At 42.8% G+C, this 288,358-nt stretch overlaps 1 protein-coding gene and 1 pseudogene across 1 annotated transcript; one reads left to right on the top strand and one right to left on the bottom strand.

The window, feature by feature from the left end:
* The first annotated feature begins 17,159 nt into the window (after window positions 1-17,159).
* Window positions 17,160-17,277, top strand: LOC126237901 (5S ribosomal RNA; annotated as a pseudogene).
* Window positions 17,278-96,041: 78,764 nt separating this feature from the next.
* Window positions 96,042-264,658, bottom strand: LOC126235187 (transcription factor Sp5-like). The gene is made up of 3 exons (XM_049943917.1): window positions 264,625-264,658; window positions 263,907-264,303; window positions 96,042-96,456 (listed from the first exon to the last, which is right to left on the bottom strand). Exons 1-3 carry the CDS (start codon window positions 264,656-264,658, stop codon window positions 96,042-96,044), a joined length of 846 nt encoding a protein of 281 aa, XP_049799874.1.
* Window positions 264,659-288,358: the final 23,700 nt, after the last annotated feature.

Raw genomic sequence — 288,358 nt, 5'->3', positions numbered from 1 at the left:
TGCTGTTTGTGTATGAGAAATCGCCTGGAAACTGTCCTCATGTCAGCACGTTACAGGTGTCGTCACCGGCGCCAGCCTTGTGTGAATGCTCTGAAAAACTGATCATTTGCATATCATAGCACCTTCTTCCTGTCGGTTAAATTTCGCGTCTGTAGCACGTCATCTTCGTGGTGTAGCAATTTTAATGGCCAATAGTGTACTAACACAACAAGCAGCTGTAGTAACCCAGTGTTAATATTGCTTTGTAACTGAAGGCACCATACAAGGCTTCTGGTATGCTGTACTAACCAATTCAAGACAGATTCTCCATAAATTCTCCTGAGACGGCATTACCACTACAGATGGATGAGCGCTGTAACTACGAGAATAGTAGGGTGATTTTGTTATGAATAAGCCCGGACGCCTAGGCCGCTCACGGCTGCGGAAGCCGATAGCGTCTGGCGAGTGATGGACGGACACATCTGGGCAGATGCAGGGCTGCTCTTGCGGCCAGGCGGCCAGTCTGGTTGCGATAGCGGGGGCGTGTGCTGCTGGCGCCGCATCTGCATATCGCGGCCGGCAGGCGCCGCGGAGCGCCTTCATTTAGATAGCGGCAGCCTGGCCTGCTCTCGGCACCTGCTGTGTGCCGCCTCCGCCGCTGCTACTGCTCCTGCTTCTGTTAGCCTTTGGGAAAGCCGCGAGCCTTTGCAAGGCTGCCGGCAGTGCAGGCTTCGTTATCAAGCACACGTGTTCTCCCTGCGTCTGTCGCTGCCGCCACGAAAATGTAGCCCTTTATGAAAGAAGCCGACATTTATGGGACCTTGTATTCTCTTCTGACAGCACTCTCACGTACAAATGGAGACTATCGCGCTGTTCGGCGTCAGACTCAACAGCACTTTCATAATTGAAGCGCTATAGACTATGATAGGAAAGTGAAGTTTCTTGGCCTTAGAGCAGAATTTGTTTATCACATAAAAGTAAAGAAAATTGTTCAACGTAATAATTCTCTTAGAATACTACATATTGGCCAATACTCTTCCTGTGTACAGGACACGTGTTACAACATCAGGGAATAGCTTGCATGATTCTCGAGTAAGCTGTATCGGATAAAAACTGTAGGGGAAGACAGAGATTGGAATATATCCAAAGAACAATTGAGGATGTAGGGTGCAAGTGGTACTCAGATGATAAGGTTGACACAGCAGAGAAATTCGAGGCAGGTCACATCGAATGAGTCAGAAATCTGACCCCCCCCCCCCTTTCCTCCCAAAAAGTAATTAGAATGTCTCTCAGTAACTGCATTATTACCAGAAGAAGTCAATTTGTTCCCAGTTTCCAGCCGTTACTTTTGCTACTGTTTCAGTTCCGACCTGAAGCAGGGGAACCACATCTCACCCGCAGTTAGAAATCAGTGCACAACGAAATTTGGAATATTTCTGAAATTGCCCTGCTTTCTCTTCCTTACAATTACATGACGACCTTACGTCCTCATAGGCTGCGATCTGATAAGTCAGAAACGTTGAAAAATTAATTTTCACATATGCTTTTGGTCAGCAATCAGCGCTGCATGAAACTTTCTAATAGTCAATATTTCGTGTAACGCTTTCTTTTTTCTTCTATGCCTGTACGACGGAGAGTTTTAATTACTCCTAAAAAGATGACGTTAGGTAAATAATTTTTAGTTTGTTTGCAAGTACATACATTGTGTGTCTGTCAGATCGTACAAAATTTTAACAGGACATAGAGAATGCTCCACTGAACAATTTGAGGAAGCCTGCATAAGGAGATAATATTAATAAAATCACATTACTCTGTAATTTTTTTTAACCAGCCGGGGTGGCCGAGAGGTTCTAGGCGCTACAGTCTGGAACCGCGCGACCGCTACGGTCGCAGGTTCCAATCCTGCCTCGGGCATGGATGTGTGTGTTGTCCTTAGTTAGGTTTAAGTAGTTCTAAGTTCTAGGGGACTGATGACCTTAGAAGTTAAGACCCATACTGCTCAGAGATATTTGAACCATTTTGAACTTTTTTTTTACATTCCAGAATGAGAATTTGCACTCTGCAGCGGAGTGTGCGCTGATTTGAAACTTCCTGGCAGATTAAAACTGTGTGCCCGATCGAGACTCGAACTCGGGACCTTTGCCTTTCACGGGCAAGTGCTCTACCATCTGAGCTACCGAAGCACGACTCACGCCCGGTACTCACAGCTTTACTTCTGCCAGTATCTCGTCTCCTACCCTCCAAACTTTACAGAAGCTCTCCTGCGAACCATGCAGAACTAGCACTCCTGAAAGAAAGGATATTGCGGAGACATGGCTTAGCCACAGCCTGGGGGATCCTTCCAGAATGAGATTTTCACTCTGCAGCAGAGTGTGCGCTGATATGAAACTGCCTGGCAGATTAAAACTGTGTGCCCGACCGAGACTCGAACTCGGGACCTTTGCCTTTCACGGGCAAGTGATCTACCATCTGAGCTACCGAAGCACGACTCACGCCCGGTACTCACAGCTTTACTTCTGCCAATACCTCGTCTCCTACCTTCCAAACTTTACAGAGGCTCTCCTGCGAACGCTGCAGAACTAGCACTCCTGAAAGAAAGGATATTGCGGAGACATGGCTTAGCCACAGCCTGGGGGATGTTTCCAGAATGAGATTTTCACTCTGCAGCGGAGTGTACGCTGATATGAAACTTCCTGGCAGATTAAAACTGTGTGCCCGACCGAGACTCGAACTCGGGACCTTTGCCTTTCACGGGCAAGTGATCTACCATCTGAGCTACCGAAGCACGACTCACGCCCGGTACTCACAGCTTTACTTCTGCCAATACCTCGTCTCCTACCTTCCAAACTTTACAGAAGCTCTTCTGCGAACCCTGCAGAACTAGCACTCCTGAAAGAAAGGATATTGCGGAGACATGGCTTAGCCACAGCCTGGGGAATGTTTCCGGAATGAGATTTTCACTCTGCTGCGGAGTGTGCGCTAGAAACATCCCCCAGGCTGTGGCTAAGCCATGTCTCCGCAATATCCTTTCTTTCAGGAGTGCTAGTTCTGCAGGGTTCGCAGGATAGCTTCTGTAAAGTTTGGAAGGTAGGAGACGAGATACTGGCAGAAGTAAAGCTGTGAGTACCGGGCGTGAGTCGTGCTTCGGTAGCTCAGTTGGTGTGTTGGCCTTCTGCGGCACTGCACTGCACTGCACTTTTACTAGCGAGCAATCCTATGCTCGTGAAGATGCAGGGTGAGCATCTAGGTGCTATTCCTGCTGATATTGACTTACTGGTACGGGAGGGTACTGGCTTAATTCGGGCTGGCCTGTCGGATGCGTAGCATCCATTGGTTGTCGGAATCTTAGCCTGTCTATGTAATCTTGATTTCGTAGACAGTATTGGATCATTTGCTCCATGGTGAGGTTCTCTCCGAGTTTTCCGAGCTCCTGGAGTTCCAGGTAAGCTGGGTGCTCTTCTGTTTCTGGACGCGCTTCCCCAGGCGTCACGCCCGGTGCTGAGGCCTCGAAGATGTATTCCCAGTCCGTGGGCGTGAAGACAGGGTGCTTGTTGATGATGTTCAGGTCCTTCCTCGATACCAGTCCTCTGAGAGCCTTGTTGCTCCTGACTGGTCCGTAGGGCTGGTGGGGAAGGGCCGGTTTCGTCCTGTCTGGTGGCGTGAATGGATAGGGGTTGTCTAGGTGCGGGTATGTCCCGTCACGAAGAGACGCGGCGACCTTCTGCAGCACTGGCTGCACGCTGCCCGCCTTAGGGAGTGGCAGCCATCCAGCCTCCACTGCAGCAAGTGGGAGTGTCTCGGTGTGCGCCTCCTCGTCGTGTGCCCGCGGCTCGACCTCCCCGTCGGGAGGGAGAGCAGGCTGCTCCACCTCGATGTCCATGGGAGCCGCTACGACGCTCGTCTCGTCGACTGGCGGCGCAGGTGGCTCCGTCTGGGTGGAGGCGTCAACCCCCGCCGGCCGACTCGCAGTGGAGCTGGCGTTGGGGGTAGACGTCTTCTTGAGGACCCGCAGCTCCTCACGCAGCTGTTGCAGCTGGCGGTGAACAGCCACGAGTTCCTCCCTCATGGCGGCCCTCTCGGCCGCAAGGGCGGTGTGGAAGACGGCCAGTGCGTCGTCCGTGGCGGCTTCGTGACGGCACGGTCCACCACCCCCGCGGGAACGGGGGGGTGGGACGTCCGTCTCGACGGCAGGTACCTCCGCAGGGCGTGGGGCGGCCATCTTGCTTCTGTAGCCCCGCACGTAGGCGCAGCTGCGCGAGTTTGCGGCGTGGGCACCGCCGCAATTTACGCACTTGGCAGCCGCGTCGCGGGGCTTGGTGCAGTTGCGTGTGTCGTGTGCCTCAGCACATTTCAGACACGCTAGAGTGCCCCTGCACACTTTGGCGATGTGCCCCATCCTTTGGCACTTGAAGCATTGCTGCTCAGTGCGCTGCTTCTTCTTGTGGCGGCGACTGCGACCGCAGTCCTTCCCGATCGCATCGACCAGGAGTTCGATCGCGGCCGCAATCTTGCTGCCCTTCCTGCGTCCAGCCATCTTCGCCTGCGTGTGGAGGTGCGTGCGCGCCGGCTTCTTCTGCTGCCACGTGTACAGCGTGCCCGTGCGCTCCGTCCGCAGTCTCCAGCGCTGACGACAACGGGAACGGCCTTCTGCGGCCGTGGCGAGCGGACGCGCGGGGTGTTTACGTCCTCGCTGCTGCTGGCTGTGTGCTGTTTACTGGTGAGTAGACGCTGTTCTAGCGGCCACAATAACGTGTTATTGTGTGACAATGTTTAGAACCGGAACATGAACGACATAACGCGCAGAGACACGTTGAAATTTGTATTCGATCACAACAATGCACGACCGAAGTCTTTTGAGATAGAATTATGGATTGAGGAAAGTCTGAAACGATCCTTTGACGATATTATCGGCGTACACCTGTCGATCGTTAGTAGCGTTGTCTACATCAAGTTTAAAACCGCTGATATTTGCGAACAGATCTTGCAGTCATGTAATGGTAAGCTTAAATTTAAGCACCGTGATGGGAACGTCGGAGAGGTTAAGGTTTTGCATGCAGGATTGGGTCTTCGAACTCTTCGAATTTTTGAGTTACCATTTGAAGTACCTGCGGCTGAAATCGACGCGTTGCTCAAAAATTATGGTAAAGTTGTTAGCAATGTTGCCGAAAATGGGCGACGTTTGAGGTTCCTGTCCTGAACGGTGTTCGGCAGGTTAAAATGGAACTGCAGAGGCACATACAATCTTACGTTACTATTTGTGGATACAGGGCGATCGTCATATATGACGGTCAACCGCGTACCTGCTCTGGGTGCGGTGCCACGGATCACGTTCGTGCTCAATGTATCCAACGAAGGGTGACGCAGTTGCCACCAGGAGACACCGTGCCAGCTAATACGATGACTTCACTACCGCTGACATATGTGGCGGCAGCTCGCACGAACATGGCCAACTTGGAACATTCAGTTGTGGACACAATTTCCAACGCCTTGGACGACGACCAAGTGACGCCAATGGAAACTTCCGCCACAGAGGACATCACTGACGTAACCCCTGAGGTTCCAACGGAAACTAACGAGCCAGTGGGTACGAATTTGGCCGGCCTTCACTGTGATGTACAATCCCAAGGAAACATCAACGATTCGGACACTGGCGACAAACAGATGCATGTCTTAGCGCAAACGGCAGGATTAACTTGTGGGCAAGATAGCTTTTCATCTCCAGAGGCTGACGAAAATGGAAGGCGAGGCAGTTCGCCGAAGAAACATAAGAAAAGGAGAATAGCCCACAAGAATGCCGAGCAAACTGCACCAAGTTTGCGTGAGAAAGGTTTGCAAATTGCCCGCGACCTTACCGATGCCCTACATGGAAACCCTGATGAGAAGCAACAGAGTGGCACCAGCGATGTGGCAGACACCACGAAGCCCCATTCAGAGGTCGCAGACCACGCTCTCGCTGTAGGGGAAAAGACTACACGACGGGTCCTCAGGGACAGCTCCACACACCTCCGTCTGGCTGAGACAGCCTCACACACCAAGCGGGACTCCGTTATTGTTGGCGACTGTGCAGATGACGTAGAAGGCATGTCAGTGGACGCTGAAACGAATAAAGTCGGCTCGGCGAAAGGTGCTTCCTCAGCTGTGAGGGATGAAGAACTTAAAAGGACAGGACCTGCTTCAACAACTCCGACAGGGGACGCTGATTACTTTTCTGATACTTATTAATGGTTCCCACCGACGTCTCCCTTCCATACTTGAGACTTCGCACCACTAGCTGGAAATGCCCCCTCCGTTTCAGGACTACAAGTTAGCCACGTTAAATATCAATAAAATTACCTCGACTCAGAAGCTGTACAGTCTTCGCGACTACCTTTACAGCTGTGACGCGGATATTGTGATGCTGCAGGAGGTGGACGACAACCTTCACCTAGACATTCCTGGCTACGAAGTGGTAAAAAACACCACTCCGGATAGCTCCTCCGGTACGGCTTTCCTAATCAAAGAGGGAGTGACCATCTCTGACGTCGAACTACTGGAAAACGGAAGAGGCATTTCGTGTCTAATTCACGGTATACGATTTATAAACATCTACGCCCCTTCTGGTTATCAAAATAGAGTGCGCAGAGCCCAGTTCTTTGCTACTGACCTGTTATATCTGTTACGACGGAATCCAGAAGACGTGGTACTTGGGGGTGACTTCAACTGCGTTTTAAAGCCTAAAGATCAAAGGCCGAATTTTAATGGTTGTCCAACTCTCGCAGAAACAGTGCGTCAGCTCGAACTGGAGGACACATGGGAAATACTACATGGGGACCAAAGCTGCTTTACGTATTACACCGCACAAACTGCCAGCCGCATCGATAGGATCTATGTGGGGAAAACTCTGAGGGGGCAAATATCGACAACAGAAACGTGGCCAATATGTTTCTAGACCACTTGGCCTACCACTGTACCATTCGTATGACCAGACAGAAAACGTTCCGTGGCAAAACAGGATGGAAATGAAATGTAGACATCCTCCGAGAGCAAGGGCTACGAGAACAGTTGCAGGAGGTCTGGGAATCGAGTCTACACAGACAGGCTACTTTTCCGTCTGTCACGGTGTGGTGGTGCAACTATACGAAGCCTCGACTTATTAGGTGCTTGAAGGCCTATAGCTACGCCAGGAGCCGCTTGCAAAAGGATACCTTTGAATTTTACTTTAGATGCCTACGTGATTTATACTCCGAAACGTCTGTCACGCACGAAAACATCGTACAAATTAAAAGGATTAAGGCAAAGTTGTTACTACTGAAACGGAAACAAATGGAAGGTCCCAAAATCCGCTCTAGAGACACCCACAGTACTTCCGATGAACATCCATCCTCGTTCCACCTCGGCAGAGAGAAACGACGAGCAAGACAAAAACTGATCAGTAAATTGGAAACGGAAGGTGGCAGCTTCTTGAAGACTCAGATGGAAATAAAGGATTATATCACTGACTATTACCGGAGACTCTATATGGCAGACACGACAGATGATGAGATCATCTCCGCCATGCAAGATCTTCTAACAGCGAAACTAGCCGAGGCTGACAGGGAGTCACTGATGAGTGAAGTCACTGCGGATGAAATTAAGATGGCCTTGAGGAAGGCTCAGCCTAATAAATCCCCTGGCGCGGATGGACTTCCCATCGAATTTTATAAGGAATACTGGCATCTACTGGAAAATTGTTTTGAGCATATATGTAACGAAATTAGAGCAGGTCTGCAACTACCAGACGACTTCAATGACAGTTTAATTGTACTTGTTCCGAAACAACACCCACACGAAGACATCAATCATTTTCGACCAATCTCCCTCCTGACTTCCGACTATAAGATTGTGGCCCGCGTGTTTGCAAATAGAATTGAAAACGTCCTAGGGATGATAATCCATCACAGCCAGTCAGCAGCAGTACCTGGACGCTCTATCTTCAAAAGTCTTGCGGATTACAGAGAGATCATCTCGTTCAATGCCATTACACGGCCGACTGCAGCAATTCTTGCTTTAGACCAATGTAAGGCTTTTGACCGGGTTTCGCACCGCTATCTGTTCCAAATTATGAAACATCTTGGATTCGGTGACGACTTCATTACAGTGATTCAAAATATGTACACCGCTGCCACTTCTAAGGTCATTGTTAATGGTCAGTTCACCCGACCGATTCCTATTGAAAGATCAGTAAGACAAGGATGCCCCACGTCAATGCCTCTCTACGTAATAGCAATTGAGCCGCTTCTCCGAATGCTCCATTGCAAACTTCGGGGCTTAACTGTCTACTCATGCAACATAAAATGTATTGCCTATGCGGACGACGTGAGTGCTGTCATACGGTCGGAACAGGAGCTACGGGAGATCACTGACTGTACCACTGAATACGAACGAGCATCAGGCTCCAAATTAAATTATACGAAGACCAGATTATTGCCGATTGGGGGAGGCTTTCCGACAGATGTAACTTGTCCCTACAGGTTGTGCGAGACTGTCAAACTGCTAGGTATAAAAATGAGCAGTTGCCCTAAAAGAACAACGGCAGTCAATTGGACAGAACTTTTGGCCATCACGAAATCCTGCCTTCAACAAAATAAAAGCAGAGAACAGAATCTGCTTCAACGCGTTCAATTCATCAATACCAAGATCCTTTCCAAACTGTGGTATGTTGGGCAGGTTCTCCCGGTGGTAGACGCTACTGCCAGGGGCATCATGTCGGCAGTCGGATGGTATGTTTGGAGGGGTGAGATATTCAAGGTGGGGATCAACGTCGTCACTCTCCCTCCGGCGGAAGGGGGCCTGGGTCTAATAGATGTCTCAACGAAATGCAAGGCTCTCCTCGTACGTAATACACTGCAGCTGTGCCACAAATACCCCGACAGCGCACTTCGTATGGCCATAAGGACATATCAACCATAAAACATGCTAATACCAATAAACCTGGGGGAAGTGCACTATAAGGCGAATCATATCAGGATGTTTCTCTTAGAAGCCAGCCACCTGAAGTCGAAATCGAGTGCTCCATTAAGTGATCTAACTGCTGTGTCTAGACAAGACAGTCTAGACACAAGGGAGGTAGCCGAAAGGGCACGCGTCAACTCAAGCCGTCTTGCGTTAAGTCTGGAACAGGATACGTTATGAATGCTATAAAGAAAAGAACAGAGCTTCTCGTATACTTAACTTTTATTCACTTCTGCGGTACATCTTTGTTGATAAAACAAGTGAGACTCTCTCCAGATATGGTTAATGGCGCCTTGCTAGGTCGTAGCCATGGACTTAGCTGAAGGCTATTCTAACGGTCTCTCGGCAAATGAGAGAAAGGCTTCGTACGTGTAGTCGCTAGCAATGTCGTCCGTACAACTGGGGCGAGTGCTAGTACGTCTCTCGAGACCTGCCTTGTGATGGCGCCCGGTCTGCGATCCTGACAGTGGCGACACGCGGGTCCGACATGTACTAATGGACCGCGGCCGATTTAAGCTACCACCTAGCAAGTGTGGTGTCTGGCGGTGACACCACACTAACATCTGCTCAACTATATCGGCTGATGAACGAAACTGGAAGAGCCAACCGCATGGTGACGAAGTACCCCTCTACGGATTGGACTAGAATCTGGACAAAGATCAATAACAGTGTTCTAGGCACTGACGTCCGGTCCACTTAAATACATCTGTCGGTGTCAGACAAGTGTCGAGAATGTAATGTCATCGACACCTTACAACACCGTTGTGCCTGTGGTGAGAACGGCCCTATATGGAACTGGTGTCGTAGGACCATGGCATCGATCTGCAGGACAACAACGCAGAACATCTCTCTAACATCGATTCTCCAACCGGATGGAACTTGGACTTGGTTGGCAGCGCACACACTGCATTACATCATTAATTCCCAGGAAGACCGGACATACATGGGCTACAGAGTATACCTCGCCACACAGGCTAAGTTACTGATGAGGGACCCAAAATATAAGAGAAAGTTTGCCAATTATATCGCGGCATTACAACTAGTGACTATATGACACACATACGATGAAGAGACTTATAAGAGGATGCTAGACGAACAGATGGATGAACGAACAGGTGTTCAGTTTTTAAAACCCAAGTACACAATTATTGTACTTTTTTTTCGTTGCTTCCATTGGGACTTTGTTTTGTACTATCATCGATAGTCGAGAGGAAGTTTTCAGTTTGTGACTCACGTTGTGAATGTCACTTTATCCGAAGGAACATTGCCTAACATCACACTCCAGCACACCACAGGACGGTCTGCGGACTTCAGCGACGTCTGCCCTCACAACTACGAGAATGAAACCTGGGCGAAAAAGAAAGGATCACTTCACGAACGAGGCCAAGCTTTAATGCTTGGGGTATATAAAGTGAAGGCTTATTAATTTCGAGAAGACGTGTTTTGAGGATCGCGTGTCAGCTGAGTCAGTGCCACCTTGTTGGAGGACGAGCAGGGGAATGTTTTCAAGGAAAATACTATTCTTTTCTTTACAGAAGAAGTCTTTTTATTTCGTCATGAAGAAGAACCTTACGCAGGGGAACGATTTAAAGGAAAACAAGTTTCTTTTCTTTACAGAAGAAGTATTTTATTTCATCGTGAAGAAGAACAATTTCTTTTAATGGCGATGAAGCCAGGCCGAGAAGGCAACTTCTGGCGAGCGTAAGGATGGAAAAAAAATGGTAGTGCACTTGCCCGTGAAAGGCAAAGGTCCCGAGTTCGAGTCTCGATCGGGCACACAGTTTTAATCTGCCAGGAAGTTTTTTTACATTAGTTATAGTTTACTGCAAATACCATCATTGACACCATGAAGGTACCATTTGTACTGTATAGTCCAAAATGTGCTGAAACTGACAGTCATCAACCTCAATGCAAGCTCGACATCGGTGAACAAAATGAACCACTCCTGCGCATTCGTCGATCGAGAGAAGTAAGCACTCGTCGTGGCGGATGATGCCTGTTAGGAAATCGTTCCCTGTACAGCCTTTCAGCAGCGATAGCATTGCAACGTACTTCCCCATACACAAGTTGCATGTCGGTGAGTTCTGCGAAACTGTACTGTTACTGCTCCATCATACTGTACTGTACGTCTCTGAATAGCACTAAGTAATGAAGGGCTCTGTCCTTGATTCATAGCACGTTCTGTCATGGAACAATTTAAATACGACACAACAGAGCCACATTATGGCCAAGTAAGGCAAACAAAATCAGGCTCGTCCTCCTTGTTTATTTGCAGGAAATAAAGAATGTACATGTAAATAAACAGCACAGTACATGTAAACTTGAAACCATGTTGGTTATAAGTAAGCTGGAAAACAGTAACGCTAGACAAAGCGGTAGACAAGTTTACTTTCATATCTCCTTAAGCTGGCTTCTCCGACCCCCCCGGCGGAGGTTCGAGTCCTCCCTCGGGCATGGGTGTGTGTGTTTGTCCTTGGGAAATTTTAGGTTAAGTAGTGTGTAAGCTTAGGGACTGATGACCTTAGAAGTTAAGTCCCATAAGATTACACACACATTTGAACATTTTTCTCCGACCCCAGGTTCCCTGCCTCAAATTTTTCAGTGGAGCATTCTCTGTGTCCTGTTACATTTTTGCACGCTCTTACGGAAACACCCTGTACATGCAGGCCGGGTACTCATTTAACTCTCGAGCAACAGTATCACACTACACCGCCACAGGAGCCAAAACGAAGTACGGCACTCCACTATATCAATGACCTGCGCCATTCAATTTTTGCTCCTGTATCGGCATGCTGCAGTACTATATGCGTAGCATCCAGTGTGTCCTGGGGCTGGAAATAAACATAGAAATATTTACGTACCTTTATTTTTTCCAGATGATAATTAAAACTTTATGACTACATCTAGTATCGTCAGCTATATGACAGACTTTCGACCTCTTGTTGTCCAGTACCATAAGCTACACTTTACCTATGTTTTATCACATATGTGTGCAGAACTAGGACGTCCTTCTCGTGGCTCATCTTCAGGAGAAATGCGCCCACGTTTGAAATCAGCAGCTTATTTTGTAATTACTTTCACGGTGTCCGCATCTCGTGGTCGTGCGGTAGAGTTCTCGCTTCCCACGCCCGGGTTCCCGGGTTCGATTCCCGGCGGGGTCAGGGATTTTCTCTGCCTCGTGATGACTGGGTGTTTTGTGCTGTCCGTAGGTTAGTTAGGTTTAAGTAGTTCTAAGTTGTAGGGGACTGATGACCATAGATGTTAAGTCCCATAGTGCTCAGAGCCATTTGAACCTTTCACGGTTTCAGAAAGACATCTTAAAATCTCTGGAAAACGTTATAGTACTAAGGTGGTCTGAAACATTGGAATTAAAAAAAAAAAAAGAAAAAAAAAACCTAAAACTGCTCCTTAAGATTGAAATCCAGATCGAAGAATTAATTCTCAGGCAACCTAAGGTCTATCGGCATAGAAGGCTGGTAACAAAGATAAAAACAGTAACGTCAGTTGTAGTCTTTAAATTGTGTCAGTATCAGAACACCTTGCAGTCGAGTGTAGGCATTTATGATACACGTTCATTGGCTTTAACTCCAGTAAGGAGTAGTTGCAGTGATTGTGGCTCCTCTTCCACTAGTAACTCTACTTACGAGGAACCCCTTGAGTGCAAGGCCAATAATATTTACAGCGTTCAACACCCCCACATATTGCCTACCGTCTAACAACAAAATTGGCTACTGATGACAACAAGGGGCGCTGAGTGGTCTAAGGCGCTGCAGTCATGGACTGTGCGGCTGGTCCCGGCGGAGGTTCGAGTCCTCCCTCGGGCACGGGTGTGTGTGTTTGTCCTTAGGATAATTTAGGTTAAGTAGTGTGTAAGCTTAGGGACTGCTGACCTTAGCAGTTAAGTCCCATAAGATTTCACACACATTTGAATTTTTTTTTTTTTTAACAACAAGGGGCGGGACTAGAGGTATCCAATGGTGAGCATAGCATGAAGCTATGGAGGGCAGTTGAACTGCTTAGCCGACGAGTAACACATGAATGCTACAGTGCTAGTGGTGTTGATACAAAGGAGAGCAATGACAACGAAAAACAAAGCAAACATTGCAACAGTTGACATTCCTTCGGAAAGGAACCCATGGAATTTCGCAGAAGGAGAAGGAAATGGCAGATGACAGATTAGCATCTCTGTAATATGAGTCGGTGGAATATGTGAGGATGTATAAGCTCGATTGTGCGGCCACTGTACATGATGAGCACAATGATGACGATACGTTCCTCACTAAGGAAAGCGGTACTGAAACGGGTGTCGCGTCATGTAGTTCGTCATCCTTGTGGGGCAAGAAGCACAAATAAAACGTTGTAAAGGACAATCGTTGCCCAAGGAGCAGGTACTAAACATAGTTACGCCATGGAAGATCACGGGCAGCATAGTAAAGAAGCAATTATGAACATATTTCGAATAAGTCCGCTGAAACATGACCGTTTACTGCGTAAGAAAAGCTGCGGGTATTCAAGGGAAGACAAGGCCTTCTTGTTACAAAGATTGGTGTTTGCCCGTTTCAAGGATTCCCGAAACAATTTACAGGATATGCATGAAAGTGACCTACTACGTCGCGTACATCTAACTGCGCACAACCTAGATTACAGTGCTTTTAAGGGAATCAGTGGATGGTTGCATAGCTTCAAACAGTGCTACAGAAATGGAAGATGTAAGACAACGAAATTTCAAACAAAGCATCAACCTGACGATGAACAGGAAACTGCGGAATGGGCCAGAAAACTTGTAGATTAGATAAACAAATCTATCTCATCGTTCAGTAGGGACTTTGGTTTCAACTGCGACCAATCGGCGTGGGTCCAGCCGCTTTTCGGGAAGGGTGTTCTTCCTCAGCGCACATTAACCGTTTTCCTTGCGAATATGTGACAGATGTGTCGTATTGTACTTGTGGAGCGTGTGCGAGTGTAATGGATGTGTCTATAGCGTAGTTTCATATTTCTGTTGATAGTGAAAGAAAGAAGAGGCTGAAATCCTTCGCTAGCACATAGCCTACTGCTCTCAAATAGCAAAAACGTTCCCACCCTATGGAGGAGGCCGGCCGGAGTGGCCGTGCGGTTCTAGGCGCTACAGTCGGAAGGCGAGCGACCGCTACGGTCGCAGGTTCGAATCCTGCCTCGGGCATGGATGTGTGTGATGTCCTTAGGTTAGTTAGGTTTAATTAGTTCTGAGTTCTAGGCGACTGATGACCTCAGAAGTTAAGTCGCATAGTGCTCAGAGCCATTTGAACCAGCGTACGGACGAACCACCATCAACAGAGTCAAATGTCCTCACTTCACGAGGCACTGACTAGACGTTTCGAACTTAATCCAGGAAATTGGCGCAAAGATTAGTGATCAGGACCTTTATCCTACACATCTCCGCTCCTTGCCCTCCAAATACAGGGAGTGGAAATTTCATCCACCAAGCAGCATTCTGCGCAGGCGGTAATCCATCGATGGACTATCTCAATGTGCAGAAATTACTCCCGTTCAGTGTCTACCTCTCACCAAAAAGCAAATTAAGCTTAATACCGGCTGCAGGGACTGGCGACATGCTGATCTCGTGTCCCACGGTCACAGATCGCTGCTCGCTCTGCCCCGTGGGCAACAGTCGGCCATCCGGAACGGAAGGCATAATCCGTGAGTGGTGTTGCTGTTGCCCGCTGCAATTTAAAATTCAGATCGGAGACTTTCCCCTCGTCTCGGAAACTACACGTTGCATTGCTTTTGAGTCACAGTGTCACAGGAAAATGAGGGAGCACACCTTTTCTGTGTTCGTTGTGTCAAACGTAATTTTGTGTCAGGTGACGCATTGTAGAAGAAAGCCCGGATTGCCTCGGCTCGTAAATCAGGCAGCGGCGAGTAACGAGCGCCCATCGCGGACGTCGACACGTGGGTCGCGCCGCCGCCCAACGACACGTGTGATGAATGTCTGCCGGGGCGGCGCGCGCTCCAGTCTCAAATAGAGCACTGCGGGGGAGGGCTTCACCCATCTGGCATGCTCCGTGAACCCCCGGGAAATACGTCATCAGTGCATTCTGTCTACGAGATTTCCTTGGACGTTTCGTGTCGGATAGAATCCAGTACGTGAACCTGGACGCTGAAAAGTAGTGAAACTAAATGGAATGTCGGGTGTTCTGTTAAATGCCAATAATGTACATCGCTGCCCATTAAAATTACAATACATGGAAGAATAGCAAATAATGAAATTTTACTTATTGTGCGTACGTAGTACAGCAAGAAGAGTGAATGAGTAAATATGTAGGTGAGGTGAGGGTAGAGAGGGTGTGAAACACACAGAGCTGCCACTTCTGGGGGCAACAATGGGTCCAGCCCAGCTGTGAATCGAGATAGAAGCAGTTTTGAAGATAGCTGCTCCATCCGATTCAGCTCTATGACAGAGTTCATCAACTGTAGTGTCTCGTTTGTAATGGTGTGTCAGTCTCCTGGCTACCCATGACCAAACGTTTTCAACGGGTGCGAGATCTGTAGACCGTCTGCTGAGGACAAATGTTGAATAGAGTCTGAATCGGGGTAGGTCAGAACAGTACGATAACCTACGGCCTTGCCTTATCTTGTTGAAAGATAAGTTCATAAATCCCGTCAAGGTAGGGCTCAGCCAACGGCCTTAAAGCGTCAGAAATCTTTGGGTGATATCCAGATTACGGGATATGAGAACCAGAGGTACCCAGTGACACCGCATGCCATGATACCAGGTCCAGGGCCCGCAGTTTACTAATGTTAGTTCTGCTAGGAGTCTCTACACACCGATACATCCGTCGTGATGCAGCACGTAAAGCCGCGACTCGCTTGAAACACCACGTCGTGCAGTTATTGCGTCCAGTGAGGTCTTTTGGCTCAACAAAGATTTCCATGTCAAGAGACTCCAGCTGTTGCCGCGCTGCCTGTGTCGGTGTTGTTCTAGATTCAAACGAGCCCATTTCCTAACGCAGAGTATCTAACGTGGATCTACAACCCTGCACATTCAAACGAGTAATGTGTGTCTTTTTGGCCGTTAGTTCAACGGGACCGCTGAGGTACTGCATGGAGTTGTGTATGACTCTCCTCAACCCAGCAATTTCCCGCCGGGTCGGAGATTTTCTCCCCTCGATTAAAATGTGTGTGAAATCTTATGAGACTTAACTGCTAACGTCATCAGTCCCTAAGCTTAGACACTACTGAACCTAAATTATCCTAAGGACAAATACACCCACCCATGCCCGAGGGAGGACTCGAGCCTCCGCCGGGATCAACCGCACAGTCCATGACTGCAGCGCCCTAGACAGCTCGGCTAAACCCGCGCTTTTTAGAAGAGCCAAACACTATCTTCGTGCAAATAACGAACATTCAAATGAAATTTCTAAATAGAAACCCGCAGCAAATTTTTCCCTCTATAGAAAATGTAAATCGCATTACTCCTACGTATTTTGTGTGGTAGTACTGATATGTTAATCATTTACACATCCGAAAATGTAGTATAATTCTCAGTTTGACATCGTTGCTGTCCGAGCGGTTCTAGGCGCCACAGTCTGGAACCGCGCGACCGCTACGGTCGCAGGTTCGAATCCTGCCTCGGGCATGGATGTGTGTGATGTCCCTTGGTTAGTTAGGTTTAAGTAGTTCTAAGTTATAGGGGACTTATGACCAAAGTAGTAAGTCCCATAGTGCTCAGAGCCATTTTTTTGAACATCGTTGCATGCCGCTTTCAATGTATGGCGATTTTAATGGCCAGATGCGTACGAGATGTCCCACTAATCTTGACAACCCGAAATTTTGTGCCGATACAACATTAAAAACGAATCAAGCAGGTGCTGTTTAGCAAGCACGAGGACACTTCCCAGCATGGTTACCCTTCTTATAACTTCGTCTTTCACGAAGATAAGAAAAGAAGCGCTTATTCTTAAATAGAACCCTATATCTGTTATTCGGTAATCCACTTACCCTCCTCAATACCTGTTCAGAAACGTATGACAGAGAACCAGTCACTTAAATATAACGTTATTAAAAACTGATTTTGTTCCTGTTGCATTATAACATAGGATCTGTCCACCTGGTTGACAGTCAACAGAAGGAAACACAGGTATAAAGCATACCATTCATCAGTCAACCGTTTGCAATGGAAGGTTTGTAACGTGCATTCAGGAGAACAATAATTGCAATAACGTTTTCTCAAAAGCAACGGCCTTGCCGCAGTGGATACACCGATTCCCGTCAGATCACCGAAGTTAAGCACTGTCGGGCGTGGCTGGCAGTTGGATGGGTGACCATCCTGGCCGCCATGAGCTGTTGCCATTTTTCAGGTGTGCACTCAGCCTCGTGATGCCAACTGAGGAGCTACTCGACCGTATAGTAGCGGCTCCGTTCAAAGAAAACCATCATAACGACCGGAAGAGCGGTGTGCTGACCACGCGCCCCTCCTATCCGCTCCTCATCTGAGGATGACACGGCGGTCGGATAGTCCCGATGGGCCACTTGTGGCCTCAAGACAGAGTGCTTTTCTCAACAGTACACTTGCGTGAAATACGTTACTGTAGTACTCTGGAATTAGCAATGCGTTTGTAACTGGAAATAAGTCTTCTGTGGAACTCCATGTTCAGCAATGTGGGAAGAAAGGCGCGTACCGAAACACTTGAGCCTGCACCAACAACGTAATCTGTCGTCACATATGCCACAGATCGGCGCTTGTCTTGATTCACAGACATGACCTCCACGTTCTATGATGAGGCGTGAACGTCCAATGCCTTGTCGCTTACTCGTGGTTCCACCATCCGTCAACTATTTTTAATAGACGTTCATGACACTAGTACGCCAACGGTCGTTCATCTTTGTCGTTTTCATCAGGGCGTTACCGTAAGAGAGAGCAAACACGTAACAGGACACAGAGAATGCTCCACTGAAGAATTTGAGGTACAGAACCTGTGGTCGGAGAAGCCAGCTTAAGGAGATTTGCAAGTAAACTTGTCTACCGCTCTGTCTAGCATTACTGTTTTCCAGCTTATTCACAACTAACATGCGTACGGTTTTACACGTACTGTGTTGTTTATTTACATGCACATTCTATATTTCCTACAAGCAAACAAGGAGGGCGAGCCTGATTACCAGGAAGTCATGATGCAAGTTTTGTTTACTTTACTTCTCCATAAGGTGGCTATGTTGTATCGGATTTACATTGTTCCATGACAGAGTGTGTTATGAACCAACGACGGACCCATTCGTTACTCAGTGCTATTCAGGGACGTACAGTAAAATACAATGGAGCAGTACTGGTACAGTATTTCCTGATCTCTGGATTGAAATGGGAGGCCCTATTCCATGACCTGCGACGTCACCTGGCCTGAATCCACTTGATTATTGCCTCTGGGGATATCTAGTCACTTGAGTATGAGACTCCAGTGTATACGGAGATGGAATTAGTTGCCAGAATTGTAGCCACCTGTGATGTGATTCGAAACACACAGGGATATTTGTCACCGTTCGTCAGAATCTTGTTCGTCGGTGTTATGTTTGCACTGAGATTGATGGTCGTCAGTTTCAGCTCATTTTGTAAGATACAGTACAAATGGCAAGTTCATTATGTCAATGATTATATTTGCAGTTAACTAATGTAAATGAAAATGTACACAGTACTGTGATTTTACTCCTATTATCTCCTTAAGCTGGCTTCTTCGACCCCAGGTTCCCTACCTCAAATTATTCAATGGAGTATCCTCTAGTCCTGTTAAATTTTTGCGCTCACTTACGGAAACATCCTGTATATGCTCGTTCCCATGCGCCGAATCAGAACAACCTGCTGTATTTCAAAGACGCTTTTGACAGTTATTACCCTGCTGGTAGCCCGTATCGTCGCTAGAATATTTTCCCACTCGTCTCTGCTCCGCCGATATTGTTTCCCTACATCAGTGCATCTCAGTCTCTTTAAATGCGTAGAAAGCAGCAATAGGTATAGAAATTCGTATAGCCAGAAATACTAATAAGTTTGGCGGTTGTTGCGGTCTTAAAGCCGAAGTCTGAGACACCTCTTCTTCCTCCCCTCTCCTGTAAAAGCCTCTTCATTGCTGAATAACTGGTGCCACCTAGATACTTTTGCATCTGGCTATAGACGATTCAGTGTGCGTGTACAACAGAATCAACCGTACACTAAGTACAGCCGCAATGTGATTTCGCACGATACCAAATGATCTGCACCCTTTGTAAAGTCTCTGCGGAAAGTCAACTTCATGAATTCCCTGAATTACATTTTTATTAGGCCGAAAGAGACAATGAAAAATCTAGAACCATTAATTCGCACTAGAATTACACGCTCTCCAGAGGTATACATGTATCTTGAGAGATATTAGGTGCGTTCATTCATTATTATTAAGCAATATAACACATTTCACAACTAATATAAATGGATGAGGAACACAGTTTTTTTTAATTTTTTTTTACACTATGGGACTTAACATCTGAGGTCATCAGTCCCCTAGACTTAGAACTACTTAAACCTAACTAACCTAAGGACATCACACACATCCATGCCCGAGGCAGGATTCTAACCTGCAACCGTAGCAGCAGCGCGGTTCCGGACTGAAGCGCCTAGAACCGCTCATCCACAGCGGCCGGCCGGAACACAGGTAAATTCTGTCACGGCAAAAATGGGGATTGATGATGAAAGCCTCATCATTTTCTATCGATTTCACATGATGTGGTGATAATTCTCGTGGCCCCCATGTTCCTATTTTTCTTTCCCCTGTCGTGAAACTTCGTAATCCGCAAATTCTGAAGTCACTTGTCTGTCTGCGTATATGTGGCGTAATTTCCGGTTCGTACATGGTATTGTCTGTGTTCTGGCAAGCATATAACAAACATGTATGTCCTCCGAAGAGCTGGTAAGAGAACACGCATCTTCTCAGAAGAGCTGGTGAAAGGGGTAGTGGAAATTCAACTCAGACACACGAAAACGATTTGTTGTTTAGTTATTGAGAGATTAAAAACTGTGAAACAGAATTATATATGAACAGTAAGAGAAGAAGAACAAGGCCACAGTTGCATTACAGATATGATTTCGTTGATGCAGCATACGGCTGAAGAGGACATAGGAGAAATGCTTCAAATGGCTCTAAGCACTATGGGACATAGGAGAAACGGTAAGAGATCGATCGCTAGTATTGTGAGGTCAGCAATATTAGTATAGTGCAGATCATATGCAATTAAGTGCACAGCAGATGAAATGGCGTAAAAAATAATGTTAAAAATGTGTAGGCAAGTCCTAGACTTTTTGTTTGTACCATGCGTTATTAAAACGGTTATGTTTGTGTTCTCTCATTTCTTCAGGTCAAAAGTATGTTTTGCTAATGTAAGCGTGATGACAGCACCTTCGATTATTTAAAAGCGGTGTTGAAAGTTAGAGTAACCGGAGTTCGCCTGCGTCACGTCGAAAGATAGCTCTCTATGTTGCCTGCACCGCTTGAACGTTTACGACGCTGCATAAAAGCCTCAAACTGGTCGAGGAACACTTTACAGCAGTGAAAGCACGCGATTACTGCCTGCACACCCTGTGCACCTGTCTCTCTCTGTACTGCTTTCTGGTTTATTTTTAAAGGCGTTAAGCTGTTCTGATTTACTTTACTGCCTTTACACGATTTATACTACATGAAATGCGAGCAAGGAGTGATGGCATTACTGATATTTCACTCCGTATACGTCCTTAACAATCAGCAGGAAGATGAGACAACAGGAATACAGCCTATATATTTGCACACGTTGTACTGCGACGAATGCTAAGTGTGCAACACTGTAGATAACAACATTCACTGATAGTACGCCCATCAAAATATTTGCTTACCAGTGTAAGAATTATCTGTGCTATTCGCAGAAAAGGAAGTGCTATACGTACAATGTAAGTAATAATATACGTTCATCTCTGGTACGTCCATGTTTTAGACAGTATATCAATGCTTGCCTCTTAAATTATTTCCGTAGTATAACTCTTGTAGCGTCGTTGCGTTGGTATTTCATGATAATTCAGAGATAAATCCATTTCCTTGTGTTCAAATAGTTTTATTTGTGTTGTTTAGTTTGATTGTCTGAGCTATATACGTGGCATTTACAAACTTTCGACCTGTTTGCAGCTCTTGTGGCCGTTTCTCGCAACGTCGTATGCAAGCCTCTTGGTCCTTGTATAAATCTTCTTTCAAAATTCTTCAACTTATTTGATTTTTTCATACCACAGCGGGTCTTCATCTTTTACTCTCGTACTGAGGTTCTCAACAAAATAATTTTTTCGGCCATCAAAATGGATCAAATGGCTCTGAGCACTATGGGACTTAACATCTTAGGTCATCAGTCCTCTAGAACTTAGAACTACTTAAACCTAACTATCCTAAGGACATCGCACACATCCATGCCCGAGGCAGGATTCGAACCTGCGAGCGTAGCAGTCTCGCGGTTCCGGACTGCAGCGCCTAGAACCGCACGGCCACCGCGGCCGGCTTTTCGGTCATCATTCATCCCACAACCTCCCAGACGCCCGTACCATTTTAAACACAGTTTTTGCATCTCTTCGCTGATTTATGAGCGAGTTTTCACTCACTTCCTGATTTCCTTATTTGGTATCTTCTCTCGCCCTGAAACTCTACAACGTCTTCCCCCAAAATCCATTTGCATGACTTCAAGTCTTCTTCTGTCTTGTTTCTTCTATTCGAAAGATTCTGCTCCATGTAAATAAATGCCTTGTGTTATTGATTTATAAGTCAGTTTCTGCCTTTTCTTAATTTTTCGTAGTATTAAATGTAATTCACATAATATACTTGGTCCACGTCCACAGACGTCTTGTTGACTGCTAGGAATTCTACCAAATATCGTCTAATATTTTCCTTTGAATTTGTTCTCAATAATAACAGCTAAAAATTAATACTTCAATAAATAAAGTGCTCATCAAATGTTGTGAGCCACCCTCATGGCATGGATAATCAGTATTTTTTAATGGAAACTTCTTTCTCAGTGCTATATTAATTAAACTCTATCCGAACAGGCCTCGGAAGAACGAACGGTGTCGGCCGACAACCGTCTCTTCCTCAGCCCAAAGGCGTCATTGGATGCGAATATGGAGGATCGTGGGTCAGCACGTCGCTCTCTCGGCCGTTGTCAATTGTATTGACTTGGAGGCGCCTCTACCAGGTCAAGTAACTCATCATTTGGCCTCACAAAACCTGAGTATACCTCGCTTGCCAAAAGCGCACGGCTGACTCGGACTGTCACCCACCCTAGTCGCCATTTCTCGCAACGCCCTACGGTGCTTAATTTCCGTTTTCTGTTGGGATCCGGTGCATCCGGCGCGGCAGTCAGTACTCTGCTGACCACAAGAAATGGTCACTTGTGGACTGGATGTAAAGGTAAACCTGCATCTAAGTGTATTTCAGGAAAGTCGCTGCGTCTCCAATCGTGAACGGACAATGCAACTTGTGTACGTCGTTCATAAGTCGAGAAATCACTTCAAGATTGGGCCGCTCGCTCATTGTTACTTTAGGGCACGGGGGATTGTGAGCTCTGGAAGTTGCCCGCCAAATTGGCGAACACAACAGTGACAGCGACGTCATTCAAATATCCACGCTATCGCGATGTAAAAAGCGATGAAGATCTGCTTTTTAGTGGCTGCCCGCAGTCAACACCATCAGCTACGAACTATGGCTGGTAGGAAATCTGAGAACAGTGCAATGGAATTACGCGCTGTCTTTTTGGAAACCAACCCAGACAGTGATTTGGCCGCCAACTGTCGATTGTGAACAACTGAATAAATTTCCGAGAATCACGGCGCTCAAAGAAGGTGGGCAATGTAACCGGGTCCCATCGTGGATGAGAGCAGAATTTGTCTGGTATATGACGATCGTCCTTCAACAATTAACGAATCAGTTCTGTTTTCATATCCAAGAATAGCTGCTAGCTGTACCTTTCACTAGGTCGTCGATCTGACAACGGCAGAATGAACTGAGACTACTCGCTTACCACACAAAGGGCTATTCACTGTCGCATTTTGGCTCTGTAACAAGTCAGTTCTTTGTATATAGTTGTGGGTCAGCGGTAAACGACCCACGGAAACTCGAGACCTCATCCCAGTAACGTCCGCCCCCGGTAGCTGAGTGGTCAGCGCGACAGAATGTCAGTCCTAAGGGCCCGGGTTCGATTCCCCCTGGGTCGGAGATTTTCTCTACTCAGGGACTTGGTGTTGTGTTGTCCTAATCATCATCATTTCAACCCCACCGAAGCGCAAGTCGCCAAAGTGGCGTCAAATCTAAAGACTTGCACCCGGCGAACGGTCTACCCGACGGGAGGCCCTAGTCACTCGACATTTACATTCATCCCCGTAACCAGGGATGCGTAGAATATCACGATAAAGCTGCTCAAATCATAACCGAGCTTCCTCCATGTTTCGCTCCTGGGACGCAAACTTCTCCGGAAGTTGTAAACAGTGCAAAACAACACTCATCTAACCTAATTGCATTCTTCCATTGTTCCGTAGTCCAGCTTTAATAACTTTGGCACCACGTTTTCCTGTTATGGGCATTTGTATCAGTGACAAGTGGTTTTGCGATTCCAGCTCACCCTGCAGTTCCCTGCTTACGAAGCTCCCATATTATGTTTTGATGCTGGCAGGATTCGCGAGAGCGACAGTCAGTTCAAAAATGGTTCAAATGGCTCTGAGCACTATGCGACTTAACAGCTGAGGTCATCAGTCGCCTAGAACTTAGAACTACTTAAACCTAACTAACCTAAGGACATCACACACATCCATGCCCGAGACAGGATTCGAACCTGCGACCGTAGCGGTCGCTCGGCTCCAGACTGTAGCGCCTAGAACCGCACGGCCACTCCGGCCGGCCGACAATCAGTTCTGCTGTGACTTTTGCATCTGTCATCCTATTACGTTTCGTTACATTCCTCTTGAAGGACAGTCGTCACGATCACCGAAAACACACTTTCGTCCGTGTTGTGACTTAGCGGACGTTGTTTTGCTGCTTTCTGTATATATTGTATTAATCTTCGATCAGTGCCTCTTGAAGCGCCCACCATAGAAACACCACCAACAAAATATGTGCTCACGTTCGACTTCACTTAGCTCCAACGTAATGCATTCACAGCTACACAGAACTCTATTCTTACCACGACTGACACCTCCAGTGTGTTGAGAACACTGCTCAGGAGCCGTTCGTGGTCAGATACAACTGCGCAACCCTCAGGTGTAGCTAGAACTTGAATTTATGGACAAGCACATATTTCTCGCGCTGTTTCCATATTTTTGTCCACTCCCTGTAGCCTGGGGCAAATGAATCCTACATAACTGGAACACACCCTGGTTGATCTTCGTGAAGTATGTGGCTCCAATATTTTCGATTCCCAGGTCACTTTACGCATCGCGTTGGTTAAGACCTGCGTCGCATGTTCCCTGCAAGTATATACGAAGTACGAGATGTACAAATCAATTCCAAGATGACATACAATGAAATGACGTAAGCGGCGGGGTCAGAGCAAAGAGAGGTAATCAACAATAAAATGCAGGAAGTGCCTGAAGCTAGTGGAAGGCGACGTTCGAGCATGGAAACGACGGACGGCCACCGATAAAGCGACAGTACTGCAGCTCTGCGGTTTCCCTTTCAAAAATGTTGGAGGAGGCTATGAGACTTCGGGTTGAATGAAGTACAAAAGTTCGGGCAATTTATTAGGTATCGTCAATTTTATTCTGTTCTATACAGAAGTTTTCATGCGACAGATTTCAGTTTGTGCCCTTTTGCAAAGGTTGCACCTACACACGTTGTGCGTAAAAAGGAGATGCGTAAATGAATATGTAACTCGGAGATGCTGAGGTGTTAACCAATACAAATGCGCTCTTCTTGTCCACTTTATGGACAACAGCTTTTTGCTGTTTTCATGTTTTAATAAGCCCCGCCACTTTCTTTTGCCATAGCGTCGTTCATCGCATTTTATCGTGTTCTGTCAACTCCACTTCTGTTAGCGCTCATTGTTTAAAGTTACCTTTCTCTAATTTCACGTTATTTCTTCGCTTCTCATAAACGAATGTAAATGGTGTTTTTTTCTGCATTAGTTACGTCATTCCAATTTCTAAACGTTGGATTTTATATTAGATTTAACTGATAACATGCTTGTCGCAAAGAATGTAATTTGAAATATGTAAAATTCCTGGTTAGCTGTAGAGAGGGCCTGGTGGCCCTAATCTTTCCAGGCTAAATATAAAAATAAACGATGTGGAATAGCGACTGGCTCAGAGCAGTAGAACAATGACGAAAGGATAACAGTATACAAACTTACTGTAGACAACTTTGAATCGTTAGGTGAAAAATGATATTGAATTTACGAAAGATGATCTTCTACATCCAGTGGATTCCTCCAAAGAACACTAATGGACGTTCTGCCCACTCAGTATAAATGTGAGTCCTCTGCAGCCTTTTCCCCAGCATTTTGCCAGCTCTTGTTTATATCGTTCATCATTTCAGAGAAATGAAGCACACTCCCTTGCCTTACCTCCACTGATGGTAGTGGAACAGAATACCTTGGTCTTCTTCGGTCTTTTTGTTTGTTGGGAAAAATCTTCATGTTCAGAGTTTAGCTGTTGCTCCATCGGCAGACTTGAAAATGTATTAAATTTTCTGCAGTACAAAGACAGAAGTGATAGTGTAGCAGTGTATGTTTCTTCGAAATACCAAATTTCATTATGTCTCTGTGTATTCTAACCATGCAGCAGCAAGTGCAAAAATCCATAAACTGATGAACCTTTCTGATTGTTCATTTGTCGGACCAGGCGCTCGCGCCGTAATTCCCCGCCATCCCATCTAACACGTATGTATGACCCATGTTGGTTTTAACACACTTATCCTTATTCATGTGTGTGCCCCCAGAACTCGTTTCTTTCTCTAATTGAAGCAAGAAGAACAATGTCGCGTTCTGATGCACTTTATTTTTGCATCAAGACTTCATCTTCTTCATGAGATTAATCAGACTCTATGTCAGACTAATCTGGATGAATTCTGTTGACCAAATCAACGATCTCTTCATCACTGCATTGTGTAACTGGAGTCAGTTCACACAACTAGCGCTCGTCACGTCTTTAATGCGATGCCCAGTGACAGCAGAAAGCGTCGGTTTGTTTCCCATAATAAACAAAATCATTTTTAAATCGGAACTTTACGCTTCCATTAGATAAAGCGCTTCCAGATGAGCCTAGCGCGATATTCGTTTTATTCGTTTTAGCGGTATGTATTCACAGGGACAGTAAAACATGAAGAATGAGCAAGAATTCAGCAGCGCTTCAGTAGCGTGCCGTCGTTGCTGGAGTGCTAATTATTCTTGGTGTCTGACTGTCCCTCTCAATAAACACTGATAAAACGAATATTGCCTTAGACTAATCTGGGACCGCTCTGTCGAATGGGCTCGTAAATTTAGCTTTACAAATCATTTTGTTTGATTCGGAAAACAAACTGACGCTTTCTGTTGCCGCTGGGCGTCGTATGAAAGACGTGCCGAGCGCTAATTGTTTGAACTGACTCCAGCTACACAATGCAAAAATGAAACTGCAAAACTGCAAACATCTGCTGAAACACCGGAGAAAATGCGCCTGACGACTGTTAGGATAGACAACCTGTACAGTATAAAAATTTGTATATGTATGTACGTTCAATCTCTTCTCCTAACCCAATGGATCAATTTCAACCATACTTGGTACCACTTACTGTCTGGGGGGGTGAGAACGCCTACTTCCCATAGGGGTAGAGGTGAAAAAATGGTTCTCCTTATTGTGAATTACGCAGGAAATCACATGAGAAATGAAATTTTCTGCAGAACCGTCGTGTGTGCCGGTAGTATTGAAATGCGTCACAGGTAGTATACGGACGGACCACAATGGCTGTTACATGCGGTTGGGGAGGTAGGAAGAAATGGATGCTGAGACGTGGGATGAGGACATACAGATGAGCCAGTAGCGGTGGTTAGAGAGGGGGAGGAGGAGATGGAGAGAGAGGGGATGAGGAGATGGACAAAGAGAGGGGGTAGGAAGAAATGGACTGGCAGAAGGGGGAGGAAGAGGGGGACTGGAAGAGGAGGGAAGAGGAGATGGACTAATAGAATGTTGAAATAAGTAAATATCTGGGCAGCTTCGGATTTCTCAGCTGTTGGACGTCCACGTTACTGAAATGTGGACAAGAAGTATATCTACCTCAAAAAACCATAAAACTTGCCGTAACTTACACTATTTATGATTCTCGAGGGAAAGTATGCGAAAAATTGGATTATCAGTTGGTGGCTGGTGAAGTTGAGTAAATACATACGATGGTGAAACCAGTGTCAGAATTGCTTTCGTTAAACATCATCATGAGGTTGCAGTAGGAGGACACGTGGCGACATAATGAAATATATATCATCACAATGTCATATAGCGTGAAAGTGTAACTTAATTTAAGCAGTGCTGTTAAGTTCCAACCAAATCACCACCTCAGAAGTCGTTCGTATTCAGAAAGAAGCGTCAAATTTGCGTTACACACATGATTGTAAACATCGTTGGGCCTCGTTTGGCTCATAGCAATTTATGTTGTTCTCTTAGGTCCCAGCCTAATCACCACTTCTGAAATCCCTACAAATCCCGAGAAAAGTACGCAACAGAACACATTATAAGGTCTCTCCGCCAACCGAAATAATAGTCTTGTTTTACACAATTGTGGTCCAACAAACTATTTAGTTCACACAATTTCCGCCAGAGGCGCCGCACCGGTGACGAGTCCGAAATAATTCGTGGAATATCCGAGGTCCTTGATTATCGTTGCCAAATTTCCTTCCGTCTTGCCTAATACTGCAATATATCCGCTACGTTACACTGAAATTAGATACGCTGTATCGTAGTTGTATCTAAATGAATATCAGTAGTATTAATATTACCTGGAGACAGGCGGCGCGGGGTAGCCCCCCCCCCCCCCCCCCCGTCGGCATGGGTGTGTTGTCCTTAGCGTAAGTTAGTTTAAGTTATAGATTAAGGATTAAGCAGTGGGTAAGCTTAGGGACCGATGACCTGAGCGGCTTTGTCCCATAAAACCTATAAAACCTTACCACAAATACCTGGAGACAGAAAACACTAAACAGTTGCCAGAACAACATGATACTAGCATCTGGTGTAGCTTTATATACAGTGCCTGATTAAAAGGCACGGGGAAGTCTTCAAATCACTTTCCTCGCATTCAGAAGTAGGAGATGTGTTATTTGCACATTGATCCGGAAAATCTCTGTTTATATACATGTCAGAAACCATTTTCTATCACTTATAATAGAACATAAAAGTTGGCTGTGTTTCCTGTGTGTACAGCAACAAACATTGAGCACACTAACATTCATCTCGCATAAAGTATTTCGTCAGCCTTCAGAAGACGAAATAGCTGCTGAAGCAAAAATAACAACTCAGTTTCGATATTCGTAAGGTAGGAAAATCTTTGGGCATCAGTACAGGAAAATCTTTGGGCACCAGAAACACGTGCGTCTTTGTTAGATTGGTCAGAGTATGTATCGACGACTTCCGGCTGCGCGGAAACGCAGGAATAACTTTGGTGTGCGTCGGAACTTGCGATTGACTGCGAGAAAGATCATCTCCTGATGAGTTGTACTGCATGCAGTGAGTAACAAGATCTCCATTATTCTTTTACATTTTGGGCGAAAGGCTTTTGATGATTCCTATTATTTGCGTTATTCGTTAACACAGAGAAAACATTCTGGATGTACTAATGCTGCAGAATTTACGTTGATTAGTTTTCGCGAATCTTAGCGTGTGTAGCGACCAATCGGTATCTCGACACGTGTCTTGGCCCAAATGGACGTTCTTGTTTCCCTTGCTCGTTCTTTATATTTCCTTATACCAATTTTCAGCTTTTGATGATTCCTATTATTTGCGTTATTCGTTAACACAGAGAAAACATTCTGGATGTACTAATGCTGCAGAATTTACGTTGGTTAGTTTTCGCGAATCTTAGCGTGTGTAGCGACCAATCGGTATCTCGACACGTGTTTTGGCCCAAATGGACGTTCTTGTTTCCCTTGCTCGTTCTTTATATTTCCTTATACCAATTTTCAAAGTTTTAAATGTTTTTTCTAATTATAATCATTGTACAGTGTTCACGAGACTTGCGTTTTCAGTAACACGTGATCACGCGTTGTGCCCCTTTAGCATTCGGACATGTGTATGCTTACACTGTGATTAGAAGCCCCATTGCGTTTCTCAGTACAGATTTATTCAAAATTGTTACTGTTTTCGCATGCCTTCCTCCTCATGGTTCCGTAATCCAAGGCCAATCTTTCCATAGTCATAATGTTGCCTTTTTGTAGTAGACTTGGCTACTTATATGTATCTTATACACGTCATTCAGATATATGTTCCTTCCTTCAGCACATTAGGTAAGTTTGTCGCTACATGAGTCAGCGAGATGCGAGACCGGTGCACAGAGAGATTTCGTGATGCAAATGGTTTTAAATCTTAATTCCTTTGGGGGCTATGATTTCCGTCTATATGGAGGATTGTTAATACCACTAAGTGGTGGAGTTTACTCGCTAGTGGAGGTAGTGTTGATTCTCAATAGGAAAAAAAAGAAAGTTTCAGCCAGTAAAAGCAAGGAAGTGTCAAACATAAGTCATGAAGAACACACAAGAACAGGATGTAGCAGCGTACCACATGAAACTTTCCTAGGTGACATGTTCAACCTGGTATGTACATCAATCTGTGTTGTAGCAGTCTCCTGAATCCGATGAATGAAGCTTCGGTATTCACGGCTTCCTCTCAGTGAATCTATCAGTCTGTGCTCGCAAAATAAGGGCGTAACAGGCAGCTAAAATTTTAATTACGTTCAGTTAAATCCACTTTAAATTCAACAAGGAGGTTCGTTTCTCAAGAGTAAGTTGGAGAAAGCGGCACTCTTCAGTTCTAGTAAAATCGCAGAATATAGCCCATAAACCAAAGATGATCCTCATATCGGTGACTTTTTGCTGCAAGTTATAAATTATCTCAGGTCTAAGTATTACGCTTTCGTGTAACTCGAACTTGAAAGATAATTTGCTAATCTGATAAATTCAATTTAATTTTCCAGTAAAACTGATTCTCTGTCTTCGTCTGCACATTTATAAACCATTAATACTTCAGGATTGAGTCGGTAGATAAATAATGCTTTATTACATTAGTGAATAACATTTTTTTATTTAATTCGCTGTGACTGTAGTAGTGGTCGGCTTATGGTCTCTGCAGCGACGAAGGCGCTGTCTGCATTGTATTGTAATACTCCCGTTCTGTCATGCAACATAAGAAACTTTCGTACGAACACTAATAATAAATAAAGCCTCTAACAAACGTTAACTTCTTTACAGTCAGTTACTATACTATCATGTCTTCTTACCTACACAAGCAAGGCAATGAGAATACTGACAAGAAAGCGGTTAAATTTTGTTTCACCACGGCTACCATCCCAATGTATCTCGGATGTACTTCTGTCCGGTGGAAGTATATCGTATGGTTTCACAATTTTCCACAACACGGCCGCTAATGCCCTCTGTATCTTGCCTCTACAAATAAGTCTAATGAGGTTAGGTCAGAAGAACTAGGACGTAAGGGAAGCTGACCTTCCCTTCCTATGTGTAATGAAGTCTTTTATTTAAAAGGCTACGGGCATTAACACATAAATCGCAAGCAACTTTATTTGACGCTAACGAATCTGGCAATTCTTCGCAACTGCTAAATATGTATGGGGATCGAATATATGTCATAATCTGGGGTATCCCTGGGAATTGTTAGGACGCAAATTTCAACTTCCCAATGTGACTGTGCCCCCTTTGAAGGTATGTAATTCGGAATTATAATAATTAATATAGAATTTGTTTTAGTTTTTAATGCTTTTAAGGGCTTCCTTTAAATTTTTGGTACACAGATTGCCGAATTTCAACATACAACATTTTTCGTTTTTGGGTAATGTATGGTAAAAGTATACACTGGTTTTTTGAACCACAAGTTTGCAGAAGGGCGGCATACAAGCGACCCTGCTAAAAAGTCTGACCATGAACTGATTCCAAAGAATTTGAATGTCAGACCGTAAGCGTTGTTTATTGTTACTGCAATCGAAACCTAGGTTCATGGTGCATGGTTCAATCAGTTAGGTTCTTCGCGTACGGGGTATGGATAGTAGCGTCAATGACGTTATTTTACGTGGTTTTGATCTGCAAAGTTAAAACTTCGAACGATTCAGGTTGCGTAGCACTAGTCTAATCGTAAGCCGATAAGCCATAAATAGAACTTTTCTGAGATATAGCTTTTCTGTTAAAACAGACTTCGAGGAAGGAAACAAGACAGCACATTGTTGTGTATACAATTTTTGGTTAAAATTATTCACTTGGAGAAACAATATATATTGGATAAGCAATTTGTCTGTTTAAATACGCTGTATAAGCAGACTGCGAGACAGGAAATAATAACGCACATTTTCACAAGTACAAGACAGCACAGTATTTTCTTTCTCGCAGTCGGTCTAAACAGATAACCTGCACATTATTCGATTATATGCGAGCTTTACAAGAATTTACATTCTAGGTCGTTGCTGTAGTGAACATGCTACGAATCGTGACTGCGAAGCGGGTATTTAAGCATCGACATGAAGGCAAGTAATTACAGAGCCGTTCGTTTCTTTCTAACGTGCGCATGGTAAATCCGGAAACATGAATGACGTTATTACCAAATGCGTCAAAACAGGACCAACGTGCTGTTATTCTTTTCTTGGCTGCCGGTAGACGTTCATTGGAGGAAGAAAAATGTGTACGGGGCAGCTTCACTGCGAAAACCACCGTTATCGAACCGTGCGCCAAGAGGTGGTGCTGCTTCATGGTAGCGCACATTCCAGTTTCGCAAATGTAACGCAGAAGTTACGCCAACCCATGTGGGAGACACTCGAGCACCCGTCCTATAGTACTGATCTTTCCGCAAGCTATTATCACACCTTCTGTCCCTTACAAAAGGCCTTGAAGGGTCGACGAATCCTGTCGGACGAGGATGTGCAGCAGGCTGTTAGGACTGTTGTGTCTAGGAATCCTGATTACTCGGTTCGCTGTACAAACAATCAAAGAACTCATATTAAAGAGTTTTATTATAACAAGACAAGTACAAATACTTAACTTTGATAAACATGCAGCAAGCAAAGGGCGACATACAAAATAATCAGTCTTCTTCATAGTGCTACGTAGAAATTGCTAATGAAAGAGGCTACGATGCGTCGGATAACGAAGTCGCTAACGTTGAAGCTGCTATCGAAGAGGGCTGCCACCAGTCGGAAGCGGCACTTATGTCCTCTTCACCTAGGAGCCGCTGCTGTCGTCCTGGAGGGAGGTCGGTCAGCTTGCGATTGGCTGACCTCTTCTCACAGCCGTCTCTTCTCTGTCGTTCCCCACTGGCGTGCTGGAGCTGACTTTACGACGTAAGGACTTCTCGGCGCAGCTGTCCACATTGGTTTACCGTACCGCTATCTTCAATCTGAAGTGTCGGTGGGACGATTGTCCTATGTCTGCCCATATGTTTATTACAGTATCGCGAAAACATTTCAAATACATTGCTGGCCATTAAAATTGCTACACCAAGAAGAAATGCAAATGATAAATGGGTATTCATTGGACAAATATATTATACTAGAACTGACATGTGATTACATTTTCACGCAATTTGGGTGCATAGATCCTGAGATATCGGTACCTCTGGCCGTAATAACGGCCTTGATACGCCTGGGCATTGAGTCAAACAGAGCTTGGATGGCGTGTACAGGCACAGCTGCCGATGCAGCTTCAACACGATACCACAGTTCATCAAGAGTAGTCACTGGCGTATTGTGACGAGCCAGTTACTCGGCCACCATTGACCAGACGTTTTCAGTAGGTGAGAGATCTGGAGAATGTGCTGGCCAGGGCAGCAGTCGAACATTTTCTGTATCCAGAAAGGCCCGTACAGGACCTGCAACACGCCGTCGTGCATTATCCTGCTGAAATGAAGGGTTTCGCAGGGATCGAGTAAATGGTAGAGCCACGGGTCGTAACACATCTGAAATGTAACGTCCACTGTTCAAAGTGCCGTCAATGCGAACAAGAGGTGACCGAGACGTGTAACCAATGGCACCCCATGCCATCACGCCGGGTGATACGCCAGTATGGCGATGACTAATACACACTTCCAATGTGCGTTCACCGCGATGTCGCCAAACACGGATGCGACCATCATGATGCTGTAAAAAGAACCTGGATTCGTCCGAAAAAATGACGTTTTGCCATTCGTGCACCGAGGTTCGTCGTTGAGTACACCATCGCAGGCGCTCCTGTCTGTGATGCAGCGTCAAAGGTAACTGCAGCCATGGTCTCCAAGCTGATAGTCCATGGTGATGCAAACGTCGTCGAACTGTTCGTGCAGATGGTTGTTGTCTTGCAAACGTCCCCACCTGATGACTCAGGGTTCGAGACGTGGCTGTACGATCCGTAACAGCCATGCGGATAAGATGTCTGTCATCTCGACTGCTAGTGATACGAGGCCGTTGGGAGCCAGCACGGCGTTCCGTATTACCGTCCTGAACCCACCGATTCCATATTCTGCTAACAGTCATTGGATCTCGACCAACGCGAGCAGCAATGTCGCGATATGATAAACCGCAATCGCGATAGGCTACAATCCCACCCTTATCAAAGTCGGAAACGTGATGGTACGCATTTCTGCTCCTTACACGAGGCATCACAACAACGTTTCACCAGGCAACGCCGGTCAACTGCTGTTTGTGTATGAGAAATCGGTTGGAAACTTTCCTCATGTCAGCACGTTGTAGGTGTCGCCACCGGCGCCAACCTTGTGTGAATGCTCTGAAATGCTAGTCATTTGCATATCACAGCATCTTCTTCCTGTCGATTAAATTTCGTGTCTGTAGCACGTCATATTCGTGATGTAGCAATTTTAATGGCCAGTAGTGTAAATCGGACAAAAACTTTTTGAGATATTTGCTAATATACGAGGGCGGTTCAGAAAGTAACCTCCGATTGGTCACAGTGCGGGTTGTGGGGGGAGTAGCGACGCCATCTGTGCGTTCACGCACTCAACAGGTCAGTCGGCATCAAGCCGTGGTCGAGTGAACGTCGTACCTGCGCTAGTTTAGTTTTTGTGGCAGTTTGAAATGTGTGCTGCAATAGAAAACCCCGCCAACTGTGAAGTGCGTGCTGTCATAAGGTTTTTTACAGCCAAAGGATATTCTGCAGCAGCTATTCATCGTGAGCTTTGTGCCGTGTACGGACCAAGAGTTATGAGTGAAGGAGTTGTCCGTGAATGGGTACGTTTAAAGTGGACGAGAAAACGTTCATGATGAAGAGAGGAGTGGTAGACCATCATTGGTGACTGACGAACTCGTTCAGACAGTTGATGCAAAAGTTCGTGAAAATCGACGTTTCTCAATGTCGGAGTTGTCTACTGGTTTTCCACAGATTTCTAAGACTCTCTTGTACGAGATAGTGACAGCAAGATTGGGTTACCGTAAGTTCTGTGCACGATGGGTGCCCAAAATTCTTACCGACCACCACAAAACTCAAAGAATGGCCTCTGCATTAGACTTTCTGTCACGTTATGAGGACGAAGGAGAACCATTGTTAAACAGAATCGTGACCGGTGACGAAACCTGGATTAATTACGTGAACCCTGAGACAAAAGAACAATCAAAGATGTGGGCACATTCAAATTCGCCTACCAAACCAAGAAAAGCCTCGCAAGATTTTTCTGCCAGAAAACTGATGGCAACGGTGTTTTGGGATGCCAAAGGGGTGTTGTTGGTTGAATTCATGGAACGTGGTACGACCATTAATCAAGACGTGTACTGTGAAACAATAAAAAAGTTACGACGGGCTATACAGAACAAACGCCGTGGTATGCTGACTTCCCGTATCGTTTTTTTGCACGATAACGCCCGTCCTCACTCTGCTCGCAGAACAACGGCCCTTCTTGAGTCCTTCAAGTGGGACGTTATCAACCATCCACCTTACAGCCCAGACCTGGCGCCAAGTGATTATCACCTCTTCATGCATTTGAAGAAATGGCTCGGGTCACAGCGGTTTGATGACGACGAAGAGCTCAAAGATGCGGTCACAGGCTGGCTCCAGGCACAAGCGGGTGATTTTTATGCAGAAGGAATTTCAAAGCTTGTGAAGAGATACGATAAGTGCCTCAATCGCTATGGAGACTATGTAGAAAAATAGTGCAAAGATGTAGTTGTAAGATGTATATATTAAAATATTTTTATTTAACTTGGTGTATTTTTTTAAATCAACCGGAGGTTACTTTCTGAAAGGCCCTCGTATATTACACATGGTGTTCATTTTAACTGAGGACATTGAAATAACTCGCAAACTACACATTGTATAAAGAAAATAGTTATAATTCCAATTTGTTTGTCTCGGAGGAGGATATAGTACTACGACGTCCAGCTCCCCACCCCACACCGTGCGTGGATGGCGTGCGGGGGCAGCTTGTAATCAGAGGAATAGAAAAGGGTACACAATCGTAATTTAGAATGGCCATTGAATATCCAATGCCACGTTTGACCCCACGTTGTATTCCTGCGGCATATCGGAAAGGGACTACCCGACATGCCACCATGGCCGTGTAGCGAACTACGACGTATCATAACAGGCAGCGCACTGCGACCGAAGTTCACGTATTGAGCACAAGTGGAACAGATAGCGGGTCTAAACATTGCAATACTTACTCACGCTGTGCTTGTTGCTTGTCTTGCACACCTACCTATTATTTGGAGAATAGACGTGCAAATGGATGATGAATGTTGCAACTAGTTGCAACTACCGAAGAAACAACTAAAATGAGGCTGACTTACGGAAAATGTAGGAGAAATGTTGAGGCTGCTGTTGCCTTGTATGCCGAGCGTTTTCCAGAGAAATCTTGCTCTCGTCCGTTCTTTTACAATGTTGCGAAGGTAAATGGTTCAAATGGCTCTAAGCACTATGGGACTTAACATCCACGTGTCACTGCATCAAGAACTTCATGGCGCCGATTTCCGTAACCGGGTAGTGTTTCATGAACGGGCACATCAACAAATGCTAACGACCCCCACTTTCTTTGTTGAGGTACTATTTTGCGATGAATTTATATTCACAAACCATGGTAGCGTTGACTGGTGTAACATGCATTACTGGTTTAATGCAATAATTCCCACTAGGTACGGCATGTCCTTGGTCTGTTAACATATGGTGTACCATCATGGAAAACAAATTCATTGGTCCGCATTTTATCGACTGCACGTTGAACTATATGGACGCAAATATGGAGCACGAACTAGTGTTACTACTACACAATGTTGCGCTGGACGTTCGACAAAATACATGGTTTCAGCATGACGGTTCCCCAGCGCATTACGCAGTTAAAGCACGGGACGTATTAGACCGTGTTTAAAGAGTGAATCGGCAGAGGTGGCCCTATTAATTAGGCCTCTGGGTGGCCGGAGTTGACGTCGCCAGATTTCTTTCTGTGGGGATATTTGAAAGAGAAGGTGTACCATCAAGTGCCAACAGGCCGTGAAGACGCGGTCGAACTCATCAGAAACGCCTGTGCTGACATTCCCGCAAATATGCTTTGTCCTGTGTAGAGTCACTTGAAAAGTGAATCACGAACTGTACTGAAGTTGGCGGTAATATGTTGGAACACTTATTTCGCCTCGAGCCAACCTCACAGTGGCGCGTCGAGTCGGAGGAATACGACGTTGCGAGTGGGGTTTCTAATTAGAAGTTATGAAACACTGGCCTGTCCTACCCTCGCAGCATAGTCCTATTGGATATTCAAGGGCCATTGAGTAGCATGTCGTAAATCACGATTGTGTACCCATTTCTAGCCTTCCGACTACAGCGCCAACTGTGGCGAAACGAAGACAATGTTTCAGACAAAACGTATGAAGATTTTGCCGTAGAATCGTAATCTGCAATAAAAACCAGGAGGTTCCCATTGAAGATTTCAGATTTTCCCCCGCCATCCACGCACGGGGTGGAGTGGGAAGTTGAGTGTGGTATCATTGGCTGCCCCCCCCCCCCCCCTCCGAAAGAAACAAACTGGAATTATAACTTTTTTTGATCTGATGTGTAGTTTTCGATACATTTCAGTGTCTTTAGTTAAAATGTATATTAGCCTAGATTTAATGAGTGCCGTAGCTGAATGATGCGTGGTTCCCTGAAATCCGTTATTGATTGCAACCTTTTTTTTTGTCAACAATGCAACTACAGGACCCAAAACGGTCAGCCTGTGTGCGGTGCGTGGTTAGATTTATGATCTAGCATACCTAGGATCTATGACTGGAAAAAGTTTATTGGGGGAGAATCTGAGCTACGTTACAAGGATGCGAATGAAGATTCGCTCAACACCGATCGAGTTGATTCCACAGATATTCCACTGGCTTTAGATCCGAGAAATTTCTGTCCGCAGAAGCGATACGCGGCGTAGTTCGTGTTCTTCGGCCTACCTTCTACCTATGTAGCAATGCCTGTACATAGCTCATAAACCACATATTTCTGGGGTAGGCAATCGTGACGTACGTGTGAACATTATGTCAGAGCTTTTGAAACCATCATGGCCTTGAGGGCATTCTCCATGCACTAACGGTACTAGGTAACTCCACAAAAACATATCCCGGGTCCTGCCGTTGTTCTCGCTTCATTTTCTTCTTCCGTAGGTAGATGCACAAAGTCTCATCGGACCAGAGGCATCCATTCCAGTTTTGATAAAAGTGCACCGCAATTTGCGCGACGGCGTGCGTCGTGGGACAATTCTTCCCTTACTGCTTCAGTTTCTTGTTCCAGCTGCGGATGTGCATGTGAAGAACGGGTATCAGTTAGCCTTCATATAAGCAGTCAGATGTGTTACATTCGCATAATGGTCATTTCGCCGGTAAACCTTGTAAGAGGTATGCGCTGCCTGCAATATGCAAGGTATAAGAGAATCGCTGACCAGAGAGCAGTGTTGACTGAGTACGAACTGTGTAACTGTAGCAGTAAGTTGTTGCTAGTCGCTAGTCTGCGGTTGTCTGCAGTCTGCTCTGGTCGGGAGTCTGGAGCCTGAGTATTATTGTATAAGGTAAAAAAGACGCCTCGCGCACATCTAGTAATGTATGTGAACTGTCATCCAAATGAAACTTCCTGGCAGATTAAAACTGTGTGCCCGACCGAGACTCGAACTCGGGACCTTTTCCTTTCGCGGGCAAGTGCTCTACCATCTGAGCTACCGAAGCACGACTCACGCCCGGTCCTCACAGCTTTACTTCTGCCAGTACCTCGTCTCCTACCTTCCAAACTTAACAGAAGCTCTCCTGCGAACCTTGCAGGACTGGACTAGCACTCCTGAAAGAAAGGATACTGCGGAGACATGGTTTAGCCACAGCCTGGGGGATGTTTCCAGAGTGCTAGTCCTGCAAGGTTCGCAGGAGAGCTTCTGTTAAGTTTGGAAGGTAGGAGACGAGGTACTGGCAGAAGTAAAGCTGTGAGGACCGGGCGTGAGTCGTGCTTCGGTAGCTCAGATGGTAGAGCACTTGCCCGCGAAAGGCAAAGGTCCCGAGTTCGAGTCTCGGGCACACAGTTTTAATCTGCCAGGAAGTTTCATATCAGCGCACACTCCGCTGCAGAGTGAAAATCTCATTCTGTCATCCAAATGTTTTAAAAATGCCCTAATAATAATTTTTGTAATATAAAGTAATTTTTTTACAAGCATTCATTTCAGTTTAAAGAATTCACTAATTTCTCCAATCCATGATCATTCCGATTGTTGCAAAAGAAAAATCAGTTTGCTTCCTTTCATAAATCACAAATGTATAGGCCAGCATTGCACAGAGCTGTGCCGAAAATTTTTTAGGTAAGAGCAGATATATTCGCCGTTTTTATTGAGGTAAGAATTTTTTTTGCTTTTTTATTCAGAATCATCTTACAGGGCCATGACGCAGCACTGCTGTCGTCCTAAAATGTACCAGGTTACTGAATTTATTTTTTTATTTCGGGGTTTAGGAATTTTTCTGTTTCGAATGTGAATGAATTTCTGTAGAGAGGTTACACTAAATTAGAATCACATTCATTATTCATATTTAATTTATTTAATAATTTCGTGTGGGGAGGTTACACTTGGCGACAACCGGCCAGGATCGTATTTCTTTGTGAATTTCTGAGAAGTAGTCATATATCTGCTCTTATTTACTTAAACGTAGTTTGCATCTGGCGCAACGCATTTACTAATTTGTCACTCTTTATTTCACAGATCATCGGCAATTTATTGCTCTTTGTTGTACTTGTTTGTTCCATTTTTGCTTTGTCTTTGTTTCATTTCTGTGCTTAATTTTGATTTGTGAAAAATGCCGCGAAAAACTGTTAACAGTACATCGCGATGTGCAATGAGTGAAATAGCCGATTCGAATAATTTGACCGATAATACTTGCGACACTTAGTGTAATAGCGATAATCCTCCATTTACAGACAATCAGTGCGTACCGACCACTAGTAATGATTTTAATGCTAATGAGGAGCAAACAAATTCAATTGTGTCCTCTGTCAATTTAACGACAATTGATGACGCGGCACGTTCTGTTACAATGAACGCTGCCCAGTTTAACACACCTGATTTGCAAAATTTACACAGTGAACAGATAATTATTTCTAACGAAAATGAACAGTGTAGTCAGAATACGTCAGATTTATTTGATTCCGGTGTAGTGACCAACAGTGCACGTCCGATTGGCAAGCCTTTTCAAGAATCACAGAATAACCAAATGGTTACACAAAACGTGACACATGCAGATACACCATCACACAGTACAGAGAATAGAGCAGCTAATTTTGGCTGGGATCAAGTTGTGGCATTATTGCTACAAATGAATGAAGATGTCAAACAGTGAAATGAAAAACTAAAAAACGATTACAAACAACTTAATGAAAATCTCAAACAGTATAAGAAAGAACAAGACAACAATTACAAATAACTTAATGAAAAACTAGATAACAATTCCAAACAGTCGAATGAAAAACACGACAGCCTTAACGAACAGAACAAACAACTTAGTGAACAGATTACAGCCGTTACCGTGCAACGTCTTGATACTAAAGAACAATTACGTGACGAAATTGAGGCTTGTGCTAGGAACAGTAGTGAAGAAATTAGATCTGTTGTACAAGAATTAAGTAGTACACGTGTAGCCACAACGAAATTACTTAGAGATGAAATTAATGCAGTCACTGAACAATGTTCAGAAAACGCAACACAGATACGCGACGAGTTTAAATTAATGTCAGCAGAAGTTTCACGCACTCTGGATACGGAAGTCGATAAGAAATTTGAACAACAGATCAGCCAAATTGACGAACGTGTTAAAGTGACAGAAATGAAAAATGTTTCAGTCACTAACACGTCACAGCATACGCCACGTTCCAAACATTTGTCACACTCACACAGCCAGTATAACTTAAGTAATTTACAGAGACCACGCGACTTAGAATCCGAAGAGACACAGACAAACAGATTCTCATGCAATCCTGAACCTGTTGACACATTCAGAGACGATAACGTTGATTATAAGCTATTTTTATCCGTGAGAAAATTTAAGGTATTTAAAAATAACAGAGCACAGGTACACGCTTTCGACTGGATACGACAATTTGCTTTTGAATTTTCACCGGCATTGCCTGTAACACAGAAACTAAAATTTATTTGCAGCGCATAATTGACCTCAGGGGATTCATTACGCTTCGATGAATATGTGCCGTAGCGTGCACAGGGTCCCGAGCTGTAGTAGTGCTATTTCATCTTTAGTTTTCTGCACTGCTGCCTTCTCTTCTACTATCCTTTATATCTATCAAAACAGCTCTTCAACTATCGATCTATCTAGTATTAGGAATGTGTAAAGAAAATATGATATGACAAGTTTTATCTGAAAGTGACATTTATCATTATACGCTCCCGAAATGACAAGAACTACCAGCGTAATTTTAATATCAGACAAAATTTTAATCATCAGTATGTACAAAATTTTCAGCAGTCGCAAACACATTTTGGTAACAATACAGGTTTTTCTCCGCAACAGCATCAAAACCAGCCGGTTAGCATACCTAACCAACAATGTCATGTGCAAGGTCAACCAAACTTTAATGTTTCGCCGCCTACGCGTACAGCGTCGGCTCCACCAAATAGCAACGCACAGCAACAAGGAAATCACACCATTTCAATTCATATCGCAATGCACCGTATAGAAATGACTATCACGGCAGACGTAAAAGTAATGAGCACAATTTTCAGCGTACGTTTAATAACAGTCGGTCTTACCCGCAGCAAAATCATCCGCAACAACAGATTATCATGAATGAACCAGACAGTAGATATCATCCCGAACATAATACGTCAGGACGAAATAACAGAACAGTTCAAATAGTCGAAATGCCACAGCATCTTCCCGCAAATAATAGCACGTCAGATAGAATTTGACTGGATACAGTACAGGTTGCATCTTCCAGTAACGCAAGCAATAATTTTGACACGCAGAATCTTGTTCACGAAAATGTTATTACTTTTGACGACATCCGAGACACTCTTTTGCAGGAAAGACCAGTTATTTAAAAAACCATTTCACACCCTGTCATTGAAGTAAAGATTGGATCATCCAAATTTTAAGCTGTAATCTATTCTGGATTACCTATGTCAGTCATAAATGAAGAAACTTTCAACGAATGTAACACGTTACCACTAAGCAAACCAAAAGTAAAAGGAGCAGTATCTGGTAAAGGAGTAGATGTAAAATTACAGACACATTTATCATTTTGTATTGCAGGTCATACATTTCACTCAAATTTTTGGATTGTTCCCTTATTGACAACAGACGTTATTTTAGGTAAGTATTTTCTGGTACAACACGACGCAATTATTGACTTTCAAAACTCCTATTTAATGGTAAAGGATGAGAATGTACAATTGGCATTGGAATTTCAGCACTCTTTATCTGCAGAAAATCAAACAATTAATCGTACAGAGGCCATTTCCGCATCACGTAACATAGACTGTCATTCCACATTGATCACAGATACGTGCGTACACAACTATAATACTCCAGACGAAGCCGACTATGACGTTATACAGATGATTTCTGATAAAGTTAAACAGAGCAGTGCAAATACAGACGACGAACGCACGCAACTACGCAAAATTCTTTTACAGCAAGCTCCAGTTTTTGACAACGTCCATGGTACTATGTCCGGTTTTATGTATGAATTTCAAGTTAAAACAGCACGACACATTTAAAGCCAAACATTATCCCATTCCATATATTCACAGAGAACAAGTTAAGAAAGAATTGCAAGTTATGCTTGACCAAGGTATTATTGAACCGGCAGTTACTCCGTACATAAACCCGCTCCATATTGTTAAGAAAAAGGATGGTTCACTTCGCCTCGTACTTGATTCACGTCACATCAATGACATTATTATTAATGAAACAGATCGCCCTCAAACACTAGAAGAACTTCTACAGAAATTTCATGGTACTGCTATTTATTCCACATTAGATTTGAAATCTGGATTTTGGCAAATTCAACTCCATACGGACTGCAGAAAGTACACGGTTTTTCTCTGTTTTGGTGACTGTTATCAATTTTGTAAATTACCGTTCGGTTTAACTATTTCTTCAGCAGCATTTATTCGCGGTTTGGATACTATACTTCCGACAGAACTTAAAGACAGAATCACAACGTACGTAGACAACATTCTTATTACAGAAGCTAACTGGTCTGAACACAATCTGATTCTTGAACAACTGTTACGAACTTTTCGTGCACAAGGACTCACAGTTAATCTCAGTAAATCGCACTTTGGGAAAACTTCTATAATATTTCTTGGACATGTAATTTCAGCAGAAGGCATTGCGCCTGACCCGGAAAAACTTCAAGCTTTACGTGACATTACTGTTCCTACGACGAAGAAACACCTACGCAGCTTATTGGGTTTAATTAACTTTTTCCGTAAATTTATTCATTACTCTGCTTTAGACACCCCTACATTATGTCAATTGACGGGTAGAAACGCTATTTGGTCCTGGGAAAGCCAAGCACTTTCTGAATTTGTGAACCTGAAAGAAGCTTTGTTGAATGCACCACTTTTATCACAACCAGATCTTACTAGAAATTTTTCCATTGCCACCGACAGTTCTAACACCGCTTTAGGCGTACACATTTTTCAGGAAATTGAAGAAGATGGTTCTACAGTAATTAAAAACATCGCCTTTGCGAGTCGCATTCTGTCACCTGCTGAACGCAATTATTCTGCCGCAGAACTTGAAACATTATGTGTTGTATGGGCATTTACGAGATTTCGGCATTTTCTTTATGGAAGATACACTACCGTTTACACAGATCATAGAGCTATACAGTTTTTACTTTCCGCAAAATTTACACACGACAGACTAAGCAGATGGAAACTTTATCTACAGGAATTTAATTTTACAATTGTTCACATTCCCGGCACACAAAATATTGTAGCAGACGCACTATCCCGTTCTCTCAGCAACAATCAGCAAGACATCACAACGAACTTCTGCAAAGCAAATTTCAGCGTCATGTACATTCAACCAGTTGCATTTGAAAATTTCATTTCGTCGTCATTACGAGACATAGCGCAAGAGCAGAGTAAAGACAACGTGTAGAAAGAAATTAAACACCTTTGGCAAGATAGGAATAATGTTACCATTAGAAACCATTACACTATATGGAATAATATTCCGTTTCGCCGCTCTCACCCTGATAGCAACAATTGGTTATTATGCATTCCTGACGAGCTTGTTAACAAATTAATTTGGTATACTCATTTAAGTTACGCACATTACGGAGCCAGAAAATGTTTTCTTATACTGAGACAGAACTGTTATTTTACCAACATGGAGAAACGTATTCGACGAGTTTTAGCGTCATGTAAAATCTGCCAGAAAGCTAAGTCAGATACGACTTCACATATTCCTCCGTTACATCCCATTGTACCTGTTAAATTGAGACACACGGCCGCTGTAGATATTTTTGGTCCGATTCCCAGAACTAGTAGAGGTTTTTGCTACATCTTTGTCGCTGTTGAACTCACTTCGAAATTTGTTACCTTCACTCCGTTACGCAAAGCTACTGCTAAAACTATTTCGAATGCATTTGTAAAACATTTTTTATTTCATGTAGGGCATGTATTGAAAGTAATTTCCGACAATGGACCACAGTTTCGATCTGATATATGAACACGTATGTTACGAGCTAGAAACATTTCTCCGATCTATATATCCAGGTACCATGCTTCTTCGAAACCTTGTGAACGACTAATGAAAGAAATTGGTAAACTATGTAGAATATACTGCCATAAAAAAAACGTATTGATTGGGACACACTCATACTCTCATTCCAGGATGTAATTAATTCCATACCAAATGAATCTACTATGCTATCTCCGTCTGTTATACTGAAAAATGTTGAACCACCTAACAAAATTAAAGAATTAGTAACCTTTCCTACATCTCGTCGACTACGACACCATGAAATAATTGACATTGCACTGAACAACATCAAACGTGCCGCAGAGCGCCGGAGAAGACAGCAAAAACAGGTTTGTACACGTCGTGACTTTCACATTGGACAGAAGATATTAGTACGCACACATTATTTATCTAACAGAGGAAAGAGTAGATGTAGTAAATTTGAGCTTCTATATGCATGTCCATATCGAATTCGCAGCATTCCTCACCCCAATGTAGTACACGTCGAAACTCTGAGAACCAGAAAAAGTAAAGGCAATCACCATGTCTCCAATATTAAACCCTTTATTGAATGAACATACTTTATGATTTATCACACTGTAATGCTATTTTCTGATTTTTATATGACCAATGATGCAATTATATTTATGTGACTACTTACTGATGATTATCATATTTTTTCTTGGCAAGTGCCCAGCAAGGTAAGGTTAGCAGGTCGCTTTTCTTGTCGTTACACATCAGACCGTGCACATTTGTCCAGATAAACTTACACATTTTATGACCACTTATGCAATTATATCTATGTGATTACTTACTGATGATTGTCATATTTTTTCTTGGCAAGTGCCCGGCAAGGTAAGGTTAGCAGGTCGCTTTTCTTGTCGTTATATATCAGACCGTGCACATTTTCCATTTTTTGTGTATATATGATTGTTTTCCTGTTTTGTTTGTATGCACTATGAAATGTTTAAGATGTAACAAACACCAGTTGACTTTGACATTTTGCCTTATGATATCTCAACATCGTGATTACTTTACATTTTTTTTTGCTACTACATTATGATATTCTGTGTACATTTTTGCACCTGAACACTGTCTATGTTTTTGACATAATACGTTTTCTGTCATGCTATGCTGTATGCTTAATTATATCACTAGAAACCAGTTTTTATTTAATGGGTATATGATTTAAATGCAAGATATTAATCCATTTTCATCATTTTCAGAAAGCAATGACGTGTTAAAGAAATAAATTAAACAAACCACAGTGGATTACTATGAAATGGGAATTTCACCTTCGGAATGAACGAAAGAAGATGCAATGCCTCGTCACGAAGAGTAAATGGGTCAGAATTAACAAACACTAACAAGAATATACTATACTCATCGTATGATAGCAGTCTTAAGTAATTATTTTTCTTTCAGAATACGAGGCGATTGATGCAGGCTGTCAGACAGAACTACACATCTTAGTTTTAGTGATGAAATATGCTAGAAATAAGAAACTCTATACTATGAATAGTTGTATGAAGTAAATGGTAATATGAATAATGAAGTGTCTTTTTGCAAATGACAATGAATGATGATGAATAGTGATGAAGAATATGCTAATATGAATAATGAAGTTTTTCTTTGCAGGTGATGATAGTGATGAATTTTATATGGCCACTTAACGCACCACTTTTAAGTTTTTCTTTGCAGATGAGAATAATGATGAAGTTTATATATTTACTGTTAGTTAAGAAATGCTATGTAGTTATTTAAGTATTTGTTGCAGTTCGTTTTGACAGTATGTTTTATGTCGCATGGTATAATGACTGAATGTTTTGGAAAGGACAGCTAGAGTACATACATATTGAGTACACGTTTCATTACCTGTTAATTCGAAGTTCACTACTTATCAGCATAATACGCAGTTCTTCTTTCAGCTTAATAATCCATTTTGTATTTTTTCCAGGAGAAGCTATTCATGCAATTAATGTGCTATAAGCAGTTAGTCATTAAACCTGTTCTAGTACTTGCACTTTTTTACACATTTGTGTGTGTCATTCATGAATGTGATCACATATACTCTACTTGTTTCATAACCTTGCTACAGCTGACTCATGACGAATGACGTTACCTATCCTCATTTGCAGCAATAAGTCAAAAGCAAATATTGTTATGCCCCAGCAATTAATTATCGATCCCAACACAATGCATTGCTAGCACAAAAAAAATGTTTTAACAGTCCCAAATAATGCTACCAGTTTAAGAGAGTTCTGAGTAATACTGAATGATGTTTTCTAATCACAGACCTTGAGTAATAGTTACAGTGTGTTACATTTTAAATATGTCATATGTCACTTGAATGATGAGTTCTGAGTAATAGTGAATGATATTTTGTAATAATGCTTACATGCTATGCTATGCTGTGCCAATAATTCTATACTCTATAAATGCTATGCTAATAATTAACTCTCATTTTGAATGATGACTTCTAATGATTTGTAACTGGCCAATGAGTGCCAATAATTATTTTAAATATGTCGTATGTCACTTGAATGATGAAAAATGTTTTGTAATATTCAATACTTGCTATATGTTTAGTAACTGGCCAATGAAATACCAGTAGCTTGATGCTACACTCATTAGCTCCTGTTTTGAATGATGACTTCTGATGGTTTGTAACTGGTCAATGAGTGCCTATGTTCACTGTAATCAGATGACTTATGGACATTATTCTTTAAACTTCATACATAGTACAGAAATGTTCAGTAACTAGGCGATGAGTGCCACCAATTACTCAAATCAGTTGATAAACTAGTGTAATTCTCAATGATGACTAACATACGACTTAATGTCCTTCACCTTCTGACCTAATTACCAGAAATTACTGCAATATCCGTTTGTGCTGTCTACCCTCATGATCATGGAGCACTATATTTGGTTTTTGCACTAATTCTACGTTGGTGTACCTTACAAGAACGTGGTGTTGACACGACATGCTGTCCACCACCATGAACGATGGAGATGTTATTATGGTCCCACTGTTTGGTGTACCTAATGTACTACCAAAATGATAACATTGAATATTAATACGACATTTCAGTGTGTTGGCTACACTGATTAATACTTCAGGGAAGAGAACTTCAGATTGTCTCACTTGGTGTTGTGCTTCTGTAGAAAGATATGGACTTTCAGTGCAGCTACGTGCAACCTACTGTGCTACAACCATGATGCAATCCTTCCCTTTCCTATCCTAGTTCTTGTAAAATGGTAAAAAAATATATATATACAGTGCGTGTGCACTTTATGTCATTTGTTAATATGATTTGTACTCATTGCGTATACATTTTGTCATTGCTTGATATGTTCTGTACTACAGTGCGTGTGCACTTTATGTAATTTGTTAATATGATTTGTACTCATTGCATATACATTTTGTCATTGCTTGATATGTTCTGTACTATAGTGCATGTGCACTTTATGTCATTTGGTAATATGTTTTGTACTCATTGCGTATACATTTTGTCATTGCTTGATATGTTCTGTACTCAGTGCATTTGCACTATATTTCATTTCATGTTCTGCACTTGTATATATGTATATATTCTGTGACTGTCAACTTAGTTAATTAAGTAGATTTTAGAAAAAATTTGTTGCTCATGGCAAGTCCAATTGACTCACCATCGCTGCCAAATTTTTGCCCCCCCCCCCCCCCCCCCCGCAGCGGAGGGTTATGTAAGAGGTATGCACTGCCTGCGATGTGCAAGGTATAGGAGAATCGCTGACCAGAGAGCAGTGTTGACTGAGTACGAACTGTGTAACTGTAGCAGTAAGTTGTTGCTAGTCGCTAGTCTGCGGTTGTCTGCAGTCTGCTCTGGTCGGGAGTCTGGAGCCTGAGTATTATTGTATAAGGTAAAAAAGACGCCTCGCGCACATCTAGTAATGTATGTGAACTGTCATCCAAATGTTTTAAAAATGCCCTAATAATAATTTTTGTAATATAAAGTAATTGTTTTTTTTTAACAAGCATTCAATTCAATTTAAAGAATTCACTAATTTCTCCAATCCATGATCATTCCGATTGTTGCAAAAGAAAAATCAGTTTGCTTCCTTTCATAAATCACAAATGTATAGGCCAGCATTGCACAGAGCTGTGCCGAAAATTTTTTAGGTAAGAGCAGATATATTCGCCGTTTTTATTGAGGTAAGAATTTTTTTTGCTTTTTTATTCAGAATCATCTTACAGGGCCATGACGCAGCACTGCTGTCGTCCTAAAATTTACCAGGTTACTGAATTTATTTTTTTTATTTCGGGGTTTAGGAATTTTTCTGTTTCGAGCTTACATTAAATGGGAAACAAATTTTGTGTGGAGGTAAAATTTGAATGAATTTCTGTAGAGAGGTTACACTAAATTAGAATCACATTCATTATTCATATTTAATTTATTTAATAATTTCGTGTGGGGAGGTTACAACCTAGTCTTTACTGGACAATACCTCTCTTGCACCAACTGCCACTGAAGTTGGGTGAACATTTCCTTGGCGTTTTTGCGCTTACTAAGCAAACCCGTAAAGAAAACGCGGTGCTCTGTTTTGGATCTTCTCTGCCTCATCTAGTAATCCTACCTGGTAAAGGTCCCAAACTCAAGAACCTACCGAACGAGTTTAGTGATTTTAAGTGTAGCTACTGCTTTTCCTATAATTAGATTTTTGTAGTCATTTCACTTTAGTCTTCTACATAAGGTTCTCTGATATTTTAATATTCTTGATGTTTTCGATAATTTATCACCAATTCTACACTCCTGGAAATGGAAAAAAGAACACATTGACACCGGTGTGTCAGACCCACCATACTTGCTCCGGACACTGCGAGAGGGCTGTACAAGCAATGATCACACGCACGGCACAGCGGACACACCAGGAACCGCGGTGTTGGCCGTCGAATGGCGCTAGCTGCGCAGCATTTGTGCACCGCCGCCGTCAGTGTCAGCCAGTTTGCCGTGGCATACGGAGCTCCATCGCAGTCTTTAACGCTGGTAGCATGCCGCGACAGCGTGGACGTGAACCGTATGTGCAGTTGACGGACTTTGAGCGAGGGCGTATAGTGGGCATGCGGGAGGCCGGGTGGTCGTACCGCCGAATTGCTCAACACGTGGGGCTTGAGGTCTCCACAGTACATCGATGTTGTCGCCAGTGGTCGGCGGAAGGTGCACGTGCCCGTCGGCCTGGGACCGGACCGCAGCGACGCACGGATGCACGCCAAGACCGTAGGATCCTACGCAGTGCCGTAGGGGACCGCACCGCCACTTCCCAGCAAATTAGGGACACTGTTGCTCCTGGGGTATCGGCGAGGACCATTTGCAACCGTCTCCATGAAGCTGGGCTACGGTCCCGCACACCGTTAGGCCGTCTTCCGCTCACGCCCCAACATCGTGCAGCCCGCCTCCAGTGGTGTCGCGACAGGCGTGAATGGAGGGACGAATGGGGACGTGTCGTCTTCAGCGATGAGAGTCGCTTCTGCCTTGGTGCCAATGATGGTCGTATGCGTGTTTGGCGCCGTGCAGGTGAGCGCCACAATCAGGACTGCATACGACCGAGGCACACAGGGCCAACACCCGGCATCATGGTGTGGGGAGCGATCTCCTACACTGGCCGTACACCACTGGTGATCGTCGAGGGGACACTGAATAGTGCACGGTACATCCAAACCGTCATCGAACCCATCGTTCTACCATTCCTAGACCGGCAAGGGAACTTGCTGTTCCAACAGGACAATGCACGTCCGCATGTATCCCGTGCCACCCAACGTGCTCTAGAAGGTGTAAGTCAACTACCCTGGCCAGCAAGATCTCCTGATCTGTCCCCCATTGAGCATGTTTGGGACTGGATGAAGCGTCGTCTCACGCGGTCTGCACGTCCAGCACGAACGCTGGTCCAACTGAGGCGCCAGGTGGAAATGGCATGGCAAGCCGTTCCACAGGACTACATCCAGCATCTCTACGATCGTCTCCATGGGAGAATAGCAGCCTGCATTGCTGCGAAAGGTGGATATACACTGTACTAGTGCCGACATTGTGCATGCTCTGTTGCCTGTGTCTATGTGCCTGTGGTTCTGTCAGTGTGATCATGTGATGTATCTGACCCCAGGAATGTGTCAATAAAGTTTCCCCTTCCTGGGACAATGAATTCACGGTGTTCTTATTTCAATTTCCGGGAGTGTATAAATGAAGAGTGGGGAAACAATCGACAATTTATGCGCAATACGTTATTTTTGCTCTGAGGGGCAGCTGTGAGTCTTTTCTTAAATCGATGACCCTCTGCCGGTCTTGCTGCATTTCTCTTCAGTTTTCTGGCATTGCTGTTATGTTAAAACAACAGCACCACCCACTAACAGCCTCACGGGACTTCCAGTGCTGTCCAGTGAACGTGAACGGTCTCTTTAACACTCCATCCACAGTATCAGCGAAGTTAGTTTTGCGTACGACGATTTCGACCTGTAAATGTCAACGTGTGGTGTTCTGCTACAGAGCCCTGCTGCTGCTCTGAAAGCTAGTTCAAATGGCTCTGAGCACTATCGTACTTAACTACTGAGGTCATCAGTCTGAAAGCTAGTCCAATTGTTTGCTGAACGAGCGACAGTGCGAAACAGTATCAATAATATGGGGCGATCAAAATGTTTTCGGTCGAAGGCCGTACAATCCTGAATAGATAAGCCAATCAGGTTAAACCGCCGTGAGCACCGAGGCAATCATCCCAAATGGCTCTGAGCACTATGGGACTCAACTGCTGAGGTCATTAGTCCCCTAGAACTTAGAACTAGTTAAACCTAACTAACCTAAGGACATCACAAACATCCATGCCCGAGGCAGGATTCGAACCTGCGACCGTAGCGGTCTTGCGGTTCCAGACTGCAGCGCCTTTAACCGCACGGCCACTTCGGCCGGCCGCAATCATCCCACCGACGCATCCGGCTGAAGATACCCGTTGGGTAGAACACTGAATCCTGCTGCTTGAAGAAGTCTTGATTGCCTGCTGCACATCCTCATCTGACAGGAATCGTCGACCCTTCAAGGCCGTTAAGGGACCAAAGGCATGATAGTCGCATGGGGAGAGATTAGGACTATACGGTGGGTGTTCGACTATCTCCCTTTTGAGTTGTAACTTCTGCGCTAGGACATTTGCAATATGGGAACGTGTTTTTTGTAAAACAGCAGCACCCCTTACTGCACAATTCTGCAATGGTGGTTTTCGATAGGTACGCTGCCCCATACATATTGTTCATGCCCGGATGGATGTCTACTGGTGTTTGTCCTTCGGCAGCCACGAAAAGAATAACGGCACGTCGGTCCTGCAGCAACGCCCTGAAGCGGAACGTTGCGTTGCATATTTGCTGCAGCAACGCCCTCAGACGGGAACTTTTTCATCACCCCTTGTACTTTCCGAATGCCTTTATCTACGAGCTCTGTATCTCACAGACGAACAGAACGAGTTATGTTTTGCAATGTCTCTGTTAGCGGTACCAAATTTGATTCCTATAGAGATCGTTCTCCAGAAATGTCAAATTACGCGAACATCAAATGTGTTACGTAATTCTAGAACAAACTGACGTCACCTAAATAGACTTGTAATTACGTGCATGTATCAGACCGCCCTTCTTCACACGAGGATGACTTGCATCTTTTTCCACAGTAGCTTGGAACCCTTCGTCACTTCTGGACCTACTAGCTTTTGGAATGGGAGCAAGTTATTTCGTATGATCTGAACAGAACACTGTCAAGTAAATCTTTTTCAGCGTAAGCCTCGTCGTTAACGCAGTCGCTCATATTATTTCTCTTCTTTGATAACTGTACGCATCAAGTTCACTGAAATGTTGTGACCGTAACGGGTCTGGTTGTCGTCTTTTTCAAGTGCTATGTTGGGCGGTTTTTCTGTGGTCTTTGGCTTTGATTTCCGTCTTACATGCCACGTGTAGCTCCATACTTATACCATGATCCTTCACGTACCATATGCTACGCTTTTTGTGACCCTAGCTTACTTGAGACAGCACTGCGTATTATAATGAGGCATGCTGCGTTCAGTTAGTGCATATCGATCGTTCTCTTGGGAAGAGCAGCCCGTCGGCAACTCAACCACCTTCCTCAGCAGGCACTTGTGTTGTTGCGGTTCCGCAGATGTTTCTGTTGCAGCTGTAGATAAGCGATTCTTAAATTAGGAAGTAGTGGCTAGTTGTTTTCAAAAAGTCCAGCATGCCATTTAAAGCGGCTATTCACGAAAATTTCTGCTATTTTGTTTGCTGAGACAACTGTTGGGACTGATTAGCGTTGAATTAACTTGCTTCGCTGTTATTAAAACCACAGTCCACTAAAGTGGACTTGCAAATTCAGAATTTCAGTGTGCGTGCCGATGAATGTTGATAATAGTTCTGGTAAAATGGAGCAAAGACAAATATGTTTCATGGAACTTCATCAAGCGATATTGGTCATCTCTAGGTAGGTGTCTAAGGATGCAAAATTATATCGAAATCGGCAGCACCATGAAATGAACAAAGCAATATTTATTTAAATAAAAATGAATTTTTAATGTACCACATTTTAAATCAGACTAAAAAGTACGGCATAATATTATTTCTTCCAGCCCGTTACAGACTCCTAGCCCCATACCGAATTTTTTTTGTACTTGTTAGTCCGATTTAAAAATGTAGTATGTTAAAAATTAATTTTTATTTCAATAACTATTTTCTGTTTTTTAGTATTGTGGGTGTGAAATTTTTTAACAGATTTCAAATATTTTGATGAGATTGCAACAGACCTGTGATAAATTTCAGTTTATATCACTTTCTATTCACCCGAGCCAACCAATATGTTGCTTCCTCCTAGCATATCTTGTGAAAAGACCGTGAAGGTAAAAATTAAAGTTGGAGCTCACGCAGAAGATTACCAACAATCGCTCTTCTCATGAATTATTTGTTTGTGGAATTGGAAAGGAAGGAAATGGCAGCAATACACAAGGTATCCTCCATCACACACCAATCAAGAAAGAGAGTTAATATTGCATTGTTATGTAGTGCTGAGCTACTTTTGAAATTGAAAATCTCTAGCTTGTTGGGACGTTAGTTTAAAAGCAATTGCAAAATTTTTACCAGACAGACAGAGAAGGAAACGACGTAACGAAAACGCAGTTGTTCTGAAATGTCTTTATATAGTGTAGTTTAATGAAATCGTAACTGTATTAACTAATATCCGTAAGTAATAACTAATAACCGCCAGACTGTAATGCCTGCCTTATGATGCTTGAAAACTGACTAAACAGCTGTGGTGCAAGTATATTTTACTTCCTCGTGGCGTATGCTCAACTACGTTTCATCGCAGAATGTTAAGTTCAAGATACTTAACGTTTATACACCCTTCCATAGCGGTAGCACATGTTCCTTCTAGTTTTAATGTTAATTATATAAACAATTAACCAAACGTATTGCTGTTGGGTATCTTGTTACACCCTTTTGGCAGTATAGTATTTGTTTGCGGCTATTGTCAGTTGTTAGTTTATAGATACTTAGTTGCTGAAAATCGAAAATAGGACAGTGTAATGCTGACGGAATTTCCCGTCTGCGAGTCAGTACCCTTCCATTGTTTGCTGTTTCGGAAGTGCTGTCCTGCTTCCACTGACTTGAAAGCCACGATGACCGTCACCTTCATCGACTCAGTTAAGTTAAGTGTCTTATTTGTGTTAGCAGGGACACAGTAGCATGCTTACAACTAGCGGGGAACTGATATAAGCAGACTGGACAAAAAATTAGTCAGCTCTCCAGAGGCAACATGCTAATACAGGGTAACGCCTTCCCTAGCGTTCATAATGGCCTCAATTCGGCGAGAAAGAGTGTCCCAAGTTTCTTCTGATATGTTATATCCATTTGAAGCCATCCACTGATGATTAAATCACGCAGACGTACCAAATTGCAAGAATGTTGCTTTCTAGGCTTCAGCCACTGCTCTGGATAATTCCAGACATATTTTGTATGATTAAAGTCTGGTGGTTTAGCGGAACACTCGAAGTGTGATAGTGTCCGAGTGTTCACCAAGCCAGAACTCTATGAGTACAACTCCGTGAACACACATCTTGGAAGACTAAAGTGTCAAAAGCACACCCACCACGAAGATGTAGAAGGAAGGGCAACAACTGATCACCGACAATGTCGGCAAAACGAATGAGTAGGCCCAAGTCTCTGTACGATAAACGCTCCTAAAATAACAAACCTCCCTCCACACATTGCAGGTTAAAAGTGTTATTGAGCCGAAAAGTGCACTCTTCGCCTCCCTTTATCTGACACGAAGTAATATCGTGACTCGTCTCACTGCGCTACGCCTCCATTCTCCTACTGCCTACTTCTGTTGAGTGGCTGATTGACGACATGTGGCGTTATGCGTCGCTGTGAGCAATTGCCTTCTTCGAGCGTCCAGTGCTTGCAGTACCCTTCGCAATGTGGTTGGGATGGAGCTATTCACCGACAGCAGCAATTCCAGTGCGACTGGAAACCGCCTGTTACTGACAAGACGTGACACTCGCCTCCGATCTCTGTCGGATAGGTTCTTTAAGACCACAGTTCTTACGCAGCGGTTAAATGACTGCGAGTGTTTCTGCATTCCTTGTACGATGGGCGTTCATTAAGCAATACAACACCTTTTCTTTTCTTTTACTGGCCAGTTTCGCTTGAAAAAAAATGTGGAATTTGTTGTGGGACAATGTGGAACATTCCTTCTTCAGCCCCTATTGTTTGACGAAGCTCCGATAGGCGGCAACGCTACTCGTAGCCTCCAAAATGGCCTATAACAGAGGTACGTTCCAAGCAGAGACCTGTCACTGAGTTTCTTTTCACGGGAAACCAGAGAATCTCAGATATTCATAGCCGCTTGCCGGATGTCTTACGAAGACCTGTGAGTCGTTGGGGGAGGCGTCTATCGTCATCGCAACAAAGTAGCGCAAACCTGTGTTCGAACATTATGAATTACCTCGAAGAAAACGGTCTATTGACACGTAGTCATCATGGATTTAGAAAACATCGTTCCTGTGAAACACAACTAACTCTTTATTCACATGAAGTGTTGAGTGTTATTGACAAGGGATTTCAGATCGAATCCGTATTTCTGGATTTCTGGAAGGCTTTTGACAGTGTATCACGCAAGGGGCTCGTAGTGAAATTGCGTGCTTATGGAATATCGTCTCAGTAATGAGACTGGATTTGTGATTTCCTGTCAGAGAGGTCACAGTTCGTAGTAACTGACAGAAAGTCATCGAGTGAAACAGTTGGTGATTTCTGGCGTTCCCCACGGTAGTGTGGCCCTTTGCTGTTCCATATCTATATAAACGATTTGGGAGACAATCTGAGCAGCCGTCTTTACTTGTTTGCAGATGACGCTGTTGTTTATCGACTAATAAAGTCATCAGAAGATCGAAACAAACTGCAAAACAATTTAAAAGAGATATCTGAATCGTGCGAAATAACGAAAAGTGTGAGGTCTTCCACATGAGTGCTAAAAGGAACTCGTTAAACTTCAGTTACACGATAAACCAGCCTAATCTAAAAGCTGTAAATTCAACTAAATACCTAGGTATTACAATTACGAACAACTTAAATTGGAAGGATCAAATAGAAAATGTTGTGGCGAAGGCTAACCAAAGACAGTGTTTTATTGGCAGGACATTTAGAAAATGTAACAGACATACTAAGGAGACTGCCTACACTACGCTTGTCCGTCTTCTTTTAGAATACTGCTGCGCGGTGTGGGATCTTTACCAGATAGGACTGACGGAGTACGTCGAAAATGTTCAAAGAAGGGCTGCACGTTGTGTATTATCGCGAAATACGAGAGAGTGTGTCACTGAAATGATACAGGGTTGGGCTGGTCATCATTAAAGAAAGGCGTTTTTCGTTGCGACGGAATCTTATAACGAAATTCCAATCACCAACTTTCTCCTCTGAATGCGAAAAAATTTTTTGACACCGACCTACATAGGGAGGAACGATAACCACGATAAAATAAGGGACATCAGAGCTCGTACGGAAAGATAAAGGTGTTCATTCTCTCCACGCTCTATAAGAGCTTGGAATAATAGAGAATTGTGAAGGTGGTTCGATGAACCTCTGCCAGGCACTTAAACGTGATTCGCAGAGTATCCATGTAGATGTAGATGTAGATGTAGTTCTGCGGCGTGCCGACCGTCTGCACACAGTTGTGACTCGTGCAGTGATGGAACGTGCGGACACACTCATTCAAGGTGACCGACGGATCACAATCAAACATTTCGCTGCTAAACTGGACGTCGTGCTGGTACTACTGATGCACTCGTCCATCAGTTGGGGTACTCAAAGGTGTGTGTCCGTTGGGCTCCTTCCCATCTAACAGAAGACCATAAAGGGCAACGAATGACCCTGTGTGCGGAATTGCTCGCGCGTTTCGAGCTTAATGGTGACAATGTTTTGTCGAACATCGTCAGAGGCGATGAAATATGGGTTCATCGCTTCGAACCGCAAACAAATTGGCAATCCATGGATTATTGCCACAGTACCTCTCCTAGGAAGAAAAAGTTCAAAGCTGCGCCCTCAACCGGGAAAGTCATGGCAACGATCTTCTGGGACTCTGAAGCGGTTATTCTGATCGATGTCCTACCTCATGGTGTAACGATCAACCTTGAAGTGTACTGTGATGTTCGTCGCGACAAAAATGCAAACCAACTTCTCCGTGACAACGCAAGGTCTCACACAAGACTCAAGCCTGCGCACCCGACAGGAGTTCACAAAACTGACCCACCCTACAGCCCGGATCTCGGACCTTCCGACTTCCATCTGTCTGGTGCAATAAAGGACGCACTCCACGGGAAGCTGTACGCGTGTGACGGGGAGGTTACTGATGCAGCAAGACGTTGGCTCCGATATCGACCAGTGGAGTGGTAGCATGCGGGCACACAGGACCTCGCAGTAAGTTGGCGTAAGACCGTCGCATTTAACGGAGATTAAGCTGAAAAATAGGGTATTGTTCGTGGAAAGAAAGATTGTCGGTCTGCCTCTGTGTGGGCTCTAATCTCTCTGATTTTATCCTCATGGTCTCCTCGCGAGATATACGTAGGAGGGAGCAATATACTGCTTGACTCCTCGGTGAAGGTACGATCTCTAAACTTCAACAAAAGCCCGTACCGAGCTACTGAGCGTCTCTCCTGCAGAGTCTTCCACTGGAGTTTATCTGTCATCTCCATAACGCTTTCGCGATTACTAAATGATCCTGTAACGAAGCGCGCTGCTCTCCGTTGGATCTTCTCTATCTGTTCTATCAACGCTATCTGGCACAGATCCCACACCGGTGAGCAATATTCAAGCAGTGGGCGAACAAGTGTATTGTAACCTACTTCCTTTGTTTTCAGATTGCATTTCCTTAGGATTCTTCCAATGAATCTCAGTCTGGCATCTGCTTTACCGACGATCGACTTTATATGATCATTCCATTTTAAATCTCTCCTAATGCCTACTCCCAGGTAATTTATGGAATTAACTGCTTCCAGTTGCTGACCTGCTATATTGTAGCTAAATAATAAGGAATCTTTCTTTCTATGTATTCGCAGCACATTACACTTGTCTACATTGAGATTCAATTGCCATTCTCTGCACCATGCGTCAATTCGCTGCAGATCCTCCTGAATTTCAGTACAATTTTGAAATCTTGAATGAAACCAACCTGATTTCAGAAAAAAATGTTGCATTACTTCTTGAGCACCTCTCGTGGACATGTTGGACAGTCGGCGTTATCACGGGTACGTTTTAACGCGATAGTTCCTTTCTGATATTTTGTCACGTCTCCATGTTGACTCATCTTACTGTGCTAATTCTATTCATAGTCTCGTACACACATACGAGGGTGAGTCAAATGAAAACCTCAAATATTTTTAAATATTATTTATTGTGCAGAAGTGGTACAAAACTGTATCACTTTTCAACATAATCTCCCTCACGCTCAATGCAAGTCCTCCAGCGCTTACAAAGTGCATAAATTCCTTTAGAAAAAAATTCTTTCGGTAGTCCGCGCAATCACTCATGCACCGCGTGGCATGCCTCTTCATCAGAACGGAATTTCTACCCTCCCACTGAGTTTCTGAGTGGTCCAGACATATGGAAATCACTTGCGGCAAGGTCTGGTGAGTAGGAAGACAATCAAAATGCAGGTCTGTGATTGTTGCAACTGTTCTATGGGCAATGTGGGGCCTTGCAGTGTCATGTAGCAAAAGGACACCTGCTGACATCAATCCGCGTCCCTTTGATTTGACTGCAGGCCGCAGATGGTTCTTTAGGAGGTCTGTGTATGATCCACTGGTGACAGTGGTCCCTCTAGGCATTTAATGCTCCATAATGACGCCTTTTTCGTCCCAAAAGAAAGTCAGCATAACCTTCACTGCTGGTGGTTCTGTTCGAAACTTTTTTGGTTTTTTTGATGAGGAATGGCGCCATTCCGTGCTCGCTGTCTTCGTTTCCGGTTGGTGGAAGTGAACCCAGGTTTCGTCCCCAAATAACGATTCTTGCAGGGAAGTCATCACCTTCTCGTTCAAAGCGCCAAAGAAGTTCTTCACAAGCATGAACACGTCGTTCTCTCATTTCAGGAGTCAGCTGCCTTGGCACCCATCTGGCAAACACTTTGTGAAACTGACTGGAGCACTTCATGCACAATGTGGTGTGCTGATCCATTACTAATCTGTTAACATGCTGCAATGTCATTCAGTGTCACTCGGCGGTTTTCCTTCACTATGGATTCACCTGGCCGAGCGGTTCTAGGCGCTACAGTCTGGAACCGCGCGATGTGTGTGATGTTCTTAGGTTAGTTAGGGTTAAGTAGTTCTAAGTTCTAGGGTACTGATGACCTCAGAAGTTAAGTCCCATAGTGCTCAGAGCCATTTGAACCATTTTGGCTTCACCTGCTGCATTGTTCTGTGGAGTCACAACTCGTTGTGCCTGATCTGGACGAGGAGCGTCTTCCATTGAAGTCACACCATTTACGAACTTCCTACTCCATTCATAGACATGCTGCTGTGACAAACATGCATCACCATACTGAACCTTCACTCGTCGATGAATTTCAATAGTTTTCACACCTTCACTAAGCAAAAACCAAGTAACAGAACGCTGTTCTTCCCCGGTGCAAGTCGCAAGTGGGGCGTCCTTCTTTATACTGATACTGCGACGGTATGCGTGCATCTGCACTATGCTGCCACCTGCAGGCCATTCTGCACGCTGTTTGTAGCACGCTTACCAACTTACAGGATAACGGCGCGAAATTTCGATTTGTTATTACAAATTTAAGGTTTTCATTTGACTCACCGTCGTATTACTTCACTGTACGACTTACGTCAATCGTGGAATGCCAGATGACCGCCTCATAGCAGTTCTGTTCCATACACAGCGCGCTGCGTGAAATTTAAATGTTTTGTCTATTCTTTACATGTGTCGCCAGCGGATATTAAGTGACATACATTATGAACTACTCGCTGAAGTAGGTGGTCGTCATAAGCTGTATTGTGTGTGCTACCGCGCGTCGAACACTTCCTGGAGAGCGCAGGTAACGAAATCCTGGAACAGGGGCAGCACGCGACTAGCCAAATTAGGTCCCCAGCTTCCCTGGGGCGCTAGTTAGGCCGTGCTGCGGGCTGGCTCATTAGGCGCGCTGACTCGGCCACCTGACGGATGGCTTTGCCGCAAATAGAAGTGCCCCTTGTTAACACGGCGACACCCTCGTTGACGTGGAATGCAGTTTCGCGGGCCACTCCCATTACATTTTGCCGGCGGGTGGCTTGTTGTGGAACGCTACCGGAAGGATGAAACTGTCAAACAGCCCCGTACTCTGAAGTACTATTTCATTCTGCGTTGCAGCAGAATGTTCCATGTTCCACGTGGTACCTACGAGTTTGAATTTCATAGAGTGGTTGCACGTCCGCCATGTCTGAAGCAAATTGAATACCCATCCGTCACTTTATATGTAGTCAAGGGCATCGTCTGCTGTGACGCTTCCGTTGAAACTAGCTTTAACTCATACTAGCTTTATTTTTTCTCAAAAAAGAAACAGTAAACAGCGGTTATTTCTGTGTACACTACCAGCAAAAAGGAAAGTTTTAGTAGAAATATATATAAAATTCGCGATGTAGATAAAGGTGCAAGACGACTCAAAACGTTTTCGTCTAACCACGGTTCCATGTTCCCTGCTGCCGTACACGTGGTACCAACGAGTTTAACTTTTATAGTGTGGTTGCACGTCCGCCATGTCCGAAGCAAATTGAATACCCATCCTTCACTTTATCTGTAGTCAAAGGCATCGTCTGCTGTGATGCTTCCGTTGAAATTGGCTTGGACTCATACCAGCTTTACTTTTTCTCAAAAAAAAAAAAAAAAAAAAAAAAAGCAGTAAACAGCGGTGATTTCTGTGTACATTGCCAGCAAAAAGGAAAGTTTTAGTAGAAATATAAATAAAATTCGCGATTTAGATAAAATTGCAAGACGACTCAAAACGTTTTCGTCCACCCACAGTCACTTCTCGTTTCTCGCAAACTGAACATAAATCAATGCAAAATGAGCAGGAGCTTGGAGTAAACTTCGAAATGCGTTGTGGTTAACTAATAGAAACTGTGTTTTTGTTTGCATGAGAATATGTAAATGCAGTATAATTATTAAATTACAGAATTTAGTATGTGCTATTGAGGATTCATAAACAGTACCATTGACCAAATTCTCCAGAGTTCACTTTCTGGGCCTTGGTTGTACTATTTTTTTCTTTTTTCTTTTTGTAAATGTTGTGGAAAATTAAAGGCAGTAGGTATTGTCTTGCACAGAAGGCGCCTCTCATCATTTGTGTCGCACATATATTTCTCTCCAGGGTGATTTAAGCAGATGTAGCTCGTTGTAGTTCGCAAACGATTTGTCGCGTTTCTTGTTTCCTGCCCATCTCTACGTTATCTCCTGCTTCAATTCGTGCAACTGAACGTTAAACCTACTTTAGACGTGTTTAATTTATACTTTGCTAAAAAGATTTCAAAGAAAAATTAAACGATTCCCCGAATAAAGAATTTCACATCCGCACAGACAAACGATAAACTGGCTTCTCTCGATGTTCTGACCAACGTCAATAAGGCGGCCGAGTTACAGTCTGTTGCCGCAAGGTGCACTGTAACTCGTGCGTTAGCCACTTCATGAAATTCAAACTCGTTGCGTGGTACAGGCACTGTGTAACGCACGCAGTTTCGGTAATCTTCCTAATACTTCCCCGTCGACAAAGGGCTGTTTTGTTGGGGAACATTGATAGAGTCCTTCACTGCTACGTTGTTTTGACAACAGTTTTGAGCTTTGGACCGTAAAGTTGAGGTAATATTTTATTTCCCATCTCGTTGAAATTTATTAAGGTATGGTAATTCTATTTCCTCCCTAAATTTATCCTTATGTGTACATACTTTCCATCCAAAGTCAATATACATTGCGTTACTTTTTTTTTGTAGAAAGGAGAGGGGCGGGGGAGGGGCTAAATTCTGTTATTGGATTTTGTAGTGTTTTTTATTCATCAAAAGTTTTATAAATTGTTCGATATCACTAAATTTTAATTCATTTCGTTCCATTTAAATGAGCGTCGAAATAGCTTCCCATGTTTTTCATGGTGTTCCGTTTTCGTGACGATAGGGACTCCAATGTTGATTACTACGGCAGTACCCAAAGACAAGCGGTAATATAGCAGCAGTGCCGGCCATTGGTATCTTAGTTTGGTCTAAGGCAGGTATGGGCAACCTTTGGTGATCTGCAGCGCTGATCCACACACACACACACACACACACACACACACACACACACACACACACACACTTAAGCTCGCGGGCCGCCTCGTCACGTGACAGCAGCGCTGTTAGTGCATAAAGTGAAAACTACAGCGTCGGTGACAACACTTATGGGGTAACGCACTGATGTGAATGGCATCCGTTTCCCGACATGCCATGCCAAAAAATTATGCCACAAAACAACCTTTTTTGGTACTACATTCATTTTGTATTGACCCGATCTTAAGATTTTTATGTTTGTTTATCCGTTGTCAGCCTGTTTCTTAATTTACGACTTTTTACAATAGCTCTCATAAGAATTTTCGTTGCAAAATTCCGCAGCGTCTCGTTCTCACTTCCACGATTTTCTGCTGCGAGTCAGACCGAAATTAATCACTGGACGGTTGTCCACTCATGATATAAGCACAAAAATGTAAATAAAAAAATAAATAAACCAATGAGTACCGTTACGTCGCGGCTGCAGAAAGCAGTTACGTTTGTTCTTCTGAGAAGAGAAATCTTTTCGTGTTAACGATTTTTATTTTGTGTTATTCTGAAAGAAAATAAACGCTTGTGAAATAATATAGCATTCAATTTAGGGGAGCCTCGTTGCAGCTGTACCATATCATAGGGATTTGTGGACCCCCAGATGCGCACATTATGTGTGTTCACATTTCCATTAGGTAAAATATCGATCCATCACTGAAGATTAAACTATCCAGAAAATCTTCGTCATCATGCAGCAACATGTGGTTTGCAAAGTTGGCTCGTAAATCGTGGTATGTAGGCTTTAGAGCTTGTAACGACTGCCAACGATAATGATGTAGTTGTAAGCGTCTCGTTAAACGTTTCGACTCGGACGTCAGTGCAACTGCTATAGTTGAATTCTTTTATCTTGGCGACTCGCGCATGACCGCCCTGACGCCGGAGATTGCTGCGTTGCCACTTGCACATGACGCACGCGCCAAGAGAAGCAGCACCATATACACTCCTGGAAATTGAAATAAGAACACCGTGAATTCATTGTCCCAGGAAGGGGAAACTTTATTGGCACATTCCTGGGGTCAGATACATCACATGATCACACTGACAGAACCACAGGCACATAGACACAGGCAACAGAGCATGCACAATGTCGGCACTAGTACAGTGTATATCCACCTTTCGCAGCAATGCAGGCTGCTATTCTCCCATGGAGACGATCGTAGAGATGCTGGATGTAGTCCTGTGGAACGGCTTGCCATGCCATTTCCACCTGGCGCCTCAGTTGGACCAGCGTTCGTGCTGGACGTGCAGACCGCGTGAGACGACGCTTCATCCAGTCCCAAACATGCTCAATGGGGGACAGATCCGGAGATCTTGCTGGCCAGGGTAGTTGACTTACACCTTCTAGAGCACGTTGGGTGGCACGGGATACATGCGGACGTGCATTGTCCTGTTGGAACAGCAAGTTCCCTTGCCGGTCTAGGAATGGTAGAACGATGGGTTCGATGACGGTTTGGATGTACCGTGCACTATTCAGTGTCCCCCCGACGATCACCAGTGGTGTACGGCCAGTGTAGGAGATCGCTCCCCACACCATGATGCCGGGTGTTGGCCCTGTGTGCCTCGGTCGTATGCAGTCCTGATTGTGGCGCTCACCTGCACGGCGCCAAACACGCATACGACCATCATTGGCACCAAGGCAGAAGCGACTCTCATCGCTGAAGACGACACGTCTCCATTCGTCCCTCCATTCACGCCTGTCGCGACACCACTGGAGGCGGGCTGCACGATGTTGGGGCGTGAGCGGAAGACGGCCTAACGGTGTGCGGGACCGTAGCCCAGCTTCATGGAGACGGTTGCGAATGGTCCTCGCCGATACCCCAGGAGCAACAGTGTCCCTAATTTGCTGGGAAGTGGCGGTGCGGTCCCCTACGGCACTGCGTAGGATCCTACGGTCTTGGCGTGCATCCGTGCGTCGCTGCGGTCCGGTCCCAGGTCGACGGGCACGTGCACCTTCCGCCGACCACTGGCGACAACATCGATGTACTGTGGAGACCTCACGCCCCACGTGTTGAGCAATTCGGCGGTACGTCCACCCGGCCTCCCGCATGCCCACTATACGCCCTCGCTCAAAGTCCGTCAACTGCACATACGGTTCACGTGCACGCTGTCGCGGCATGCTACCAGTGTTAAAGACTGCGATGGAGGTCCGTATGCCACGGCAAACTGGCTGACACTGACGGCGGCGGTGCACAAATGCTGCGCAGCTGGCGCCATTCGACGGCCAACACCGCGGTTCCTGGTGTGTCCGCTGTGCCGTGCGTGTGATCATTGCTTGTACAGCCCTCTCGCAGTGTCCGGAGCAAGTATGGTGGGTCTGACACACCGGTGTCAATGTGTTCTTTTTTCCATTTCCAGGAGTGTAGTATAGTATAGTTCGCAAGCTTACGTTTAGGGGGGAGCGCGCAGTTTATGAAGTAAAGCCACCACAGCCGCGTTAACCCTTTCGCTGCTACAGAGACGTGCTCCCCGCATTCCGCGCTGTGCGCGATTTTGTCACTGCACTGCTCGCCTGTGCTGACACATGGTATTTCCGACTGCTTTGACACACTTATCATTCGATTCCACAAAATCTATTTGGCCCAAAAATTAGATTTTTACACATCTTCTTGACTGATACCTGCCCCCCACTTCCATTGACTGATTGAAGTGCTTTAAAATAAAGCCAAACGCGTCCAGTGTAAATAAAACTTTTATTACAGTCGCGAAAGACGGAATATTTCTCAATATTACATACGACACCTATGTGGTTCAAAATGGCTCTGAGCACTATGGGACTCAACTGCTGAGATCATTAGTCCCCTAGAACTTAGAACTAGTTAAACCTAACTAACCTAAGGACATCACTAACATCCATGCCCGAGGCAGGATTCGAACCTGCGACCGTAGCGGTCTTGCGGTTCCAGACTGCAGCGCCTTTAACCGCACGGCCACTTCGGCCGGCCGACACCTATGTGGTACTTAAATTAAATGAGATATTTTTATACAGTAAATAGTATATGAAATTTAGGTACCTTGTCCACATTTCATTCTCAACATTGTGGCAACTAAAATCGACCATACGGAAAGTATACGCTATGGACTTCTACCTCTGCAAACTCTTCAAAATTTCGTGCAATGGTTTACTACATTTAATGCTGCACAATAACTGGGTTGAACATCGAAACAAAATTAAGTCATTTATGGGGGGAAGGTATCAGTCAAGAAGGTGTGTAAAAATCTAATTTTGGGGCCAAATAGTTTTTGTGAAATCGAATGATAAGTGTGTCAAAGCAGTGGGAACACCATGTGTCTGCACAGGCGAGCAGTGCAGTGATGACAAAATCACGCACAGCGCGGAATGCGGGGAGCATGTGACTGCAGCAGCGAAAGGGTTAATGAACAGACAAAGCACTAGAAATTTCAATAAATTGCATTCAATCGAATAAAATTCATGAAGTAAGACACTTCGATATTTATTTTTTAAATAAAGAATATATTTTGCATCGCACAAGGATTGAACTCTTTACCCTTCGCTCACTAACCCAACGCCTGAACCGTTACGCTAGCGCAGCACGTCCTGCAATGTCTCTCCATAAGGACTATAACAGCTCACGCAAAATTCTGACAAATACTGTTGGTATGCCTACGAATTACTCGCACTTCGTCGAAGTACAATAGGAAATAAACAATTACCGCTGTTCTTTATTGCGAAAAAGCGGTTCGTGAAATTGATACAAACACCTTTCCTTGCTATCGCCTGAATTAAGAGTCTTATTGCTTGTTTGGTTTAATTAATTAATAGAAAATGAATCAATTGGTATAAAGAATGGTTTTTCCAAACTTTCAAAAAACAAAATCTACTATCAAGACATTGCTTTTGTTCTATTACTTTATTTATGACTGAACGTTTCTAAAACTGAAGACACTCGTCCGTGCTCTGCTCTGCAGTCGAGATCTGGCAACGTTGTTCTCTGTTCATTGGCTGACTGTATTTTTTGACGTCAGATGCGCAGAACGAACCTAAACTCGGCCGCCAACATAAATGACGCGCACTTTAATTTACGATCAGCCTTCCGAACTGATTTCTTGGGCCGAATCTTGAAAGACTCTCACTCGCTCAACACGTTCTTCAGTCACTCTTGGCCGTTCCGTACCTTTCCCTTTGGTAACATGAATGCGGTTTCACGTCATGTGTAATGTAAATTATTTGAGGCAGTCAAATATAACAGTATCGTATTTGCTGATTTTAGTAAGAAAACTGTTCCATTTATTAGTATCAATCACTGTGACACTTTGTTCGATAACTCTCTGAGTCACGTTCATTTCCATGTGAGTTCCGTCCCTTTCGTGTCATTATACTGTACAGTCTTTACACACCATAACCATTTCTCGCGGTGTTAATTTTAAGTCAAAGTCTGTTGTGTAAAAGACGTGAAACTCTGTTTGCTTGATTTCGTAAATCTTTCATTTTAATGAGAGTACATACATGAATTTCAGAAACCACGTGCCAAGTAAGCCATCGTGATTGCCGATTTAAACAGATACACTCTGAATCCGATTATTCGCTAATAACTAACTTACTCACTTGGGTTTCACGTAATCTGAACTGCGCATATTTGAATTCTGCAGAATTTGAGCAAATTACTAAAGCGGTTTACTGCAAATAGTTCTCTCTGTCGAAGCAAAAACCACTCAATAAAAATTTATCATCGTTTAATAGGACTCCTAGCTGAAAGAAAAAAATAACTTCGTTAAAGTTATCCCTAAGATAGGAACTACTTAGAAATCAGAAAGTCATTCGAGAAACGCGTCATCTGAATAAATGGCGCGGTCTTTCCTTCAGTTTCGAAAGTTATGCTAACAAGAGACAACACACACATGGGAACTGGTGGCGTGTAACCTGCGTGACATATAATATAGTAGCTCTCTGAATTAGAGCAACTTTTAGCTCTTAATTGACATGAAAGATCTTCCCGTAACGTTTTCGCGATGCTTCTAATATGAAGTTGCGTTTAGTTAATGAACACTTGACTTCTTTTAGCTTGCTACATGTAAAGTCCTGAAAGATTTGTAGCACAAGTATCTTGTTAACTAGACCACACTGACTAAGTAATCAGACTGAATTTTTTATGACCTCAGGTTATTCTCAAGTTGCCATTAGAAATGCCAGATCGCTGTATGCTAACCGCCTGTACCATTAGTTAAAAATAATGATTGAATGAAGGACAGCCTAACTGTAGATTCCAGTTACGAGCCTTCAAGTGCGTCACATGAGATATGAGCTCCTAGCATAGTAAAAGTGCCGCACATGCGAACTCATTTCCCGCGTCGCTGCCGGTCGCCGGCTTCGCATTATTGTCGTTAGCTAGACTGACTCTGCAATGGCTGTACACATTTGGACTACTTATTTGCGGATACAAATTCTGAAATCCGTTCCGGAATTCTCGATGTATGGGGTGAGTCACGTAAAATGTAATATTGTAGTTAGCGATACTGACTCTCCACTGGCTGTACACATTTGGACTACTTATTTGCGGATACAAATTCTGAAATCCGTTCCGGAATTCTCGATATATAGGGTGAGTCACGTAAAACGTAATATCCCTTTTATTTAGTGAGCGGTTCCACATATCGAAACGAGATTTTTGGCAAAATATAATATCCTAAGGGGCACATACTTTTGTTATGTGATACAGAGTTTTAACTCCTGTATCGATCGAGATATGAAGTAGATATAATTTTTTAAAATACACACATCAAAAAAAGTTTTGCATCACCCCGGTTCCCGGAACTCCTGAAGATAGACGTTGACTGTTGATATTGTATTACAGACACAGTCCCTTTGACTCTTCAGAGATGTCACTAAACCCGCCCAAAGATGTAAACAACCACCAATGAGCTGCGCCTATTAGACGGAGGGGGTCCCAACAGCCGATCAGTTCCACACCAGGAAGGAGGTAAACAGCTCGTATTATATGTAGTTCAACCATGCGTAGACGGTCAATACCGCGATTCGATCGCATCCGCATTGTTACTTTGTGACAGGAAGGGCTCTCAACAACGGAAGTGTCCAGGCTCCTCGGAGTGAACCAAAGCGATGTTGGGCAGACATGGAGGACATACAGAGAGAGAGGAACTGTCGATGACATGCCTCGCTCAGGCCGCCCAAGGGCTACTACTGCAGTCGATGACCGCTACCTACAGATTATGGCTTGGAGGAACCCTGACAGCAACGCCACAATGTTGAATAATGTGTTTCTTGCAGCCACAGGACGTCGTGTTACGACTCAAACTGTGCGCAGTAGGCTGTATGATGCGCAACTTTACTCCCGACTTCCATGGCGAGGTCCATCTTTGCAACCACTACACCATGCAGCGGGGTACAGATGGGCCCAACAACACGCCGAATGGACCGCTCAGGACTGGTATCATCACGTTCTCTTCATCGATATGTGTCGCATATGCCTCCACCCAGACAATCGTCGGAGACGTGTTTGGAGGCAACCTGGTCAGGCTGAACGCCTTAGACCCACTGTCCAGTGAGTGCAGCAAGGTGCCGCTGTTTTGGAGCGGCATTATGTGGGGCCGACGTACGCCGCTGGTGGTCATGAAAGGCGCCGTAACGGCAGTACGATACGTAAATGCCATCCTCCGACCGATAGTGCAACCATATCGGCAGCATATTGGCGAGGCGTTCGTCTTCATGGACGACAATTCGCGCCCCCATCGTGCGCATCTTGTGAATGACTTCCATCAGGATAACGACATCGCTCGACTATAGTGGCCAGCATGTTCTCCAGACCTGAACCCTATCAAACATGCCTGGGATAGGCTGAAAAGGGCTGATTATGTACGACGTGACCGACCAACCACTTTGAGGGATCTACGCCGAATCGCCGTGGAGGTGTGGGACAATCTGCACCAAGAGTTCAAATGGTTCAAATGGCTCTGAGCACTATGGGACTCAACTGCTGTGGTCATAAGTCCCCTAGAACTTAGAACTACCTAAACCTAACTAACCTAAGGACATCACACACATCCATGCCCGAGGCAGGATTCGAACCTGCGACCGTAGTGGTCGTGCGGTTCCAGACTGTAGCGCCTTTAACCGCTCGGCCACTCCAGCCGGCGCACCAAGAGTGCCTTGATGAACTAGCGAATAGTATGCGACGACGAATACAGGTATGCATCAATGCAAGAGGATGTTCTACTGGGTATTAGAAGTACCGGTGTGTACAGCAATCTGAACCACCACCGCTGAAGGTCTCGCTGTATGGTGGTACAAAATGCAATGTGTGGTTTTCATGAGCCATAAAAACTTTATGTTGATCTATATTCCAGTTTTCTGTACAGGTTCATGGAACTCACGGAACCGAGGTAATGCAAAACTTTTTTTGATACGTGTAAAATGATATACACTGTCCTGCGAAAGTCGTGGGATAGCGATACCCACACATACAGTTGGCGTTAGTATCGGGTGCACGAGGTACAAAAGGGCAGTTCGTCGGCTTATGTGTCACTTGTATCCAGGTGATTCAAGTGAAAAGGTTTAAGATGTGGTTATGTCTGCACGACGGGATTTAAGAAGCTTCGAGCACGGAATAGTTCGAACTAGACGCATGGGACACACTATTTCGGTAATCGTTAGGGAATTGAATATTCCGAGATTCACAGTGTCAAGAGTGTGCTGAGAATACCAAATTTCAGACATCACCTCTCATCACGGACAGCGTACTGACCGACGGCCTTCACATAAGGACCGAGAGCAGCGGTGCTTGCGAAGAATTATCAGTGCTAATAAAAAAGCAACAAGTAACCGCTGCAATCAATGTGGGACGTACGACGAACGTATCCGTTAGGACAGAGCGGCGAATTTTGGCCTTAAAGAGCTATGTCAGCTGACTTTCCTAAAGAACGACATAGCCTGCAGCGGCTCTCCTGGGCTCGTGATCATATTGGTTGGACCCTAGAGAACTAGAAAACCGTGGCTTGGTGAGATGAGTCCAGGGTTCAGTTGGTAAGAGCAGATGGTAAGGTTCGAGTGCAGCGCAGACTTGACGAAGTCATGGACCTAACTTTGTCAACAAAGAACTGTGCGAGCTGGTAGCTCCATAATGATGTGGGGCCTCCGGTCCAACGGAACGGGTCATTGACCGGTAATGGTTACGTTCCGCTACTTGGAGATCATATGCAGCCTTTCAGGGAACTCATGTTCCCAAACAGCGATGGATGACAATGTGCCATGTGACCTGACCACAACTGTTCGCGACTGGTGTGAAGAACATTCTGGACAATGAATTGGCCACCCAGAATGCCCGACATGAATCCTATCGAGCATTTATGGGATGTAATAGGGAGGTAATTTCGTGCACAAAATCGTGTACCGACAACACTTTCGCAATCATGGACGGTTATAGAGGCGGCATGGCTCAGCATTTTTGCAGGGGACTAACGACTTGTTCAGTGCATGGCACTTCGAGATGCTAAACTACGCCGAACAAAAGGAAATCTGATACGATTTAGGAGGTATCTCATGACTTTTATCACCTTAGTCCACTTTTATTAACAGCAAAAAAATGGTTCAAATGGTTCTGAGCACTATGGGACTTAACATCTGAGGTCATCAGTCCCCTAGAACTTAGAACTACTTAAACCTAACTAACCTATGGACATCACACACATCCATGCCCGAGGCAGGATTCGAACCTGCGACCGTAGCAGTCGCGCGGTTCCGGACTGACGCGCCTAGAACCGCTTGGCCACCGCGGCCGGCTATTAACAGCATCCGAAAGCACTTGAAAATAGGAGTACAGTGATACAACGCTTGTTAACTTTGAGGATGAAACGCTTCGCAAAAGAATCTGAGAAATACCCCAAAACTGGAAGACAAGTCGGATGGAACCGGCAATAACCTGGAAACGTACACTGATAAGCCAGATATTGTGACCGCTGCCCACTGCGACGTTGGATACCGCCTGGTGGCGTTGCTGGCACAAGACGCGGTAATAAAAGTATGTAAGCTAGGAATCACCCTAGCAAGATATGCGCTGTAAATGGGGAAATCCATTGAGATAAGTGACTTTGACAAAGGGCGGATTATTATTTCGCAGAATTTGTGAAGGAATGACTCGAAAACGGCGAAGCTGGTCGAATATTCATGTGCTATTGTCGTCAGCATCTACGAAAAGTGCATTCTAATTTGCACACTTATCTCGTGCAGTAGCTTTTGGGTAAGAAGAGTTTCTAGTAACAGGTAACTGCAGATACATCCACTTCAGTACGAAATTTATTTCTGTTTAAGAGCCTGCCATCTCAGGGCATAGTGAGAAATCTGCAGAGCAGTTTTTAGTGTTTCTTTATTCTCCTAGTTATATTTTGCGTACATTCCGAACTCAGAAGCGCCATTTGAGATATTATATCTATTTTACACACTACAGTCTGCGTAAAGACTGTGCTTGTTGTGAGCGAATACAAGGAGAATTGGTTGCTGCCTGAAATATCTGGAAGCAGCGTTGGCTAGCGTCGACATGCTCCTGCCTACTGCTCAAAGTTGCGGCGACATCGGGGCGCTGGGGACGAGACCTGCGACACCTTTGGTGCCATTGAAATCCTCGTTTGATCTGGATATCGCTGCATATTCTGATACGCAACATCTGACCGGTCTGTCCACACTTGAGAGTGGGTGGCAGACAGTGGTGGCGTCCGCGTCTCATTGGGCAGAAGGCGAAAGAGGGAATAGATCACGCGGCTGGCTTCCTACGCCGTAGCAACAGGCACGAGATGCTACCCAGTGTTGACGATAACTCTTAGCCAGCATGGAATACCTCTCCTGTTGGGGCAGCGGACGATTTTCCTGCCCAGTTCGGACAAGTGCAGAGGAAGGTGTGCTTGTCAAAAATGTTCAAATGGCTCTGAGTACTATGGGACTTAACATTTGAGGTCATCAGTCCCCTAGAACTTAGAACTGCTTAAACCTAACTAACCTAAGGACATCACACACATCCATACCCGAGGCAGGATTCGAACCTGCGACCGTAGTGGTCGCGCGGTTCCAGACTGTAGTGCCTAGAACCGCTCGGCCACCCCGGCCGGCGATTGTAAATTAATCTGCGTGAAGTATCAAAGATCGATCAAAAACGGTAATCTCATGCTTTTATTGACCACCTGTGTCAAGAGCTCAGAACTTGCAGAATATCGTTAACAGTTCTGATAATTTCGTTGTAACAGGGTGTGACTTCAACTTGACAGGTATAGATTGGGAGCACCATGTTGCCAAAACTGGTGCAAGAGACAGGGTTTCGTGTGACATTGCTCTGGATGTCTTGACCGAAAATTATCTGAGCAGATAGGAACTAACTCGTGTGAGTAACGCGTTAAACCTGGAAACAAACAAACCTTAACATATTGAGCCAGTTGACGGGGAGAAAGCTATCACTGATCATAAGGTTGTGATAGCATCAATGACAACGGGAATTTTAAGAAAGGTAGGAAGATATTTTTGCTTAGCAAGCGTGACAGAATACAAATTTCATAATATCTGAGCAATCTGAATCAAATATTCGGTGATGAGGAAGAAGAAGTGAAAAACCAAAAGAAAAAAATCAAAGGAATCGTGCAATATGCCCTAGACAAATATATTCCGACTAAGCTCTTACGTGATGGGGAAAGACCCACCATGGCTTAACAGCCGTGTTAGAAAACTGCTATGTAAACAAAGAGAACTTCATCTCATGGTCAAGAGAAGTAAAAAACTAATTGGCAAACAAAAGCTGAACGATGCGGAAATGAACGCAGACTAAGAAGAGCAAAAAGAGAAGCGCTCAATGACTTTGAAAGTAAAACTTTGTCAAGCGATCTGAGTAAAAATCCTAAAAGGATTTGGTCGTATGTAAAATCTGCAAGTAGGTCAAAGTCATCTATTCATTGACTCAGTGACCATACTGGCACCGAAACGGAAGATAACAGAGAGAAGGCCGAATTACTGAATTCGATCTTCCGAAATTGTTTCACTGTGGAAGGATGTAACATGTTCCCTCCTTTCAATCGTCGTACGAACGTCGAAATGGCAAACACTGAGGTAACCGATCGTGGAATAGAAAAACAACTACAATCGCTTAGTGGTGGAAAGGCGTCAGGTCCAGATGAGTTACCTATAAGACTCTACAAAGATTATGCCAAAGAATTTGCTCCCCTTCTACCAGAAATTTATCGTAAATCACTTGAGCAACGAAGGTTACCTAGCGACTGTATGAAAGCACAGGTTATTCCCATATTGGAGAAGGGTCATAGGACAGGTGCACACAATTATAGACCTACGAGGGCCACTCCATTATAAATGCACACTACTTTTGTAAAAATACAGTTTTCATTCTACATGTGTGAAAGTTTTACAGTGTGTAGATACATCCTTCCCGCTTGTTTTCAAACTTAGTTCAACCTGTTCCCGTGAGGGGCGCCGTCACAGCATGCCTTCAAGATGGTTGCTACACCTGACGTTCGTCAGAAGCAACGTGCTGTCATAGAATTCCGGTGCTGTGCAAACGAGACAATCGGAAACATCCACAAGAGGTTGAAAGAGGTGTATGGAGATGCTGCTGTCGATCGCAGTACAGTTAGTCGGTGGGTAAGCAGGTTACTTGATGAATGCGGGCACGACAATATTGAGGATTGTCCTCGCAGCGGCAGGCCTCGTACTGCACGCACTCCAGACAATGTGCAGAGAGTTAACGAATTGGTGACTGCTGACAGACGCATCACAGTGAACGAATTGTCACGCTACGTTGGGATAGGGAAGGAAGTGTTTGAAGAATACTGAAAGTGTTGGCGTTAAAAAAGGTTTGTGCCAGGTGGGTTCCCAGGATGTTGACAGTGGCTCACAAAGATACAAGAAAAACGGTATGCAGCGAACTTTTGGAACAGTACGAGAATGGTGGAGATGAATTTGTTGGAAGAACTGTGACAGGTGATGAACCATGGCTCCATCATTTTTCACCAAAGACGAAGAAGCAATCAATGGAGTGGCATCATGAAAACTCACCTAAGAAAAAAAAAATTCAAAACCACACCTTCTGCTGGAAAAGTTATGGCTACGGTGTTTTTCGATTCCGAAGGACTCTTGCTTGTGGACATCATGCCAAGTGGAACCACCATAAATTCTGCATATGTGACGACACTGAAGAAACTTCAAGCTCGACTGAGTCGTGTTCGACAACATCGGCAAAAGCAGGATGTTTTGCTGTTGCACGACAATGCATGGCAACATGTCAGTCAAAAAACCATGGAAGCGATCACAAAACTCGGATGGACAACACTGAAACAACCGACTTGCAGTCCTGACTTGGCTCCATGTAACTATCATCTGTTTGGGAAACTGAAAGACTCTCTTCGTGTCACAATGTTTGAAGATGATGATCCCTTTTGCACGCTGCCAAACAGTGGGCCCAACAGATTGGTCCAGAATTTTACCGTGCGGGTATACAGGCGCTGGTTCCAAGATGGCGTAAGACAGTTGAGAGGGATGGAAATTGTGGAGAGATGATAATATTGTTCCTAAAGGATGTATCTACACACTTTACAACTTTGAAACATGTAGAATTATGGAACATCTTTCATGCTAAAAAATTATGACGTTCTTGTAAAAGGAAAATCTCCTCCATAAAAATCAACATGGGTTCCTCAGAGATTCTGCAAACTCAGCTCTCTCCGGTTTTCTGTGATATCTACAGCGCCTAGACAGTGGCGCTCAGGTTGATGATGTAATCCTTGACTTCAAGAAGGCATTTGACACAGTCTCGCACTGCTGTTTACTGAAAAAATACGAACTTGGCAGATGTGAAGGTATTTTCCGGAGTACCCCAAGGAAGTGTGATAGGACCGTTACTATTTAGAATGTATATAAAGGAACTAGCAGAAAGTGTTGAATGCTCTCTAAGGTTGTTCTCAGATGATACGGTTGTCTATAAGAAAGTAGGGATGCCAGAAGATAGTAACGATTTGTAGAATGACTTGCAAAGGTTTGATGAATGGTGCAGGCTCTGGCAGTTGACCCTGAACGTAAGTAAATTTAATATGTTGTGCACAAATAGGAAAAGAAATTCCCTACTGTATACACTCCTGGAAATTGAAATAAGAACACCGTGAATTCATTGTCCCAGGAAGGGGAAACTTTATTGACACATTCCTGGGGTCAGATACATCACATGATCACACTGACAGAACCACAGGCACATAGACACAGGCAACAGAGCATGCACAATGTCGGCACTAGTACAGTGTATATCCACCTTTCGCAGCAATGCAGGCTGCTATTCTCCCATGGAGACGATCGTAGAGATGCTGGATGTAGTCCTGTGGAACGGCTTGCCATGCCATTTCCACCTGGCGCCTCAGGTGGACCAGCGTTCGTGCTGGACGTGCAGACCGCGTGAGACGACGCTTCATCCAGTCCCAAACATGCTCAATGGGGGACAGATCCGGAGATCTTGCTGGCCAGGGTAGTTGACTTACACCTTCTAGAGCACGTTGGGTGGCACGGGATACATGCGGACGTGCATTGTCCTGTTGGAACAGCAAGTTCCCTTGCCGGTCTAGGAATGGTAGAACGATGGGTTCGATGACGGTTTGGATGTACCGTGCACTATTCAGTGTCCCCTCGTCGATCACCAGTGGTGTACGGCCAGTGTAGGAGATCGCTCCCCACACCATGATGCCGGGTGTTGGCCCTGTGTGCCTCGGTCGTATGCAGTCCTGATTGTGGCGCTCACCTGCACGGCGCCAAACACGCATACGACCATCATTGGCACCAAGGCAGAAGCGACTCTCATCGCTGAAGACGACACGTCTCCATTCGTCCCTCCATTCACGCCTGTCGCGACACCACTGGAGGCGGGCTGCACGATGTTGGGGCGTGAGCGGAAGACGGCCTAACGGTGTGCGGGACCGTAGCCCAGCTTCATGGAGACGGTTGCGAATGGTCCTCGCCGATACCCCAGGAGCAACAGTGTCCCTAATTTGCTGGGAAGTGGCGGTGCGGTCCCCTACGGCACTGCGTAGGATCCTACGGTCTTGGCGTGCATCCGTGCGTCGCTGCGGTCCGGTCCCAGGTCGACGGGCACGTGCACCTTCCGCCGACCACTGGCGACGACATCGATGTACTGTGGAGACCTCACGCCCCACGTGTTGAGCAATTCGGCGGTACATCCACCCGGCCTCCCGCATGCCCACTATACGCCCTCGCTCAAAGTCCGTCAACTGCACATACGGTTCACGTGCACGCTGTCGCGGCATGCTACCAGTGTTAAAGACTGCGATGGAGCTCCGTATGCCACGGCAAACTGGCTGACACTGACGGCGGCGGTGCACAAATGCTGCGCAGCTAGCGCCATTCGACGGCCAACACCGCGGTTCCTGGTGTGTCCGCTGTGCCGTGCGTGTGATCATTGCTTGTACAGCCCTCTCGCAGTGTCCGGAGCAAGTATGGTGGGTCTGACACACCGGTGTCAATGTGTTCTTTTTTCCATTTCCAGGAGTGTAGCTACGCTATTAATGACAAACCACTGAAACAGTATCTAGCGTAAAATATCAAGGAGTAACTATCCAGAGCGACCTTAAGTGGAATGACGACATTAAAAAAAATATTGGGAAAAGCAGATGCTAGACTCAGATTCATAAGAAAAGCCTTAAGGCAATGTATCTCATCCACGAAGGAAGTGACTTACAAGGCGCTTGTTCGACCGATTATTGAGTATTTTTCATCTATCTGGGATTCCTGCCAGGTAGGACTGATAGCAGACGTAGAGAACATCCAACAAAAGGCGGCAAGTTTCGTCACGGTATCGTTTAGTCGACATGAGAGCGTTACGTAAATGCTCAAAACACTCCTTTGACAGTCGTTATAAGACAGGCTTTGTGCGTCACAGAGGGAGTTACTACTGAAATTTCGCCGGCCGCTGTGGCCGATTGGTTCTAGGCGCTTCAGTCTGGAACTGCGCGACCGCTACGGTCGCAGGTTCGAATCCTGCCTCTGGCATGGATGTGTGTGATGTTCTTAGGTTAGTTAGGTTTAAGTAGTTCTGCGTTCTAGGGGGCTGATGACCTCAGATGTTAAATCCCATAGTGCTCAGAGCCATTTGAACTATTTGAACTGAAATTTCGAGATAGCACTTCCGTGAAGAGTCGGACAACATATTACTTTCCCCCACATACGTCACGAGTAATAACCACGAGGAGAAAATTCGAGAAATTAGAGGCAGTACAGAGGCTTACCAATAATCATTCTTCATGTGCGCTATTCGCGAGTGGAATAGGGATGGAGGGCTCAGTTAGTGGTACACAAAGTACCCTCCGCCACACACCATTAGGTGAGTATGATGTAGACATAGATGAAAAAAGTAGGACAGTGAAACTACCACTAGGCGCTGAATGGCTGGACGTCCACGACTCTTCACAAAATTTGGGGTTCAGCGGCTTTTCTGTTCTGTAAAGTAAGATATATGGACTTGCTATATTGTGCGCAAGACTCTTCGATGGTGATTGTGCACCTGCACAGTCGCAACAGATGGCTGCTGGCCGTCTCTACAAGGACTGAAGTGGGTCTGCACCTCTGGTGGCCCACCAATGCCATAATTTCTACCAGGACTACAGTGGGCCTGCTCTGTGATGACCTACCTACCAATATTCTTCACAACTTTGACTGACTCTGTTGTGGGTGTGCTCTGTTGTGGCCCATTACCTGTCTGCATGTCAAGAGACAGCACTGTCTTTCCGTTGGAAGGACAACACTACTTCTTCAAGACTGCATGGAAATCCACAACTTCCATGTGCATTTTCTTTTACTGCTCAGACTTTGAGCAAAAAAGAAAGAAAACTGTAATTACTATTGTGATGAATGATCAGGACTGTCTTTATGAGAACAATTTTGCTTTTGACCAATACTGAATCAATAAGAGTGTGCATTTGATATCTTTGTTATTGTAATTATGAAAAATTTTATCAAATCATTATTGGCCACTGCCCAAAACAATTTGTAAAATTTTTTGTGGGTAGCATTGGGGCTATGTAAGTATGCTGTTTAGGTTTTTATGTTGGTAACGCCCCGTAGCACTCTATATGAAAATCACTGACTGTGCTGTGTGAAGTCTGTGGCTGGTTTGCATCGTTGGAATATTCGCTAGAAATGGCGACTTTTGCCTTCTCCTTAGCGACAAAAAAAACTTTTTAGCGACAAAAACTATTTAGTGACTTATCTGGCGACTTTTGGAGTACTGACGACTCTTGAAGTACAAATCAAAACTATTTTGGGCCAGTATTTTCATTAACAAAACTAAGATTTTAACTATAGAATGGGTACTACACTGACTTTGCTCTAAATTAAGTTCTTAGCAGATCATGTAGCATTGTTCAGCATTTAGTAAACCTGAATGTGGGAATTGCCTACAGAGTAAAAAAACCTTGACTATAGAACAATTCATTATTCATTACCCACTAGCCTGTTATCGTCGATAGCGTATCGATCTATAATTCTTCACTGTTGAACTCCCTTTATTTTTCGAATTGACAAAAAACATACGTAATATTAAGTATAATAAAATACATTTCTGTCCAGAAACCTCTAATTTTTCGAAATGTTAACTCACAGTGAAATTATTACCACATGCACAGTGGTAACGCAAGAACAATTCGGTGGGGGTACCTCAGACATTATTACGTTTTAAACAATGAACAATAGGACTGATATCGAGTTACCGAGTGAGTAGATTGTTTCATGACCTCCAGTTCGCCTGAGTTTTAATGTATTTTCACTGAGTGTAAATTGGTGAAACTTATGTTGTGGTGGTTTACATAATGGATTTACCGCAGAAGAAGAAGCAGTACGCTCAAAAATATCGGGATAAGTGGGAAGGAGAACCTGAATTCAATGGGTGGTTGAAACCAGTCGTTGGAGACTTATCCAAGGCAAGATATCAAGTATGTGCAACAGAGTTTTATGCTATATTGTGTGATATTAGAAAGCATTCGAAAACTATTAAGCATAAACAAAAAATTATGAAAAAAAAACACAAACCACCTTACCTGTGAAAATTGTTCCGAAAACTACGTTAGAATAGCAAGCAGAGGGCGCCCTTTCTTTATTTATTGCTGAACATTGTTCTATTTTAGCTGTAGATCATTTAAAAATACTGTGCAAGAAGGTGTTTTCCGGTGATGCAATTATATCATACAAAGTACACTAACATTATAACTGAAGTTTTGGCTCCGTATTTTACACAATAATTGGCTGAAGATATAGGTAACCAAAAATACAGTGTACTAATAGATGAATCCATAGATGTATCAATATCTAAAATGCTAGGTATCGTTATACAGTGCTATAGTGTCAACAACCAAACCATTGGGTCAGCATTTCTCAAACTTGCAGTATCCTTTCTTTCAGGAGTGCTAGTTCTGCAAGGTTCGCAGGAGAGCTTCTGTAAAGTTTGGAAGGTAGGAGACGAGATACTGGCAGAAGTAAAGCTGTGAGGAGCGGGCGTTAGTCGTGCTTCGGTAGCTCAGATGGTAGAGCACTTGCCCGCGAAAGGCAAAGGTCCCGAGTTCGAGTCTCTGTCGGGCACACAGTTTTAATCTGCCAGGAAGTTTCATCAGCGCACACTCCGCTGCAGAGTGAAAATCTCATTCTGTAAATTGTTGCACTGCCGATCTTTTGTACAAGATGTATTGTGACGACTCAAATCATCTTTATATGTTTTACCTTAAACATGCTTTAAAAGACGTACAAATAGCAATAAAAGCTTTTGAAGGAGAAGACAATGACCCCACTAAATTACTAGATACACTTGTATTTCTCATGCAGTCACCAACTGTTGATTTGTTAACTACACCAGTTCCAAGCGAATGTATGTACGCAAATCAGAACCTTGGCTTTATGTTTGAACAGAAATTGTCTGAGTCAAGTTTGCCTGAAGAAAATAAAGTTTATTTGAAGAAGAGATGCATTCAATTTAGTCTGAAACTCATAAAAGAAATTCAACAAAGACTGCCAAGTAACGTTACGATCCTAAAAAAATGTCAATGCTTTATGATGAAGAAACACTAAAAGTGAATAAAATTAATGCTGTAGCGGATGTAGCCAAAGAATTGGGTTTTAGAGGCGATTTCATAGACGGTATGCTGCAAGAATGGCATAATATCAACTTCATTAGGTGGAATAACACTACTAACACTGTTCGATTTTGGAGTGAGGTTTTGCAGTATAAAAATGCCGCAGAGGAGAACCCTTTTTCTTCGATTTCACAGCTAGCAAATGACTGTTCTATGCCTACCGCATTCAAGTGCAGAAGTGGAAAGAATATTCAGTTCTATGAACATGATAAAAACTAAACAACGTAACAGATTATCGTTAAAGATAATTAATGCTTTGATCATAATGAGAGGCCAGCTGAAGAAACAAAATAAAGATTGTGCATCTTCTTACATACCGTAAGATGTACTGGAGCTTATTGGAACGAACAAAACTTACTATTTTGCGAAAAAACCAGTCGAACTGCAACATCATCTTTTGAGCGACGTTCAACCCTCTACATCAACTACAGTTCTGTCAGAGCATGAAACAGAAGAGTTATTCGATCTTCTGAGTGACGACGGTGAATAGCTCACATATCCGGTATGTATATAGTTTGTAAACTAATTTGAGTTCTTGCTTTCTTTTGTTACAAATATAGTTGTATATTTCTAGTATATTTGACTACTGTGATTGAAACAATAATTTATGTGTTGGGTCAATTATGATAACATGTTTAATTAAACGTTAGCGTATTTTATATGTATGTTATCGCAAGCGATGCGTCTTTTAATTAAGACAATATAGCAATTACGTATGAGATAATTTTTATTAATATTTTATTACCCCCCCCCCCCCCCCACTGGCTTATTGGACCATTCACACCACGAAATTTTCAGTACACCCCTAGTAAAATCAGTTTTAGCGACTTTCTAACGACTTTTGATATTGAATCTAGCGACTCGGGTTTTTTAGAGTTGGCAACACTGTGCGCAGTTGGAGGTGAGCCGCCAGCAGTGGTGGATGTGGGGAGAGAGATGGTAGAATTCTGAGAGCGGACGATCTGGACGTGTCCATCAGAAAGAGTAAATTTGTAATAGTTGATTTGGCTTTTGAACATTATTAAGGTAAATACATTGTTTGTTCTCTATCAAAATCTTTCATTTGCTAACTATGCCTATCAGTAGTTAGTGCCTTCAGTAGTTAGAATTTTTCATTTAGCTGGCAGTAGTGGCGCTCGCTGTATTGCAGTAGTTTGAGTAACGAAGATTTTTGTGAGGTAACTGATTCATGAAAGGTATAGGTTATTGTTAATCAGGGCCATTCTTTTGTAGGGATTTTTGAAATTCAGATTGCGTTGCGCTAAAAATATTGTGTGTCAGTTTAGTGTTGATCAGAATAAGTAAAGAGCGAAATGTCTGAGTACGTTCAGTTCTGCTCAGCTGTTTGACAATCAAATAACGAAAGGGGTTTACCAGCACAGTAATTCATTGATTTTTCTAAGGGGATATTTCAAGCTATAATAGCTATAATATCGTTAGAAGAGAGAGAGGCGAGGCAGGAAACTTGTAAATCATGCAGAAAGAAAATCTTATATCTGTCGTATCCACAGGCAACAGTACATTCTATTCCATCTGGAAGTGACTTATAGGTCTGCTCCTGCATCTGAATTCGTGCTGCCTACTTCCAGCTACTGGTGAAGGTAAGTGGCCAAGAATTTACACAGTGGAAGGGCTGGACCAACAGACGTTAAATTGGACTGAGATTAGGGGAATACTCAAAAGTACTCTCCAGTCACGATCATGCTTACTAGGTGTTTCCGAACACTTATGGAACCGTTTTACTCTTGCTGAAAAATTACTTCTTCAGAGGCAAGAAAATCATGCAGATTTGATCTCCGAGGGTTTACATTATAACCGGTCTTGAGAAATGAACTTAGAGAATGTTACGAATACAGTTGAAAAACTGTAATGCTCCATTTCCCTGTGCCCATCTCTCTCCCTCTTCTTTTCCTCCTCCCCTTCCCCCTCCGGTAATTACAGCAATGCAGGCAGTGAGTCGGTTCTCCTAGTGTTCTCAAGTAGTTCGGCAACGTCCATCCACACTATAAATTACGTGACTCATTTTAGAAGACTCGGCATTGTTACTCACAGCAATCCACTTTCAATTTATGTTACTTGAACTCTGGTCTTCTCTTTATAATGTCCACTGTCATCGTTAAGGATGCAGACACCATCAGCCTCCTTCGGGCTCCACAACAGCAAAGTTCACATAATATTGTTGTAGGGAAGGGTCTGAATGCCTATTGATTACAAAGACGAGTTGTTCCACTCTAGCATGTCCGTTGAACCTTCTTAGGCCGCCGTATCTGATGTGATTGTAGAGCTCATTCCCATCTTGTTTAATTAATTTTGTACGTCGTTATTACGAGAAAATAGATTTTAAAAATACTTTAAAAGACAGTAAAAGCACGTGAAAATGGTGGTAGTAGCTAATAATCACCACCTATTGGCCAGAATTGTGGATCGGTTACCGATTCCCAGACTGTCAGTCCAAATGTGCAGTGTTGGAAGATGTCACTAATCACCTCTAACTCTACAGATGATGAAGAGACCGCAGAAATGCACGGCAAGGTAACAGAAATTATTCAGTTGTTTAAGGGAGGCCTAAATTTAACTGTGAAGGGAAACTGGAATTCGACAGTAGGGAAAGGTAAGTGAATATGGACTTAAGGTCTGGGGGAAAGGATGTATTGAATTTGATTGGTGAAGGGAGAAAATATAATAATGCAGTAAACGAAGCAGTCGAAAGGGAATATAAACGTCTAAAAAATGAGAATATCAGGAAGAGCAAAGTAGCTAAGCACGAAGGATACAGAATTATTGCGGGCTATGATCTGCGGAATGTTTTCTTGGAATTCCCTGAATAATTTCGTCGTTCTGTAAGGTACAAGGTATGAGCACAAGTATGCATCTATCCTTGGGCTTTTGATAGATGTTACATAATGAGACTGTGCAGAGTATTGTCGACAGTGAAAATGAGCGTTGACATGGGGATCGTTACTATTGTGATGCGCAAAACTATAGACCTATATCTCTGACGTCGATCTGTTTTAGAATTTTAGAACATGTTTTTTGCTCGAGTATCATGTCGTTTTTGGAAACCCAGAATCTACTATGTAGGAATCAACATGGATTCCGGAAACAGCGATCGTGTGAGACCCAACTCGCTTTATTTGTTCATGAGATCCAGAAAATATTAGATACAGGCTCCCAGGTAGATGCTATTTTTCTTGACTTCCGGAAGGCGTTCGATACAGTTCCGCACTGTCACCTGATAAACAAAGTAAGAGCCTACGGAATATCAGACCAGCTGTGTGGCTGGATTGAAGAGGTTTTAGCAAACAGAACGCAGCATGTTGTTATCAATGGAGAGACGTCTACAGACGTTAAAGTAACCTCTGGCGTGCCACAAGGGAGTGTTATAGGACCATTGCTTTTCACAATATATATAAATGACCTAGTAGATAGTGTCGGAAGTTCCATGCGGCTTTTCGCGGATGATGCTGTAGTATACAGAGAAGTTGCAGCATTAGACAATTGTAGCGAAATGCAGGAAGATCTGCAGCGGATAGGCACTTGGTGCATGGAGTGGCAACTGTCCCTTAACATAGACAAATGTAATGTATTGCGAATACGTAGAAAGAAGGATCCTTTATTGTATGATTATATGATAGCGGAACAAACACTGGTAGCAGTTACTGCTGTAAAATATCTGGGAGTATGCGTGCGGAACGATTTGAAGTGGAATGATCATATTAAATTAATTGTTGGTAAGGCGGGTACCAGGTTGAGATTCATTGGGAGAGTGCTTAGAAAATGTAGTCCATCAACAAAGGAGGTGGCTTACAAAACAATCGTTCGACCTATACTTGAGTATTGCTCATCAGTGTGGGATCCGTACCAGATCGGATTGACGGAGGAGATAGAGAAGATCCAAAGAAGAGCGGCGCGTTTCGTCACAGGGTTATTTGGTAACCGTGATAGCGTTACGGAGATGTTTAATAAACTCAAGTGGCAGACTCTGCAAGAGAGGCGCTCTGCATCGCGGTGTAGCTTGCTCGCCAGGTTTCGAGAGGGTGCGTTTCTGGATGAGGTATCGAATATATTGCTTCCCCCTACTTATACCTCCCGAGGAGATCACGAATGTAAAATTAGAGAGATTCGAGCGCGCACGGAGGCTTTCAGACAGTCGTTCTTCCCGCGAACCATACGCGACTGGAACAGGAAAGGGAGGTAATGACAGTGGCACGTAAAGTGCCCTCCGCCACACACCGTTGGGTGGCTTGCGGAGTATAAATGTAGATGTAGATTGTCACTAAAAGAATATGAGCACTGTTCGAAAAATTCCGGAACTTTGTCCATAAAATTTTTCTACGCTTACCTTTTACTTAATGTGCATGGTGTCCTTCGAAATACTCTCCTCCACAATTGGTACATCGCTCCCAATGCCGTTTCCATTTCTGGAAGGAATCTTGGTACGCCTCTTGCTCGATCCAGGGAAGCGCCGTCTGCGAAATTTCTTTTATCTTGTTTATCGTTGCAAATCTTCTTTCTTTCAACGGGTTTTTTAATTTTGGAAATGAAAAGAAGTCCACAGGGGGCCAGTCTGGAGAGTACGGAGCATGAGGCAGAACAGTGATTTTGTTTTTTATGCAATAGTCTCGCACCAACAGGGATGAATATGCGCGTGCGTTATGGTGATGCAAGAGCCATGAATTGTCTCGCCACATTTCAGGCCGTTTCCTTCTCACATTTTCTAGCAGACATCGCAACACCATCGATTAACGGTTTGTCCCTGTGGCACGAACTCATGATTAACTAATCCTTCAAAGTCAAGGAAAACGTTTAGCATGCCTTTGACATTTGACCTGACCTGATGAGCTTTTTTGGAGAACCTTTCCCGACCCGTGAGAGGATTGAACCTTGGTCTCAACAGTAGACCCATGTCTCATCACCAATTATGATTCTCTTAAGGAACGTCCCGTTCTCATTTGCGCGATCCAAAAGCTCTTCACAGGTTGCGAGGCGAAGGAGGTCTTTCAGGTCTTGACTTATGAGCCGCGGGACGAACTTGGCGGCAACCCGATGCATTCCAAGATGCTGTGTCAGAATTTCATGACATGATCCACCTGAGATGCTACATTCCTCTACAGTCTCTCGGACTGTCGGTTTTCGATTGACACGCACAAGGTCGTTGACTTTCCTGACCTGAGCGTCGTCGGTAGACGTCGAAGGGCGTCCTGAACGAGGGTCATCTCTAGTTTCCATCTGGTCATTTTTAAACCGTGCGAACCCTTAGTAACATCGAGTACGGATTAAGCACTCATAACCAAAGGCTTCCTGCATCTTTTAGTTTGTCTCTGTAAGGGTTTTATGGAGTTTCACGCAAAATTTAAAGCAAGCGCAGTGCTCCTCTAACTCGGCCATACCGAAATTCGCAAACTGTTCGGGAAAACATTTACGTCTAGCGATAAGGTAAAGTCATTAGCGCGTGAGAGCCAGATAAATACGGACGAACGGCGTGTCTAACTACAGTATCGAGAACAGCATCTGCTATATCTGATATCTCTGTTTTTTATTGATGAGAATCACTTGGTACCACCGTGATTTTGCTGTGAAACACAAAATTATAAATTGAGCACCGAAAAAATGGTTCAAATGGTTCTAAGCACTATGGGACTTAACACCTGAGGTCATTAGTCACCTAAACTTAGAACTACTTTAACCTAACTAACCTAAGGACATCACGCACATCCAGGCCCGAGGCAGGATTCGAACCTGCGACCGTAGCAGCAGCGCGGTTCCGGACTGAATCGCTTAGAGCCGCTCTGCCACAGCGGTCTGCATGACCGCCGACCTGAGCTGCTTAATGACTACTTCCGTTGCTCACTCTCCCCGCAAGTTGTAAGTCGTCAAAGGCCGACCATTCCACTGACTTATGTTACCTTAATTCTACGTATCTGCAGTATTGTGACATATTTTTTTAGTAAATAACGTTCCATGTATTAGTAGCTATTCCAGTATGGTCAGCTTGCTGTTTTAATGTTATTTCTTAGTTATTAACATTTTCAACTTTTCATATTATTACTAATTTTTTCGGGAACTTCTATGGCCTGCCTTTTCTGATAGACACTGTAGTCTTCTACCAACTGCGTGTCCAGGTGTTTTGACCATCTTTGAAAGCGGAGTGAGTAAGCTGCATATGGCTTCTCACACGCACAGCTATAGCAGTGAATTTAGCGGCATACTGAAATAAAAGTATGACCTACAACGTTGTGTATACACCACAAACTCTAACATGAAGCCATGTTGAGGAAAGGAAGATTAGAGTCTAATGTTCTGTCAGCGAGAAGCACAGATTCGTTTTGCGGGAAGAGTTGGGAAGGAAATCGGTAGTGTGTTTGTCAAAGAGCATACTATGTAGGGAAGCGACTAAAAACCTAATGCTAGATGACCAAACGGCGACATGAAGATACGAACCGCGGTCCTCCCAAATACCAGGCCATTGTCAGAACACTGGGCCACCTCGTCCGGCTAAAGGTGCGTAAGTACATCAGTCAACAGTTTTGCGACCTCCGGAGGATGCATTACGATAATAACCTGTCAGCTATTGGTTGTGAGAGTCATGCGATCAAGCCTAGCACCAGACAGAGATTCGTGTGACATTATTTTTAATGTCTTGTCCAAATATTACTTCGAGCAGGTAATTAGAGAAACAACTCTTGAAGGTAACATCTTACATCTCCTAGCAACAAACATACCTGAGCTTATCGAATCGTTTAATGCAGAGGAAGGTATAAGTGAACCTAAGGCTGTGGTAGTAACTGTAAGTATGAGTATTACAAAGAATGTTTAGATAGATAGGGAAATATTTTTGCTTAGCAAGAATGACAGGATACAAATTGCAGAGTACCTCAGTAGTCAGCATCAACTGTTTGGTGCTAGGGATGAAGATGTGGAGATCAAATGATAAAAACTCAAAAGCATTGTACAGTACGCCTCGGACAAGTATGCTGCGAACAAGATCTTAAGGGATGGGAAAGACTCACTGGGTTTAATACTCGTGTTCGAAAATTACTCCGTAAACGAGGATAGCTTTATCGCAGATTCGAGGCAAGTCAAAGCTAGCTGAGAAACAAAATCTGAACCAAGCGAAAATAAACGTAAGGAGAGCAATAAGAGAAGTTGAAGGTAACATTTTGCTAATCGATGTGACCTGATACCCTAAGAAGTTTGCGTCTTGTGTAAAATGAGTAAGCAGCTCGTAATCATCTATCCAGTCACTCAGTGACCACACTGGCAACAAAACGGCAGATAACAGAGAGAAGGCCGAAACACTGAATTCCGTCTTCTGAAATTCTTCCGCTGCGGAAGATTGTAAATACGGTCCCTGTTTTCGATCATCTTACCATCGTCGAAATGGCGGATACCGAGACAACCCGACCACGGAATAGAAAAGCAACTACAATCCGTTAGCAGAGGAAAGGCATTAGGACCAGATGAGATACCTGTAAGATTCTACAAAGATTATGCGAAAGAAATTGCTTCCTTTCTAGAGCAGTTTGTCGTAGATCGCTGGAGCAAAGAAAGGTGATTGGCTACTGAAAAAAGCACAGGTCATTTTCGTTTTCAAGATGGGTAGTAGGACAGATGCACATAATTATAGAACTATATTGTTGACGTCGGTTTGTTGTAGAAGTATGTTCTATGCTCAAGAATTATGACTTTTTGGAGAACGAAGATCTCCTCTACAAAACCAGAGCTCTTGCGAAACTTTGCTCGCTCTGTTCCTCCATGAGAGTCACAGTGGTGTTGACAACAGCGCTCAGGTTGATGAGGAAGACATTTGAAACCGTCCCGCACTGCAGTTTACTGAAGAAAGATACGAGCATGCCGAGTATCGGACTATATTTGCGACTGGATTCAAGAGTTCCTTGGAGATAGAACTCAACACGTCACTGTTAACGGAACAAAAAGCGCAGATTAAAAGGTAATAGTCGAAGTACTCCAAAAAGGGTGGTATGATGGTTACTGTTTGCAGTGTATATAAATGATCTAGTAGAAAGCGCCGAAGTTCTTTAGGACTGTTCGCAGATAACGTGCTTGTCTATAACAAAGTAGGAAGGCCGGAAATGGTTCAAATGGCTCTGAGCACTATGGGACTTAATATCTGAGGTCATCAGTCCCGTAGAACTTAGAACTACTTAAACCTAACTAAACATCACACGCATCCATGCCCTAGGGATGATTCGAAGCTGCGACCGTAGCGGTCGCGTGGCTCCAGACTGAAGCGTCTAGAACGCCGGAAGACTGTACGGATTTGCAAAATGTCTTGCAGAGAATTGATGAATGATGCTGACTGTGGAAGTTGGCGTAAATAAATGTAACATGTTGCACAAATATAGGAAAAGAAAGCCACTAATGCGTAACTGCGCTACTGATTACAAATTTCTGGAAGCAGTAAAGATCATACAATACCTACGGGAAACTATCCAGAGAAGCTTACGTGGAATGACAACATAATACAAACAGTAGGTAAAATAGATGCCAGACTGAGACTCATAGGTAGAGTCTTAAAGAAATGTAACTCCTCCACGAAGGAAGTGGCTTACAAGGCGCTTCTTCGACATTGTTCAGTTTTGTTCATGTCTGGGACCCTTAGCAGGTAGAAATGATGGAAGATCTAACGAAGCGCGGAGCCTTTCGTCACGGGAGCATTTAGGCGGCGCGAGAGCGTTAGAGAGATGGACTAAAAACTCTAGTGGCAGATGCTACAAGAGAGGCGTTGTACATCACAGAGAGGCTTACTATCGAAAATTGTGTAATTGTGAGAGTATATTCCGGGAAGAGTCGGACAACATATTACTTCCTACATTTCGCGAAATGACCATGACGAATAAATTCGAGAAATTGAAGCAATACAGGGTTTTACAGACATTCATGCTTCACGCGTGCCATTCGCGAGTGAAACAGGGAAGGGAGGATCAGATACTGGTACCAGATGGCTTGCGGAGTATTGATGTAGATGTAGATGTAACATGTAAAACCGAACACTCGCTCTAACCTTGGTAATGTCTTCGATTCGGGGAGGAAGAGCGTCGACTACGTTTTTGCAAGGTCATCAGTCCCATCGCATTAGGGAAGGATGAGGAAGGAAGTCGACCGTGACTTTCAAAGGAACCATCCTGACATTTGCCTGAAGCGATTTAGGGAAATCACGGAAAACCTAAATCAGGATGGTCTGACGCGTATTTGAGCTGTCATCCTTCCAAATGTGAGTCCAGTGTGCTATCCACTGCGCCATCTCGCTCGGTGGGGTGGCGCGACCACATGGTTAGCACGTCTATGCAATCTACAGCTCTCCAAAACGATTGAGATGATTTATATTGCATTTTTATTCCCTTCACAATAGGCTTACACGAGAAACGTGCACTGTTTCATTTGCCCTTACAGCCCATGATCATCAATTGCTTTTTTTTCCAGTTTGGACAAATTACATCTGCTACCCTTGACGTACATCCATGACCTATGAATCCCGTTATGCACCTGCTGTCTCTGTGCTCCTAGCTGCGACCTAAAGGCGTCGTAGATGGATGTTGCTTACTGTGACGTGGCTGGACATGGCCGACCTTCAGGCGAGCTGTCACTCTGCCTGTCGCTGTTAGCTGCTGCTCGTCACTATGGGGGCAGCGGGCGCTGGCGGCGGTCAGTGGCAGCGCAACCCTCCAGCCAGAGCGGGCGACGCGTGTCGGGAGGCTGCCGCCTGCTGCCGCTGCCAGAAAGGGTTTCGGTGTTTGGCCGGCGGGCGGCGCCGCCTATCGGAATGTCACATCTGCGCCCGGGAAGGGCCGTCCATTTGTCTCGGGCCGGGCCGGGCCGGGCCGGCTGCTTTATGTAAGTCGGGGCTGCCCCAAATGGGGCTCCGCTCTTGTAATGGGGCGCTGCCGGCTCCCATCTCAATCACGGGTCAGTCGTCGCTAATTGCTCCGGGCGGGGGCGGGGGCGGCGCTGCTTCCTGTCCGCCCTCACCTGGCGCCTGGCGCCTGGAGCCTGGAGCCTCGCGTCCTGGAGAGCCTTCGGAGTTTGGAAGAAAGCGAAGCTGGTGCTGCTAGGAAGGCGAAGTCCAGGCTTATTTCATCCAGACAAACTACAGACATATGAAATCGACTTATTTAGTTTTATAGTTCATGTTTATATTTGTGTACTGCGTTGCTGCGTATGTTCGTAGCTTTTTTTCCATGTTGTTGTTGTTGTGGTCTTCAGTACTGAGAGTGGTTTGATGCAGCTCTCCTTGCTACTCTATCCTGTGCAAGCTGCTTCGTCTCCCAGTACGTACTGCAGCCTACATCCTTCTGAATCTGCTCACTGTATTCATCTCTTGGTCTCCCTCTACGAGTTTTACCCTCCACGCTGCCCTCCACTACTAATTTGGTGATTCCTTGATGCCTCAGAACATGTCCTAACAACCGATTCCTTCTTCTAGTCAAGTTGTACTACAAACTTCTCTCCAATTATATTCAGTACCTCCTCATTAGTTATGTGATCTACTCATCTAATCTTCAGCATTCTTATGTAGCACCACATTTCGAAAGCTTCTATTCTCTTCTAGTCCAAACTATTTATCGTCCATGTTTCACTTCCATACATGGCTACACTCCATACAAATACTCTCAGAAACGACTTCCTGACACTTAAATCTACACTCGATGTTAACAAATTTCTCTTCTTCAGAAACGCATTCCTTGCCATTTCCAGTCGACATTTAATAGCCTCTCTACTTCGACCATCATCAGTTATTTTGCTCCCCAAATATCAAAACTCCTTTACTACTTTAAGCGTCTGAATTTCCTAATCTAATTCCCTCAGTTTCGCCCAATTTAATTTGACTACATTCCATTATCCTCGTTTTGCTTTGTTGATGTTCATCTTATATCCTCCTTTGAAGACACTATCCATTCCCGTTCAACTGCTCTTCCAAGTCCTTTGCTGTCTCTGATAGAATTACAATGTCATCGGCGAACGTTAAAGTTTTTATTTCGTCTCCATAGATTTTAATACCTACTCCGAATTTTTCTTTTGTTTCCTTTACTGCTTGCTCAATATACAGATTGAATAACATCAGGGAGAGTCTGCAACCCTGTCTCACTCCCTCCCCAACCACTGCTTCCCTTTCATATAAACGAAAAACATAAACATACCAAGATTTTAGTCATCAATGATATATCCTCCTTCACTTATCACAACAGATTGCCAACGCTGGGGTTACTTTTTTACTCTCTGAGTGTAGTAATCGCGTCGTTTTGAGGTGAAGAATTCGTCGATCCATGTTCGGAGCGCATTTTCATCCAGAAAGGAAGTACCTTGGAGCTTGTTCGATAGAGAGCGGAAAAGGTGAAAATGTGAGGGCGCAAAGATCAGGTGAATAAAGTGGTTGGGGGATGACTTCTCAAACCAACTCCCTACAGTGTTTTTTGTCAGTGTAGCAGAAAGCGGGAGGGCATTATCGTGAAGTAGCATCATTTCGCGCAGTCTTCATGGTCCCTGTTTTTGGACTGCGTCTGCAAGACGTCTCAGGTGTTGACAATAAATGTAGCAGTGACGGATACACCTCGGGGAAGCAATTCGTAGCACATCATACCCTCGCTGTTCCATCAGAATGTGCACAGCGTTTTGTAAGGGGAGTTGTTCCTGTGTTTGAGCTCAACCATTCCCTTCTTTTCGTTATGTCAGCGTAAACACAACATTTTTCGTCACCAGTAACGATACAGGACAGCAATAGTCGGTGTTGTTCACGAGCCATTTGATGACGAGCAGCAGTGGCACGTAAGGCCACCAGCTCATGTTTGTGATTTTGGCTTACAGTATGCGGTACCCATGTGCCTGATTTTTGAACCTTCACCGCTGCATGCAAATGCCTTATGATGGTGAAATAATCACAGTTCGTCACATTTGCCAGTTCTCGAGTACAATGACGTGGGTCATTGTGGATAAATGCGTTGAACCGGCCTTCATCAAACCCCAAAGGTGTTCCTGAACGTTGAGAGTCACCGACGTCAAAACGATCCTCCTTGGAACAATAAAACCATTTTCTTACTGTACTTTGTGCAATGGCATTATCTCCATAGACGGCGAAAATGTTTTTGGCCACGTCCGCTGCTGTCACCCCTCTCACCCCTCTATAGACGAATTCATACAGTAGGGTACGTCGGAAATGTTCCGATTTTTCCACTTGACATTCCATTTTCTAACGTCCACAGATCCACTTACTATCTCCAGATGACAAAATGATAATATATAAACTCAAGTAACAACACTGAACTACAAATAAAAACTGGCAATCGATGGAAAAATGGAAATGAGCGTTTGGCGTCAATGGCGGGAGTCCCCTTGCGTGCAGGTCTTATTACAGTCGACGCCACATTGGGTGACCTGCGGGTCGGATGGGAATGAAATGATGATGAAAACAACACAACACCCAGTCCCTGAGCGGAGAAAATTCCCCGACGCAGCCGGGAATCGAACCCGGGACCGTAGGACGGCAATCCGTCATGCTGAACAATCGATAAATAACTCATAGCTACCGGAATACCAACATACGAAACTAAAATGCTACCAACTTATGTAGCTTACGAAACTTTTGTAGCTTACCAAATAATAATTATTAATGTGCCCTCCTTTGCCTTAATGAGCTTCTGAACACGTTGTGCCGTATGTTCGACCAGTTTAGAGCAAATGTTTCGTAGTTAGTCGACATGAAACCACACTTTTACCACTTTTACTAACACGCATTCTTTTGCTGAACAGTCCATTTTACCAAGATGCTATTTCGCAACATTCCACAAATCCTCGATGGGATTTAAGTCTGAATTTACAGGCCACTGAGGCACATTAACGTTGTTTTCTTTACTATTTTAGAAGGGTGACATGGGGCCAGATAATTTTGAAATGTTCCTTCACAATCTGCAAAGATCTATAGGAAAGGCACAATCATTTGCCTTAGGATTTACATGTAATGGGGTATTTACTTGAATTCGTCATGCCATCAATGGAACCGGTGCCCCAAGGTCACTTGCAGTGAAGAAGCCCCAAAACATTTTTGGGAGGGTATTTTACAGCGTTTCCTAGATGCTCATCTTTCACTGCCTCACAGGTGTTTCGCATGACGACTCATGTCCTGTAATCTTGAAAAATAAAATGTGAGTCATCACTAAGAATCATATGTTTCCAGTCATTGGAGGCCCAAGATTTATATATTTTTTCCCACGTCAACCGTTTTTTCTTCGTGGCAGGTGTTACAAATTGCTTCTTTATTGGTTTTCGTGCCTTCCACCCACCTTCGACAAGTCTACGCCGTACAGCTGAAGAGTCAGTTTCAGCCCCAGTAGCCAATATCTCTGTCTGAAAGACCTTACTTGTCTTGTGAGGATGAATTCCACTGTCTTTAAGTAGGGTTTTATCAGTTCTAAGTGTGGTTCTTTTTTTGTTTTCTGCCTTTTCTCTTTGGATGCATATTATATTTCTGTTTTTATTTCTTGTTCTTTTTGTTTTTAATACAAGATAGCTTGACTGTGCCCAAGGGGGTGAAATTAGGTAACTGATAACAATGAAATGAAGTGTTTATTTCAAAACAAAACAACAACCTCTGCAGGAAAATGGCTTCCGTCAAGCAATATGAGTCTGTCATGCAGAACTAAACTCCGCAAAGGAGTTAGTATGAAATAGGTCCTAGCTACCTGGGAGCTGGTGCCAGCGTGTCCGGAAATTTGCGAACGCGGGTAATTGCGACCCCAGAAATTTCCAGTTTTACAAGCTTCCAAAGGTTGGCTCCTCTTCCCCAACCACGCGGCCCCTGGAATTATCCTGGACGGTGTCCAGACACTTGGGGGTTTTACCTGCTTCGAAAGGAAAATACTACGGTGGTCGAAACACGTGTGCTTATGCTTATTTTGTTTCCGAAGTTCCTAGTGTCATCAGTATGGAAGTTATTTCAAAGACCAAGAGCATGCTCATTACAGAGCATCGGAGATACTCAAAGGCGCTTGTAGCATATTTACGGAGACCTGACGGTGAAGAAAAACATGATGAGTCGTTGGTGAGACGTCTTTCATCATTGTAACGAGGTAGTGCAAACCTATCCGATTTCGTGCATGCCAGCTGGCCGCACACATTTTGGAATGTGCGGACACTCTCATTCGAGGTGATCGAGGGATCACAATCAAACACCTCACTACACAAATGGACATCTCTGTTGGTCGTGATGAGACTCTCGTGCACCAGCTGGGGTCCTCGAAGGTGTGCGTTCGTTGGGTTCCTCGCCGCCTAACGGGAGTCTTAGCTACGAATAATCATGTGTGCGGAGTTGGTAGCGCGCTGTCACAGTTCTTTCTCGAACAGGCGATTAAATATTTGTTCATTACTTCGAACCGGATACAAAACGGCAATCCACGGAATGGCGCCACACTATATCTCCTCCTAAGAAAAAGTTCAAAGCCGCACCCCCAGCTGGTAAAGTCACGGCGACTGTCGTCTGGAACTCTGAAGGAGTTATCCTGTTTGATGTCCTCCCTCATACTGGAAAGATCAACTGAGATGTGTACTGTGCTACTCTCAGGAAATTAAAGAAACGACTTCAAAGTGTTCGTCGCCACGAAAATGCAAACCAACTTCCCTTTCTGCATGACAACACAAGGCCTCACCCGAGAGCAGCTCACAAAACTTCACTGTACTGTTCTTCCTCATCCAACCTATAACCCAGGATCTCGCACCTTGCGAGTTGCCGATAAACGATACACTCCACAGGAAGTACTTAGGTAATGGGGAGGTTATTGAAGCAGCAAGACGACTACCTGTAGAATGGTACCGTGTGCGCCAACAGGCTCTCCCAGGAAGGTGACGTAAGGTCATAATATTGAACGGAGATTATGTTGAAAAATAGGCTTTTTCAGTTAAAAGCGTGAAGAATAATATGGTGTATCGTATTCCTGAATATAATCAAATTGCTTTGAGAAAAGAAGTTTTGCGTTACTTATTGAACTGCCTCTGTACTTGTCATGTAATCGTTGTGAAATATAATTGAACGTAACAAGAATTTTGTATTAAACCGGCAGGCCCACCTGGAGATCACTGAGGTGCACAGTACGGTGCAGTCATTTCCAGTTTTGAAGAGTGTGTTCGGTAGGTCAGTGCGTTAAGTTACAGGCAGCAGTTCTTAGTCGGTCTTGGGAATTTTACTGTCAGTTATTGATTTTGTCACGCCTGGAAATGATTTTTACAAGGTTAAAATGCTTATCCGAAACTTTCAGCTATAGGTCCCCCTATAACGGGTTGGGTAAGTCAGTAGAAAGGTCAGATTAAGACAAAGATATATCACCTCCAGTTAGACCATGTACAGGGTGGTTAGAAACAGTCTGAAAAGCTTGTAAGGTTGTTGTGGGGGAGGTTGTGCTGATAAATAATTGTTAAGAAAAGAAATCAACACGTGGCGCCGTTTCCGATGTAGCCAATCCGGTCGTTGCGCGCACAAATTCAAGCACTTGCATGTGCTAAAATGCGGTAATGCACAGACATCTGTGGGTCCATGAGTTACTAACTGCAGAAATTCTCATTACCACTTAAAATGTACCTTTTTCGGAAGCTGCGTTTGTTCGGTTAGCGGAAACCAAACGAAGAACACGGCCTGTGGCAGGCTGCTTCAATTTGCGCACGCAACGACCTCACTGGCTAACTTCAGTGCTGAATAACGGGGAAACGGCGCAACGTATCTAATTTTTTCTTAACAATTATTTCTCAGAAGAATCTTCCCTTCAACACCCTGTTTTGACCAACCTTTATACAGTACCAGAAAGGGCTCGCCGCGATTTGGACTGTCCCAGTGACGGCGGTGGCGGCAGCGCCAGAAGGCTTCCTGGGAATCTCCCCGAGTCGCGGGAGGGCGGGGGTGGAGGTGGGTGCTGGGCGACTGCTGGGCGCCCGGCTCCCTAATGGAGGTGTCGCGTAGCGGGCCAAATGGAGTTGTGGTGTCAGCCGGCGCGGCCACCAGCCAGCAGCCACCAGCCAGCAGGCGCCAGCTCTTTCTCTACCTGCTGACGCCGCCGCCCCCGCACCTCCAGCAGCTGTGCGCCCGGACGTAGGACAGCGGCCGTTCGCCCCTAGGCAGCCGCGGCCAGTTCTTACGAGGGCTATGCCGAAAGTTTTTAGCAGACTGTGTGAAAAAAATTTATTTGCAAAAAAACGTTTACAACTTTTCAAAATACTCTCCATTAACATGTATACAGTTTTTTACTCTCTGAAACCACTTAGAAAATGTGTCAGTCCAAGCTTCTTTTGGGATGTCACTTAGTGCACTCTCGTACGCTGCAATGGCCTCTTCATCTGATGGAAACCGCTGCCCTCGAATTTTTCCTTAGTCTTAGGGAACAGAAAGAAGTCACAGGGGACCAGGTAAGGTGAATAAGGGGGATGGGGTACGACTCGCTCTTTTTCCTTCTCCAGAAAGTCCATCGTTCTGGCAGCCCTGTGCTGCATTGTCGTGATGCAGCAGAAGGTGCCCACTCTTGGACTTTGGATGCTGTGACTTCCATGTGGCGATGACTTTTGGAAGACAATCGTTCACGTACCATTCAACATTGACTGTACGATGTGCGTCCAAGGTCACAGAGGTGAGATGCCCGATATTTGTGAAAAAAGTTGCCACAATCTTTTTTCCAGAGCTCCGACTTCGTCGAACCTTAGTGGGTGGTTCCTCCCCTGGAAAGCACCACACAGAAGACTGTCTCTTCGTTTCAGGGTCATAATGGTAGACCCACGCTTCATCACCTGTGACGATATTGTAGGTGTCTTGGAACTTCGCCGGCCGGAGTGGCCGCTCGGTTCTAGGCACTTCAGCCTGGAACCGCGCGTCCGCTACGGTCGCAGGTTCGAATCCTGCCTCGGGCATGGATGTGTGTGATGCCCTTAGGTTAGTTAGGTTTAAGTAGTTCTAAGTTCTAGGGGACTGATGACCTCAGCAGTTAAGTCCCATAGTGCTCAGAGCCAGTTCCAGTTCTTGGGACGTCCCTCCATTGAATTTTTCGATCACGAAACGACACCAGTCCACTCTCGCCTCCTTTTGGCTTTCTGTCAGTGACTGTGGCACCCAACGGGCACATCTCTTAGTAAGGCCTAAGTGACTATGAACAATAGTCTGTCCTGTTGTTGATCCAATATTTAGGGTCCATTCAATGTCGCAAAATGTAATATTTGGATCTTCTTTGATCATTTTCCTCACATCATCAATGTTTTCAGGAGTCACAGCTGTTGCTGGCCGACCGGGATGAGGTTAATCTTCAATTGACTGGCGACCCCTCGAAAGCTCGCGAAACCAATGTCCAACTGTGGCCCTAGAAGGGGAAGCTTCACCAAAAACACGCAGCAAAGAAGAATGGCATTCTTCGGCACTTAAACCCTTTTTATAATCGTAAAAAATCATGGCGCGAAAGTCGCGGCGCGACAGCTCCATCCTGCACCGTCTCTGACTCAGCACTGCCTGTGCTTTCTTACCGGGCTGTGGAGGGATCACCGCTAGCCAGGGTCTGCGCGCGCACGTCCCAAGGTCGAAAAACATCGCTCTTTCGAATGCAAACAACCCCATTGTCCTCCGCCTTACGGTTTAGGGGGTGCTAAAATCTTTCGGCATACCTCCTATTCTTCTGATGGTCAAGGAGCGTAAGTGTCGTCATATTCATGCACCAGCCACGGTGCGGCACACATCAGCTCGCTACACTAACTACAACTTGGAGGAAATGTTAGTGGGGTGGCCTGCATAAACGTTCTGTAATCGGCCTCTTGGAAAGGTTACCGAGTTCTCAGATAAACTAGAGATAAATTTGTACTGCTTCCGGTTCTAGGTGCTTCAGTCCGACGCCGCGCGGCTGCTACGGTTGCAGTTTCGAATCGCCCGCATCTCGTGGTCGTGCGGTAGCGTTCTCGCTTCCCACGCCCGGGTTCCCGGGTTCGATTCCCGGCGGGGTCAGGGATTTTCTCTGCCTCGCGATGGCTGGGTGTTGTGTGCTGTCCTTAGGTTAGTTAGGTTTAAGTAGTTCTAAGTTCTAGGGGACTTATGACCACAGCAGTTGAGTCCCATAGTGCTCAGAGCAATTTGAGCAGTTTCGAATCCTGCCTCGGGCATGGATGTGTGTGATGTCCTTAGGTTGGTTAGGTTTAAGTAATTCTAAGTCTAGGGGACTGATGACCTCAGATGTGAAGTCCCATACGTCTTTCAGCCATTTGAACCATTTGTACTTGTTCCAAGCCTTTTCCGGGGTCTTTGCGTGCCTAGAGCAAATCTCCTGTTCAAGTATGAGAATATCTTCTGTTTGCATAAAGAGCATTTAAGATGGATAGTGGGTACCAGCCCAGTATTTACCTACTCGGATATGGGAAAACGCCTAAAATCGCATTTATGCTGGCCGGTTCACCAGCCCTCATCGCTAATGCCCAAGGCAAATTCGATGTGAGGCAGTTAACGCGCTCGGCTTTCCAGGCTGTTTGAAAGAGAGCGGAACAAGTAATTATTAGGAAATGGGGAGAGACCGAGTCTTAGTCAAATCGTATAGGTCCATCTGTCTATTAGAGGTGATGGGCAAGCTCTTCGAAAAGTTACTGTGTGACAGACTGATGGCTCATCGGGCCCTGTGTGGTATGAACGGACTTCGGCTTCCGACTCGGATGCTCGACTTAAGGCGTGCTCACGCTGACGGCCGACATGTGCCTCTCGTCGCCATACAGGGATGTACCAGGCATCATGGTGACGACTTTGACTGCCAGTGGTAGCTCTCGCTCTCTCACGATTGAGAGAGATGAAGTGTCCACGGTCAATGTGTGACTGTCTCAGGAATTACTGTGAAGATCGGATGGTACATATGTCGAATCAAAGATTACAAGGTTAATACCTAAAGGATATCCGCAGAGGTCTCTGCTGGGGCTAGTGTTCAGGGACGTGAACATGGAGATCATTCTACATCAATTACAGCAAGATCCTTCGATAATGAGATGATAGCATATACAGATAACCTCTTCTTGGGGGGCAGACCTCTCTCCAGGAGCCGGAGGACAAGCCAATAAAGTCTTGATGTCAAGATGGTGCAGCTCAACGAAAATGACTCTTACACCAACTAAATCAACATATATATTATTGAGAGGAAAATTGGCCTGCGACCGAAATGTACAGTTAAATAACACACCAGTTCGCCGTCAATCGGAGACCAAGTATCTTGGGATTACCCTAGGTGTAGGCTGAAGTTTTGCCTCTCACATCGACGGTGTAACGCAAAGGGCACTTCCGGTGCGAAATCAGTTAACATATATTGGAGAAAACAGTTTACATATGTCACCAGATGGTCTTAAACTATACGATAGCAGTACGCTAACGTCGACTGTGCAGTATGACTCGACTGTTTGGGGTCACAGGCTTAAGCGGACGAGGCCGGCCATGGTCGTGCGGAGAATGCAGAGATGTGTACCATTAAGATCAATCGACGCTCATCGCACATCTATAGCAAATGCAATGCTAAAAATTATGGGACTTTGTCTATTGCACTTGTCCATCAGACAGCAAGCCCACACTTTTGGCTGCAGAAACAGAACAATTAAAAATTACAGGCTATACTAAGGTCACGCGCACATAAGCCAGATACCGCTCGATCTGTGGCAGGAATACTGGGATAATGAAGAAACAGACAGAGGAGTCTATGAGTAGTTTCCAAACCATCGAGACAGACTGAAAATCAATTATCTTAAACCAAAAAGGGGAGTTATGCGCTGTCTGACCGGTCATGGGTCGTATCCGACATACCTGTTGTAAGCGTCCTGCTCACGGACAAGACTCGGGTTAGAATCTTGAATAAGTTCTGCACTGAAATCTCATGTAAAGCCTGGAGTGATTTCATGAATTACTGAATTGGCAAGCCTCGCATTTCCGCCCCAGTTGGGAACCACCGACCCGCGGACTAGGGCGAGGTGCGTATAACTAAATGCAAAACATCAAAAGGCGCGTAAAAACGTAGATTACAGTAATGTAGCGATACCGCCTATTAGCAGTAGTAGTAGTAGTAGCAGAAGTTAGAGGTGGTGGATGTCGGAGAGAAAGAAAAATGTATTGCAGTCTTTTCTAGATGGGAGCAGGCCCAGCTCCTCGTGCGAAGGATGGAAACTTGCAGGGAATTGCAAAGCGAGGCTAAGTGACCTTTAGATAGAGCTGATATTGTAAATAGAGTAGGTTTGTAGGTTTGTGAAGCAATTTCAAATGACAAAACCCGTAAAAACAGTAACAAACGTAGATAAACACTGTAGATGTAGATTGTGGTAACTGTAACTGTAGCTGTAGGCCCTGTTAATGTACTGGGAAACGGGCTGCAGTTGTAAACAAAATTATGAAAAATATCATATCCGGGAGGATAACTGGAGTTATATTTATTAATCATTTGGATATTCTCGTGTTTGTCTTAGAGAGTACACTATCACCTAATGTGACAGACAGCGCTAGAGTTGCGAGAGGTGATCGCAGGCTCGTGCTTTCTTGCAGTAGATTAGTTTTGGGATAGGTATTTAGCCAATATTAAGGTTACGCGTTTTATTTGTTTTCTACAGCAGTTTTATGTTATTTACGTTTATCAGTCACAACGATGTTTTGACCAATGGGTATAGAAATAAATATAGAATTACTCTACTGTACTTGTGAAGTAGCTATTATAGCTTCGCTTTGACCCGCGAAGCGAGATTATTAACTTTGGTTATTAACTTTTATACCACTGAAGAAATCTTCACTCAAACTGGACCAGAAACAATACTGGTTATTAACTTTTATACCATTGAAGAAATCTTCACTCAAACTGGACCAGAAACAATACTGCGGGAACCCGCAACATGGTTCATTGTTATGTCCTCAAAATCTAAGAGAAGTTCAGCTTTCTGCTTAGTTATTTAAAGCCGTCTTTATTCCATCGGAATAACACATACATAAATACATGAGTGAAAGGTACACAGGTGTTTTGTACCCCGGCAGTATCTCCACCGGAGTGGAGGCTTACAATGGCCGAAACACCTCTTTATATTTATTATAGAAGATAAACATAACTTAAAATTAACAAGATAAACAAACAATAAAGAAAGAGGAATAAAGACCGGGACTGCTCCTGTGACAGGCCCCAAGAGTCAGGTAGAGAAGAGAACCAGCGCTCTACCCAACGCCAGCTCTGGGCATCGGGCGGTGTGCCGTAATTCTCTCAAAGATCGTGAACGACGCACAGCACGACGTCAGCACCCTGGAAGAGATGACAGTAAACTCCCGCACCTTGAAGCCCAGCTGCAGGAGGGATCCAGTTCAGGGTAGCCTATGAAAATACGACGCTCTGGACGCCGGGACGGAGGTCGACAGCACGCCTGATGGACGGCGTGTTATACTTCGCCACCTTCTGCTGGTGACAACAGTCGAGCCGGAGGTGGTCTCCGACTATCTGGGTGTCGACGATGCGGGCCTGACCGTCTTTGACCGCGATGATGTCAGGCTTGCGGAGACCTTCTGGTGTTCGAAGATGGGGCACCTTTGCACGAGTCCACGCGCGAGGTACTTCATGACAGCGTCGTGACGTTTCACGCTGGACCCGTGCGTATATCCGCAAGTCTGGATGACGTGCTTGGAGGTCTCGACGGCTCTGCAGCCCCCACGGCATCGCTTGTCAGCCGCGCGCCCGCGACTTCGACGCACCTTGGAGGGCAAGGCGTTGATGCGGGCGCGGATGGCAGTTATGAAGTCGTGCCCAGAGAGAAGACGACGGGTGTCGGTGACCCATATATCTATATATAGGATAGCCAACGAAGAATCTAAACGAGTGTCATCTGACAACGAACAATATAGAACAGAATGACCACAATGCCCTGCAGACACCTCAGAAGCCGGCCGGTTTGGTCGAGCGGTTCTAGGCGCTACAGTCTGGAACCGCGCGACCGCTACGGTCGCGGGATCGAATCTTGCCTCGGGCATGGATGTGTGTGATGTCCTTAGGTTAGTTAGTTTAAGTAGTTCTAAGTTCTAGGAGACTGATGACCTCAGCAGTTAAGTCCCATAGTGCTCAGAGCCATTTGAACCATTTTTTTTTTTTTTTGAACATCAGAACGGTGTCTGCAGGGCACTGTGGAAATGCAGGTTGAAAATTTGTGCCAGAGCGGGATTCGAACGCGGACTGGCAGTTCATCTGCATTTGCCGTAACCGTTTTTTCTCTCATTTTGTTCTATATTGTTCGTTGAATTTGTTCAGGGCGGACGTCCGATGACAGCCATTTAGGTTCTTCGTTGATCCGTTCACTCAGTTTTTTGTTACAGAGGGTAGCTAACCCTCTGCCGAACACGCTGAGCTCCCGTACCTGTGTCGACCATCCGGCCTTCCTCTACTTCATATACGGTGCAGATTGAGACTGGCGAAGTGCACCCTGTCTGCTAGTTTGGCGCAGGTGTGCAGTCCAGTCGGCAGCGACCTTGCACAGAGCACCCTGCCAGCGCGCTGACGCGGCGATGCACAGCGAGGGCCAGAGCGAGGCCGCGCCGCGCGTGCAGCCGCTATCAGGGCAGGTAGGCGGCTGCCGCTATCGCGGCCGCGTCGCGTGCCGCCGGCACATCGCGTGACACCCCGCCTCCCCCGCCCCCTCCCCCAGCCCACTACTCACACCCACACCCACCGACGTTCCGGTGTGGCGCGCGCTGCCGCCGTTAATACGCCTCCAACTATGGCAGCGCCACGAGCCTGAGAGGCGTTGCACCGATAAGGCGGCCGGGCAGGTATTGACCGACGGCGAACCTGTTTACGTTGGCGTACAGCCACCCTACGTTTCTGCGGCTGTTCTCAGCTGCAAGGAATATAACCGGTATGTTACAGTCACCCATCGCCGACGACGTGACAGCAAACAGCCCAAGCCGTTCTTATTATAATTACTGGCTTGGTGCACAAGTGCGTAGCGTTGCTCCATAGGTTATAAAAAATACAGCAGATACCATAACAGGGATTTAATAATGTTACTTAAAATCCGTCTTGATTGCAAATATTTTTATTTTTTATTTTTTTTATCTTTATTATTTTTTTATTCATATGACCGGTTTCGGTTCATTCAGAACCATCTTCAGATCTGATATTTCAGTTACAGGAGTAACCCGTCCAAATCCAGCAACTTTCACATGCTACGTCGCATAAAATTTGCAATCAAGACGGATTATAAGTAACATTATAAAATCACTGATTGCTGTTATCCCATAAGACATTATGTCTGTTTTTGTAAAAACAGGGATTTAAGTCATCAAAAATATATCTTTCTTCACCGTTTACGACAATCTGCTGGGTTACTTCGCGATTTCGCGACTGTAGAAAGCACGTGGTTTTGAGGCGAAGGACTCGTCGAGCCATGTTCGGAGCACACTTTCATCCGGAAAGACTCGTTAATGAGTGGGAAAGGCGAAAATCTGAGGGCGCAAAATCAGGTGAATAAGGTGGGTGTGGATTTACTTCCCAAACCAACTCCCGTACAGTGTTTTTTTGACAGTCTAAAAGAATGCGGGTGGACGTTATCGTGGAGTAGTATCGCTTCACACGGTCATTTTCTTGAAATGGGCTGCTAGATGTCTCAGTTTTTAACAATAAATGTGAGCCGTGATGGTTATACGTCGTGGAAGCTATTAGTAATAGACCATGCCGTTGCTGTTCCGCCAGATGCATGACGTTACCTTTTGTGGATGCTCGCAGATAACCAGTAACGATACAGGATAGGAGCCAACGGATAACGAGCAAGCAGAGGTGCACATATGCTTAGAGCATGGGGTAGCCGTACACTCGATTTTTGAATCTTCCCCTTTGCATGCAAATGTCGGGGGGGTGGAATGATCACAGTTCATCACATTTGTCAGTTCTCGAGTACACTGTCATGCATTATTGTGGATTAATGCGTTTAAACTATCTTCATCAAACCTAGAACGTCTTCCTGAACATGGGGTCACTAATGTCAAAACGATCCTCGTTAAAACGAGAAAAACCACTTTCTTGCCGTACTCTGTAAAATGGCATTATCCCCGTACACAGCGCAAATGTCTCACGCAAAAGAATATCATTGAAATGTTCCGATTTCTCCACGTGGTACTCCATTTTCTACCGTCCCCAACTCCACTTACTGTCTCCAAATGGCAAAATGGCAATATATAAACTCAAACAGCAACTAAAAAATGACAGTCGATAAATAAACCCATAGCTACCCGAATACCATCATGCAAAATAAAAGCGGTACGAACTTATGCACCACCTAATATAAATATTCAATATTTTAATCGGAACCACGTATCGTTTCTAGCGAATCTTCACATCAGTGAAAGGTAAATGGCAGTTTGAAGGCAGACTGAAAAAATCCGTGCGCCGACCGGAATTTGATCCCGTTACATTTCGGTTTCTGGGCTCGCGCTTTGCCACTAGACCAACAGGCCCGGTAGTGTAGTAAATGAAATTATGAAAAATACTGATCTGTGAATGACTTAGAAATCATATTGAACGCATTATTTTTGAGACTGGAAAGGTGAACGATGCCGGAATACGCGAATGACTGTTAGGGTCTGGTACTACAGTCTGTCGAGGTAGTTTTTAAATGGTTTTTAACGTACTTTTCGGTAAGTGTCAAAATGGCTCCCTTCCCTGCCTCAGAAGAAATACACATTTAAAACGTGAAAATTCAAAACACATCGCTTTAAGGACTCTAGACAAATGCCAAGCGCTAGGCTCTTCTCCTTACAACAACGAGGACGTCAGAAAGAACACTTGGCCAGAGACACAAGGACCAAACGCACGATGAACCACTGAGCGAGGTGGCGCAGTGGTTGGCACACTGGACTCGCATTCGGAAGCACGATGGTTCTAACCCGCGTCTGCCATCCTGATTTCGGTTTTCCGTGATTTCCGTAAATCGCTTCAGGCAAATGCCGGGATGGTTCCTTTGAAAGTGCACTGCCGATTTCCTCTCCCATCCTTCCCTTATCCGATGGGACCGATGACCTCGCTGTGTGGTTTCCTCGCTCAAATCAAGAAACCAACCAACCATGACGAACAAGGAGGGAATAGCTACAGGTACTACACTAACATAACAATACTATGGAAAAACATGTGACAACATATGTAAAGAAAGCACTAAACTCTACAAGAAAGCCTTTGTGCCTAGCTTTCAGTTTTATCCACATTATAATGAAACAACACAGCAGGTTGAAAAACGATTATAGTAAGTTCCACAAAAATATAACAAACATATCGAACAGAAATTAGTACAAATTGACAAGGTCACCATAGAACCATTGAATTATTTTTATATTTAGGACAGTGCAAGCCAATGACTCAATGGACATAAAAGTAAAAGCGACCAGATTTGTTGCTAGTAATGTAATGAGGGTTTTCAAAACTAAGCTTCTAATGTATCTCAAAAATAAAGTTTTCAACGAGTTATGACAAATATCTGAACATGGTCACAATGGACCGAACTCGATAGTCTAATAACACTTATTTATCACCAATTGGAATTCGAGTAACGAATTCTGTACTTCCTGGTTCACTGCCTTTGTTCGCGACCATGTTGCAGCTATTAAAACCGTAATGATAATTAAACGGAGGTGAGTCAGGGGAATGGATCTGAAATGGACAAAGGAGTTATTTGCTATTGAAGATTATTATGCAGTGCAGTGTAGAAGGGACGTGTAAACGTAGGCTTCCACGGCCGTTATCACAGTCAGTAAAATTCTTCTGGCTTTGTGACTGCATAGTCAACTATAAAATGCCGACGTTTCGGCGACTTGCAAGACGCCTTCCTCAGGGTGTATTGGTATAGCAACGAAACGTTGGAATTCTGTAGTTGACCATGCGGTCACAAACCCAGAAGAATCTCTTATGGATGATGATGATGATGATGAAGAAGAAGATACAGGGACCCCATACTTTGAATATACATCTCCTGTAAAGTTAGGGGATAACAATTGAAGACAAAGTCTGGATAAGACTATGCCATCTTTTAAAAGGCCTTAATTATAATCCATACTCAGTTGCAATTGTATCTCACAACCCTTGAAAATAACTTGTTCCGATCAGTGTCGATCAGTAAACTCCACTCGTTGTTATCAACTATAACAAAGTATCTTGTCCCATGTACGATACTACCATCATCATCAAAATAAAGACTTTCGGTTCTGCACACAAGTATCACCTTCTCTTCCATCGTATCATTAGTTCACAAGAAACAAGAAAGTGGGGAGGGTATAGGGGCTGAAGGTGAACTGTTCCGTAAGCTATGTATCCTTCGCTATATACCGTACGAAGGTATTCATAGTATAAATACAGAGGCGCCAAATAAAGCTAAACACAGCTCTGGCAGCTGACATATTCGTTGGAAGAGTCCACAAGAAGTGTAATCCTCCGACGAGGAAGGTACATTACAAAACCTTCGTTCGGCGATACTTCAGTATTGCTTCTCAGCCTGCGTCCCAGATGGGATAGATAGTGCAAACAGACGACATCCAAAGAACAGCAGCACATTTTGTTACCGATTCGTCTAGCAAGCGTGAAAGCGTAGCAACTCCTGTGGCAGACGCTGCACGAGAGTTACTGCGCATCACGGTGTGGTTGTGGTTAAAATCCCGGCAGCGTACATTCCTAGAACAGTCAACCGAGATACAATGTTAACTCCATCCTAGGTCGTTGTTGTGGTCTTCAGTCCGAAGACTGGTCTGATGCACCTTTCCATGCTAGTCTATCTTGTGCAGGCATCTTCATCTACGAATAACGATTTCAACCTACATCCGTTAGAATCGGCTTGTTTTATTCATGCCTAGGTCTCGCTCTGCAATTTCAAATTTTACAACTCCCCCCCCCCCCCCACACACACACTCTCGCACGCTTCCCTGGACTACCAGATATACAGTTCCTTAATGCCTCAGGATGCGGTCGATAGCACGACATTCCAAGAGCTTCTATTGTCTTCTTATATGAACTATTTATCGTCCACGTTTCACTTCTGTACGAGGCTACACAACAGATGAATACCTACAGAAGAGAATTCCTAACAATTAAATTGATGTTAAATGTGAAAAAAATTCCTCTTTTTCAGGAAAGGTTTTCTTTCTGTTGCCATTCTGCATTTTATCTCCTCTGTACTTCGGCCATTACCAAATATTTTGCTACGCAAGTTGGAAAACTCATCTATTACTTTTAGTGTCTCATTCACTAATCTAATTTCCTGAGCATCGCTTGATTCGACTACATTCCACTACCCTTGTTGTACTTTTGTTGATGCTCAGCTCACAATTTGTTTTCAGGAGGCTGTCCATTCCGTTCGACTGCTCTTTGACGTCCCTTGCCGTTCATACATTCTTTTCACTTGCTTTTCCGAGTTCTTTGGCGTCTCTGACAGAATTACAATGTCCATGCAAACTATTAATTTCTTCACAAATTTACACTCTGTAAATTTGTGAAGGAAAAATTAAAGAGATTGGAGTTCACAGTAAGATTTACCGACAATCGTTCTTCCCGCCAGTCTTTCACTACCATGAACTGGCTTGCGGTGTGGTTACGTAGATTTAATTGTAGATCCTCTGTGGAGCAAGCAGTAGCAATGAGATTATTTTTTTAAAATAGTGATTAATAGTAATAATAATTATTATAATTACAATAATAATAAAGAAACGAAATATTAGTGTTTAACGTCCGCTGGGGGACTAATACATTAGAAATGGAGCACGAGTTTGGGTCAGGGAAGTACAAGAGCTCTCTTTTTTATTATTTCGTTTTTCTTAGGTCCGATTGGAATTAAAACCACAGTGCTTTTGCAGAAATGTTGTGTAGTGTGTCTATAGGTAGCACAGCCGTTGATTGGATCGCGTCGTAGTTTTGAGCTCTGAGCGCACAGTGAGCACGTAAAGGGGCATGTGTGAAGTGCGTGCTGTCTTTCGATCTCTTCACGATGAGGGGTTCCATCTTGATTCATGCAGCTTACGTAACGTAACTGTCATGCGCGAAGGTAAAGTGTGGGGATGGCGCAGGAACAGAGAAGCAGGATATTCAGATAAATTAACCGACGATTTTGTTCAGCCAGTGGAACAGAAGATTCGAGAATTATATGACTGGCCATTCAGAACAAGGGAAGAGGAGTGTTCTCATCTGGAATTGTCCCTCTTCATTACAACGCAAGGCCGCACACTTCAGATGCAACAAAGACGCTCCTGCAGCGTTTTCGATGGGAAGTGCTTGATCACTAACCGCACGCCCCCGATTTGGCTTCCTCTGATATTTTTATTTCACGCGAGCTGCTGGTGCTGGTTATTAGGGCAGTATTTTGCACAGACAACGAGCTGCAGACCACTGTAGACAATTGGCGGAAAGCACAGGCGGCCGCCTTCTTTGATTAGGGTATTGGAAAGTTGGTACGACTGTACGACAAAAGTCTAAGCCGGAGCGGCGACTATGTAGGGAAGTAGATGGAAGGCATAGCTTAATATTTGAAATAAAACATTTCTTTTTTATTTTCAATGTGACTTCCATTTCGCGACAGATCAGACCTTGAAAAAGAAATAGCCGACGTAAATCAGCCTGTTTCTTTCCAAGGAACCGTCCTGAGTGGAAAGTATAAGTAAGTTAGCTTCTCGCTGCAGGGAGCAAAGCCTAATCTATACTGCTATATAAAGACAACTCGTTGTTTAATATTCTTATCAAAAATCTCGAAAAGTACTTGACCAAATTACTTAAAAATTTTACGCGACACTAGTCGGGTATATGTGACCAGTAGAGTGTAAAAATTTGAAGTAAATTGGTTAAGTACTTTTCGAAATTTTTGGTAACAATATTAAACAACAACAATATATTAGCAAAAATCTCGAAATTTTCTTGCTAGATTTACTTCAAATTTTTACGCGGCACTCTTTTAATGAACATAAGGACGGACTTAGGCTATATATTTTTTTAACGTACATAATATAAAAACGACTAACATCCTTGCGAAACATCTCGAAAAATACTTCACCGATTTACTTCAAAATTTTAAATGATACTGTAATGGACATTCAGATGGAGATATACTACATATATTTTTTAAAACAACAGTATACCGGCTTTCTGTTAAAAGCTATTGTAAGAAAGAAAATGCTGTGAAAATTTGCGGTTTGTTTTCTTTCTCGCAGTCAGTTTTAGCTATGTCAGCAGGGCAATTAAACCATTAGACAAATTGTTTTTCCCATACGCATTTTCCTGCCGTCACTTTCATTGAAAACAGGAAAGTTGTATTTATGGCTTATCGGCTTACTGTTAGAATACTACCGTGGAATTTGAATTTTCTATAACAGTAAACAAGGCATTAGGTCAGGAACCAGGGTAAGAGCAGATGGACAACGAGGGGTGAGGACATTGACATAGAGAGGGCGAAGGAGAAGAAGGAGAGAGAGGGGGAGAGAGAGAGAGATAGAGAGAAGAGAGAGAGGGGAGGACGGAGGGAGGGAAGAAGGAGGAAAGGAAGAGATAGAGAGGGGTGGAAGACGAGGTGGACAGAGATAGGGGAGAGGCGGTGATGTACACGATGAAGGGGAGGAGGAGGAGGAAGAGGAGGAAATAGAGGGTGGAGGAGGAGGTGGAGAGAGAGTGTAGAGAATGAGATGGAGAGAAAGAGAGAGAATAAAGGAGGAGACGGAGAAAGAAGGTGGAGAGGGAGATAGAGAGGGGAGAAGAACATTGGGGCGTATATCCAATTCCCTTGGACATTTAGCAATCGTTTGTTTATAATCGAACGCGATGGAAAGTCTGAACCATCCTGACACTTGCCTTGAGCGGGTTTGAAAAACGATCGAAATATTCGCTTGGTGCGCAAGCGAGATGCACCTACGAGTACATCTCGGACTTGACGGCGCGGCGCATTCCCTTGGCGAGACGGCGGCGCCGGCAGAGCGGCCGAGACGGATGGCCTGACTAATGGGCCCGGCCTAAGTAGAAAGGCGCGTCGCCCACAAAAAGGCCGCCCGCGATAACCGCCCGTCAGCCGGGTCTGTCCGGCGCTCGTGTTGTGACCGGCGCAGCGCTCTGACGTCTGGTCCCCCGCACCCTACTGTCAGCCGCGCAAGACCGCTCTGCCCCGCAGGCTGTCACTCCGCTGCTCGAGTCACTGGCCAACACACGACGCGTCTCAAGTCTCACTCTGACCCACCATGTTTTTGTATTTGTCAGCTAGGATTTCCTTCTCGGAGCTTAAGAGACCAAAATTCGGCGAAAAATATTTCCGTGAGTGGCCTTGATTTTCTTGTGCTCTACAACTGACTGATATAAATGTCAATTAAAACCATGATAGCTATATTTCAGGCATGATTATTACGCTACAACCGGTATGATTCTAAATGAGCATCTCCAGATGACATACAGTTCAAAAGGACAAAGATGAAGACAAAGACTGAGCAAACACGGCGCCGGTTCGAGAAAATTTTTCCACACAAGTGACTTAAAATTTGGCGACCTCCACCCCGGCCTCGTCCCACCCCGCCTACTATCACCGCCCTTCTATCTTTGGCCTCGTACACTTTGACCCACGCTTTCACAACTGGTTGTCATACACATTGCACACAGATGTTGCACTTGGGTGTCTTCCTCAGCTTGGCACACCAAGCGTTCACTGCTAATTGTGATACATCCTGTATAGAAATCAGTCTCTGGCGCTCCCCAAGTAGCGACTTGGATCGCTCGAGTCTTAAACCGGCCCTGGCTAAAAGCTACTAAAACATGCGCATAATATCATATACAAATAATATGATGTGTAACTCACAACGCTGTAATTTTTTTTTTTTTTTTTTTCAGAGCTTCATTTAGACCATTAGGGCCACCTACCTGATAAATTTTGCGCACACTGTAAGGGGCCCCCATCAATTACGTGAGTGTATTTTTTTATTTCGTTTCCACCTCACTCCTTGGTGAGATTTGGTGAGATGTGATGTGACCCTTCCCCAACCTCTCATGTGAGGTTTACCCTGTAGTCGGGTAAAACTAAGTAAAAATAATTTTTTATTTGTTTTAAACATTGATAAAAACACTTCAATAAAAATGCATTTCATTTGGAACGCGTATAAAACTGTTCTAACATGCGATTAAAATCACTTTAAACATGCCAACCTGAGCAGTGTTTGAACGGACGGAAAGGCAAAGTCGACGAAAAGGCAACGCGAAAATAGTATTAATCGTTTTGACAGATCCTTAAAAAATTGAGCTTTTATTGATATAATATATACATTGAATGTCAGTGAACCGTTAGTTACTTACTTTGCAGATGAAAGACCTTCCTTTCAACTGTATGACTGTATGAGTTCTCAGTCTCTTGATTTGTATGATCCCTAAGAGAATTCTTGTCGGTGAACTTCACCTTAGCTTTCTTCCACAAATGATTAAGTTCTTGCTCGCAAGTGTGTTTCGATTTGTCAGCATGCCGATTAACATAAATTTATGTTGAACACAATAACGTCATATTAATATGCGTTGCAGAATATCACGTCTGACTCGCTGACCGATAGACAATGATTTCGACTGGTGCAGCAGGGAACTCCCCAAATGAAATAGGACACTTGCACGGAACTTGTTTCAAGTAGGGGAATACCTGGCATACGCACGTGGTAAATCATTCAGTCCAGTTCAGAGAAACTATAATGATTGTCTATGCTTGGGATTAATTTTATAACGCAATGTGTTACAGGTTGTAGTAATGTATATTCTCTGAATTAAAAAACTGACATCAGATTCTCATTGCCTGCCCCCCACTTTACATGAGGTTTCGTGTGATTTTGGCGAGCCACCCCCCCCCCACCCCCATTTGAGCTCACGTAATTAATGACGTCCGCTTAGCTGATATGCATGGTCCCCATCGCGCAGCGTGATATGAATACGCAGCTAAGACAATAGGCACCTTAGTCCATGCAGCACCGTGTGGAAGTGGCGGCTTAGTGGAGTTGTTCTGTCGTTTTTAGGTTTCAGTACCTCAATCGGTAAAAACGGAACCCTTGTAGGATCACTTTGCTGTCCGTCCGATTCTAAAGACCCCTTTTTTCTCAGGAAGGTGTACACATATCAACTTCAAACTTTTGTCGCATGCTTAGGTCTACGGTCCCTTGGCGGTGTGAATAATTTAAGGTTCTAAGTCAAAGAAATCAAAAGATGCAGCCATTTATGTGACGTATTTCGAAACTCATCAACAGACTCATCAAAAATTATGTAGATAAACTAGGTGCACAGAAGTTGGGCCTGATGGTCTAGCAGTAAAGCGCGTGACTGGAAACAGTGAGATCGCGGGATGACGCGTCGAACCACGGATTTTTCAGTGTTCGTTTTAACTTACCCTTCACATCTCAACGATGTGACGAGTCGCCAGAAGCAACACGTCGTTCCGATTTCACTTTAAACTGTAGTTCCTCTCTCGCCTGGTAGATGACGAGAGTAGGTTAGGTTCACACAGGTCATCGAAGTGACAACAGGCCATTGGACACACAAATAATAATAATAATAATAATAATAATATTAATTATTATTATTATTATTATCTATTACATAATTAATTTTGTATGGTACCCTCAGAGAGGAAGTCCTACTCTGACTTGTCCGGTTTTCTCGTATAAGATACAGCAGCGATTATTTCTTGAAATTGTAATGTATTATATTCTAAAATGGAAAATTACAACATTTTAATTTTGAGAAGAGGTAGGAAAGATTAGTGCGAGACATAGTCCCTTCACCGTCGCTGCTCGGTGACATGATCTCGGAATATATCCACGAGCCCGACGTCCCTGGTGGCGCACCCATTGTTAGTTTAACACATGTGGCAGTTCACGCCTCGGACTTCACGAGTACACTTTTCTCTCACATAACTGTTCTAATATCGATTTTGTTAGTGTTTTTATCGTGTATGTGCCTTAATTTTCTCGATTACGTGTGTTACAGTTATTCTGGAAAAAGTTTATCGTTTAATACATTTTTCTGTTCGTGCTGTAAAACTTCAGCATCAGACATGACCTTTTAATTTATTACTTCTTTACTACCGATTCTATTGACAACACAGTTTGCAGGCTGTATCTGCATATACCACTGAATGTACTTGTAAAATTGTATCAATGCTCGACACATAGTTTAGGACACACGACGTTGTAAACATTTAGATGCGTGCAAATAACTTTTGCTTAAAATGGAGAGCATATTACCCAGACTAATTCGTCCAGTAATTCATAACGAAAACACTTAGCGACTTCCAACAAACGTTAAGCATAATTTAAAACCTTTTCTAAACTCCTTCTCGCTTACATCCTTACCGCCAAACATTTAATACTAACTCATTTTTAAAGTAATCAGACATTTGAAGGTGTTTCGTGAATGGATATATGGCAATTAGACATTTTTGATTCACGACGCCAGCACATTCCTGTCGCTTTTTCAGAATCAGTTATGAAGAGCTTTCACGTATCATTTAACCCGCTAATGGTTTGCAACTTCCACTCTTTGCAAAGTCAAAATAAGAAAACAATTCAAAACTATGTATTCGAATCATATCAAAATCAAAATACTAATTTTTCAAAATGGTTCAAATGGCTCTGAGCACTATGGGACTCAACTGCTGTGGTCATAAGTCCCCTAGAACTTAGAACTACTTAAACCTAACTAACCTAAGGGCAGCACACAACACCCAGCCATCACGAGGCAGAGAAAATCCCTGACCCCGCCGGGAATCGAACCCGGGAACCCGGGCGCGGGAAGCGAGAACGCTACCGCACGACCACGAGATGCGGGCAATTTTTCATTGAAACGTAATTTTAATTACCCGTCACTACGTACGGTCTTCAGTCAACACCTCCACCAGTTGTCTGATATTTTCGCGACACAATACGAGAGCTGCACCGACCAAGCACTTGCACATTTGCTAAGCCTCAGCTCTCGGCTACGAAAAGGTGAAAAACTGTTCAGATTTCGCGCACTGGAACGCACGAGTATTTTTGAAAGCTTTGCATACGGTAAGAACAACTTCTTAGAACACAGCGGATCACTAACTTCCGATATCAGAAACCAGTAACATTATGAAACACCTCCGCGCTAGAGGGCCCACGACTGCAAGGTAACAGGCTGCCGGATGATTCTCAGATTTTGCAAACTCCAAGCAACCCCGAAAATTGTTTAAACATTCAAGCATTTCAGCCAACAAGATCTCAGAGGCCATATGTTTGACTTTGGACTCCTATCCGTACATCTTCGTTAGACATCCTCGTCTCTCGAAAGAGCCATTGCAAGCCAGAAAAACAATATTGTTCTCCACTTATTGGTACTTGGAGAATATCTGACGTCTGATCTGAAGATGGTCACTACGACTAAAACCGGTTACCGGAATTGATAAATAAATTACTGCGATTTGGACTGTTTTCTGCAATATTGTTAAATACGATCGCTGTTGTTCCATTATGACATAAAATCATTTGTGACACTATTTGTCTACGAAAGAAATTGCTTACTGAATCTTGTATCGATTGTACAGAAGTACGCCAGTGTCAGGTTGGACTGACTGGAGACATCGAGATTACACAGAGAGGAACAGCGCGAATGGTCATATAATTGCGTTACTGTCGAAGGGGCGTAACTTAGAAATTCAAGCTGGCTGATACTTGTAATATTCCACGAAAATCTTGTTAGTGTCTTCCGAATACAGCTTTACGGGACAATGAATATGAAAAATCTTCAGCCTACTTCGAATTGCTCCTGTAGTTACCATGAAGATCACATTAGACTAATAATAAGTATAGATTACAAGTATAAAAGCTATTGTTCTTCTCACTTCAGGAGTGAATGAGACTGAAAGAAACTCAGAACAGTTTAATGAGTGCAAAAGGACGAAAGTAATGGGACGTAAGAGAAATGAGAACAGCGAGAAACTTAATCAGAACTGATGATCACGAAGTAGAGGAAGTTAAGGAAGTCTGCTGCCCTAGCAGCAAACTAACCCATGATGAATGGTGGAAGAAGGACGTAAAGGGCAGACTAGCATTGGCAGAAAGGGAATTTTTGGCCAAGAGAGAATGTAAGTTTGGAGCACAGCATTGTATGGTATTGAATCACGAAATGCGGGAAAACCAGAACGAGAGAATCCAAGCATTCTGGTGCTATAGTAGAATGTTGAAAACTAGGTGGACTGATAAGGTAAAGCATCAGGAGGTTCTCCTTTTACGCAGGATCGGCGAGAAAAGGAATATATGGAAAACACTGTCAAGGAGAAGGGACAGGATGATAGGAAATAATTTCTACGATAGTAGAGAGAGCTGTAGAGGGAAAAAAAGAAACTATAGAAGGAAGACAGAGATTGGAATACACCTAGCAAACAATTGAGGAAGTAAGTTTCAAGTACTACTCTGAGAGGAAAAGGTTAGCACAGGAGAGGATCTCGTGAAGGGTTCACCAGGCCACTCAGAAGACTGACGCCTGAAAAGAATTATGGGGCCATTATTATTATTATTATTATTATTAATTATCATTGTAATGTCCTTGTTCATGCACTTTCTGGTGATTCGTAGAGTAGGGCATAAAAGAAAACATACTGCAGACGAAGATAAGTAACAGATATGGATAATATCGTACATATTCGTAATAATTCTTTATAATCATTTCTCCAGACTAGGTTATAGTGGCGTAGCTAACAGTTCCGCGAAAGCTATTTGAATCCATTTGTCCATCCGATAAAATCTGTGTACTGACTCAGAGGATGCAATTATATCCCACTATGCACTTACTAACTTTAATTAGCATCATTTTAATGAACTCTGAGAGCTGGGACTTGTCATTAATAAAGACAAAACTGCTACAGAAGCTTGAAAAGTCTGTTTCCGAGCGTAACTAATTATAGCACAGTATAATGCCAACTGCCGCGTTCAGGCTATTAGCTGCTGCAGAAATCACTGAGAGGCTCCAACTACTTTCTGCCCGGTGATGAAGTTATATCATGCGCTCTCTTACACAGCGTTTGAATTTATTACCAAGTGGAATAGCACATGAAATGTAATCGGTACGCATGTGACAGCATGCGGTACCAATATGCTCCAAAACGGTGCTCATAAATGCGGAATTTTTCCGGCGCTCATACCTCGGGTTCTTTTGGTGACAGAAAGGTAGGGTTAAGTGTTTCGGATAGTCATTGAGCTGGGGACCATTGGTATACCCAGCAGAAGTGTCGTCTTTCTGTAACCGTCCGATAGTACAAGGTCAAAGTGTAAACATTAGGAACCTCCACCAGTTTATGCAAATAGAGCAAAACGGTTGGTTCTTTTTGCAATAGATGTGGTCTACAGTGCACCTTAACGGGCTTATGGAGGCACCATTTCGTTCTTAGACGGTTCCTGAGAAAACCCGAAAAGGCGTTTATCACCATATTTTCGCCGTCTGTAGAGGATACCTAAATGACTACCCGCAGCAGATTGCTCAAATTTTGACAGTATGTTCTCTAGGAATTTATCTAGATATAACAACTTTTAATTTTCAAACATCTTTACCTGTTATCGAGAAACACCCCAAAACTTGGATTTTGAGTAACAAAACCGAACCGCACATTCGAAGACGGCTAAGCACACCAAATGGCTGCAGTTTGACGATATATTCGTAATCTCCCGATTTGAGAGAATCTTGAAAATTTTCTCATTTCTTTGTCCATTTCTGAAAATCAGAGGTTCAAAGTTACCCGACTTGTATACGTAAAATATGCCCCTAAAACCCGGTGTGAGGTGAAAACCTGGCTTATAAAATGACATAGCAAGTAGAAATATGCTTTAACGTGACCCCTCTATCGTCAGAAGGATTCTGGGAACCCCCTACTACAGTAGTGAAGCACATGCAAAACCTGTTTTTCTCGTAAAATACGTTATAAAATTAATTTGAGTTACTTCAATTTCACATAAGTAAAATCTTCAAATTTTACTGGGCCTTGAAGTTCTTTTCATATGAGTGACACGCCCTATTGACGTAAAGGAAAAGAAGGGAACCAGTGGAAAAATATTCCTTTCGGAGCCCCAAAAGAAAAGCTTGTATGTCGATGTTGAAAAGACTTCGACTGGAAAGTACGGTACCAACTGCCTCATTCTACCTTCCTCGGCACATTTAAAAATTTTCCTAAAAATTTTGGCTTGCGAAGATATTCGCGCTTTTTTATGCTGAGAGAGATGAAGATAGTGGCAGTGGAAAAGAGAGAGAAAAGTAAATTACTGGAAGATAGCAACCAGTGGTTGTGATTTAGAAAGAGCGAAGCAGACAATGGCAGAGTGAAGGAAATAAAGGGACACAACAGCAATGAAGCACACATGACAGGACAGAACAGTGCTAGGAAAAGAGTGATCGAGACATTGCCAGCGGGAGGGGAATAAAAAGGAGAAAATGGGTAAATTTTGAGACAACATAGTTGTGTGGAGATAACAGCGATTAATTTACTTATAATCAATTATTCAAAATTACAGTCACAATCGCATTATTTATTTTGCCGCCAACCGGTTTCAACCCGCGATGTCAACCGTGCACAGGCAGGGTGACGACTCCAGCGAGCGACGAAATGGTGTAAATTGCCCTGAAGATGACCCCATCGCAGTTTGAAACCGGTTGGCGGCAAAATAAATAATGCGATTGTGACTGTCATTTTGAATAATTGATTAAGAGAAAATGGAAATGGGTAAGAGCTTGTGATAATGAGAGACAGAGTCTATGATAATGACAAGAAGGAAGAGAGAGATAGTGACAATGAGAGCAGACAGCAGCAGTGGGAAGGAGTGAGCGAGATAGTAGGAGTAAGAGGGAGTCAGAGAGAACAAGAGCGAGACTGTGACAGTTAGAGGAGACAATAATAGTAGGAGTGAACGAAGTAAACTGTGGCTAAGACACAGTGAAAAAAAGTGAGTGAAAATGCGCAAGTGGGACTGGATGGGTATGAACAACTTACGGGAATGGACTGGAGGATGGTGAGCGAGTTGCTGTTAGGGGAGCTTGTGGGAATGAGAGGTGAGTTGCATTTTAAAAATAGCGCGAATATGTTCTCATGCCAAAAAAATTGGGAAAATTTTGAGGAACATAGAATGAGGAAGCAGATACCCTACTTTTCAGTCAGTCTTCTAAACAAGAGCCTTTTTGTGTTCCGATAGGAACCCTCCTCGTTCCAGTAACTTTTTCTAGCTGCCTAGAAAAGTTTGCATAGACTAAAATCCAACGATAGCTAGAATAGAAGTGCAGTTACAACTGGTAGAGACAAATTAATAACGCTGCTTTTTATTCTGGAAGCTAAATATAGAAATGTTGTATGACTCTTAGACTAGTGCAATGTGTTCTTTTTGTCATCACTTCAGTGTATCGCGTATCAGAGTGTTTGCCTCTTTTAACTGTTCTCCAGCTGAGTGGACCCTCCTTCACATCTTTCTGCTAACAAGGTCGCTAGGAATATTGCCTTCCAGACACGCTAACCACTACATCATGCAGACACTTAATCGTAGCTTCAGTTCAGATAGTTCCAGAAAATTTAATAAGGAAAGAATAGTCTGCAGAGAAAAACGGTGATTGATGGCTTGCTCAGCAGTTGTTTACGTTGCTCTATGTACAGTTCAAAACATATCACTTTTCATTAAAGAAACAGGTGTTTGCATAATCAACGCGTAACCCAGTACCGAAATCAAGTGCAGTTATACAGTCAGTACTGCTTCCTTTTTCTGTAACTTAATTATGTATTGTACTACACATCTTTTTGTTCCAGTCTTTTGGTAAAATAGCGGCCTTGCCACATTAGATACACTGGTTCTCGCCCGATCATCGAAATCTGGCAAGCAGAGTCGGGCCCGGTTAGCACTCGCACGGATGACACGCCGGTCACCTTCACTAAAAAGCAGTGTTAACCATTTACACAGAATTACTGGATAAAACTGGAGCTCTGGTCCAAAAAACTGCATGTTTAACTCCTGAAATCTACGAGCACCAATGTTGTTAGTACAAACAGCAGAGAGTTGCGCACGTCTGATTTCCTGACAATATAAGCAGGTAGACCGGCTTCTCCCGCCTCTGTGTGGCCGAGCGGTTCTAGGCGCTTCAGTCTGGAACCGCGCGACCGCTACGGTCGCAGGTTCGAATCCTGCCTTGGGCAAGGTTCGAATCCTACCTTGGGCATGGATGTGTGTGATGTCCTTACGTTAGTTAGGTTTAAGTAGTTCTAAGTTCTAGGGGACTGATGACCACAGATGTTAAGTCCCATAGTGCTCAGAGCCATTTGAACCATGTTGAAGCGTTTTCTCCAAACATCGATGAACTTGTACATTTATTTCTGTGGGTATGAAAGGAATATGTCGCCAGCCAAGAAGTTCTTAATTATCCACCTCATTAATTTCAGCTATATAACTATTACTTTAACAGTTTCGTTGAGACATAACTTGTAAATGTTTGAGTCATACATTCTCTTTTTTTATTTCGTTCCCTGATAAAAAAAAAATTTCCATCGTACTCTCAGCAATCGTCGGTGTATCACTTGTTGTTGTAGTGTCTGAGCTCCAAATTTTACAGCCTAATTAACAAAAATTGGTGATAGTGTGAAGTGACAGTCGTCTTTTGAAATTGGCATTATTTGGTATTTGGAGTTCCAGAACAATACTTTTATATACCAATAGATGAAGCGTGAAGGTACAAACCCTGATGAAGACCTACGGAAAGCCATTATCAGAAGAAGTCGCAGTTTAGTGGGATGCCTGGTGCGGCATGAAGGAATAAATATGGAGTGGAACAGCGAGTAATTCTAGAGACGGAGAGACACTGGAACCTGCAAATTACATTATCGAGGACGTTGTACGTGCTACTTACATAGAAACGGAGGTAAGAGCGCAAGATAGGAGGAGATGCAACGTTATGTTTTCGCATGTCTTAGAGAATAGGGAAAGACGCAGCTTTTTGCTTCTCTCAGATTAAAAACCTCACAGAACTTTAAAACGCATACTTGCCAAACCAGAAACGCCATTAGCGTTTACATTAAAATGAATACATGAATGCTTAATCTGTCAACGCCTTAAATCTGACTTGGACACTTAATCTAAATGGAATATGTCTGTTTATCCGGCGACGAAAATGATACCGGTGTTCAAGCGACTAGCTTTTGCAGGATTAAGTCTGAACTCGTCGATGCTAGTTATGGTACGTATTACGGCCGGAAATTCGCGTAAAGATTTTTCTCGACTTTATGGGAAGATGACAGAGAGGACGGTGCAATACAAGTGACATTCGTTTTTCTTGCGTCCACACACACACACACACACACACACACACCGCCTGCTTCGCTTTTAGGTGTCCACTGGAAACTGTCCATTGCGAAACACTAGAAGTTTTGAGATCACAGATAAGCAGTTCTTCGCTACATCTTGCATGTCGTAGGATGCTGGAAAAATTCTGAATGAAGCTCTCGGAATGACTCTTAACGTTTCACAAGTTCTTACAGTGGTTTAAATTTCGATGTGCGGTCATGCCAAATCATCTGAGAAGATAAAATGTAATTTACATTTCTCTTTTCTGTCATGGTAACTTAGTGAATTACATTACATTACATTACAACATGATACTTCATTTTTGAAAACTACCGATTTTTCTCCAAAATTTTCAATTCGGCACTGTAGGTAGTTCTTTACTTCAATTTCGTTTTATTTGTAGCGCGATTTGAAACTGTTGCCAAATTTCTCACGCCGTGCAGCCCACTCCCCTTTCCCATGATACTTATAAGTTTATTTGATGTTTACCTTACGCGACTTTTTACGACCAAGGATTAATTTTACTCTAGGAATTGTTCACTATAATGATAATCATCTTTGATGACTTGAGCAACAGGCTGACGATAATCTAAACGGAATTACAGTTCACTAAACAAATAAATAAAATGTTGAACATGCTTAGTGTATTTCTAGCAATAAATGCGAAATTGTTCTATCTAGCACTCACTAAAGAATTCATCTATTTAAATTACCGTCCTTGATTTTCTGTACCGTATTTTAAAATATGCAAAACTTAAGGATGAATTCCCACAGCTATAAATGAAAAACTAATGGAGGGTTAACAAATGAAACGAAAATGTGCTTATATTTTTGATCTGAAAATCTGTTGGTCTGCGAACTTAAAGAACGAATATTTATGTTTACAAAGCCGACACAAGTCACAGGAAAGTGTTCATTGTATTTCTGTGTGTTATATGCCCTATGCGTTTCGAAGTCGAATTATGTTGCTTTAATTTTATTACTCCCACGTCTCAGAGTAGTTTTTTTATAATTGAGAAACATTAAAAATGATTAATATGAAATCAGAAAACTGACAAGTTTATCAGTATTATGAATGTATCACAAATCGGCAAGATTGTGTAACCAAGCATAGAACTGCATCAAAATGCAATTCTCTTCCTTCAGGAAAGAAGGCATACAGGGTGTTACAAAAAGGTACGGCCAAACTTTCAGGAAACGTTCCTCACACACAAATAAAGAAAAGATGCTATGTGGACATGTGTCCGGTAACGCTTAATTTCAATGTTAGAGCTCATTTTAGTTTCGTCAGTATGTACTGTACTTCCTCGATTCACCGCCAGTTGGCCCAATTGAAGGAAGGTAATGTTGACTTCGGTGCTTGTGTTGACATGCGACTCATTGCTCTACAGTACTAGCATCAAGCACATCAGTACGTAGCACCAACAGGTTAGTGTTCATCACGAACGCGGTTTTGCAGTCACTGCAATGTTTACAATTGCGGAGTTGGCAGATGCCCATTTGATGTATGGATTTCACGGGGCAATAGCCGTGGCGCGGTACGTTTGTATCGAGACAGATTTCCAGAACGAAGGTGTCCCGACAGGAAGACGTTCGAAGCAATTGATAGGCGTCTTAGGGAGCACGGAACATTCCAGCCTATGACTCGCGACTGGGGAAGACCTAGAACGACGAGGACACCTGCAATGGACGAGGCAATTCTTCGTGCAGTTGACGATAACCCTAATGTCAGCGTCAGAGAAGTTGCTGCTGTACAAGGTAACGTTGACCACGTCACTGTATGGAGAGTGCTACGGGAGAACCAGTTGTTTCCGTACCATGTACAGCGTGTGCAGGCACTATCAGCAGCTGATTGGCCTCCGCGGGTACACTTCTGCGAATGGTTCATCCAACAATGTGTCAATCCTCATTTCAGTGCAAATGTTCTCTTTACGGATGAGGCTTCATTCCAACGTGATCAAATTGTAAATTTTCACAATCAACGTGTGTGGGCTGACGAGAATCCGCACGCAATTGTGCAATCACGTCATCAACAAAGATTTTCTGTGAACGTATGGGCAGGCATTGTTGGTGATGTCTTGATTGGGCCCCATGTTCTTCCACCTACGCTCAATGGAGCACGTTATCATGATTTCATACGGGATACTCTACCTGTGCTGCTAGAACATGTGCCTTGACAAGTACGACACAACATGTGGTTCATGCGCGATGGAGCTCCTGCACATTTCAGTCGAAGTGTTCGTACGCTTCTCAACAACAGATTCGGTGACCGATGGATTGGTAGAGGCGGACCAATTCCATGGCCTCCACGCTCTCCTGACCTCAACCCTCTTGACTTTCATTTATGGGGGCATTTGAAAGCTCTTGTCTACGCAACCCCGGTACGTAATGTAGAGACTATTCGTGCTCGTATTGTGGACGGCCGTGATACAATACGCCACTCTCCAGGGCTGCATCAGCGCATGAGGGATTCAATGTGACGGAGGGTGGATGCATGTATCCTCGCTAACGGAGGACATTTTGAACATTTCCTGTAACAAAGTGTTGGAAGTCACGCTGGTACGTTCTGTTGCTGTGTGTTTCCATTCCATTATTAATGTGATTTGAAGAGAAGTAATAAAATGAGCTCTAACATGGAAAGTAAGCGTTTCCGGACACATGTCCACATAACATATTTTCTTTCTTTGTGTGTGAGGAATCTTTCCTGAAAGTTTGGCCGTACCTTTTTGTAACACCATGTATTTTCAAAGCTGTAAGTTTTGCATGTTGTATTTGTTGTTGTTTGGTTCAAATATGCTAACGCACCTGCAATCCTGTGTGGAGTGTTAGGCCAGTGTATTATCTTTAAAAAGTTTGCATGGCAGTTGTACTTATCAAGAAAAACCGAAGGATTCACATATGCATTAACAACAGCCGGTGATTCGGAATGAACGACGCAGTCGATGAAAAATGAACGGTTATATGAAAAGCTTGCAGCAGTCAGTAATTCTTCGTCCATATGTATATATATATCGAGGATGAAAAACCAAAAATAGCTTACACACAAGCAATGCACATACATCACTGAAGGAAATTACTTTTTAGATTAAGCGCATCCGGTCATGAAATGGTACATATAGCGTAATTGTTTTCGAGAGGTCATATAGACAAAGCACATTGCGACCTCGATGTTGGACTGAGAAAAATTCTAGGTGCTGATCACATGAAAATGAGCTGAGGATCGAAACTCACAGCGACATCCATACATATTACAAAAACTGATGTATGTATGTGTGTATGTTTCACATCTTCTAACCCACAGGACCGATTTCAACCAAACTTGGTACACATATCTCTTACTATCAGGCAACAATCACGTTGGGAGGAATGCCCATCTACCCATCGTAATTCAGGAGGAATGACGTCATAAGTAATGAGATGCATAATAAACTGCCACATTGTGCATGACGTTCAAATTAATTACTTGTTCGCTACTAACTATATTCTCGATACATTTTTCAGACAGTGTCCACACATGCCACTGAATGCACCTACAAAATTAAATCGTTATCATAGATCATGAGACATGTCGTAGACACTGAGATGTATGGAAATAGTGTCGCATCATGCATGACGATTAAATTTATTACATGTTTACTACTAACACTATTCATTGTAGCTCCCGGACGTGTAAATAGAAATACGAGATGTATCAAAAGGAATCATCCGATTTGGCACGCCTACATTTCTGAAACTAAATAAACATATACAATGAATTTTGTTTTTTGATGAATGGGAAACTCAATTTTTTTTTCTCATAATTTTTCATAGGTGTTCAATATGCACCCCTGAAATGCACTGCATATGTCAATGCGGAATTCCCACACTGCAGCGAGCATGTTTTGAGTTAAAGCTTCGTAACTGTTGTTATGCTATGTCTTAGTTCGTTCATTGTTGTTGGTAACGGAGGCACGTAAGTCTTATATAAACCCCGTCAGGTCCGGTTAACTTCGAGGGCAGTAATGTAAAGCTGAATCATTTGGTCGAATGCGACCGATCCATCGTTCACCAATCCTTTGATTTAAAAATCCTCGCACTTCCAGATGCTAGTGTGGTGATGCCCCATCCTCTTGGTAAATGAAGTTGTTTAAATCAGTCTACAGCTTGAGAAAGGAAAGTTTCTTTGGACTCCTTGTGAAACTATGGCTGATGCGTTCGACGTCTGTGGCGGACACTCGGTGCGGTCCGGTGATTTGTTTTTGCACAAACAACCCATTTCTCGGAATTGTTCATGCCATCGTCTAATGCTCTGTGCTGTAGGAGGATCCACACCATACCTGGTACGAGTCACACTGAACAGTTGTTACTGACCCGCACTGCGAAAAAAGGAAGGACACAAAACGGTTTCTGTTGTCCTCTACATCAGGGGTCTCCAAACTTTTTAGTCCGCAGGCCACATTGACTCCTCCACGAAGTCATAAGGGCCAAGATCTATCTAGTGGGATTAAAGCAGCATAGCACTCCATGATCACCGTAATGTAAGGCTAAATGAAAGATGAAATCGCAAAAATCTAAGGTTGTGGGAATAGTTAGCTCTGAAACGAAATACGATTTTTATTTAATTACATAATTTTAATTGGTGGACATAACTGACCGAAATTCTGGCCTATTTTATTCTGGCGAATTTCACTGAAAAAAAAGTGTGTCACTGCACATTCTGCATGTATTTTACAACATAATCAAAAGAAAGTCTAACCTCTCTTAAGAAGCATCTTCCATAATGATTGATCACTAAGGCTAGTCGCCGAAGTGGCGTCCATTTGAAAGACTTGCACCAGACTCGTGAGTAGAATAAAATGCAAAGAATTTTTTTACTTAAAATGTTTTCGCCAAACTAGTCTGTGAACCGTTCTTTTTTTTTTTTCTTCACTATCGCACGGAGCATGGTCTGTCTGTTTATTATGGATAGCCACAAGTTTAACCATGACCTTCCGCTTTGTAGAGCTCCGACAATGTCACGGTGTATTGGTAGCTATAGGCCCCGAAACTCAATTGTTGCCAGTATAGGTACCACCTCAAATATTTGGCGGGCCGGATACCGGGGATGACCGGCCAGCTAAGGCGGGCCGGTTTGCCAGCCCTCGCGGGCCGGTTTCGGCCCGCGGGCCGTAGTTTGGAGACCCCTGCTCTACACCATAGTTACTAGAACTGAAGTGGGCGCACACAACTGCTACTTAGCAGGAACCACGTAAAATTTTAGACTTTGCTCTTTGCAACGGTATATTGTTCACGCACATGTATCAAATAAAATAATAGTTATGATTTTTTTTAAATCGAATGATTCTTTTTGATTACTCTGTATTGTTTACAATCAAGTTCTGAGTTAAACGTTGCAGGGAATTTGTATTTCGCATATTATGTTTCTCAATTTGGATACAGTGCTTATGGATCTGTACGTCGTGCGTATTTGTTTGTACGACTGTTTTATAATTTTGAATGCGTCTTCGCGAATAAATGGTAACGAAATTTTTTCGATGTTGCGCTGTACTGCTTCCTAATAGAAAACTAGCAAAATGAGTACCGGGGAGTTTGCGAACTAGTATTACATAAAATGCACGTAGACTGCATTTACGTCTTCTTGTGACTTGCTCCGAAATTGTGAAAGCAAAATTTTAATTTGTTTCAAATGGTAGCGGCTAGCGACAGCCGTAACGGAAAACGCTTAAAAGTAATCTACGTAAGAGGTTGATTAGTACCACTGTGTACGAAGTACGCGACATGTGCCATCCTCTTACACTGTGTAATACTGCAGTTAATAAATATATAGCAAGTACTGTTAACTGACGGTCCTGACAACTGTAGAAATGAACATTGGGAACGACAGAGATGTGGATGCTGTTTTTTGTTTGATTATTTTTTTATTTCGGAGGCCTGTATTACTGAACAAAAATAATACTTGTGTACATCATGGCCAAGCTATGCTTCAGATGGCAAAATCGATGAGCAAACTGAGACACTACTGTATCCATCACATTGTCAAGACCTTGCCTACTTAGAAGGATGATAGATTCGACGATAAGGCAGGGCCGAGAAACGCCTGTATTACTACGGTCTATTGCGTCTGTTACGAAAGTATCTTTAAAACACAAGTTCATATCGAAGCTTACTCTTTGTACCTAATTGCCGTTGTCTCAGGATCGGCAAATAAATCCCGTCTCTCATGTGCTACGTGACAGAAAACAAGGAAAAAGGCATGAGCAGCTAGCGATGTTAATAGGAATACTGTAGTCAGTATAATTAGTACGCGCTCAAAGTTAAGAGTTGCAAACGTCAGACAGTAAATATCTACGCATCACGAAAGATTCTGTTGTTTCGCCTGTGTGGTACCTGTTGCACAATACCAGATAGAACGTACAGAAAATATTATCTAACTTCCTGCCGACGCAGAGACTGTAATAGTGGAGAACAAACTCCGCTTTATCAGGATGAAGAAAGGCGATGGCCATTCAGACCAAGTAATCCGACAATCACTTTAAGATATTTAAGAAAACAACGCAAAAGCCGAATCTGGATGCTTTGGACAGGGGTGAATCATGCTCCTCCCCAGTACGACTGCAGGCCGTTAAACAGTGCGTCACCATCCCCGGTGTGATTTTCAAGGGAAAGCTACACATTTGAAGTGAGAAAATCAACGTGTTTGTGAAACACAGGAAATTATTTCCTGCAACTGTCGTCAATAAGCGCTGCCTTCGGAAATTTACAATGGTGGTAAACAACGCTATTTTTCGCTTTCAGCGCACATTTTGTAGGTAACGACCTCAGAAAGCCAGTAACACGTCTCGTCCCACGCTAACACCATTGCACAACAAGAGTGGCACAGTGTCAGGAGACAGTACATTTTTCCAGTTTCCTACAGAGACAGTTCTGTGGCGTACGGATGAACAGGTGCACCAGAGCGTACCACTAAAATGGTGCGGCAGTTGAAAACGTATTTCAAAGTTACACTGCGGGGCACATTACGATTCTTACAATTAATATAAAGTTCCGGGCTATTACGCCGTGGTCGAATGGATTTCGCCTTAGAACCCAACGTTTCGTCCGCAACTGCGGAGGACATTTTCAAGGGGGATCGTAGCTACTTTTAATGTCCGATTCACACCCTGGCTCGCTAGCGACATTCGAAATAGTTATGATCCCCCTTGAAAATGTCCTCCGCAGTTGCGGACGAAACGTTGGGTTCTAAGGCGAAATCCATTCGACCACGGCGTAATAGACCGGAACATTTAATTAAACGGTCGCAGGTTCGAATCCTGCCTCGGGCATGGATGTTTGTGATGTCCTTAGGTTAGTTAGGTTTAAGTAGTTCTAAGTTCTAGGGGACTGACGACCTCAGAAGTTAAGTCACATAGTGCTGAGAGCCATTTGAACCATTTGAACCATTTAATTAATTGTGACATTTCCGCCCATGAAAGTTTACGTTTTACAGTACGGTCCTTGGCAAAACGTCTGAAATGCACACACATCCATCGTGAAACTCTGGCGGTATAAGGACCAGATGCAATACCGCGTCTATCAGAAGTGAAGTGGTACCGAGAATTTGACCCAGGGCGCAAGGCCTGAGTGACGCTGGAGGGGAAGGAAGGCCGCTGACAGCCACTATAGACGACAGTGTCCAGGCAGTCGAGGAAGTATATCTGGGGAAAAGAGATTTTCTAAAGATAAGGACTTCTGCAAAGCGGTTCTCCAGAGGTCCAGTAACTAAACAACGGATTTCTATAGCTGAGGAATTGAATAATTGTTATTTGAAGAGATGTTGAAAAATAGCTTCATGGATCTTTTACTTCGCAGTGTGGGACTCAATAAACGTTATTAGCCCTGCCATCACAATGTGTAACTAACTTTTTGAAGTCCCCTCGTATTTTGCGTGCAGCGAGATGGTGTCGTACACAAAGACTCCCCTCGTTCAGAAGCTGCTTGCCAGCTGTACGTACGATCAGAAGGTTGTGGCTAGGCATCAGGTTGAGTCACTGTGCAAGTTGGCTAGACCAAGTTCTAATGTAATTTAAATTTTTCCCGCAAAAATTACATATTGATTTTAAGTTGCAACATTGTTTTTGGATTAGGAGGGGAGGGGTGGTACACATTTCAATACAATCCAGAAATGAAGAACCAAATTTGAGATGCGTTAGCTAAAGTACTTGGAAGTGTGACATTATCTGTGAAGTTGCAACAGAAGGAATTCTTTGAACTGTTTTCTAAAACGAAATGCAACAGTGATTTGGTATTCTGCATAATAATGCGTCGACTGATGAACTACAGAACTAAGGCAAGGCAGTGGGTGAAAATCGGTGAGCATACACAGAAAAGCTCAGTTTCAGTTGCTTGAAAGATAGTTTTTTTAGGGTCTTCTTAATTAAAGGGTCTTCTCAGTTAAAGAAATAAGCAGAAACTTAGACTTGCAAATAAAACAACTCATATTTCCTTGCATCAGTGCGGGTACCCATGAATTTGAATATAAAAGAAAAAACTGTTGGATCTGAAATACGAATCGTTCCACGTAGGACACCAGTTTCAGCTCCTTTTGACTTTTATCTCTTCCCTTGCCGAAAGAAACATGTGCGTGTGAAAGTTTCGAGTCCAGTGAAGAGATAATGGCAGACGCAGATACCTATTTAACATAAGAAACTTTTGATAGCCAAGATCGCACTAATTACTGTTTATTATTGACGACCGGTTTCGTCATACGAAATTGTCATCTTGTGATCTTAATAAAATTTTATTTTGTTCCACCATAATGATGACATGGCATTAGTGATAAACTCATAATGGAATAATCAAAACTTTTTTGAAGGTCAGAAGATGTCAGTATCAACTTTCGAACTCGGTGATCAACAATAAATATTAATTATGCGACCAAAAACTATTTTTCAAGTTAAATATAGCTCGCTCATTTCATTTTTATCAGTACGATATATTTCTGTCATATTTTGCAGAACTTTAAATCTCGCACATCGAGGGTAGAAATCTACTCTTGACTATTTTGGAAAAAGACATTGATCTAAAGAGTAACTACGTCAAACCATAGGTGTACTTGTTGCGTAAGACACATCGCCTTTTTGTTTCAGGCCGAGACCTGTTCACTTTGCCATTTTTTGTTTAATTAAATATGTTTGCAATAGCATGTCGGTTTTTCAGAGCAACGGTATTGTCCACAGCATTAGTAATTGGTATACGAACGATCTAGACTGGTGGTTAAAAAAGGATATATTAGTCAAGGAATGCGTACAATTTAAACAATTTCTCTGGAATCATAAACAAAATTTCTAATAAATTGCAGTTTGAGAGGCGATCGCAGGTTTTATTTGTGGTTAATTGCTTCAGTGCCCTCGATAAGTTCCTTAGGATAAACAGCTGATATATGTAAGATTAATAATTCCACTTCACGTGAGTGCCATGTTATGTATGATTTCTGGTGCAATAATACGATCAGTTTAAAGGATTCTAACCTATAGTTTTTCACGATTCTTGGTTACGACGGTCCAGAGCTTATTTTGTGTATTTTATTGTGTTTTTATTTATTTTTGCACTATAATTGTTTACTTAACAGTACAATGATGTAAACTACCCAGCTTAAGGGAAGAAAGTAACTTACACAACGAAACTGAATGCCAGGTACATTCACAATTTTTTGAATACTCCTTAGCGGAAGTTTGAAAATATCGACAAAATATTGGAATATCGAGTCCCGAAAACCTGACACAGATTTTATGTGCTACATTCTGTAATGTCAACTGTGTTTGTAATTACTTTGCGTCACTTCCTGGTCAGGTGGACAATCATGATGATGCAATGTTTCCATATTTCATTTCCAAGTGACTAATGTTTCCATATTTCGTTTCCAAGTGACTTCAGCGACTTCAGTAGTTCAATTGTCGCGATCAGACACTTGTCACACATTTTAATTTCATCTATCTATCAGTCTATTACTTTGTTTCTTGGACTATTACATCGCTTAAATCGGACGGATGAATCATACTAACGCTGACAGCTTTAAAAAGGTAAAGATTTTTTGTAGGTCAGATTCTGTTATCCAGTCTTGAATATTAAAGAAATCTTGGCCATCCAAATGATTACTTTTAAGTAGAGGTCTTGCTGAAAAGTAGTGTCTCCGAATTTTTTATTCTGCTCTCAATATCGGTTGAGGTTTTACATGTCGTGCATATTCCTTGGTCGACTTTCCCGTTTTGCTGACGCAAAGCGTAACCCTCTGCCACTAGAGGGCTCTGAATTGTAGCGTGTAATATGCCGATGTCTATCGTAACTATATCGGTGGGTGGGGAACAGCGAGCTGTAATGGAGTTGCGAATTTGAAAAGTTCGTTCACATATGGAGCACTCTCTCTTGCTGCTGGACAATGCTAGATCACACATGAGCGCTGCGGCATCTGCAGCGGTCCGACGCCTTGAATTCACTATCTCAATCATCCTCCGTGCAGTCCCAACTTGTCCCCATCCGAATTTCATATATATAACTTCAAGAACACCTTCGAGGACTTTTCTGTGGCAGTTATGGAGCGGTGCAAGCAGAGGTGAGGCTGTGGCTCTCAACAAAGTCAAACATTCTACACTGACGGTATCAACAAGTTGGTCTCTCGTTGGGCAAAATGTGATCGTCGCCAGGGTGACCATGTTGAGAAATAAATATGTAGACATGAATATCGTAGACTGTTAATAACGTTTGTTTTACTTAAAAGGCTGTGTGTGAACTATGTGAACTTAGTTCTGTGTGTTAACATATTTTAACTATTTGAGTGTTGTATTTTATAAAGGCGAAGATTTAGGATTAGCTTAGTATTTGCATAAACGAGAGTAACAAAGTGGTTAAACCCACACCGATGTGCAAGGCCAACGGTCGTTATTCTGCCGTGCAGATGCGACCTGCGTCTGATTCACTTCTCTGTCTCGCATGTAGGGCGAATTTACAGTAAGGTGTACGAGAGGATCTGCTATTCACATATTCGACCCTCTTTGTGAGTATCAATAAATTTTAATTTATGAAATGCATTCGCAGTTACAGAATCTGATACTAGCTGCGTTAAGATGAAGAATTACTTATTGATGACGCATGAAAATTTGTGCTGGATTGGGACTCGAACCCGCAATTCCCGCTTGTCGCGGGCGGTCGTCCTAAGCATTTTGGTTGTCCTAGCACGCTTCCTGGACCGACCCAACCTTCCGTATGTCATACCGTTTACGACCCTATCGCTCGCAACTCCTGCCACAGGGTTTCAAGGACACAAACGTTTTCAACTTCTGTATTACGACTGTCATTTTGCCATTCGAGGCACCTAGTACTTATTTTTAACAATGTATGAAGAAACATACATTGGTGACGACACTGCAACTGTACTAAATTGCGTAAAATTTCGTAAATTTAGTACAGCTGTAAAATCGCCACAAATGTCTGTTTCTTCAGACATGGTTAAAAATAAGTTTTAATTCCTTGATTTGTTCTACCTCCTTGGGGTTATTTCAGTTATGATGTGTGGAATATACGTTAAATACATGCGTATCCATTCCTGTATAAATTTTCACATTCACGACGATCTTCTCACGAAGAGTTTACGGAATGAGTGAAACGTCTTCTCTAATGCAGTCCAGTGAATTTGATATCAAACTACGCAACAGACTGGTCTGTAAACAGTTTTCTGCTATTTGCTGCCGTAATAAAGATTACAGTTCCACTTGAAGACAAAATATTTATTAGTATTGAAGGAAGAAGGGTGAAATATCTTGTTCACGATGGCACTTTCGTTCGGAGATGTATTTTAGTCGTAACCTTTTCGACAGCAGGCGCTGTCACTAGTTGCTCTGAAAAATCAGCAATTAAAACGTAGCATTACTTTACGCCTCACGAAGCTTACTAACTACTAAAATCCAAAGCCGATAGTGGTGTGCTTAGCAACGCTCATTCTTGCATTCTTGTCTTAGCAAACACAGCCTTTAACCGTTAACTCGCGAGGCGACTTTCTTGTGACGTATACCACGAGGTTGGGTCTGTGGGATCCCTATGTTTAAACTGAGATTTAAGGCAAAAATCATATGAAATCTGTAATTTATGCTACATAACATTTATGTTTACAATTATTTAAGTGTTCTTTAAATACTTCTACTTCATTTTATTGCAGTAAACAAAGCCTGCAGCATTTTACTATTGATCACACAAAAGCACATAATTTTGTGTGATTCTTTTAAACAGTACACATAAATAGACTGTTAGAATACTGAATTTTACATTCTGAAAAATTATTAAATCCCTGTAGCAAATAAATTTCCAAATTAAATTCCAGGGTTTAAATTTCCGCATAAAAATTCCACCCGATAGGTACAAAAAGAAAGTCTGTTAAATTGACATTCGTTGCTGGAATCTACATTTTTCTTATCACCACTCTTATTCGATTTTAACAGACACACTTTATTGAGGAAACAGACAGATCCCCATCATAACTTTCCTGAAGTTCGTCCTCTGAATGATAATCCAGACCTGTGATCACTGGCTAATGTAAAATCCTCGTCTTTTTTGTTTATTTCTTGATCTATATCATTGACACCTTCCTCCACAACCGACTAACAATTTCATCAAACTCGGGAAAGTTAAAACTGACACATTCATCACAGAACATTTTGAGCTATACAGTATCGTACTGAAAAAAGAGGTACGTAGTTCACGAGGCGCGGTTTAGGAGACTCCAACACGTATCAATAACACGTGTCAACAATGAACACAGAAGGCGATAACGCAACCGACAACAGAACATCGAAGGCTTGGCAATTTAAGGAGGGTAGGGGGAGTATAGAAGCATCCCACCACAACTGGCCTTGGAGAGCGAGTTCGAAAATTTTTGCGTGGTCTGAGAGATCACACCTCGTGAGTTAAGGGATCAGTCTCTCTCCCAAGTGTGTAAGATTGTGGACTGTTTCACTGAAGTCTTTGAGCAAAGGTAAACACACTTGGATAACACGTTGAATGGAATTTGCAACGCTATGTCCAAACTACAACAATGAAGCAGAAACGCCTATCTCTATGGTGACAGCGTTCTCCAATTAATAACATCTCTGCTGCGGCGTGTCTTTATAGGAATAAACAATAAATATTAAAATCAGTTCATATTCAAATTTCTGAGATGGGCAACAAGGATGAAGCATCATCATTTACGATTACATTTCCGTATGTGGCGAGTCATACTGGTCATTTACTAACGAGCGCTCTTATTTCTTCACAAGGATGGAGAGAATTGCAAGCGACTTTAGTCTGGAACGCTCGTACTGAAATTTTTTTGCAGATTTTTCCGTAGGCAATAACTCCCTTCCATGTAGGGGAGAGCTGTACGCTGGCCAGGCCGAGTAGCACTAGATGGAAATGCATAGAAATGAGTTATTGTAATCCCCAAGTATTTAAGCATAATATCCAATAGTTTAATTACGATAAAATCAAATCAAGTACTTTGAACAATTCAATTTTCACAAAGTGACTAAATGGCCACTTCGCCCGTCATCAGTGGACAAAATGCCCACTTAATTTTAAACTCAAAAATAAAGAATAAGAAACAGTTCTAACAAAGAACTAAATATATCTTATTTGAAACTAAATTCTAGTTACATTACTTACACTTTTCACAAATAACTCAAATTGTGTTCCTCAACTGCTGTACAGACTCCGTGGGCTCAGAGGGAGCACAAATCGTACTGCTCTTCTAGCCTTGAATTTGAAATTGTTGTTTCGCCGTAGATGCACTTTCTGTCTTCATCGTTGTCGTAAAGGAAAGCTCTTCTAGGGATGGATTTCCAGCTCTTTCACATTCTTCTTTTTACTGCCTTTCCTCTCATCGGCTGCTTTCCATTTTCCTTCTTTTTTCTTTCTTTTTCTTCTCCTTCTTTATTTGCTACTTCTATGCCACTCTTCTAAGAACTTGATGTAAGCATCGCAGCGGAGCCTTTCTTTCGGCATCCGCTCTTATGTTATCCCCGACGCAAAGTGGTCAGAAAGCACCATCGAGATGATTACCTTACCTCGAGATGGTTACCTTACCCGCATTGACACCATTACACGGAAGCAGTATATCCTCTAATAGCAAGACCAAAATTTCAATAAAATAGGATAATAGAGTCAAGGTACGACACTTCCAATAGAATTATATTTGAAAGACATGTAACATCCCCCCCCCCCCCCCCCCCCCGTAGCAAACACACAAACTGACCACTTAACTTACATAAGGAAAACTAAAACCCACAAAAATTATTGTAACTCTGAGGAGCGACATAGCAACGTCGAAACCTCTGCTATTCATCTATTTAACTGTTAAGAATTGCTCCTCATTTACCGTCGAATAACTTCAAAGTGAATAAATCTTTGACTTTTACTGAAGATTCCCGTGGAAGAGGAGTCAGTTGAAAGTTTTTGTATGTGATAAAATTGTCTCGTACATATTCCCCAGTAAGATTTAACGAGATGAGGACAACGACGACGATGTGATGATGAGGGAACGAAAGAATAGCCAGCTCAAATAGCTTTCATACCAGCGCGTTGGCTAGTTACAGAAATATGGGGCGTATTAACGCCCTTAAGTTTGGTACACCAGGGGGCCTGGGTGTAGTTTATAGGTGATACTCCTCACTACTCTAAACAAATGCTGGGGTGGTTACCAATATTCACTTCAGAGCTACAACGCACAGATTAAAATATTAACATCGACACTTCTCACGGACAGATGGCGCACATCCTCCTTCTTCTAATTTAGACTTACAGCAGCAGCAGATCAAAAGGGTAAAAACACAAGGCCTAGCAGAAATCCTTGGACAACACTTGAAATATTGAACTGATGAAAGGAGAAAATATAAAAATGCAACAAATTAAGCAGACAGAAGAAAATACAGACGTCAAAAAAAGAGACTGAGAGAAAGTACAGAATGACTACGCACAAATAGCTAGAGGAAAAGAACAAGTCAATAGAAGCGTGTATAGCTAGAGAAGAATAGATACAGCCTACAGGAAAATTAAAGAGACCTTTGGAGAAAGAGGAGCAGCTGCTTGAATATCGAGTGCTCACTCAAATGGAAAATATTCTTTGCAAAGAAGGGAAAGCTAAAAGCTGGGAGGAGAATACGGACGGTCTATACAAGGGAAATGAAGGCAATATTACAGAAAGGGAAGAAGAAGTAGATGGGAGGTGAGATGGGAGATGTGATAGTGCGGAAAGAATGTGACAGGGTACTGAGAGACCTACATAGAAACAAGGCCCTCAGAACTACTGACATCCTTGGGGGATCCAGCCACGACAAATCTATTCCAACTGATGTGCAGGATGTATGAGACAGGCAAAATGCCGCCGTATATCAAGAAGACTGTAGTAATTCCAATTTCAAGGAAAGAAGGTGCTGACAGGTGTGGATATTATCAAACTATCAATTTAATAAATCATGGTTGCAAAATACTTACACTAATTATTCACAGAAGAATAGAAACACAGGTAGAAACCTACCTCGGGGATGATCAGTTGGGTTCTGGAGAAATGTAAGCATACGCGAGACAATACTGACCTTTATAAGATAGGTTTAAAATAGGCACACCCAGGGTTATAGCATTTGCCGACTTTAGAGAAACTTTTTGACACTGTTGACTGGAATACACTCTTTGAAATTGTGAATGTAGCAGGGTGAAATACAGAGAGCGAAAAATTATCTGCAACTTGTACAGAACCAGACGACAGTTATAACAGTTGAACGAGATGAAAGGACAGCAGTTGTTGAGAAGGGAGTGATACAAGGTTGTAGCCTGTGCGCGATATTGACTTGTACATTGAGCAAGCAGTAAAGGAAACCAAAGAAAAATTTGGAGAAGGAAAAAGGGAGTAGAATTAAAAACTTTGACGTTTGTCCCGTTTCAGTTCTATCAGAGACAGCAAAGGAATGAGTAGTTGAATAGAATGAACAGTGTCTTGAAAGGAATACAAGTAAACATTAATGAAAGCAAAACAACGGTAATGAAATGGAGTCGAATTAAGTCAGGTGATGCTGTGGGAATTAGATTAGGAAATGACACACTAAAGGTACAGATGTAGTTTGCTCTTGGAGCAGTAAAAATTTCTAACAATGACCAAAGTGGAGAGGACGTAAAATGTTGAATGTAAATGACAAGAACAGCGTTTGCCAAGAAATGAAATTTCTTAAATTCCAATAAAAATTTAAATTTTAAGCTGTCTTAAGGTATTTGTCTGGTGTGGAAGTGAAGCGTGAGCGATAAACACTTCAGACAGGAAGAGAATAGAAGATTTTGAAATATGGTGCTACAGAAGGATGCTGAAGAGTTACTGAATGAGGAGTTACTGAATAGAATTGGGGAGAACAGAAATTTGCGGCATAACATGGGTACGGAAAGGTTTCGCTTGACATGAGACATTCTGAGACATCACAGAATCGTCTACTTAGTATAGGAGGTAAGTGTGGAGGGTAAAAACTGCAGAGGTAGACAAAGGGACGGCCGGCCGCGGTGACCAAGCGGTTCTAGGCGCCGAGTCCGGAACCGCGAGAGTGCTACGGTCGCAGGTTCGAATCCTGCCTCGGGCATGGATGTGTGTGATGTCCTTAGGTTAGTTAGGTTTAAATAGTTCTAAGTTCTAGGGGACTGATGACCTCAGATGTTAAGTCCCATAGTGCTCAGAGCCATTTGAACCATTTGAACAAAGGGACGAACACAGTAAGCAGGTTGTAGCAGTTAGTAGTTAGTCTCTTGTGGAGTATGTATGTACATTAGGATGCCTCCAAGCTGCAGTATGTCAACAGCGTGGTTTTTACGCGTGTGTAACGCGGAACAGTCAGTAAGGGGAGCACTGTCCTGGGTGGGAAGGTCCACAGGCGAGAAGGGTGTGCGAGCGGGCAGCCAGGAAGCCTTGCCGGAGTGTCTGGCGGCGAACACAAAGCCGGCCGCCGCTGGTGGTGGGGCTGGCGCCAGGCGGCGGCTACCGCGGCCCGCCTGCACAGTGTCAGGGCGCCTCAAAGCGGCCCTGCCGGCGGCACGCCGCGAACTCCCACGCAGGACGTTCGGTGAGGCAAAAAAAAAATACAAAACCGCCACTCACGCGACCCGGGACGTCTCACTTCAGACATACAGCCTCTAACTCTTGCCTTTTCAGGGGTCCGTACCTCTAGTCTGTCTGACTGTCTGTCCCACTCTTAAGACATCTTTTTCGCAGGAACACTGTTTGTTTCTTTCACTTTTCTCAAACAGATCTATCGTCAGCGGCATATTTATTTTACAGTCTGAAAACTACTACACTACTGGCCATTAAAATTGCTACACCAGGAAGATGACGTGCTACGGACGCGAAATTTTACCGACAGGAAGAAGATGCTGTGATATGCAAATGATTAGCTTTTCAGAGCATTCACACAAGGGTGGCGCCCGTGGCGACACCTACAACGTCCTAACGTGCTGACATGAGGAAAGTTTCCAACCGATTTCTCATACATAAACAGCAGTTGACCGGCGTTGCCTAGTGAAACGTTGATGTGATGCCTCGTGTAAGGAGGAGAAATGCGTACCATCACGTTTCCGACTTTGATAAAGGTCGGATTGTAGCCTATGGCGATTGTGGTTTATCGTATCGTGACATTGCTGCTCGCGTTGGTCGAGATCTAATGACTGTTAGCAGAATATGGAATCGGTGGGTTTAGGAGGGTAATACAGAACGCCGTGCTGGATCCCAACGGCCTCGTATCACTAGCAGTCGAGATGACAGGCCTCTTATCTGCATGGCTGTAAAAGATCGTGCAGCCACGTCTCGATCCCCGAGTCAACAGATGGGAACGTTTGCAAGACGACAACCATCTGCACGAACAGTTCGACGACGTTTGCAACAGCATGGACTATCAGCTCGGAGACCATGGCCGCGGTTACCCTTGACGGTGCATCACAGACAGGAGCGCCTGCGATAGTGTGCTTAACGACGTACCTGGATGCACGAATGGCAAAACGTCATTTTTTCGGATGAATCCAGGTTCTATTTACAGCATCATGATGGTCGCATCCGTGTTTGGCGACATCGCGGAATAACGCACATTGGAAGCGTGTATTCATCGCGATACTGGCCTATCACCCGGCGTGATGGCATGGGGTGCCACTGGTTACACGTCTCGGTCACCTCTTGTTCGCATTTACGGCACTGTGAACAGTGGACGTTACATTTCAGATGTGTTACGACCCGTGGCTCTACCCTTCATTCGATCCCTGCGAAACCCTACATTTCAGCAGGACAATGCACGACCGTATGTTGCAGATCCTGTACGGGCCTTTCTGGATACAGAAAATGTTCGACTGCTGCGCTGGTCAGCACATTCTCCAGACGTCTCACCAATTGAAAAGGTCTGGTCAATGGTGGCCGAGCAACTGGCTCGTCACAATAAGCCAGTCACTAATCTTGATGAACTGTGGTATCGTGTTGAAGCTGCATGGGCAGCTGTACCTGTATACGCCATCCAAGCTCTGTTTGACTCAATGCCCAGGCGTATCAAGGCGGTTATTACCGCCAGAGGTGGTTGTTCTGGGTACTGATTTCTCAGTATCCATGCACCCAAATTGCGTCAAAATGTAATCACATGTCAGTTGTAGTATAATATATTTGTCCAATGAATACCCGTTTATCATCTGCATTTCTTCTTGGTGTAGCAATTTTAATGGCCACTAGTGTATAATACAGTAACTTTTGAATTTAGATGCAAAAATTTTTATATACATGTGGAGTGATATTTAGGCCTCAGTTTTACATTGGTTTTCATCATACCTCACATGATCCTAATAAGCTGTATTTATGTTGGTAGATTTGTAGCTTCCCACAGCATGTCGCCGGCAAAACAAAACAAATTGTTTCTATTTTCTGTTTCTGATCCATTTCACAACTCCTGTTATCTATCTTGTTACGATTTTTGGTTCTTCTAGCCTTTATTCTCGTTATTTACGATGTGTTACGGCACTTATTTTCTTTATAACAGAAGTTCTGAAAGTTCCAAATGCACTTTATTTATTTTATCACAACACGTACGGTTTCTGTCGTTTAGCGTGTCTGTTTGCTGTTCATTCGTTTCGTTGCGCGTTTATTTGATGGGTGACGAGCGAATTTCAAAGTGTTTACTGATGTTCAGGACCTCTCTCTCTCTCTCTCTCTCTGTGTGTGTGTGTGTGTGGTGTGTGTGTGTGTGTGTGTGTGTGTGTGTGTGTGAGAGAGAGAGAGAGAGAGAGAGAGAGAGAGAGATTTTTAAAGTTTCTAGGAGAGACAACTGCAGCAAACGTACAGGAATTATCAACCATTCTCAAGCTCATCACAGAACAAAAATATTTTAATCTTTATATCCAAGAAGAAGGAAAACCAATGGGGTCACCAATAAGCGGCCCCCTAACAAACATTTTCGTGAACGACAATGAAAACAATTGTTTTTACAAAATTTTGAAACTGAAGCAGTGTAAAGTAAAATAGTGGTACCGGTACGTAGATGGTGTAATTTGCCTAGTAGATGAACTATACACTGTTATAGAAGAGCCGCAAGACGACATAAATATTATCCATCCACAAATACATTCACCACTGACAGAAATAGATCAAAGACCGCGACATACACAATAAAAACAATAAACATGCATTCACAATATACAGGAAACATACCACGACCAGTAAACTCATCCACAATGAATTTAATCATCCCGCAACACATAAGCAAGCCAGATTCAGATATTCACTACACAAACTGAACAGAGTACCTATGAAATAAAATGACTACACAGAAGAACTAAACACAATTAAGCAAATAACACTGGAGAATGGCTATGATAGAAAGACAATAGATAAAATAAAAACAAAATACAGAAGCAGGCAACACACAATCATAAAACACAGACATAACACGATACACTACATATCAACAGTCAGTAAGCAACAAATGGCACATGATGACACAAAACAACGAAACCACACACTAAAACGTAGGGACTCAATACAGCATACAGAATAAACAATACGGAACAAACTGGGTAGGCAAACCACTAGCAGTGGTGAATGTGGCCAATCTGGCATTTACCAGTAAACCTGTAGTTCCAGTCAATCTATATGCGTGGGACAAACAAGCATGAATTTTTAGGACCAGATACACAAAGCATCTAAGAGCATTAAAAAGTAACAGCTCCCCCTGAACATTCGCAGACCAACTAAAGATAGAGAATCACCATCCAGTAAACACAGAAAATGATGTGGAAGTTCTTAAAACTAGCAATAGCCTACACCAATAGAAGCAAATTATCGCATACGCAAATCAATAGTCCAAGAAGGGACGTACTAAATGAATATACATCACTCTGCAGTAAAACACTATTTGCCACAGCAGAAGAATTGTAAAAATAACAATTACCCCCCCTCTCCCCCCCTCCCTCCCACCCTCCTTCACACAAGCACACACACACACACACACACACCCACACACACACACACACACACGGTAAAACTTTTGAATATAAATAACGCCCAACGAAACAGATGAACAGCAAAGAACCCCAAAAACACGCTAGATTACAACAGAAAACTTTTTTGTTGTGTCAAAAACAAAATAAAAATGCAGAACTTCCGTTACAAAGAAAATAAGTTCCGTAACACATTGTAAATAACGATAATAAAGGTAAAAGCATCAAAAATCGTTGGTAATAAGATAAATGACGCTGGTTTCGATACGAAATGGAAGCGAAAGAGAAAACAGAAACTTATTCGTTATGCACATGACAGGCTGTAAAAAAACGTAAGGTTGGTACCAATCTACCAACATAAATGCAACTTGCGACATATTAGCATCATGTAAGAGATGTACAGAACTGTATAAATATTTATTCTTCAAACCTGTATTCTAGGCCTAAATTTCTGCATAACAAGAACAAGCATTAATTCGTGTATCAGTTCCGTGACGTGTGTAATTAAGTACAAATGTAAATCAATGCAAAACAGAGGCCTAGATATCATTTCATATATATGCATAAATATTTCCAGGTTGAAATTCAAATGTTACTGTATTGCAATAATTTTAAGACTGAAAAACGAGTATATCTCACTGATGACAGTACAGAAACTTGTTTGGTAAAATTAAAACAAACAAACAGTGTCTTGCATAAGGTAGAATATCTCACTAACTTATCCGATACTAATTAATGGTAATTGAGTTGTTTGTATGTGTATGTATGTGTGTGTGTGTGTGTGTGTGTGTGTGTGTGTGTGTGTGTGAGAGAGAGAGAGAGAGAGAGAAAGAGAGAGAGTGCTTTTTTTTTGTTTTTTTGTGGGGGGGGGGGGGGAGCAGGAAGGAGGAAGTAGAGTGTAATTTCCCTGTCATAATGATAAAGATTTTCTGTACCAGACAACGTCGTTCGAGAATCGTCGGAAGCTTGTCTGTAAAATTCACATTTTGTCCGCGTATCTAATAGCAAAATTCATATCACGTGATTGCTTCGTAGGCTCTAAGCTACTGATGCGTAATTGGAGGCGGTGTTTGTAATTCAAAGTACATCATACAGAAGCGTAATAGTGGGATCTATGAGCGAAAAGGCTGCTTGAGTTTTAGATGGTTTAACTGTTGCGTAACAGCAGTGAGAAGCAATAAATATCTGATGTACAATTCTTGTTTAGTGAATGTTGTTCAGCGCATCCGAAGCTGAGATCAGTGCCACATGCGAGTGTGATGCTGCTGCAGCTAACAGTTTCCAATCCTGGGGATGGAAAATATTTTCGCTACCTGTATTTGGCCAATAATCGAAAGAAGTCAGTGACCTAGGGCCAAACATACGTCGGCATGTCATCAGAGAGAGAGATGAGGTAGAATTGAACAAGGACTGGGAAAGAAATGGCCATAGTGTTAAAAATATTCTGGATTAAGCTACAAGCATTTGAATGAATGATGCCTGAAGCGGCAGCATGTCATTCTGTTCGTGCGGCAGCATGTCATTCTGTTCGTGCTTTTCAAGGATAAGCCTGTGTGCCAACACTAGACTTAAAACGTCCGATTCATTCCATACTGTTCCATAACATAAAAAATACTAGAGTGATTTGCACGAGCATCCTTCAGTTACCGGTATTTACACGATACAGATAAACACATGACACGTGTGCATCTGTAGGCAGCGGGCAACCATTTGCACTAGCGAATGTGCCTAGGGAGTATGAATTAGTAACTGGGATTGGCCTGTCATGGATTACAGTGCTTTTCAGCATCGTCCTGAAAGTGTGTATGACGCTCCCAGTCACCTAGACATCACATTTTCAGCGAGCCTATAAATTTTCTCGATCTGAGGAAAGTTATTTTTATTTAATGGCACAGTGGGAAGACACAGGTTTCGATAAGTCGATAAAGGCGAATGCTGGGATGTTTCCTTTGTAAAGGAACACGGCTCACCTGTGTTACTTTACTTGTATATACTTACACGTCTTTAGTGCGACAGCCGTCGTCGAAATCTTAGAACCTAATGTTTCTTACTTTTTCTAATGTGTTATCGGAAATGGAAACAGCTGATAGAAAGTACTGCATACTCTGTATACTGCATTAATTACCGTATTGCGACCGGTTTGGCGTTTGTTTACAAGTCTAGATACGGCCAGAGATACGTTCTCCAGTAGCGACGAACGAGCTGTCAGTGTTCAAGTGTCGTCTTTCCGACTGAGGGCAACAGTTTTTCCCCTGCAGCCGCGTTTTAACAACCGCTGATAAACGCCAGAGAGACAAGGTATTTAAGCGGCTAACAATCTCATTTAATGGCTCGTTCCAAGGATAAACGGCTTGCCCTGCTTATATAATGTACAGTATCGAAATGGCTGAAATGAGATGAATACATTTCGGAATTATATGAGTTGGGGAGGAAATCGACAGCACCCGTTTCAAAGAAACTACCAAAGCTTTGACATTGTCTCTTGGGAAACCTATGGAAATCCTGAATACGTATGGTCGCGCCAAAATTTGAACACAACTTAGCTCGCCATTCAGTCGGCTCAACAACGGCGTCACTTACTTGGTCGAGTATGCTAGGTCCTGAGTACAGATTGAAAGTTTACCGTCCAACCTCCTTTCCTAGGGACGCCAGATGAAAGTTGATGTCGTCAAGTCCTGAATGAAAATTGCGCAACGGGTAACTGGGGAGGGGAACTTGAGAGCGCTACCTAGAGAGCGTGCCCTACTCTGTACGGTACTAGGCAAGGGGCTGGAGGGCTCACACGCTGATGTGTGGTTCCCTGCATTCTATAGCTTTTATTTTAAATGAATTCCTCTAACTTGAGTTCTTTGTGATTTTTAAGGTATGTTAAAGATTGATGGCAGTTGATTACCTATTTATTTTAAACATTATCACTAGACTTTACAGCGATTGCAGCAATTGTCTCAGTTTACAGATATTACAATTTTACAACTTATAGCTCGGGTATATTATATACTAATCTGCACGCATATTTCTACGGGTAAGACGGAATTGCGTTGGCCAAATGTATACCACGAAAAACTCCCAATATTTTACATAGGACATCCACTATGTGAGGAGGATAACAGGCAAACTGGGGACCAGATACATTAACACAGGGGGTCAAATTTCCTAAATTAACGAGATCATTCATTTCCTTACACAATCCGAAGCTGGAAATAAAAGAATTAGTACAAATATTCAAATACCTCTCTTCCATGCGTGAACATTGAGACAGACGCACTGAGGGCACGTCTGCTCACTTACCCGTCTTCCGTAACACTCCTAGAATATGACGGGCACCCGGAGGCCTTCCTGGGCCCCGGTGGAGGGGGTGGTCGAACCACTTGGCCGTGACCAACCTCTCCACCCCAAATCTTGTGACACTGGAACGTCTTTGACTTTTACCTGCCTGTGCTGTCTCTCTGATCCCCTACCCAGGAGTGAGGTTGGCACTGCTATTCTACAGAACTACTTCCCAGCTAAGATTTGGCCACGCTTTACGGAAAGGTGTAAGGAGGATTAGGAAAGTTCATGTGCAGATTCACGTTCACGTACAAGAAATGCACAATACACGACACATATAAATAAGCATTATGAAGCCTGACACATTTCTTTCCACCCGTCCACATGAGTTCTGTTGCATCCGCGGCCGGCCGCGTCGTGTAATAAAATTGGCTGCGGAGCCGCCGTTGTTTCTATTTCCCGGTGCGAGCGAGCAGCGAAACCTGCTGCTTATAGAGCGGAGACTACTGTACCGTTTCAAGATTATTATTGTCATTTATTTGCTGGAGGGAACACTGGAGTCACAACACTTCTCGTTATTTGTGCTTAAAGAAATGAACCGACATGTGTAAAGGTATACTCGAAAATACCTCAAGGAAGTTTACAGTATATATGTTATAGTGGGAGTGGAAGTTTCAGAGAAAGTATACCATCACTGGTGATAGTGCACCTTCACTAACACATTTAGTGAAAGTGGAATACTGATTCCAGTTCTGTCAAACAATACACGTTGACCAGGGGTAGTGCACTACTACTAGTGAATGTATACCGACTCTGCCAAGAGGTAAGGAATGTGAGCCATGGCTGTAATAACAAAACAGTCGTACTTCTAAACTTGCATCTATCACCTGTAATTTGAAAATATAGCCACATTACGTAAAACTCATTTACTGCAGCAAGGACGTGTACCACGGCACTTTGAATTGCATAACACATTTTTCTTTTTGCAAAAGCATCTTAAAGTGTGACATTTTTGCATATGGGAAGCATATAGACGGGTGACCATCCGGTTGCCGAGCGCTGTTGGCAAGCGGGATGTACTGAGCCATTGTGAGGCAAACTGAGGAGCTACTTGATTGACAAATAGCGGCTCCAGTCTTGTAAACTGACTAAACGACCTGGAGAGCGGCGTGATGACCACATGCCCTTCCATATTCACATCCACATCCAGTGACGCCTGTGGGCTAAGGATGACACGGCGGTCGGTCGGTGTCGTTGGGCCTTCATGATCTCTTCGGGCGGAATTTAGTTTTTAGTAGTAGTAGTAGTAGTACTAGCAGTAGTAGCGGCGATGGTGACGGCGACGATGGTCATATACAAAGCACTGGCAGCCTGAAGTCTTCCAGCTTCTGACAGCTCAGAAGTAAGGAGTCATGTCGCATAATTTACGGACAGTGCGTCTAAGTATAGTGCAAATATTTTCATTTGGTTCATTTAAAATGGCGGCGCAGGGAATGGGTGAAACAAATGACTCCAGAAGGAGTGATGCAGAGTGTCTACCCTCAATGTGGACAGTTGGCTTTCTTATCTGAGAAGGGAAAAAAAGTGGTTGTTAAGAATAAGCAGTACCAATTGTCCCATTCACTCCTTAGTCTGTGGTCTAACAAAACACGTACATGAACAAAATATCATTTATCTTCCGTCATTTTAAAAATGAAAGTTTTCAAAGAAAATTATTTTTCATTGCAAGCCTTAGTTAGGCGCTAATATTGACGATGGCGGAGAGAGGGGAGGAGGTAATAGTGAATATTTGACTGCTCCCAGGGGTAACGGCCTCAGACACTTTGGGAATCACAGTTCTAGATGAACATGGAAGAATCTGCTAAACCATGGAGGCTGCATAGGGAGATGCAGAAATGGCAAACAAACAAGCCGTATGTGAGCCAAACCACATCGAGTACACTTTTAAGAACGCATTTCATGTACGTTATCAGAACTCAACAAATTATTGGTCTTCGTAATAAACAGTATCCCGTTGATATTTATTTAAATTTTTCATTATACAAAATACAGCAGGGAATAACGAGTGCTTTCACGCATGCTTCGCTCAAACTTCTGCCCGAAGTATTATGCCGTTTCTGTCAGTGTACCTCAGCCAGTGTTTCCATCTCTTCACGTAACTGACTTCTGATCTTCTACATAGCCGAGGCCGGTTAATGTAGGTGCAGAAATTTCGGTAACTATATACAAATGAGATTAGCGGCTGGTAATGACGTCACACATGGCACGAATTTTCTCCTGGCGCCTCTTGTAAGCTTCAGCGGATAGATGATCGTAAATTTCAACACCGTATGCAGCTAGCGCACAGATAAGCTGATGAGGCATCTGTCATCTGTTGTAAACATGAGTAACTCCAGGAATTACATTTCGAAAACAATGAATATCGGTATTGTTGTGTTGTTCAGTTTGGAGAATGGTGTGATGCAACTCTCCCCGCTGGTCTATCCTGTATAGAACTCTTCGTCTCCCAATACAAACACATAAGAAAGAAACAGACAAATCACTAATATAACAAACGTTAATAATTGCATACAAACATCACTAATATAACAAAGTTTAAGGATTACAAACAAACATCAAGTCTATTAATATATTCTATCGACTCTGGAGTTGCGAGCAAGAAGTCGTCGGGACTCCCATTGTAGGCTCTTCTGGAACACTCTTCAACACTGTGGCTGATGGTCTGATTTTCTCCGCAGTCACACTGAGGGGATTGTATTTTACCCCATTTATACAGGGAGTAAGCACATCTGCTATGGTGAGTTCGAATCCTATTTAGAGTGGACCACGTTTTGCGTGGTAGGTCAAAACCACGTGGCTCTTGTGTGATGCAAGGCATGTTATGATTTTGCCATGTGTTGCATTTTTCAGACCATGCGTTTGAGATACTGATACCTCCTTGTAGACAGGTCCTTGCTGTTCTTGTTGGCGGGTTCCTAGATCGAAGCCTATTAATGTTTGCAGCTTCAATGTTTAGGTGGATTGGCAGGCTTCGATTTCCCGTGATGTTTTTGTTCACGTGCAAGGGCGTCAGTACGTCGCAGATGTGGCGGCGGTATGTGGCTTAATATTGGGAGCCATTGCGCTAGAGTGGGTTTAATTACTCCAGAAATCATCCTTAGAGTGTTATGCAACTGGACATCCACCTTTTATATATGTGGGCTGTTGAGCCAAATCGGAGCACAGTATTCCGCAGCCAAGAATACAATTGCTAAAGCAGAGGTGCGGAGAGTGGAGGCCGTTGCTCCCCAGGTAGTACCACAGAGCTTTTGCATAATGTTGTTTCTTGTTTTTAATTTTTCGGCAGTCTTTGTTAGGTGCTCTTTAAAAGATAGTGTTCTGTCCAGCCTCATGCCCAAGTACTTCTGAGTTTTATTGTGCATGAGAATGGTGTTTTAAAATCGAATGTTGAGTTCCTTTCCAGCGAGTTTGTTGTTGAGATGGAAGCAACTAACCTCTGTTTTGGAAGCATTTGGCTGAAGTCTCCACTTACGGAAATATTCACCCATTATCTTCAGGTTTTCGTTAGGATGTCCTCAGATGTTTCAATTGTGCTACATCTTGTAGCGAGGGCCCAATCGTCCACATACCCGAACTTTCTTCATTGTGTTTCCGGCAGGTCTGCAATATAGAGGCTAAACAGCAGTGGTGCGAGCACTGATCCTTGTGGTAAGCCATTCTTTAATTTTAGTATAGTGCTTTAGTCAGTGCCCAGACTTATTTGGAACACCCTATCATTGAGCATGCTGTCTATTAAGCGTGCTATAGATTTGCAAGGAATTACTCGGAGAATTTTGTACATGATGCCTTCTCTCCACACAGTGTCGTAGGTTGCTCTCTGGAATCCCTGGAATTATGTGTCTGTATTGCCATACGATAAATAAAATAAATAAATTCGTCTCTAAATAACTCCTGCAACCTGCATCCATCCGGACCTGCTTACTGTATTTCACCCCTAGGCCCACCCTAAACAATTTTTACCCTCTGCATTTCCCTCCATTAGCACATGAGTATTTCTTGTTGTCTCAGGATGTCTACTGTCAATCTCTTCCTTCTTTTAAGTTGTGCCATAAACTGCTTTTCTCCAATTCAGATCAGTACATTCTCAAGGCTACCACACCAATAGGAAGAACGAGCTACTGGTGACAAGGCTAGGGGGTTTGGAGTGGCTGTCTTCGTCGATGACAGACGCCACTCAACTCTTGTCCCTCTAGCCAGTCATACAAGCAGTTGCTGTGGAAATTCTCATCAGTTAAAATCATAGTGCGTTCTTTATATGTTTCATCCAATGATCCGCTGGATGCAGATACAATGACAGAACTCGTCCAGGGGACTTCACTGCACACAGTGTGTTGTGGGACTCGGCTACCACTTACTCCAGAGGTCGAATTATCGAGCGCCTCTTCCATTCAGAGAATATCTACCATTTGAACTCCGTTCAGACACCCTTTTCCACAGCTAAAGGGTCATCTTTAGCCACTAACTTTGTTTTTGCTCCCCAGCTACTGCAGATTCAGTTCAGTGGGAATTGGCCACAAATTTCCATTTCAGTGACCGCTTTCCGGTGTGGATTCGTGTGCTGATTCTTAAGGTGGTCAACAGGAGACCGCGAAACTGGGTCGTTCAAAGGCCAGGGGGGTTGAGATACAATCAGTAGGCCATTTTCGAACCACAGGATTGTGCCCAGGAAATGGTAGACCATATCACCTCTGAGATCTAACGAGCTGCCACAGCTTTCATTTCCCCGCGTAGCAACCACCTCAGACTATGTCCGGTCCCTTTGTGGAATGGCGAATGTCACTCGGGAGTCAACGCGAGGTACGGAGGTTTTCTGAAATGCAAAAACCATCCTACTACAAAAAAAAAAAAAAAAACCTTTGCGCCTTCAGATCTGCGAAAGCACAAGCGAGGCGAGTATTAAAAGAACGGGAGAGGAACTGCTGGAAGGAATTCGCGAGTTCCATTAATCAGTCCAAGTCCACTGTGCTTCTTTGGGCCTCAATAAGGCGGATTTTAGGTAAGGGTAGTCAATGTCCCCTTTCAGTCTTGTTAATAAATGGGGTCTTGGAGGATGTGCCAAAAGTAATGGCCCAGGCTTTAACTGAACACTTTTTTTTTTTTTTTTTTTTTTTTTTGCAGTCACTGCGTCTTCCAGATAAACTCCCCATTCCAGGTGCTCTGTATACCTGTGGAGATGAGGAGGCCCCGCAGATTCTTATCGTACGAGGGTCGGTCAAAAAGTAATGCCTCCCATTTTTTTTCTACTTAAAGAAATTAAGTTAAGTGAAAAATTTGAATTTGGCGCCATTCCTCAAACCTTCTTCTGCAATCCACTGCAGTAGTAACTTTCTGTGTCAACAGGTGGCAGCACAGCAGAAGTTTGTAAGATGGCCGACATCGATGTTCGTTTGAGACAGCGTTGTGTGATTGAATTCTTGAATGCAGAAGGTGAAACGCCCATACGCATTCATGAAAGACTGAAGAAGGTGTATGGTGTTGTGACAGTGGATGTCAGCACTGTTAGACGATGGGTTCGTCGTTGTAAGGAAGCTGAAGGGCAAACACCGTTGACTGACGAAAAGCGGAGCGGCAGGCCGGTGAGTGCAGTGACTCCACACAACATTCAGCAAGTTGATGACATCATTCGTGGTGACCGTCGGGTGACTGCAGATGAAGTGTGTCGCATTATTTCTCTTAGTAAAGGCAGTGTGATCACGATTATTAAACAATTGGGGTACTCAAAAGTTTGTGCACGGTGGGTTCCAAGAATGTTAACCGATCAGAATAAAGAGGCAAGGAAAACAATAGCCTCCCAACACTTGCAGCGCTTCCGTTTGGAGGGAGATGAGTTTCTGAAAAAAATTGTGACCGGGGACGAAACATGGGTGCATTTTTTTGAACCCGAATCAAAGAGGCAGTCAATGGAGTGGCGTCACACAAGCTCGCCGAGGAAGAAAAAATTCAAAACTGTGCGATCGGCAGGGAAAGTTATGGCAACAGTTTTCTGGGATACAGAGGGTGTGATTCTGGTTGATTTTTTGGAGCAGGGATGCACAATAAATTCTGTTCAATACGTCACAACCCTCAAAAAACTTAAAGCACGTCTTCAGCGAGTTCGCCCAACAAAATAAATGGCTGATGTTCTTCTTTTGCATGACAATGCAAGACCACACACCAGTCGTCACACCTCTGACGAGATTGTCAAAATTGGATGGGAAGTTTTGCCTCATCCCCCATACAGCCCTGACCTGGCACCATCAGACTTCCATCTGTTCGGGCCACTAAAAGAAGCTCATCGTGGGATTCATTTTGAAGATGAGGAGGCCGTCAAAACATCCGTGCGTCAATGGCTTAGGAAGCAGAGCTGTGATTTTTACCGTGCTGGGATACATGCCCTTGTTCAAAGATGGACCAAAACTGTAGAGATGGGCGGAGATTACATTGAAAAATGACAAAATGATCCTCAATGTTGTGGTTTTCAACCTATGTAATTGCATTTAAATTTCCTGACAATTAAACGTAGATAAAAAAATAGGAGGCATTACTTTTTGACTGACCCTCGTATAATGGTAAGATCTACTGTCTTCAATTCTCCATGTGAGAACTGGAGGCGGCTCTGCCCGCTGCCAGAGACACCGGTCCCGGACCTGATCGGCTAAATTATGCCATGCTCTGTCGTCTGTGCCCTAAAGCCAAGGGCAAGCTTCTATCTTGTTCCAGCAGACCTAATTTCATGGGACAGTACCCACGAATAGAAAGGAGACAATATTAATTCAGTTATGAAAACCAGGCAAGGATTTTACCGACCCTAACAGTGGTCAGAGTGCAGCGTTTAGCAGCTGTATGGGTAAGACTGTCCAGCGCATGGTCAACTAACTACTGCCTCGTTTGCCTCCACGAATCCCAAAGCCGCCTGTCCCAGTCCCAGTTCGGTTTCAGACGCTACTATTGTGGCCTTGATAACTTAATTCTACTGAAGACAGCGATACAGAATTCCTTCTTACGACGAAACCATTTAGTTGGTGTGTTTTTTCGCCTTGGATCCCGTACGACGCCAATTGGAGGTACAACATCCTTCGCCAATTTCAAGAATGGAGACTACGTGGACATCTGCCACTTCTTATCCTTCCTCGAGGATCGGTGCTTTCTATATCGCTTTGATGATGCCTTGACTCTTTGCTGTGCAGGAGAATGGGGTTCTCCAAGACAATGTACTCGTTGTCACATTATTTGCCATCGCTATCAACGGTATCTCCACTACAGTCAGGAGCCATGTTACATGCTGTTTGTTTGTGGATGACTTCGCGATCTTCTACTCTTCATCCGATATTACGACACCAAGCAACTACGGGTGACTAGCACGGGGCTTAAAGGCTGGGCCAATAAAACTGATTTTAGGTTCTCACCAGAGACGACTACCATCGTCAGTTTTAACCGTGCTCGTCAACGTTTTTACCACACACAATGTTGGACAATATGTTGCATTTTAAAGAAACTCTGTGCTTTTTGGCCCTAATTTTTAACTCGAAACTAACCTAGCTTCCACATCTGAAAGACCTGCTAACAAAGGACTTCAAATATTTTGAAATGGCTCAGTGGAAAGGCGTGGGGAGCTGACAGGTCCTGCCTCCTGAAGTTTTATAGAGTATTCGTCAGAACACGGCTACACTACGGCAGTGTGGTTTACGCATCAGCCCGTAAATCCTACCTCAAAATGTTAGACGCTGTCCACCATAAGGGCATTCGGATATCGACTGGAGTCTATCTGACCAACCCTGTTCAGAATCTGTGTACAGAGGCTGGTGAATCACAACTCTGAATTCGGTGGCACCTCCTTAGTCATTGGGATTTAGTGCGGCACCCCTTCCCAACTTCGAGCGGCTGTTCAGCAATCGGCTCCAAGTGACCAACCCGTTAGGAATACCTGTTACTCACTGTCTCAAGGATCTGGATGTATCAGACCTCAGAATACATTCCAAGGATGGAGCAAACTGCCGTATTTGCGTCTTCTGAGGCCCAAAATGATTTTAAGCTTGACATAGTACAAAAAACTTGCACTGCAGATTATTGTTTCACACTTTATTTCATTTGAAGTACGTACCACAGTTTTCTCATTGTTTGTCGGAAGGACAGACCTACGTCGAAACAAGGCCCCGGTAGTATGTATGAGACAGGCGAATTACCCTCAGACTTCAACAAGAATATAATAATTCCAATCCCAAAGGAAGCAGGTGTTGACAGGTGTGAAAATTACCGAATTATCGGTTTAATAAGTCACGGCTGCAAAATACTAACGCGAATTCTTTACAGACCAATGGAAAAACTGCTAGAAGACGACCTCGGGGAAGATCAGTTTGGATTCCGTAGGGATGTTGGAACACGTGAAGCAATACTGACCCTACGACTTATCTTAGAAGATAGATCAAGGAAAGACAAACCTACGTTTCTAGCATTTGCAGACTTAGAGAAAGGTTTTGAAAATGTTGAATGGAATACTCTCTTTCAAATTCTGAAGTTGGCAGGGGTAAAATACGGGGAGCGAAAGGCTATTTACAATTTGTACAGAAACCAGATGCCAATTATGAGAGTCGAGGGGCATGAAAGGGAAGCAGTGGTTGAGAAGGGAGTGAGACAGGGTTGTAGCCTATCCTCGATGTCATTCAATCTGTATTTTGAGCAAGCAGTAAAGGAAACAAAATAAAAATTTGGAGTAGGAATTAAAAACCGGGGAGAAGAGATAAAAGCTTTGAGGCTTGCCGATCACATTGTAATTCTGTCAGAGACAGCAAAGGACCTGGAAAAGCAGTTGAACGGAATGGACAGTGTCTTTAAACAAGAATATAAAATGAACATCAACAAAAGAAAAACGAGGATAATGGAATGTAGTCGAATTAAGTCGGGTGATGCTGAGGGAATTAAATTAGCTAACGAGACACTTAAAGTAGTAAATTAGTTTTACTATTTGGGGAGCAAAATTACTGATGATGATTGAAGTAGAGTGGATATAAAATGTAGACTGGTAATGGCAAGCAAAACGTTTATGAAGAAGAGGAATTTGTTAACATCGAGTATAGATTTAAGTGTCGGGTAGTTGTTTCTGAAAGTATTTGTATGGAGTGTAGCCATGATGGAAGTGAAACATGGACGTTGAATAGTTTGGACAAGAAGAGAATAGAAGCTTTCGAAGTGTTGTGCTACAGAATTATACTGAAGATTAGATGGGTAGATCACGTAATTAATGAGGAGGTGCTGAACAGAATTTGGGAGAATAGGAATTTGTTACACAATTTGACTAGAAGAAGGGATCGGTTGGTAGGACATGTTCTGAGGCCTCAAGGGATCACCAATTTAGTATTGGAGGGCAGCGTAGATGGTAAAAATTGTAGAGGGAGTTCAAGACATGAATACACTAACAAGGGGAGGCCGCCAATTGTGAAATTCAGATTCGATTCATACTGCGCATAATAAAAGCTCATGGCCAGAGGTGTAATGTGGCAAAGCACCAAGATGCACTTCTCAGCCGTTGTCGAGAAAATCGACAGTTAAAAGAAACCGTTGCGGTGAAATACTCTCGACGATTAGAAATGTTCTACAGCGTCGTGGCGCAGCGGTAAGCGCTCGGTTTCGTAATCCGAAGGTCACCGGATCGAATCTCGCGCCATGCAATTTTTTTTATTATTAGTTTTTTGTAATTCAAATATATATATATAAAATATTAATGAATTGCTTATGCATATTGGTGAAGGCGGATTGCTCTCCAATCGTACCACCTCCATTTTCCCGTTTTTTTTAACAGGGTGTACCAAGGCTCTCCCGTCCGCACTGATTTTCGACGATGTCATAAGTTGCGCTAGGGACCGCATCTACCTTCTTTCGAAGTTAGCAGGCAACTACGCTGTTATGCGGCGACTCGTTTCGGCCCATTCAACATCTGTCATTCAAGTGTAACGAGCGAGTAACGGAGTTTATATTTCATACCTGCCACAGCAAATTTGTGTTCGTGGGGTCTCTATTCTAATTCGAACGTTTGACTTACGCTATACGTATTCGTTTCGGAATATCGTTTCTACGTCTTCCGTTAACTATACGTGGTTAACATTATGAAGACATTTAATAACATTTGTGAAATACGACTTTGTTTGCGGAAAACATAATGATGTTCGAAGTCGCCAGTTTTTCCACGACAAACGACTTTCAACAACTTATTATATGCATAATTGTTGCAACTGATTGCCGGGAATTTTATATATCTGAATTATAAAAAACAAATACTAAAAAAAAAAAAGGTTGCACAGCGCGAGATTCGATCCGGCGACCTTCGGATTACGAACCCGAGCGCTTACCGCTGCGCCACGACGCTGTAGAGAACTATTGATCGTAGAGAGTATTTCCGCGCAACGGTTTCTTTTAACTGTCGATTTTCTCGACAACGGCTGGCCATGAGCTTTTATTATGTGCAGTATGAATCGAATCTGAATTTCACAATTGGCGGCCTCCCCTTGTAAGCAGATTTAGAAGGATGTAGGTTGCAGTAGTTACTTGGAAATGAAGAAGCTTGTACAGGATAGAGTAGCATGGAGAGCTGCATCAAACCAGTCTCTGGACTGAAGATCACAGCAGCAACGACAACGACAATAATATACGGAAGGGGTTTAGCAAAAGGATAACCTCGTTTGTTCAACAGTTTCCCCCGGTAATCTTTTCAAAATACACCTTTTGAAGCAAATGACAAATTATGAAGCGGAATTATATAGCATTATGACGGTACTGAAGTGTATTCACAGGCATCATAGTACAAGGTTTCTTGTCAGTTCTGACTAGCTCAGTGTGCTACAAGCGGTGTACCAAATGTATCTGGCAGACCAGTTGATTCACCTCATTAGTGACTCCTTACAACAGTTCCCACACCATGGCAAGTAGGTGATCTTTTGCTAGGTACATGGACACGTCGGGATATGAGAAAACGACATTGGCGACAAAACAGTCAAAGAGACATGTCGGGATGGTTTTGTACGTGAATATTCCCTCCTCTTGCACGCCATCATCTCATTATCTGACAGACGAATCACGTGTCAGTGAAAAACTCAGTGGTAGGAGGCGGCAGAAAACAAACTGCGGTCTCTCAAATCAATCACTTCGTGCCATCATCACCGATGAAAGACTGCGCGTAGGACACATCCCTTTTAACATGCAGTTTTCTCCTCTGGCGTGAGGATCCAACATTCTGTAAAGTTTGTGGTGTGACAATTTGAGATGAACGTATTTTGGCTGCGGCTATGTGTGTCTAGCCCTCTGTTTCGCTGGTAGATCTGCCAGCCATTGTCACCAATACTGAGATCAGACTTATACGAGTTCTGGAATTTTCTGAACTGGCGGGTTGGACCGTGGCATTTTGACTTTTCGTCAAAGCGCTGCTGACAATGATGTTGAGTGCCCCACATCTAAATCGGAATCTCCTCATTAGTTATTTGATTTAGAATTCTTCTGTAGCACTACATTTAAAAATCTGGAATTCACATTACATATTAAGAAGTTCTTCTTTTTCAAATTGCATTTCTTGCTATATTCTCTCTGCTTCTGCCTTCATCAGTTATTTTGCTGCTCAAATAGCAAAACTCACTATTTTGACCGTTTCAGTTCCTAATCTAATTCTATCTTGTTTAATTAGACTACATTCATTTACCTCTATTCAAGACACTATCCATTTCGTTCAGTTGATCTTCCAAGCCTTTTGCGTCTCTTACAGACTTTCAGTGTCATCGGCAAGCCTCAAATTTTTTATTACTTCTTCTTGTACTTTTCATATTTCTCCCTTGTTTCTTTTACTGCTTTCTCTGTGTACAGATAGAATAACATCGCTTATAGTCTACAACCCTGTCCCACTCTCTATTCAACCACTGCTTCCGTTTCATGTCCTTCGAATCTCATACCTGCAGTCTCTTTTTGTACGAGCTGTAAATAGCCATTCCCTCTCTGTCTTTTATCGCCGTTACCTTCAAAATTTCAGAGTTTAGTCCAGTCAGCATTTCTGAAAGCTGTCTCCAAACCTACAAATTCTATAAATGTAGATTTGCCTTTCTTAAATCTGTCTTCTAAGATATGTTGCCTTGTGTATTACTATATTTCTAAGGAAACCAAACTGATTTTCCGGAGGTCGACTTCTACCAGCTTTTCCGTTCTTCTGTAAATAATTCGTGTCAGTATTTTGGAACCTTAGTTCCCAAAGGAAGTCTTTTTACAGCGTAGGCTTTTTTTTTACTTTTTAAATAAATCACTTTATTTCAAGATTTAGTTGTCAGCTAATTTCTGTCCCTTTAGTATTTTCAAGTGTTTCAGTTACTTGCATCACTGTAAAAATGATTATAGTATCCTTAGTAATCTATAATAATATCCTTAATAATATAGTAATCGTAACCTTAACAATGGTTTCTTACGATCATGGTAGTTACGGACACAACTATCTCACGCGTGAATTCTGTATGGAAAAAGAGAAAAATGCGACCTTTATACGGGTATCGTTATTATTCCAGAGCCCAACACATCAGAATATTTTCTGAGGTGTTACAATGAAACATTCAGATAACAGCATGGCCGAATGTTAGAGAGTGAAAGTCTATTATATATTCAAGATAATACATATAATCCTGAAGAAAATAATTTATGCAGAGGCTGCTATTGACGCTATTATATTGCCACTGAGCGAAGATAAAAGATAAATAGTAAAGTGGAAGACTGAAAAGCAACTTGACTTGTCTGGAAAGTACACTCCTGGAAATGGAAAAAAGAACACATTGACACCGGTGTGTCACACCCACCATACTTGCTCCGGACACTGCGAGAGGGCTGTACAAGCAATGATCACACGCACGGCACAGCGGACACACCAGGAACCGCGGTGTTGGCCGTCGAATGGCGCTAGCTGCGCAGCATTTGTGCACCGCCGCCGTCAGTGTCAGCCAGTTTGCCGTGGCATACGGAGCTCCATCGCAGTCTTTAACACTGGTAGCATGCCGCGACAGCGTGCACGTGAACCGTATGTGCAGTTGACGGACTTTGAGCGAGGGCGTATAGTGGGCATGCGGGAGGCCGGGTGGACGTACCGCCGAATTGCTCAACACGTGGGGCGTGAGGTCTCCACAGTACATCGAAGTTGTCGCCAGTGGTCGGCGGAAGGTGCACGTGCCCGTCGACCTGGGACCGGACCGCAGCGACGCACGGATGCACGCCAAGACCGTAGGATCCTACGCAGTGCCGTAGGGGACCGCACCGCCACTTCCCAGCAAATTAGGGACACTGTTGCTCCTGGGGTATCGGCGAGGACCATTCGCAACCGTCTCCATGAAGCTGGGCTACGGTCCCGCACACCGTTAGGCCGTCTTCCGCTCACGCCCCAACATCGTGCAGCCCGCCTCCAGTGGTGTCGCGACAGGCGTGAATGGAGGGACGAATGGAGACGTGTCGTCTTCAGCGATGAGAGTCGCTTCTGCCTTGGTGCCAATGATGGTCGTATGCGTGTTTGGCGCCGTGCAGGTGAGCGCCACAATCAGGACTGCATACGACCGAGGCACACAGGGCCAACACCCGGCATCATGGTGTGGGGAGCGATCTCCTACACTGGCCGTACACCACTGGTGATCGTCGAGGGGACACTGAATAGTGCACGGTACATCCAAACCGTCATCGAACCCATCGTTCTACCATTCCTAGACCGGCAAGGGAACTTGCTGTTCCAACAGGACAATGCACGTCCGCATGTATCCCGTGCCACCCAACGTGCTCTAGAAGGTGTAAGTCAACTACCCTGGCCAGCAAGATCTCCGGATCTGTCCCCATTGAGCATGTTTGGGACTGGATGAAGCGTCGTCTCACGCGGTCTGCACGTCCAGCACGAACGCTGGTCCAACTGAGGCGCCAGGTGGAAATGGCATGGCAAGCCGTTCCACAGGACTACATCCAGCATCTCTACGATCGTCTCCATGGGAGAATAGCAGCCTGCATTGCTGCGAAAGGTGGATATACACTGTACTAGTGCCGACATTGTGCATGCTCTGTTGCCTGTGTCTATGTGCCTGTGGTTCTGTCAGTGTGATCATGTGATGTATCTGACCCCAGGAATGTGTCAATAAAGTTTCCCCTTCCTGGGACAATGAATTCACGGTGTTCTTATTTCAATTTCCAGGAGTGTATTAAGCGGGTGGGGCAGCTAAGAATTTATTGAGAGTGAATACATACATCGAGGTGTGGTTTTAACCAAGTTATAGTGAAAAATATGGAGAATTAGCAAGTAATTTTTATTATTTATGGTCGCCGAATTACGAAACCGGCTTTGTTTTTTCTCTAATGGAACTATATACTTTTTCTGTGGCATTTGAAAGAAGCTTATGAGAGAACTTCGACGTAATATGTATGTGGCAATCAATTAGTATCAACATAACAGCGACGCAAACAACTGTCCCGCCACCAGGAGAAGAGATTCCTCAAGCGTCCACCCTATTGTATCTAACGTAACCAAACATGTAACGTAGGTATGGTTCTCGTGTTCACGTATGCGCTTGAAACCCGTCAGTTTGTGTTCTGCTGTTGTACCAATCAGGTAATGTACTCGTAAACCTGTTGACACATTCAACATGTACAAGACAGTCGAAAAAGTGAATATCGTTTATGGCGAATGTTGGCAAATTATTACAGCAGCAGTTCGGTTTAGGCTGAAAAGTATCGAGATCGTGCCAGGCACTCACGATCTGTCTATGCAGATATAAAAGAAGTTCTTTAACCTAGAAGCATGGAGAATAAAATATTCCAAGGAAATAGAAGAGCAAGTGATGAAAGAAATGAAACTAACATTTTGGCAGCAGTAACACACAATGCAAATATCACAAAGATGTGTCTGGACAGTACGAGGGGGATTAACCATGTGAGTACGTTGCTCCGCGAACACTACATTTCATTGCATTTCATCCTCTTCACATTTCGCTGCATCTACGGCTTCACGGCAATGACTTGCAAAGTGATTAAAGTTCTACGAATGTCATCAATGAAAACAGCAAAGTGATACGGCATACCTACGTAAAATTTTGTTTAAGGAAGAAGCATAGTTTACGAACAACGGGCAATCAGTCTTCGCAATTTGCACTAATCTGTTGAAAATACACGATGACGCAAAAACTGAAAACAAAACAACTCCCTTTGTCTATCAACATTTGGTGCGTGTTTTTCAAGACCCCATCATTCGTCCCTGTTTTACTAATGGGAGCCCGCCACAGTGGTCGAGCGGTTCTATGCGCTTCAGACTGGCGCCGCGCGACCGCTACGGTCGCATGTTCGAATCCTGCCTCGGGCATGGACGTGTGTGATGTCCTTAGGTTAGTTAGGTTTAAGTAGTTCTAAGTTCTAGGCGACTGATGACCTCAGATGTTAAGTCCCATAATGCTCAGAGCCATTGCAACCATACAAATGGGAATCTAAATACACTCAGGTATCTCGAGTTCCTAAGATGTGCTACTGCTGGAGTTATTGGAAGACATCCCACTGAACATAATGCAATTGTGTGATGCCAACATGATGGATGTCCCTCCCATTCCGCCCGTGTAATGAGAGACACTTTTAAGAAAACATTTGGAGAGACCTGGAACGGTCGTTCAGGAAACGCAAAATTGTCTACAGTTCACCAATTGAAACACTTCTATGCTTTTATCTGTGGCGAAAATTAAAACAAGGGGTCGATCAGGGAACACCGACGATTCCCGACGGCATGAAATGACTAATGAAACGGGCCTGTGCTGTAACTCCAGACGTTATTCAACGTGGAATATTATTTCACCAGAATCACTTTATTTGTAGCCATATTCAAGATCAACGTTGTGAACACTTTTATGAGAAACGTGCTAATAAACATACGAACCGTACCTGAGTTACGTGTTTGCTTACATTTCGTGTAATAGGACAGACGTTTGTGGAACTTCTTCTACTGAAGTCGGGACAGTGCTTTGCAGCGCCGTTATCTTGATATTATCTGATCAAGTTCCGTACATGTTATGTCGTTGAAGTTCCTTTAAAAGCCTCTTTAAAATGCCAAAGGAAAGGTATATAGCGCCATTATAAAAAAATAAATTTGCCGGTGTCGTAATTCGACGACTTGAAACGATAAAAGTTACTTCCGAAAGTCAGGAATTTCGATGTGTTTTCCACTATAACATGGCGAAAACCACACCTCTGTATACTCGTATTTATTCATTATGGATACAAGATGTTCCGAAATTCCCGTTAGAAACTTCCAGGACTTGTAGAGGGGAGTGAGCACATAATATTTTACATAGGAACCCACGTCCGGCAGCGTACCGTTTCCGTCCTAAGACGGTTTCAATTCAGATGGGTAACTCATTCACTTCTGCTTGAGGAACTTAATTCGGCGTGACGCTGTATAATTATTAGGTAACAATTCTAAACGAAGCATAACGAAATATCCATTTATCACTTAAGTACAGCCGCGCGGGGTGGCCGAGCGGTTCTAGGCGCTACAGTCAGGAACCCGGGCGCGGGAAGCGAGAACGCTACCGCACGACCACGAGCTTCGGACCCAACGTTGTTACAGACGCTGTACTTACGAAGGACGTTCTAGTACACACTTTCCAACGCATCTGCTGTCTTTTCAATGTATAGTGCAGCAGACGTGGACGTGTTACACATCTAAATTGAAACGTTGTAGAACGGAAACGGTACGTTTCCGGCCGTGGGTCTTATTCAAATACTGTGTACCCATTCCCCCTCTAGAAGTCCTAGAAATTTGTAACGGGAATTTCAGAACACCCTGTATATTTGCTGTGGTCAGTCTTAGCTTCTCTCGCTTTCATGACTTTGATCGCAGTTCCACACATATGATAATTTGCGCTGGCTGGAAACTGAGTCAGTAGGCAATTGAAAGAAAAAAAATCGAACTACAAGTTGGACGCGTGAAGGCGCTGTGTATTTTGTAGTACACGGAAGAGCTGAAAGTACTTACAGCTAACTCGATTAAATGAAAAATAACTAGCGATGATACTTGTGTCGAGTGAATTCTCTTTCTCCCTCCCCCCCCCCCCCCACTCTCTCTCTCTCTCTGTCTCTCTCTTTGTCGCTGCGAATAGCTCGTAAATCATTCTCGTTAGAACTCAGGTGATCCATTCCACGCGAACATAGCCAAACGGAATTTCGATCTGAACGGCAACTCCTCAGCCGGTTTGTACACTTTTACATATATCTGATAAGTCCTTAAGGCTTGAACGAGGTTGTTTTAAGGTAATTAAATATGACTGCTTACGGTACACAATTTGTTGTTTTTGTACTGTTACTGCAATAATCATTTAATGTTAGATGCGATTATTCTACGGCTACGGCTCTGTAGAGAAACTCACTACCGTCCAGAAAATGCTTACCAGAACTTTTGCCAACAGTAGGAAACAGTGTCCATTGATCCTCAAAGGCACTTTAGTTGCATTGGAAACGGCGAGCAGACGGGTTGCAAATGAATGCGTGGGCGCGCAGCATGTTTGCCACGAGAAGTACGCTCCTGTTATTACACTGCCGGCTGCAGCTGGTCGCTTCCTGGTCAGCCGCGCCGTGGCCCGTTATGTTGCGTTGCTAGTTATGTCCACACGAGTATCTGTACTGCACTGCAAATATCTGTAAAAGTGTGCGAATGTCTGGTCTGGAATCAAACTTGTTCCACTCACTGGCGGTACTTACTGTGGTCGACAAGTAACGTTCATCCTACTCATCGCTCTGAAAACTGCCTTCGCTAGTGCTCGGTGCCGTCTCGGGTTTGATTCCCGGCGGTGTTATTTCACATGGTCAGCTGATTCCAATGATGTGCCATTTTCAAGTGCTTACTCATAATATGTACGTCTGTCATTTAAATCTAAGACAAAAAAGCGGCGCACCACGAAGAAATTATCGAAATGGGACGCAAATCGGCAGATGCGAAGTACATGTAGAGACAAACAAATGATTACAATTTCTGAACAAATTGATGATTTATTCAAGGGAAACAGTTTCACTTATTGAGGAAGTCAGTAACAAAAAATGGTTCAAATGGCTCCAATCACTACGGGACTTAACATCTGAGGTCATCAGTCCCCTAGTCTTAGAACTACTTAAACCTAACTAACCTATGGACATCACACACATCCATGCCGAGGCAGGATTCGAACCTGCGACCGTAGCGGCAGCGCGGTTCCGGACTGAAGCGCCTAGAACCGCTCGGCCACAGCGGCCGGCAGTCAGTAACACGTAGGTCCAGCTCTGCTTCTTCTGAAAGCAGTTATTCGGCTTGGCACTGACTGACAGAGTTGGTGGATTTCCTCGTGAGGGATATCATAGAAAATTCTGTCCAGTTGGTGCGTTAGATCGTCAAAATCCCGAGCTGGTTGAAGAGCCCATCCCGTGATGCTCCAAAGTTCTCAATTGGGGTGATAACCAGAGATCTTGCTGGCCAGGGTAGGGTTTGGCAAGCACGAGGACAAATAGTAGAAACCGTCCCGTATGCGGGCGGACATTGCCATGTTGAAATGTAAGCCAGGCGACAAAACGAGGCGTAGAATATCGTCGTCGTACCGCTGCGCTGTAAGTATGCCGCAGATGACGACAAAAGGGGACTTGCTAAGAAATGAAATGGCACAGTACACTATGCTATTCAGATTGGTATCCCACCACTGTACGGAGCGTCTCCAGAGATGTCTTCGGCTTGTAATCTCATTGAGTCGAGTAGAATTACCTTCAGTGATAAGTCCCGCTGCCATGACCAGCGAAGACGTGTATGGGGAAGCCCCAAACAGCGGTGAGGTAACAACCTGACTCTCGCCCCCATACGGCCCGACAGCCATGAGCTATGATGTGGGGTGCCACTTCTTTTCATAGCAGGAAGCCTTTGGTTGTCATCTGCGGCACCCTTACAGCACAGCAGTAAGTCGACGATATTCTACGTCCCGTTTTGTTGCCCTTCACGGCAAGCCAACCTGGGCTTATATTTTAGCAAGATAGTGACCACCCACACACGGCGAGAGTTTCTACTGTTTGTCTTCGTGCTTGCCAAACGCTGTCTCGGCCAAAAAGACCGCCACGTCTATCCGCAATTGAAAACGTTTGAAACATTATTGGCAGGACCCTCCAATCAGCTCGGAATTGTGACGACAGTTGGACAGAATTTGGGAGGAGGAGGAGAAGATTAGTGTTTAACGTGCCGTCGACAACGAGGTCATTAGAGACGGAGCACAAGCTCGGGTTAGGGATGGATGGAGAAGGAAATCAGCAGTGCCCTTCGAATTTGGCACGATGTCCTTCAGGGGTACATTTAGCAACTCTATCAATCAATGTGATGCTGAATAACTGTTTGAATAAGAGCCGAAGGTTATTGACTTGCTCAATTTGTGAAGCTCTTTCTCTTGAATAAATCATCCAATTTTTCTGAAATTGTGGTCATTTGTTTGTCTGTACACGTACGTCACGTCTACCGATTTCCGTCCCATTCGGGAAATTCCTTCGTGGTGCATCTTTTTTTGTCTTAAAATGTATAACTTTTGCTGTGGTAGATTCGTATATATTGTACCTCGTTATGTGGTAAAGTAGTGGATTTTGGTTTGGTGCAGAGGGGGAATATGACCCTGCCCTAACTTCTAAAAGTCAATTTTTTTTCTCCAACGTTTCTGACAACTTCAAAACTTGTCTACCAAAATTACGGCCAATTGTGTCTGTTAAGACCTGAGATACATAAGTATTAATTTCACGTTAGATTAGGGGCTTCAGATCCTCTCTTACGTCTCACCAGATATTCTTAGCGAGTTAATATTACTGTTTGCACAATACGTGAGCTGTAAATAAAAATAGTATTAATAGTAACTGTAGTAATGAAAATATAACACCCCACTAACATCAGCCTTATTTATATCGTGTTACTAATTTTCGTTTTATGTTAACATTTTAATAGCAATGTATGGCAGCAAAACAGAAGAAATACAGCCTGGAGAAGAACTTGAGAGGTCTTAGCGAAGGCGAAAGTAATAAACATGAGATGGAAGAAAAAAATAAGGCAGAACCAGATAGGGATTAGTAAAGCTGTGACTGTGTTGGAAGTATGACAGCGATTACATCAGCGATCAGCACGAAGATTTTCTCCAGCACTAACAACGTTGATAATGAATAGGTAAAGTTCAAGAGCATTGTACAATATGCTTTAAACAGATATGTGCGGATCAAAGTCGCGAGGTAAGGTAGAGACGTGCCGTGGTTCGACAGCCATATTAGAAAACTGCTACGAGAGCAGAGAGCCTTAATGCAAGTTTAAATGTATCCAAAACCTCAGAGACAAACAAAACTTAAACGAAGCGGGAGTTAGCGTAAAGAGAGCCATGCATGAAGCTCTCAATTATCCGAAATTCTGCCCACCGATTTGACAGAAAATCCTAAGAAGTTTTGGCCTTATGTAAACTAAGTAAGCAGATGGAAGTCCTCTGTCCACTCTGTGACCATAATGGCAATGAAACGGAGGACGATGCAGAAAAGGCTTTCCATGAGGCTTTTCGCGGATGATGCTGTTACATACACAGAAGTCGCGACGCTAGAAGATTATAGAGAAATACAGGAAGACATGCAGGGGATCGATGCTTGGTGCAGGGAGTGGGAATTGACAAATAAATGTACATATCGAGAATACATAGACAGAAAAATACTTTATTGTATAATTGGACAATTGCAGAACAATCATTTGGAAGCAGCAGTTACTACCATAAGATATCTGGCAGTATGTGTAGAGAGAGATATGATGTGGAACGACCACACAAAATTAATCGCTAATAAGGTAGATGCCAGAGTGAGATTCATTGGAAGAGTCCTCAGAAAATGTAGCCCATCAAGAAAGGAAGTATGTTATTAAACACTCATTCGATCAGTACTTGAATATTGCTGGTCAGTATGGGTTCTGTACTGTAGATGTAGAGATACTGGTTCGTTGTTGCAAAGAAGGAAAACAGCTGGGATATGCCGAGAAGGAACCTACGCCGATGATAACATTTTGATGAGGTGCCCCTTGCAATTCCAAACCGCCAACGTAAATCCAAAACAGAGTTTTACTACAATCTTTTTATTTACAAGGAAAGTATTGCTGTATTACTTTGTTTCTACATTCCATGTAATGAACGCGATGGTAAAGTTACAGAATACAGAACTTTTATGGATGCATAGCGTCATGCACTGTAAGAAATATAACGGAATACGATAAAAAAGTAAATCTGTAATCTACCCGAAAGTTGGTGCGAACACCGCAGTGCTGTACAATGCATGGTCCTGTTGGAGGTGATACGCTCTTCCGTTCCCGCGATCATTTAAATGAATTATCTTAAGTCAATTTTATGGACACTTACAGTTTAACGAAGACTGCAAACCTCTGTGCGACTTAACATTTTTCACTGCAACAAATATTGCTGCAGGTGGAAGAAATAAGTGTGAGAGAGAAACCACAGGACCAAACGAGAATCGAACTCGACACTTACGCATTCGTACTATGTCAATTTATCACTTAGCCATCGAGTCAAAGAATTGATTTGACAGGGGGAAATGAAACTGAAACTTCCTAGCAGATTAGAACTGTGTGCCGGACCGAGACTCGAACATGCCCCAGGCTGTAGCTAAGCCATGTCTCCGCAATAGCCTTTCTTCCAAGAGTGCTAGTTCTGCAAGGTTTGCACGAGAGCTTCTGTTAAGTTTGGGAGGTAGGAGACGAGGTACTGGCAGAAGTAAAGCTGTGAGGACGGGGCGCCGGCCGTGTGGCCGACCGGTTCTAGGCGCTTCAGTCCGGAACCGCGCGACCGCTACGGTCCCAGATTCGAATCCTGCCTCGGGCATGGATGTGTGTGATGTCCTTAGGTTAGTTAGGTTTCAGTAGTTCTAAGTTCTAGGGGACTGATGATCTCAGAAGTTAAGTCCCATAGTGCTCAGAGCCATTTGAACCATTTTTTTGAGGACGGGGCGTGAGTCGTGCTTGGGTAGCTCAGATGGTAGAGAACTTGTCCGCGAAAGTCCCGAGTTCGAGTCTCGTTCCGGCACACGGTTTTAATCTGCCAGGAAGTTTCATATCAGCGCACACTCCCCTGCAGAGTGAAAATCTCATTCTGAAAATGAAACTGTTCGCCCCGCAAGCACGCCATACTGTGGGTAGAAGGGTGCAGCTACGTATGTGTGAACAGGCCGCGGGCCCCATCCTTGACCGCGGGCGCTTCTAAAGCTGCTGTGGACGTGACGTCATACAGCCAGCCACTTCCCTGCCTGGTGCGGCAAGCGCCGACTCGGACCGCCCTGGCGGAAATGCCGGCTACCTGTCCACATGGCGCCAGGCGACTGCCCTCCCGGCGTCACGCCGATTCCTATCTCCGGGCTCTCGGAAGGCCGCCTCGCCTCCACTGTTGACTTGCGTCAGCACAGCGCGGCGGTCCGGGGCCGGACGTCTACCTGTCCATAGCCCGCCCAGCTAGAAGCGCGGTCTCACGCACTGCTTCCCGAGCGGGAAGGCGTGATGGTCCCCTTCCAACTGGCGGATTCGTCTCGAGGTCCGGTGTGCCGAAAATCCTGTGGATGAATTTTCAACCGTTTTCCATTTACGTCGGCGAATGCGGGCTGGTTACCCTTATTCCGCTTAAGTTACACTGTGTCGGCGATTGCTAAGCAAACACTGTTTCCACTTTCACGTACACCATAATTATTCTACCACACAAACATCTGGGGTTACAGTCGTCTGGTATGAGACGTTCCCGGGGGGCCTACTGGGGGCCGAACCGCACAGTAACGCTGGGTTCGTTGTGGGACGGCGGTGGGGTGGGTGGACTGCTGTGGCCTGTTGTGGTGTTGTGAACCACTGAGGTCTACGGCGGGAGGAAGCCTCTCCGACGTTTCTAGGTCCCAGGTTCAATACACACATATATACATACTTGTTGTCATTCACTTTGGAGACCCAATATGTAAACATCCACTGCCATCAAAAATGGTTCAAATGGCTCTGAGCACTATGGGACTCAACTGCTGTGGTCATCAGTCCCCTAGAACTTAGAACTACTTAAACCTAACTAACCTAAGGACATTACACACATCCATGCCCGAGGCAGGATTCGAACCTGCGACCGTAGCAGTCGCACGGTTCCGGACTGCGCGCCTAGAACCGCGAGACCACCGCGGCCGGCTCCACTGCCATCGCTGATCACTTTGCGTCAGATTCAGTTGGCCGTTGTTAGTAGACACTACACATCAAGTGGATATAATGAAAGACGAATGATGGGTGAGTAAAATTAGTTTGCCTGTGTCAGTACAGCTTTTAATATTGTCTTTAAATTGAACAATGAATGCGCAAGTGTTTGTCGACAAACACTGCCTAGTGAAGAAAGTGAAGCACCGATAAGACACGGTCGGAAGTCAGTGTAACTTCTTACGAGTACATACCATCAGCGGGTATGTAAAAGATTAGAGTTGCAATTCTCTATTATAGGCAGAACGGACAGGAGAATGCGTTAGGGTTGTTCACGTTCAGAACTGTTAGTAGTTTATGTGTGTTTGCAGGTGGGGACATTCCGCTGCCAAATAATTGTTAATATTCATGGTGAAACCTTCAGCTGTTATTTATTTTGCACAATTCGCTACTAGTTTCGGTCAGTGACCATTATCAAGCTTAGCTGGCATAAACGGCCGTTTATGCAGCTAATGTTGATAATGGTCACCGACCGAAACTGGCAGAGAATTGTGCAAAATAAATGACAACTGAAGGTTTCACCATGAATTTTAACAATTATTGTTAATATGACTGATTGGATATACAGGGTGGTCAGAAGCAATCTGAGAAGCTTGTAAGGAGGCTACAAGGTAGTTTGTGCTGAGAAATAATTTTTGCAGAGTTATTTAGCAGTGAAGTTACCCAAACAAGCAGTTGTGCTCTCAAACTGAAGCAGCACTCCAACTGTACATCTACATTATACTCTGCAAGCCACTTCATGGTGCGTGGCGAAATGTACTTCTGGTACATCTAAATTATCCCCCCTTCCCTGTTCCGTTCGCAAGTGGAAGAATGACTGTCGGTAAGCCTGTGTATTGGTTCCAGTTCCTCGAAATTTCTCTTGGTGGTCATTACGCCAGATATATGTGGGAGGAGGTAATAAGGTGTCCAACTTTTCCTGGAAAGTGCTCTCTCGAAAATTTCAATAGTAAACCACTCCGTGATGCCCAACGCCACTCTCGTTGACGACTGCCAACGGAGTTGGTTGAGCATTTCGGTAACACTTTCGCGCCAACTAAACAAACCCGTGACGAAATGCACCGCTCTTGTTGGATCTTCTCTATCTCTTCTATCAGTCCTGCCTGATAAGGATCCCACATTGATGAACAATACTGAACAATCGGTCGAAAAATCTCGTTGTAAGCCACTTTCGTCGTGGGTGAGTTACATTTCCTTAAGGTTGTTCCTATGTATCTCATTCTGGCATCTGCTTCCCCCTACATTTGTTTTACGTGATCATCGCACTTATGATCGCTGTGGATAGTTACGATATATAATGTTTCCTGTAGTTTCTCATCAATAGTATAGTTGTACAGTAGTGGCTTTCTTTTCCTAGGTATGCGCAAAATGTTACATTTATTTACGTTCAGGTTCGATTGCCAGAGCCTGCATCATTCATCAACCGTCTGCAGGTCATTCAACAAATCGACACGTCTTCTGGCTTTGCTACTTTGTTATAGAAACCGTATCATCTGCGAATAGTCTTCACTTTCTGCTAGATCTTTTATATACATTGAAAACAATAACGGTTCTACCACACTTCCTTGGGATACTCCGGAAATTACCTTCACACCATTCTGTTTTGTTCCGTTAAGACCGACGTGTTGATTTCTATCTGCAAGGAATTCTTGAATCCAGTGGCAAATCTCGTCCGATACTCAGTAAGCTCGAATTTCTAAATGGCAATGCGGGATGATATGAAATGCCGTCCTGCAGTCAAGGAACACGGAACCATGTTCCACAATTCTACGACTGACGTCAGCGACATAGGTCTTTAACTGCGTGCACCTGCCCTGCGGCCCTTATTGAAAACGGGAATGAAATGCGGTTTTTTTCCAGTCACTAGGTACCCTTCGTTGCTACGATAAGCTGCTGCTGGAAGGGGAGCAAGTTATTTCGAATAATCTTTGTCGAATCTTACAGGTATCTCATGTAGTCCTAATGCCTTTCCGCAACTGAGCGATTGTAGTTGCTTTTCTGTTCCGCGGTAGGTTATCTGAATATCTGCCATGTCAAAGACTGTTATGCTGAAATGAGTCGTATGTAGCTGCCGTACCACGGACTCTAAAACCTTCCTACCGTGGTAGTTGCTGTTCAGATTGACACCAATACGTAGAAGCAGAAATCAAATGATTTTGCAGTACCACTTTGTATCTTCACACGTGGAACAACAGGCTGCTAGATTGCTGTCAACTTCTTCAACTGTACGAGGGGTCTGATCAGGACTCGGTGGAAAACACTACACTTTTTCATTCTGAATGAAAATTACTGTATTCATGTTTGAGGCGTTCGTGCCTTTTACTGAATGAAAGCCTACGCTATATAATGCGCGTTCTTTGCGAGCCATATAATCAGTAGTATGAGACACCCCTATGCCAGAGGGCAATAATTCTCTCCCGTTCGAAATCGTCTACTGATTTGGACCACTTTGAGGTCGACGAGACATAACTTTGTTCTCACATTTCCGTTTTTTTTCACCGTACTTTACTGGCGAAAAACTAACAAACGCTTGGGGATCTTGGCCTGTGTCAAACAGTATAACGTACATTATTATAAAATTCTTATGTCTTCGTAGCTGAATTACAAGATCTGACGCATCCACCATCGTGCCTGCAGCTGTGTGTTGCGCTACATCTTTCGCCATCTCGTGCTCCGTTTCAGCCACACGTTACTGCATCTAAGTGCCCAGTATCCTGCGACTGATTCAAAACCACGCTCCATTCAAGAGGAGATTTACAGCTTTATCTGTTATGATTGACGTACATTCTCTCTCGGCATATTTTCGCTGTTTTATTCCTGTCCAAAAGAGATTCAGTGTATCTTGTCTGGTAACTTGACTATTATTTCTCGCTCTTTCACAAACCTATCAACTTCTTCGGATTTTATTCATTCTGTGCTGCTACCATACGTTGCTGTTAGTACGACATGAACGTAACTAGAAAATTATTAGCACAATGTTAATAAGGGTGACGATTCTGTAATTTTAATCTAATATACTCATTATTACATATATCATTATCATTATTATTTTTATGTAGTGCTCATTTATCATTCACTTCGTAATGTTGCGCCCGCTAAGGATACATGGTTAAACGTAAGAGAAGGCCTGCAGGCTCAAATGCACATGCGTCTAACATCTTATCAGGTACAACTGTAGGTCGATTTTGGTTGTGAACATGTACTTTGAGAGTTATGCTAGAAAAATTTTCAGCTATTGATCAAGGTTTAGTACCTTCACTAGGAAAGTATCACAAATGTTGTGCATTTGTGCATTAATAGACAAACATTCTCTCATAACTGCAACACTCAACTAATTTGAATGTAACATTACGTTGCCATAAGCATTCATTTAATTAAGTATTCATTTAATTAAGCATTCATTTATATGATGATATATTTTAGATAAACATTTTAATTTATGCCAATGAAAATAAGAGTCCTATGCAGCTGAAACCGAATCGTTACCGTCCAGAAACAGAAAGTGAAAATGCCATATTGGTTCAAGAAATGTAGGCCTACTACATTAAGATTTTTGTCGATATTGTGGGACAATAATTGGGTCTAATCCTTCATTAACGTGTGTTGTGTTCTGTTGCATTAAATTGTACGCCGCTCCAAATGACCATGTTGCGTGCAATCACAAATCCAAATCCAATTAAAACTTAGCTGCGTGCTTTCCGTCATAAAATCAGTGTTTCACAGCAAGGAGTGCAATTGGATGCTGCACCACTTCAAAAAATTTAGGTATCGCACCTGATTGTATCTTGTCTTACAAGCTGCATTGCTACAACGCAGAGATGGAAGTGAAATCCAGAAATATCATCCTAAGCAAGATAATAGAGAATAAATTGGACTCTCATCCACGGATTTGAAAAAGAACAGCATTATCAGTCTGTTACTCTGTGGGAGAATGTGCATTTCCCGTTTGGTAAGTTATATCACTTGGCAGGCATTTCTCCACCGGACATTTCCTCCATCAGAGATTCGTGCCGGCCGGAGTGGCCGTGCGGTTCTAGGCGCTACAGTCTGGAGCCGAGCGACCGATACGGTCGCAGGTTCGAATCCTGCGTCGGGCATGGATGTGTGTGATGTCCTTAGGTTAGTTAGGTTTAATTAGTTCTAAGTTCTAGGCGACTGATGACCTCAGAAGTTAAGTCGCATAGTGCTCAGAGCCATTTGAACCATTTGAGATTCGTCATAAGATTGCTACCAGTGTGGAGAGAACAAACATGGCCACCAAGCTTGGCCGTCCGTTGCATGATTATGTACCAACCGTTCACAGAGGAGGTGCAGGTAAAGTTTCATGAATATCACCAACATCTTGCAAACGACTCCATCCCCAGCAAGAATATAGATGCGGAAAGCTTAATTTGTAGACGATTCTCATTGGAACAACAATCTGAATGATTTTTTTCGTGGGCACTAAGTCTAGTGGACTACATGGCGTGCTTCCTAGCGCTTACGCTATGGAGTTACTTTAAGTTACTTGTTTTATGTGTTCTGTAATTTGTTTTTTTGTTTTCTTTGCACTGATGCTTCAGATAGGAATAAAAAAAATTTTCTTAACGCACGCTTTTGAGTGTGATCCATCCTCGGGTTATCGGTCATTAATTTGCTAACAATCATTGTTTTGTCGCCTCAGGTGCACTGGTCAGGCAAAACTGGTACTATTCCATCACATTGAAGGAGCATTCTGACGTCTCCCAAAGACGGAAGTTCACGAGTTTTATTCATCCCTCTGCCTTTCATTCCATGCTCAACGCTAACAAGAATGCAAAAATGCCTGTTTGCCAAAACTCGCTGAGTAAAATCTCTTTTACAGCTCGTTCATAATATCCCCATGAGTCGGCCCTACACACTATTCACTGCCAAGATTCTTTTAGATATCTGGATATTTCATATATGTATCTGAAAATGTTTTGAGCAATAGGTGAACGATTGTTCGCGATTTTGCTATGTCTGACGGAACATGTGAATTGCAGTTAACTATTCATTTTTAAAGTAACAGCTTGAACTGTTTCTCTGCTATACACTACATCTTCGCGTAAAACTCGAGACTGGAATACCTTCTAAGACGATTTCCGTACGACGGAAAACTATTTCTCAAGATAGGAACATTAGCACATGATGTTTCCACAAATGCAAAACTCAGACAGGATTGCAGCTAATTACTAACATCGTTCAGTAAGTAGACAGATGACTTTTTTAAATATGGAAATCGAAGTGTCAATCAGGATTTTGTGTAAGGAAAATCATGTCGATCTCAGCGCCGATCGTTTATGGTTTAGACAGGACATTGAAGCTAATCTCAGACACAAAGAAATTTTTTAAACAAGACAACAACAGTACATAATATTTCAAAATAACTGTCAACAAAATGACGACGAAGAAACAGAGGTAAAGGCTAACTTTTTTTTTAAAAAAAGGTAAAATAATAAGCAAAAATACTTTAATCTTTGGGCCTACAATGTTAATTTCACATCAGAAAAAATAGACCTGAATGTAAAAGGTAAATAAATTAATAAGTACAGGGAAAAGTATTAGCTGAACTCTGAAATTTAAAAATTATGGACGTATGTACAACGCATCTGAACACAAGATCAGTTTCATTTATTATGTATGGAAGTGATCGAAAGGTAGGAAGCAAAGGACGTTGGTGTGCATGCAGGTAGCATCAATGAAACTTTGAAGAGACATGACGAGAAAAATTCGTATTATACGCGAAATTTGAATGTAACTGCTCCTAAATAAAATAACAAAATAAAATGCCGCGAAAATTCGGAAAAATTGCCAGATATATACCACCAGCAGTAGGGGCGAACTACGCAGCAAAAGGGAAACATAGGAAGATCGAGGAAACTGGTACCGAGACAGGTTTTGTCATAGCCTACAACTGGATGAGACAAAGAAGACATTTTACAATCGTTGCACTGCTGCGTTTTCGTACCTATCCCGACAGTAAACGAATTGTAAAAGACAGCAACATAAGAGATTATACGTGTAGACTAGACATTACCATATCCAATGAACTAATCATTTGATTTTATTTCACCGGTTTACATATGTTCATTTAATTTTCTGTTCTTGTTTCAAGTGGAAAAAAGAAAAACGTAATTCTCTTTAAACACATTATAGTATTGTTTTACAATCACCAAACGAGCCTGCAATATTTCTTATTTTATAACATTAGCATCATTAGACGGGCTGCATAAAACGCTGAAATAGAGGTCGTCTTTGCTCCGCGTGAAATAAAGCAGCGTGAAGCCATCAAAATGGAGCAGACCCTTCTTATTACGTGTGTGTTTATAAGTAGGAGCGTTTGTGTTTGTAGGTGTCCACGGGTTAAAATATATTGCACGTGATCTGTTTTGCACGCCGTGAAGCGCATTGTTACCATATTGCTGCATCGTGTCTATGTCTTAGAAGCCGGAGATAGCTTTTGAGTGTAGAGTACGTGCAGCACTGATAAAACGGTGTAATGTAATCCGGTGCTCTCACGCGGCGTTAGTTTATGCTCTGTGGCGAATTGCGTGAAATATGAACTTAACAAACGAAGAAACCAATCTGAATGAATTTTGAGTTTTCCGCAACAAACTGCTGCTTATTTCAGTTTATGACTTCATAGCTCTTCTCGCAAATCAGTAGCATGACAGCTCGAAAGGCGCTGTTCCTTTCTTATAGAAATTAAGGGAGGAAAAAACAAATATTTACAAATTCATATCCCTGAATTTTGTCTATTAGAGATTTCGCACACTATAAGCGTCATTATCAACTAGAAACAATTTCATAGCCATTTTTTTATAAAAAAATCTTAAACATTGTGGATTCTCTGCATAGTTAAACGTAGAAGCCGTGCAAGGAGACTTGGATGTGCTTTTGTAGTTTTACACTCAAGGGTCACTTTAAACTTATAGTAGGCAGCTACAGCCAGTGAGGACATGCAATCTGAACTCGATCTGGAGAGAAGACGGTTCCAAATATTAGTCAAGACGTTAATGGATGTGGATTATGCGCACACTATCGGCTGGTTTTCCTCCTATCTTACGTAAATTGAACTGTACTCCATCTTGACTGACCTCTGTGGAAGAGAGAAAATAATGAAAATAAGTTACCATAATCTAACTTTCAATATCAATGATGTGTCGATATTTTGCATTCCTTGTTGCAGGATGAAACTAAGATTTGGACTGCAGATTTCATGAATTAGCTAGCTATTTTAGTACAGAACAAGGCAAATGCAAGGGATGATTTAGAACTATAAATACTACTGGTTGTCACCAGGTCTTTACAGCGAAAATTGTATGTAGTATATGTTTTCAAATTAGTAATATGAGACGCAGTGCTTCGTGGGATTCCTATGCTTGTAAATAAGATGTGCTGTGAATAGTGTGATGGTTGCGTTATGAACAAGGCCGGATGTACTACCGGATGTACTATCAGTCAAGACAGCAAGACTATCAACTTTGACGTCTACAGCCGAAATGGTTGCTTAGGAAAGCTCAAGAATTAGTTATTGTTATTTGTTTTCGGCACTATTATTAAGGCCGAAGTACGACGTTAACTGTTCTTTTACATATAATCAGTCTTTCAGTCGTGACAGGTTTCGACCGTAAACGTGATTTTTAGAACTCAAAAATGTTAAGCAATATTTGGTGGATGGTATGTCAATGACATATATTGCCACAATATGACGAACAGTGCCCACTTCTATGGCCGATGTGTGACCGTTACAGGTGATGATTAAAAACGTGTTACTATGACTGTGGCTGAAAAAAATGAAAGGAAATACAGTAAATTTCAATCCCTTTACACAGTTTGAAAGATCCTGTACAGAAGACTACGTTGAACTCATAAATAAGTTATTGGCCATATATATTACCCCAAACTATTGTATATCCGTAATATTTTTACTGTGTACGGGACGTTGAATCAATAGTTCAAACGGTTCAAATGGCTCTAAGCAATATGGGATTTATCATCTGAAGTCATCAGTCCCCTAGACTTAGAACTACTTAAACCTAACTAACCTAAGAACATCACACACATCCATGCGAGAGGCACGATTCGAACCTGCGACAATAGCAGCCGCGTGGTTTCGGTCTGAAGCGCCTAGAACCGCTCGGCCACAGTGGCCGGCGAATCAGTAGTAACGACAGGCTTTTTATAAATTTCTCGCTGAAGATTAGTTTTTTGGTATATGTTAAAGGGACTGACACGTTATGTATGTTAATAACGAATGATCCGCTGAGTAGAGAGCAGTTGAAATCTACGATACGTGCTAACGAAACAGAGCACACAACCCTACTTTGTGAGCAAACGAATCCAGTCATTTACCTTTTGCTATAGGTATTTTCTTACTTATGTCACAGAACGATCTTTCTTAACAAAACTTTATGTTAATATCTGGGTACTAAAGGATCTTCTGAAAAACACATGTTACGTTGTTACTCCCTGAAAACAATTGAAATACGCCAAGTGTGGTAATGTTGTTAATTACTCAAATAATTATGTTTCAAAATTTCTACATAATAGTCTTCTCGTTGAGGTATCTATTATACTGTGAGGGAGATATTTTCTTTATATTTGTTAACATTTACCACCTGCGATGATGTATTGTTCGTGATAGTTCCTTTAACTAAACTATGTTCATGAAAGTGCAGTCAAAGAATGAATAGTTAGAAATGCAGAAACAAGAATATCGCTGAAAGACAGACTAAGAAAAAACCGAAACTATGATATTGCTCCCTGACAAAATGTATTTTATTGAAGTTAAGATACGTTGTCGGGAGTTATCGATGCGATCGCCACGCGATCGGCAATGTGTATTCGTCTAAATGTCGATATGGAACGTCAAAATATTCCACAATGGATTTCAAAAGTGACAGAATTTGCACAGGCCGTCAAAGGAACGGAACGGAACGGCACCTCACCTTCAACGTTTCTTAGGTAAAATTTTTTTACGTTGAGGATGTAGGTGTCGTCTGCTAACATCGGACGTTAACCTATTCTCGTCGCGTCCAATCATGTTTTAGCGGTTGATTTTATGCGTTGTGTCTTTCAGCCTTTATTTTATTATTTGCTGTTTTCTTTACACAGTGCATATGTCCCCTGAGGGCTTGAATACGTTTCCTATGAGATGTGAGCACAAAAGGCCAGGTATCTGAAAGAGGAAAATGACTTAGGTTTTACTGTTCCTGTACAAAGAAAAAGCCTACACAGTGCATAAATAAGAACATAAACTAATAAAGCAGTTTACGTTAAGTAACCATTTTTAACAGTGAGAAAGTCAGCTCTGTTGAAGGGGAAAATACGAGTGTTTTTTATGTTAGAAAGGCAAAAAAAGACCCATAATGGATAAAGTTAAAAGGATATACGTATTGCCTCCAAATATCGCTTGATGGTTTTGCATGTGGATATTTTTTCTAACGAAATAATGATGTTTTGGTATGTCTGGATGACATTTCTACAACTGTTTCGCTTTATAGAATTTATCACACAAAATTTGCTGAGAACACCCACTATGATTTCGTTTCGGCCGTTAGCAAACTTTATCATTATTTGTTCCTTAATTCTGATAGTATACTCTGACTTCATGTATCACGGATGGTATCACTTAGCCTCACGATATGATGACGTTGTGCTGAGATTCCGTCTTGTGTGACTGCACCACCATTTGACAGTGTCGTCAGCTTTCATTTCAGTTGATATCCAGTGTGAATCGACTTTAAGGCGTTGCTCCGAGCATGAATAAGCGTGTCGCTGGCGTTCGGAACGAGCGTAATGAGGGAGCGTGCATCACCGTTGGTCTAGCGACACCAACAACAACTTGCTGACATTCTTCATGTGCAGTGTGCCGGACAAATATTGTTAAGGCCCATGCAGTCTCCTGCAGGCCCAGAACAATCAACAGCGTTAGTGTTTATGTGTTAGATTGCAGATATAGAGGTCTGGAGCTTTTATCTGTCACTTCTCACTTCCTTGACGTCTGCAAATATTTGTTAATGTGAAAAATGCCGAGCTGTACCACGTATCGGAATTCATGTTAAACTGTAGGTCCCCCATAGAAGTTCAAAAAGTCGTAGGGCAAGGGACCATGCCTAACAGCATTCGAAACAATCTTCGGATAGATAACAGCTATAGGGGACGTTCATTAATCACGTAAGCCCAAAATGGGGATGGGGGTGGGGGGAGCAGGGCAAAGAAAGTTTTAGGTCAACTTTTTCATTCAGAGAATATGCATTATTATAAAGGACAATGTTAAAGCGCCCACCAGTCTTTATGGCTTCTCCGGAGTGAACTAAATGCGTTAGACATGTGAGCGCCTAGTATTAAACAATTTGAAACGAGTGCCACACAAGTGCCAGATTTCATTCGGGGAGTTCTCTGCTGCGCCGGTCGAAATCACTGCACATCAGTTAGTGAGTCAGTAGTGATAGTCTGCAAAGAAAATAAAGTCGATGTTTTTGTGTTCGACATGCATTTGTATCAAAACTTTTACAATGTGTATGTTAAGCGGTATGCCGACAAGTCGAAAGAGACATGCGAGCAAGAAATTAATTGTTTGTGGAAGGAAGCTAAACTGAAGTTCACCGACAAGAATTCTTTTAGTGATCATATAAATCAAGAGATTGGAAAGCTACGTAATCATAAGGATATAAGGAAGGTGCAAAAAATGTGGTCTTTCGTCTGCAAAGTAAGGGAAGGTTCACGATGTATATAATATATCAACAACAGGTCGATTTTTTTGGGAATTCATTTCAACGAGAGTCTTTTTTCCGTCTGTCTCTGGTTGTGCGTGTGAGTATTGGTTCAAATGGCTCTGAGCACTATGGGACTTAACTTCTGAGGTCATCGGTCCCCTAGAACTTAGAACTACTTAAACCTAACTAATCTAAGGACATCACACACATCCATTCCCGAGGCAGGATTCGAACCTGAGACCGTAGCTGTCGCGCGGTTCCAGACTGTAGCGCTTAGGACCGCTCGGCCACTTCGGCCGGCTCGTATGAGTATTACTCAGAGTTGGTACATTCGATGTAATGTTTTTAATCAGGTGTAGAAACATTGACGCATAGTCACCACGGTTTCAGAAAATATCGTTCTTGTGAAACACAACTAGCTCTTTATATTCATGAAGTAATAATTGCTATTGATAGGGGATGTCAGATTGATTCCATATTTTTAGATTTCCAGAAGGCTTTCGACACCGTTCCTCACAACCGTCTTCTAACCAAACTGCGTGCCAGTATCGCCTCAGTTGTGCAACTGGATTCGTGATTTCCTGTCGGAAAGGTCACAGTTAGTAGTAATAGACTGAAAGTCATCGAGTAAAACAGAAGTAATATCCGACGTTCCACAAGGAAGTGTTATAGGCCCTCTATTGTTCCTGATCTACACTCCTGGAAATTGAAATAAGAACACCGTGAATTCATTGTCCAGGAAGGGGAAACTTTATTGACACATTCCTGGGGTCAGATACATCACATGATCACACTGACAGAACCACAGGCACATAGACACAGGCAACAGAGCATGCACAATGTCGGCACTAGTACAGTGTATATCCACCTTTCGCAGCAATGCAGGCTGCTATTCTCCCATGGAGACGATCGTAGAGATGCTGGATGTAGTCCTGTGGAACGGCTTGCCATGCCATTTCCACCTGGCGCCTCAGTTGGACCAGCGTTCGTGCTGGACGTACAGACCGCGTGAGACGACGCTTCATCCAGTCCCAAACATGCTCAATGGGGGACAGATCCGGAGATCTGGCTGGCCAGGGTAGTTGACTTACACCTTCTAGAGCACGTTGGGTGGCACGGGATACATACGGACGTGCATTGTCCTGTTGGAACAGCAAGTTCCCTTGCCGGTCTAGGAATGGTAGAACGATGGGTTCGATGACGGTTTGGATGTACCGTGCACTATTCAGTGTCCCCTCGACGATCACCAGTGGTGTACGGCCAGTGTAGGAGATCGCTCCCCACACCATGATGCCGGGTGTTGGCCCTGTGTGCCTCGGTCGTATGCAGTCCTGATTGTGGCGCTCACCTGCACGGCGCCAAACACGCATACGACCATCATTGGCACCAAGGCAGAAGCGACTCTCATCGCTGAAGACGACACGTCTCCATTCGTCCCTCCATTCACGCCTGTCGCGACACCACTGGAGGCGGGCTGCACGATGTTGGGGCGTGAGCGGAAGACGGCCTAACGGTGTGCGGGACCGTAGCCCAGCTTCATGGAGACGGTTGCGAATGGTCCTCGCCGATACCCCAGGAGCAACAGTGTCCCTAATTTGCTGGGAAGTGGCGGTGCGGTCCCCTACGGCACTGCGTAGGATCCTACGGTCTTGGCGTGCATCCGTGCGTCGCTGAGGTCCGGTCCCAGGTCGACGGGCACGTGCACCTTCCGCCGACCACTGGCGACAACATCGATGTACTGTGGAGACCTCACGCCCCACGTGTTGAGCAATTCGGCGGTACGTCCACCCGGCCTCCCGCATGCCCACTATACGCCCTCGCTCAAAGTCCGTCAACTGCACATACGGTTCACGTCCACGCTGTCGCGGCATGCTACCAGTGTTAAAGACTGCGATGGAGCTCCGTATGCCACGGCAAACTGGCTGACACTGACGGCGGCGGTGCACAAATGCTGCGCAGCTAGCGCCATTCGACGGCCAACACCGCAGTTCCTGGTGTGTCCGCTGTGCCGTGCGTGTGATCATTGCTTGTACAGCCCTCTCGCAGTGTCCGGAGCAAGTATGATGGGTCTGACACACCGGTGTCAATGTGTTCTTTTTTCCATTTCCAGGAGTGTATATTAACGACATAGGAGACAATCTGAGTAGCCGTCTTAGATTGTTTGCAGATGATGCTGTCATTTACCGTCTTGTAAAGTCATCAGATGATCAAAACGACTTGCAAAATGATTTAGATAAGATATCTGTATGGTGTGAAAAGTTGCAATTGACCCTGAATAAGGAAAAGTGTGAAGTTATTCACACGAGTACTAAAAGAAATCAGGTAAATTTAGATTACACGGTAAGTCACACAAATGTGAAGGCTGTAAATTCAACTAAATACCTAGGGATTACAATTACAAAATATCCTAAATTGGAACGATCACACATAATATTGTGGGTATAGCAAACCAAAGACTGCGATTCATTGCCAGAACACTTAGAAGATGCAACAGATCTACCGAAGAGACTGCTTACAACACACTTGTCCGCCCTATTCTGGAATATTGCTGTGCGGTGTGGGATCCGCATCAGGTGAGACTGACGGATGACATCGAAAAAGCACAAAGAGGGGCAGCTCATTTTGTATTATCGCGAAATAGGGGAGATAGTGTCACAGACATGATACCTGAATTGGAGTGGCAGTCATTAAAACAAAGGCGTGTTTCATTGCGACGGGATCTTCTTATGAAATTTCAATCACCAGTTTCCTCCTCCGATTGCGAAAAAATTCTGTTGGCACCCAAACAAATGATCATCACGATAAAATAAGAGAAATCAGGGCTCGTACAGAAAAATTCATGTGCTCGTTTTTCCCGCGTGCCGTTCGAGAGTGGAACAGTAGAGAGACAGCTTGAAGGTGGTTCTGCCAGGCACTTCATTGTGAATAGCAGAGTAATCACGTAGTTGTAGATGTAGATTAGTACACTTTCTAAATAAAACATTGTTTTCCTGAAGTGTTTTAATCGATGTTTAAAACAAATAAAAAATTATTTTTACGTATTCTTTACCGTTTACGGGGTAAACCTCACGTCAGGCATTAGGGAGAGGGGAACGGGTAGATGGGTTGCGGTGGAGTCCCACCACATCTCACCAAGACTAACCATGGGCAGACTGGGGTCCAAACTTTTTTAAAGAAAAACCGTCAACGTAATTAATGCTCGTCCTCCTTACCTTTAACTCAAGAACCTCGGAACAGCAGCCTAGAACGTCAGAAAGCCATAGTTGCAACAGTCGCAATATTTCCACGCTCAGTGCAACGTTCGTCCTACGATCACAATACGTCACCTTCACTCATTGGTTTCGCCCACGTCTGTCACTCTCCCCACGGTGCTCATACATCTTTGGAGGCATTCATCTCTCATTTTCCTATTAGTGTGTTATTTATAGAGTTGTCACAAACAGCCACACCACCGCATTACGCGTGCCTGTGACAGTTTGGGGGCAGGGAGTGCGCCCACCTGCAACCGCCCCCGCTGCTGGCTTTTTCTTTCCTTTTAATTAAACAGAGGGCTGCGGCGCGGGGGCGGTCGGCGGCAGGGGTGGAGGGCGGCTCTCGGCGTAATGAACGTAATAATATCAGCGCCGCCATCAGCTACACAGGAAGGCTCTCGGCCCGCCGCCGACAGATGGCGCCCAACATGGCGGCCGGTCGGCGCGCCGATACTGGCTGCAGGCTGCTGCAGGCCGACCGCGCCCGGCGGAAATCGGCGGCGGGGCCGGTGCTACCCTCGCGGGACAGCGACCGTGGCCGCGAAACTTTCCAGTTTCCCTACTAGCGCATAACATACCATCTACGATCTGATTCCGGGAAATACAACTACCAGTGTCGCAAGTACCTACCCAGATACTTGGTGGAACTATGTGGATGTGGTAGGGAAGGCGATTGGTCCAGATCAGTGTTTTGTGGGAATTTTAGGACAGTGAAGTTCATCTTTAAATGAGGCCGCATGTAGAAGCTAGTGCGACCTATTGCTGGGTACTGTTCGAGTGTTTGGGATCCGAACCAGATCGAATTGAAGACATCGAAGCGAAGCAGAGGCGGCTGCTAGATTTGTCGCCGGTAGGTTCGAACAACACGCAAGTGTTACGGAGACCCTTCGGGAAGTCAAATGGAAAGCCCTCGAGGGAAGGCGTCTTTCTTTTCGAAGAATACTATTTCAAGCTGACTGCAGAAAGATCCTACTGCAGACCACACATGTTTCGCGTAAGAATCATGACGATAAGATACCAGTAATTGAGGGCTCGTACGGAGGCATGTAGATAGTCGTTTTTCCTTCCTTCTGTGCGGGAGTGGAATAGGAAAGAAGCGACTAGAAGTGGTATACAATACCCTCCGCCACGCACCGTACGCCGGCTTGCGGAGTATGTACGCAGATATGGACGTAGATGTTGACGTAGATGGAAGGGGGAACCGCAAGATGAGGGCCGTTGACACTTCCCCCCCCCCCCCCCCCTGCCCCTGACAACAAACTTTTATGCTCTTTTACGCTATATTCATCATTGATGACAAACTGGAACTGTTATTTAAATTGGCCATTTATTTAGGTATAAATATGCAACCAGTCGCTATTTCAGATTTTTCGATAAGATTAATTGTACCATTGGTTTCAAGCCACTGCAGACTCATCATCACGTGGTTTTACAGGAACACTACATCTTGGACCAAGTGTAGCTAGACGTGGTGGTGAAACTTAGCTATCGGTATACTAAAGAGAAATTTGGAGTAGGTATTAAAGACCAAGAAGAGCAAATAGAATCTTTTAGGTTAGCCTATGACATTCTGTCAAAGACAGAAAAAGACTTGGAAGAGCAGTTGAACGCAATGAGCAGTGCATGGAAAGGAGGACATATGATGAACGTTAACAACCGCAAAACAAGGGTAATCAATTATATTTGAATTAAATTAAGTGGTTCGAGGCAATTAGATTAGGAAACGAGGCACTTAAAGTAGGTGTTTCGCTTGCAAAATAACTGATGATGGCCGGAGTAGAGAGAATAAAAAATGTAAACTGGCAATGACAACAAAAGCGTTTCTGAACAAGAGAAAGTTGTTAACATCGAATATAGATTCAAGAGTTAGGAACTCTTTTCTGAAAATATTTTTATGGAGTATAGCCATGAGTGTAAGTGAAACGTAGATTATAAACAGTTTACACATGAAGCGAGTCGCAGCTTTTGAAATGTGGTGCTACAGAAGAATGCTGAAGATTACATGGGTAGATCACACGGCTAAAGAGGAGGTACTGAATGGAATTTGGGAGAAAAGAAATTTGTGGCATAACCTGACTAAGAAGGACACATTCTGAGACGTCAGGAGTCACCAATTTAGTACTGGAGGGAAGTGTGGGAGGTAAAAATCGTAGAGGGAGACCAAGAGATGAAGACAGTAAGCACATTCAGAAGGATGTACGTTGCAGTAATTATTCGGAGATAAACAGGCTTGCACAGGATAGTGCAGCATGGAGAGCTGCATCAAATCAGTCATCAGAGTGAAGACAACAGCGACGAAACGTTTATGAAACGGAAAGGTTGTTATGTTCTATGTTTCAGGCACTTAAAGCGCACTGCATCTTGATATTCACATCAAATCCATTCCCATAATATACATTATCATGTAATATGCACAAATGTACACAGTATTTAGCTACAATTGGTTTTGTACTCATTCACAGAGCGTAAACATTGGATGTAATCACAAAGAATGTGAATATGGCAGGTATCATGCTTGGCTTCATCACAAACTTTAGCCTGAGATTTTTACAAATACAGAAAACATGTTTAAGTGAATCTTGATAGATGCAGATGTGTTTTGTATTGGTAATGAAGACGGCATGTAATATGTGAAATGTGAAGTCTTTCCTGATGACAGCCAGTACGATATTTTGATGTTATTATGGAGGTGTATTTGATCTTCGTTTGTGCCTTATGGCCACATATTTAAAATGCCTCCACATTCATCATATATCCATTATTAATCATTGATACTTCTGAAGAACACGGTTTTAAAGACGTCGAAACATAGGTCAAGGGGTTTTCAATAAACCTTATAGTATTACAACTTACTTGGTCGCTTAACACCTTTCCCACACGAAGTGTGCATTCCAGTTGCAGCGTCCAGCTATGTTCAGGACTCCATACTCCTTATTACATGTAACTTGACAACATAAGAACACACCTGCAGCTGTCGAGAATCAGTTATTCACTTAAATGTGTTATCTGTACTTTTAAATATTTATTCTGTAATACAATACATCTCAGCGTAAAGTTTGTGATGTGGCAAAATGTGATAGCTATCATATTCATATTCTTTGCAGTTACATTCAATGTTTACCTTCTATGAATAAGTGTAAAACCAAGTGTAGATAAATACTATGCTTATTTTTTATAACCTGATAATGTACAAAATGGGAACTGATTTGTTGTGGTATCACGCTGCGGTGCACTGTTAAATACTCAGAACTAACAGCATTTACATTTCACAAAAGTTTCGTTATCGATAGGTAAATTTCCGTCATTGTCAACAATACCCATACCACAGCGTCTGTCTACGCTTCACTCACGATATAATGATCCTGTAACACCCCCTTCCGATGATCAGCCTGAAGAGTCTCGAAAACTAGTCAACGGTACAATAAATCATATCAAAAAAGACTTTTATTCGTTGCAGCATTTTCAAATAGTTCTCAAAACGATTGGCTACAATATGCTGAACAAGATTAAAAATTAGAAGGTATGGAACATCCATCAGCAATATCGGATGTGAAGTTTTGTGAAATTTGTGAGAGTAAAAGGAGACGCATAAAGCTAAATAAGGGTATTGGATTATTTCCTATTTGAGCACTTCGAGGACTAGTATGAAGTGACATTATTTGCTATTTGTTTTCGTTGATATTCAACGGGTTTACTTAATCTACTTTTTTTTCTTTTTGAGCTTTACAGTTTTCAGTTTAAACCTACCGTTGTTGGTAAGTGGATGAAAATATTTTATGAATAGTTCTTAATTTCATTTTCTTACTAGTTGGTTACGTTGAATTTAATGATATGAGATTGTTATTACAGATCATTAAACCAAAAAATCGATATCTATTTTCGTAGACTAATAGTAATGTACTAAGTATTAAAAAAATCTGCTTTTGAATATTTGACTGAACAACTATTAAACGTTTGAGATTCAGTAAATTTTGTATACTTCCTGCTAAATTTATCAAAATGGCAATTTTAGAATTGCTCCATTTCGGCGGTATCCACGGCCAGTTCTTTTTTTTTTTTTTGCGACGAATCTTTAAATAGTGCAAACTAATAAAAGTAGTGGCAAGAAGTGGCGCGGAGCGTAGCAAGTGAATTCTGGACTGTGGACCAGATAGTTTTTAGCGGCAGGATCCTTGTGGAAAATGTAATTTTTTTTGACTGACTGCAGTGCACGCCAGCAGGTAAAATTTTGTGTCCGAAATTTTTTCAAAGTTGACTAACAGCAGGGAAATAATCAACAGTTTCCGTTGTCAGAGACACAAACAACAAATCGTTTTTCTCGTTTCTGTTTCCTCATTCGACATTCAGTATACTGCGCACTAAGAACTCAAGATTTCTACACTGCCACTAAATAAAATAACATTTTAATTTCTCGTCGGTGCTTGCAACAATATATGTGTTTTATCATTAAAAATTTGACATTGACCCACAACTTGCATATTACGTCAAGTGTTAAACGCTTGAAAAAAATCTCTGTTCCTACGTTTATTTTTCAGTTCTGCCGAAAAAATAAAATTATAAGCATAAAATCTTCCAGACATTGTTGCTTTTAAGCATTATTCATCTCGCAATTACAAATAATGTAAATATAATAATCTCAGAATTCTCTCCATAGTTCACATAACTATGGTTACATCCATTTCGGATGCCATTGCCATTAAATTGAGAGCAGACGCACTCAGACATGTTGCGTTGTGGTTAATAGCCAGGTAGTACGACCAGGAAGTTAGATTAAGTCTATGATGATCATATTTGGAACATTAGAAAAATGTGTAACTACTGAAAGGACAAGATTTAAATATTTATCGGCAAAACAATGCATACCTCTTGTCTTTAATATCATTAAAGTGCTCCTACGTTTCTTTTTAACACCTTCAATCCAAATTATTTTTCACGGAATCTAACGTAGATCGGCAAATTTCTGTTAAAACGCTCCAGTACGCGAACGGAGAGAACACGACTTGCATACAGGTACGACTCTTAAAGATGGAAACTAGGTCAGGGTTCCACGTCTCGTCGACTTGGAGATCATTAGTGATATTGCGTCACTTCACCTCGATCAGGCACGTGAAGTGTAGCTGTACACTAAAATGTTCCCCTTATACTCAAAGAATCATACGCGACCACGAAAATAAATATCATATTCCCAATGAGCAAAGCTTTACCACTTACTCACTTTGTTACGAAAATAAAATAGTAACTGAGAAAGCATAACACACATCTGCCCACACATGAACCTCCGAGGAGAACACGGCAAGCGTCATGATTTGATTGCCCAGAAACTTTGCGCAGTGGAAGAAGGGTCAAAATAAGCGAATAACGTGTCTCGGATTACCCGCAGATACTCGATCGTTTCTGAAAAAAGGACGGTCAAAATTTTCGAGGTATTTTCCTGGTAGTATACATGACTTTTACCGTGCGATGTCCTCAGATGGAATGTTGCCACTGTGATTAGGGTGGAGCCTTTGTAATTTTTGCCCTGTGTTCGAAACCCGATTGTTACTTTTATTTTTGTTTTTCATTTATATACCCATGTCAGTGAAAGATTACTACACGAAACTTTCCCAGTGTATATTGATGTAACGTTGTCCTTATTCATCCACTAATTGCATGTCAGATGAACGAATTAAATAATGAGAAAATTATTTGAAAACGTTTTCGGTGAAATTCTTGTGGTGTATCTTGATTCATGAACAACTGCAAGCGCCAATTTTCGGAAAAGTGATCCGTTATGCATGGTTTGTCGCAAAATTACTGCCCACGCGCGAAATCTTCACTAGTGTTAACGATGTTTCTTTTCCGAGTGAGATTTATATGAATAAATGTCGCTATAAGAAACCTGACTTTCTGCGATGCTCGGTGTTCGGAATATCTGTGTTTCGAATGTTTCTACGATAGTTATCATCCAAGGGAATGCAACAAATCGTCCTGAAGAATAAAGATATGAATAAAGTATAAGAATTAATATAAGAATTGATATGAAAATGAAATATCAGAAGGTGAGAATTTAAAAAGATTGTAGCCCCTTAACATGCCATACAGACATATATAATAAATGTGTGACAGTTAATGTGGAATCCAGTTATAATTTTACAGTTCATATAATGCCCTTGTTTCCCAAATCTGATAAGAAACATTCGTGTAGTAACCTTCCACTGACATGCGTAGGTAAATGAAAACAATAAAATAAATAAAAACAAAAATCGGGTTCGAGCACGAGGCGCAAAACTAAGAAGCTGCGGTGCTACCCAGTGAGCCACCATGTCGTCTGAAGCGATAACGAGGTAAAAGACACATAAAGTACCACGAAAATACCTCGGCAAGTGTGACCGTCGTCTTTTCAGAAGCGGTCGAGTATCTACGCGTAAGCCGAGACGTGTGTTCGCTTGTTTTGACTCCTGTTCCACTGAGCAAAGTTCCTGGGAAATCGGGTGATGGCAGTTGCTGTGTTCTCCTCGTGAGCAAAGAAACTGAATTAGTCATCAATCGGAATTGTAAAATGTCATACACTCCTTTTTACAAATAACGCATGTGATGAATTGAAAAAGGTTCATCCTTATTCCAGAAGCAAAATATTTTTACAACAGAAAAAACAGTCTGGTTGCACAACATAGGTTTATTTAATACTTGTTTTGCAAATAAAACCACCTTTTCTTGCTGCAACTTAGTTTATTTTTCCCAGATGAGTTTGGCCTTTTTCTTGCTCTAAGATATCTTCAGTGGGATCTATAACGATATAATTTTGTTATTTTTAGACTATCAAACAGTTCACGTCACGTTCTTTATGTAAATAAGTAATTACTTACAGTTTTCTGTGATCAGCGTTTCCTCTCATCTGGTCTGGAGGTTCCGCTACCACTTTATTTCCGAAACATAAACACAATTTTGTATTCCGAACTTTTTCACACTGTCCACCATGTTTCTCCTTCTTTTTTGCGGTATACTATTATTATTAGCTTTTTGTTGGAATACTGTGCCTGTAAGGCTCCCCCCACACCCCCCTCACCCCGCACACATGCACATGCTATTAAAAATAAAGAAAAAACCTCTCCCTCTCCCTTTCTCATACACACACACACAGATATAAACATCATGAATAGAAGTTGGTTTTGAACATATACTTCGTTAGGTTGGCAACATGTGGGTAAAAAACCAAAGAAGAGGAAGCACATAATGAAGTTACAATATTTACGTTGTTAAAAACACACCTGCCTCACGTTGGTCTGCAAATGACGCTTCTTATTTGTCCTATGCTGCTTATAAGTACTTCACATGAAGTTAAAGTAAAAAAAGTATTTTACGTCTGAATGATAATTTGAGGATGTGCTGAAATTTATTTGTGCATAGTACTTGGGCTGACTTAAATAGAAAGGAAGCTTAGGATTCGATATCACATGGAAGACAAGGTCATTAGAGACCAAACCGGGTAGGACAATGATGGCGAAGGAAAGGAACCATTCCAGCATTCGACTTATGCGATCTAGGGGAACCACAAAAAACAAAATTTTTATTTCCACTGGGGAACTTGAACCTTCTCTTCCCGAATGCGAGTCCAGTGCCTCAACTTGATATATATGAACGTTCCAAAATTATTTTTCGCATTTCAACTGTATACATTAATTCTAATCATGTGCAGACCACTGAATACACTTCGATGATTAATAGAAACGAGTATTGTTAAGATTTAAAAGTGCGTTATTTGATTGCAAAGACGGAACTTTCGATATTCCACAACTGTAGACAATTGATCATGCACTACATTGACACTGTCTTGGATAATTGGAGTAGACTCTGTTGCATACTGCTACTGCGTAGACAGCAATAAGGAAAATTAATTTATGCCACTGATTTCCTCTCAACTTTACCCAGGAATAATTATCAGTAAAAAAAATTAATGTTGGGGCGGAATTTTAACATTTTGGTACAACCAGATATTATTGTTAACAATAAAATTTAGTAGACATACAACGAACTCCAGTTAATAAACACGCAATGTTCTTCACTGAAAGGTTTACTGTTGAAATTCCAGCAGCGTACATTCCAACAATTATCGGGTAACATATTACTTTCTTCTAAGTACGTCTCACGAAAAGACAAGGAAATGCTAGATCGATCCGAGTTTATATTCTGTGTTTTCCATTTCCCAAAAGCAGTTGACTACATCCCCAAGCGCACTGCTCGCTTCATCATGCAACACAGTGCCTTTCATACTTAATATTTCGACTCCTACCGGACTGCCTCACCGTCTCCTTGTTGTGATTCACTTTTCTTCTTAGACTCCAGTTTTGCGTGCAATAATGCATCGACAGTTAATTTCGTAGTCTTCGCTATATTGAAAGTATTCATGTTGTAAATTTACACTGGTGTTTAACAGGCTTACAGATACCACTCTTAGAAGTTTTCTGCATTATTTTCATATGTTGAAATAACGGAATAAATCACAGAATGAGTTACATAGATAGTGAACTGCAGTTAGTGAGGAAGTGATTATGTAGATGCAAGGAGAGACTTGAATGAACGGTTGGAACACGAACTTGCCTCTGGTTTATGGTGAACCTATTTCGTAGGTTTGTTCCTTATTTCAGAAAATACTGTGCCGTAAGGAATTGTTGCTTAACTTGACATTTGATTTTCAACGAGTAGTGAACAATGACCCTGTATATAGGCTGAATTCATAACAGCAAAGTTAAGACTGTCGAGACGGCGTGCGTGAAAATCTGAGCAAGTAACTTGATATACAAGCATTCGCAGTGTTGGTTTATAAACCAAGATACTCTTCCATACATTCAAAAATATTATTGATATTGAAAAATGTGATCTTCTTACTAGAGAAGTTTTATTTTTCCAGACCGCAATAAATACGTATATTGGCAACTAGTTTCGGCAGTTTAAACTACCATCTTCAGATTATATCCATTCAACAACCATTGTGCCACTTATTATAACGAACTGTCATCTAACCATACACATCATATTCATTGTGTGCCGACTACGAAAGCTGCTCTGTCGGTTGGAGCTATTAAGTCATGCTGTGAAAAACATTTTGCTTATGGTAAGAACCAAAGCAAACTGTTCTGTTGATGTCGTATCTCGCATGAAACACACAAAAATCAGTATTTGCTTCGACTGACTCTAACTGCGCCGCATACAAAGGAAACTGAAAATGTGTTTCGAAACAGCAGAAAAAAATACATCTGAGGAGAGTGTGTCACCCTTTCCACTATGGTGAGAAATGCAGAGTGTCCGGATTGATAGTAGTGAAAAACGGTTTAACTTTGTTTTTGATACTAGTAGGTATATTGCTTTGTGATAAAAAGCAAGTGTCGTGTCGAAAAAGTAACACGTATTTCATGTTAACTGTTTTGTACGACAGGAAGCTGTGGTTTTTTACCCGTTTTCTGTTTTATGTAACCTGCTTGCCTTTGTTTCTTTATACCTCCACTTGCTTCCCAACACTGAAGGCACTTTTTCGTGATAGAGTACACGGAACGCGACGAAAAAAAAATTGATGATATTCTCTGTGACGACCACAGGAAATGAATGTCGGTCTACCCTCTAAGATGTCCCAACGAAAGCAACAGTATGCAGGGAAACACCATGTTACTCAAGAACATGCACCAGCGGCTACAGGTGGTGAGGGTGAAGGAAGGAATGTTATATAACATTCCCTCAATAACGAAGTCAAAGATGAAATACACGTTGAGTGAGGCAGGAAGTCAGTCGTAGACTTGTCATAGGAATCTTCCCTCTATTCGCTATAAATTCTTGCTGTAAATCATGGAAAAATTACACCTGGATGACTGCGATGGGATTAGAATCCCACTTCTCTAGAATAAGTCTGTAGCACGAACAGTTTGTTGTTGAATTTACTTGGCTACGAGGCACTGCCGTGAGGGCAAGTGTTATCGCCTTCTGCAACGAAAAAGCCTGTTGCACTGAAAATACACAGGCCTACACAAGCATAAATAATATATATGGACTTCTGCTATAATACTTCCAAGAGAAATGTACAGGGTGTTTCAAAAATGACCGGTATATTTGAAACGGCAATAAAAACTAAACGAGCAGCGATAGAAATACACCGTTTGTTGCAATATGCTTTGGACAACAGTACATTTTCAGGCGGACAAACTTTCTAAATTACAGTAGTTACAATTTTCAACAACAGATGGCGCTGCAAGTGATGTGAAAGATATAGAAGACAACGCAGTCTGTGGGTGCGCCATTCTGTACGTCGTCTTTCTGCTGTAAGCGTGTGCTGTTCACAACGTGCAAGTGTGCTGTAGACAACATGGGGTATTCCTTAGAACAGAGGATTTTTCTGGTGTTGGAATTCCACCGCCTAGAACACAGTGTTGTTGCAACAAGACGAAGTTTTCAACGGAGGTTTAATGTAACCAAAGGACCGAAAAGCGATACAATAAAGGATCTGTTTGAAAAATTTCAATGGACTGGGAACGTGACGGATGAACGTGCTGGAAAGGTAGGGCGACCGCGTACGGCAACCACAGAGGGCAATGCGCAGCTAGTGCAGCAGGTGATCCAACAGCGGCCTCGGGTTTCCGTTCGCCGTGTTGCAGCTGCGGTCCAAATGACGCCAACGTCCACGTATCGTCTCATGCGCCAGAGTTTACACCTCTATCCATACAAAATTCAAACGCGGCAACCCCTCAGCGCCAATACCATTGCTGCAGGAGAGACATTCGCTAACGATATAGTGCACAGGATTGATGACGGCGATGTGCATGTGGGCAGCATTTGGTTTACTGACGAAGCTTATTTTTACCTGGACGGCTTCGTCAATAAACAGAACTGGCGCATATGGGGAACCGAAAAGCCCCATGTTGCAGTCCCATCGTCCCTGCATCCTCAAAAAGTACTGGTCTGGGCCGCCATGTCTTCCAAAGGAATCATTGGCCCATTTTTCGGATCCGAAACGATTACTGCATCACGCTATCTGGACATTCTTCATGAATTTGTGGCGGTACAAACTGCCTTAGACGACACTGCGAACACCTCGTGGTTTATGCAAGATGGTGCCCGGCCACATCGCACGGCCGACGTCTTTAATTTCCTGAATGAATATTTCGATGATCGTGTGATTGCTTTGGGCTATCCGAAACATACAGGAGGCGGCGTGGATTGGCCTCCCTATTCGCCAGACATGAACCCCTGTGACTTCTTTCTGTGGGGCACTTGAAAGACCAGGTGTACCGCCAGAATCCAGAAACAATTGAACAGCTGAAGCAGTACATCTCATCTGCATGTGAAGCCATTCCGCCAGACACGTTGTCAAAGGTTTCGGGTAATTTCATTCAGAGACTACGTCATATTATTGCTACGCATGGTGGATATGTGGAAAATATCGTACTATAGAGTTTCCCAGACCGCAGCGCCATCTGTTGTTGAAAATTGTAACTACTGTAATTTCGAAAGTTTGTCTGCCTGAAAATGTACTGTTGTCCCAAGCATATTGCAACAAACGGTGTATTTCTGTCGCTGCTCGTTTAGTTTTTATTGCCGTTTCAAATATACCGGTCATTTTTGAAACACCCTGTATGTAAGACTGTGCGGCATGTTAAGGATGTAACACCCCTTTGAAGTACGCTGTCTGGACCGAAGGACTCACCAGTATCTCTGACGGATGGTAACGGCTTCAGTCTTCTAATAAAATTAAAAATATTCTGATGGCACTTTGCGGAAAATAATACCCAACAGCTCCATTAGTAAATGGTTTATTTCAATCCACAGCTGATTTTGGCCTGAAAATGGACCGTTATTGAGTAACTAGAAAAGTGGGACCTACGATTATGTCGGTGCAGAGAAGACGACGTTGAACAGAATTTTCCAGATAATTATACATCGGAACTGCTAGATTATCAAGCTACGCCCATAATGCGAGGGAGTGCTGAAAAGTAATGGCTCCGAAATTTTTATTTGAAAACTATTATCTACATCTTTATTCTTCACAACTGCATATTTATTCCTCAATATAGTCACCCTCGCGACAAACGCATTTCTCCCAATGAGAGACTTTTGTTGATACAATTACTGTAGAATGTTTGACTTTGTTGACGAACCCACAACCTCGCCTCTATTTCTACCGCCTCATTAGTATCAAAGTGAAGTCCTCGAAGGTGTGCTTTAAGTTTTGGAAACAGGTAAAAATCGGGTGGGGCCAAGTCGGGGATGTATGTAGGATGGTCGGTGACAACGAACCCAAGGCGTCAGATTATTGCAGGTATCGCAACGCTCGTGTGTGGTCAGGCGTTGCCGTGCTGAGCGGGAAGGTGCTCGATGTGTGAAGGAAATCTTCGAATTCGACACTCGATTACAGCACTTTGTTTCTCGCGCACCAACATAGTTCGTTACACACCGCCATGTTACACTCTACAAATCTGAGCCATGTAGCGGGAAAGGGCTGCAAATACGTAGACATGAGAAATAAAGCTAAGATGTTAATAATGTTTGTTTTATTAAAAAGCTTTAAGAACTTTCACATAAAAAATTCGGCGGTATTACTTCGCAGCACGGCCTCGGACGTCAGCCTCACTTACCCCAGGTAACATCTTAATGCAAAATAGCACAGCTACTGACTGAATTAGCACAAAATAATTGTTTAAGCTGTTATGAAAATATGTCAAAGCTGGGGAACGTTTCATTTTCACCCAAGGTTGGTTTCGTTTAACTCGACTTTCCTGAGATATTAATTTGATAAAGCTTGACTTTTAAATGCAATACTCTACAAGTAGTCAATGCTATTATTTCTCCCACACAACTGTCTCCCATTGGCTACTTTTTTTGAAGCAGAAGCTCCATCATGATGAATTTACGACCTATGGTTATTTGGAAAATTATTTCGACGTTGCCTACCCTGATAAGATCTTAGTAATAGTTTTTTCCTTGCGCATTATGTGCAGCAACCTACATCATTCGTCAGTTGTAAATATTTTGAGGCAGTTAACTACAATGAAATATTTGCTTACATGTCAGCACTTGATAATGGCGTTTTGTGAGATAGAACCGATTTTGGCTTCACATGATTTACAACAGAAGATGTTACGTTTTATCAAAATGGTTCAAATGGCTCTGAGCACTATGGGACTTAACATCTGAGGTCATCAGTCCCCTAGAACTTAGAACTACTTAAACCTAACTAACCTAAGAACAGCACACACATCCATGCCCGAGGCAGGATTCGAACCTGCGACCGTAGCAGTCGCGCGGTTTCGTACTGAAGCGCCTAGAACCGCTCGGCCTCCGCGGCCGGCTACGTTTTATCAGTATTGTTCATTAGTTGTTCCGTAGTTCCCCTTTGCCATCATGGAAAAATTAACGACGAGTGCAGATTAATCAGTAAAGACAACGGTGATCTGTATATCTGCAGGCCAGTGCGAATTCTCTCTTGTGTTAAGAGCGGTGAGCGTAATAAATGCGGCAGGTCGCCTTGTATTCACAATATTTTCCTGAAGTGCACTGAGCACTACATCATGCCTCCCTTCCCAAAGGAAGGCAGTCGTTGGGTTGCGGTCACGAATACACGCATGTGGTTTCGACCATCGACATTTGTCGTACACTTTGGTCCTGCTTTGCCGAACGGTCTGCGTCGCGGAATTGTGGTTAATAAAGGAAGGGCTGGTGTAATGTGGGGGTAGCCCACAAAAGTGTACTTTTGAAATATTTAGCTTTTTATTAGATCGCCTGTAACTTTATCAAGACAATAAGAATAAAAAAATGTTGTATTGCTTAGGTATTTTAATAACTCTCTGCAAACGTAGTGCAGAATACTTTGGTTATTACTGGAAAAAGCTTAGACTTAATAAATGAGATGTACATGATATTGTAAACACAACACACATTTCCAAATACAGCAGAGGAAAACCGATTAAACAACATAACTTTCGTTAAACACTGCTAATAACAACACGCTCGTTATTTTCTTCTATTTCATTTCCATTGTCTGATTTCAGATTTTGATAAAAGCCGTGGTGAAAGAGAGGTTCCAACTTCAAAATCGACATTATATCACATAGTTTATCATCTTTTATGGAGCTGCCAATAGGATACTTAGGTTCCCTAACAGTGTCACTGTATTTTATTTTCTGTGGCTTACCTTTACCCTTCTGCAAATTTATGGCAGTATGGAGGCCTATGTCACTATACGTGAACCGTATGTGAACTTTATACCTTCCCTGGAATCTTGGAGAAGATACGTTTTGGATGTCCACGCTTATGCCAGGAAGGGTTGTGCTCCTTTTTGTTGGCTAATTTTTTGTTAATTGAGTTGATGTAACAAAATTCTCTTTCGGCATTTCTATTACAGCGAACAGTTGTTTTTCCTTGCAACACAAGGCAAAATACCTTTGTATTTCCTGTATGTCCATTGTTTATAACTGGACTGTCACTTTCTGTGCCAGCAATGTTGATTATAAATCCAAGGTATGAAGCTGGTATGCCACTGGTCGATTAGGTAATTAGTTAGCCTATCGAAACCAATTTGTCAGAGAGATGTGGGATACACCCTTATTCCGCTCAATGGTTTGAGACTGCTTTGTAAAGTGTGTTATCTTATCCTTTTCAGCAGTGACATAAACTGACGCCAGATGGATCCAGGTCACATAACATGCATCTACTTAAATTTTTACTAAAGCGAGGGATACTCATTGTTCCACTGAGTCCTTCATTATCGCTGCTGCAGTTTATGAGCGACAGAAAGATGAATATCTTATCACAACACTGTGTCTGTTTGACCTGCCTGTTACTTGGCAAAGGCCCTCCTTCGCAGTTCGACTGATAAATCCATGTCATTCGACAAATTTGCTTATCTCAGCAATCATCTGCTGTTGTTGTCAGCCCAGGATCTTCGATAAAATAAAATATAGGAAACATAAACCCGGTAAAGACAAGAGACAAGCAGGACATTACACATTTCGCCAAACCTTAGGTCCCAGCATTTTTTCTCTCTAATCTCGCTAAAGCTGTACACGGCGTGCTTTCCTTTCTGCGAACGAATCTATTACTTCACCAAATTTCGTCAAACGTTTTGCTGCATGAAAAATCAAAATGTCGTTGTCTAATATCGAAATAGCTGCTAATACGAATAGTACCCAAGACTGGTATGGTTTCTCGATTTGATTACGTCTAGTTGTCACTGTCTGCTAGATAAAACGAAGTAGGCCTTTCAAATACTACAGAAATTGCAACACACGCCAAATAAGCGAGATTGTTTTGGCACAAATGATCATTTTTTCTACCTCATTTACATAATTAACACGACAGAATATAATTCACGAAGTACCGATATTAAATGCCTATTAGGCCTATTATAAGCAAAATCTTTTATTTTAGGAAGTAGTTTCACATGTCAAATACATGTTCCAATTTGTCAAGCATGAGATCGAAAACTAGTAGTAGAACGAAATTTTTATATAAATCTGGAGGCGTCATATTCTTCCATATAATATGTGTGACGTCCCCGTTTTTTCTTCTTCCTCTTTCTAACAAATAATCTTGTCATCACTAATTCTGTGATTATTCCTGCCATTGTCAAAACTTATTATCCAGTTAACTTCGCTGACCTTGCCAGAATCACAAGTTTAGTTATCGTCCGTTTATTCTCCAGTTAGGCATTATTACGTGTTCATACAATGCGTTTTCCGCGCTATTACGAGAATAGAACTTCTGCTGCTGACCAGGGACTGTACAACTGGTCATTAGTATTGTGGCGTTCTAGAAAAAATTTTCCGTCAAAATTTCATTTTCGTGGGAACACTGAGAAGATAATATGTAATCTTTCTTAACTATTGTACCTGTTAGTCGGTTATTTTCACTCTGGTAGTCTGAATCAATGGATTTTGCTAATAATTATAGTGACGCTTATCTTTAGCTCAACCAATCAATCTCATAAAGAAACAGTGATTGGCATTCACCCGTTCGGGGTTTATTCGGTTCAGCTCGTACAGCGCCTTTTGCCTGCGGTAAAGTTCTTTATTTCTTGATGCACGGAGATTCCCTAGCAGAGACACCACGTAAACTATGCACGCATTCAACAATCAGCTTGTAATTGGTTCAGAAATCAACTTCGAATGTGTTCAAAAATGTTAAAAAACCAACAGGGGTGCGTTTCAAAATCATGTTGATCTAGGCGCTCCGTGAAACAAGGTTTTTTTGTTCAAAAATTGCCGCCCGGGGCAGACACCCCGGTTTGCCCCCGCCCCCCCCCCCCCCCCAAAAATTTGCCTTAGCTGTTATGTTATTCAGTCCAAAGACTGATGTAATGCAGCTCCCCACGTTAGTGCGCTAGCCTCTTCATAACTACTGTGACCTACATCCATTTTAACATGCTTATTATAGTTAAAACTTGGTCTCCCCCTACAATCCCATCCATCTACCCCACCCCCCACCCCCCTCACCCCCGACTCTCACTTCCGCTTCCGTTCACTACTAAATTGACGCATCCGTGATAACTCAGTAAGTGTCCCGTCAAGCGGTCCCTTGCCTTGCTCAACTTGATCCATAACTTTCCTTTTTCCCTATTTCGATTCAGTATCTTCACATTATCTATTCTAACGATTTCCTGAAGCACCACGTTTCAAAACCTATTTTTTTTTTCTTTTCTGAACTGTTTATCATCGTCTATCGGTGTGGTAACCATGGCTGTCATACAACTTCCAAACTTACTGATCTATGATATGCACAAAAGACTCAAGGGAATTGCATCATTATCTGTTTGCGTGTGCCAGTTTCGCGCAGAATTACTGCGGTAACAACATGCTCAAATTCCGCACCGATTGCGTTGTATTTCTCAGGGTTATAGCCATGGTACTCCCTCACGGGAGGGGAAAATAAAAAAAAGAACCAGAGGGAACATTGCCCTCGAGCAAAGCAGACCGCCTTTTCCCTCCTCCGCTGGTTTGTGGCCCCTACTGTTCTGCGGTGAGTAGCGGGAGCGCTGTTAACAGCACTGCTTTTACGGACGCGTTTTAACGGCGCGGGTTATGACGGGGGAGCTGGTCGGCCAGTAAAAAGGGACGCACGGTCTAATTGGTCCGCGGCCTGGTAGAGTGGCCCAGCGCGGCGGCCGGACGCCCCGATGCCAGCGCCGCCGCGGCGCGGTGCGGCGAGTCGCGCCAGTGGCCGCGCCGCGGCGCGCTGTGGCCACCGGCGTGAATCATTGCCGCGTTATCGCTCGTGCATTAGGCGGCTACACGCACGCTAACTCAGCCAGAGTTACCGCGCCCGCCTAACAATGAGGCAGCCCGCACTCGCACTGATCTGCCTTACGCCGCGCTCGCTGCCCGCCATAATCGATTATAGCGCCGAACAGGTACGGCGTGGCTGGCTGCGTCGCGAGGCCACTCCAGTGGCAGGCACACGGTTCAGGCGAAAGTTGAAGCAAATGAATCTTTCCTTTCAATAACGGACTGTTTTGGTCGAGGGACTGGTTCTCTGTTCTAATGGAAGAAAACAGCCAAGGAGTTAGGGAAGAATGCTTGTTGTGATTTCACAGAATAAAAAGACTTGGTATAAACAATAGACTTCCAGATGCTATAGTAATCCGAAAAGCAAGTTTCAGTAGGGCAATAACAGGGAGGAAACCATATTTTAATTGCGACTGGGTCCACATCCGAAATAACTGTTCTGAATAACAATAAATCTGCCGAAATGGCTGTCGTACCCTCGTTTCGAATTTCCTTTTATTTTGTCTCTCACAACTTCGACCATGCAGCCACTTTCAGATGTATAACCTGTTAAGTGGACGCATTTGAGTTACAGTCCAATGTATTATTCTTGCAAATGGGGAGTTACGTCACAGGTGTTCAAGAATCACAATTGTCACATTGTTTACTACGAAGTTGGGCCACGCAACTGCTTCTTTGCCACGTATGACAACGTAAAATTTGACTGTATACCAAAATGCCCGTTTGATGGGTTATGCAGAGTTTTTACTGGTACAAGTTGTTATTTAATACAGCAACATATCTAATTTCTTCCTGCTATACTGATGAAAGATGTTCTTGGGGAAATACGATTTTAATTAGTGGTGTAGGAAGAACAAGCCACTGTCCTTGCATTTTTTGGGTGCATGTGCAGATATCAAGAGCGAAATGTGAGCACAGTCCACCCACAAGACGCGATGACGAGCCAGTAACTTTACATGCAGTGGAGAAGTCGTCTACACTTTGCAATCGCGCTTTGGGGATGCTGTGGACTCCAGAGAAGGGACCCGACGACAATGGTCTAACCTAGAAGAAATGAAGCTACAGTATGTTTATCTGTTGCTTACTTATTACCTGTAATTCGATGACTTAGAATGTCTAGAGTGGCAACGAGCTTATTGTAAATGAGAAATCTGTTCACTCGATGTTGTTATTTGTTTATGAGAAACGTTAAATACAGAAATCTTTAAAAAGTGACTTCGTGATTTCGCAGCTAATTGCTAGAGAATACGAGCTTTTTCTTTCTGCCCTCGACGCGCTGTAGTTGGAAATGAAGTCACACGGTACAATTAGTGGGACTGTATAGCAGGACCACTGCGTAGAATTTGAAAAAGGCGACCGTAAGGAGATATTCAAGGTAAACGATATTACTAACAGCATCAGAGTGGCACTGTGACAAAATAGTGACAACGGGGAAACCACAATTGCAGACGACGAACTGAACCAAAATATCACTCGTACTGCAGACGACAGACAGCCACATATACAACAGCACGTGCTGTCAGGAAAAGAAAAGGTACCCACTGATGATGGTGAATCTTCAGGGAAACATATGTGAGTGAAAAAAGAGGAAACTTCTGATTACGACGACTTTGGTTTGTACACGAACGCTGACGCTGCAGTTGGCGAGGGAGATACTGTCTGTGCGTAGCTACAACAAGCAGGGACACCCTCCACTATCACCCACGTTTGAACTGTCCCTACTCGCATGAGTTCACCAGTAGCTCCACTATTCGTCCAGACTGTCGCAGAGGTTTCTTTCCGACGACGCTTGCCGTGGCATTTTATGCCTATATCCTTAAAAACTGCTATCTTCAATCTCTGTCTGCTTTCCCTCGATGCGACCGTATTAGTGGGTGATCTTACCCAAACATACGTACAGCATCACAGGCCCGTCCTGCTAACATGCTAACCGTTTTCGGAGAAGTGACACTAGAACTTCTTGTATTGGTTCAAAATGGTTCAAATGGCTCTGAGCACTATGGGACTCAACTTCTGAGGTCATTAGTCCCCTAGAACTTAGAACTAGTTAAACCTAACTAACCTAAGGACACCACACACATCCATGCCCGAGGTAGGATTCGAACCTGCGACCGTAGCGGTCTCGCGGTTCCAGACTGCAGCGCCTAGAACCGCACGGCCACTTCTGCCGGCTCTTGTATTGGTCATTATGCTACTGCGAGGGTGGTGGATCTCCGCTTCTAAAATAAATTCCGATTCTACGTTAAACTGTAGCTATATTTTTCCCGTTTGGATAACTGGGGTAGGTTAGGGACCCGCTAGTTGCCGAAATGGCTTCCAATTGAATGACTTGCCAGCCACAGAAATTATTATTAGAATATTAAAAAACATGCTCAAGGCAGAATCCTTTTCCAAAACACACCAGAAATGTCTGAAGCTTAATTTCGATCCGTGATACTTCTCTTAATTTGACAGTTTTGTCTAAGATCTACCGTTGCACCTGATGCGAGAAGGACTCAGAGCCACCATTTTAAGCCGCGACAACGGCGACACTCAGTGTCGAAACTACTGTGTTTTGGCAGTGTGAGGCACTTGCTTTTTGGACAACCCACTGTTTTCTAACGCGTCGCCGCTGTCTTTTGTTTTCTCTTCGTACTGCAATGTCTCTGGAAATTTACTTTGCTCCAGTGTGTGATAGTTGAGATTTCGCTGTTGTCTGTTTGTATCGACTATCGTGACAGTATTTATAGACACCTTGGAAAATGTCGTGTCCAGTACAAGGCATTGGAAGAAAACCACATTTGCTAAGAGAGTCAGGAAAAGCAGCCCACTGCCAAGAAGTGACTTGTGTATACGGAATATAATGTAAATAGTAAGTAAAATAAACACATAAAGGAAAATAAGTAAAATGGGAAGCGGGCTCCATGTTACTAAAGCAGCTGCCTTACTTATAGCCTATCCCGGAACCCAGTACCACTTGCAGGTTGCTGATCTGACGGTTTCCAGGGGCAACAAAATATTGATTTTCAGTGCTGCGCATACTTGTTGGCCGAGATATCCTCATTAAGAGATATAATCTTATATCAAAAGTTTAACAGAATGAGGCAAGGCATTACAGTTAGAAAGTGCGTGGTTGTCTTGAGGCAACGTAACTGACGATGCGCTATTACCCGAATTTTTTTCGTCCATTGTTTGAGAATGGAAGCTCTAGTGACTTCTAACAATCTTTGGACATATTTTCAAACTTGTCTGAAACTTTTTTTCGTTGACAGCCCCCACAAAATGACGAAATAAAAACAGTTTATCTCTTACTATACTTTAACTGTTCATATTGTAAAACTTCAGCACCAGAAATGATGTTTTAATTTATACTTCTTTGCTACAGAGCCATTCGCAACTCAGTTTGCAGACAGTATCCACAATAACGCTGAATATACATGCAAAATTATGTCATTTTAAGACAGGTAGTTTAGGAGATAGGGCGTCTTAGACATTCAGATGCATGAAAAACTAATTTCTGTTTAAAATGCCCTGCAGTGAAACTTCAACATCAGGCATGACGTTTTAGTTAAGTACTTCTTTGCTACTAAATCTATTCGCAACATAATCTTTTGACATTATCTACATATGTCACCGTATGTACGTGCAAAATTATATTACTTTACAATTCACAGTTCAGGAGATGTGAGGTCATAAACATTGAGACGCATGAAAAACTTGTTTTTGATTAAAATGGAGCGCAAATTACCCACACTATATTCATCCAGTGCTTCATAATGATAGCACTTAGCAACTTCAACGAACTTTAAGCATAATTTCAAACCTTTTCTATACTTTTTCATTGTTTCATTCTTGACGCCAAATTTTTAACACACTAGCTCATTTATAAAGTAACCAGACGTTTGAAGTTATTTTATACGTGGAAGTTCGAGTTTTTAAGGAACTGAGGTTCACTGGTTCATTCTAAATCTCCTATATACAAACCTCTTATTACCCGGGTGATGCGTGAAGGCAAAGAAAATGTTTCAGATTCCGCAAAGGACTCAAAATTTCTGTTACTGATCAATAGAAAAATTGAATGGAGTTAACTGCGAAGACTTCTGCGCCCACTGTCAGTTAACACAAATATTTTGTGGTTATGGTACCGGGTCATTTTATAACTGTCACTAATGAAATCGCCGTTAATATGGCCTTCTTCTCTGTCTGAGGTGACGTAGGAGGAGGTCACTGTAACAGTGGCCGAAACACTGGTTTCATCAGTTAAATATGACCCGTTACCATAACCAGAAAACTTTTATGTTAACGTATAATGTGGCATTACGAGTCACTTTTCCCTGCCTAAGTGCGTACTGATATATGGGGAACAGGGAAGGAATGAACGTACATTTAAGAGTTGAAGTATATTGAAGTTTCTGTAATGGTTTGTTGCTCCCCCTGTAGTCACAGTGACAGGAAAAACCTAATTATATGTCCGTGAACCTTAGTTAACTTTAGTGTATTATCGTTCTATTATCTTGAAAGCAAGGTCGGGCAATAACACAGGTTAACCTCATTTAAAACATTTTCTGTTGCCTAACAACATCCGCTGCAGAAGCACGATTTTTCTCCTATTGTCAGTACCGTAACTTTGATATAAATGCCTGATTTTCCTTAGTTTATACCAAATATACTACTTCAGCAAAGGCTTTCGACGTATAAGCACTGTATCTTTTACCAACATTGTTTGCTCTCCTCCCGTTCATAAAGTCTTTGTGAAGTTCATACCCACTCCAAAACAGTACCTCTTCTCGCATTTTCACTAACTACTCTTTGGAGTGTGAATGTTTTTCAGTGCTTGTCAACTGTTTCTTGGAGGCTCTAGGAGGTATCTCTCGCATTGGGGTCAGTCTTGAACCACGTAGGCAACGTCCTGTGTTTCGAGGTTTGTATTAGTGCTTTACACATTTGTTTTCTGATGGTGTTCGTTCATGTTACTAATGATATGCCGCTTTCATGGAGCGGCACGGCTGTTAGTTCGATCTGCTGAACAAAAATAACATACACTCCTGGAAATGGAAAAAAGAACACATTGAAACCGGTGTGTCAGACCCACCATACTTGCTCCGGACACTGCGAGAGGGCTGTACAAGCAATGATCACACGCACGGCACAGCGGACACACCAGGAACCGGGGTGTTGGCCGTCGAATGGCGCTAGCTGCACAGCATTTGTGCACCGCCGCCGTCAGTGTCAGCCAGTTTGCCGTGGCATACGGAGCTCCATCGCAGTCTTTAACACTGGTAGCATGCCGCGACAGCGTGGACGTGAACCGTATGTGCAGTTGACGGACTTTGAGCGAGGGCGTATAGTGGGCATGCGGGAGGCCGGGTGGACGTACCGCCGAATTGCTCAACACGTGGGGCGTGAGGTCTCCACAGTACATCGATGTTGTCGCCAGTGGTCGGCGGAAGGTGCACGTGCCCGTCGACCTGGGACCGGACCGCAGCGACGCACGGATGAACCCAAGACCGTACGATCCTACGCAGTGCCGTAGGGGACCGCACCGCCACTTCCCAGCAAATTAGGGACACTGTTGCTCCTGGGGTATCGGCGAGGACCATTCGCAACCGTCTCCATGAAGCTGGGCTACGGTCCCGCACACCGTTAGGCCGTCTTCCGCTCACGCCCCAACATCGTGCAGCCCGCCTCCAGTGGTGTCGCGACAGGCGTGAATGGAGGGACGAATGGAGACGTGTCGTCTTCAGCGATGAGAGTCGCTTCTGCCTTGGTGCCAATGATGGTCGTATGCGTGTTTGGCGCCGTGCAGGTGAGCGCCACAATCAGGACTGCATACGACCGAGGCACACAGGGCCAACACCCGGCATCATGGTGTGGGGAGCGATCTCCTACACTGGCCGTACACCACTGGTGATCGTCGAGGGGACACTGAATAGTGCACGGTACATCCAAACCGTCATCGAACCCATCGTTCTACCATTCCTAGACCGTCAAGGGAACTTGCTGTTCCAACAGGACAATGCACGTCCGCATGTATCCCGTGCCACCCAACGTGCTCTAGAAGGTGTAAGTCAACTACCCTGGCCAGCAAGATCTCCGGATCTGTCCCCCATTGAGCATGTTTGGGACTGGATGAAGCGTCGTCTCACGCGGTCTGCACGTCCAGCACGAACGCTGGTCCAGCTGAGGCGCCAGGTGGAAATGGCATGGCAAGCCGTTCCACAGGACTACATCCAGCATCTCTACGATCGTCTCCATGGGAGAATAGCAGCCTGCATTGCTGCGAAAGGTGGATATACACTGTACTAGTGCCGACATTGTGCATGCTCTGTTGCCTGTGTCTATGTGCCTGTGGTTCTGTCAGTGTGATCATGTGATGTATCTGACCCCAGGAATGTGTCAATAAAGTTTCCCCTTCCTGGGACAATGAATTCACGGTGTTCTTATTTCAATTTCCAGGAGTGTATTTACAAATATTGGAAGGTTATTGGCCACCCACTGAAAACTAATTATGAATTTTAATAGATATTAGTTATTGCCATAAATATACCTAGAATTTTATTTCGCTGTTACGGATTTCAGTATAAATTTGCAATTCATACAATAACAAAACTCTTTGTGATTAGCTGACCCTACGCTGCATACACCCATCACATACATTCAGTACTATTTGTAATTTCTTTTCTAGCAGTGTTGTACACTTTTAGTATATCTCTATAACATTTCTGCCGTCAGCGAGACATGCTTAATGTGAATAATTTCGTGTCCACTAATTCCTTACATAACTTTTCCATCACGTTAACACATTTACCTTTGCAGTAACAGTCGCCGGTGCATTAAAAATGAGGTCACAGATACGGTATTAAGCACGTAAATGAACATCGAGTATTAAATTCAAGGTTACAACCATTAGCTTCGGGTACAGTGATCGAGAGCGTTAAGTTTCAACAGTTCGTGTCTGCAATCTTAGAGCAAGATACGGTTACCTCGCTTTGGCCTTTCTGCACGGCATTCAGAATTGTGCAGCATGGACGTATCAAGACGTTATAATCGGAACAAAAACATTGCACGAGTTCTTATCTGACACGACTACCGGCGATAATCTGCGTATTTTGAAAGTTTGATATCCAGCTACGTGGTACAGGTGTGCACGCGAATTAAATTAACTTGTCCCACTGTCACTATACTTGCTATATAAATTCCGTCGTTCCCAGAAATAGGAGACGAGTAACACAGCACCGTTGCTGATGCTCCATACGTTTGTTGCATAATCCCTTTAACATTCCAATGACTAGGAGCAAGACTGTATTTAGGACGTCTAAGGAATAGAAAGGAGTGTTTAGTGTGTGGCACCAGCGCTACACATGCACCAGAAAGCCGATCGACGTTTCCCATTCAACATGCTGCACAACACGAGATGCAAGGTGCTTGCGCCAGCCAATGGAGGCGAACGATGTGCGGAAGGGAACAAGGATATGGGTCCAACGGTAGCAATACGGCACGAAGAGGGTTTAATATAAAGTAAGGTGGAGACTGTTTAGTCCAGAGGCTTTACCTTGTGATGTTGTTAAAGTGATAAAGTTCTAAAAAGATTTTTGTTTAACAGGGTGTAACAAAAAGATATGACCAAACTTTCAGGAAACATTCACCACACATAGGGGAAGAAAATTTGTAGTGTGGACATTAGTCCGGAAACGCTTTATTTCCATGTTACAGCTCAGTCTCTACAACTCTTTAACACGTTAATCGTGGGAACAATACAGCAAAAGAACGTACCAGCACAGTATGAAACACTTTCTTAGGGCTGACGGTTGACACATTGTTGAATGAACCACTTGCAGAAGTGTACCTGTGAGGGAAAATCATCTGCTGATAGTGGCTGCATACGCTGTTCGTGGTACGGATGCAGAAGGTTCTCACGTAGCACTCTTCTAGCAGTCATGTGGGCAACATTGCTTGTTGCAGCAAATTATCTTATGCTGACGCTAGGGTTGTAATTAACTGCTCAAAAGAAGTTCCTCGTCCAATTGAAATGTCCTCGTCCTTCTAGGCGAGTAGTAGGCATAAACGTCTCATGCTCCTTAAGACGACGATCAATTTCTTTTAACGTCCTCCTGTAGGGGCATCGTCGTTCTGGAAATCTCTTCCGATACAAACGTTGAGTGCCACGGCCATTACCATATGCTAATCCGTACAGAAAATGGGCATCTGGCAACTTCGCATTTGAGTACACTTCCACTGATGCTAGCAGAGCAGTGAGTTTAAGTTCATGTCAACACAAACAATGAAGAGTGTCACATATCATCAACACTAGCTTCGTTCAATTGGAACGCAATCACTGGCGGTGAACCTAAGAATAACAACTAACTGGACATTCCAAAGAAACGTAACCTAGAGGGTATTCTGAACATTTCACGTAAGAAAACGTTTCATGTAATGCTAGTGCGTTCCGTTCTTATGTTTTTTCTATGATTAAAGTGGTTGTGAAGAGAAGCAGAAAATGAACTCTGATATGGAAATAAAGCGTTTTCCGACAAATATCCGTATAACACATTTTATTGCTCTAGGGTACAGATTCCCAGACTTTTTGTCACCACGCACCTCTTGACATTTTGAAAAATTTAGGCGCAGTTGTATAGCTTGTTCACTTTGTAACAAATCCTGACTTGGGGGAAGAGGTGGGGGGCGGGGGGAGTGGGGGGGGGGGTGGAGGCGAAGGTTGAGCGACGATTGCCACAGAATGAGGAATGGTTCAATGAGAATAATTTTCGCCATCTTGCTCACTGCTGACAACACACATACGAGTTTGGCGTGGTGCTGATGTATGGTAGAAATGTGACACTCTAGTAATAAGGTTACGTGGAAGCACTGTTTTACAGAATCGTCCGCAGCTCGTGGTCGTGCGGTAGCGTTCTCGCTTCCCGCGCCCGGGTTCCCGGGTTCGATTCCCGGCGGGGTCAGGGATTTTCTCTGCCTCGTGATGACTGGGTGTTGTGTGATGTCCTTAGGTTAGTTAGGTTTAAGTAGTTCTAAGTTCTAGGGGAATGATGACCCTAGATGTTAAGTCCCATATTGCTCAGAGCCATTTTTTACAGAATCGTTCATGTTCACGTGTGGTACTTACTTGTAGCAAATAAAACGAAACTAAATGAAGCCCGTTCTGATACAAATATTAAATGAGTAAGACAAGAAAGACCTTTAATCATTTAAAATATTTATTAAACTTTTTACAGTAGCTTTCGTTATATTTACGGTTATGTGTGAATTTAGATTTTTTAAATTCACACTATCAAATTTAACTTCACATCATAGTTACAGTACTCAAGAATCAGATCGTTGTAAAACACACACTCCAGTTCGAGACGCAAGCTTTCTTCATGCCACAATCCCATTTATCGTAATGCCAAACAAAGCAACAATAAATAATTCACTGCGTAATTCCTACTACAATGCTACACATTGATGTAATGTACAAGTTTGCAGCAAATGCAAAGCTGCACGAAAGCTTTCAAATGACAACCGACAAGACCCGATTAAAATATCGCCAACGTCAAAACACTATGAATCATTCCCAGTAAAGGCAGCCACTTCTAATGAAGCGAGGGGTGGGGAGGGTATAATCCGATCTCCCTGTGTCCTGCGTGCAGTCCGAAACATTCTACCGTCAATACATTTTCTTTAACATTATACAGATGCTACTTTTATTAATCATTATAATTTTACTTTAAAAATAAAGAAACATAAGAGAATAATTTTATTTATAGACCATCTGTACGTGACTTGTTTACGTGTACCAACTGAAATTCCTTGTGTACCACTAGTGGTACATGTACCACCGTCTGGGAATCCCTGCTCCAGGGGAACTTTTCCTCAAAATTTGGCCATATCTTTTCGTTGCACCCTATATTTTACTTGAATTCTGCTCTCAAAATGCGTTGTGTGAGTTGTGATATTATCACGAATTTTATGTAGTTGGACCAAATTGTAATATTTTACGAACATTTCACAACTGCGACCTCGCCTCCATCTAAAATAGAGAAGTCTAAACTAATTATTTCTGCATCTACGTGTGCAGTATATGAGGTACAGCACGACGTGAGGCAGAAGATACACAGAGCAATAGTTCTTTCAAAGTCTTCCTGTTCCATGCGCAGACTGTGCGAGAGAAGCACAAGAACTGTCGGTACGCCGCCTCGTATACTTCAATTTATTTAGTTTTGCAGCCATGACCATTATGTGACATGTGACCTGCTTGTACAGCTCAAGCTGCGAAGCGCTAGCTAGCGAGATAAAGGTGAGAGCCAGATCCGGATCGATTCCGCGCTGCGGTATTAACGACTGTTTCTCTGGTATACCGGCCAGCCTGAATGGGATTCTTAGCTGGATAACCACACTCGTTGAGACAAAGGCTGAGCTAGTTTCCAAAACAAAAAGTTAAAATATAAAAACACACGCAACAAGGTTTACGTGGCTCGTAGGCAAATGACGCAAACGTCTCCCCTCCCTTGGGTAACTGACGGCTTTGGCGTCAGGAAGAGCGTCTGGGTACAAAATTAAGGTAAAATAAATTTTATGAATCTTGAAAATAGCGTATCTCGTACGACAGGATAAATGCTACGAAAGGAAGAGAGATTCTTTGACAACTGTGACTGTGGAGCCATAAGATTCCGTCCCAAATTCGCTCCATAATTTTGTTCAAACTGCAGTAACTGAGGCATGACGTAAGAAGTGGGGTGAAAGGCAAACTAAGAGCTACACAACAGGCGCCAGTTGCGTGAGGAATTGCGCCAGTATTGTAGGAGGATGATCCGACTGCCTGCAGCCACAGGAGTCGGCGTGCCGAGTCTCTAATATTCATTTATTAATATTTGATAAAGTGTAATTAATTGTGTATCATGTTGAATACATCTCAATTTTTAACTTCCAAGCTTTGATCCACTTATTTCAGATCCCATTTTGTAAAATTTTTAATTAACGTTAGAATAACGATATTCAGGCGAAGCACTTCGTGCATCTTCGGCTTCCTCCCAGAAATGCGCTACGGAGCGAATTTATTTCGATTGTCTAATCAGAAGGGAATGATAAGTTGGACAGCGTGGTTCAAAAAAATGGCTCTGAGCACTATGGGACTTAACATCTATCGTCATCAGTCCCCTAGAACTTAGAACTACTTAAACCTAACCAACCTAAGGACATCACACACATCCAAGCCCGAGGCAGGATTCGAACCTGCGACCGTAGCGGTCACGCGGCTCCAGACTGTAGCGCCTAGAACCGCACGGCCACTGCGGCCGGCAGCGTGGTTCGCGTGACAGGCCGCACAATCAAAATCTCGGATGCGCGCCGTATAAAATTGTATTCAGTTTCTGCGACTTGGCATGCAAAGCAGAGAAGAACAGAGTATAAGTGTATATTATTTTGTAAACATAATTTCTACGAGATATTTCATGTCATAAACTTGTGATTGCTTCTAAAACGGACTGTGATGCGTGTCACTTTGTAGGCACATATATGCAAAACGTCTTATTAACAGTTTATAGCTTTGCCTGATTCGTGCGGTGTGAATAACCGAAAATTTATTGCCCTCGCAAATTTGGAACTTATTAGATCTTTTAGTAGAATTGAGAGCCTTAGATAACTCACCAGTTATTTTACAGCCTCGCCTCAAGAAAAACGAAATCGCGGCCTGAGCACTACATCCGAGCTGGGACGAGGACGTCTGTAAACGATCTCAACGTTTAGTGGAATATTGCAGAATCTCTTGTGTTGTACCTTGTAACGTGAGAACAAACCTCGACCCATAGCAAGTCCTGCATTCCCAGTACAAGTGGAAACAGTTACCCGTGGTAACAGGGAGGAGGGAAAACGATGGAGAAATTAACGTGGAGACGGACTAAACTCGTCACATACAATGACTAGCTCAGTTAACCCTCGACTTGATGGGAAATCCACACAACCCCTCATTTCAATCATATCCCATTATCCTTCTTTCCTTTGTACTACTGTAAGATTATGTGAGATGTAAGTCAGAGGAATGTTAGATCTAAATTCTGAGTGTTTGTGTAATGTACCACTATTTACTATGGCGTCCTTCAATGGAGTTTGTTTACCATTTCCGTGACATTCTCGCGCTAAGAAAACTTGTGGCGAATCACGCAGAATTTTCTGTCCCTGTTTATCTGTCTGCCGTAATCAGTTTTGAAAAGAGTCCCTCGTTGACGAATTCCATGGAACTCTCGGTCAGACTAAAGTTTTGTAAGCGATCTCCATCGTTAGTCACTTACTTGGGATTGTTTCAGTAACACTCTCTGACATCTGCCTTGTCCACATTTTTATGATTCCTTTCGACTCTAAACCTCTTAAGCTAGATGGTTATAGATGTGTGATGCTTTTACTGATTCCAGTCATTGCTCGATGATAGCATAATCGAGTAACATCGACTCTTTTCGACTATTTACGCCCAGAACGTAACATTTGTTTACGTTCATAATGAGCTCCAGTCGGCGCCAAGCGTTTATTATCTACAGAAGTTTATACTTTGCGAATCGTATACAGCTGCGTAGTTGTCGAGGAAACTCAGAAAGCTTCTGACGTTGTCTGTCAGATTACTTATACTGTCCTATTAAACATGTCTGCCAAGCTTTTCACTACTTTCTATTCTGATCAAGTCTTCCCCTGGGACGGGTATACTGCATTTCAACCTGACGTAACATCTGGCAAGGATACACAGAAGAACTTCTGTATGCCAGGAAGTAATCTGAAGAAGCCATAGAATGCTGAAATTGAGTCACACCGACGAGAATTTAAACATAGTTACAGTTTCTCCGCTGCGCCACTTCACTCTGTGAAAGCTGAAAGCCATTGCATGAATACATCTAGTATCAGAACATAATGATACAGTCGGACGATGCAATATTCATGGAGATTATGTTGATGCAAAGGTAGCTTATTTTCAACAACCACCAACTAATGAACAGTTTACTGGTAAACAGTTTTTGATGTTGCTGAGCAACAGTCATACAATAATTTTCAAATGAACACCCCGCCATTTGACTCTATTGTTGTTTGTTAATCAAATAAACATCAATACAGACAAATGACGTTGTGTTAATAAAAAAAAAGTTTACTGGCTGTCACCGTTGTGATGAATTTATTCATTTTACTAGTGCTTACCAGCGTAAAATACTAGCAAACAGAACGCAGCATATCACTCTGAACAGAGAGCGAGAGAGAGAGAGAGAGAGAGAGAGAGAGAGAGAGAGAGAGAGTGAGAGACAGAGACCTTCAAACATAGAGGTAAATTTCAGTGCACTTCAAGGAATTGTCATAGAGCCATAACTATTCACAACATGTATAAATGAGCAATTGGATAACCTCGGAAGCTATAGGAGTAGTTCTATGTTCTGGGGAACGGTATCGTTATATACAAAGAACTCTCAAAGGTAGAAAATCGTAAAGAAATACAGGAAAACCTGCTTTGAAGTGGGCTGGAGAAAGACACTGAACACTCACAAAGACACCGTAATGCGCACAGATAGATTTTACACTGAGGTGCCGAAGTCACTGGATATTGATATGCACAGATACAAATGGCTGTAGTATCTTGTGCTCAACATATAAAAAGGGCGTGCATTGGCGGAGCTGTCATTTGTACTCAGGTGATTCGTATGGAAAAGTTTGCGACGTGATTATGGCCGCATGACGGGCATTAACACACTTTGAACGCGGTATGGTAGTTGGAGCTGGACGCATGAGACATTCCATATCGGATATCGTTAGGAAATGCAATATTCCGAGGTCCACAGTATCAAGTGTGTGCCGAGAAAACCAAATTTCAGGCATTACCTCTCACCACTGACAACGCAGTGGCCGACGGTCTTAACTCAGCGAGGGATTAGCCGAGCGGTGTAAATCGCTGCAGTCATGGACTGTGCGGCTGGTCCCGGCGGAGGTTCGAGTCCTCCCTCGGGCATGGGTGTGTGTGTTTGTCCTTGGGATAATTTAGGTTAAGTAGTGTGTAAGCTTAGGCACTGATGACCTTAGCAGTTAAGTCCCATAAGATTTCACACACATTTGAACAATTTTTCTTCACTTAACGACTGAGAGAGCGGCGTTTGTGTAGAGTTTTCAGTGCTACCAGACACTAACACTGCATGAAATAACCGCAGTGTGGGACGTACGACGAACTCATCAGTTATGACAGTGCAGCGAAATTTGGCGTTAATAGACTAGCGACCCACGCGAGTGCGTTTGCTAACAGAATTACATCGCCTGCAGCGCCTCTCCTGGGCCAGTGACCGTATCGGTTGGACCCTGGACTGCTAGAAACCTCTGTTCTGGTTGGATGACTTCCGATTTCAGCTGGTAAAAGCTGATGGTGGTAGGGTTCGAGTGTGGCGCAGACACCACGAAGCCATGGACTCAAGTCGCTAGTGGTGGCTCAATAATGGTGTGGGTTGTGTTTACTTTGATTGGAATGCGCCCTCTTGTCCAATTGAAGCGATCATTGACTGTAAATGGTTATGTGCTGCTACTTGGAAACCATTTTCAGCCAACAACGATGGAATTATTATGGACGACAATGCGCCATGTCGCCGTACCATAGTTGTTCGTGACTGTTTTGAAGAACATTGTGGACAGTTTGAGCGAATAGTTTGGCCACCCAGATCGTCCGACATGAACCCCATCGAACATTTATGGGACGTAATCGATAGGTCAGTTCGTGCACAAAATACTGCACCGACAATAGTTTAGCAATTATGGACGGCTACAGAGGCATCATGGCTCAGCATTTCTTCAGGGGACTTCCGACGACTCGTTTTTGAGTCCATACCATGTCGAGAGAGCTGCACTACCCTGGGCAGAAAGAGGTCCGACACGGTATTAGGAGGTATCCCACGACATATGTCACCTCTGTGTATACAGAGACAGCGCATCATAAAATTTTGTCCGTGAAAAGATACAGTCTAGAAACATAGTTTGGTAACCTCAAAACCCTTGAGATGACACTAGAACCCATTCCATAGGGGCTACATCCACGTTACATTTACGCTTCAGAAAGGATATTACGCACGTATTTTACGTGCATAAGTATGGTAATTTTGAACCTCTGATAATGATATCGAAAAACGTTGCAAGGTTCCTCGAGAACGTCATGGAAAGAACAAAACGTAAAAATTTCGACCATTTTCCATTAACAGAAATCACCGAACGGTCCATCCAAAAATAGCTGCTTTTCGTATCCAAAAATCATGATTTCTCTGGTTTTTCCCAGGAGCAGCCCACGAACAAATGTCACTTGTATAGGTCGTCTAGGGCCCACACTACACTACACCAATACAAAAAGAGCAACCGATTTCCTCAATTTTACCTGTGCTGGCGGAAGAGCAGGATGTTTAAATTTTGACCCTCTACCGTAGAATAGTTACAGTATCCTTGTTTTTCCGATTGGTATATGAATGGTCGCTAGGCAACGTCTGTCCAAAATAATTGAGCTCTTATCTCTATGATCAATATAAACTGAAATAAAACACCATGAAAATTCACATTTTCTTGCGCGTCTTTTTGGAACATATTGGTGCCGTGCAATAGAAATTGCTGGTATGCGTTTCCTGCAGTTACACCTCAGTCACCTTATTTTTCTCCTCCGGTATGCAGTTTGGAGATTTATAACTCCATCATAAGGTGTTCAAATGCCTCCTAGCACTATGGGACTTAACATCTGAGGTCATCAGTCTCCTATACTTAGAACTACTTAAACCTAACTAACCTAAGGACATCACATACATCCATGCTCGAGGCAGGATTCGAACCTGCGACCGCAGCAGCCGCGTGGTTCCGGACTGAAGCGCCTCGAACCGCTCGGCCACACCGGTCGGCTCAGGTACTCACTTTTAGTGATCTTTCGCTTTGGACACTTATTCAGTTGTGGTCAGGTATTGACTTACAGGTTTTCTCACGAGCGTTTCGGTGGATTATACTGTATCTGCTCCGGACACCCTGCGTAATGCGGACTTGGTCGCTAGATGTCACGAGAGACTGACTCACCAGTATGAAAGGAGGCGGGGCTATTGTCAATAAAGAAGCAATAACTGAAGCGTGGGTCGGTCAGAAGATTTCAGAGACCTCGAATGTGGACTACTCATTGGGTGTCACCAGAGTAATATAAATAAGCGAGGTGGCGCAATGGTTAGCACACTGGCCGGCCGGTGTGGCCGAGCCGTTCTAGGCGCTTCAGTCTGGAACCGCGTGACTGCTACGGTCGCAGGTTCGAATCCTGCCTCGGGCATGGATGTTTGTGATGTCCTTAGGTTAGTTAGACTCTGAGCACTATGGGACTTAACATCTGTGGTCATCAGTCCCCTAGAACTTAGAAGTACTTAAACCTAACTAGCCTAAGGACATCACACACATCCATGCCCGAGGCAGTATTCGAACCTGCGACCGTAGCGGTCACGCGGTTCCAGACTGAAGCGCCTAGAACCTCACGGCCACACCAGCCGGCTTAGGTTAGTTTGGTTTAAGTAGTTCTAAGTTGTAGGGGACTGATGACCTCAGATGTTAAGTCCCATACTGCTCAGAGCCATTTTTGGTTAGCACACTGGACTCGCATTCCTGAGGGCTACGCTTCAAACACGAGTCCGGCCATCCAGGTTTAAGTTTGGGTCAAATGGCTCTGAGCACTATGGGACTTAACATCTGAGGTCATCAGTCTCCTAGAACTTAGAACTACTTAAACCTAACTAACCTAAGGACATCACACACATCCATGCCCGAGGCACGATTCGAACTTGCGACCGTAGCGGTCACGCGGTTCCAGACTGATGTGCCTAGAACCGCTCGGCCACACTGGCCGGCAGCTTTAGGTTTTCCGTGATTTTCCTAAATCGCTTGAAGCAAACGCCAGGACGGTTCCTTTCAAAGGACACGGCCTATTTCCTCTCCCGTACTTCCCTAATCTGAGTATGTGCTCCGTCTCTAAGAACCTCGTCGTCGACGGCACGTTAAACGCTAATCTCCTCCTATAACCCCTCCTCCCGACTAATACATCCATCAGGGACATTCAGTGCTTGCAGAGCTGCCTAAGGTGACGGCTGGTGATGTGAGTGGTGAGTTTCAAATTGCAACCTGCAGTCCAACTGGCACAGTGAATGTGTGTAGGGAAGTAAACAGAATGGGGTGCAATGATTGATGAGCTCCTCGTAAGGCACACATGTCTGTAGTCAGCTTGAGGAGGTGTAAAGAGCGACGCCACCAGGCATTAGATGACAGTAAAAGAGTGACCAGGAGTGACGAATCATAGTATACCGAATGGCAATCCGATGGAGAGGTTTTGCGTTATGTGAATGGCGACAGAGAGTTACCTGTCATCTTGCGTCGTGCCAACAGTGAAGTAAGGAGGCGGTGTGGTCCCCTTATTGGGCTTAAGAAAACCCTATTTGCAGAAGGAGGTACTCACGTTTTACGGCATTGTGTGCTGCGTGCAGTGGAGGGACAGTTCGGAGACGGTAAGTGTAACACCATGGTAATGTACTCCGTCATAGAGCCGCATTTCTGAGGCAATGGTCTGTGGGCAATGATGTCCCTGGAAAAGACCGGTCTGCTCAGGGTCCCGACCTGAACCCAATCGAACACTTTTGGGAAGAGTTAGAACTCATGAAGTAATAAATGCTTGAAGTAAGAAGGCTTTCGACACCGTTCCTCACAAGCGTGATTTCCTGTCAGGAAGGTCACAGTTGGTAGTAATAGACGGAAAGTCATCGAATAAAACTTCCCCCATGGAAGTGTTATAGGCCCTCTATTGTTCCTGATCTATTTTAACGACATAGGAAACAATCTGTGTAGCCGTCTTAGATTGTTTGAAGATGATGCTGTCATTTACCGTCTTGTAAAGTCATCAGATGATCAAAACGACTTGCAAAATGATTTAGATAAGATATCTGTATGGTACAAAAAGTGGCAGTTGACCCTGAATAAAGAAAAGTGCGAAGGTATTCACATGAGTACTAAAAGAAGCCAGCTAAATTTAGATTACGTGACAAGGCACACAAATCTGAGGGCTGTAAATTCAACTAAATACTTAGGGATTACAATTACAAATAACCTAAATTGGAACGATCACATAGATAATATTGTGGGTAGAGCAAACCAAAGACTGCGATTCATTGGCAGAAGGCTTAGAAGGTGCAACAGGTCTACCAAAGAGACTGCTTACACTACGCTTGTCCGCCCTATTCTGGAGTATTGCTGTGCGGTGTGGGATCCGCATTAGGTGGGACTGACGGATGACATCGAAAAAGTACAAAGAAGGGCAGCTCGTTTTGTATAATCGCGAAATAGGGGAGATAGTGCCACAGACATGATACGTGGAGTGGCAATCATTGAAACAAAGGCGTTTTTCGTTCCGACGGGATCTTCTCATGAAATTTCAATCACCAGTTTTCTCCTTTGATTGCGAAAATATTCTGTTGGCACCCATCTACATAGGGAGAAATGATCATCACCATAAAATAAGAGAAATCAGAGCTCGCACGGAAAAAATTAAGTGCTCGTTTTTCCCGCGTGCCGTTCGAGAGTGGAACGGTGGAGAGACAGCATGAAGGTGGTTCATTGAACCCTCTGCCAGGCACTTTATTGTGAATAGCATAGTAATCACGTAGATGTTGATGTATAACGCCGGTTTCGCTACAAATTCCAGTGACCAGTTCTCTGGTTTCGGCTTTCGAGGAAGAATGGGTTGCTGTTTCTCCACATATATTCAGGTTTTAGGCGAGGGTAGACACACAGTGCATTAATGTCCACAAATAGAAATACCGATACTTTTGGTGTGATAGTTACCTTGCGAAAGACCAAAAAGGTAAACTGAAACTAAGCCATAACAACAACAGGTCTTCCCGGTCATTACTCACAACTGGAACAGGAATTGGGAGAAGAGATAGTGAAACACAAAGTAACAATGGCCACACGCCAGGTGTCCTGCAGATTCACGCTGAGCAATTTCATTTCAGCGATAAACACGAAAGCGATACTGGTCTTGCAATGAAATGTCGTAATTACTTTGCGTAGATAAATGAGGTGCACCGCACGACGCGTGGACGTTTCTGCGTCCTCTCAGAAGAGAAGAAACATTTAGAGTACGACAGTGTGGTAGAGTCCGCCGAACGGTGCGCTGTTTGATATTCCACTGGGACGCAGCGCCGGAGACGTATGACTGGCTGGCCGCGGCCGGCAGGCAGTGTGAGCGGAGGCGCGCCCGCGCTGGCAGATGTACGGGAGGTGCCGAGCGCGTGGGCGGGTCCGGACCGGGCGCGGCCGACGGCAGGAGGCGCCGATTTATGCGCCGGACCACAGCCGGCGCTGGAGCTGGACACCCGACAGCCGGCCGCTCGAGCCGCGGCCGCTCCAGCTTGCGGCAATAGCCACAGAGGGCCCGAGTCCAGCAGCTGTGCACGACCTGCACACGCGCTACATTTCCCTAGCGCTGGCCAATCGCAGCTATTCACAGCACTGTGTTCTACAGACTTTCCTTATGAAACAGCCCTCATTTCCAAATTATTAAGTCACAGCTGCAAAATACTAACGCGAATTCTTTACAGACGAATGGAAAAACTGGTATAAGCCGACCTCGGGGAAGATCAGTTTGGATTGCATAGAAATGTTGGAACACGTGAGGCAATACTGACCCTACGACTTATCTTAGAAGAAAGATTAACGAAAGGCAAACCCACTTTTCTAGAATTTGTCGACTTAGAGAAAGCTTTTGACAATGTTGACTGGAATTCTCTCTCTCAAATTCTGAAGGTGGCAGGGGTAAAATACAGGGAGCGAAAGGCTATTTACAATTTGTACCGAAACCAGATGGCAGTTATAAGAGTCGAGGGGCATGGAAGGGAAGCAGTGGTTGGGAAGGGAGTGAGACAGGGTTGTAGCCTATCCTCGATGTCATTCAATCTGTATTTTGAGCAAGCAGTAAAGGAAACAAAATAAAAATTTGGAGTAGGAATTAAAAACCGGGGAGAAGAGATAAAAGCTTTGAGGCTTGCCAATCACATTGTAATTCTGTCAGAGACAGCAAAGGACCTGGAAGAGCAGTTGAACGGAATGGACAGGTGGGGTAGGCTATATGAGAGAACGAGTTGTGATGAATTGGAAGAAATGCATTGAGAAGCTATAAGAAAATGGTTTGGCCAAACAAGTATTTTGAAAGAGGATATGAGCAAAAAAGTAGGGTTTAGGGACAACAGATTTGTAGCCTCTCCCCGATGTTATTCAATCTGTATATTGAGCAAGCAGTAAAGGAAACAAAAGAAAAATTTGGAGTAGGAATTAAAGTCCACGGAGAGGAAATAAAAATGATGAGGTTCGCCGATGACATTGTAATTCTGTCAGAGACAGCAAAAGACTTGGAAGAGCAGAAGGAGGATATAAGATGAACATCAACATAAACAAAACGAGGATAATGGAATGCAGTCGAATTAAGTCGGGTGATGCTGAGGGAATTAGATTAGGAAATGAGACACTTAAAGTAGTAAAGGAGTTTTGCTATTTGTGGAGCAAAATAACTGATGATGGTCGAAGTAGAGAGGATATAAAATGCCGACTGGCAATGGCAAGGAAAGCGTTTCTGAAGAAGAGAAATTTGTTAATATCGAGTATAGAATTAAGTGTAAGGAAGTCGTTTCTGAAAGTATTTGTATGGAGTGCAGCCATGTATGGAAGTGAAACATGGTCGATAAATAGTTTGGACAAGAAGAGAATAGAAGCTTTCGAAATGTGGTGTTACAGAAGAATGCTGAAGATTAGACGCGTAGATCACATAACTAATGAGGAGGTACTGAATAGAATTGAGGAGAAGAAGAGTTTGTGGCACAACTTGACTAGAAGAAGAGATCGGTTGGTAGGACATGTTCTGAGGCATCAAGGGATCACCAATTTAGTACTGGAGGACAGCGTGGAGGGTAAAAATCGTAGAGGGAGACCAAGAGAAGAATACACTAAGCAGATTCGGAAGGATGTAGGCTGCAGTAAGTACTGGGAGATGTAGAAGCTTGCACAGGATAGAGTAGCATGGAGAGCTGCATCAAACCAGTCTCAGGACTGAAGACCACAACAACAACAACATGCATCAATTACAGTAATACACATTTAGCAAAACAAAGAAATATATATAAAAATGAACATGTGAAATTATATATAGTGTACAAGTTTTAAAACGGCTCAGACTACACTTGGATGTTGATGAACTCGATCCAGCAGAGTGCCTCGTGGGATGCTTGATGGAGCTTCTCAATGCCACCAGGGAAGCGTCTGATTGGACGGTCATTCACACTGTGGCTCACTGTTTCGGTGTCACCACAGTCACACACACTGTCACTTGAAAAGCCCCACTTGTGCATGTTGTATTTGCACCTACCCTCTTCCGTCCGATATCTGTTTAACTGCACCCACACCTCCCTCGGGTGGTGGAAGCCTGGAACTGGAACTGTTGGATTGTCTACAAGTTTGTGGTTTCGGGTTCTTGTAGCTTGCCACTCACGTTTCCACTCTGTGTCCTGGTCGAATCCTGTGTATAGCATTTGGACTCCCATTTCATGTGCTGGTCTTCCAGATTTAAGGCGTTTCCTGGGCAGTGATAGCAAATCGTCATGAAGAGTGATGGAGTTGTTTTCAGAAACTTGCCGACAGAGGTTGTAAAGAGCAGCCTTTCGATGGAGGTCTGGTGGACAGATGTTTGAAAGCACTGGTAGCCAGCAAGTAGTTGTAGACCGGACTGTACCACTAATTACTCTCGTAACTGAGTTCAGTTGGACGTCTACTTTCGCTACGTGGGTGCTTCGGAGCCAAACTGGTGCACAGTATTCTGCTGCAGAGTATACCAGTGCAAGGGATGCTCCTCGGAGAACTGATGTGGTTGTTCCCCATGTACTGCCTGCCAGCTTTCTCACAAGGTTTACTCGTGTTTGTATCTTTTTGGCCAAGTTGGAAAGGTGTTTTTTGTATGTTAAAGTTGTAACCAGAGTGACTCCCAGGTACTTTGGGGCTTTCGTCGTATCTGACTGTGCCAAGAGGGCCGAACTGTGGACTGATCTTTGCTGATGAAAGGCGATTAGAGAGGTGGAACAGGCTTACCTCGGTTTTAGGAACGTTTGGTCTCAGTCGCTATGTCTCAAAATACTCATAAAGTTTAGTAAGGCTGTTCGTTAGGTGTTCTTCACATTCAGAAAGGTCTTCAGTCTGACATGAAATTGCCAGGTCATCTGCATATTGAAATTTTTGGCAGGTCAGTTGTGTAGAGGTTGAATAACACTGGAGCAAGAACAGAGCCCTGAGGTAATCAGTTATTGTGTACATTTCCATATGCAGTTAAAAAACCCTCGAGAGAGAGCCCAATGCATGGCGTGGAAAGTGTGAACGAAACTGCCCATTACTCTCCAAAGAAATTTTCGACGTGAATTACAAAGGGAGCCGTCAGATGTTAAGACTAGGTACTTCTAACGGGAAAAATTGTTTATGGGGTTTGCTTCTCATGGATCAACATTATATAAACTATTGTTTGTCGTTTGTGTAAATGAATTTCCGTGTTATGTACAACAAGCAGAATTAGTTCTTTTTTCGAACGACATTAGTTCGATTAAAATTTCTTGGTAGTTGGCACTTCACGCGTTGTAACTGGTTTCCTCCAATTAGAGCGCCCATCGTCACGTCCGAACCTATCGCCGTTGCCAAACTGCCATAACAGTTTTTCAGTTCACCTTGCCCGGCTTTCTTTCTTATTCAGTTTGGATCCCGAATCCTGGATTTGGCCCTTTAATTTGGTATTTCATCACACATAATAACCACAAAACAAGACTCACACACACACACACACACACACACACACACACACACACACACACACACACAAAACGATGCTAACGATATACATGCGTTTCATACACAAACATTACTGGATCCTTCCGCGCTAGATGCGATTCAGAGTTACATATACAGTTATTATAATTACCAAGATTAGCTTACGTTAGAAAACTTTCGCATGACATTATGTGGAGCTAAATTTTTGAAGGCTGCAATTTGTTTTTGTTACTGGAATATCAGAGTGTAAAATGCAACAACATTACGCGTCGTAGTGTCATAGCGCAGTGATAAGCGCATTAACTGGTCATGAAATACAGTGATCTCCGTCATTGATTTAAAAAAAGCATGTGATTCGATTGATAGAGAATCTCTATTATCAGTCCTGGAAGAAATGGGTTTGGATAAGAAAACAACTAGCATTATAAAAGCGACCCTTACAAATACATTTTCGAAAGTTAAATTTATGGGCAGATTATCGGAACCCTTTGAAATAAAAACGGGAGTGCGACAGGGGGATGGGCTCTCACCGTTGCTGTTCAATTGTACGCTTGAGAAAGCAGTCAGAGAATGGAACACAAAAGAGTGGTATAAGACTGGGTTGCAAAAAGAAGAACCATAAAGTAAATTGCATTGCTTTTGCAGATGATATGGCCCTGTTTGCTGAAACAATGGAAGAAGCACGGGAGCAAATCCTTGAAGTAAAGAAACAAGGAGCTTAAATAGGTCTTCACATCTCCTTTGAAAAAACTAAGATACTGACAAACATCAAGCACTCATGTGAATACCTCAAAGTTCAAGAACAGAAGACTGAAATATTAAAAGAATTCACATATCTCGGAGAATGGATTAGTCGGAATGCTGGGGAAAGCAAAGCAATGGAATCCAGAAAAAATAAACTTGAATTGGCCTTCCAGCCAACAAAAAATACATACAACAAAAAATCCCTTTCATGGGGGTCCAGAATTACACATTACAAGACAGTGATTAAGCCAGAAGCACTGTATGCAGCAGAAACACTTAACATGAATTTCAAAGGCCAAATGGAGAAACTTGCGCTAAAGGAAAGAAAAATTTTAAGAAAAATCATTGGGCCAAAACTTCAAGGCAATAAGATTATATACATCAAAAATGAAACTCTCTACAAGAAAATTGAAGAACTTTCAGATTCTATGCGAAAAAGGAGAATACATTTTTATGGTCATCTTCTCAGAATGAATTACAACAGATTAACCAAACAAATCTTTTCTTCTTCCGTAACCGCAAAACGAAACCCAACTGGTTTAAGGAGACTGAGAAAGACCTAGTAGAATTAAAGATTTCAGAAAATTCGCTTATTGATCGAACAGCTAAATTAATTACTAAAGATGAAAACATAAGTTTCCAAGACAAATCTACACAAAAGTCCAAACCCTTCATCACGGAAGAAGAGAGGAGAAGAAGATCAGGAAGAATGAAGAAATACTGGGCCCTAAGAAAAGAACAACGCACAAAGAAATGATTGATCCAACGTACCCAAAAGAGGGTTAAACGAAAGAAGAAGAAATACAGTGAAGATGAAATACAGTGAAATTTTTTGTTTATTTCTAAATCCAATCAAGTCGTTTCCATTACTATTGTTATTTAATTAATTGATTTAAATCTGTGTTTATCAATTTCTAATACTTCAACGCGTCACTTTTCGCTATCGTATTGACATTTTTATTCGCCCTTATTTTTCATCCTATGACTCTTTTATTGATTTGGAACCTGCCAGTATCATCTATACTCTACAACCAAGGGCCAACCAGGACTGCTCATCCGCTGGTAAAGCGTCAGTTCGTGTAGCCAGTGTGAGGATAATTTCAGGTAACCTATGAATGATAGTGAGAAATTACACATTGTTTTTCAGCGTTGAGTCTGAAATTTTTCTGTCTTGTGTTTGATCGTAGACGTTTGCTTTAATCGCCGTGAACAAATCGATCTTGATTTTAGTTCTGCTGCCAATTCTTGACCGCCATTTTCTCGAATTCATTGCACATCACGAGCTTGTTGTTAGGTTAGGAAATGAGTTTAAATTCAGGGCTACAACACGCGTCGTCTGCCGCGATTCAGTCACTGGTCACGTAAAATCACCTGCTGACAGAGCATCTTTTATTTCCGACATACCTCGCGGCGGCCGCATTCAACATTGCTCCGCATTTGTGAAGTGGCCTGCCGTGTTTGTGTGTAACCTATAACCTAACGTAGCAACGCCGTAGCGGCAAGTGGCAGACGTCAACCGTCAAGTGATTTTAACTGGACAATAGCAATGTGTTCAATCCGAACAATCATACAGCAACACAATTGTAAATAATGTACTTATAAACATTTTCTAAGTGTTTTTCTGCTAAAAGTCTCACTCTCATTATCAAAAAGAGACAACACATTAAGTTCTGCACATTTAGAGGTACTATACCAATGGCAAGTGTAATACATGGTGAGCAAATAATAAGTAGATTGGTTGCCGGCCGGAGTGGCCGAGCGGTTCTAGGCGCTACAGTCTGGAACCGCGTGACAGATACGGTCGCAGGTTCGAATCCTGCCACGGGCATGGATGTGTCTGATGTCCTTAGGTTAGTTAGGTTTAAGTAGTTCTATGTTCTAGGGGACTGATGACCTCAGAAGTCCGATCGTGCTCAGGGTCATTTTTGAATAAGTAGGTTGAAAACTTAAAAATACTTACAAGTTGTGACACAGTCACGAAAACGTTTCCATCGATCCAGGGAAACATTTCGTTTATTATAATTCTAGTCTTGGATCACAATGTCTATTTGTAACCAAAATTTCGGTCGGTAATGACTACCTTTAAACCTGAGTGGAAACATGTTGCACAACACACATCACGCTATTACATGTGATGATTTTGACTGCACCATCATATGTATTAGCAAGACATGTATAATGAGACACGTTTCCACTCACGTCTGAAGATGGTCATTACCGATCGAAATTAATAGCCTGATAACAAATAAACATTGGGATACTAGGCAGGAATCATAATAAATCAAAACTTGTAGGTGCCTACGTTGACAAGCAATTAAACTGGAAAAAAAGCGCGTTTTGGAACTTCTGAAACAATTTATTTCAGCCACATTTACGGGTCGGCCGTTGTGGCCGAGCGGTTCTAGGTGCTTCAGTCTGTAACCGCGCTACCGCTACGGTCGTAGGTTCGAATTCTGCCTCGGGCATGGATGTGTGTGATGTCCTTAGGTTAGTTAGGTTTAAATAGTTCTAAGTTCTAGGGGACTGACGACCTTACATATTAAGTCGTATAGTGCTTAGAGCCATTTCCACGTTTACATTTCGAATCATCGCAAATATTGGGGAGTGACAAATTATTATGTTGACATATTTTGAGAATTTTCGTAGAATAAAATCGTATGGAGAAATGTTCTGCGGTAACTCATCTTTCAGAAAGAAAGTCTTCTTCGCTCAAAACGAGCTGTAAGAATGATGTGGTACTTACACATTATCCTCTTGTAGACATGTGTTTAAAGAGTTAGAAGTTTCAATACTGCTTCAAAGTGTATTTAATTCGTCATGAAGTTTGTTGTCAGTAATCCACTGCAGTCCAAAGAAAGCAATGATTGTTTAATTCTTTAAGATTGTCTTTAACACAGAAAGGAGTGCGTAATGCTGCAGTCAAACATTTTGATCACTCAACTGGTGATAAAAAATGTATCACAGACAGTACAGATAAATCTAAAAACAAACTGAAAAAGTTTGTCCTTAAAAACTTCATCTCTTTCGAAGAAAATATTTATTTTTGCAATCATTGAAAGGTGCTGATTGGGTCTTACTAACTCACATCTGCATAGAAGAAAGAATAAAATCTCTTTGTAAACGGTCAGAATGTAGCCACATTTAGCATACAGACGACTGTGTAATTTAAATGTAAAATGACTTCTTCTGCATCATTACGATTAATCGTACAGATGATCCATGTAACATTAAACTAACTAAAGATGAAAGCTCCTTATGACAATTTGCTAGCCACTTGTAAACAGATAGGTTCTCCCAGAGAACGCACATCTAATGAACTAGTAGAGCAGAGAGATCTTCCAAAGTCTGTTCGTTGAGGAGTACGATAGTTCAACAGCCCTAGCTCAACAGATCACAAGGGATGCATAAACGACTGCGCTCGTACGCTTACATACTTCAAATTGTGCAAGCATTCAAGCCAGCCGACTTGCAGCCAACCCACGAACTTGTTGTTGACACGTAGGACCAGGTCCGACAAAGCTCTAACTATCTAGGTAATATTGTTTTCTCTGACGAATCAACTTCCCACACATGTGGGATGATTAACCAGTACAACATTCTTTCACACTTGGGGTTCGGGAAACCACCTCAGAAACGGCGGGAAGGTGAATATGTGGTGTGTGCCGATGAAAGACAGCATATCTGGATCAATTTTCTTCTTTGATCAAACAGTAACAGGAACGTTTTACCTGGCTATGATTGAGCAGTTAGTTGTCCCTCATCTTCTTCACTCACTGCCAAACGTGATCTTCCAGCAGAATAGTGCACCACCGCACGTATCTGTGTCACGTTCACAGTCAACTGGCAGTCTATCCCTTGCATGACTACATTCAATTCGCAGCAATCGACTCGCGTTGTTACTCTCTTATAGACAACTGCATAATTTACGATCAACCCCCTGCAGGTTTTGACGTTATCCACTAGAACATTTATTGTATTGTAAACAGCAGCAATCCTATTCTTGTGGTACTTCAAAAATTACTTTACATCTATCGATTTTCTTCAGTTCAGAACGATGTGTTGAGGTCTATCTGCCGACCGGTGTGGCCGAGCGGTTCTAGACGCTTCAGTCTGGAACCGCGCGATCGCTACAGTCGCAGGTTCTAATCCTGCCTCGGGCATGGCTGTGTGTGATGTCCTTAGGTTAGTTAGATCTAAGTAGTTCTAAGTTCTAGGGGTCTGATGACCTCAGATGTTAAGTCCCATAGTGCTCAGAGCCATTTAAACCATTTTTGAGGTCTATCTGCATATAAGTCCTATATCCAATCACAGATCTGTTCTGACATTCTTGAAGCTCGTATTTTGCTCATAAGCAATATTTCAAAGATCTTTTCCTATTTGTGTCTCTTATCATATATTTTATTTCATCCAATAGATCAGTTCCGAAGCTATACCAGTAGAGTTAATCATGTGTTGCACAGAGATGTTGAGCCAGATCGATCAAGTGAACAGAGCTGGACAAAGAGACACAGAAAATCCGCGCCCTGTCTTGTAAAATAAGACTCTTCTTTTTGTCATGAAGATGCCACAATAACTTATGAGGCAGAGGAAAGTTACATATAATTTACAATTTTAGTCGCAAACACCCTCAAATTTCTTATCCTCGGGACATGCAAGAAGCGGTACACAATCTTTGCCATGGCTCACCTGTACATTTACTTAAAGTCATTTAGAGAAGTCGCGAGGAACCATCATCCGTCATTACAGCCGTTGTGCCTATGTTTGACCGCAAATTCTTTATATCCGGAACCGTATGTATTGTTTCACGCCTTTCCGGGGTTTAGAAATAATGAACGCTGAAACCATATTTTAACAAATTTATGATTTTCAAAAGAGAAGGACTAGAATCCAGTTCAGGGCCATCCAGGCAAGCATCATTACTTTTTACGCAAAATATGGTGTGTGAGCCAGAGATGTTACAATGGGTCGTTACTAGATGTGCAGTTATTCTTTTAGAAACCTTATAACGGCTTATACTATGATGCAAAGAAAGAGTAATTTGGGAAATACAAAATGAATGTAACAATTAAAGGATCAGATGTCACGTTTTACGGAAAGATAAGATTTGCATTCCCCCAGTTGCCATGTGTAGCAGCGTATTTTTTCAAATAACTAATTCTAGCCTACGTGTATCAGTCCAGGAGTAACCTAGTGAAAAACTTCAGAAATAACCAAGCTTTCGTAATTATTGTCTGTGTGTCAACATACTGTTTCCTATCAACATGTCCCGGATTGCACTAATTTATCGATTAAAACCTGAATGAAATTTACGTACTATTTAGGAGTGGCACCATCGGAGAATGTGCTGACTTTTTAGCAGTGGATGTCCGAAGAAAAACATAGATGTCCCAGCAGGATTAACGGTTTGAGATATGGCCACGCTATTTGTGTAGGTTCATTACTTTTTACAGCACCCTTCGCCACCTGTGCTGTCTGGGGACAAGCAAAAGTCGGGAAATCAGTTCCGTTCACCTTCGAACTGCCAACGTTAACTCTTGTTAACACGAGATATTTCGTGTTTTTCGTTCTGCGCTTTCTTCAGATGTACACGCATTACTTTTCATACTCGACAGTCAGGGAAAAAAATACAAACCTCGGAAAATTCAGCGAATTACCATGTGCGATGGTTTTCTCATCCACTGTCTTCGGGAACTGCAGTGTTGTACGATTACTAAGACGCTGCAAGGACAAGGACCTACGCGAAAATGCGGCACTTTCGTGAGGAAGACTGAAGACAGTTTTTGTTGATAAGCTGCGCCCTGGCGCTGTATGCCAGGCTCCCTGCAATTCGTTTACACGCAGCTCACTGTTTCGAAGAGCTGTCGTGAAGATACAGCAGTCTTTCCTGACTTGTAGTTTCTCGTGGTCAACTGTGCCTCGATTATCTGATTTCACAAGCAAGAGTGCAAGCCGTAAACTGGCGTTTGAGACACTCCAGTAAGATTTGCCAAGCCAGCCACTTGTCTGTTCAGCTTATATCACGCAAACCAGTCTCCAAACCACAGATTCCGCTAAATCGTGCTGCTGAATTGTTGCCTGACTTTTATTCGTACCAAAGTGAACGCTGACGCTATACTTGGAGGCCAAATGCTTCAGCAATGTCCCGCTATCGGTAACGCATTAGTTCACGTGTCTTGGTAGTAATACAGAAAAATTGCCTCCCAACATTACCAAAGAGAGTAAAAACAAGCTGACTGTTTCTGTAGCAGGGTTGATAAGCGAATGCTTCGTAAAACACTTACTTACGTGAGAGCAGAGCACAAAAAAGGGGCAGTCAGAAATGCAACGTAAATTGGGAACCACATATAACGAAAATAAACAAAAATGTCAGTGATGTGATGAAAATGTTGTCCTTTCAAAAATTCTGTTTGTAAGGACTTTACAGATTATGATACAATCTGACAGAAATTTCGAGAGCATACTTTTCGGTAAGAGTCGGCTAACATATTGCTTCATATATTACTTCCTCCCACATACGTCTCGCGAAATGATGACAACTAGAAAGTTTGAGAAATAAGAGCGAATACAGAGGCTTACCGACGATCATACTACCCAAGCGCCATTTGCGAATGGGACAGGGAAGTGGGAATCAGTTAGTGGTACTAGAAGTACGCTCCGCCACACACCGTCAAGTGGCTTGCTGAGTATTAATGTACATGTAGAAATATGAAGCAACTTTAGTAAATCATTGCCAGTATTTGACCGGCAATGGGAGGAGAGTTGTGGCGTAAAGTTCCTGACCAATAGACTTTGTACCAATGTGCTGGTTCAAATATTGTAATGGAGCATGTTGCAAATAAATAAAAAATTGGAAATTACCTGTTACTTATTAGTAGATGATAGCGTTAGTCAAAAAGCTTACATTATGAGTAAGGAATCATGATTATTAACACAACCAGATGAGTTAGCTTTTGCTTATTTGCAACACTTATAGTCGTTAAAAGTAAAACGATGTTGTGAGGTATACCAAAGAAAGTTGGCTATTTATCTCGTGATAAATATGCAACCACTCGCTTTTTCACGATTTATTCAACCATGAACATGTTTTCGAGCGACTGCGGGCTCATCATCAGATGAAGGCGTTACAAGAACATTATGTCGTGGACGAAGTGTAGGTAGATGCAGTACGGGTGAGTGTACTGCCTTGTGGTATCCATATCACATCTCTTCCCGTAATGTACATTATTAAGCTATGTACACAAATATACACAGTATTTAGCGGCATTTGGTTTTACATTGATTCATATAAAGTAAATAGAAGCTAAAGTAAAAGGAAACTCAATACTCTGTATATTTGTGTACATAGCTTAATAAAGTACGTTTTAAGAAGAGATCTGACATGTAAACCACAAGGCAGTGCATTCACCAACACTGCATCTACCTACACTTGGTCGACAGTATAATGTTCTTGTAACACATCCATCTGATGATGGGCCTGCAGTGGCTCGAAAACATGTTCACGGTTGAATAAATCGTAAAAAAGCGACTGGTCGCATATTTATCACCGGATAAATCGCCAATTTAAATCACAGCCGCAGTACGTCATCCATTGTGCAGGCAATGTACATAATGAAAAAAAGTTAGGTTTCGAGTATAATTTTCTACATGGGAGTTATTGTGCTGTTTCCGATCACAAAGACTTTTTCCCACCTTCATTCTATGGTTTACCGAGTAAAAATTTGTATGGCTGAATTAAAGTGTCATGAACAGGAATAAGCATTTCGTAAGGGCCGTGGCAGATCCACCAGTCTCGAAGGCGCTGTCTACCCACGAACTATGCGTCGGAAGTTGCTGCTTTTATGCATTCCGCGAAGGAATGTGTCAATCGACTGACTGACGCTTTAGAGTCTGCCAGTACGACATTAAATAGTAAGGGGAAGTACCTTGAGCTGTGCAAGAAGAACGATTTTATAAGAACGTAGGCTTCCGCGGCCGGTGTCGTAGTGATTAAAATTCTTCTGGGTATTATGCCGCGTCATTTAAAAACTAACAACAATAATAAACTAAAGTCGACGTTTCAGCCGAATTGCAACGGCCTTCCTCAGGGCACGAGGAAGGCCGTTGCAAGTCGGCCGAAACGTCGGTTTTAGTTTATTATTGTTGTTAGTTTTTAGCAATGACGCGGCATAATACCCAGAAGAATTTTAATCACCTAGGACGATTTTGTTTGTAGTAAAATATTATTGTCGATCGGAACGGCTGATAACAGGAACTTAAGATCCAAATACTTTTACATGATTTGTTTGGTTTAAGTGTTATACTGTTGGCCATTAGTCTCATGAGGAGCACCACTGCGATCAGAATGTGTAGAATAATTCTTTGTTGTTCGGTCCTGCACGCTGTATAGATCACTGCATTACCATTAGTATAAATCATCTTCAGAACCAGTCTCTGGAAGAAATACGAGGGCAGTTCAATAAGTAATGCGACACATTTTTTTTCTCGGCCAATTTTAGTTGAAAAAACCGGAAATTTCTTGTGGAATATTTTCAAACATTCCCGCTTCGTCTCGTATAGTTTCATTGACTTCCGACAGGTGGCAGCGCTGTACGGAGCTGTTAAAATGGCGTCTGTAACGGATGTGCGTTGCAAACAACGGGCAGTGATCGAGTTTCTTTTGGCGGAAAACCAGGGCATCTCAGATATTCATAGGCGCTTGCAGAATGTCTACGGTGATCTGGCAGTGGACAAAAGCATGGTGAGTCGTTGGGCAAAGCGTGTGTCATCATCGCCGCAAGGTCAAGCAAGACTGTCTGATCTCCCGCGTGCGGGCCGGCCGAGCACAGCTGTGACTCCTGCAATGGCGGAGCGTGCGAACACACTCGTTCGAGATGATCGACGGATCACCATCAAACAACTCAGTGCTCAACTTGACATCTCTGTTGGTAGTGCTGTCACAATTGTTCACCAGTTGGGATATTCAAAGGTTTGTTCCCGCTGGGTCCCTCGTTGTCTAACCGAACACCATAAAGAGCAAAGGAGAACCATCTGTGCGGAATTGCTTGCTCGTCATGTGGCTGAGGGTGACAATTTCTTGTCAAAGATTGTTACAGGCGATGAAACATGGGTTCATCACTTCGAACCTGAAACAAAACGGCAATCAATGGAGTGGCGCCACACCCACTCCCCTACCAAGAAAAAGTTTAAAGCCATACCCTCAGCCGGTAAAGTCAAGGTTACAGTCTTCTGGGACGCTGAAGGGGTTATTCTGTTCGATGTCCTTCCCCATGGTCAAACGATCAACTCTGAAATGTATTGTGCTACTCTTCAGAAATTGAAGAAACGACTTCAGCGTGTTCGTAGGCACAAAAATCTGAACGAACTTCTCCTTCTTCATGACAACGCTAGACCTCACACAAGTCTTCGCACCCGAGAGGAGCTCACAAAACTTCAGTGGACTGTTCTTCCTCATGCACCCTACAGCCCCGATCTCGCACCGTCGGATTTCCATATGTTTGGCCCAATGAAGGACGCAATCCGTGGGAGGCACTACGCGGATGATGAAGAAGTTATTGATGCAGTACGACGTTGGCTCCGACATCGACCAGTGGAATGGTACCGTGCAGGCATACAGGCCCTCATTTCAAGGTGGCGTAAGGCCGTAGCATTGAATGGAGATTACGTTGAAAAATAGTGTTGTGTAGCTAAAAGATTGGGGAATAACCTGGTGTATTTCAATGCTGAATGAAACAACTCCTGTTTCAGAAAAAAAATGTGTTGCATTATTTATTGAACTGCCCTCGAAAAAAAAATCGCCAATCAGTGTTCTGTCTGCAACGTATCTTATGGTTCCGATATTACTGCAAGTATGCATATCTATGGCGAAGACTTAATAGAGTAGTATTGCGTCAAACGTTTCTCATACTCATGTGAAGCCAGAAGAGATTTACTGTCGTTTGAAAAGCGTGGATCGCTGCAATACGCGTTCATGTGAGTGAACCCCACCTAGATTATGTATAGCAGATGTATAGGTAACGGCAAGTTACCAAGGGATCTAGCAGTGCCAGAAAACCAAACGGAGTGTTGCTTAATGTATGTTAACAGCACTGCGGCATACAATCACAACAGAATTCACAGAATTCATTACCAGCCTGGTTCGCAGAACTACGACAGGAACTGCTCTTCGACTCGCTTCGGTACCGCGGCAGGTGAAGTTAACTTTATTGCTTCACTCCGGCTTTTAAGATATTTTTGCGTGTCGGCAGAGCCGTAAAGATACGTGTGCAGCTCTGCCCGCCATAGCGTTTACAATCATTGAAGCTGCGGAGAATGACCCTGGTCTGCACTTGCCGTTTATACCGATGCGTATAAAGGGGACCTGCCAATTCCTTCCACTGAGAATTACTGGTTATTTTCTTAATACCGGCTCACTTCTTTAGGATATGGTTCTCCAGCTTTCATTAGAGGCGTAAATTTGGTGTGAAGTGCAATAAATAACTTCTTCTAGTTGGTAGCAACTTACAGGTTTCTTCTTAGAGAAGAAAAAGCATCGCCCAACTGTAAAGTCATCAGTCTATCCCGATTTTTACTTGTACTTTGGAAGTAAAAACATAATACCAAATAGACTGTAAGAGTAAGAAACAGACATGCACCACGAATAGTACGGAAAACGGTAGATGTGACGTACATGTATAGTCAAACAAATGATTACAATTCCTGAAAAATTAGATGATTTATACACTAGAAAAAACCTCAGAAACCGAACAAGTCAGTAACGCGTTGGTCCACCTCTGGCACTCATACAAGCAGTTATTCGGCCTGGCATTGACAGATAGAGTTGTGGGATGTCTTCGTGAGGGATATCGTAGAAAATTCTGTCCAGTTGGTGCGTTACGTCAAAATCCCGAGCTGCTTGGAGGGCCCAACACATAATGCTCCAAACTTACGTAATTGAGGAGATATCTAGCGACCTTGCTGGCCAACGTAGGGTTGAAACTTCCCCTTTGAAAATTAAAAATCACAGTGCTGGAAAAAATCTTACGTTGCTTGATACAGAAACAGCTGGGAAAAACTCAACGTACTCAGACAGTTTTCTCTTTACTTATTCTCATCATCACTAACACACAATATTTTAGCGCAACCTAATCTGACTTTCAATAATCCCTACAAAAGAATAGCCCTGCCTAACAATAACTTATACCTTTCATGAAACACTTACCTCACAAAAATCTTTGTTACTCGAACAACTCCAATACAGCGAACGCCAATACTTCCAGCTAAATAAAAGATTCTAACTAGTGAAGGCATTAACTACTGATAGCCATAGTTAGCAAATGAAAGATTTTGATAGAGAACAAACAATGTGTTTACGCCGGCCTGGGTGGCCGAGCGGTTCTAGGCGCAAGTCTGGAACCGCGCGACCGCTACGGTTGCAGGTTCGAATCCTCCCTGAGCATGGACGTGTGTGATGTCCTTAGGTTAGTTCGGTTTAAGTAGTTCTCAGTTCTAGGGGACTGATGACCACAAAAGTTAAGTCCCATAGCGCTCAGAGCCATTTGAATCATTTGAACCAGACATTAACAGTGTTCAAAAGTCTTATCAGTTCGTGACATTCATATCAGTTCGTGACATCCAGTTTTACGAATTTCCTTTTTCTGACAGACACACGTCCCAATCGTCCGCTCATAGTAACCTCTCAAAACTCTGGCATCTCTCTCCCTACATCCACCACTGCTGGCGGTTCACGTCCAACTGCCCAACGCTATACTAGCGAATATTCCAACAATGAGTCCAACCAGCCACAGACTGCACACAGCGCAGTCAGCGATTTTCATACAGAGCACTATTTGGCGTTACCAACATAAAAACCTAAGCAGCCTACTTACAGGGTTTGGTTAGCACGAAGACAACAGTAGAAATACTCGCCGTGTGCAGGCGGGCATGATCTTGCTGAAGTAAAGGAAATTTATCTTGCTGAAATATTAGCCCAGGATGAGTTGGCATGAAGGGGAACAAAACAGGGTGTAGAATATCATCGACGTACCACTGTGCTGCAAAGGTGCCGCGGATGGCAACAAAAGAGGTCCTGCTATGAAATGAAATGGCATTCCAGACCATCATTCCAGGTTGTCGGGCCGTATGGCGGGCGACAATCAGGTTTGTATCTCATAGCTGTCCGGGGCTGTTCCAGATACGTCTACGCTGGTCATAGGGGCTCATTTCGAAGCAGGATTCACCAAATATACTCCACTCGATGAGAAGCCATGCCGAGGACGTGTCTGGAGAGGCTCCGGATGGCGGTGGGATACCAACCTTAGTCAGCAAGACCGCCGGACCTCTACCCACTTGAGAACGTTTTGAGCACTGTGGGCACGGCCCTCTAACCAGTTCGAGACTCACGATCTGGCGCGCCAACTGGAGGAGGAGGAGGATATTGGTGTTTAACGTCCCGTCGACAACGGGGTCATTAGAGACGGAGCACAAGCTCGGATTAGGGAAGGATGGGGAAGGAAGTCGGCCGTGCCCTTTGAAAGGAACCATCCCGGCATTTGCCTGGAGTGATCTAGGGAAATCACGGAAAACCTAAATCAGGATGGCCGGACGCGGGATTGAACCGTCGTCCTCCCGAATGCGAGTCCAGTGTGCTAACCACTGCGCCACCTCGCTCGGTGCGCCAACTGGAGACTGGCGTCTTACAGTGTATTTGGGGCAATATAAAATACACTACTGGCCATTAAAATTGCTACACCACGAAGATGACGTGCTACAGACGCGAAATTTAACCGACAGGAAGAAAATGCTGTGATGTGCAAATGATTAGCTTTACAGAGCATTCACACAAGGTTGGCGCCGGTGGAGACACCTACAAAGTGCTGACATGCCGAAAGTTTCCAACCGATTTCTCGTACACAAACAGCAGTTGACGGGCGTTGCCTGGTGAAATGCTGTTGTGATGCCTCGTGTAAGGAGGAGAAATGCGTACGATCACGTTTCCGACTTTGATAAAGGTCGGATTGTAGCCTATCGCGATTGCGGTTTATCGTATCGCGACATTGCTGATCGGTGGTTTCAGGAGGGTAATACGGAACGCCGTGCTGGATCACGACGGCCTCGTATCACTATCAGTCGAGATGACAGGCATCTTATCCGCAGCCACGTCTCGATCCCTGAGTCAACAGATGGGGACGTTTGCAAGACAACAACCATCTGCACGAACAGTTCGACGACGTTTGCAGCAGTCTATCAGCTCGGACACCATGGCTGCGGTTACCATTGACGCTGCATCACAGACAGGAGCGCCTGCGATGGTGTACTCAACGACGAACCTGGGTGTACGAATGGCAAAACGTCGTTTTTTCGGATGAATCCAGGTTCTGTTTCCTGCATCATGATGGTCGCGTCCGTGTTTGGCGACATCGCGGTGAACACATTGGAAGGGTATATTTGTCATCACCATACCGACGTATCACCCGGCGTGATGGTATGGGGTGCCATTGGTTACACGTATAGGTCACCTCTTGTTCGCATTGACGGCACTTTGAACAGTGGACGTTACATTTCAGATGTGTTACGACCCGCGGCTCTAACCTTCCTTCGATGCTTGCAAAACCCTACATTTCAGCAGTATAATGCACGACCGCATGTTGCAGGTCCTGTACGGGCCTTTCTGGATACAGAAAATGTTCGACTGCTGCCCTGGCCAGCACATTCTCCAGATCTCTCACCAATTGGAAACGTCTGGCCAATGGTGGCCGAGCAACTGGCTCGTCACAATACGCCAGTCACTACTCTTGATGAACTATGGTATCGTGTTGAAGCTGCATGGGCAACTGTACCTGTACACGCCATCCAAGCTCTGTTTGACTCAATACCCAGGCGTATCAAGGCCGTTATTACGGCCAGAGGTGGTTGTTCTGGGTACTGATTTCTCGGGATCTATGCACCCAAATTGCGTGAAAATGTAATCACATGTCAGTTCTAGTCCAATGAATACCCGTTTATCATCTGCATTTCTTCTTGGTGTAGCAATTTTAATGGCCAGTAGTGTATTTATCAAGAAAAACTTAATCGCAGTTTTGGCTTTCATTTGAATATATTGCACAAATAGCATATACGGTTTCCAGTTGTAGAACATTGTATATCTCCAGAGGATTACAAGTAGATTCGATTATTGTCGATAGTTACGTGTCGTGTGACAGGTCTGAAAAGTTCATTTTATCCTTGTCAGGGAGCTTCTGTTGAGTCGCAAGAAATTTTTGCGGGTGCGGCCAGAATTCACACTCCTTTAACGATGTGCGGTGCGCGAGATGAATTATTAGACATATTTACTCCTCAGGTTTACCTGGAAACGTCTTTTAGGCGAACTTGGATTAATTCTCTATATTGTTAAACGGGTAAAACCTTTCAAAATAATGGGCGCCATCCTCGCATTGACCCACGAGACAATAAGACTACTCGAAAGTTAATAATGAAAAGTCTGATAGCTACCTAACTAATCCGAGATGCGACTACTTGAGTGGAATCAGTACAACGATAGCAGTTCATTCACCGCCTCTGGCTCCTAGCAACGTCCGCCGATAATCTCGACAATAACAAGACATGAATATAATTCAACGCCAGTAAGCCAAAACACACATTTAAACATCACATCCATATTTCCACGTGAACAAATGCGATTTATTGGCTTCATTTAAACCCCACCAAGTCCGCTTTGCGTTGTCATTCTGCGCCCTGTTATATGATGCCTCTCCTGTCCAGCATTTGCTCACTAAAATCAACAGTCTCCTAGAAAATCGGAAAATGACTAAATAGAATATCACGGGAACTCACTTTCAATTGTTGTAGTCTTTCCATATTTGAAAAGTAGCTTTACTGCTCACTAATTCGCAACTTCAGAAAGTAAACACTTTAAAACACCAACTCCGTCCTATGGGTCCCCCGAATTCCCACTTCAATCCCCCTAGGGTTGCCTAGTCCCTAATTCGTGAGCTCTGCAAAGTTATTGTAACATTCGCGTCTTCCAGGCACGCAGACTCAGAATGTAGTCAATTTCACTGGCTGCCGCCGCTAAACAGCGCTCTTCAGCAAGGAGTTGCTTCCTGAGAGGGCTTTTCAATGTTTCTAACTTATTTCCACAGGATGTGAAACGTAAACTCGCGTAATCACTCGTCCCACCGAACGTCCACTGTTGTGATGTAACTTGAGAACGGCACGAGTAGTAAAAACACTAGACGCTCAGAACTAATCACGAAAGATTGTGTACGTTACTCCTGCAACGGTCGTCTGTATGACTATATATTCACTAAGCGTGCTTGCAGCGCGTCAAGTTACCAGTAACTCGCATCAGAGAGTAGATACCTGTCATCATAATCGGAACACCAGACCCCATTTACACAGTAACCCAGTTGTGGCCATTCATAAAACAGAAACATTCCCAAACTCCTTCGCTGTTGCTCCTGTCCGCCTCTGGTACCAGCTGCCCTCCACTCTGCGTACATTTAGATCCCCCGCTGTTTTTAAGCATCTGAAGCACTTAGTCCTGTCATTCTCATATCGTTTACAATTATCTATATGGCCAATTTTCCCTCTGTCAAATAGCAGTTTTACAGTATGTGCGGAAGACAGTAAACGCGCCTATCTGCTGCTAGGGCGTTGTGCGAGCCGATGCGCTGGTACTCTCTCTTCTCGTTGAGTGGCGCTGTTGATCATGCGTGCGCTGCAGCGAGATGGACGATTGGATAAGACTTCCAAAGTTTCTAAACAAGATGCACTGTTGATCGTTCAGCTGATTTAATGTGTTGCCAGGCTCTTACAGACGATGTATAAAAATCTCAATTTCTTCCAACATTGTCAGAAGGAGTCTTGTAGGTTCAGTTTGTAGCACTTCCAAATGCATATGCCACTTTGTTAGTAAAAGGAGATCAAATCGATGTTTATGACCTAGCGTCATGGTCTTAGACCTCTATCACTTCGAAAACTGAAGTTTTGTCATCTAAGCTTTTACTTTTAATTTCTTCTTCCCCCCCTTTTCTCTTAACCTTCTAGTACGCTGAACCTAGCTGAAATTGGTGAGACACGGGGTTTCGACTGTGCATATTACTTGTGGCTAGAGACTCTCAGCTAAGGAAACAAAAAAGTTCGCGTTTGAGAACTCACAAGAAATAGAGAGACATTGTGCTTGCGTGGAAGACAAGGTCGCCCTCTGACACAGTGCTTATGATAATCTGCCAGAATTCGTTTACCAACTTTCTAATAGCCTCGTCATAGAAGACAGCTTGTGCTGTCCGACAGTCTTCTATGCTGGTGTGCAGCTCGTGATAAGTGCCAAAACGTTGTCTTTATAGCCAGTGGTTCGTGTAAGCATGAATGAAAATCAGAGGGGGCCGAGAGTGGCTGTATGGCGGGTAATCAAACACTTCCCATCGACACCGCTGCAGGAACGCTTCCATTGCGCATTGCAATGTGGGCCGAGAACTGTCACGAAGAGGAAAATGCATGACAGTTACGTTGGATAGACTATATGAAACGAGACAAAACCTCTGAGCAGGCACTCCTACTTGACGGGAGACACTGTTTTCTAGGCATCTTTACATGGTCTCTCTCAAGCTCAGCACTGAAAGTGCGACATAACGCGATAGACAGGCATGCCAAACACTGATCAACACATCTGTGCAAAGATTCGTCGGATTTTCTGTGTTCTTTCAATTTCGCGACGGATCGGACCATAATAAACGAACAGCACTGGTATATACCACAACAACGCTTCGTCCTAATTTCCATGTTCCTCCCGGTTGGGTTTCACTGCTGTTCGTGAGTGCTGCTTCGGTCATTATTTCCGTTTCATCCCTCCAACGTGAAGCAGAACTACCTCACAGCTAGCTGTAGCTCCGCAACTGTTTCTCCGAAACTCACTGTGTAATATGAGACCGCCTGCAATTCGCTTTATCCTCATCACTTCATTTCTCTTGTTCTAATCTTCTTTTGAATGACAATTCTTTCTACGTTTCTGGGCTGCAATTAGCGATTTTCGCAAATTAGGGAAATTAGGCAGTTACGCCGTCGACGTCATCTAAATAATGGCTTCCGCCGCATTACATGTCACGTTGGTAATATACTTTCACAGTTCGCATATCGCTCTAATCTAAAGTGATACTGCATAAAATGCTTCTGTTCGTTAGAAGTCCACTTGAGAGTTTTACCAAGTTGAAAAGCGAAGCGGTAACGAGCGAAAATTACGCTAATTGTGGCGACTCCTATTACTGCGAGTATGGTAACCCAATGAATGAACATCAAGAAGAGCGGCGGCTCTATTTCCCGACGGCTGTCGTGATTTAGGTTTCCCTTGACGTCCTAAATCACTAAATGGAAATGCCGGGATAGTTCCACTGAAAAACGCACAGTCAATTTCCTTCCACAATCTTTCACAGTCAGAGATTATGTTCCGTCCTAATGACCTCACTGTCGACTTGACGCTAAACATAATCTTCCTGCATTCAGAAGTGCGAGTGACGACACGTATTTTTTATGAGGAGCTCATGCTGAAAGTATTCCTATATGTTCAAATCTTGTGTCAAATAGAGAAAGAAAATTAATCTTTCATTAGCTGTAGACAAATCTAAATACCGGATAGTGAATTCGGAGGACGGTTTTCGACAAGGAACCTATTACAATCTTTGATGAATCATGTACAGTCTCATGAATCGCATTTGACTGGTTGTCTTCTGTATGTATTTATTGAATTCAGGTATATTACACGATTATATTGTTTGTTACATGTTATATTTACTTATCTAGGGTGACTTTCATTTCAGACAGTATTTAGAGCTAAAGAAAGACATCTTTTAAAGGAAAGAACATGAATACTGGTAAACAAAAATTAACCACTTATGTTCTACCGTAACTCAGTCACAGTTGAACTATGCTGTTGTTATTTTAAAATCGTCGCAATCATTTGTACAGAAGAGATATTCACCAAAACGATGAGGAACAGAAGTAAACTAACTTGCGTCTATTCTCTCCTCCATGCAAAGTGCGAGAGACGCCCATTATAAGTGGCAAGCTAAAACCTTGTGTTAGACCAGAATTCGAGCCTGGATTCCTATCTATCGTGGGCAGTACGTTGCAACTTATACCAGATAAGCACACCGTGAGAGAGCTTCTCGATAGTTTGAAACGAAAACGTAGAAAAAAGGGAAATGTTGAGTCGGCCCACGAAGCTTGCTCGGATAGCTCAATCGGTATTGCACAGCCTATGAAAGGCGGAAAACCGAGTTCCAGTTTTAAACTCTGACGTATAGTCAGTGTCTCCCTGCAACGAACAAATTGTAAGAGATGTCTCAAAGATAGAAAAACATTTTCTTCTTTGCAGTTCCTAGAAAAATAATATGTTAATCAAGGAATACTTGCTATAAAACTTTCTCTACGAAGCACTATGTCTCGCAAGCAATAGGCCATTTCATTTTTATTCAGGAATATCTTATTTACGGATTCTTCCGTCATTTCTTGGCGGAAGAATTCCGTATTTAAGGTTGAATAACAAGAATACTGTTTTTGTTCTACTGATATTTGTTTAATTGTAGTTAGTTATCGGCTTTTTGTGCCATCTTGAGGAAACACCTGTCTAGTGTCGGCGAGGGACACTATTTCTTAGCTATCCAAGCATTATAAACAAAGATACCACTGTGCATGTGGATTGTATCTCTGCTTTGATTTGATTACCTAAGAACCAGGCAATTCCTGCCTAATACATGAAGAGAAGATGAAGATGACGATCTAAGAACCAGTGTCCTTTGCAGACGCTAGTGAGATGTTTCCTGAAGATGGCCTAGTAAGCTGAAAACAAGTTAGAAACAGTAGAACAGAAACACTGTGCTTGTCGTTCAGCCTTAAAAATTGAGATATGTTGATAAGTGTGGAAGCTGTTCAGACGCGTAATGGACTCTGCGATATATATGCGTAAGGTCACTTGTCCGGAAATGTGAAGTGTTAAAGTTCTACGGAGCCCAAGACACGTCAGGTAGTTGTTTACTTTCACGTCCATTGGCTTCGCCAGTTCACAAACAGACTGTCACCTTTCAAACTAACCTAGATTTGTGGCTAAACTACGATCAGTCACCACAACCAGATGTTTTTGCTTTCACATTTGTAGGTATCGACAACTTACAACTTGCCTGTCACATTCAACCTAACCCAGACCCCGTCTGAAGATAAGTACACGAACCTGAAACTTGTAAAGGCAAAATAATCATAATAAGTGAGTAATAGCAGTTATTTTCAACCTTTTATAATTTATAAAAACTAATTCCGAGTAGCACGGGTCGTAGGCTACAACGTACCGTGATACACTGCTAAACAAGGAAAAAAAATCCTAGTGTGCCTATATGCTACCTGCGAAAAGCCTCTTACCCCAGCAAGAGGCCCAGATTGCGCGGGATATCTCTCCCATTGCACAAGAGTTCCAAACCATTGTAATGTATTGGAACCGTGCGAAACAACTGTTTTTCGATAGACAACGTCACCTGTCATTAAAGGCAACTGAGATATTTTTTAGCGGTCGTAGTAGTATAAGGATAGCGAATACAACAGAAAGAATTGATAACAAAAAGTTCTGCTGCCACTAAGTCAGAGTAACAGGTAGTATACACAGGATTTGGAATACAGGAGATGGATACAGGTAAAAGTACGGTATCATACCGAGACTTTTAGATAGAAATGGGGCAGCAAATAACACCAGAGACAAATCCGTGTTTACCATACCTTCCTCAGACCTAGAGACTAATGAACATTCAACATGCTTTTATTTTGCCTACACTCGTTTGTTCTTCTTGTTGGGTCTCGAAAAAATGGTTGTTAACTTACTTAGGCTCTTCTGTTTGTTTTATCTAGCTGTTGTGCTGACAGATAGCTGACTCAGCTGGAGTTTCACCGTTGATTTTTTTCCGGGTTTTGGCGGGATTCAAACCCTTCAGCTCATTCTCGGCTTGGCGGTGGTGCTGGCGCGAAAACTGGTCACCGCTGCAGTTCGATCTCTATTTAGATGAGCTACCGTCAGCCTCTATAACCATGGACACTCTTCAAATAAGGTGGAGCACGCGATTCAACTGATTTATGCAACAATTGACGACTTGCATACTACATACAGGGGGCGTACGAAAATATGGAAACATCAAAAACTCAGCACATTACCTTGTCTAATAAGGCGTAGGAGAACCGTTGGCATTCAAAACAGCTTCTAGTTGTCTCGGAATGGAGAAACACTGGTCCAGTATGGTGTTCGAGAGAATATTATATCATTCTTTCCGCAAAATAGTGGCACATTCAGATGACGACGAATGAGGTGGATAGCGATCATGTATCCTTCCACGTAAAGTACGCCATAAAAGCTCAAAGATATAGATCTGGTGACTATGGAGCCCAAGAGAGGTGTGAAAATTTATCCACGTGCTTACATTACAACGAGGGCTGTGTGCGTAGGGACCCTATCGTTTTGGAACACAATATCGCCACTAGCGTACAAACATTGTACCATGGGAAGTACCTTATCAACCAAAATGGTCACATAATCCTTAGCAGTAATGCGATCAGAGCAACCGTAGTGCCCATGGAATGAATACCACGATATGGCTGCTCAAATCATCACCGAATCCCCACCAAGTTTCATTATTGGGATATAAACACAGCCAGGAGTTGGAAACAGTGTGCAACAAGACTCATCCGACCAAATGACGTTTTTCCATTTCTCCACAGTCCAGGTTTTATGGGCTCAGCACGACGTTTTCTGTTACGGGCACTGATGAGTCATTTTGGAATTCCAGCTCGCCCTGAAATTCCCTGTTTATGGAGATTCCTTCGATTGTTTTGGTGCTGAAAGTGTTCGCGAGAGCGACACTGAGTTCTGCAGCAACTTTTGCAGCTGTCGTCCCCTTACTTTTCATCACAATACTCTTCTGTGACCATCCATCGCGACCACTCACTTTAGTCCGTATATGCGACTTGGCGGCTGATATTTCTCCGCTTTGTCTGTCTGCGGTATAAATCTTCGATATGGTAGTTCTTGAAACGCCAAACATTTCGGCTACTTTGATCACAGAAGCAGCCACCATACGAGCACCTATGTTTTTCCCACGTTCGAATTCACTTAGCTCCGACATAACGCATTTACAACTACGCAGAACACTGTTCTGACCAAACTGCCATTTGCAACATATAAATTAATAAGGTTGCAATCCCTCCGTTCCGACCAAGGTTTGTGGGAGGTTTCTCTTGATTGTAAGGCGAATACCGGGACTAGTAAACCCTTCGCATGTATTCCCAATTGGGATCCCCATTTGCGCCACTGTTAGCTTGTCTTACAACTAGCTCAATTCAACCGCGACCATTATTGGGCCAGATCTCTAACAGCTCGCTTCACTCCTTGGAGTGGAAGAAGAAAAGATTGAAAGAAAAGAACACAACATTCTATTACTCTTATACTGTACGGCGTACTATAGTGAGAGTATGTTGGAGAGATTCTATATAAGCCGGAAACGAAGGAAGATCCTGAAAGACGAAGCTACCAAAATTTCTGCGAGCCAACAGACCGAGTTCCAGATTACATTTCCCTGTATGTTGGTGAAAGAATCAAGGTTGCCATGGTTTCCCTAAATCGGTTACAGTAAATGTCGGAACAGTTTCTTTGAAACGGGGAGCAAACGATTTTCTTCGCTGTCCTTTCAGAATTCGAGCTTGTCTTTCGTTCCTGATCGTCCTGTCATTGTGGGTCACTACACTTCAATCCCCTCTCCAGAGCTCGAGCGGCTTTATCTACAGCTACTTTCCGCTAGTGATGATATGATGTGTGGCGGATGGTATCAGGCACCGGAAGCAAGTGACACTGCCAATGTTACTGCTGGAGGAGCGTCTTCAATTTCCCGTTCCGCCGTTAAGATTAAGATTTGACATAGTTTACTTAAATCACTTCAGGCGGATGCCGGAACTGTCCCTTTAACAAGAGCTACCTGGTTTGCAACCCATGAATGTTTTACGCTCTGATGCAGTGCTCTTTAGGAAAGTATGTAACGAAGCTGCACAAGGTGGCACATATTTCGACATCGTTCGTTTCCCCGAAGTAATGCACCTAACCTACACAACGAAACTGTCACTTGATGAAGGAGCTAAGTCTTCGATGTGCATAGGAACTAAGGAGATTAAATTTAGTAACTGATGACGTTGTGTTATTGTTTATATTTCGTAGTACCTGTTTTGTTTACCATGAATCTGTACACTTCATCGCAGAATGTGTAATACTGAATCGCTCTCTCAAGCCACATTTTACCCCAGTATTTATAACTTGTCACAAATCTATCTGAAATTCTTTGCCAAACATGTTGAAACTGTCTCAGCAACAAATACATATTGAAAAAAATGTTAAATAGTGTTTTAGATCGCATATCATTCGAAAACTTCGATTTTTCAAAGGCACGAGAAGAAACTTGCTTCCTTAGACGTGGCGGGTGCTAACGAAATTGTTCAAGTGAGAAAGCGTCTCTCGTTGTAGAGGTGGACTGCTACATACGAGTATGATTACAAGCCATGTTGGAGGACTGTCTAAAGAAGCCAAGAATGAATTCAAATGGAAAAAAATCGTATAAAAAGATTTTAACGAAGGATTACTGGCTCACAGAAACAATATTAGTTTATAGACTGTCCATTTTAATGTACGAGAAAAGAGAAAAAATTTGGATGTAGCTCTTGCTGAACGTTAGCAATAGATTGTGGCGTGTGCTATATGGTATTCAATCTTAACTGATAAAGTTGACCATAAACAGCGTTCGAACGAGACGGAAAAAATTTCACACAAACGCACCAGGTTGAGAATAGTTTCGATAAGAATCTCTCACGGCTAGAATCAGATGCGCTGCCTGCGAATATTCGTAGCTGTGTCCACGAAACCAAGCGGATGGCATCATTAACACCAATGTGGAAGAGTAGGTGGTGTGCCACTTCCACCAACGGAAGACCTATTGACAAGAGTGCCACATGCATAGAAACAAATTATTGTCGAAAGCTAACAATAATTTTCTGTCTGCAGTAAGAGCATCTTGTACACAAATTCAAACGGTTGAAAGCGATGGGAGAATTATACCAGCGCAAACATACCGCAACATCAGCTACAAAATTTTTGTTGCAATACATCGTGAACAGTTTTAGTTTCCAGTAAAAGAAGTAAATTACTTGAAGAAGGTACTGTTTCTGGCTATAACAATATTTCGTTAGTAATTTGCAAGAACCAATTTCCAGAACTGTATTCTATGAAGCGAATGTGAAAACTCCTTTCGCTTACTGCGCTTTTAAGTTATTTATGTTATCATAAGTGATTCTATTATACTTTCTCAAATAATCAATATAGTTACAGACAATTTGTATGACAAATTTGTGTAAAGTTAGTGTTTTTCTGAAATGAAAAGATGCATCTTCCAAATGATACAGTTTTCGGGATTTGACTGTTATTTACTTCGTTTTGGATACACTATTGCAAATTCCGTTTTAAAACGGTTGTCAATTGATTCATTATATAAGCCAAAAAGAAAATAAAAAAGTCAAACAGTGAAAGCTTTACCATTTAGGCAGTTCTACATGACCGTGACTCATAATAATAAAATAATCATGATAAGACACAGCTGGAGTTCACACAGGGCTTACTATAATTCGTAACTTATTCGCTTTTGATAATAACATTTGATGTTTACAATGTTTAACATAACTCTATGCTTACACATAAATAATAAAACCTGTGTCTAGCAAAATTACTTCGAAAATAAACTCGATTGCAATATACGATTATATGCCTCGAAGCTTTAAGATGTTTAGACGGGTTGCCACGTATCAGGCGAAAATCTGCAGAAGTTCTTAACAAATCATGGAAAGATCGTCGACGAGAATAGGTAAATATAAATTGCAAAAAATTTAAATATGCAATATAATATACGCAGTTTTAGAATAGCTCATTCATGAAAAGATTATTAGGAAAATTTTTAACCCTCGAATAGGTGAATATTAAGAATATATACAAAATCTACAATAGTAGAAATATTTCGTTTATTTCGTGTGAATTCTGCCGAACGTACGTTAATATCGTTTCATTTGTCAGTCCATAAGCAAAAAGCCAAACTGATTTATTATTATTCCGAAAGAAATCATCTAATTATTGAGTATCAGATAGCAAAAATAAGTAACTGAGGTAAGAAGAGAACAAAAGAACACAGCTCGTGAATGAATATCATAAATTTAAAATTGAAATTTGTTATAAAAAAAGGAAGATTTAAATATTTAGAAAAAATTTCCTTAAATACCTTAAGTTAGCCGTAGGTTTCTCCTACTGTACGGCCCATAGTAGGAAGAAAGGATATCGATGAAGTAACGTGCAGTTACTTGCAGTACCGAAAGGTTGCCGGAGGGTATCACATGACGCTGCCGTACAAAAACATTTTAGTGGAGGCTAAGAAAGTGCGGAGATTTTCTCTAAATTTTTGTTTCTGTTTCTAAATATTTTCTGCATTGTGTAAACGCTGAACAGATAAAGTTATGACTAGAATAAGCTGTTAAGAACAGTATCTTAATATTCATCATGTCCACGTTTAACTGATTACTCTAATATCGCTGCAAAGTTTGAGATCTGTGTCTATGAATTTAAAGAAGTTGTATATTTTGTATTGAAGCCAACCCCTCTGCAGGCGACATTACTCAATGTACTCAGAGTAGTAATATGAGACTATGGAAGAATCTAATGGCACGAACAGTAGGATACTAAATATACCGATGAACCCGAGTTCGACAGGGATATTTTCTCAGTATTTTAGTGTAAGGAACGCGTGGTTTCCTGTGACTCTTTACGGAGTAATTGCATTTTGTTTGATTTCTTGCCACCATTCAGCTTTGCATCTGTATTGCACTCAAAATATCTGCATCATAATGAAAATGGTGACGTAGGCGTGTGCCTTGTTTGGAAGCAAACCTGTTCCATTCACTCAGGCTACCAACTGTTGTCGGCAGTGATGTGGACTTCACTCTTTGCCATCAAGCTAGCGTTCATTACTGCTCGGTTCGGTCTTTGGGGCTTGTTTTCCAGGTAGTCATTGCAGTGAACGTCTTGCTAATTGCTTATTACGGAATTTATCTCTGTTCTGAAGGTATTTTCACAGAAACAAACGTAACTGTCACGTTCAGGTTATTCTTGGCACCGAGCGCTGGCTACAATCCGACGTAGAAAGTTCTGCGATATTTAGCGAGTCATGGAATGTTTATCGGACGTACAGATTAGACGCCATAGTAGGGGGAGTGTTCATTGCAATTGTCAAAAATATTGTCTCTGTTGAGGTTGAAACCGAGTAGCCGTGAACTTATCTGGAGCGTGTAACGGGTCTAGTTGAAACCAAGTTAATTGTTGGATGTTTTTACCAGCCACCCAACTCTGCTGTGACAGTTCTGGTCATTCAAAGAAAGTCTACAGCGCGTAGGTATCCAGAGCATGAAAGACTAGTTGGAAGTGACTATAGCCTACCGAATATAGACTGGGACATCTTTGGATTCACTGCAGGGGGTGCAGACAGACAGTCTTGCGAAGTACTTCTGAACATGTTTTCCGAAAACTGTCTTGAGCAGCTAGTTCAGCAGAGCACACACTATGGAAATATCTTAGACCTTGTAGCTACAAACATGCCGGACCTCATCGATGGCGACAGTATAGAGATGGGAATTAGCCATCAGGATTTCATAGCGATTACGGTTACGAAAGTAAATAAATCAGTTCAAGAAGGACGGGAGAGTGTTTCTTCTACAAAGAACAGATAAGCAGCTGGTTGCACCTCACCTAAGATACTGAACTGCAATTATTTAGTCCCAGTGTGATGGAAATAGAGAAACTTTATTCTTCAGTTTCTGTGACTGATAGCATTTCGTCCGACAGTCATTTAGCTAAGTCAGTTATCCGAACAAATAGCCGTAGGAAGCAGGTACATAGTTTTATATGAGAGAGTATACTACAATAAAAGCCACAGAGCATATGAACGCAAATGGGAGAAAACTGTGTTGATGTCCATTGGTAAAGCGTATCTGAATCTGCTAGCCCCAAGGCACCTTACGGTGCATGGCGGAGGGTACTTTGTGTTCCATGTCATTTCCCCCCTTTCCTATTGTGCCTGCGAATAGTGCGCGGGAAGAATGACTCTTGGAAAGCCTCCAAGTGAGTTCGAATGTCACTGATTTTCCTTCATGGTGTTTTTGCGAGATGCACACAGGTGGAATGTATACTCTCGGAATTTTAATAGTAAATCACACCGTGGTGCAGAATGCCTCTTTTGCAACGAGGAGCTGGGTGAGCATCTAGGTGACGCTTTTGTGATTACGAAAGGAATCTGTGAGAAAACACGCTGCTCTTCTTTGGGTCGCCTCTATTTCCTCTATGAATCGCATTCGGTACGGGTCCCAGACTGACGAGCACTACTCAAGTGTCAGTCGAACGAGCGTTTTGTAAGGTCCCTCTTTCGTGGACGGACTGCACTTCCTGATGAATCTCCCAGAGGTGAATCTCAGTCTGGCAACTGCTTTATCTGCAATTAGTTTTATGAGGTCATTCCACTTTAAATCGCTCCGTAACCATACACCCGATATTTAATGGGTACGATTGCTTCCAGTAATTGTTCTGTAACCGTATAATCGTACAATAATGGGTCTTACCACATACTTACGCAAATTATATTACATTGGCTTATGTTGACGATCGCCTGCACTCCTAGCACCAAGCGTCGATCCTCCGCCATGTCTTCCTGCATTTCGCTGGAAATTCTCTGTATGTAACTGCACCACCCGTTTACAGCCCCTGGGACCTTCTGACGTTGTGTTACTATGTCATTTACATGTATATTGTGAACAATATTGGTCTTATAACATTGCCTTAGCTTTCCCCCAAAGTTACAGTGAAATCTGACGATTTAACTCCATTAAGAATCTTTTAAACATTTGATATGAAATATTCTCGTTATTTTGAAACATAAATTGAGTTTTTTGAGCACATTTTTAACTTTTCTATTCATACAACATTAAAACAGTAGAAACACAATATCGACAGGACAGACGTTGACTGAGATATTCCCATTAGAAATGTCCACAGTATTACCACATGAAATATTTACTGTTTCTGTCGAAATACTCTGTATTCAGAATGTCAGTGGCGACGATGCTGCAGTGCCTGACTATTCCGCACCGTAATTGAGAGTTTGGTACTTGTCGGACATGGCGTTTATTTCCTGTTCAAGTGCCGAGAGGAAATATAAAGAAGTGTGTTTAGTTGAATCCATAAATGGAATACGCTAGACAGTACCATGTTATAAGGAAATGAGACCAAAAATAACGATGAAAGTATCAAGCCTAATATATAAAATGATCATCATGCACAGTTGTAAAGGTGTTCGTCATGACGCGCCGAGAGAGAAGTTTGGGTTAATAGCGAAAGAGCGAGAACTTAATCTATCATTAGTCTGCTCGCTTCCTATCACGACCTTTCAATCCATTCAGGAGAAACTATTGTTTTGACAGTATTTTGTAAACGTTTGTAAAAAAAATGTCGCCTTGTGCTTAAAATACAGAAATTATTCAAATAGGTGACATTTCCGTCGTGCTGCCCTTGCTCAATCGTATCGTATTTTTATTTGAGATGGGTGTGTCTAACGGTGCCGTAAGACCAGAGATGCCAACATTCCGAGTTTTTTATTGACCACAAAATATCAATGGTCTTCTATGGAATAGATAGGGGATGTATGGGAGACTCTTCTTGGATCACAAAGCTTGCTGATAATTGGTGGGCCATTTGAAACCGACAACAGTCTTCTGGGTTCCGTGTTTTCCTGCTGTCAGTCGCGGGAATACGACTTCGGATCTGCATCTGCTGTATGTTTAGCCGGTTGTGGCAAAGTCCGGTGAGGTCACCGGCCAATGACCAGTCCCGGTACGCAGTACCAGGAGCGCCGGTAGGCCAGCGCCTCAGGAGCACGCAACTGCCCTCGCTGTCGACAGTGTTATTCCGATTGCCTCTCTTACTTTATTTAGGTTAATATGCTATCGGAAGCTTCGAACTCCACAAATACAATGCCAAAAATCCTCTCACTCTTTTGTACGAGACATCAGTGATATTTTCTCGCCAATAAAATGCCAGAAATTGATGTCGGAGTCCTTCTGACAGCGGTAAAGGTACAATTTGTAAAAATACCCACCTCTAACAAAAAAACTTTAACGCCCTGATGAAGGCCGCTGAAACACAACCGAAACGCCGTTGACGTTACTGTTTTGAATAATTTATATTATGGTGCGACACTACAGCTACTAGGTCTACAACTTTGCTTTCTCGAAGTTCGGGGCTTTGTTGTGAAAAACTTACAAAAAATTATGATTCATAGTATTGCCCATCGCTGTCCACTACATTCTCCCATCTTTCGGAAAGCATACCAATCCCGTGGCGGAAGAAATGCGCGTCTTTTGTGGGGATCCATGAATCGCTTCAATTTTTCACTTGTTCATATGATCGTAAGTGCTGGTCAGCTAGACTGTATGCCACTGGTCGAAAAAGGTGGTAGTCAGAGAGGGCAACGTATGGAGAATACGGTGGGAGGGATAGGACTTCTCATTTCAACGTTTCCATGTATATTTTGACGAGTTTTGCGACATGGGGTCGAGCGCTGACCTGCTGCAAAATTACTTCTACGTGTCTATCGCTGAATCGTGGCTGTTTGTGTTTCAGTGCCGGGCTCGAACGCATTAATTGCTTTCGATAATAATGTCTTGTGACTGTCTTCGTCTGTTTCAGGAGCTATGAGAACGTTCTGTCTTCCATCGCAATGCCGGTCTTCGACATCAAAATCACCGTTCTTGAGGCGTTGAAAACATTCTCTGCACATTCTTCCACTAGTAGTTCCCTCACCATTGGTCTTACCCAGCATTTTAAGATCCACCAACGCAAATTTTTTCATGTTAAAGCAGAAAATTAAAACTTCCCGCAAATGGCGAGAAATGTGTACGTAAGTTGACGTACTTAATCGAGAATAACCTTATGATGCAATCACAAATCGACTAATACTTTTATGGCATTATGTTTACAGATGCCTAAGCTTATTGCATTACACCTATGACCAACCACCCGAACCCCTCTTGCCGCTACTGCCGTGTATTGCAAAACGGCGGAAGCAAAGTTGTGGGCCAAATAGAAAGAGTTTAATACAATTGACAACGGCCGCGAAAGCCTACGTGTTAACATCAAGGGGTGCTACAATGAATTCTCTTACACTATGAAGCGCTACATCACAGATATTTAAGTAAGAATGTCCTTATTAAGAAAAACTGAAAACACTATTCAGTGTTATTTCTTAATGCCTAATAATTTTTTAGCATTACGTATAATGATAAATTGCTTTTAATGTGTATTGCTAATAAGTAAATCATCTTCCTCTTCCTCCTACTCTTCCTCCTCCTCCTCATCATCATCTTCATTGACATCAAGAATTATCGTTCCTCTTACAGCGAAGCAATCTCAATGATTCCATTATCTTTCATGTGTTGAACGTGACCGTCACGTTTATTCTGTATTTCCTAACAAGATCTGTGAATGAGTGCATATTTATTTTCTGTCTAAAATCGATATTCTTATTATGATGAACGAGCGAGTATCCTGCTTCATTGCTGGGAAGCCTCATTTCAAGTAATTCAGGTTCTCTTATTTGCTCAGAAGTTAGTCCTCCTTTCACACTGGTATAACAATAATGAAACATCTACAAACTTCCATGGTCTGAATAGGCTTTCCTTTCGAATGTTATGATGGTAGTAAAATTCTCGTAATATTCGTACTGACCTCTTCATTTTTTATCACTGTGTGCTTGTAATAAAACAATAAGTTGCACCTTACTTGTGACTTTCTGCAATTATGTGACATCTTAAAAGAACGCCTGCGTAAAAAAATTTGCGGATAGCAGTCGTAAATACAACATTTCATTGTTTATACACTTTTAAACTTCTTTATTGATATTTCTGAATGAAATTGCTCCATTTGACTAAGAATTTTTATTATTCTTTTTATTCACACCATCGCGATTTCGGATTTACAGCGAGTATCAGGCGCAAAGGTGTATTAGTTATTAAATATACGACTTGTCTAAATGACAAGTCGTCTTCCAAAATTATAACATATATGTGGTTAGATAGGCCAGTCTTCACGTTATAAGATCTACTACAGCTCTGTTTTGGTCATCATTAACACAGTGCGTTAAAATACGTAAGCTGTGCGTAGTCTCTGCTATAATAATATTTTCAGTTCGCACTCAGATCTTATGATGCGACAACTGGTGTGTATAGTCACATATGTGTTGTAATATTGCGACTACAACATGTGATTCAGACATGTCGGATATTTAACGACTGTTTCACCTTTGAACTTGATAATGATTGTAAAGCCGAAATAACGATAATGTGAAATAAATGAAAAATAAAAAACTTAGCTATATGGCGGCAAATTTATTCGAAAGTATTTTACGACTGTGGCCCCAACGAAGCAAACATCAAACATCGTTTCAAGCTTAATGATCTGCTTCATCTAGGATACTTAAACGCCACTTACGCACATTTCACAATCACAACTCATGTCTTGACTACAGGGAGATACAGAGCACCACGAATCTGCTCCGATTATTTATGTGAAAAAATTTGCTGCTCGATACTTTATGCAACCGGGCGACAGAATCTGTTATAATCGTCAAATGCATCTCAGTTATTTTATCGCTACTTATTTCTTTCTATTTTTATTTTGTGGTCAACATGTCGTCCGAAGCCAAGACTGACTACGATTTATATTTCTATAGTTACACAGGACAAACTATAACAACACTTTTACGCCCAAGTTCGAGGCGAGAATCAAACCTCTGCACCCCGTGATCATGGAGGCCGGCGAAGGAATGTTCGGAACATAGTGCATAATTTAAGAAAATTTAGCATAAGCATGGTCCCGATAAAAGTAAACTTCTTGAGCACGGAAGGATGGGAGCCCTTGTTTATTAACTTACATAGGCTAGTTGACGACACTCCTCGCATCGTAAATGACAACAGGAAGTTAAAAAAAGACCTGACGGTGTAAGTAATTTGTAGTTGAGCTTATGTTATAGCGCTTCAGTGTTCACATGAATTCATTCGACGTGATATCATAAATAGATAAAGTATAAAAGTTTCAACAGTTGAGCCCAGTACTGCGATGGACGTTATTGGTAGTGCTCTACTTCCGAAAGCTGAGAATCCGAGTTGACGTCCTGGTCCAACAGAAAGTTTAACCTTGCTCGTTGTAGCGTATACTACCATAATGCGTGAAAATATGTCGTCCCAGCATACAATTTCGTCGCTCAAAAATGGGCAAATAACGCTGAAACCGTACCAATAACTTATAACTACTGGTGTCTACTTTTTTTAAACGAGAGCATGAGAAAAAGTCACGACTCTCAAATGTTTGAAATAAATTATTCATATTTTCGTGTAGTAAAAACTTAACACAGTATTCTTCATGTGCGAAACAAATAGAATTACTTACTGCGTAAAAATCCTGCTGACATCCAAGAATTAGTCCCTCTGCAAGTCTCTCACAAATGGAGACAGGAGAGTAAGTACTGTTCGTAAGTTTTTGAATAAAACTACCAAATTAATTTTTTCAGGGAAGTTCAATGTGCAGTCACGTTACTAACAACGAAAAATTATTTAAAAAATAAAGACACGAAATACAGGTCCTATCATTACTACTAGCGTTCCTTATCATTATCTACGGAGGAAAACTATAACACTCGAAAAACTGATACCACCAATTCTCAAGTATTGCTTGTCAGGCTGGCACTGCTATCGTTAGAATTAATAGAGGTGATATAGACGATCCAAAGAAAACCGCACTTCATGTTTCACACGGGGAGATATATGTGGAAGAGAGACATGAGGTTTCAGTAATCAGATCGTAACAAGAAAATTCTGAACTATCTCCTTAGTGGACGATTTAAATAATCTAGACCAAATTGTTAAATCAGCTAATTTAAAGTGGCACGTAATCAAAGATCAAACTGCAAAACTACTAAAACATAAAACTCTCCAGGATCGATTTGACAACAATTCCTATACAAGTTAAAATACCAACACAGTAATCCAGCTGTGAAAGGAGAATCACATTACGTGTCTGAAGATTTTTTGATAATTGATGAAGCAAGTATAAAAAAATATAGAAAAAAGTTAATGATTACAGAGTGAAAACAGTTTTCTTTATAAAATAAACAGCTCTGAATCTACCAGTGTTTACAAGAAAGCATGTATAGGGCAGGGTTGTGAACTATCCAAAGCTTCACGAGAAAACTAGGAGATGGTCATGAAACCTGATTGAGAAAATACGTTTTTCCAGTAACATTCAGTGATTAACAGAAAACTATATTGTACGGCCCTGTTAAAATTTAGATAACTAGCTTATACCTTCAAGTAAAGGTGTGTCCCTAAATCTAGTGCACAAATCTGCAGAGCAACTTAAAACAAAGCAGCAGTTCAATAACATTAAAAAGGAAAGCGGCTAAAGATCTTACTACGTTTTACGAATAGACATAAAGAATTAAGGTTGAGGATAGCTGGACACATGAATTTGCAGCGAGTAGCAAGTTTCAGCAAGCAATAAGTGGACAGGTTCTCTGTTAAACTAGGTGAGCTGATGGATAAGTTCTAATCTGTAATCATCTAAGATCCAATGAAAACATTTTGGTAACAAATGACATTTCAGTTTTTCGTCCGATACAGTATCCAGAAATTTAAATGATCACTATGGAAAGGGTGAAAAAATATTAATCAACGAACTTATACGACATCAGGTTTTGCGACATTATTAAGTAAAATATCACAGTTTTGTTTCGCGTAAGAAATGTTCCAAAACAATATTCAGAAAATAATATAATTTTGTGAACGTTTACGTGCCCAATATACCTGGCCTTCCCTTACCAACACGAAATGACGTCTAAAATGTTACGGTCGTGCGTATAAAACGGATGGAAACCGGAACAGGAGGAAAATCTAAATCTTGCATTATTAATGAAAAGAATATAAGATTAAGACGAAACTGACATTCAGGGAGAAATCATGTAGGATAGACCAGAATTTGGAGCCACAAACATAAATTTGCTAGAACCACGTTAGAAAATACAGAATGGAATGAAGAAGAAAGAGAAATGATGAGATAATGGGAGAAAAGTAGGTGTGTGGTTAATAAGTTCAAGCGCATTCTTCAGTTGACAATAGCGAAGAAAATATTTTAACCTTAGAGTGTGTTGGCGAGTAATTATTGTACTGAGTTCATTAGTCTTCTATAGCAAAGCTGTTCAAAGCAGCCTGGTTATATTTCATTCCGGTGGAAATTATCCGAAATCAATATCATTCATTAATAGTTCCACCGGACTCTTGAAGAATCTTTATCTCTTTTTGAAATACTGTATTTAGCGATCGTACTTCTGGTAATACCCATGAAAACTTGTAAGCGAACGAATCTAACTATCATCAGAACGTAATCAACAAGGGGAGCAAATATGGCGGGATGTGGTTCCTAATTACCAGACTGTGTGTCATCGTCCTGGAAGTCGTGCTAAGGCACTTTCCTGAGTTATTTTCTGATGGCATTTGACGCCGTTAGCGATGGTATGTTCACTCAACGGTGGCGTCAAGCCTGACGGCCCTTTTTTGATTACGAGATGATCAGACTAGACGGGCATTCTGATTTCATAACCTCACTTCTCCGTCTCCACCACACTGTACTCCAACATGTCATTATTCGCCACCTACTCTGAACAACTATATTTTACTTAGACACTTCATGCACATGTCTCCTTCAAGAACATGCATTATTAACCTTTTACTTGCGCACTTCCAGTATCTACCCGATATTCTCATAACAATTACATGTTTCACATATCGTATATCTATTTTCTGAAAGAGGGAGATTACTATCTTTATTTGCATAAAAAGGAGATATATGTGGTAAACGAAACGTTCTCACTACTTCTCAGGAGGATTTAGGGAAACCAAGGAAAATACGAGTTTAGTATCCAGAAAAGCACACTTGACGGAACGTTCTATCTGGAAGAACCGCTCTGCCTCCTTATTCAGTTTTCAGGAAATACTACATCCGAAAGTTGAGGAAGGAATTAAGAAACAAAGAACAGGAAGACCTAAGGAATAGTGTTGGTTTCGATAGTAGCCAGACAGTTTGATAAACGCCGTGTTTGCGATGAGGAATACAATTTTCATCTTGCGCTATAGTAATACAATTTGCGAATTTTCACAACGTGCGTAATTACTAACAACAGTTGTAGAGAAAGAATATGGGTCCTACCTCTACAGCTTTAAAGACTGGGCCTCAAAATGGAAACACAGTAATCTGTTGTTAGTAGTCACGTGGGTTGTAAAACTGCAGAAGTTGTATCACTACACAGAACAGTAGGTAGCTCTTCATTATTTAAAACTGAGTAGACGTGTTCTCTTGTTTAGTAGTTATCAGACTCGTAATGGTGACACTACCGTGAAATGTCTTCCGTGAGGATTTCTAAGTTTTACATCATATTCTGACGACAGTGAAAATGTGCATATGAATCGCCCACGTGGAGTATGCAGATGATACGAGCCAATTCACATAGGAAGTAAACAGTAAAGAAACTATCAGAATTTTGCAGCAGAGTTGCTTCGAGCATTGCAAATAAAAATGTCACTTTCTTTAACGTCATAATTTTTTAATCTTAGTGTAGCTGTAAGGGCTCCTACTACTCAGAAATAAAGTATTCGAAGATAGGTGACTTAGTTAAAACCAGTATGTACAGTATGTTTCGCCAAGTACATCTGTACCATATTACTAGTCTCAGAGTACATTACTGCTATAAGAGCACCGCTGAACTGAAAGGCGATGAAAGTTAATAGAGAACAAGCGCCTGTGTGTTCATGTCATCATCAACTGCAAATTTAAATACGTAATTTTAATTAATATGTGGTAACTGGTAAACAGTTATAATTTTTTTGTAACAGGTAAAAGCTAAAATGTTTTCTACAAACAGAAAGAATATACGTAATCGTGTACGGGTAAAACAGTAAGTCGAAAAAGACGACATATAATATTGCAATCTTAGTTAGTCGTATTTCAAAATCCTCTCTATGTACAACGTCGGATACAAGGTACAATAATCGCACAGTAACAGTTATTGACAATGTGCTTACACATCAGAAATTTAGTAGACAATGATATCGCATAGTATAGAGTTCCATATGTAGCTCATTATGGAGATGACGATGCTCTTGTATCAGTGCTGCACTCTCACTTGTAATATGGGACGGATACAGTTGGCGTTACATATTGTAAATACTGGTTTTAACTTTGACAAGACAATGCATCCAGGTGATGAAGATTGGGGTACATTTATAGTTTTAATTCAGCACGTGTATTAACGATTATCGAGGTATGTGTAATAACATTTCACTCTACGTATTATATTTGTGTCAGTGTACGCCCTTTTTCATAATTTAATATGCATTACACTTTATGTATACTATTCTCAGATCAGATGGTGGTAACTCAATTTTATCAAAACCGGTTGACGTAAATAAAGGTTTTACAGATGCGATCTTGGATAAGAAGTTACCTTTGTTCAAGATGTGTATTTACGGACCGCCCCTAATTACTCAGTATGAGCAACTTAAATAATTGCAGATGTTTTTGTGTTTGTTGTCACAAGGAAAAAGAAAAATATACTGCACTGTCATCGTCCAAATGGTTCAAATGGCTCTGAGCACTATGGGACTCAACATCTTAGGTCATAAGTCCCCTAGAACTTAGAACTACTTAAACCTAACCTAAGGACATCACACACACCCATGCCCGAGGCAGGATTCGAACCTGCGACCGGAGCAGTCTCGCGGTTCCGGACTGCAGCGCCAGAACCGCTAGACCACCGCGGCCGGCTCGTCATCGTCCATTATGGAATGGGACGCTGCAGAAAAAGAAACGATGCAAAGGAATAAAATTTCCAGCACAAATGGAAACCCTCGTTAAACTAAACCATACGAAACTGTTCTGTCATACAATGAGATTTTGAAAGTTGTATGGTAAAATAAGGTATTTGCGAAAGTGGAACCAGCCACTAAATAAATATGATGGTGACATTATTTATTTGTACAGCTCCATTGTCTTCGCATTCTTTATATATTATGATAGCCATCTGAAGAAATAATTGAGCTCGAAGTCTGCACTGACAAAGAACAATAAATTATTTGTTTCACAAATATCGTACGGTATCTAATTACCAGGGCCATAGTATGGTTTTCGAACCCTCTGTAAGTGTCCTTACGGCCTGTCTCCAAATTTTTTATTTGTACCTTGTTTCTTGGATGTTAGAAAATTTTAATGCAAAAATTAAGCTACGACGTCTTTTAAAGATACTTCGTGTAAAGTTCGCAATTTGTGTAAATTCGATGTTTTACATGATTATAATTTGCTTCTAGTTATTATAAATGCGAACTCTTCTGTAATCCACATGTAGTTTAACTCTGACTCTGACTCTGACTCTACTGCGATCATTAGCCCAGCAATCCGCTCTTGCTCGACTCTAGTTCTCAAACAATTCTTAACTCTCACAAGAACGCTGAATGATAGCTCAACTCTGGCAACAGTAACAGGCAAAGTGTAGAAAGTCGTTAGGGCCACCACTGTACCGTATTTTGAAATATGTTATTCAAATTGCGTTTATGAAGAGCGTTGAAAAGGTACAGAGGGGGAAAATGGCTCAAACCCAAAATTAGCTGCATAAACCTTTTTTAACTGCAAAATTTCTTGTTCCAAGTCCTGCTAACTAAGGTATGCGCTATACTAATATGCCATGTTTCTATGCTCTCTGATAGTGTAGAATAGTCTAGACTTGTATAACTCCATAAGAATATCTAATAATAACATTTTTTACTCTACAGTGTCTGATGTACTGATCGTGCCTTACATGCAAAACCGTACTATTTTGCATTAATTTAACCACTCATTCTTTATGTATTTTTTAGAACAATTCCGCACGTTGAGTGAAGCGTCCAACGCTCTGGGCTGTTTAAAATTGGCAGATTTAAAAACTTGCGTCTGGTTTCTATTTAGTTAGCTACTCGAGACGGGACATATTAGGGACGGTATAGCCATCATTGTTGTGCCCCTCTCATCTCTTTCTTTCTCCTCTCCATCATAGCTTCGAATTTTACCATTCTATTTCTCTTCCTCTAACCTAGCTACCTCTTCTATATCTCTTTCACCCCATTCTGTCGTCTTATGTCTCTGCTCGATGTGAATTACTGCTGCAAGAACATAACGAGAAAATTCACAACTAGCAGTAGGAGTGACATTCATAAAAGAAAAATATGTTTACTTTCATATACATTGCCATTACTGTTATTATTATTTTTATTATTATTCTTGATTGTTATAATTATTTTTTTGGTTGTTATAATTATCCTTGTATTACTGTTATAATCTCTGTTTTTTTTTCTTTAACATTAATACTGTATAACGTGGTATGTCCATAATGTTCTGTACAAACTGAAATTCGTCCAATATGAGTTCGCCTGGTTAGGTGTAAGAGAGGGCCTGAAGGCCCTAATCTTGCCAGGTAAAATAAATGCATAAACAAATAAGTAATAATTATGCCATTGTTACAATTCCTGTGAGTGCATCTTAGTACAATTACATAGTGTTTTCATTACCATAAAATCGTCTCTGACAGGGCGACTGATTTGGGATACGAACAATAACGAAACAGATTGTGTGTTTACAAACTTCACTACGACGTACGGACAAATTGCTGTGTCACGAACGAAGCACATTTCCTGTTATTTCCGAACACCGTCGCTATTACGTGAAACCGGCAAGAATTACTGGCAGATGCGATGACAGGGGAAAGAAATACGTGTTGGCGATTTCGGCCACAAGGCCGAGAAACACGTTGTGTGTCAAAGGCGAAGAACGTGCGACACAGTTTAACACGAAAGAAACCGGCGATGAAACAGCGTCGAAATGTCGGTCTCACAGTCGGACACATACATTTGGTGCAATGATCCGCTATAGCGAAGGTCATTGAGCGAACAAAGAAACCGGTTCCCCATCGGATCGGCGTGTACCCATGACGTGTCGCCGGTACGTGTTGCTCCGGCTGTGGCTGCGCCCACGGCTGCCGGCCGGAGGCAGTCGCTGCCTCGCCTGTGATACACTACTCGCCTCTCCACTCCAGCCCGCCACGCCACACCCACCGAGCGGTACTCGCCAGGTCGCGACGTGTCTGCCGCCGCATTCCGTGGCTTTACCTCCTCTCCGACTTAGGCTGAAAATTCGTATTTTACACTGGTTTAGAAAAATAAGAGCCGGTGGATAGCACAGTCCATCTTTCTAACGTGCATCCGGGACAGTCACGCCGATATTTTAGCTGTTAAGCGTACAGCAATTTTCACAATGAGTCTATGGTTGAGTTCTGAGTGTCAAGGCGTGGCTATTTCTTCGCTGAAATGTTAAAATCTCGTGATTCCGATATTTTTGTAAAAAGAAGAAAAACCTCGAAGAATGTAATAATGTTGTTCTCAAATCGCTCCACGGTCAACATCCGAGAAGACGATGGAACAAAATGAGAATGAATTCCTACAACTTAAACACGAAGTTATTGTGTACCAGGAACTAACTTCAAGTGTGTGTCATATCTAATACAGTTTGAAACTACCGTCCGAAGATGTTTCTTCGGATTTTCGTATGAACGACAGAGAGAGCTACTGTGTTGCACAGCGAGAGAGAAAGACATTTGTACATTTCTTTATCGTCCGACACAGTCACTAAATAATCACAAAAGTGACTAGTTTCGGTTCCTCACAACAAGCATCTTAAGGTTTAAACACATTATTGAGAATCCTGTTTCTGGAAAGCTATGCGGTAAAGGGGTTAACCCGAAGTCCACCGACAAACATCACGAATATTTTCTGCGTATTTTGCTATAAGGACCCCGGTTTCCGGTGATCTGTTACAGAGTAATAACGCATATTTTATCCGGTTTGCACAGGATAGAGTAGCATGGAGAGCTGCATCAAACCAGTCTCAGGACTGAAGACCACAACAACAACAACAACTCCGGACTACCTTCGTTTATTTGGAAACATATTCACAGCAATGAAAAAGCTGAATTCTGCAGTCGCAGAAGAGTACAACACAAAACACAGAGTAATATAAGAACCTGTTAGATGTAAAAGTATTGTGATGTGGAGGCTGCCGCGGCGGAAAACATCCCAGCATAACGGTGTTGTGCTGCTCTTTCAATAAATTTGGCGATCCCATACACGAGGTGACTTTCTGCCAACTTCCAAAAGTAAACAAATGTATCCATACTACTGCTGACGTATAACTAACACTGCCGACAAACCAAATGCGACGTAGAATCGAGCGGTATTCAAAGTGCGGGAGTAAAGTGGACACTAATATTGTCAACATCAGGTACTGTGATTTAATGGAGCAAATTTGTTTCAAACGGGACGTATAGCGCAAACCATAGACATTTAGAGTGTTCTGCTGACATTTTCAGTGCAGTATAGACACGAAGGTAAATGGGGAGAAGAGAATCAGACAAAACGCAATTACTCCGTAACGAGCCACCTGAGGCCAAGGGTCCCTAACGCCAAAATATCCAGAAAATATTCCTGAACGACCTCCGAAATTATCTCGCTGAACTTCGTGTTGACCCAATATTATGCAGTGCGACATCAAAACTATTGTTTTACTTTTGAAGTTACCTAGCACAACACGTGTGTTGTTTTCTACATGTAATACTCACGCAGTTGTGAGTTTTTATTATTATGACAATGCTTACTGTGAGCAAAGGAAATCGGTAATGTTTTGTGGTTGTATCGGACGAAAAGGAATGCACAAACAACACTTATTCGTTGTGTACTTCTCGACGTAGTATTGTATTTGAAAAAAAAAAAAAAACTGCTCCTTTGACTGATCTGTTTTAAGTAGTAAGTAATGATCCAATTGCTCATCTTAATTCAGCTGTTTAAGTATATAAGAAATAAAATAGTTACAACGGCAGAAACAAATAATATTTTGTGTGCCTTATAAGATCCCTGCAGAGGCAAAGCAATGCGAACATGTGTGTGAAGCAACAAACCCTCTTTAGCACATTCAAATGACTAATTTCGCATCTTATACAAATTCTCAAGTTCCAAAATTACGTTTTCTGGTCAGTCGAAATCTGGTTCGTTGTAGCTCTTGACACTAATTTGTACTGTGCAGACCTCTTTATCTCTGCATAAGTACTGCAAACATGTGCAATGTGTTTATAAGGTGATCGTTGCAAATTGAATCATAGACTGTATTTGCGAGTATCTTGTGCAGAATTAACAAACTTATTTAATTTCCTTGCAAGATAAGAATATAGAAATAAATGAACGTGGGTGACATATGCTACTATTTACTTTTATTTATCACTCGCAATCGCGTCTTTTATTAATACTGCCCTTACCCGATGTGAGCAGTTCTGTCATTATCAGATGACCATGTTTCCGTGATCGATATCCTGTAGTCAACTCAAGAGATATCGTCCCACACGTAAAAAAAATATAGCCTAACAATTGCTTGTCATGGCGTAACTGTGGTGGGATGAAGCCATCAGATGATGCCGGTAACAGACAGAAATGAAAGTGTCAGTGTTAATAAAAGAACATGATCCTGATAATAAATAAAACACATTTACTAAACATCGATCTTTGAAGCTATACCTCTCCCAAAACAAATGTTAATAATATATACATTATATAAGTGTATACGAATTTTGTTAATTACACATTTCCTAATGGTGTTTCTCCTTCACTATAGCAAAAATCATCGGTGGTGATATCCTCTTAAATGCCTGTAGCTGGAGAAACAAGCATAAGTCCTAAATAATAGTTTCAGGTAGCATGTGCATCGCATGTACCCCCAGTGAATAATCCTTTATTATGAATGTGCATTCCACGGCACAAAACGCTACAGAACCAACGAGGCAGTATGTTACGTGGTGTCGAAATTTGCCCCAAGTGGCTTCCATGTAGGCCTACCAACAAAAGTATGGTATTTTCACACGCTGGGTTCATAATACTTCGCGCCTTTCTAGTAAAACACGTGATGGAAGTAAATAACATTCTCATCCGCAGTAAAACACTAATTTGTGGAATGTTTGCTCCTGATTTTTAGTTCCCACCGATATACCTACTGAGTGCTACTGCTGGCTAAACGCGGCAGGTGTTTACGTAAACAAATTATGGACAAATAGTTTATTGTCTTCTGACTCACAGAATTGTGTCATTTTTACGCTAGAGACTTCGTGAGAAGGAGAGCACGCATCTTCAAGGCACTTGTGCTTGCTTCTGCTGTTGCCCGTTAATAAGGTTACGCAACGGACGAGTAGTGAGCGCGAGGACTTACCGTTGTATCCGGCGTATATCATATAGGGCTGTGGATGAGGCGGCAGCTGGTAGACTGGCGAGGAGTCTGGGAGACGCCTCAGAGAAGGGCTGCCTGCTGCAGACGTCAGTGGCACAGGCGAGCGTGGACGCGGCGAGCAGCTGGTGAGGTGGCGAGTTGTCGGTGGCAGAGCGCGCGCCTGCGTCCGACGGGAACCGTGGCGACACTGGCTGCGGCGCCGGCGCGCCCGTCTGCCCGCCGGAGGATGGGGGCGGGGGCGGGGGCGGGGGCGGAAGACCGAGGAGGCGAAAGGGGGCGGGGGGCAGCTGCTCGCATTCTCCGGCTCCGGGCCACGTCGCGACAAATGAAGACGGCTTACCTGCCGCTGACGCCTGCCCTCTGCTCTCTGTCACACTACCTACCACAGACGAGTAGAAGGACACTAGCGTCAATCCGACACCAATACGAGGCTCCAGCCTCTCATCTCTTCTCTAATGACGTAAGTTGTATTTGTTGCCGTCTTCAGTCGGAAGATTGGTTTGATACAGCTCTCCGCGGAATCCTGTCCTGTGCAAGTCTCATCATCTCTACACAGCTATTAGAATCTCCATCAATTTGAACTGCTCACTGTAGTCAAGCCGTCATCTTCGTTTACAGTATTTAGTTAGTTACATATTTACACGTTCCACAGATGATTTGAACGATTATTTTGCCGAAATAGAGTGGAACGAGTCAGTACCGGATATGTACACATACACACTATATTCCAACATGACGTTATTCGTCACCCATTCTAAGCATCTACATTTTCCCTAGACAAATCATGTAAATATCGACTTACTGGTATAGGCATGCATATTCAAATGCAGAGATATGTACACAGGCAGAATACGGCGCTACGAGTCGTATGTAGTGGAACTTAAGGTAATGTAATGCAAATCTACGTGAAATAGAAGTCAGGTACATAATCAATAAATGTGTCATATATGACTAAAATAATTGCACGTTACAGAAAGCGACTTTTAACATACACGGTTCCACCACCGAACACGTAACTAGGGGCTAGGGGCAGCAACGTTCACGTCAGCTTTCTGACCAGCAACCCTTCTCGAAAAGTATTCATATGTAAGAAACCCAAAAAGATTTAAATTGCATATGAGTAAATGTATTGTAACCAACACACACCATGGACTCTGAACTACATCAAAATGGATGTATCTGTTCGAGAGTCTTGCCATTGTTTCTCATTCTGTTTTAATCTCTTTCTATGTAACTTGATTGATAAGTTAATAATTCTATCGTTACTATTTTATGCATACAGACCTGAAGATGACGTGTTGAACCGTTGAAACTGGTTGCAATAAAATAAAATAAAATTATAAGGACGGCTGTAGGTGTTTTTATTTTGTCACAATAGTAAACGGCCGTCGTCCCAGAGACCTCCTGCCAAAAGGATGGACATACAAAAACTTAACCTACCAGACGTTCAGTGACAGCTGCGATATTCAATAACCTGAAAAAGTAAAGCCAAAGAGTATATCCATATTTACTGACATTGGAGTGGAAAAATCAGGATGAGATCCAGAGATGTTTCTACTTTGACTGCCACATGCAAGTCAATATACACTGAAGCGCCAAAGAAACTGCGTATTCAGATACAGAGATATGTAAACAGGCAGAATATGGCGCTACGGTCGGCAACGCCTATGAAAGACAACAAGTGTCTGACGCAGTTGTTAGATCGTTTACTGCTGCTACAGTGACAGGTTATCAAGATTTAAGTGAGTCTGAACGTTGTTATAGTCAGCGCACGAGTAATGGGACACAGCATCTCCGAGGTAGCGATGAAGTGGCGATTATCCCCTACGATCATTTCATGAGTTTACCGTGAATATCAGGAATCCGGTAAAACATCAAATCTCCGAAATCGCTGTGGCCGGATAAAGGTGGTGCAAGAACGGGACCTCCGACGACTGAAGAGAGTCGTTCAGTGTGACAGAAGTGCAACCCTTCCGCAAATTGCTGCAGATTTCAGTGCTCGGCGATCAACAAGTGCCAGCGTGCGATCCATTCAACGAAACATAATCGATATGGGCTTTCGGAGCCGAAGGCCAACTCGTGTACCCTTGATGATTGCACGACACAAAGCTTTAAGTCTCGCCTGGATCCGTCAACAGCGACATTGGAAACATGCTGCGACTGGAAACATGCTGCCTGCTCGTTTCAAATTGTATCGAACGGATGGACGTATACCGATATGGAGACAACCTCATGAATCCATGGAACCTGCGTGTCAACAGGGGACTATTGAAGCTGGTGGAGGCTCTGTACTGGTGTGGGGCGTGTGCAGTTGGAGTGATATGGGACCCCTGATACGTCTAGATACTACTCTGACATGTGACACGTACGTACGTGTCTAAAGCATTTGTCTAATCACCTGCATGCGTTCAAGTCCATTGTACATTCCGACAGACTTGGGCAATTACAGCAGGACAGTGCGACACCCCACAAGTACAGAATTACTAGAGTGGCTCCAACAACACTCTTCTGAGTTTAAACATTTCCGCTAGCCACCAAACTCCCAAGACATAAACGTTATTGAGCATTTATGGGATGCTTTGCAACGTACTGTTCAGAAGAGATCTCCATCCTTCGTACTCTTACGGATGGACAGTCATGCAGGATTCATGGTTTCAGTTCCCTCCAGCATTACTTCACACATCAGCCGAGTCCATGCAATTTCTCATACTGCATATGTATATTCCTTACGAGGGAGAATAGTACTTCTGTTTATATGAAGGCGAGATGTGCAAGTGGGTGTAGTTAACAAAACATTCTCTCTACTTCTCACGAGGATTTAGAGAAACCGAGGGACATAATGCGTTGCCGTACACAGAAATGGAGGTTGCGTGGAATGTTCTTTCTGATAGAACCACTCTGCCTCCCTAGCCAGTTTTCAGAAAATACTGCTGCGCAAGGTTGAGGAAGAAATTGATGAACAAAGAAACTGAGGTCTTAAAACAGAACAGGAAGACGTAAGCAATGGTGTTCGTTTCGACAGTATCTAGACCGGTTGCTAAACTTAGTGTCGGAAAGGAAGAGGAATATACTTTTCATGTTGCACTAGATCAAAGCCACTTGTACACAGTGGAGTATTCATTAAATATACCGAAAACAGAATATAGGCCCTATCTTTAAAGTGTCCAAGACTGAATGTGAAAATGAAGGCACAGAAATCTGTTAGTAAAATGTTGTAAAAATGCACAAGTGGTCTTATTACACAGAACAGTATGAAGCCTATTAAGTACTGAAAACTGAGTTGACATGTTCCCGCAACTGTGCTTAATTTTTTTCTGGCTACATGTTTTGAAGAAGAAATTCGTCAGTGGAATAGAAGAACTTGTCAGTGAGAAATGATTAATTTCAGCGTGCCTAGCTACCTATCAAACATTTTATATCATTGGACAAATGATCAAAAATTTTTGTTCCTGGATGTTGAACTCCCTTCTGAACCACTGACAGCTTTAACAATGCGTAATAAAAATCATTTTTCCCTCTAGTGTTGTGATGGATTATTTAGGGCCAATTTCAGTAGCGTATGAATTGTGACGGCACAATTAAAATGAAGAGGTACCTAAGGACGTGAGTGGGCCCCAGAAAATTCTTCCATAAGACGTAATTGAGTGGAAATATGCAGAATATGTCAGGAGACTGATTCATTTGTTTGCAAGGTTAGCAATAACACCAAAAGCAAAAGTAGCTGAACTTGTTTGAGAACCTCAGTAATGTGCTTCTTCCAGTCCAAGTTTTCTTCAATATGTACACCCAAAAATTTGGAGCATTTTACCATATTTACTGACTGCTGCTCATGTGCTACATCAATTGATGGTATAACTCTATTTGTTGGACAGAGCTGTACGTAGTGCGTTTCTTTCAAAATTTAGGGGAGTCCATTTTCAGACAACCACTTAATTATTCTTTGAAAAATATCATTTACAACCTCTTCTCTTGCTTCCTATCTAATCGGATTTGTTATAACGCTAGTATCGTCTGCAGAAAGTGCTATTTTTGCGTGTTGAATGTTAAGTGGAAGGTTATTCAGACATATAAGGAAAAATTGTGGATCCAAAATTGAACCCTGGAGAACCCTTTGTGTTTTTTTTTTTTTCAACCAACTAAAATTCTATACCTTTCTGATATTGTCTGAATTATTCATCAGTCTTTTCCATTCTGTTTATAAGAATGATTCAAACCAGCTGTGTGTAAACCCAGCAGTTCCATAAAACTTGAGTTTTTGTAAGAGAGTAGCATCATCTACACAATCGATTGCTTTGGAGAGATCACAAAAAATACCAACTGACTATATATTATTATTTGAGGCTTGTATTATTTGATGGGTGAAAACTATACCTCGTGTCCCATCAGCATGCAGTCTTTTAGTCGTGTAGTAAATTTCGTTCCTCCCCAGTTCGATTTATACTACCTGAACGAAAGTATCCGGATACTTATTAGCGCACATTAATGTGGCTTGTGTCCACCATTATCCTTTGTACCGGCTTGAACTCCGCTGGGGAGATTTTAAGTGAGATGCCGAAACCAAGCAAGGTCGTGGTGTTGGACGTTGGGCTCTGAAAGGAAGTCGATGTATTCTACATCATACCGAAGATGTTCCATCGCGTTCAGGTCAGGACGCTGTGCAGGCCAGTCCATTTCAGGAATGTTGTTGTCCGCGAATTATGCCTCATAGATGCTGCTTTGTGACAGGGTGCATTGTCATATTGATACAGATGTCGTCTCCGAAACGTTCCTCTACTGTGCGGAACACACAATGCTTTGAAATGTGTTCGTATCCTTCCGCATTTAACGTTCGCTTAACGTCAATAAGGGGACCACAACCTAGCCGCGAAAAACACTCACGTATCATAACTTTACCTCCTGTGTACTTCATTGTTGGCGCTACACATGATGGCAGCAGGTAACGTTCTCTAGGCATTTGCTGAACCTAAACCATTCCAACCAATTGCCCCAAGTTCTAGCGATATTCATCACACTGACGCACTACCACTCGTCTTTATTATTGATGTTTTAGATACCCGTATGCAAATCAGGAAATTAGAAACTCGAAGATAAAAAAAGACTGTTATTCACAAACGTAATTTTGTAAATATTGATTAAAATATAATTATTTGAATTTCTGAGTAATTGTATCTGGAATTGTCAGTACCGGGTAAATACATGTTGTCGTCCGGTAGGCATAAATTTAACGTGCCTTCCACAGCGAGATCATATAACCCTAGATTACTAAACCTTCGTAAAATTTACAATTGTACGAGTAGTAGTGTATACAGCAGGACATTTTGTACTTAATTTGGTATGTAACGTACCTACCACTGGAAATCTCATAATTGTAATTAACTAATGCATAACCTATAAATTATGACTTCCTTTGAATAAAATGTGGGGTAGTAATCTTTACTATGTTTTAGCAGCAAGAGGCATTTTTCCCCTTTAGTGTTTCAGGGTTAGAGCACTAGCTCAGACACAACAGTGGTAGAGGAAGGAACTCGCTTGCTTACTGCTTACATCAGGTAAATGTAGAAAAATGTAAATCGAGATGGTTGTACGGAAGTCTTGAGCCCAGTGCCTTCCGAAGAGGTGTTCTAATTTCGAATAGCTGTTTTTTCCGGTTAAGTATTTTTCGACGCGCTGTGCATCCAACTCCTCTTTTTTGTGCTGAGAGCCACTGATCTCGGAGAGTAAATGTGTGTGTACGTGTGTGTGTGTGTTTGCACATCCACGCTTACGCATGTAACTGAATTATTATTGTCGGACAAGTATTTCGACTATCTCCCTCTCCATCACCTGTCCCGCGTTCTACATTCGCACCGTTTCGTATCACCTCGCTGTTTATCCTCGTAAGTAAACATTAGGTAAGCATTTCATTTCTGTCACTTTTGCAACGGTGTATACTGTATCGCATCGAATACCCACGACGTGTTCCATTTGCATGACTTGCGTAGTGGGGGCAACCGATTTGCGTCTTTACCATCTAGACTGTTTTAGATATCTTAACCGAGCGGCGTGACACATTATTTAAGATGCTGGACTCTCATCATTCGTCGAGATTTAGATTTATCGTTATTTTCCTTAAACGTTTACGACGAATTCTGGAATAGCTCCTTTGAAAAGGAATTTGCTTTCCGTCATTGGACATAGACCTTGGTGACAGGGAGAAGAAAGGAAGATTAGGGTTTGTCGTCCCATTAACGACTAGGTCATCAGAGACGGGATATAAGCTCAGACTGGACAATGTTACGGAACGAAATCTGTTATATCCTTTGCAAACTAACTACCCCAAAATTCAATCGTGAAAACTTTAATATTGATGGCAGTTTCTCGTATGAAGCTATAGAAATATTTTATCGTCAACGACGATCAGTCTTTAACGTAAATCTTTTAAATACTCTTTTCTGTAAGTTTGAGATGGGAAAATTTTAGTTTCAAACTGACGAAGTGGAGGACTTGCGGATATACGCAATAGAAGTAGTTAATGTGTATTGTAAATGAATGACACTGTTAGGAGCCCTGGTGATCAGTAAACATCTAGCACACATTCATCATTTAATTTTAAGTGACTCGCACTACGCTTAGACGCGAACGCAGAGGGTGTTGATTTTTGGAAATATGGATTTGTAAATATTGATTTTAGAAGTGTGAAGATATTCAGGCGATGCTGTTGCTGCATTGCTCGAGTGTATTTATGATGAGTTTGAGAAAGATAAATTTTCGGTGTGATTTTTCGTTATTGACTGGGCTAGGTTAGTTCGATTGTCGACACGAGAGGAAACAAAATTATCTACTCACAGGGCTTCGACTCAGAGTTATAGATTCTCCTCTCCTTCACCTTTTAAATAACGAATTACATGGCACAGTTATATTTTTTCCATAAGTGAATTTTGTAAAGATTGTTATAATACAGAAAAATCAGTTTCACAATAGTTTTTAAATGCTGTTTTCTTTATAGGATACAGTAAGTTCAGTTTCTTTCAGTGGCCTCTTACTAAAGTTTTATTTTTGTGATCGTATGTCACCGCATTGCACTTAGTGGAACACAGGTGCTAAAGCGCAAACTGTCATCTGATCAGCACAACTGCTTTACATTGAACTTGGACAAGGTTTTAAATCGTGAACTGTAAATTTGTGGTAAGATTTTACGGGATCAAACTGCGTAGGTCATCGATCCCTAAGCTTACACACTACTTGATCTAACTTAAACTAACTTACGCTATGGACGACACACACACCCATACCCGAGGGAGGACTCGAACCTCCGACCGGGAGAGCCGCGCGTACCGTGACAAGACGCCACAGACCGCTCGGTGGCAAGGTTTTCTTTACATTATTACAGAAAGCACAGTGCCAAGCATTTTTTTAAATTTGTGTTTGCTGTTGACCATCGCCTAAGCAAAGTTTTCTTTAGCTGCTTTGCTGCTGCGTTGCATTTTTACATTCACCACTTTCGAGCAGTGTCGAGTTTTTATTACCACAGGGTAAGTTTTGAATGTTTGTTAGGCCAGTTTAACACCACTGCTAGGACACAGTAAGATTTTCTTACACTCAAACACTGCATTTCAACATTATTATCAGGGTCAGTTCCATTAAAGTTTGGTTCAGATCTCATTTCTTTTACAGCGCAGTGTTACATTTTCAGGTGCGTGTGTCACTTAATGTTCCGAATATTACTTAGTTTTAGTACTTTTTTCAAAATTATGTTTGTAATGTTATGCAGGATTTTGCTTATAGTTTTGTGTGTTGGAACTGCAAGACACACTGTGACGTCACGTATTATTCCACTGTTCACTGAACTGCAAAATACATAATTTCACAGAATAATTTCTTTAGTATACAGTTATAAATTTTCTAATTATTTCAGTAAAAGTTAATTAGAATACATCTACGCAAATTCAGACAGATTCATTTCTTCAGACAGCATTTACGGAAGCATACCTCTTTCACTGTTCAGTTGACAGATCGTTCTCATTACATCACACACACATACGAAAATTAAGAATAGGAGATCTGTATATAAAACAAAGCAAACAAAACGGTTATATCTGTTTCAGTTGTATTTCGCTTGTATTTAGTTCTCTGTTTTATTTTGATTACCAGTGTATTCAGAATTCAAATGAAACTGCACGGTTCCAGAGACATTTTCAAGGCCTTTAAAGGATTCAGGAACCATAAAATTTCATTTGAACAAATCATCTATGCCTGGGTTTCGGGCGGTGATGTGTTGTTCCAGTACAATTGGAGAGCCTCTGCCATGTTGTTTGAGTTTAGGGGGTATACCGAGTGGGCTGAGGCATGAATGGGAATGTAGATAGAGGAGGGAGGCATGCTAGGGTAGCCGCGTAGTTGTGCAAAGCCACTGTGCCTGAGTTGTAGATCGTGGTGGCCGTGATGGTGAGTTCCTATGGGACCAAACTGCTGAGGTCATCGGTCACTAGGCTTACACTCTGCTTAATCTAACTTAAGCTAACTTACGTTAAGGACAACACACACACCCATGCCGGAGGTAGGATTCGAACCCCCGACGAGTGGAGCCGCATGAACCGTGGCCAGACGCTTTAGACCGCGCGGCTACCCGGCGCGGTGGGGTTGTAGAGGTGCCAGGGTTGTAGAGGTGCCTTAGTAAACAAAGTTTGGCCTGATATGAACCATTTCGATGTAAAATAAGTTTGAAAATCGGATCAGTTTCAGATCTCCCGCTTCGCGGTACGCACCCAGCGGAGACAATGCGCTCTCACCTGTGTGCTCTGCAGGAGCGCATGGCGTGGGCAATGTTTCGAGTACAGTGCGGCACATCCCTGGAGCACCACAGTTGCAAACTATCAGTTTCTCGCAGCACTCTTGTAGAAGGACGAATATTGTATGTGATATCATAATTACAACAGGGGCAGGCGATGTCACCCTCTTCTCGGTTTCTGTGAGTATCACGAAGTGGAATACTTGAAAGTAATCCGATTTACAAACTTATTTTGCATCCAAACGGTACATTTTCGAACATAGATTCATAATTAACAGTTTATGTCCCCTATAGAAGTAAGTTACAGGAATTGTGAAACACGCTGTGCATTATGTATGTACCGCACGTGCACCATCTCTTCCGTTGAGAGTGTAAGTAGGCTGTTAAGGTTTTTATATTGGTAACGCCACGTAGCGCTCTGTATGAAAATCACTGGCTGTGCTGTGTGCAGTCTGTGGCTGAGTGGCATTGTTGCAATATTCGCTATTGTAGTGTTGGGCAGTTGGCTGTTAACAGCGCGTAGCGTTGCGCAGTTGGAGGTGAGCCGCCAGCAGTGGTGGATGTGGGGAGAGAGATGGTGGAGTTTTGAGAGAGGATGATCTGGACGTGTGTCCATCAGAGAGAGTAAATTTGTTAGACTGGATGTCATGAACTGATAAATATATATTTAGACTTTTGAACACTATTAAGGTAAATACATTGTTTGTTCTCTATCAAAATCTTTCATTTGCTAACTATGCCTATCAGTAGTTAGTGACTTCAGTAGTTAAATCTTTTATTTAGCTGGCAGTATTGGCGTTCGCTGTATTGCAGTAGTTCGAGTAATGAAGATTTTTGTGAGGTAAGTGATTCATGAAAGGTGTAGGTTATTGTTAGTCAGGACCATTCTTTTGTAGGGATTTTTGAAAGTCAGATTGCGTTGCGCTAAAAATATTGTGTGTCAGTTTAGTGATGATCAGAACAAGTAAAGAGAGAAACGTCTGAGTACTTTCAGTTTTGCTCAGCTGTTTGAAGAGGTAATTCTTTAAACATGTATGTAATCCTCCCATGTATGAAAAACTTACCGAGTTGCAAATTTCGATTGAGATGTAGCACGGTTGCTTTTGGTGCTCATGTTATCCTTCTCCTCCTCCTGCATTTCATCCCCCCCCCCCCCTCTCTCTCTCTGTCAAACACACACATACTATTGTTTAAATGTTTCGGTGTGTTTCGATACGTTCGCTTCACATATACCTACTGCTTTAATTAGATATTTTAAATTATGCGCTCACAAAGGTGACATTTACTCTGTTTTTGCTTATCACTCTCCTTGTGTAATGCCTTTTTCGAAATTCCACAGTTTCAAACACCCCTGCCACCAACGATAATAAATACACTTTCATCTGAAAATTTTTCGAAATTGTTCACCTGTAGTAACTCACTTCTATAACAGACGTCTGAAGCTGTTTTATACACCTGAGTTCGATTCTTAAAGAATTTGTTGCGTGTGTGGGCAGGGTGGGGTGGGGGGGGGGGGGTAGGTTGGGGGGAAGGCTTGTGGTTGTTAAGTCATCTCTTTGGATGTTAATGCTCTTGTTTCCTTCCGTGGTCGCTGAGAAAAATTGGAGAAATATTCTGCCTGTTTGTTTGTTTTACTTCTCCAAACAAGAAAGGTCTTTTGCGACTTGACAGACCGGCTCATTACAGTTTCCACATTCACATGCGGTCGCACCTATTCAAGTTGACAGACGTTTGTGAGCACAAGCAGAACACCTAAGCTTTCATCAAAAACGTCCACTTCCAGTGATGTAAAACGTTTCCAGTGACAAAGCGTTCGTTAATTATTTCTTTTACCGAGCGAGGTGGTGCAGTGGTTAGCACACGGGACGACAGTTCAATCCCACATCCGGCCATCCTGATTTACGTTTTCCGCGATTTCCCTAAATCACTTCAGGCAAATGCCGAGATGGTTACTCTGACAAGGCACGGCCGACTTCCTTCCCCATCCTTCCCTAATCCGATGAACCGATGACCTCGCTGTGTGTAATATTCCGGGCGGCTCCCACCGTCGGAGGTTCGAGTCCTCCCTCGGGCATGGGTGTGTGTGTTGTCCTTAGCGTAAGTTAGTTTAAGTTATATTAAGTAGTTCGTAAGCTTAGGGACCGATAACTACAGCAGTTTGGTCCCATAAGACTTTACGACAAATTTCCAAATTTTACCTTACTGTTTGGTCTCTTCCCCCCAAATCAACCTCAACCAATTGCCTCCTTCAAAGTCTGTGACGTTCCGTTTCTGTCCTACGGCAAGTACTCAGTATAAATGTTTTAGTCGTAGGGGTTTACAATGTAGGCCTGCAGCAATATGATAATTATGTGAATGTCTACAGTGTTTCCTTGCTTGTTTTCTTCCAGCCATTATCTCTTGTCTCACATTTATCAACAGTATAACGAGCCTTTTATTTTCTGTCGTTGATTTTCGCATTAACTAGGTCTCACGCAGCTGTTTTAAGAGAATATTTACAAAGAATATTTACAAGAGTTTGGGTTAAAATGTAGCAGATGAGAGTTTTAAAAGCACTCCCTCGATAATCTTCTGTGTTCTAGATTATGTTTCCTTTTGTTTCAACACACTAGTCTTTCGATTCGATGCAAACAGCAGAATGATTCAAAGTAAATACCAGCATCGACAGGAACCCGATCAGTGAAGTGATTACATTGGCTGCAGCGCAAAGCAATAATTTCTTTCTTGTTAGTTGATGCACTGCAGAAAATTATTTTTAAACAGTCAGTTGGGAAAATGGCAAATGCACCAATAAGTCTGAGATGACGAAACATTAGTTGACATGATTTCACTGAAGCCGATTAGGTCAGTAGAATACAGAAGGACCAATGAGTCAGCAGTGGAAGGAAGAATGCGTCAGTCTCCTGAATCAGAATCCGCAAACGAGGGAAAATGTACGGCATAACAATCTGAAGGCGATATATTTATTCCCTACTCGAATACGAGGCGTCGCTCAATGGCACAAAACGAAAATGAATTATCTCAGTATACGCTAAGTACTATCTGTGTTGAATTATCTTGCTAAGTTAAATCCTGTATGGCCTGGTACGCAAAATCAAGTTCACGTATGCATGAAAATTCGTTTTCATTAACAAGTCTGAAACTACTGAGTCAGTTTACATGTTATACTGACCCTCTCGCAGTTCCTAGTCTCACAGCACCGTGAGACAGCCAATAAAGAACTTAGAACGAAATAGCAGGCCCCTGGCCAGTTAAAGTTATGAGTTAGTCCATCGGGTGAGCTCAAATGACGTAACTGGTAAGATACCGCCTGCAGAAGGCAGGGTTTTGGTTCGAGTTCCGATATGGCATATTGTTCTGGTAAAACGTGAATTACTTTATTTGCTTGATTCTAAAATAAAATCTTAATGTAAATAAAATTTAAATGTATACAGTGTACGCTACGCCATTTCTTATAGTGAAGTTACCTATCTCCAAATTTTTAGCCCTGTTATATTTCGTTTTAGTTCGTTAGACGTTAGCAGAATACATAATTTGCTAATAATTTTCATTTCTACGCAGGCGTACGCCCGTGATTGATATATACTTATCTAATGTATTGTCTGGAATCAATTTCTGAAATGATTTTCCTCCGTGTATGTGAAAACTTTTGAAGCTTTTTAAATAAAACAAACATTATTAACATTGTACAGCTTTAGTCTTCATGTCAGTAGGTTGGCAGCCCTCTGTCGATAGATGGACTCGAATTGTAGCGTGTAATAGTATGGTAGTTTGTAACGTGGCTAGGTCCCTGCGTCAGAAAAAGGTGCTGAAATCGAGTTTGGAATTCGAAGAGTTCGTCCACACATGTGACAACCTCTCCTTCAGCATGACAATGCCAGACCACACACTAACGCTGCGGCATCTGGAGCGCTTTGGGCTCACTGTCATCGACCAACCTTGTTAGAGTCCAGACTTTGCTCTATTTTCATCTGCTTCCCAAACTTAAAGAACGGCTACGAGGCCTTCAATTTTATAGTGATGGAGGGGTGACAGCAGGGGTGAGGGTGTGATTCCGCTAACAAAATCAAACATTTTATAGTGACTGTGTCAACAAACTGCTCCCTAGTTGGTACAAATGTGATTGTCGAAAGGGTGAGAAATAAATATGTAGACATGAAGAATAAAAATGTATAATGTTAACAACGTTTATTTCATTTAAAAAGCCTTAAGAAATTTCACATAAAAATTTGTAGACATTGCTTTTTAGCATGCCCTCATAAAATTCGACGGTTTCTGTAAGAGGGAGTTAGATAAGATGAAGCTGTAGATGTGATGAATTCGATATGTGTTTTATAGACGGACATGACGTATATCATTGGTGACACCTGAACTGAAAGAGAATGCGCAAGTGCCATACAAACAGCTTGCGTTGTGTCTAAAGATAAGTGTTATTACCTGATAGCTTTTTTAAGTTTCTTCTACAGTGGTTAAGCGGGAATAGTGTTACCAGAGGCTGACCGAATGTTCATGTGGACAGCACGATGGCGCATTGTATTTCGTAGCAAGGGGGTTCAAATCCGCTTCGGCCCATTTGACTTCAGTTTCCCGTTATTTGCCTTATTCGCAGCAGGGGAACGTTGGGATGATTTCCGTGAAGACGCCATGGTCATTTTTCTCCCCCCACCCCCCTTTTTTCCAACGGGGCCAGTGCTCGGACTTTCTGACCTTGCCTCCTTATAAATCACGCGGCAGATAATGAGAAAACAAAATCGACAACATTTTTTAGTCGAGATAATATTAAATTTTGGAGTAAGTTTACGCACTGAAATTGCATATTACATCTCGAAACTTTTTTCTTTTCATGATCGTGCACGAAGAAAGTAATAAGTACTTTTTTTCCTTTCATGATTGAATACGTAGAGAGTAGCAAATATTTGATTATCTTCATAATGCTGTTTATTGCAATCATTTTTTCTTTGGAAGATACACTTTCCTAAACGTCGTATAATTTAAAACTTATCAATTGTACCCCAGTTTTCTATGATTGTGAAAGCTTTGCCCACACGATGATTTGCAGATGCTCTTACTTACAATATCTGATCAAAAGCATCCGGACACCCCTGTGTAATGCGGAACTGACCACTACATGTGACGAGAGTATAGAAGTATAAAATGAGGCAGGGAGAGTTGTGTTGTCAGTAGAGATGCAGAATGGGTCCGTCAGAAGAGCTCAGTGATTTCGAACATGGACTAGTCACTGGATGCCACCTGAGTAACAAATCTTTCAGAGACTTTCAACCCTTCTAAAGCTGCACAAGTCGAGTGCTGATGATGTGATTGTGAAGTTGAAACACTAAGAAATAACCACAGCTTTACCAGGACTAGACCGAACTCATGTACCGATGGACAGGGACCGTCAAGCACTGTGCAGGCTAGCTGTAAAAAATCGTATGGAATCAGCGGAAGAAATCACTCGTGACTTCCAAAGTGCTACGTGCTGTCCAGCTAACACAATAACCGTGCGCAGAAGTTACAAAGAATGGGCTGCAGTGGTCGAGCAGCTCTTCATAAGCCACACATTTCTGTAATCAATGGTATGCAACTCTTGACATGGTGAAAGAGCAACGCAACTGGACAGAGATGACTGGAAAAAGAGGGAGTGAGGAATCATACAATGCCTGCTGGCCATCCGAGGAATGAATTGGGCTTGGAAAACGCCTAGAAAACATTACCTGCGGTTATTTGTAGTGTCAACAGTGAAGTACGAAGGAGGTGGTGTTACGGTGTTTTCGTGATCAGGGCGTTGTCCCCTGTTTTGCGTAATAGAATGCTGTCTGTGGAAGGATATTAACATATTTCACAGCACTCTGTCGTGATACATAGAGGAACAGTTTGGTGAAGATGGCTGTCGTAAACCAGCATTTGTGAGGCAGTGGTGTGTGGAAAGTAACATTCCTATACCAAATGGAACACCTTTGGGATGCGTTAGAACGCAGAATTAGCTTCAGATCCCAGCGTCCTACAACATCACCTTCTCTGGTTTCGGCTCTGAGGAAGAATGGACTTATCATTCCTTCACATACATTCAGATACCTCACTGAAAGTGTCACCAGCAGAGTTCAAGCCGTCATAAAGGTACAGGATGTCCAAATACTTTCGATCAGATAAGATAGTGTATGTGTCGGTAATTTAATTTACACGTTTCCTTCTGACCCTGCGTTTTCAACGTTATATAATATATTGCTATTTCCTCGTGGATAGTCGACGAGGCATTTTTCAGAATTTGTTGTGTGTAAAATTTGGTTTTGTTCCTCGATATTATACTTGTAGTTTGGGACCCAAAAATTTTAAGAACTACAATTTTTTGTTTTTATGTTTTGATGTACGTGCAGTTGTTAACCGAAACCCAACATAATAACAAGACTTGTATTTAAAGTAAACAACAGGTAGGTAATCCATTGAAATCATTCCGCGAAAGACTAAGGACCAACATGATCACATTAAGATGAAGAGAATATGATCTTTGCAAATAGTTACAGAATCTGGCAAATGATAGAAAATTCCTCTAAAATATAAGATGATTTTAATGGAAAAGCAGGACAAAAATTAAATAATAATTATTTTCTCTCGAAATTCTTTGGGTGTAAAATAGTAGAGATCACAGACATCAGACGTTGGTATTTACCGAGAAGAACACGACTGTCATTAGCAACCTCTCGCAAAAGGCCACAAACAAAAAATACACAATGCTGTTGAAATGTATACTCATGGTCAGAAGAAAAACGGAACATCTTGAATGACTAGAGGTAGGAGCTTCATATTCACAGAACATATACATTAATATATTCTACAGACATTATTAGCATTTGAAGATCAAAATCGATATCGCAGCAAAATGTGCCTGCAGCTCTTGTTGTCGCTGTAAACCGAAGGTACTGGATCAGTGTGACGCGAGCAGATGTGCAGGATGGATGCCTCGCAGACCTATACGCGAGCGGTACCGTCAAATCATTGAGTGTGAAAGAGGGCACATTTTGGCATAGGACAATGTGATGCATTCATCCGGGAAATTGCTGCTCGTGTGGTACGAAGTGTTTCGTTTGTGCAACGAGTGTACGTGAAAGGCCGTACAACACGACGAGGTCGGTCAGGTCGCGCCATCCAGATCACTCCCCGAGAAGATCGACACCTCATCCGAATGGCATTGCAGGAGAGATCTGCGTCCTTCCCGACTGTGGCGCAACAATGGAACAGTGGTACACATCTTACACTATCAGGGGTGACAGTCCGTCGCCGTTTATTACGACGTGGGTTACGTGCGTGTCGACCACTTCTCCGCCTACCTTTGACGAATGTGCAGAAACATATAGACGGTAATGGTGTATGGATCGACGTCACTGGGGTCAGATATGGCATCAGCCAGTGTATTCTGACGAATCCAGGTCCTGCTTGTTTGAAAACGATGGCCGCATTTTGATTCGCTGCAGACAGGCGGAGCGGCATTACAGTGACTTCACTCGTACAAGACACCAGCGCGAACTCACGGCCTTAAGGTGTGGGGTGCTACGAGGTACAACCACAAACCACGGTTCGTGCGTGTCCAGTGCACTGTGAGCAGTGTGATCTACGTGAATGAAATCCTGCAACCCGTAACCACATCCTTTCTGCAAAACACCCCAGACACCATTTTTCCACAAGACAATGCTGGAACACATGTGCCTCCTTGGTATCACAGAATGTCAGTCTTTTGCCCTGGCCCGCCAGATCATTAGACTTGCTGCCAATCGAAAATGTGTGTGATGGTGAAACGACGGGTGCAGCGCTGTGACCCAGTGCCGACCACCACAGATGAACTTTGGAACCAGGTGAATGCAGCGTGGATGGCTATACCATAGGACGCCATTCGAGCGTTCTATGCGTCGATGCCATCAGGCATGGTACAAGTTACCAGGGCCCACGGCGGACCCTGTGCCTACTAGACAACAGCACACATGCTGAACCGAGGTGACTGAAATGCTAATCATTTCTGCAGAACATACTAATATACACGTCCTATGAGTATGAACGTCTTATCTCCAGTCGTTCAAGGTGTTATGCTTTTCTTTCTGAATATGAGTGTAACTCACAATGTTATTACAAACATTAAAGAAACTGTCCAAAACATGATAGTTTTAACCCACTTTAGGATTTCAAATGATCATAGGCTAAATGGAAACAAATCCACCAGGGTATCAGAAATTATGTGCATTTGTTTAAGAACAGGTGGCATTCCGGATAGTACTTGAGGATTATGCCGATATAAAGCATATGAAAGGGCAGTTATTTAACAAAGCTACTTGAGCAAATCGCAAATGTCTCAGATTTCAACAAGATAAACAAATAAAAAATTCTCAAGTGAAACGACTAAAATATTAAATAAAAGATGGGATTTTCAAGCAAACGATAGTAAGAACGTTATTCAGTACCCTGAACTAAACGAAACTATTGAGCAATGTCTTCTAGAGGACGTGATAAGGCACCACAAAAAGTTGAGAACAGAAAAAGTACGAGTATCAGGAAGACAAAATTGAAACTTATTTTGGTTTGACAGAACAGATTTCTTTCGCAGTTAACGTGGCAGGTAACAACACAGCTAATGAAAGAGAGAAGACTGTACTCACATTTGAAAATTAAATTAGACACACACACACACACACACACTACAAGGGGCGAAGATAAATATTAAGTTCGTGCCAGATCAGCGGTGGAGTGGTTCATATTATGTAGCTAGCAGAAAACTGTTTGACAATTAGGAAACCAACTGATCTCGACGCGATTATGTATCGACTTTTCATAAGTGAAGTGGAAGTTCACTCTCTACCTATGACCACAATGAGAGGAAACGAAACTTTTGGTTGGACTGTAAGTGCCAGTTTTAAATGTAAAAAGTATGATATGAGCTGTTTGGAATCTTTGTCTTACGTAGAAACAAAATTGTGTTATTTCGGAAAGAAAAAAATCCACTCAATATCTTCAATATAAAAGGGTAAACGAGTTTGGAATATCATAAATATCATAATGCAGTAAGAAAAATGCATTTGTATTTAGAAAATGCTTGTTGCGAAAGAAGACCACACTAACAACTTCTTATTTCTGTAAATGTTTGTATAGTTAATGCCGTGAATCAGAAACGCAGTTAGGGGCTACTTCCTTCTAAAAGCAATCACATTACTGATGCAATTCCAGAAAAGCTAGTTGAGGTATGAAGAGATAAGAGGCACTCGGAGGTGATGAAGTGTCTGTAAGATTGATTAAAGCTGGAGGAAGGCGCGTGAAAAAGAAACTCGCAAATTACTTGTAAAATTTCTGGAGGGATAGAAAATTGCCTAAACCCAGAATAATTCTGTAATTTTTCTACTTCACAAGAATGGAGACAACAAGACACAAAATTATAGACTACTCTCTGAAATATACAATATATTCACTGAAATTATTACCAAGATAATAGAAAAAAACCAAATGATTTTAATGAAACAACAGAACAAGCCAACGTTAGAAGCAGATGTATCAGGACGGAGTAATTGAAGAACCGAATTATAAGACTGTATCATTACTTAATTAAGACTTCTAAAAATTGAGAATGATTTCAACAAACAACACTTGACAAATAGGACGTTTATTCATCATTGTGTGTACATACTGACGAACACATACGTCAAGTGGTGCAGCTTCCAGTAGACTTGATCAGGAAAGTGGGAAAAACAGAACGACGAGAGGAGTCTGGCAGGGTGACCCCTTATTAACAAAACCGTTTTCAGCAGCTCTAAAGGTAGAACTCAGATCCCGAAACTGGAAGTAAGAAAAAGGAAACTGGAACATACCAGAACCACCTTTTTGTGTTGATGACATCGTACTACTTGACTTCAGCGCATAAAAACTCCGGCTAATTGAAGAACTTAACAGTACAAGTGTGCTTGTAGGCTTCAAAATCTGTTATAACAAGATAAAATAAAATATAATAAACACATCGAGAAAGAAATAGTACAAAGTAATACTGGAGTCTATGAGCTTTTGCGTCTATGGGAGGAAAAAAGAATAAAAATGACCTGCAGTGCCGAACTAAAATTTCATGAAAATAAAAGTTTGCTGTCATTTTGTACCACCAGTTTTGAATTCCAGCACTGGGATATGACTTTTAATGCGAAAGCTGTTCAAAAACTGATGATACCCCTTCGAGCAGTTGAGGGATGCACACTGAGCATTTCTCGGAGACACAGAAAAACAAGCAAAGGGGTAGAGTGGAATGGAATACATAATTACGACTAATGAAAATAAAACTGACGTGGCCTGGACGTGAGTGATAGATTAACCAAGGATAAAAAAATCGATACGACAAGCTAATGGAGAGGGGATAGATGACTTAAGAAAACATGCAGGATGATCATGGATGCGTGCAGTTATGAATGTCAAGTGGCCGATTATATGATTAATTTACGGGCCTAACTATTCAGTTTAGTGTTATCAGAAATGTCATGGTAATAGCGGGGAGTAAGAAAACACGAAGATGTGGACTAATTACACAAACTAAGCTGCACGTAAAACAAATTATAGGCTTAGTTTTATTAATATGATCTGGGAAACCGTAGTTTGTCTACTCTAGAAATTCTTACATTGTACGGCGTATACTAGAAATAGTGTTCAAAGGTGTCGGGAAAGTGAGTACGGTCTTTAGAAAATAATCGCCCCACGCTAAGACCACTGCGTAACAAGAGTGCCGCATTGTGAGGAAGAGTACACGCTCCAGGTTTACTACAGACGTAGTTCTACTGCGGTGCTGATAACAATTATACCACAGTGTGCAATTAAAATGGGGCGGCGACTGCAAACTACTCCATGTTCATTGGGCAGTACAATTGCTGAGGGCGAAACGTCTAAATGGCACAAAGATTCACCGTGAAATTGTGCAGTATGTTGATCAAACGCAATGTAGCATCCAGCCGCAGTGAAATGGTGACAAAATTTGACCGAGGGCGTGTGATGTTGAGAGGTGAGTCCAGAACTTGCACAATGTAATTTCTATCTTTTCAGTAAACTGAAAGAACATCTGGAGGGAAAGAGGTTTTTCATCGATGATGATGTCCACATAGCTGTTTCCGAATAGCTCCGTGAGCAGTGAATATTTTTCTGTAATCCAGGAACTGGATGGTTGGAAGTTGCGACCGTTGTGTAAAGAAAATGGTGACTATGTCGAAAAATAGTGTCAGGTGTCTGAGTCACCTTGCAATGTAATGCAGCGGTCAATAAAAGTTACTTGGCCTAACTTATCTTACTGAACTCTCCTCGTATTAGGCCAGGTTACAAACGGGCATCTAACGTAAATCATGAAAAGCAATGCGAATAACAACGTGTTCGTCTGAAAGATCGTGGCAGAAATACGAAAATACCTCGACCGATGTACACTTGAACCAGGACGCTTAATACCTCGATAAAAAATCTGCTTTCAAAATCCCAATTTACTATATTAGTTCAGTATCAACTCGCGCAAATGCAAGTAACTATCATCGTTTCCAGGCTCTATCCGTAAATGGAGTGGGAAGAAACTATGATATATGGTACAAATACTTCCCTTTACGCATTTCATAGCGGTCTGACTACGTCAATGTACGAGCCGACTTCAAAAATAAAATTACACATTTTTATGGCTGGCCACGTAACTTTTATTGAACGCTGCACTACCCTTCCAAGTACACAGATATGGTGCACCAAGTCTCTTAAACCAACGATCGCGACGTTCTAGCAGTCGGTCATTTCCTCGACGATGGCAAATTCGCACTTTGGTCACGGAGCCATTCGAGAACAGCTGTCGGGGGCCTTCCTTTCCAGAATGAACCACGTCTGTGCGCCCTAGGTCAACTGTTGGCAGCATTTCATTGCAGCTGGACGCGACATTCCATTTGGCCCATATACTGGCAGAACTTCGGGAAGAACATGTGTGCAGTTCAGACGTCTTACCTACAATAATTGTGCTGTCCCGTGCAAGGGCGCTGATACGATAGTTTGTAGGGGGGAGGGGCGCCTAAACCTGAGGGCATGGAGTATTTTTAATATTTGAAAGACAGTTGGTGACTTGTAAGTAGCCATAAGCAAGTTCTAGTTCCTACTTTCTGGAAAAAAAAAGTCTGGCTATACTAGATGTTTTTCCTTTCCCGGAGAGCTTCTGGTGGGTGGAGGGGTGGGGGGCGGGGGGCGAGAGGACCTTTTTGATACTGGATATGGTCACCCTTGGTCCCGTGTACTTCAACTTTGGGTTATGTATCCAGTCACCGAGAGATTTCACGTCTACCCTACGATGCACCTGTTATTTGTGCCGCAGCAGAACTGTGTCTGCAACAAACCTGGAGTATGTGCTGACTTCCGTGGGGCGATATAGGTAAGTTGCCTTCTGAAATTCCTAAGTCTACTGTTTTCTCTAACTTGCGACATTTTGTAACGATTTCTAGATCCGTAGATGATCGTTGACGTGTTCAAGTAGTAATCAGTCACTGTTTTCTACATTGCGATCTTTGCCAGATAAAGATTTTAATAAAACTCTAGAACATACTAGTTTTTTGTTACCTCAAGTCAAACGAAAAGAAAAAAGGAAACGATGGTGCAACTACGTTGCGATGATAATGGCTTTGCGAAGAAACGTAATGGTGGTATGGTTGAAAAGATCAGGGCGAGAAACCTAAAGTAGAGGCAATCACTCATGACCACAATATAGATGAGATTTTAAAGTCTAACGTTTCTGTCTTTCATTCCACCAAAAGGAGAGTCTTTAAACAATTAATTGTAACAAGTTTGTTTGCATGGCCATCATGTGCAGCATGCATAGAAATATTAGTTTTGTAAATAAAAAAAACGGCTGTTTCTTGCAGTAATGTATTTTATTTGTTCCACACGCGTTCCGCCTTTTACTTTAAGGCATCTTCAGTGCAACCTAGAATGACACACTTTTATTTTTGAAAAAAAGAGAAAAACACACACATACACTCCATCTCTCTCTCTCTCTCTCTCTCTCTCTTTCTCTCTCTTTTAACACACACACACGTAAAGAGAAAAGAAATGAACGGACGTTAGTTTTCTACATGTACTTCTTTAGATTGGCTACACGTACATAAGCACACCAAATAGGAAGAGACATAATGTGAACGCACAGCCGTTACGACTTTAAATCACAGTTTTCGGTGAAATATTTACAGCTAATAACAGAAGAATAATTGTGCTGCACAGAAATTAGCGCAAGGAACATGAAAATTTCGAAGAAAACAGCCCGTAACGTGAAAAAGTGTTAATGTTTCGTAAATGAAGTTATAGTTGGCATTTCAGCATGTGATCAGGTGAGAGGAAACACATATGCCAGCCAGAAAACTCAAGCCACTGTAAGTAATCACTTATTTGTCTAAAAGAAGTGGACTGTTTTATAATCTACAAATATCACATATGAAAACAAAACTTCTTCAATGCAGATTCCAATGAGATGTCTTTAACGCTGTTTTGTCCAAAATCACCATGTTCCGTGCCTATACTATAAATTTACAACTGAAACAGTAACCAGCCACAAATATTGTTTAACAGGACTTACTTGGATCAAACCATGAGCGGTTTCGGACTGTTTTACAAATCCATCGTCAGACGGCTGTTAGACATTTCATTTTGTTTTCTTCTGGGGCCTCGTTTTGTATCAGCGAACTCATAACGGATACAAAATGAGGCCCAGTAAGAAAACAAAACGAAACGTGTAACACCCACCTGAAGATGGATTTGTAAAAAAAAATTCAGAAATCGCTCATGGTTTGATCCAAATAAACCTTGTTAAACCGGACCAGTGGGTAACAGCTGTTTCAGTTATAAACAGATGTCTTTAAGTAAAAGTCGAAACGTGTGTGGAACAAGTAAAATACATTGCAGCAAGAAAAAGGCGTTTCTTATTTACAAAACTAATTAATGGTAAACTAAATAATGCCAGAGACATGCATCCCCACGTTTTTCAGTATTCACGTTTATTTGCGACTATTGTTTTGGTATTTAGATGTTTCAGTAGGAGAATATGAAGCAGTAGCAGACGAGATAGCGAACACTACAAATCCGGTTTGTAGCTATCATTATCTGTAATGTATTGAGAGTTTTCATGCTAAGCTAGAGCTTGTACACAATGTTCCTCAAAAGCTGCATTGTCCAGTATTCGGATACTGAAGTCTCAGACGATGGTAAGGGCGGTCACGCAGTAAGTGAGAAGTGACGGAGTTTGTTACAGCTGAGGTTTAAGAGCAGAGACGGCGTCGTGGATGACATGATCTCTCAGTAATGTAACTGCCTTGTGAACTGGCAACGATGCGAAGGCAAGACTGTATTGTGGCTGCTGACGAGTCACACTGACTGGTCAATCGTATGGTAGTCATCGACAAGAACTGTTTTTACATTTCTAAAACTGGTTCAAATGGCTCTGAGCACTATGGGACTCAACTGCTGTGGTCATCAGTCCCCTAGAACTTAGAACTACTTAAACCTAACTAACCTAAGGACATCACACACAGCCATGCCCGAGGCAGGATTCGAACCTGCGACCGTAGCAGCCGCACGGTTCCGGACTGCGCGCCTAGAACCGCGAGACCACCGCGGCCGGCTACATTTCTATGCTCTGTGTGGTTACAGTCCTAAATAAAGGTCTATTGCAGGTGAAATACGTATTTAGCTTTTTGTTTCACACACTAGTGCACGTCTAATGGGTTTTACAACAATAGACCCAGGTAAATTGATGACCATACAGTCTCGCGAAGCCTCGCTTACGGCATCTCATCACAGTTGTGTCTCATTTGTATATTCAGTACATGTCTGCAGGTTTACAAAGTCATCTACTGCAAGATTTGTGAGGTTAAACTGCCGGTTCAAACTTGCAAGGAAACTAATTGCGAACCCTCTTCAACAGCCATGAAACTGAGACATTATTTTATTTTATTTTATTTTGACGACTACCAGTTTCGGCATTCCACTATGCCATCCTCAGGCCCCATATGCACATCTCCAAATAAATGATGCCGTACAGTGCCATATATCCCTGGACGTCGTGAATTCAAACCGTTTCACTAGTGCATCATTCGAAGACGTGATAGCAACGAACTGTCAGTAGGATGACCACTGTTGTGGCTTTTCTTAACGTGGCAGTGGGGAGACGCATTCCGGCAGTGATGCTTCTAACGACGGCGCTGGACGCTTGGGTGGCACTGTGTGGTGTACTCAGACGAGTCGCGGTTTATGTTATAACATAGCAGTGGATGTACCCTTGTGTGGAGGCTCGGAGAAGGACAAATGTTGCCATATTGCTTTCACCATCGTCATGCGAGCCCAGTACCAAGCTTGACGATGGTGTGGGGTGCTATCTGTCCACAACACGACCACCTCTGATTCGTACTTCGGAGAATTTGGACAGCAGCTGCTACGGTCCTCACGTGTTAAGACTCTTGACAGAGCCGTCTCTTCGAGGTCTTATCTTTCAACAAGATAACGCAAAACCCATGTTGCCCTATCCAACCCCTTCTTTAGATCTCGCACCCACTGATAATGTCTGGTCATGGGAAGCCGGGCCATTGGCACCCCAGCATCCGTCAGCCAATATGACTGATGAAGTCTGGCACAGAGAATGCGGGATGACGTACCCGTATCTGTC

This window comes from Schistocerca nitens, chromosome 2 (assembly GCF_023898315.1).
Source record: "Schistocerca nitens isolate TAMUIC-IGC-003100 chromosome 2, iqSchNite1.1, whole genome shotgun sequence".
Taxonomy (NCBI): domain Eukaryota; kingdom Metazoa; phylum Arthropoda; class Insecta; order Orthoptera; family Acrididae; genus Schistocerca; species Schistocerca nitens.
Note: the sequence above shows the minus strand (reverse complement) of the source record. Positions and strands in the feature narration are given on the sequence as shown.

Bases quoted from the DNA above. Each gene is read 5' to 3' on its own strand.
- LOC126235187 (XM_049943917.1), bottom strand. From the start codon at position 264,658: ATGTTGGAATATAGTGTGTATGTGTACATATCCG. The intron at 264,304-264,624 runs GTACTGACTCGT...CGTCTGTGGTAG, and splicing joins TGTGTATGTGTACATATCCG to GTAGTGTGACAGAGAGCAGA. The intron at 96,457-263,906 runs GTAAGTCCTCGC...TTTTTCACACAG, and splicing joins GATATACGCCGGATACAACG to TCTGCTAAAAACTTTCGGCA.